Raw genomic sequence first — 256,964 nt, 5'->3', positions numbered from 1 at the left:
TTGATAACATTACCAACAGTAGGACTTCTTTCAGAACTGGACTCAATTCTCTCAAATCCCGCTTTATCAGCTAAGTTTATGTAATATTCTAAGTCCTTTGTTGTCATTTCAACAAGCTTTACAGCATCTTCACCAGGAGTAGGTTCTATTCCAAGAAATTACTCTCTTTGCTCATCCATAAGAAGTAACCATTCTTTCATCTTGAGATTGTGGCAGTTCCGTCAAAACTTCAGTTCGGTTAGGTTGCTCAATCGTGTCCAACTCTTTGCCACCCCATGGACTATAGCACGTCAGGCTTCTGTGTCCATCACCAGCTCCTGGAGCTTGCTCAAACTCACGTCCATAGAGTCGGTGATAACATCCAACCATCTCATCTTCTGTCGTCCCCTTCTCCCACCTTCAATCTTTCTCAGCATCAGGGTCATTTCCAAGGAGTCAGTTCTTCACATCAGGTGGCCAAAGTATTGGAGCTTCAGCTTCAGCATTAGTCCTTTCAATAAATATTCAAGACTGATTTCCTTCAGGATTGACGGGTTGGATCTCCTTGTAGTCCAAGAGACTCTCAAGAGTCTTCTCCAATACCACAGTTCAAAAGCATCAATTCTTCAGCACTCAGCATTCTTTATAGTCCAACTCTCACATCCATACATGGAGAAGGCAATGGCACCCCACTCAAATACTCTTGCCTGGAGAATCCCAGGGACGGAGGAGCCTGGTGGGCTGCTGTCTATGGTGTGGCACAGAGTCGGACACGACTGAAGTGACTTAGCAGCAGCAGCAGCACATCCATACATGACTACTGGAAAAACCATAGCTTTGACTAGACAGACCTTTGATGGCAAAGTAATGTCTCTGCTTTTTAATATGCTTTCTAGGTTGGTCATAGCTTTTCTTCCAAGGAACAAACTTCTTTTAATTTCATGGCTTCAGTCACCATCTGCAGTGATTTTGGAGCCCAAGAAAATAAAGTCTGTCATTGTTTCCATTGTTTCCCCATCTATTTGCCGTGAAATGATGGGACTGGATGCCATGATCTTCATTTTTTGAATGTTGAGTTTTAAGCCAGCTTTTTCACTCTCCTCTCACTTTCATCAAGAGGCTCTTAAGTTCTTTGCTTTCTGCCATAAGGATGGTGTCGTCTGCGTATCTGAGGTTATTGATATTTCTCCCAGCAATCTTAATTCCAACTTGTGCTTTATCCAGCCTGGCATTTCATATGATGTACTCTGCATAAGTTAAATAAGCGAGGTGACAATATACAGCCTTGACATACTTCAGGCTCCACTTCTAATTCTAGTTCTCCTGCTGCTTCCCCCACTAAAGTCTTAAACACTTCCAAGTCATCCAAGAGGGTTGGGATCAACTTCTTCCAAATTCCTGTGAATGTTGATATTTTGACTCAGTAATGATATTTTGAATCAGTAATGTTCTTAATGTCATTTAGCATAGTGAATCCTTTCTGGAAGATTTTCAGTTTCCTTTGCTTAGATTCATCAGAGGAATCACTCAGCTATAGCCTTAGAAAAATTTATTTCTCAAGTAATAACTCTTTGAAAGTAGAAATTGCTCCTTGATCTGTGGGCTACAGAATGGATGTTGTGTTAAACAGCCATAAAGACAACATTAATCTGGTTATACATCTCCATCCAAGCTCTTAGTGGCCAAGTCCTTTGTAAATGAGCAGTAGTAAAGATTTTTGAAAGAAATCTTTTTTCTGAGCAGTAGGTCACAACGGTTGGATTCAGATATTCAGTAAACTGTGTTGTAGACAGATGTATTGCCATCCAGGATTTATTGTTGCATTTACAGAGCACAGGCAGAGTAAATTTAGCATAATTTTTAAGGGCTATGGGATTTTCAGAATGGAAAATGAGCATTGGCTTCAAGTCACCATCTGCTTTAGCCCCCCCCTGACAGAAGGTGAACCAGTCTTTGCCGCTTTGAAGCCAGGTATTGACTTCTCCTATCTATCTATGAAATATATATGCAGATACCTGCATGGTATCTTCTTTCAATCGAAGGCTATTTGGTCTATGTTGAAAGTCTGTTGTTTAGTGTAGCCACTTTCATTAATTATCTTAACTAGATCTTCTTAACAATGTAGGGAACTGCTACTTTTATTCTGATTGGCAATGCATTTGAAAAATGATGAAAGAATTGGGCATATCAGCTTGGAGTTAGTAAAATCTAGGCCTGCTAGGCATGGTCAGAAATGTACCCTCAGGGAATTCCCTGGTGGTCCAGTGGTTAGGATGCAGGCTTTTCACTGCCATGGGCCAGGGTTTGATTCCTGATCAAGGAACTAAGATCCCACAAACCATGTGTCATGGCCTCAAAAAAAATTTTTTTTAAATGCACCTTCAAATTTATGAAAAAAATTTCAAAAATTAGGAGAGAAATGTGGCATCATCTTATGAATCCACAAAATGGTATAACCCAAGAGACATGGAAAGCTCTAAAAATTATGAGGATATAATAACAGTATTGTGAGACTGACTGCCAACATTTTAAAATACTTTTATTTGTCTGGAGTCAGACCTTTATAGAGTTGTTAGATACAGGATATGAACTAACATTATTACTAGAGACCCCAAATGCCTAGCTCCTCAGTTGAAGTAGAGGCTCATGAAAGCCAGGTGATAAATGGAGCCCTGACCCAAGCATACTCAGTGGGTCCAGGGATCTACAAATCCACCTTTTGATTATTTCTCTGTCCCCTGTATACACAATTGGGATGCATATACTTAGCAGTTGACCAAAAACCACCAAGGTATGAAAGTTCAGTTAGAAACCTTTGTACCTCTTTTCCAGCCAACAGAAAATCAGAAGTGACGCTGCAACCTAGGTGGAATTGCTGAGATTAGTGCCAACATGAACAATTTAAAGGATGCATTATATTTTTATTCACTTCACTTGAGTGTTCCCAGGTGAGGTGTAGAAGATAGTTTTTAACTAAAGTTAAACGAATGGCAGCTATGCTAGATGTGGTATCTTTATTTAGAGATCAACATAGCCTGGCACTTCATATTCAGCTATTGATCTTCAAAACCATTCTATCAGTTCTCATAAGTAAAAGATCAAAAGCAAGTTGCTTTTATTTATTTATTTTTTGCAATTTGCTTTTAAATAGGGTCATCAATAAATTGTACCAATGTTTTCTAGGTCAGTCTCCCAAGGCAATAGAAGTAAAAGCAAATATAAATGGGACCTAATCAACTTATATGCTTTTGCACAGCAAAGGGAACCATAAACAAAATGAAAAGATAAACTACAGACTGGGAGAAAATATTTGCAAATGAAGCAGCTGACAAGGGCTTAATTTCTAAAATGTACATATGGCTCATATAACCTAATAGCAAAAAAACAAACAACCCAATCAAAAAACTGAAGACCTAAATAGACATTACTCCAAAGAAGACATACAGATGCCCAAGAGATACATGAAAAGATGCTCAACATTGCTAATTAGAGAAATTCAAATCAAAATTACAATGAGTTACCATCCCACACCAGTCAGAATGGCTATTACTAAAAAGTCTACAAATAACAAATGCTGGAGAGGATGTGGAGAAAAGAGAACCTTCGTACACTGTTGGTGGGAACGTAAATTGGTGCAGCTACTATGTTCAAGGGAGAATAGTGTGGAAGTTCCTTAAAAAACTAAAAATAGAGTTGCCATATAATCCAGCAATCCCACTCCTTGGATTTCCTGATAAAACTCTAATTTGAAAAGATATATGCACCCCAATGTTCATAGCAGTACTATTTACAATAACTGAGAAAAAAATGGAAGCAACCTAAATGTCCATCAACAGATGAATGGATAAAGAAGATGTGGTATATATACATGATGAACTACTACTGGGTCATAAAAAAACGTGAAATAATGCCATTGGCAGTATCATGGATGGACCTAGACATTATCATACTAAGTGAAGTAAGTCATAAAAAGACAAATACCTTATGATATCACTTATATATGTAATCTAAAATATGACACAAATGAATTTATTTATGAAACAGACTCACAGACTTAGAAAACAAACTTACGGTTACCAAGGGTGTAGGGTAGAATAAATTAGGAGTTTTGGATTAGCAGATATAAAATACTTTATGTAACATAGATAAACAATAAGGTCCCACTGTATAGCAGAAGGAAATATACTCAATATCCTGTAATAAACCATAATGGAAAGCAATATGGAAAAGAATATATATATTTATGTATAACTGAATCACTTTTCTGTACAGCAGAAACTAATACACCATTGTAAATCAGCTGTACTTCAGTTAAAAAAAATAATCATGTCAGCAGTACATACAAGCTGTCTTGAGTCTATATTAATGCTCCTGAAATTTGTCAAAGTAATCTGCAGGGACCTCAATTGTCTTGATAGTCCATAAAACCATTTCGCTGGTGCATGATTCTGTATATTTAGTATATAATGACATACTAGTCAGACTTGGCAAGCAGGAAATGACAAAAACTCTTGAAACTCTAGTGAGATACATACTTGCTAGAGAGTGAAAGATAAGTCTGTAAAGATTCAGACACCTGCCACATCATTGACATCTTTGAGATTCTGGTTGTCCAGGAATTGATGAAACAACCCTTCTAAGTAAAGAGCAAGTTATTACACCAGGTACTCCATACTAGGGGACACAACACTTGATGGATCCATTTGAATTTTGGAAACAGTATATACTGCTCCAAACCATTTATTTTGAAATTTAGAAGGCTGTCAGATTTGAGTGAAGAAGATTCTACGGTAGGTCCAGGCTGCAATGCAAGTTGCCGTGCTCCTCAGATCATATAATTTGGCAGATCCCTTGGTAGTAGAGGATCCATGGTAGATAAAAACATTAAGAGGAATCTCTCACAAGCTTTAATGAGAGAGCTATAGCACAAATCCCTAGGGTTCTGGAGCAAGGTCATAATTTTTGCAGCAGAGAATTATATGCTTTTTGAAAAGCATCTCCTGACATGCTATTGAGCACATGTGCAAGAGACATCAAGCAACTTTTACAAGAGCTTCCATTATGAGCTAATTTAGTAGCAATCTATTAAACAATGAAAATGATAGTTCAGAGACCAAACTTGGGGAGTTTGGAAGGTACAAATAGAGTACATGAAAAAGGGAGCTAGACCCGCATATCACTATCTCTATTACAGTAATATGTCTCCTTTAGCTCACACCTACATGGCTTTATTGAGGGGATGGTCTATAAGATGGCTGATGGAGGAAGGAAAAGCTTAGACTTGGATTAAAGGGGAATTGACTCCATATGTTGCATGAAACAAAATATGGAATGTTGCTAAACTATAGCAGTGTTTAGGGGAAGTCTTCTAAGTGGACAGAACTATGAGATTGACCATAACATTTTAAAGTTAGAAATAAATAATAAAAAGATACATAGAAAAATCCCTGTATGTTTGAAAGTAAGAAACACATTTCTGATTAACTCATTAGTCAAAAAAGGAATATTGGAAAAATAATAAATGTTTTGAAATGAAGTATAGCACAGTACTGAAGTATAGCAAGAAATGCAGTACTTGGATGCAATCTCAAAAACAACAGAATGATCTCTGTTCGTTTCCAAGGCAAACCATTCAATATCACAGTAATCCAAGCCTATGCCCCAACCAGCAACGCTGAAGAAGCTGAAGTTGAATGGTTCTGTGAAGACCTACAAGACCTTTTAGAACTAACACCCAAAAAAGATGTCCTTTTCATTATAGGGGACTGGAATGCAAAAGTAGGAAGTCAAGACACACATGGAGTAACAGGCAAATTTGGCCTTGGAATACGGAATGAAGCAGGGCAAAGACTAATAGAGTTTTGCCAAGAAAATGCACTGATCATAGCAAACTCCTTTTTCCAACAACACAAGAGAAGACTCTACACATGGACATCACCAGATGGTCAACACTGAAATCAGATTGATTATATTCTTTGCCGCCAAAGATGGAGAAGCTGTATACAGTCAACAAAAACAAGACCAGGAGCTGACTGTGTCTCAGATCATGAACTCCTTATTACCAAATTCAGACTTAAATTGAAGAAAGTAGGGAAAACCACTAGACCATTCAGGTATGACCTGAATCAAATCCCTTATGATTATACAGTGGAAGTGAGAAATAGATTTAAGTGCCTAGATCTGATAGATAGTGCCTGATGAACTATGGACAGAGGTTCGTGACATTGTACAGGAGACAGGGATCAAGACCATCCCCATGGAAAAGAAATGCAAAAAAAGCAAAATGGCTGTCTGAGGAGGCCTTACAAATAGCTGTGAAGAGAAGAGAAGCAAAGAGCAAAGGAGAAAAGGAAAGATATAAGCATCTGAATGCAGAGTTCCAAAGAATAGCAAGAAGAGATAAGAAAACCTTCTTCAGCAATCAATGCAAAGAAATAGAGGAAAACAACAGAATGGGAAAGACTAGAGATCTCTTCAAGAAAATTAGATACAAGGGGACATTTCATGCAAAGATGGGCTCGATTAAGGATAGAAATGGTATGGATCTTACAGAAGCAGAAGATATTAAGAAGAGGTGGCAAGAATACGTAGAAACACTGTACAAAAAAGATCTTCACGACCCAGATAATCACGATGGTGTGATCACTCACCTAGAGCCAGACATCCTGGAATGTGAAGTCAAGTGGGCCTTAGAAAGCATCACTACGAACAAAGCTAGTAGAGGTGATGGAATTCCAGTGGAGCTATTTCAAATCCTGAAAGATGATGCAGTGAAAGTGCTGCACTCAATATGCCAGCAAATTTGGAAAACTCAGCAGTGGCCACACGACTGGAAAAGGTCAGTTTTCATTCCAATCCCAAAGAAAGGCAATGCCAAAGAATGCTCAAACTACCGCACAATTGCACTCATCTCACACACTAGTAAAGTAATGCTCAAAATTCTCCAAGCCAGGCTTCAGCAATAGGTGAACTATGAACTTCCAGATGTTCAAGCTGGTTTTAGAAAAGGCAGAGGAACCAGAGATCAAATTGGCAACATCTGCTGGATCATGGAAAAAGCAAGAGAGTTCCAGAAAAACATCTATTTCTGCTTTATTGACTATGCCAAAGCCTTTGACTGTGTGGATCACAATCAACTGTGGAAAATTCTGAAAGAGATGGGAATACCAGACCACCTGACCTGCCTCTTGAGAAACCTGTATGCAGGTCAGGAAGCAACAGTTAGAACTGGACATGGAACAACAGACTGGTTCCAAATAGGAAAAGCAGTACGTCAAGGCTGTATATTGTCACTGTGCTTATTTAACTTATATGCAGAGTACATCATGAGAAATGCAGGGCTGGAGGAAGCACAAGCTGGAATCAAGATTGCCGAGAGAAATATCAGTAACCTCAGATATGCAGATCAGATCAGATCAGTCACTCAGTCGTGTCCGACTCTTTGCAACCCCATGAATCACAGCATGCCAGGCCTCCCTGTCCATCACCAGCTCTCGGAGTTCACTGAGACTCACGTCCATCGAGTCAGTGATGCTATCCAGCCATCTCATCCTCTGTCGTCCCCTTCTCCTGCCCCCAATCCCTCCCAGCATCAGTCTTTTCCAATGAGTCAGCTCTTCACGTGAGTTGGCCAAAGTACTGGAGTTTCAGCTTTAGCATCATTCCTTCAAAAGAAATGCCAGGGTTGATCTCCTTCAGAATGGACTGGTTGGATCTCCTTGCAGTCCAAGGGACTCTCAAGAGTCTTCTCCAACACCACAGTTCAAAAGCATCAATTCTTTGGCGCTCAGCCTTCTTCCCAGTCCAGCTCTCACATCCATACATGACCACAGGAAAAACCATAGCCTTGACTAGATGGACCTTTGTTGGCAAAGTAATGTCTCTGCTTTTGAATATGCTATCTAGGTTGGTCATAACTTTCCTTCCAAGGAGTAAGCGTCTTTTAATTTCATGGCTGCAGTCACCATCTGAAGTGATTTTAGAGCCAAGAAAAATAAAGTCTGACACTGTTTCCACTGTTTCCCCATCTATTTCCCATGAAGTGATGGGATCGGATGCCATGATCTTCGTTTTCTGAATCTTGAGCTTTAAGCCAACCTTTTCACTCTCCTCTTTCACTTTCATCAAGAGGCTTTTTAGTTCCTCTTCACTTTCTGCCATCAGGGTGGTGTCATCTGCATATCTGAGGTTATTGATATTTCTCCTGGCAATCTTAATTCAGCTTGTGTTTCTTCCAGTCCAGCGTTTCTCATGATGTACTCTGCATATAAGTTAAATAAGCAGGGTGACAATATACAGCTTTGACGTACTCCTTTTCCTATTTGGAACCAGTCTGTTGTTCCATGTCCAGTTCTAATTGTTGCTTCCTGACCTGCATACAGGTTTCTCAAGAGGCAGGTCAGGTGGTCTGGTATTCCCATCTCTTTCAGAATTTTCCACAGTTGATTGTGATCCACACACTCAAAGGCTTTGGCATAGTCAATAAAGCAGAAATAGATGTTTTTCTGGAACTCTCTTGCTTTTTCCATGATCCAGTGGATGTTGCCAATTTGATCTCTGGTTCCTCTTCCTTCTCTAAAACCAGCTTGAACATCAGGGAGTTCACAGTTCACATATTGCTGAAGCCTGGCTTGGAGAATTTTGAGCATTACTTTACTAGTGTGTGAGATGAGTGCAATTGTGCGGTAGTTTGAGCATTCTTTGGCATTGCCTTTCTTTGGGATTGGAATGAAAACTGACCTTTTCCAGTCGTGTGGCCACTGCTGAGTTTTCCAAATTTGCTGGCATATTGAGTGCAGCACTTTCATAGCATCATCTTTCAGGATTTGGAATAGCTCAACTGGAATTCTGTCACCTCCGCTAGCTTTGTTCTTAGTGATGCTTTCTAAGGCCCACTTGACTTCACATTCCAGGATGTCTGGCTCTAGGTGAGTGATCACACCATCGTGATTATCTGGGTCGTGAAGATCTTTTTTGTACAGTTCTGTGTATTCTTGCCATCTCGTCTTAATATCTTCTGCTTCTGTTAGGTCCATACCATTTCTGTCCTTTATCGAGCCCATCTTTGCATGAAATGTTCCTTTGGTATCTCTAATTTTCTTGAAGAGATCTCTAGTCTTTCCCAGTCTGTTGTTTTCCTCTATTTCTTTGCATTGATCGCTGAAGAAGGTTTTCTTATCTCTTCTTACTATTCTTTGGAACTCTGAATTCAGATGTTTATATCTTTCCTTTTCTCCTTTGCTTTTCACTTCTCTTCTTTTCACAGGTATTTGTAAGGCCTCCCCAGATAGCCATTTTGCTTTTTTGCATTTCTTTTCCATGGGGATGGTCTTGATCCCTGTCTCCTGTACAATGTCACGAACCTCATTCCATAGTTCATCAGGCACTCTATCTATCAGATCTAGGCCCTTAAATCTGTTTCTCACTTTCACTGAACTGATAGCATAGTACTGTGTTTCAAAGCTTGTGTGAGTACGGCTAAAACAGTAGAGAAGTCTATTATAGCCAGCAATAGATAACATTTCTTTAAAAAGACAGACTAAAAGTGAATTAGTTAAACGTCTATCTAGAAGTTTTAAAATGAGCAAAATTAGTATAAAAAAGATGATAATGGTATGAAAACTGAATTAAATAAAAAGCAAGTATAAAATAGAATATAAAAAGCCAAAAGTTGTTTTTTCAAAAGACTAGTATAATTGAGAAATATCTGGTGAGCTGATTAAGTGAAAAAGAAGCCAGTAATTAGCAATAATTGTAATGAAAGTGGGTATGTACCTACACATGCTTCAGACATTAAAAAATTAATAGGATATTAAATCTTTGAAGAATAATTTTTAATTTGCTTTAAGCATAATCTAAAAGTAGAGATTCTTAGAAAAATAACATAAATTTATCAAAACTTCCATAAGATACCAACACTTCACAAAGAAAGTACAAGGGATATTAGAAACTAGCCTTATTCATAAACATAGATGCTTAATCCTAAAAACTAAGCAAACTGCATTTCTGCCTTGGGTCAAAATGCAATTACAAGGACTAGATGTATCCTCCTACCTGAAATAATCAAAAGACTATGAAAATACATGAAACAACAGTTTTGGGGTTTTATTTCTTTTTACTTTTATTTGCTCTTATTTTATGCTGAATGTATTTCTAGTTCATAAACTTTTGTCTCTTCGATTTATCTGGGGTATATTTTTCTTCTATGCAGCCTCCTCTTCTGGTTTAGGAGCAATTTATTTTTCCACAAGAAAAAATTGTGGAAAATTTGTGGCAGAGATGCTCATGCATGGGTTAATCCAATGCTAGCATTGCAGTGCATCCTGGGGGATGTTTTTCACCTGGATGTATTCAATGACCAGAAAACCTACATCTAAACCTGTAAGTTAAACATTTCTCTTTGCATTTTTAAGCATTTGTAGCACTCTTTTTGGGCCACTGACTCTGTGTCTAGCTCTATCCACTTATTTGGCCAACTGGCTTTTTCAGTAGTCATGTATGGATGTAAGAGTTGAACCATAAAGAAGGCTGAGCACAGAAGAACTGATGCTTTTGAACTGTGGTGCTAGAGAAGACTCTTGAGAGTCCCTTGGACAGCAAGGAGATCAAGCCAGTCAATCCTAAAGGACATCAACCAAGAATATTCACTGAAAGGACTAATGCCAAAGTTGAACCTGCAATACTTTGGCCACCTGATGTGAAAAGCCAACTCATTGGAAAAGCCCCTAATGCTGGGAAAGATTGAAGGCGGGAAGAGAAAGGGATGACAGAGGATGAGATGATTGGATGGCATCACCAACTCAATAGACATGAGTTTAAGCAAATTCCAGGAGATGAAGGACAGAAAATCCCGTTCTGCTGCAATCCATGGGATCACAAAGAGTCGGACTTGACTTAGCGACTGAACTGAACTGAACCATTGTAACAGAATGGCATACCTTGCTTCTGTAGTGTGGCATCTTTCAGATACTTGGTGGCTTTTTGGACATGCAGACTATTGATGACCTGAGTAATTTTGTCAGTGTTCTTAAAGTTTGGACACAAAGACTCAAGCCTCTTTATTTGCATGATTTTGTGGAGTTTTTTGGCTCCAGTAAATAGTGAACCATTTTCAGAAATCACCTTCAACTGATTAAAGGAAGAACATGAAATGACACTTTTCAAGACACTGGATTTCAGGCAACAATGAACAATGATTCCTTATAGGGGAAAAGGACCCAGCAAACCCTCCATTTCCACCAGCTTATTACCTGGAGAGAGTTTCTAGGCAGTGCACAAGGAGCCCTGGGGAAATCAGAAGTTATCGGTTATCCTGAACTGAAGGGACAGGATAGGAATCAGGAGAGTCTTCGAAGCTAGAGTTAATAGGGCAGAGTACTAGAGAGGAGGGAGCTGCACAGAGACAACTCTTGAAATCTACAAACAATTCCCATCAAGTTTACTAGTAAGTAATGATCAGTGAATATATATGAGAAAACTACACAAATCCAAGGAAAGAACCACCTGAACTAATTGGAGAGAGATCAGACAATTGCCTGGAAAATCCCATGGATGGAGGAGCCTGGTAGGCTGCAGTCCATGGGGTCACTTAGAGTTGAACACGACTGAGTGACTTCACTTTCACTTTTTACTTTTATGAATTGGAGAAGGAAATGGCAATCCACTCCAGTGTTCTTTCCTGGAGAATCCCAGGGACGGGGGATCCTGGTCGGCTGCCGTGTATGGGGTTGCACAGAGTCGGACATGACTGAAGCGACTTAGCAGCTGCAGTAGCAGCAGACAAATCTAAGAATAATTTCTCTTCCCACCAGTGAGGGTGGAAAAATCTCATCATTTTCAGGGCATCAGGTGGAATTGTCAAAAGTTTTGCCTCAGTAGTGGAGAAGTAAATCCTAAACTAAATGCTACCCTGGTACCACACAGATACTAAAATTGAGACCTGAAAGAATAAAAATTGTTTCTGAATAGCTTAATCATGTTAAAAAACAAATATCAAGAATAAAGAGTATTTATAGGAATAAACAATAATCATCATTCAATAAGGTTTACTTGAATTTGACTTGTCATCTTGGACCCAATTGATTTTAATTGGTTTACATTATACCCTGGTGGCTCAGATGATAAAAGTGTCTGTCTGCAATGCAGGAGACCTGGGTTCGATCCCTGGGTTGGGAAGATCACCTGGAGAAGGAAATGGCAGCCCACTCCAGTATTCTTGCCTGAAAAATCCCATGGACGGCGGAGCCTGGTGGGCTACTGTCCATGGGGTCGCAAAGAGTCGGACACGACTGGACGACTTCACTTCATTTCATCATTCAATAAAGTAAAAAAGAAGTAAACAGAACTGGACCTGAAAAATACAATGTTAGACCTGAAAATTTTAATAGCTTCAAAAACAGATCAGCAAACTCCTTTGAAATTAGCTAGTTACAAGAAGAAAGTAAAGGTTGCTCAGTCATGTCTGATTCTTTGCAACCCCATGGACTGTACAGTTCGTGGAATTCTCTAGGCTGGAATACTGGAGTAGCCTTTCCCTTCTCCCAGGGGTCTTCCCAACCCAGGGAACAAGAAGAAAGAGTGAGGTAAAAAAGAGTGAAGAAAGCCTGCGTGAATTATGTGATAATCTCAAGCAAATGAAAATAAACATCATTGAATTTCAGAAGGAGAAGAGAGCCAGAAAGAGGCATAAAGTTTATTCAAAATCTAGTGGCTGAAAACTTCCCGAATTTTGAGAAAGATCTAGACAGCCAGGTACATGAAGCTTGAAGGACCAAAAGCAAGATCAACTCAAAGAAGATTACCCTGAAACACATTATAATAAAGTTGTTAAAATTCAAAGACAAGAGAATTTTGAAAGCAGTATGAGAAAACCAACTCCTTATATTCTAGGGAACTTCCATAAGGATATCAGCAGATGTCTCCACAGAAACCTAGCAGACCAGAAGGGAAAAGGATGATATATTCAGAGTACTGAAAGAAAAAAAAAAAAGCCAACTAACACTATACTTGGCAAAACTGTCCTTCAGAAGACATATAGATGGCCAATAGACACATGAAAAAAAAATGTTCAGCATTGCTTATTATTAGAAAAATGGAAATCAAAACTACAATGAGGTATTACCTCACACCAGTCAGAATAGCCATCATAATAAAATTTACAAACAATAAATGCTGGAGAGGATGTGGAGAAAAGGGAACACTCTTGCACAACAATACAACTTCAAAGTTGGTAGGAATGTAAATTGATACATCTACTTTGGAGAACAGTATGGAGACTTCTTTAAAAACTGGGAATAAAACCACCATGTGCACCAGCCCCAAGCATCCAGCATCGTGCATTGAACCTGGACTGGCATCTCGTTTCATACATGACATTTCACATGTTTCAATGCCATTCTCCCAAATTGCACTGGGACGACCCAGAGGGATGGTATGGGGAGGGAGGAGGGAGGAGGGTTCAGGATGGGGAACACATGAGAAAGATTAAAAATTCAAAAAAAAAAAAAAAAAACCACCATGTGACCCAGCTATTTCACTACTGGGCATCTACCCTGAGAAAGCCCTAATTCAAAGTGACACATGCACCCAAATATTCATGGCAGCACTATTTACAATAATTAGGACATGGAAGCAATGTAGATGTCCATCAACAGATGAATGGATAAAGAAGTTGTGGTATAGATGTACAATGGAATATTACTCAGCCATAAAAGGAACAGATTTGAGTCAGTTCTAGTGAGATGGATGAACCTAGAGCCTGTTACAGGGAGTGAAGTAAGTCAGAAAGAGAAAAACAAATGTCATATATTAATGCAGATATATAGAATCTAGAAAAATGGTACTAATGAACCTGTTTGCAGGGTAGCAATAGAGACACAGACATTGAGAACAGAATTGTGAACACAGTGGGAAAGGAGAAGGTGGGACAAATTGACAGTAGCATTGAAATATATACATTACCATATGTAAAATAGATAGTGGGGATTTGCTATATGATGCAGGGAGTTCAACCCGGTGCTCTCTGACAACCTAGACGGGTGGGATGGGTTGGGGAATGGGAAAGGAGTATAAGAGGGAGGGGACATATGTATAGCCATGGCTGATTCATTTTGATGTGTATAGCAGGGACCAATACAACATTGTAAAGCAATTATCCTCCAATTAAAAAACAAAAACAAAAAACTGTTCTTCAGAAAAGGAGACAAAGATTTTCCCAGACAAAATCTGAGTTCTTCACCACTGCCTTATAAGAAATGTTGAAGGAAGTTCTTCAAGTTGAAACAAAAGACTACTAATTAGTAACGTGAAAACTTACTAAAAGGAAAAGTAAATAGTCAAATTCAGAATAATACTGTAGTGATGGTGCTTTTAACTTTAGGTATAAAAGTTAAAAGACAATAGTATTAAAAAGAACTATAGCTGCAATAACTTGTTAATGGATTACTATATAAACTAAAGTGTGGCATCAATGGCATAAAATATGAGAGGAGAAGTAAAAGTGTAGAGTTTTTGTATATGACTAAGTTGTTATTGCCTCACAATAGACTGTTCTAACTATAAGATGTTTTATGTAACCCTTGTGGTAACCACAAAGAAAAATCTCTAGTAGGCTCACAAAAGATAAAGAGAAAAAACTTAAAGTATACCACTATTTTTTTTGCTATTTAAAAAAAAATAGCAAAGGAAGACCAGAGGGCAACAAAGGAAGCAATTAACAAAAGGGTAATATTTCTTGCCTTTGCTTTTGTTGTCAAATCCAAATAATCATTGCCAAGACCAGTATCAAGAAGCATTTCTCTATGTTGTCTTCCAGGAATTTTATGATTTCAAGACTTTTAAATCTTTTATCCATTATGAGTTAATATTTGTGTATGGTGTAAGATGGGGGTCCAGTTTAATTCTTTTTCATGTGAATATCTGGATTTCCCAAAACTATTTTTTGAGGATAACTGTCTTTTCCTCATTGTGTATTCTTAGTGCCTTTGTTGAAAACTAATTGACCATATATGAATGAGTTTCTATCTGGCTCATTATTCTGTTCCAGAATTATGTGTCTATTTTTAGGCCAGTCCTGTACTGTTTTGATTTCTATAGCTTTATAATGTAGTTTGAAATCAGGCGAGATGCTTTCAGCTTTGTTCTCCCTGCTTAAGATTACTTTGGCTCTTTGGAATCTTTTGTGGGTCCATTTAAATTTGGGGGTTGTTTTTTATATTTCTGCAAAGGTGCAATTGGAATTTTAATAGGGATTGCATTGAATCTGTAGATCACTTTGGTCAGTAAGGACATTTTCACAGTACTAATTTTTCCAATCACAAGCTAGAATATCTTTCCTTTTATTTGTGCCTTTTTCAATTGCTTTCATCAGTGTTTTGCAGTTTTCAGTGTATAGATCTTTCACTTTCCTGGTTAAATTTATCCTTAAGCATTTTATTCTTTTTGATGCTATTATAAATAAGTTCCCTTAATTTCTTTTTCAGAGAGTTTCTCGTATTACCTGCCTCTTCAGCTTCTCAGGTTAGGCTAATTAGAAGCCTGATCTTCAGGCTGTAGCTGGGAAAGTCAGGATTTTAGATATGCAGTTTAGGTTCTTTCAGGGCAAAATCAGGAGCTGGTTGTTTTTGCCTAACCAATCTGTGATGAGCCAGAGGAATATCCCCTAGAAGTTCTTGTGAACCCATATAGAACTACCTCTTTGTTCTCTGTGATCCTAGAGAACTTGTGAATGCTAAACACCATCATGTCCCACAGGCAGGTGATTTAGGAGCCATTTCCTCAGCTGGCAGACATGGAAGGTAGACTCCTAGGTATTTTTCCAGATTCTGTTAAGGAGAAGCTACAGACTTGGTTTCATTGCTGGGCTTAATGGATTTGGGGTGGGGAGGTGCCTGAAGTTCCCGCACACCCTTTCAGTCTCGCAGATGACTCCTAAGTGCAAGCCCCATTAGCTCCCAGGTGCAAGCTTATCCGAAGCCTAACCCTCAACCCTTGGAAAGCAATTGGGAAAGTATGCAGTCAAAGCTCTTCCAGGGAGAAATTATTTTTGCCTGTTTCCTCTGTGCTGAGCCTAGGGGTAATAACTATGAGAAATGCTTGCATTTCTGTATAAAACTGCCTATTAGTTTAATGTAGTCCCATGATACTTGTGAATGCTGAGCCCTTTTGGCTCTCAGAGCTAACTGATTTGGGAGCCAGTTCTTCAGGTGGCAACTATAAATGTTGGGATGTTAGATATGTGGACAAGCTCCTTCCAGGGAATAGCTGGGGACTTGGTTTTGCTCTTGGAGTAAGCTAGGGGCAGAAGGAAGGAGATGTTCCCTAAAGGTCTTTCAGGCTCCTGAGAATTTCCCACCCAGATGCAGTCTGATTAAAAGTGAGACCATTGGACAGCAGCTGGGAAAGATGAAATTTAACCCTTCTAGAGAAAGACTAGGTGCTGGGTGTTTTGCCTGCTCCCTCTGAACTGAGCCCAGGGGGACAGTTGTGGCAATGAGGATTATTCTTGAGTCCTAAGGTCTAAATGAATTTGTCTTCATAGATTTAAGACTTTCTTGGGACCTGTGACATTTTTCTTTTTTCCAGTTTCTCCTTTTTGGAATGGGAACGTTTATCCTATGCCTGTCCCACTATTGTATTTTAGAACCACCTAACTTGTCTGGTGTCATAAGTGCTGCTAGATGGGAATTATGCTTTAGGATGTATCATAGCTTAAGATTCCTATTTATCTGATTTAGATGTTAGTTACATGAGACTTTGATGATGGAGTTGGTAATGGAATGGGTTGAGGCTTTTGAGGCTGTTGATATGGGGTGAATGTATTTTGATTTCAAGAAGGAAATTGATTTTGGGGGGCAATGGCAGAGAGCAGAATATTATGCACTGAATTGTATTCTCCCAAAATTCATAGGTTAATGCTCTAACTCCAATATAACTGTATTTGGAGATAGGGCCTTTAAGGAGCCTAAGACGCTCATCCAGTAGGACTAGTGTGTCCTTGCAAGAAGATGAAGAGATACCAGGAGTGCACACAGATAGAAAAAAGGCCATCTGAGGATACCACACAATGATGGCCATCTGGATTTCCAGCCTCCAGAATTGTGAGAAAATAAATTTCTGTTGTTTAAGCCACCAACTCTGTGGTTTTTTGTTATGACAGTTAATTAATATGGTAGCTGATTAATACAGATGGAAATGGGAGTGACTACTATTAGATACAGGGTTTCTTTTTGGAAAAATGAAATGTTCTAAAAGTGATTGTGATAATGGTTCTATTATATACACTCTTAAAAACAGGTGATATGAATTATGTCTCAACAAAGCATTTTTAAAAGTAAAATTCATCATATTAACAAAGTAAAAAATTTAAAAATATCATCAACAGACACAAAAAGCTTTTGACAAAATCTAACCTCCATTTCTAACTAGAAAAAAGTTAGGAAAAAGTCTAGGAGAAAGTATTTTCAAATCATATATTTAACAAGAGATTAATGTGCAGCATATAGGAAGAACTTTAAAAATTCACAGCAACAACAACTATGATAATCATGAAATTTAAAAATGGGCAAAGGGGAGTTGGTAGCAGCAGCCGGGGCAGTGAGGAGGTTCCTGAAGCTCTAGGATTCTCGTGGCTGAGTTAGGGATTTAACTGCCACCATGTTAAGCAAAAGAGCAAAGACTAAGACCACCAAGAAGCTCCCCCAGTGCTCGACCTCCAACGTGTTTGCTGTGTTTGACCAGTCCCAGATTCAGGAGTTCAAGGAGGCATTCAACATGATTGACCAGAATAGGATGGGTTCATCGACAAGGAAGACTTACATGACATGCTTGCTTCCCTGGGAAAAAATCTGACTGAAGAATATCTGGTTGCCATGATGAATGAGGCTCCAGGTCCCATAAATTTTACCATGTTTCTCACAATGTTTGGTGAAAAGTTAAATGGCACAGATCCAGAAGATGTCATCAGAAATGCTTTTGCTTGCTTTGATGAAGAAGCAACTGGCACCATTCAGGAGGATTACCTGAGAGAACTGCTGACCACAATGGGAGACCAGTTTACAGATGAGAAAGTGGACGAGCTGTAAAGAGAAGCACCTATTGACAAAAAGGGGAATTTCAATTACATCAAGTTCATGTATTTTTATTTTTTATTTTATTTTTACAATTACATACGCATCCTTAAGCATAGAGCAAAAGACAAAGACAACTAAAAAGAACTTCAAACTCCAGCCAAACGTTCCTTGTTGCCACTCTGGATATTTCTGAGACTTTCTCTTAGAGCCTGTTGCATGTCCTTAGCTTTACAGCTTCTGCCTTTCTTGTTGTATTTATTCTCAGCCACTTGGGGCACATGCATCTCTATAATCAGACTGGATGTGGGACTTTTTGTCATTTTAAGAATAGAAAATAGGGTAATTTAACTTACCAGCTGCCATCTACCCTCCCCGCCCCTAGTAACTGCAGTCTACAGAGTCAATATATTTTTTCAGAGAAGGTTATTCACTCAATTTTTTCTGAACCATAATTAAACTTTATGATAAAAATAAAATAAAAATAAATAAAAATGAGCAAAGGACTTGTGAGTAGATATTTCTCCAGAAAAGATATAAAAATGGTGAACAAGCACATGAAAAGATGCTAACTAATCATTAGAATAATGCAGATCAAAACCCCAGAGATACCGATTCACATCCATTAGGATGGCTATTATTTAAACAATAGAAAATAACAAGTGTTAGTGAAGATGTAAAGAAGTTAGAAACCTTGTGTGTGAATGAAGTGAATGTAAAATGGAATGGAAAATAGTATGGCAGTTCCTCAGAAAATTAAAGCTAGAGTTACTCTGTTATCCTGGAGAAGGCAATGGCACCCCACTCCAGTACTCTTGCCTGGAATATCCCATGGATGGAGGAGCCTGGTGGGCTGCAGTCCATGGGGTCGCTATGAGTCAGACACGACTGAGCAACTTCACTTTCATTTTTCACTTTCATGCATTGGAGAAGGATATGGCAACCCACTCCAGTGTTCTTGCCTGGAGAATCCCAGGGATGGGAGAGCCTGGTGGGCTGCCATCTATGGGGTCACACAGAGTGGGACACGACTGAAGCGACTTAGCAGCAGCAGCACTCTCTTATCCAGCAATTCCACTTCTGAGTATATATCAAAAAGAATTGAAAGTAGAGATTTGAAGAGTTATTTGTACACCAGTGTTCCTAACAGCATTATTCATAATAGCCAAAAGATGGAAACAGCCCAAGTGTCCATTGATGGATAAATGGATAAAGAAAATGTAATACATGCATACAAAAATGGAATAATATTGAGTCTTAATAAGGGAGGAAATTCTGATTTATGCTACAGTTGAATGAACCTAGAAATCTTTATGCTAAGTGAAATAAGCCAGATACAAAAGGAAAATATTGTATGGTTTCATTTATATGTGTTACTTAGAATAGGCAAATTCATGGAAATGATGATTCTTGTGACCTGGAAGAAGGGAATGGAGATTTATTGTTTAATAGCCACAGGGTTTTAGTTTAGGATGATGAAAAATTCTGGAGATGGATAGTGGCCGTGGTTGCACAACAATGTGAATATACCTAATGCCACTAAACTATATACTTCAAATGGTGAACTGTATACTTCAAAATGGCTAAAATGGGGAAAATTTTTTGTTATGTATATCTTACTACAATAAAAAAGAAACTTTCAGCAGTCTAAGAATAGAAGATTAACTTAATCTGACAAAGCACATCTATGAGAAACCTATAACTGAAACCAAACTTAATGGCAGAAGACTGAATGATATCCTCCTAAGATTATAAATAAGGTAAAGATCTCCACTCTCACCATTTCTTTTCCACTGTCTTTGTTTGTTTTTGTATTTATTTATTTACTTGGCTGCATCGGGTCTTAGTTGCAGCACATGGGATCTTTGTTGCATCGTGTTTTGTTGTGGCGCTCATGCTTCATGGTTGCAGTGCATGGACTTCAGAGTGCATGGGGTAAAGTACTTGCAACATGCAGGCCTCGTCACAGCATGTGGGATCCTAGTTCCCCAGTCGGGGATCTAATCCACCGGACCACCAAGGAAGTCCCTCTTTTCAACTTTTAATGGGGGTTTCAGTTGGTGCAATATGGAGCAGAAATAAAGGCTTCCAGAGTTGAAGGGATGACAATCCCAATCAAAATCACAGCAGGAGTTTTTTTTTTTTTTTTTTAGAAATTAACAAACTTTATGTTCGAAACAAGGGAAGCTAAAAATGTGTTGTTTAGGTAAGCATCAGTTCAGTTCAGTTCAGTCGCTCAGTCGTGTCCGACTCTTTGCGACCCCATGAATCACAGCATGCCAGGCCTCCTTGTCCATCACCAACCCCCGGAGTTCACTCAGGCTCATGTCCATCGAGTCAGTGATGCCATCCAGCCATCTCATCCTCTGTCGTCCCCTTCTCCTCCTGCCCCCAATCCCTCCCAGCCTCAGAGTCTTTTCCAATGAGTCAACTCTTTGCATGAGGTGGCCAAAGTACTGGAGTTTCAGCTTTAGCATCATTCCTTCCAAAGAAATCCCAGGGTTGATCTCCTTCAGAATAGACTGGTTGGATCTCCTTGCAGTCCAAGGGACTCTCAAGAGTCTTCTCCAATACCACAGTTCAAAAGCATCAATTCTTTGGCGCTCAGCTTTCTTCACAGTCCAACTCTCACATTCATACATGACCACTGGAAAAACCATAGCCTTAACTAGACAGACCTTTGTTGGCAAAGTAATGTCTCTGCTTTTGAATATGCTCTCTAGGTTGGTCATAACTTTCCTTCCAAGGAGTAAGCGTCTTTTAATTTCATGGCTGCAGTCACCATCTGCAGTGATTTGGGAGCTCCAAAAACTGAAGTGTGACACTGTTTCCACTGTTTCCCCATCTATTTCCCGTGAAGTGATGGGACCAGATGCCATGATCTTCGTTTTCTGAATGTTGAGCTTTAAACCAACTTTTTCACTCTCCTCTTTCACTTTCATCAAGAGGCTTTTTAGTTCCTCTTCACTTTCTTCCATAAGAGTGGTGTCATCTGCATATCTGCGGTTATTGATATTTCTTCGCCAATAGCTATAAAGAAAAGCAAGAGAATGTTTAACACAAAAATGAGGATAGTGGTTATCTTTGGAAGTAGTGAGGGAATTTAACTAGGGAGGAGCATGCAGAGAATTTGGGGGATATAGGATGACCTCGGAGAAGGCAATGGCACCCCACTCCAGTACTCTTCCCTGGAAAATCCCATGGATGGAGGAGCCTGGTAGGCTGCAGTCCATGGGGTCATGAAGAGTTGGACACGACTGAGCGACTTCACTTTCACTTTTCACTTGCACGCACTGGAGAAGGAAATGGCAACCCACTCCAGTGATCTTGCCTGGAGAATCCTAGGGATGGGGGAGCCTGATGGGCTGCCATCTATGGGGTCGCACAGAGTCGGACACGACTGAAGTGACTCAGCATAGCATAGGATGACCTGAATAGTGGGTAGATACATTAGTCACTTTATTATTATTTAAACTACACATGAAAATTTCCATATAATTTTACATTACACTGTGTATCCTAGCCTATTTTTAAAAAGTCACATTCCTCAAAAGTCTTCAAATTAAAGGAATATAAGTCGGACACGACTGAAGCGACTTAGCAGCAGCAGCAAACAGGATTTAAAGAGGCTTCAGATAGGGCTTCCCAGTGGCTCAGATGGTAAAGAATTTGCCTGCAACATGGGAAACCCAGGTTTGGTCCCTGGGTTGGAAAGTTCTCCTGGAGAAGGGAATGGCAACCCACTCCAGTATTCTTGCCTGGAGAATCCCTTTGACAGATGAGCTTGGTGAGCTGTAGTCCATACATACATGTAGTTGTGTACATAGAGTTGTACACATCTGAGTGACTAACACACACACACACACACACACATAAGATAGGAACTCATTAACATACAACTAGGGAATTCAGAGGAAAAGGAAGAGAGATCAAGGATCTCTTGGAGAAAACAGAAATGAGAAATTCAAATTGAAATGAGAAATTCCAAAATCAAATCCTCTGTCCAAATAATATGGCATCTGATTTGAAAAGACAGTGAAAAGGAAGACTTCTAGGTAGCATTGCACAACTGAGTGAATTGGAACAATGCTCAGGTCTGCACCAGGCTTGTAGATTTAAATTCTAGCTTCTTTCCCCAAAGAGAAATGTTTGTGAAATAAGGGGCACCATTGTGAATTTGATTGTATATAGGACCCAATGTTAAGATCCTACATAGCAAATGGACTTGAGTTTGAGCAAACTCCGGAGATAGTGAAGGACAGGGAAGCCTGGTGTGCTGCGCTTCATGGTGTTGCAAAGAGTTGGACACAACTTAGCGACCAAACAACAGCAATGTAGTAAAAAAATCATGTTTATTTGATTTTTGCATTACTTTCCTATTGCCCCAGATTTAGAGGCTTAAAACAATGTCCATTTATCATCTCATATTTCTGCAGATAAGGTTCTCTGCTCAGAACCTGATGGTCAAAATTCAAGTGTTGATAGGACTTGTGACCCTTTGTGGAGGCTTTGGGGAGGAATTTACTTCCCAGGCTTCTTCAGGTTGTCAGAATTTAGTTCCTTGTGGGTCTAGGACTAAATCTGTTTTCTTGATCTGTGTCTCTCTTTATGTTCAAGCCAGCAACTGGGAGTCAAATCCTCCTGATGCTTCAAAGTGACATCCTCTTCTACCTTTTTTCCCTGCAGCATCTGGAGAATATTTTTGCCTTTAATAGTTTGTGTGATTAGGTTAGATCTGCCTAGGTAATTGTGGATACTTTTTGTAAGGTCACCCTTTTGTAAGGTCAACTAATAACCTTAATTGCATCTGCAAAGTCCCTTCTCTGCAGTACTTAGAGTAGTGTTTGATTGAATAACCAGGGGCAGGAATCTTACAGTAAGAGGGACATCTTTAGAATCCTGCCTATCACAGTTATCATCTATGGCAAGAAACATTTCAGTAATTGAGCATTACTATTCTTATGGCACTGTGCTGGGACATGAAGATTTTAAATGTACAGTCAACTTACTTCAAGGTATATATAATCTAGTTGTGTGGCCATTAATATAAAGGAAATGTTTGTATGGAATGTGGTTTTGTGTAGAATTTGTCTTAAAATACTTTTTCAATTGTATCATCTTGAGTTCAGCCAATTCTTCAAAATTATTCCATTCACTTTCATTTTTAAAAATAAACCCAGTACACTGACTGGGTTTATTCACTTGTCCATATTAACAGTTAAATCATAATTTAACAGTTAAAAAAGAACTTTTTAGTAAGTCAAATTATTCTTCTCTTGTTTTATGGTGTCAATAATTTGGGAGGAAGGGGATGAAAACCTAAAAAACAAAACTTACCTGAGATCTAAAACCTGAACCAAATCTTAGATGCCAAGTATTATTGCAATGGAAGCATTTCAGTAGCTTCCTGTACAACATGCTAGTTCTCTTCTTTAAACGGACTAAATAGAAGTGGTACAGCAGTAGGATCATTTTAACTGAATAACCAAATCAGGGAAATGTTCAGTGCTTTAAATATATTTCTCAATAATAATTTTGTAGTCTAGTCATATTTACCTCATTAAATTTGGATATCCTCATGTATTATGATTCATTTGAGAAGTTAATAGCGTGAGCATTTTACAACAGACACTGTCTAAAGTAGTTAGGAGAAGACAGAAAGCTTTTAGTTCATTTCCCCTTGACTAGAGAGCTCAATAAGCCATTTCCTCATGTTGAAATAAAAGCTGTTTAATGAGAATCCAGATCAAATTCTTTTACCGGAAAAGTGTGTGTGTGTGTGTGTGTGTGTGTGTGTGTGTGTGTGTGTGTGTAATGAGGGCATGCAAAGAGTATTTGATATATCTAAATTCTAGTAAGATAAACGAAAGATTGACACACTTTAAAGTTTCATTTTAGCTATATTGTATTACCCTGATCAGTATTGCTTACCTATTTTGAATGGTACTTATTTTAACCTTTGAGTTCACTGCACAATGGCTGTTCATTTTTCTGTCACCCAAAGATCACATTTAGTGTGTTGTTTTATATCCTTCTAGCCTTCTTTTCTGAGCATAGACATTTTAAATAATTATTAATGAAATATAGTTGATGTACAATATCATGTTATTTTCAGGTGTCAAATCACTATGACACTTGCGTACATTATGGAATGATCACCACAGTAAATCTAGTAACCATCTGTCCCCATACAAAGTTATTGCAATATTATGACCATATTCCGTATGCTGCATATTACATCCCTGTGGCTTATTTACTTTATACCTGGAGGTTTATAACTCACCAGTATTCTCCCACATACCCGCCTTTGCCCTACCACCCATTATGTTCTGTATCTATGAGTCTGTTTTCACTTTGTTTGTTTGCTTTGTTTTTTTATATTCTCACATACTTATGAGAATGTAAGGTATTTGTCTTTCTCTGACTTATTTCACTTAGCATAGTACTCTCTAGATCCATCATGTTGTCAAAAATGGCAAGATTTCATTCTTTGTTTGGTTTGGCTGAGTAATATTTCATTGTACATAAGAGATACATATATATGTAATATTATATATACAACATATTCTTATGCATTCATCTATCGGTGGACATTTATGTTGTTTAAATATGTTGGCTATTGTAAAAACTGTTGCAATGAATATTGGGGTACATGTGTCTTTTCTAATTAGTGTTTTCTATTTCTTTTGATAAAAATACAGATGTGAAATTCCTGGGTCATATGGAAATTCTGTTTTTATATTTTTAAGAAACTTCTATACTGTTTTCCATATCAGTTGCACTAATTTACAATCTCACTAACAGTACACAGGTTCTCTTTTCCCACATCATCACTCAGTTCAGTCAGTTCAGTCGCTCAGTTGTGTCTGACTCTTTGTGACCCCTTGGACTGCAGCACACCAGGCTTCCCTGTCTGTCACCAACTCCCGGAGCCTACTCAAACTCATCGCGTCCATTGTGTCGGTGATACCATACAACCATCTCATCGTCTGTCATCTCCTTCTCCTCCCACCTTCAGTCTTTCCCAGCATCAGGGTCTTTTCCAATGAGTCTGTTCTTTGCATCAGGTGGCCAAACATCATCCCTAACACTTGTTATTTGTTGTCTTTTTGATGATAGCTATTCTGACCGGTATGAGGTGATATCTCACTGTGTTTTGATTTGCATTTCTCTGACGATTAGTGATGTTGGCATCTTTTTATGTTGGCCACCTTCTTTGGAAAAATGTCTATTCAGGTCCTCTGCCTATTTTTAAATCAGGTTATTTGTTTTTTCTTTGATGTTGAGTTGTATGAGTTCTTTGTATGCTTTCAATATTAACCCCTATCAGATAGTGTTTGCAAATATCCTTTTGCTTTGTTCATAGTTTCTTTTGCTATGCAAAAGATTTTTAGTTTTATTTAGTTCCATTTGCTTATTTTTGCTCATTTCTCTTTCCTGGTTTTCAAAGCCAGACATTCTGAGGCCTTATCTTCTCAGTACTTGACCTCCATGATAGGGATCCTGAAGTGGGGCTTAGACTTATCTCTCCTTGGGGAGGACCTCTGTGATTGTGAAATTCCTTCCAGTTGGGGTGTTGTTGACTTGGAGGTGTGGTCCTGAATATACTACATCTCTACCTCTCCTACCCATCTCATTGTAGTTCCTTCTTAATATCTTTAGTTGTACTCATCTTTTCTGGCAGTCTTCATGTTGTTCTCATAGATGGTTGCTCTGTAAGTAGTTGTGATTTTGGTTTGCCCCGGGGAGGAGGTGATTTCAGGGTCTTTCTACTCTGTTATTTTGCCCACAGTCCCCACAATAGCTAGTTTTTTTTTTTTTTTCTTTCCATTTAACACTGTCCACTACCATGGCTTGATGGTCTCTTGTCTCTGATCTTTTCCAATACCATTGTCTAAGGACGTCCTGTTTCTTTGATAATTAATCTTGGGTTCCCTCACGGCTTAGATGTTGTGATTTCCTTGGACCTATTCTTTATGATATGCTTATCTGAATGCCTCATCCATTCTCATGACTTCATTTATAGATGTGTAGAAACCCTCCCTGAAAATGACTAATTGCTATTGTTTTGTTCACTGCTATTTTATTTTTGTCAAAGCCTTAGACTATTTTAAATAATTTAATTGTTTTACAGAAAAATATTGTATCTTCCTCAATTTTAGTTTTGCTGTCAGAGCACCTTCAAAAAATTCTATGTCAAGACATTAAAACAAAGTGTTTTTGTTTTTTCCTAAAATTTTTAGTTGTTTTCCTTTAGTCTTTTCCTGATAAGTGCTTTTTAGGATCCACATACAGGGAATCTCAGCAGCCACTAGAGGGAGCCAGCCACTTACACAATGACTGAGAAATGGGTCTTCATTCCCTGTTATAATCAATTTCTAAGTCAGAAAAGTCAAGTCTTCTTGGTAAAGGTCTTAGTTAATGTGTTTATATTATCTGTCCTTTGTGATTTGTGCTGATGTATAAACATGACGGCAGAGACGGTTATGGCACACTTATATTTCTCCCCATTTCTCTATGTCCCTCACTACTGGGCAAAATGACCAGTTCAGAGTTGGATTTCTTTCTCAACTTTTCTTTTTCTCCCCCTCTGCCATGATTTTCCCCCTCAGCTGTAAAGTTTATCGTATTATTGTGTTGCTCAACTGAATGGCTGTAATTATAATAACTGACTTTAAAGTGGTCCGGTTTCTTTCCCCCCTTTCTGTATCTACCTTTCCTCTCCTTCCCTCATATATGCCCAGTTCTATTTTCCTGTTTATGTTTAATTTTTTGAATACCTTACCCCTGAAAGCAATGTTACAAGAAATGGGGAAGTTGTGCTGTGCAACACTCCAGGAGTAAGAACAGTCTAACACGGGGGTGAAGTGGAGCCACATTCTGCCTGATTGGCGGAACTGCCTCTGGGCCTGGTCTTCCATAGCAGGTGTGGGTGACTGTGGTACTCCATCATCCAGACAGAGAAGAAATCTCTCCAGGTCTTTCTAGAGAGGAAGAGTAAGCAAGATGGGTGGCTCTGAAGCATCTGGGAATATGGTTCACAACAGTGCACAATGTTAGCTAAATAAGACAATATCCATTCCCATTACAGAGAAAAGATCAAAGAGCCTATAAACTCAAGCAAATATAAGAGTTACCACACTGATGAGACCAAAAATCCATTTAGATCAGTTTTTATTTTTGAAATAATGTCACAAAGAAAGTTTTGTGGGAAAGTATATTGCATATTGAGGCTCTCTCAAAATATCCCTGAAACATCCATTTGTTTTTATAATCCACTACGACTTTTCATCCCTAAAGTATTTAAATTCTTTTGGGTAGTCTTCCATTTCAGATTACAAATCCTCTTGGAATTAGAAGCTCCTGTGTTAGTAGTCATTTATTTATTTTTTAAAAACATTATTGTGTACTTCACGCCAGGCACTGTTTTATATATGTCCTGAGAATACAAAGATGAAAAGACAGAATCCCTTCACCCTTGAAAAGATTAGCATAGTGAGAAAGATTTCTAATGAATAAAGTGTAAAATAGTAATCTTATCCTAAATCACTTTTTAAAACGATGCTTTCTTCTTCTAATTTATAGATTTATAGAATACACTCAAGCAGACTATACCATTTGTAAGTGAAAGTACTCTACAAAAACATCACTTTTATTATTGAGATGTAGGTTTTTAATGCATATAATAGTTCTTCCTTTCTTTTCTGATTCTGACTTCAGTTACTTTTCAATATGCCTACAGTGTCCCAGGCACTATGCTAGGAATCAAATATGAATATGACATTGCCTCCGACTCTCCAAGTTGTTTATTTTACATCTCCTCTCTCCTTAAACCTCCTACACTTCATCTTCCCCCTCAGCTGGTGATTTCATTTTACACTTCACTGAAGGAACAGAAGTTATCAGGCAATAATTAACTTCATCTTCTCACCACCAGACACTTGCACTCCCTCCTTTCACAATGAAGAAGCATACCCTGCCGTCTCTAGGGTGCTGGATTGCATGCTTGCCTAGTTGAAGATTAACTCCTGCCATGGTCTGTTTTACTTCATGCCTTAGTAATCTCAAGTAAACTCTCCCTAGAACCATATCCTCACCAACTTATGCCCTTTTTTTCACAGTGAGACTTATGAAAAGTTGCTTATACTTGCCGTCTTCACTTCTTCAATTCTCTTTCTCTGTTCAACCCATTCCAATCAAATGCTCGTTGCATTTTTGGAAATGACCATTGCCAAATCTGTCACCAGTGACTTTACCTTGTCAATTTCAGTGTTAGTCCTCAGTCCTCTCTAATTTGACCTCTCTGCTGGATTTGGCAGATACAACCATTTCCTCCTATTTGACACAGAGTTTACTGTTAGCTTCAACCACATGCTCTCAGTTTTCTTTCTATATCACTGGAGTTGTTTCTGGGTCACCTCTTCCTTTACTAACCTCCAAAATTAAAGTGCCCTGGGTCTCTATTCTAGGGCCTCTTTTCTTCTGGACTTAAACTCACTCCATAAGTATATATATATAGTCTCATTGCTTTAAATACAGTCTTTATGCTGATGAATTAGAATTACATGTCCGACTCTGTTCTCTCCTTAGATCTCCATACCTGAATATCTAGCTGCCTTCTCACATCTCCACTTGTGTCTCTTAGCACATCTGAACTATAAGAAGACCAAAACAGAATTGTTAATCTCCCTCTAGAGTTTTGTTCTATCACAATCTTCTCCATCTTGGATAAAACATCCCCAGTCACCCAGTGCTTCTTCTTACCACCCCATCCAATCCATCAGCAATTCTTTTTAGTCTTATCTGCAAAGTGGAACCTGACTCAAAATTCTCACCACCATGACTGCTTCCACCTTGATCCAAGCCACCCTCATCTCTTGCCTAGATGATTGCAATGGCCATCTATTCTTCCTCCGAGTTTACCTTATTGCCCACCACTAGAGAAGCCAGAGAGGCTTTAAAAGTTAATCACATCCCTGGCCTTCTCACCACCAAACACTTGTACCTCCTCCCTACATTTCACTGTGGGAAAAAAAGGGCATAAGCTGGTGAAGATGTGGGTTCTAGGGAGAGTTTACTTGAGGATAATACTAAGGCATGGAGTAGAACAGACCGTGGCAGGAGTTAATCTTCAACTAGACAGGCATGCAATCCAGAGCCCTAGAGGTGGCAGGGTATGCTTCTTCGTTGTGAAAGGAGGGAGTACAAGTGTCTGGTGGTGAGAAGATGAAGTGAGAGAAAACCCTCTGATAACTTCCCATTACCATTAGAATAAACTGAAGTTCTTTCCAAGGTCTCTGAGACCTGCAAAAACTTCTGGACTCCTCTGCTCCCACTCTTACCTTGTTCATGCACTCTGACCACATGGGCCTGCTTTATAGCCCTTGTTTAATGCTAAATGTATTTCTGTCTCAAGCTTTAGCTCTTGCTGTTCCCTATGCCTGGAACACTCTCCCACAGCTCTCTTACCGTGACTGACTCGCTTTCATTCGTCACTTCCTAGAGTTGTCAGTGCAGATGTTGTCTCCTCATATCTTTTCACTACTCTATCCAAAGTATTCTGCCTACCCACTGCCTATCCCCAAAGTAATTCTATACCTATCACCATTTTATTTTTTCACAAGACTTACCATAACCTGAAAGTATTTATTTGTCCACATTGTTTTGGTTTCTCTTCTCACCAGAATGTAAGACAGAATGTAAGGACTCTCAAGTGTTTTACTCACCCTACATCCCCAGTGTCTGGCATATAGAGATGCTTAATAAACAATTACTAAATGAATCAATAAATGAATGGGAAGACACGCAAGCCAGCATATGATAACCTTCAGTGATATGAACTGTGACAGAGATGATGAACCAAGGAAATGATCCATGAAGATAAGTAGCTACCTAAGTGCTGGATACTTTCTGTATACCTTGAAAATGTTAGATTGCATTTTTATTATTCAGATCTTTTTTTAAGCTCCTTTTTATTGAAGGAAAGATTCTTTTAAGTTCTATAGTGCTTTACAATTTTCAAAGGTTTCACAAACATGATTTCATGTAATCCCATAGTAACTCTCTTTTTAAGTCCCCTGCCCCTATACTGTCTCTCCCCCTACCCCCTCCCCACTGGTAAACATCTAATTTGTTCTCTGTATCTGCTAATCTGCTTCTTTTTTGTTTTATTCACTGGTTTATTATATTTTTAGATTCCACATATAAGTGATATATGGTATTTGTCTTTCTCTGTCTGACTTATTTCACTTAGTATAATGCCCTCCAAGTTCATTCATGTTGTTGCAAGTGAAAAAACTTCATTCTTCTTTATGGCTGGGTAATATTCCATTGTGTGTGTGTATGTGTGCATAAATATAATGGGACAGTCTCAGCTCAGCTCAGCTCATGAGCACTTCCTACAAGCATGGCATTGGGATGTATCAATGGTGCGTGTGTGTGCTCAGTCACACAGTCCTGTTCAACTCCTTGCAACCCCATGGACTATAGCCCAACAGGCTCTTCTGTCCATGGAATTTTCCAGGCAAGACTACTGGAGTGGGTTGCCATTTCCTATTCCAGAGGATCTTCCCAACTAAGGGATCAAGCACTGAGCCACCTGGGAAGCATTATTCCATCATAAAAATGAAATAATGCCATTTGCCGCAACATGGATGGGCCTAGAGATTATCATGCTAAGTGAAGTAAGCCAGACAGAGGGAAACAAATATTGTATGATATCACTTGTATATGGAATCTTAAAAAAATTATATAAATGGACAAGAAAATAAACTTCTGGTTACCAAGGAGGAAAGAAAGAAGATCATTTTTTCATTCTTCCTTCTGTGGCTCAACTAAACCGCAATTAATGGTATTTACTGTATTTCACAGTTGAACTAATCTAAAGAATTGATGAATAACCTAAAAGTATCCTAGATCTATGCCAATTTATGATATTTCATCTCAGATGGAAAATTATTGACAGTTTCTGTAAAGTGCTTAGAACATTTCTTATTAATAGAATCACAGATGTAGAAAACAACTTATGGTTACCAAGGAGAATGGGGGAGCAGATAAATTGAGACATACACACACTGCTATATATAAAATAGATAACTGATAAGGATCTACTGTATAGCACAGGGAACTTTACTCAACATTCTTTAGTGACCTATATGGGAAAAGAATCTAAAAAATGTGGATTTATGTATATGTGTAACTGATTCACTTTTCTATATAGCAGAAACAAACACAAGGCATAAATCAACCATACTCCAATAAAATTTCTTTTTTAAATAGCATTTCTTATCCCCAAAAGGTAATGCACTCAATTTGTGCCCTATCCTCAGAGATTTCCCCACCACCAATTCCATATTCCAGGGAGAGGGAATCTGCTGGGCCCAGTTTAGGGCAGGACCAGTCAGTAACAGCAGAGGTGAGGTGATAGTTAAGGGCTGGCACAATCTAGTGACAATAATCAGGAGCTCTGGATAGAGTGACCATTTAAAACTATGTGAAGAAACACAACTATGTGAAGTTGTGGTGAGAAGGAAGCCCTTGTACACTGTCAGTAGGAATGTACATTGGTGCAGCCACTGTGGAAAACAGTATGGAGGTTTCTCAGAAAACTAAAATTAGAACTACTGTGAAAGTGAAAGTTGCACAGTCGTGTCCGACTCTTTGTGACCCCATGGACTATACAGTCCTTGGAATTCTCCAGGCCAGAATACTGGAGTGGGTAGCCTTTCCCTTCTCCAGGGGGTCTTCCCAACCCAGGAATCAAACCCAGGTCTCCTGCATTGCAGGCGGATTCTTTACCAGCTGAACCACCAAGGAAGCCCTACTATATGACCCAGTAATTCCAGTCCTGGAGATATATATAATATATATATATAAAAACCCCAGAACATAATTTGAAAAGATATATGCACACCAAGATTCATTTTTGTTGTTGTTCAGTTGCAACCCTATGGACTGCAGCACTCCAGGCTTCCCTGTCCTTCACTATCTCCCCGAGTTTGCTCAAACTCATGTCCATTGATTTGGTGATGCCATCCAACCATCTCATCCTCTGTTGCCCTCTTCTTCTGCCTTCAATCTTTCCCAACATCAAGGTCTTTTCCTATGAGTCGGCCAAGGTTCATAGCAGCATTATTTACAATTGCCAAGATATGGAAGTAGCCTAAATGTCCATCAACAGATAAATGGATGAAGATAATGTGATATATACATACAATGGAATACTACTTGGCTACAAAAAAGGAATGAAAATTTGCCATTTCCAGGAACATGAGTGGACTTGGAGGGTATTATGCTTGGTGTAGTAAGTCAGACAAAGAAAGACAGATACTGTAGGTTATCACCAATATGTGGAATATAAAAATTATAACAAACTAGTGAATATAACCAGAGAAGGCAATGGCACCCCACTTCCATACTCTTGCCTGGAAAATCCCATGGACAGGGGAGCCTGGTAGGCTGCAGTCCATGGGGTCGCGGGGAGTCGGACACGACTAAGCGACTTCACTTTCACTTTTCACTTTTATGCATTGGAGAAGGAAATGGCAACCCACTCCAGTATTCTTGCCTGGAGAATCCCAGGGACGGGGAAGCCTGGTGGGCTGCCGTCTATGGGGTCGCACAGAGTCAGACACGACTGAAGCGACTTAGCAGCAGCAGCAGCAGTGAATATAACAAAAAAGAAGCAGACTTACAGATATAGAGGATAAACCAGTGGTTACCAGTGGGCAGAGGGAAGCAGGGAGGGACAAGATAAAGGTATGGGTGAAAGTGTTAGTCACTCAGTCACGTCTGACTCTTCTGCGATCCCATGGACTAAAGCCGGCCAGGTTCCTCTGTCAATGGAATTCTCCAGGCAAGAATACTGGAGTGGGTAGCCATTCCCTTCTCCAGGGGATGTTCCTGACCCATGTATCGAACCCAAGTCTCCTCCACTGCAGGCAGATTCTTTACCATCTCAGCCATTGGGCAACCCCCTAAAGGTAAGAGATTAAGAGTTAAAAAACTATTATGTATAAAATAGGGGCTTCCCTGGTAGCTCACTGTAAAGAATCCACCTGCAATTCAGGAGCCACAGGAGATACAGGTTTGATCACTGGGTTGGGAAGATCCCCTGGAGAGGGAAATGGCAACCCACTCCAGTAATTTTCCTCCTGGAGAATCCCATGGACAGAGGAGCCTGGCAGGCTACAGTCCATAGGGTTGCAGAGTTGGACATGACTGAAGCGACTTTACACGCACATATGCATGTATCAAATAAGCTTCAAGCATATATTGTACAACATGGGGAATATAGCCAATGTTTATTAATAACTATAGATGGAGCATAACCTTTAAAAAATGTGACTCACTATATTGTATACCTACGACTTAATATTGTGCATTGACTATACTTTGATTTTTTTAAATGGAAAAAGGCTCCAAAACTATGTCTCCTAAATTTAGCAACTGAGTAACTTTCTTCTCAATATTCTTTGAGGATACCATGATGATGTGTCAAAATTTGGTCATTGGTCCAGTTGTTAGTATCATCCCAATATAGAAACTTCTGAGGCTAAAAGCAGAGAAGGCAATGGCACCCCACTCCAGTACTCTTCCCTGGAAAATCCCATGGACGGAGGAGCCTGGTAGGCTGCAGTCCATGGGGTCGTGAAGAGTTGGACACGACTGAGCAACTTCACTTTCACTTTTCACTTTCATGCATTGGAGAAGGAAATGGCAACCCACTCCAGTATTCTTGCCTGGAGAATCCCAGGGACCGGGGAGCCAGGTGGGCTGCCATCTATGGGGTGACACAGAGTCAGACACGACTGAAGAGACTTAGCAGCAGCAGCAGCAGAGGTTAAAAGAGATTATCCTGCACTTGATTTAACCCTCTATCAAGAGCAGGAGTGATTGGGACTTGTACAGATTTTCTGGTCCCACCTAGTTCTACAGGGGCAGGTCTGAGCATCTCTAAATAAAAGGCCTGGAGTCTGAGCAGCAAGACCCACTGGGAGCTAACTCTGGAGCTCTGAGGCCCAAATGTAGACCTCACCTGGACTATAACCTCTGCCCATAAATTTCGCCAACTAAGGCTTACCCCAACTTTCCATTGATTAGGTCTTAAATTCTTCTGAAAAGATGTTTCAGCCTTACCATTCCCATCTGACCAAGCTCTTGGCCGTTTTGCCTCATCTGTGTCTTTCAAATGACCAGGCATTGAGCAGGTTACAGACGATATGTTGGAAGGATGAAATAGACATAGCCTCTCTTCTGATAGGGCTCTCAGTCTTTATTTTTGACCAAGACTGTCATAAGCACTACTGGTTTTGTTCTCTACCTCAATCCTCACTCATGGGAACTTGTTTCTTGTTGAAGTGCTTGCTGAATTAGTCCTCAACCACTCTGTGAAGACTGGGTCAAGGGGGAAAGGAAGAATTACTCTGTGTCTCTTCTGTATAAAGAAATATTTTTCCTGCTTATCAAAGATACAACAAATAAACAAACATACGTTGGATCAGCTGAAACACATATCAAGCTTTTTTCATTTTATTTTTCCTGTAGGAGGGCACTAGATTGTCTTATATACAGAATTCTCTTCTTTAACCTACTAATTATCTCCCTCAATTCTTAATCTTTTTAGCCAGGGTCTAATAAGACTGAAACACTATAGGAATTCAGGCTTCAGTAGTTGTGGTTCAGTTCAGTTCAGTCACTCAGTCATGTCTGACTCTGCGACCCCATGGACTGTAGCACACAAGGCTTCCCTGTCCATCACCAACTCCCAGAGCTTGCTCAAACTCATGTCCATTGAGTCATGAGACAGTCATCCTCTGTCATCCCCTTGTCCTCCTGCCTTCAATCTTTTGCAACATGAGGCTTTTTTCCAGTGAGTCAGTTCTTTGCACCAGGTGGCTAAAGTATTGGAGCAAACTCAAAAGCTTCAGCATCAGTCCTTCCAATGAATATTCAGGACTGATTTCCTTTAGGATTGATTGGTTTGATCTCCTTGCAGTGGTTGTGGTACACGGGCCTAGTTGCCCTGTGACATACAGAATCTTCCCGGACCAGAGATTGAACCAGCGTTCCCAATATTGGCAGGTGGAGTCTTAACCACTGGGCCAGGAAGTCTACTCACATGGTTTTTAGACCCATCCATGTTGTTGCATGTATAAGTAGTTTGTTCTTTTTTATTGCCAAGTATTTCACTGTGTGAAAATACTGCAGTTGTTTCCTCACTGTTGATGGAGTAGGTTATTTTGGGCTACTATAAATAAATCTACTGTTAACATTTGCCTTTTTGATAACATTCTTTTCCTTGGGGTGTCTGGAAAGGGAATTACTGGGTCATAAGGTAGATGTATGTTTAACTTTATAAAAAAAAACCTGCCAAACAGTTTTCCAAAGCAGTTGAATCACTGCACACTCCCAGCAGAATGGTACTCTAGTTCCAGCTATTCCACATTCTCGCCACAACATATTAATGGAGCAGGCTGGGCCTCCCTCCTGCTCCACCAGCTTGTCTCCTCAGACTCCCTGTGAGCTACTGTGCTGAAAGGTTGGACAACTTTCAGAGACAGTGGTGGAGCCAGTCTTTTATGTATTAGTCATTCTGGTGGGTGTATAGTGGTATCTCATTGTGGTTTTAACTTTAATTTTTCTGATGACAAATGATATTGAGCAAGCACATTTTCAGAGTATATAGCCATTTGAATATCTTCTTTATGAAATAATGGTTTAAAACTTTGCCTATATTTATAGTTTTGTTTAATTTATTATTGTTGAATTGTAGAATTCTGAATATGACTCCTTTGTAAGATTTATGTGAAAGTGAAAGTTTTAGCTGCTCTGTCCTGTCTGACTCTTTGTGACCCCATGAACTGTTGCTGTCCAGGCTCCTCTGTCCATGGGATTCTCCAGGCAAGAATACTGGAGTGGGTTGCCATTCTCTTCTCCAGGGGATCTTCCCAACCCAGGGATTGAACCCAGGTCTATTGTGTTGCAAGCGGATTCTTTACCGCCTGAGCCACTAGGGAGGCCCAAGATATATGTACTATGAATATTTTCTCCTGGTTTATAGCTTCCTTTTTTACTTTCCTCATGACATATTTTAATGAACTAAAATCTTAAATTTTGATAAAGTAATACATCAGATTTCTCATTTAGGATTAGTTGCTTACGTGTCCTGCCTAAGAAAGCTTTAACTATGCCAAGGCACTTAATTTTTCCCATTTTCTCTGAGGACATCTACAGTTTTCGTATTTAGTCTCGTATTTAGTTTCACAATGCTGACTCAGAAGACCTTGGATTTCCACAGCTGCCGCTGAACTTGTGTCCTTAATTCCATCCTCACTCTCCCTACTGTCCCTTCTCACAGTAGTTACAGTGACCTTTAAAAACACAATTCAGCTCAGTCATTTCTCTGATTGAGAACTCTGGCAACTCTCTGTTTCATTCACAATAAAAGCTAAATTCTTCTCACTGGTCCACTTCCCTGATTTTCTCCCCTGCTCCCTTGCTGGCTCACTCTGCTTCAGTCTCACTGGGCTTCTTGCTGTTCATAGATAGTGAACATGCCAGGTACAATTGCACGTGTTTTCTTGGCCTCAAATGCTGTTTTCAGATATACATAGAACAACTCCCTCCCATCCCTCAAGTCTTTTTTTCAGTTGTCTCCTTTTCCATAATGCTGACCTTGGCCGCCATGTTTCAAACTGTACTTGCTCCCCATCTTCCTAAGCCTGTTCTTCCTTTCCATGGTACTTTGCACCTCTTATTTATTTTGTTTAGTATTTCTTTTCTGTCTCCTTCTGCTACAGTGTAAGCTCCTTAAGGGCAGTGATTTTGGTCTGTTCTATTTGCTGATGTTCACAAGCCCATAAGACAGAGCCTAGAATATAGAAGACAATTAATACATTTGATGTTTATTTGTTTTACTTTTTACTAGCAAGCCTTTCAAACATTAGAAAAGCAGAGAAGACAGTATAATAAACCAACACATCAGTTATTTGTATTTAACCATTATTAATATTTTTCCATATTTGTTCTATTTTTTTTGCTAAAACATTTTAAGTAAATTATAGATATCATGACAGTAAACCCTTAATATTTCAGTATATATCTGTAAAAAAAAAGATAGCCTTCTACATAATTCTAGTGCCATTATATACCTAATAAAATTGATAATTCTCTCTCTCTCTCTTCACATCTGATTAGATCCCAAATCTGTCTCAATTTTTTAAGCCTCTTATTCCCATGTGTATTATTTCTGTCTCCATTATCACTTAGACTACTGCAATAATAACTATTATTTTGATTTATTATATTAATAGTAACACAGTATCATTCTTTATATTAACTCATTTAATCATAACTGGTCTTGGCTGCTGGGAAACTCACAGCCCAACTTGTAGTTCACCTATAAAAAGTGAACATGCTTTGTGGTGTGCATATTTTTTCCTAACTTTACACATTCCTGCTCCCAACATCCCTAACTTTGTCTTGTTTTTTCCTTCCTTTATTTTCCCTGTAATCTGTTATATTACAGCTTGTTAGTGAATGGCATCTTTCACTGTTCACACACCTGTATAGTCCCTATCCCTCAGATCTGAACTAAGCCTGTGACTTGCTTCAACCAACAGCGTGTAGCAAAAGTGATACCGTGTTAGGCAGCCCCAGGCCTTAACTTTGAGGAGGTTGAGGGCCTTTCATTTTGTGCTATTGGGAATCTTGAATCACCCTGTTAAGAAGTCTGGCTATTCTGCTGTAGAGACCACATGGAAAGAAGCCATGTAAAGAGGCCATATAGCCATATTTAAGATAGACAACCAAAAAAGACCTACTATATAGCACAGGGAACTTGGCTCAATATTAGGTAATAACCTAAATGGGAAAAGAATTTTCAAAAGAGCATATACTTGTACAGGTATAACCGAATCACTTTACTGTACACATAAAACTAACACATAATTGTTAATCAACTATACTCCACTATAAAATTTAAAAAAATAATAAAGAATCCATGTAGAGAGAAAGAGGCCCTGAAACTACATGGATAGAGAGAGAAACTCCACTCAAGTGTCCCAGTGGCCCAGCTGAACCAAGCATTGATTATGCAATTATGAGAAATTAATGAGTTAACTATGTAAAGAATAACCAAATGGCTTCATCCTGGAACACCCAAGCTAAGACATTCCTCTCCACCTGTATCAGAATGGCACTGGATGCTTATTTGAAATGTAAAATTTGGGTCTAAAACCAGAGTCTCTTGGGCAAGGAAGGGGAATCTGCCTCTTAAATGAGACTTCCCTAGTTGATTGATAAGCACTTTAAAGTTTAAGAATCTGCTTAAGGACTTTTTATTGCTTATTCTCCACCCTCCTTTTTAACGATCTACTGCTCTTCTCTGAGGAGTTTGATCCTGCTCATTGTCCAGAATGCTGAACCAAAGTTCTAAATCAAATAATTTCTCATTATTGGTATTTTCCTTTCACTTACCCAACTCTGTTCTACCTGGTTCATTCTTTCTGGATCCATTTTGTCTCCAGGAGCTCTCCTGGTTTTGAGGTGCCTCTCATATTTCAGCAGAAGAAACTCATGCCTTTAATATCCTGAGGTTGTTGGCTGTACAGACTAGTTCTGATTCTCACCTTATTTCAGCTCAGCCACATCCACTATCCTCATCCTTAAAAAATCATAATGAGAGACTGAAAACTAGATATAGTAGTTCAATTTGAGGTAAGAAAAATATATTCATACAATGGCTTTGTCAATTAGGAGTTGATTTTGTTGAATTCAATGAGATCAGTTTCATTGATCTTATTCAGGGGTATGCTGAACACAAAAGCCAGGTTTTGCAGTATGTTGATGAATGGGAGCTGAAAGTTAGAGATTTTTACCACAATGGGAAACACTGAGCATACTTACAGGTGGAAGAAAAAAATCAGTAAGGAAGGGAAAGTTTTAACAAAATAATGTGCGCGAGAGAAAGTCAGTTCAGTTCAGTTCAGTTGCTCAGTCGTGTCCGACTCTTTGTGACCCTATGGACTGTAGCACGCCAGGCTTCCCTGTCCATCACCAACTCCCAGAGCTTGCTCAAACTCATGTCCATTGCGTTGATGATGCCATCCAACCATCTCATCCTCTGTCATCTCCTTCTCCTCCCTCCTTCAATCTTTTACAGCATCAGGGTCTTTTCTAGTGAATCAGTTCTTTGCATCAGGTGGACAAAGTATTGGAGCTTCAGCTTTAGCATCTGTCCTTTCAATGAATATTCAGGACTGATTTCCTTTAGGATTGACTGGTTTGATCTCCTTGCAGTCCAAGGGACTCTCAAGCGACTTCTCCAACATCACAGTTGGAAAGCATAAATTCTTTAGCGATCAGCTTTCTCTGTGGTCCAACTCTCACATCCATACATGAGTAATGGAAAAACCATAGCTCTGACTATATGGACCTTTGTTGGCAAAGTAATGTCTCTGCTTTTTAATATGCTGTCTAGGTTGGTAATAACTTTTCTTCCAAGGAGCAAGCGTCTTTTCATTTCATGGCTGCAGTCACCATCTACAGTGATTTGGGAGCCCCCCCCAAATAAATTCTGTCACTGTTTCCATTGTTTCCCCATCTATTTCCCATGAAGTGATGGGACCAGATGCCATGATTTAGTTTTCTGAATGTTGAGTTTTAAGCCAACTTTTTCACTCTCCTCTTTCACTTTCATCAAGTAGCTCTTTAGTTCTTTGCTTTCTGCCATAAGGGTGGTGTCATCTGCATATCTGAGGTTATTGATATTTCTCCCAGCAATCTTGACTCCAACTTGTGCTTCATCCAGTCCAGCGTTTCTCATGATGTACTCTGCATATAAGTTAAAAAAGCCGTCACAGTAAATTCTGTCACTGTTTCCATTGTTTCCCCATCTATTTGCTATGAAGTGATGGGACTGGATGCCATGATCTTTTTTTGAATGTTGAGTTTTAAGCCAGCTTTTTCACTCACTTTCATCAAGAGGCTCTTCAGTCCCTCTTTGCTTTCTGCCATACAGTTGGTGTCATCTGCATATGTGAGGTTATTGATACTTCTCCCGGCAATCTTGATTCCACCTTATGCTTCATCCAGCCCTGAGAGAAGATAGGATGATCTGAAAGTGATGAGAATTGATTACAAAAAAGGACACAGAGGAAGAAAGAAGGTGTTACAGTTTTCTACTGCTGCATAACAAATTATCCCAAACTTAGCAACTCTTTTTATTGTAGCTCATGATTTTAGCATCAGCAATTTGGGCAGAGTTAAGCTGGGCGATTCTTCTGCCCCATGTGATATCATATGAAGTCACTTGCCAGATCAATCAGTGAATGGATGGGTTAATCTGGAAAGTACGAGATTGCTTCACCCATACTTCTGATGCCTTGGAAGTGTGACTAGAAGGTTGGGCTGAGGTGAAAATGCAACCAGAGGTTCTACAGGTAGCCTTTCCCAGGCCAGTCTCAGGATGACAGTCCTTCTTACATCATGGCTCAGTCTTCCAAAGAGAATATCCCAAATATCCTGGAAAGAAGTTGCAAGACCTAGTCTTAGGTCCCAGAATGTCTCTTCTGATGACTTCTGTTGGTCAAATAAGTCACTGACTTTAGTGACAGCCCAGATTCAAGGGGAAGGTACTTAGACTCCACCTCCTAGTGAGAGGAACGTCAGAGAATTTACAGTCACTTTAAATCTGCTGCTGCAGAAGGGATAGGTTGGGTCAAATCAGAGAACATATAAAAAAATTGCCTTGGATGTGAAGGGAGACCACCTGTCCTGAACTTCTAAATGTCGGAGTATCCAGAGTTCTGTTCTTAGATCTCTATGTACTATCTCCTTAGGGGATCCCATCAAGTCCTGTTGCTTCAAAGACCTTCATATGCTGATGACTTTCAAGTTCATATATCTAACCTCCAAATTCTCACCTGACTTCCAGACTTATATATCCAACCCACTACTGAACATATCCACTAAGATGTCTAATAAGCATCTCAAATGTAACATGGCCAAAACAAAGTCTTTGATTTCCAGCCTCCCCATCCTAGTAAGTAATAAACATATACACTAAATTGCCCAAGACACATGCCTAGGAGCCCTGTTGGCTCTTTTCTTTTCCTCACATAGCACTTTCAGCTCATCAATAAATTTGTACTTCACATTCATCGATATTGGCTCCAACTTCCAAATATCCTGAACCCAACCACTTCTCTCCTTCTCTACACTTCTTATCTATGTCAATGCCATCGTCACCTTCCATTGGTCTTCTTGTTGCACTCCTGGCCCCTTATTGCTCTTCTTCTATTCATATAACAGCCAGAGTAATCTCTGCAAAGTACAAATCAAAGAATATAATTTTCTAAAGACTATTGCAATGAGAACAACCTACAAACTTCTCACCAGGGTCTATGAGGCCCTCCAAATCTTGCTCCATCTGCCTTTTGTTCTCATCTCCCTCCACTCTTCCCCTTGTTCATTGAGTTCTAACCACTGTGATTTTTCTGTCCCATGAATACTGGAAGCTTGTTCCTGCCTCAAGCCATCCCACCTATCACTTATTCTGCTTGGAGAGCTCCTCTAGATCTTCATGTGCTTTTTTTTAATCATTTCAGTTCAGTCGCTCAGTCGTGTCCAACTCTTACGCAACCCCATGAATTGCAGCACGCCAGGCCTCCCTGTCCATCACCAACTCCTGGAGTTCACTCAAACTCACGTCCATCGAGTTGGTGATGCCATCCAGCCATCTCATCCTCTGTCGTCCCCTTCTCCTCCTGCCCCCAATCCCTCCCAGCATCAGAGTCTTTTCCAATGAGTCAACTCTCTGCATGAGGTGGCCAAAGTACTGGAGTTTCAGCTTTAGCATCATTCCTTCCAAAGAAATCCCAGGGCTGATCTCCTTCAGAATGGACTGGTTGGGTCTCCTTGCAGTCCAAGGGACTCTCAAGAGTCTTCTCCAACACCACAGTTCAAAAGCATCAGTTCTTCAGTGTTCAGCCTTCTTCACAGTCCAACTCTCACATCCATACATGACCACAGGAAAAACCATAGCCTTGACTAGACGGACCTTTGTTGGCAAAGTAATGCCTCTGCTTTTGAATATGCTATCTAGGTTGGTCATAACTTTCCTTCCAAACAGTAAACGTCTTTTAATTTCATGGCTGCAATCACCATCTGCGGTGATTTTGGAGCCCCCCAAAATAAAGTCTGACACTGTTTCCACTGTTTCCCCTTCTATTTCCCATGAAGTGATGGGACCGGATGCCATGATCTTCGTTTTCTGAATGTTGAGCTTTAAGCCAACTTTTTCACTCTCCACTTTCACTTTCATCAAGAGGCTTTTTAGTTCCTCTTCACTTTCTGCCATAAGAGTGGTATCATCTGCATATCTGAGGTTATTGAGATTTCTCCTGGCAACCTTGATTCTAGCTTGTGCTTCTTCCAGTCCAGCATTTCTCGTGATGTACTCTGCATATAAGTTAAATAAGCAGGGTGACAATATACAGCCTTGATGTACTCCTTTTCCTATTTGGAACAAGTCTGTTGTTCCATGTCCAGTTCTAACTGTTGCTTCCTGACCTAAATACAAATTTCTCAAGAGGCAGGTCAGGTGGTCTGGTATTCCCATCTCTTTCAGAATTTTCCACAGTTTATTGTGATCCACACAGTCAAAGGCTTTGGCATAGTCAATAAAGCAGAAATAGATGTTTTTCTGGAACTCTCTTGCTTTTTCCATGATCCAGCAGATGTTGGCAATTTGGTCTCTGGTTCCTCTGCCTTTTCTAAATCCAGCTTCAACATCAGGAAGTTTACGGTTCACGTATTGCTGAAGCCTGGCTTGGAGAATTTTGAGCATTACTTTACTAGCGTGTGAGATGAGTGCAATTGTGCGGTAGTTTGAGCATTCTTTGGCATTGCCTTTCTTTGGGATTGGAATGAAAACTGACCTTTTCCAGTCGTGTGGCCACTGCTGAGTTTTCCAAATTTGCTGGCATATTGAGTGCAGCACTTTCACAGCATCATCTTTCAGGATTTGAAATAGCTCCACTGGAATTCCATCACCTCCACTAGCTTTGTTCGTAGTGATGCTTTCTAAGGCCCACTTGACTTCACATTCCAGGATGTCTGGCTCTAGGTGAGTGATCACACCATCGTGATTATCTGGGTCATGAAGATCTTTTTTGTACAGTTCTTCTATGTATTCTTGCCACCTCTCTTAATATCTTCTGCTTCTGTTAGGTCCATACCATTTCTGTCCTTAATCAAGCCCATCTTTGCATGAAATGTCCCCTTGGTATCTCTAATTTTCTTGAAGAGATCTCTAGTCTTTCCCATTCTGTTGTTTTCCTCTATTTCTTTGCATTGATCGCTGAAGAAGGCTTTCTTATCTCTTCTTGCTATTCTTAGAACAATATAGGCTACTAAATAGGTACACAATAAATATTCATTTAAAATGACTATTTCTTTATTCTGCAAGTAGGTTGAGAGAAGATGGGAGAAGGGAAATCCTCTTTTCTATGTAATATGGGACATAAAGTGTTTGGCTTATAGAAATGGGTTGGGCAGGAATTTCAGAAAGGTAATGAACCATTCTAGATTAGATTCTTCTCTCATTGTTCAAATTGTGTGTTTTTTCCGAAGAAAAAAATCAATAGCTGAGTTATTGTTTTGACCTCTGATTGTTTCCTGAAAAGAAATTTGATTTTTTTATCCTTTTAGATACCATGGGCTTTCAAAAACACTAATCTCACATCATTTAAAATTCTGGCCTAGAATTAATTTCCTTTGATTTATTTGTTGTGTTCTGTTTTTGTTTCCCTCCCTCTCTTTAAAGGATCTGCTGTATCTAGCCCTGACAGCACAGGACCAAACTAAGTGAAGTATGAACATCAATGCTTTCTTTCCCTATGGCCTTTCATTATAACCTTAAGTGAATCCTTGCATGTGCCCACATCCACACAACTATCTCTGCTTCCCATCACTAGAGTCTCAGTGTTTCACAAGAATTAAATTCGTACCTTAGTATCCATGCTTCTTTCTCTCTTTCCCATCAACGATCTATATCTTTTGTAAGAATTATATAGGCATTTTTTTCTTATATGTGTTTGTCATTTTTTACATTTGAACAAAAAGTTCTATTCAAGGTATGTCTGGGCTGCAAAATTTATTTTCTTAATCAACTTTTTTTGTCTATATTTTCTTAAAATGACTCATAATATTTTTTTCATTACTTCATTTTTATTGGCTCACATATACCACTCCTCCAGGATGTTGCTGTGAACTGAATGTGAATTTATGAAGGTGATAAAAGAGTAATTAAACAAAGAACATTTCTGACAGATGAAAGCATTGTTAATTATTTTTCCTTAGAGAAATGCCCTTATGTACACAGGTTTTGAAAGCTAGATCAATGGGCTGGACATGCTCAACCAGTTCTAATCTATTCTGAAAGCAAAAAGCAACATTTGCAATTCATTTCTGAGACATTTCAGAAAGTCAAATATGTTTCTGTGTGATATCACACATTAAGAGCTTCATGCAAGCTTTTAACTTGCCTTTTTGCAAAAACCTATATGCTGTTTAGGCTTCCCTGGTGGCTCAGTGATAAAGAATCTACCTACTAATGCAGGAGATGTGGGTTTGATCCCTGGGTAAGGAAGATCCCCTGGAGAAGGAAATGGAAACCCCCTCCAGTATTCTTGCTTGGGAAATCCCATGGACAGAGAAGCTTGGCAGGCTACAATCCATGGGGTCGCAAAGAGTCAGACTCTTAGCAACTAAACAACAACATATGCTGTTTACAAGTGTGACTAAAGAACCAGATTGGACATGAACACACAACCATAACTGATCAGCAGTCAGATACACTTCTATAGGGCCATCATACCTGGCTCGAACAAGGGCTTTTAAGATTAAGCCTCTACTATATATATGTCTATGGAGCAAAGGGTTCTAAGTTAGACATTGCTCAATCTCTTTTAGCCTGTGCCTGATATGGAATCTTGATTAGGGAGCCTACTTTTTGAGTAGTGCACACTGGGTCAACCACATGTGTAGGAGTAAAGAACACAATATCACTCTGAATGTGTCTGTGATTGTTCTCTTTTTTTCTGAACACCTGTTAGGGTGCTAGGCATTTCCCTGATCTATTTTCTCACCTCCAAGCAGATGTGGATATAAACTATTCCTAGACTATGTATTGGTTTAATTTATTCTTGTGAATTTCCAAAGATTCCACAGCTTACTTTAGGATTCAGCAGTACTTATTCCAACCCACCAACTGTAATCTTCATTTTTCCACGAGGACAAAATTAGAGGTATTTGGCTCTAAGTTCCCACTCTGGCTTCCTTATAAGGACATTCAACTTCCTAACTTGTTCTCATTTTCATTGGCCCTGCGTGGTCTCTCAAGTTTTAGGAACTTTCTTTCTTCCTGCTCAAAATCAGCCTTCTGTCAGAACTCCAGCCAGGACTCTGCAGCAGTCTTTCCCTACTCCTGCTGGGGCTCTGCTCAAAATTGATGAAGGAGCAGGTAGGGATTCCCAAGCCCTCCATTCTGGTGAACAATACAGATCTCTGTTGTAAACCAGCCCTTGGGCTAATGGGCTAACACAGTTTAAGCCTCCAAGTGTCAGTTGTTGTTGGTTTTTTGTTTGTTTTTTTTTTTCATTTTCACTGTTCTTTGTTAAGAATTTAAAACAATTTCTTCAATGACTGGGACAGACAAGCATTAATCTATGTCATAATAAACAATTCCTCACAGACAGAAGGTTGCCTTTCTTGATTTTCTGCCACCTTAAAATGAGTCTCCTCCCTTCCCAGGCAGCCACATCCTTCCCCACCCCACCCCCCCACCCACCCACCAGAATTGTTAGAAAAAGTCTCCTGTTGGGTTTAGGAAATATAATCATTGTATTCTAGGGGACTAACCATCAAATTCTTATGTTGTTTTCTCCAGGAGGTTTTGAGGCTTTGAGACTGTCATGTAAATAATATCCTCTTACTCTGATATCTTAGACTTTTCCAAGTGAATTTGATGATTATACATCTTTTCCTCCCGTATTTGACCAAGGTGTGCCTTGTATATACAGCATCTTTAACACTTCCTGAGCTTGATGGAATTCCCAGGGAGCTATAGTACGTGCATCTGCCTTATTCTGCATGCACCTTGGCATCCATGTCTGCTTTCCAGTAGTCTCAACTTCTGTCCTTCCACCCTCCAACCAACTCCTACACAGCCATGGTTACAAAGCAGCTCTGGGATATTAAAAACAGCCACCACTGCCGGACCCCACCCCATCCCACCCCACCCTTGAGCATGCATGTGTGAGTGCATGCTCACACACATACAGATATACACAGAAGTTTAGAGCCTTTGGATTTAAGCTCTTAAGCAAAGATGGAGAAATATTTGCTTTGCAGGCAAAATAAGCAACACTTTCAAATAAGCAGAACTACTGTCATATTGTCTATTAACTGCAAGCAAAACAGGACTTTAGAGTTCACCACCACCATAATCAAGCCCTGTCATCTCTTGCCTGGACTCCTAAAACAATTTCCCTACTTGAACACATTCTCCACACCATATCCAGTGTTCTTTTAAAATCATATCATATCCCTTCTTTGCTGAAGTCCTTTTGATGGCTGCCCATTAACACAGAATAGAATCTGAACTCCATACGCTTCCCTTCAAGGCCCTTATCTTCTCACTTATCCAAACTCATTTCATGCACTCTCTGCCTGCTCACTTGGCTCAGTAATGTCAGCCCTATGTCAGTTGCTAGGACCTAACAAGCTCTTTCCAGAATTAGGGCCTTTGTACTTGCTATTCCACTGCCTAGAAAGGCTGTTCTTCTGGGCCCGTCCACAGCTGGCTCCTCCTCATTCTTCAGGTTTCAGATTAAATGTCACCTTCCCAGATGGGCCTTCCCTGACCATGATAAAGGTAATTATCAGATTATCAAAGGTAATTACTTCTGCAGTAATGGTACTTGTGTGTTGCTTCAGTCATGTCTGACTCTTTGCAACCCTATGGACTATAGCCTGCCAAGCTCCTCTGTTCATGGGATTCTCCAGGCAAGAATACTGGAGTGGGTAGCCATGCCCTCCTCCAGGGGATCTTCCCGACCCAGGGATCAAATCCAAGTCTCCTGCAGCTCCTGCGTTGCAGGCAAATTCTTGACTGCTGAGCCCCCAGGGAAGAAGTAGTATAATTAATAATAATAGGGAAGAATAGTTGTTGTCTAATCACTCAGTCATGTCCGACTCTTTGCAAGCCCATGGACTGTAGCCTGCCAGACTCCTCTGTCCATGGGATTTCCCAGACAAGAATACTGGAGCAGGTTGCCATTTCCTCCTTCAAAGGATCTTCCCAACCCAGGTATCAAACCTGTATCAATCTTCTGCATTGGCAGGCAGATTCTTTACCACTGAGCCACCTGGGAAGCCCCAGATAAGAATAGTAGGTCATTTCTATTATTCGCTATCATTTATCTTTCTTATTTTCTTTGGAACTTAGCTGTATCCTCTCTATTTATTTATTTATTCTCTGTCTCTTTAGCTTGAGTGTTAGATTCTCCACAGTATCAGCATTGTGTGTCTTGTTCACTGCTGGGCCCTTGTCTCCTGGTATAGTGCCTGGCATCCATACCATGCAATTAGTAAATACTTGTTGAAGGAATAAAATTTTAGGATTAGAAAGTAATTTAGAAGTCACCTAATCTGTCTAGTCCCATACCCCAATCCAGGGCTTTATTTTCAGTAATATAGAGCCTACTTGAATAGTGGTGTTTATGCTAATGGGGAACAAAAAAGAACAATAAGAAGGAGCTGATTCCCTTTCTTGAATTGATTTTACCTTATTTGTTCTGAAATCAGCTTTGCTTTTTACAACATAGACACAAAGTAAAATGAGCCATTTATTCTTAGCAAACCAGCTAATTACGTGGCCATTCCATTGAAGGTGGTGATAGCTGAGTGAGTTCTAAATTAATGTTCATGTATTTGTTCACTAAATCTTAAAGATTTTGTCTATTAACCCAAGTATCCCTTATTGAATTATTTTCCAAACCATGGGCTTCGACTCAGTGAGTAATGAATCTATCTATTATATTACAATGAGCATTTAAAAAATAGATTAGAAAATATGAGTGTATTGCATTGAAAAGATTAGTAAAGATTATTGAAAAGATAAGTGCTATCTGGTGAAAGTTTGGTCTCAGTCATATATGTGACTGTGCTTATGTGTGGGTACTATGGCCCTGTAAAATATATTTCTTATTGTAGGATGTAAACAACAACAAAAAGTCTGAAAGCAACTGTCTAAATGAAAAAATTCAGTGTTTTACAATAGAAAAGAGGCTCTCTGGTAGTCCTAGGATGAATTTGAGTTTACTTTCTGAGGCTGTCTGGATTGAGGAGGATGAGGGTGATAATTCTACCATATTTCAGATGAAAGTACTATCTGCCTTGTGGCCTGAAAACACTATTAGAAAAATCTCCTAGAAGCATGAGAATTACATCACATATTTGAATATTAAAAGTAAACTACAAACACATCATACAGATAATGATTTTCATTATTCTTCATTACCTTTCTTCTCTATTTCTATATTAGAATAACATTATGGCCCAACAGATTAGGGCCAAAATGATCAGGAGTATGGTAAGAGTCTAGGTGGAGGGGAAATGAGTGAAGTGCCTCAACAGAACATTGCGAGTTCTCCTTTTTGTGTCAGTTTTCTTCTGTACAAGGCTTTTCCTTTTACAGTGAAACAGGAAGCAAGATCACCTACTGAGAAGGAGGATGGGGAGATGTTGGAGTTTTGAGGAGAGGAGAAGCAGTTATAGGAGACTGAATGGATTAAGGGAATGACGTGTCACTGTGGGCAGCACTAAGAGATGTTTATTAAAGTGGGACCAGTTGGCGTGCTGTGTATTCAGCTGGGGATGCAAGCATGCAGTAGTCAGAGAGTTGAATTTAACCACAGTTGAAAGGAAAGTTCTATTGAGGGAGAGTGAACAGTATAAACAAAGTTCGAGTGCTTGGGATTACATGATGTGTAACAAGAAGAATGTTCAAACTACTGCACAGTGGCACTCATTTCACACACTAGCAAAGTAATGCTCAAAATTCTCCAAGCCAGGTTTCAACAGTACATGACTGTGAAATTCCAGATGTTCAAGCTGGATTTAGAAAAGGCAGAGGAACCAGAGATCAAATTGCCAGCATTGTTGGATCATTGAAAAAGCAAGAGAGTTCCAGAAAAACATCTATTTCTGCTTCATTGACCACGCCAAAGCCTTTGACTGTGTGGATCACAATCAACTGTGGAAAATTCTGAAAGAGATGGGAATACCAGACCACCTGACTTGCCTCTTGAGAAATCTGTATGCAGGTCAAGAAGCAACAGTTAGAACCAGACAAGGAACAACGGACTGGTTCCAAATCAGGAAAGGAGTATGTCAAGGCTGTATATTGTCACCCTGCTTATTTAACTTATATGCAGAGTGCATCATGAGAAACACTGGGCTGGATGAAGCACAAGCTGGAATCAAGATTTCCGGGAAAAATATCAATAACCTCAGATAAGCAGGTGACACCACCATTATGGCAGAAAGCAAGGAACTAAAGAGCCTCTTAATGAAAGTGAAAGAGGAGAGTGAAAAAGTTTGCTTAAAATTCAACATTCAGAAAACTAAGATCATGGCATCTGGTCCTATCACTTCATGGCAAATAGATGTGGAAACAGTGAGAGACTTTATTTTTGGGGGCTCCAAAATCACTGCAGACGATGAATACAGCCATGAAATTAAATGACACTTGCTCCTTGGAAGAAAAGTTATGACCCACCTAGTTCAGTTCGGTTCAGTCGCTCAGTCGTGTCTGACTCTTCGCGACCCCGTGAATCGCAGCACGCCAGGCCTCCCTGTCCATCACCAACTCCCAGAGTTCACTCAGACTCACGTCCATCGAGTCAGTGATGCTATCCAGCCATCTCATCCTCTGTCGTCCCCTTCTCCTCCTGCCCCTAATCCCTCCCAGCATCAGAGTCTTTTCCAATGAGTCAACTCTTCGCATGAGGTGGCCAAAGTACTGGAGTTTCAGCCTCAGCATCATTCCCTCCAAAGAAATCCCAGGGCTGATCTCCTTCAGAATGGACTGGTTGGATCTCCTTGCAGTCCAAGGGACTATCAAGAGTCTTCTCCAACACCACAGTTCAAAAGCATCAATTCTTCGGCGCTCAGCCTTCTTCACAGTCCAAATCTCACATCCATACATGACCACAGGAAAAACCATAGCCTGATGGACCTTTGTTGGCAAAGTAATGTCTCTGCTTTTGAATATGCTATCTAGGTTGGTCATAACTTTCCTTCCAAGGAGCAAGCATCTTTTAATTTCATGGCTGCAATCACCATCTGCGGTGATTTTGGAGCCCCCCAAAATAAAGTCTGACACTGTTTCCACTGTTTCCCCTTCTATTTCCCATGAAGTGATGGGACCGGATGCCATGATCTTTGTTTTCTGAATGTTGAGCTTTAAGCCTTCTTTTTCACTCTCCACTTTCACTTTCATCAAGAGGCTTTTTAGTTCCTCTTCACTTTCTTCCATAAGAGTGGTGTCATCTGCATATCTGAGGTTATTGATATTTCTCCCGGCAACCTTGATTCCAGTTTGTGTTTCTTCCAGTCCAGCATTTCTCATGATGTACTCTGCATATAAGTTAAATAAACAGGGTGACAATATACAGCCTTGACATACTCCTTTTCCTATTTGGAACAAGTCTGTTGTTCCATGTCCAGTTCTAACTGTTGCTTCCTGACCTAAATACAAATTTCTCAAGAGGCAGGTCAGGTGGTCTGGTATTCCCATCTCTTTCAGAATTTTCCACAGTTGATTGTGATCCACACAGTCAAAGGCTTTGGCATAGTCAATAAAACAGAAATAGATGTTTTTCTGGAACTCTCTTGCTTTTTCCATGACCCAGAGGATGTTGGCAATTTGATCTCTGGTTCTTCTGCCTCTTCTAAAACCAGCTTGAACATCTGGAAGTTCACAGTTCACGTATTGCTGAAGCCTGGCTTGGAGAATTTTGAGCATTACTTTACTAGCATGTGAGATGAGTGCAATTGTGTGGTAGTTTGAGCATTCTTTGGCATTGCCTTTCTTTGGGATTGGAATGAAAAATGACCTTTTCCAGTCATGTGGCCACTGCTGAGTTTTCCAAATTTGCTGGCATATTGAGTGCAGCACTTTCACAGCATCATCTTTCAGGATTTGAAATAGCTCCACTGGAATTCCATCACCTCCACTAGCTTTGTTCATAGTGATGCTTTCTAAGGCCCACTTGACTTCACATTCCAGGATGTCTGGCTCTAGGTGAGTGATCACACCATCGTGATTATCTGGGTCGTGAAGATTTTTTTTGTACAGTTCTTCTGTGTATTCTTGCCACCTCTTCTTAATATCTTCTGCTTCTGTTAGGTCCATACAATTTCTGTCCTTTATCGAGCCCATCTTTGCATGAAATGTCCCCTTGGTATCTCTAATTTTCTTGAAGAGATCTCTAGTCTTTCCCATTCTGTTGTTTTCCTCTATTTCTTTGCATTGATCACTGAGGAAGGCTTTTTTATCTCTTCTTGCCATTCTTTGGAACTCTGCATTCAGATGCTTATATCTTTCCTTTTCTCCTTTGCTACAGCATATTAAAAAGCACAGACATTACTTTGCCAACAAATGTCCATCCAGTTAAAGCTATGGTTTTTTCAGTAGTCATGTATGGATATCAGAATTGGACTGTAAAGAAAGTGGAGTGCTGAAGAATTGATGCTTTTGAAGTGTGGTATTGGAGAAGACTCTTGAGAGTCCCTTGGACTGCAGGGGGATCCAACCAGTCAATCCTAAAGGAAATCAGTCCTGAATATTCATTGGGAGGACTAATGCCGAAGCTGAAACTCTAATTCTTTGGCCACCTGAAGCGAAGAACTGATTCATTTGAAAAGATCCTGATGCTGGGAAAGATTGAAGGTGGGAGGATAAGGGGATGACAGGATGAGATGGTTGGATGGCATCACTGACTCAATGGACATTAGTTTGAGTAAACTCCAGGAGTTGGTGATGGACAGGGAGGCCTAGCGTGCTGCAGTCCATTGTGTCCCAAAGAGTTGGACGTGACTGAGCAACTGAACTGAAATCCATTAAGTTGACCCTTGAGTTCATCCACTTACATGGGAATTTTTTCAATAAATATTTTGGAACACTTTTTGGAGATTTTTGACAACTTGAAAAACTCACAGATGAACTGTGTATAAAGGTCTGTTTAGTCAAAGCTATGGTTTTTCCAGTAGTCATGTATGGATGTGGAATTTGGACCATAAAGAAGGCTGAGTGCCAGGAATTGATGCTTGTGAATTGTGGTGCTGCAGAATACTCTTGAGAATCCCTCAGACAGCAAGAAGATCAAACCCGTCAATCCTAAAGGAAATCAGTCCTGAATATTCACTGGAAGAACTGATGGTGAAGCTGAAGCTCCAATACTTTGACCACCTGAATCAAAGAGCCTACTCATTGGAAAAGCCCCTGATGCTGGGCAAGATTGAAGGCAGGAGGAGAAAGGGACGACACAGATTGAGATGGTTGGATGCATCACCGACTCAATGGACATGAGTTTGAGTAAGCTCTGGGAGATGGTGAAGGACAGGGAAGCCTGGTTTGCTGCAGTCCACGAGGTTGCAAAGGGTCAGACCCAACTGACAGACTGAACAACAATAAAATATATGCAGACACTAGTCTATCCTTACATAAGCATAAGATGAGTGATATTTATTATAAAATTAATAATATGTTAGTTTTCTTGCTGCTTTATAATTTTGCTTTTAAAGAATGCATTGCCATAGTGTATGCTTCTCTCTCTCATAATTGGAGAAAGTACATATCAGCCTATCATCACAGGTAAGTGTTTTCTGTTTTAAAATGTACCAATGTTTCCAATACTGTATTATGAAAATGATTGTAATACTGTATACCAAAAGATTTTATAAAGATCCCTTCATTGGTGCATCAGCTAGGCCACAGTGAAGTAGTCGCACCGATTACACTGAGAGTCTCTTGGACTGCAAGGAGATCCAACCAGTCCATCCTAAAGGAAATCAGTCCTGAATATTCACTGGAAGGACTGATGCTGAAGGTGAAACTCTAATACTTTGGCCAGCTGATGGGAAGAACTGACTCATTTGAAAAGACCCTGATGCTGGGAAAGATTGAAGGCGGAAGGAGAAGGGGACGACAGAGGATGAGATGGTTGGATGGCATCCCTGACTCAGTGGACATAAGTTTGTGTAAACTCTGGGAGTTTGTGATGGACAGGGAGGCCTGGTGTTCTGCAGTCCATGGGGTCGCAGAGTTGGACATGACTGGACAATTGAACTGAACTGAACCAGAAAGCTGTATTGCTGTTTCTTCATTATCAATGCATGTATTATTACATCTGTAAATAAATGTGAATTTCTTTTCACATTATCTTTTCATTTTTTATATCTAGTGTTAGGAATACATTTAACATTTACAGTGTTTTGTACCATATAAGACAATATTGAGGTAGGTACTGGCAGACAGTTCATTTTGTAGACACAGAACATAATTTTACTGTATTGATAAATACAGTATAATACTGTAAATGTGTTTTCTCTTATGAATTTCTTAATACATTTTCTTTTATCTAACTTACTTCATTTTAAGAATACAGTATATGGTACATATAACATACAAAATATATGTTAATTGATGGGGTTATTGGTAAGACTTTAGGTCTGCAGTAAACTATTAGATTCTCTAAGAATCTTTTCAGGATCACTTTCAGTTTCTACTCACTCACTAACTAGCTGTCTGTATCTGTTATTGGAACTGTTAAAGAGACCATCTGACTGCTACCCTGTCCCTCTCTCTCTGGCTGAAACTTTTTGAACCAAAGCTTTTTTCTTTGTCATGGTAGGAAAAGCACGTGAAAAGGGTACATGGGTCGGTCCCTTGATGCAGAATATAGCCACCCAGGACTTCTCATTCACCAGCGGCCATGGTCAGAGTTCTGCTAGAAGGAACAATGGGTATGCCAGTCACTAAGACTGACATCTATCTCTCCTTCTAAATGTGAGCTTTTGAGGGTAGACGTATGTTTTAGGTATTTTTTAATGCTTAAAGCCCTGAATTATTGGCACATAGTAGGTTCTCAATATATTTTATTGAACAAATGAATGAATTGATGGATGGCTATCTGGACTCCTCAAGTAGATTGTTAGCTCCCTTAACTGGCCCCCAAATTTGACTGGCCCCAAAGTTTAACACAAATCCTTAAAATTAACAAATTACAGGACTACCTTGGAGGTTATTTTAGGAAATGCTGTTTTTAAAGAAACAATTGAAGTATTACTAGAAGTGTTTTGTAATTTTGCTTTAATGATTTTTGTTAGTATCCATATCAATTTTTAGTCTGTTACATAATAGTCCTGGAATGACCTGAGTTAAGAATTTGTCCTCTCATGCATCTTAAACACTCACCAATTAGAAAAATTTTAAATAGTAATTTAGATTGGTTTTCCTTATTTGTTTAAATAGTATCTTACAGCACTTCTCTGGGTAATGAAAATCACTTTTTACAGGTAGTAGGTATGTACTTCAGTATTTGTTGACTCCCCTGTGAGCTAGTGAGTCATTGACCAAGAAGCTGGAGTGGGGTGGGATGTACCTTGGAGCACGTAATCATCCCCATGGTAACCCAGAGCCTTCTTGCCTACTACCCCTTCCCACATCTTTGTTATATTCAAAGGAGGAAGTTATTATTTACTTTAGATTTTATATTTCAATACGTTTTTCAGGGCACAAATTCCTAACTTCTGCCATTCTTGTGTATAAAACATTGTCATAGGAACAATAAAAACTAGTGATTATGATACTTTATGAAATGAAAAATAATCTACCAATTCTATAACATTTTAAGATTCAAAAATGTTTTTCCCTCAATTTTGCATTATGATTATTGAGCTGTTGAAATGAAAACATTCTGAACCAAATGGTTAACTGATGATTTTTACCTATTTTGAAAAGGCAACCACTAAGTAACATTACATATTTCATTTTAAAATGTTTTCATTTATCAAAAAAAAAAATAATAACTCCTGTTCATTGTAGCTAACTTTAAAAATAATGAGGCAACAGAAGAATATTTAACAATCCAGTAATCCTTCTTCCCCACAGTTTATATTTTTCCAGTACCTTTCCAGTAATTGTATTATATGTTGGTGTTGTGTTGGTGGTGAGGGAGAGACCGAGAGAGAGAGAGAGACAGACAGAGAGAGGAAGAGAGGAGACGCTTTCCCAATATATTTTGTTCTATATCCCATTTTTGTAAAAACTTGTTATATTGTGAACATTTTCCAAATATTTTACTATGGTGTTATTTTTACTGGTAATAACGTAGATGTTTTATTAAATAAATTTACCATATTTTATTTAACCAGCTCCCTTTTTGTTGGACATTTTAATTTTTTCAAACTTTCACCAATACCAAGCATAAAACAAAAAGAAAAGGGGATAGAAAGAGAGAGAGGAGGGAGTAGGGTAGAAGGAAGGAGCAAGGAAGGAAACTGCAAAAATATTTTGTGACACACATACATTTCCTTAGGATACATTTTCTTATCATTACACCAGTGTTGAATTTCTAGTTAAAAGGTATGTGCTTTTCAGACATTTTGTCAAAGAGCAGTTGAGAACTGCTCTAGAACCCTCTCTAACACTGATGTTGTCTTTTAAAATAATCCTTATCAATTCAACAGGCAAAAAAGACACTTTAATATTGTTTTAATTTGCATTTTATTACAGATGAATACAATTCATCTTTATTGGACCCCCCTCTTTTTTTTTTTTAATTTACTTATTCATTTGGCAGTTCTGGGTCTTAGTTGTGACATGTGACCTCTTAGTTGCAGGATGTGAGATCTCGTTCCCTCACCAGAGGAGAACCCCAGTTCTCTGCGTTGGGAAAGAGGAGTCTTAGCCACTGGACTAGCAGGTGAGTCCCCTGTTGACCCTATCTATTTCTTCTTTTCTGACTTACTTGCCCATTTTTCTATTTGGCTATTTATCCTTTTCTTACTGATTTGTAAGACTTCTTAACCTTCATCCATTTTTCTCCCTTCTAGTTTGGCATCAGCCCTTTAATTTTTTGTTGATTTTTTTTCTTTCCAGTTCGGTATGTGCCCTTTAATTTTTTGGTGATCTCTGGAACACTTTCCACTTTTTTATGTGTTTTAAAAATAAGTCTTTGCTTTATATTTCATGTGCTATAAATTCCATTTCCAAGATTATTCATAAGTATTTTTTATATTTTAGTAATTTTTTGATTTCACTTTTATATTAAAATCTTTAATCCACCAAGAATTTAATTTAGCCCATGTCATATACATATGGACATCAGCAGATGGTCAATACCGAAATCAGACTGATTATATTATTTACAGTCAAAGATGGAGAAGCTCTATACAGTCAGCAAAAACAAGACCAGGAGCTGACTAGGGCTCAGATCATGAACTCCTTATTGCCAAATTCAGACCTAAATTGAAGAAAGTAGGGAAAACCAACAGACCATCCAGGTATGACCCAAATCAAATCTCTTATGATTATACAGTGGAAGTGACAAATAGATTCAAGGGATGAGATCTGATAGACAGAGTGCCTGAAGAACTATGGTTGGAGGTTCATGACATTGTAAAGGAGGCAGTGATCAAGACCATCTGCAAGAAAAAGAAATGAAAAAAGGCAAAATGGTTGTCTGGGGAGGCCTTACAAATAGCTGAGAAAAGAAGAGAAGCTAAAGGCAAAAGAGAAAAGGAAAGATATACCCATTTGAATGCACAGTTCCAAAGACTAGAAAGGAGAGATAAGAAAGCCTTCCTCAGTGATCAGTGCAAACAAATAGAGGAAAACAACAGAATGGGAAAGACTAGAGATCTCTTCAAGAAAATTAGAGATACCAAGGGAACATTTCATGCAAGATTGGCTCAATAAAGGACAGAAACGATATGGACCTAACAGAAGCAGAAGATATTAAGAAGAGGTGGCAAGAATACAGAGAAGAACTGTACAAGAAAAGATCTTCATGACCCAGATAATCACGATGGTGTGATCACTCATCTAGAGTCAGACATCTTGGAATGTGAAATCAAGTGGGCCTTAGGAAGCATCACTATGAACAAAGCTAGTGAAAGTGATGGAATTCCAGTTGAGCTATTTCAAATCCTAAAAGATGATGCTGTGAATGGGCTGTACTCAATATCCCAGCAAATTTGGAAAACTCAGAAGTGACCACAGGACTGGAAAAGGTCAGTTTTCATTCCAATCCCAAAGAAAGGCAATGCCAAAGAATGCTCAAACTACCACACAGTTGTACTCATCTCACACGCTAGTAAAATAATGCTCCAAATTCTCCAAGCCAGGCTTCAACAGTACACGACTGTGAATTTCCAGATGTTCAAGCTGGATTTAGAAAAGGCAGAGGAACCAGAGATCAAATTGCTAACATCCATTGGATTATCAAAAAAGCAAGAGAATTCCAGAAAAACATCTACTTCTGCTTTATTGACTATGCCAAAGCCTTTGATTGTGTGGATCAGAAGACATAGAACAACAGACTGGTTCCAAATCAGGAAAGGAGTACATCAAGGCTGTATATTGTCACCCTGCTTACTTAACTTATCTGCAGAGTGCATCATGCAAAATGCTGGGCTGGATGAAGCACAAGCTGGAATCAAGATTGCCAGGAGAAATATCAATAACCTCAGATATGCAGATGACACTACCCTTATGGCAGAAAACGAAGAACTGAAGAGCCTCTTGATGAGTGTGAAAGAGGAGAGTGAAAAAGTTGGCTTAAAACTCAACATTCAGAAAACTGATATCATGTTGTCCAGTCCTATCATTTCATGCAAATAGATGGGGAAACAGTGACAGACTTTAATTTTGGGGGCTCTAAAATCAGTGCAGATGATGACTACAGCCATGAAATTAAACAACGCTTGCTCCTTGGAAGAAAAGATATGACCCACCTAGACAGCATACTAAAAAGCAGAGACATTACTTTGCCAACAAATGTCCATCTAGTCAAAGCTATGGTTTTTCCAGTAGTCATGTATGGATGTGAGAGTTGGGACTATAAAGAAAGCTGAGTGCCGAAGAATTGATGCTTTTGAACTGTGGTGTTGGAGAAGACTCTTGAGAATCTCTTGAACTGCAAGGAGATCCAACCAGTCCATCCTAAAGGAAATCAGTCCTGAATATTCAATGGGAGGACTGATGCTGAAGCTGAAACTCCAATACTTTGGCCACCTGATGCGAAGAATTGACTCATTTGAAAAGACCCTGATGCTGGGCAAGATTGAAGGCAGGAGGAGAAGGGCACGACAGAGGATGAGATGGTTGGATGGCGTCACTGACTCGATGGACGTGAGGTTGATTATGCTCCAGGAGTTGGTGATGGACAGGGAAGCCTGGCATGCTGCAATCTATAGGGTGGCAAAGAGTCGGAGATGACTGAGGGACTAAACTGACTGACTGTGGTGTGTTTTCCTCTAAACAGTTGGCCAGTGGCTCCTTCACTTATTGTATAATTTATACTTTTCTTGCTGATTAGCAATGCCTCTGTTATTATTTCTCTCCTTGGGTCTCTGTAACGTTGATGTTAACGTGAAGCTTTAAAGCCATTTGACAAATCTAACCATTTTCCTTCTCGGTTAGCAACTATGTGGAAGATGAAGAGATGTCAGTTCAAATGCCAGAAAGATACTAAATGAATCGTTGGCTTTAAAAAAAAAAATCAAGAATGCTGTAAGTATTTTCTAACATAATTATTGCTTATATAGATTTGTGTTGTTAGGTATTTAAAATTTTTTATTGCTGTGTATCTGGGCTGAAATGATATATGATTTTATAATCATATTTTTTTCAAGAAGCCAGTAATCTTAATGTATTATGTATAATAGGTGCATAAATGTATGTATTACCATTATTCAGGAGCTAAATATTATTTATGAATTTATGAAATGCTGAACAAATTTCATAAACATGGGTAACTTCTTGTAACCAGTTTATAAATTTAAATGTATTGGTTTATGTTTTCCCAATACAATCAACATAATTACAAAACAGAAATTGACGTTAACTTTGCTATCCTTTTTTTTTTTTTTAAAAAAAGGGGGAGCTCCCTTGCCCTGTTTTTTTAAAAATTTGCTTTTTTATTTATTTTTTGGCTGCTCTGTGGCTTTGTTGCTATGATCAGGCTTTCTCTAGTTGGGTTGAGCATGGGCTCTAGGGTGCTTCAGTAGCTGTGCATGGGCTTAGTTGCTCTGCAGCATGTGGGATCTTCCCGGACCAGGGATCAAACCCATGTCCACTGCACTGGCAGGAGGCTTCTAACCACCGGACCACCAGGGAAGTCCAACTTTACTATCCTTTATATTGAAGCTGCAAACATAGAAAGGCATCTGTACAAAATATAGGCTTATCTTTGTGCTTTAGATGTCCTTGTTACCTAAACAAACAGTCACAAAAATACGTGTTTCTAATCAAAACAATAATCTTTACTTCTAGTAAAGATGAACATTCTGATGGTGAACACTGTAAACTGGGATTTACTTGGGAACTATGACGTTCTCACCTACTTTGCCTATAATTTAGCCACAAATTAAGCCACTTACCATGAGGTGCTTCTGAAAATACTATATTTGGTCAGTTAATCCATTTCCTGTCTCATTGTGATGAATGCTGGCCTTAACTCTGACAATAATTTAGGTCAAATTACATAACCACAACCATAAGGGTAAATGTGTGGAATTTTATGTTAGGTCATTCCAAGGATTAATATATGTAATTCACTTATCTTCCTCCATGTAATTCCTTAGGCACTTTTAGAATTATTTTGGTACATTGATAATTGTTAAAGATACTTGCTATCAAAAACCAAGATTCAATCCTGTGTGTGAGCCTGACTGAAAAAAGAGCTACAATAGTTATTACCAAGAAAATGTTCTGTGAATTGATTGGGCAGAATCTCTAAAGCCTGTTCTTTTCCCAGTGCTCATTTACAGTTAAGAAAACAAACCCAGGTGGCAAGGGAATTTAGCCTGAAAAAAGGCTTATGTCCCTACCCACCATGAGAGACAAACTCAGTTTTATCTCTTGGCTCATATTACAAAGCATGGCTGTTCTCCGAATCAAGAGGATAATTTTTTTTAATGTTTCTCATTTCCTTCTCTTTAATCATGCTTTCTACAGTGTATAGAGAATATCCATCACTTCATTTCTACAGTTTCTCACAAATCATTTCACCTATTCCAATTTCCTGTTCTATGACAAGAACCTCTTGGACAATTCTGCCCACTTTTCTTGTAAAATCCTGATTTACAAGCTAGAAAACCAGGCAGTATTCTTTCTCTTGGGAGTTTTCTTGATTTCATGTCAGATTCTTGTCTTGCTTCTTTTACTCTTGATTGTTTCAGGCTTATTTCCTTTCCTCATCAGTCCTTTTCTGCTCACAATCATCATTATGGTCCCATATGTCAATCTCCATGTTCATAATCCAGGGCAAGGGAGCAATCATATGGACTACACATCCTTATTTTCATTTTATGGCTTGGTTTAGATACTATTAATTGGAATATCCATGAGCACAGGAATTATGTCCATCTTGTGCAGCACTGTACACACAGTGCCTGCCATAGAATGCTCAGTAGATTTTTATTAAATTAATAATAGCCACCATTTAATAAATCTACTTATCAAATGATAGGTATTGTGCCATGCACTAAGGTATGTCCATTTTATAAATGAAAAGACTGAAACTTAGATAAATTAAATAACTTGTTCTTGGTCACAGTGGCTAGTTAAGGCTTAAGAACTAAAACCTGACCTAATCCGAGCTATGGACGTCTCAGTGCCCACATGAAATCTCTACAGTAACAGTGCAGAGGCAGGATAACATAACCATGAGGAAAGCTTGACTTTAAATCTTGACTCTGAGGCTGAAGAGTTAATAAACACTCTGTGCTTCAGTTTCATTATTAACTAGACACTATTTATTGAAAAAACATTCATTGGTTTCCAGTTACTCCACCTTAGAGTTGTTCTGTAATCTGCTACATTGCCTTATTTAGTTTAACACAATTGGCACTGAAGATCAACAAAGGCTTCAGTTCAGTTCAGTTCAGTCGCTCAGTCGTGTCCGACTCTTTGCGACCCCATGAATTGCAGCACGCCAGGCCTCCCTGCCCATCACCATCTCCCGGAGTTCACTCAGACTCACGTCCATCGAGTCAGTGATGCCATCCAGCCATCTCATCCTCTGTCGTCCCCTTCTCCTCCTGCCCACAATCCCTCCCAGCATCAGAGTCTTTTCCAATGAGTCAACTCTTCGCATGAGGTAGCCAAAGTACTGGAGTTTCAGCTTTAGCATCATTCCTTCCAAAGAACACCCAGGACTGATCTCCTTTAGAATGGACTGGTTGGATCTCCTTGCAGTCCAAGGGACTCCCAAGAGTCTTCTCCAACACCACAGTTCAAAAGCATCAATTCTTTGGCGCTCGCCTTTCTTCACAGTCCAACTCTCACATCCATACATGACTACTGGAAAAACCATAGCCTTGACTAGACGGACCTTTGTTGGCAAAGTAATGTCTCTGCTTTTGAATATGCTATCTAGGTTGGTCATAACTTTACTTCCAAGGAGTAAGCTTCTTAGACCCCTACAAATGACGGCTTAAATTACCCTAGTAGGCAACGTTCTCAGTCAGTTGAGATATTAGCTACAAACAAGGAAGTGTGTAATGGATTGTCATACCCACCAGTTACAACTTCAACGGTAGCAAATATATGGATGGAAGGTCTGAAGACTGAAAAATTACCCAATTTTTTTCCCTTTTAAAATAACTGCCAGTGTTTTCTTCTCTTTCTTTCTTTCTATAGCAACCATTGAGGCTCCTGAATCCCCATATTATTTATAGAGTGTACTGGTAGTGACTATACTTACCATTTAGTCCTTAGATTGCAAGACCATGAGGAATCACAGGTAGATGAGAACTAGAATAGGCACTTTACATCCAGAGGTCAGGACTAAGTGAACAATAACATCCCACCAGCTGGATTGGATGTACCTTTGGTCCTGAAAGAGGGCAAGAGCAGGGGCTGTTGTAATAGAATGACTGGATCAAGTAGGCAGGCTGCAGACATTTTTGTCATCATACATGTGGGGAAAAGCAACTAAATAGTAAAATACAATGGATACCTCCCTCTTAGCTCAAACACAGGGCTCACAGTGATGTCTCCCTCCCCAGCACAGGGACGGAACAGCAGCACCATTCAACACATGTAACTTGTAGTCTAAACTGCATGGCTGAGTGACGCAGGTGTGGATATCTGACCCAAACTGGACAAACAGACTTGCTCTCCTTGGCAACTGGAATTTTGAACTGAGATGCAAAAAGATGGGGAGTTGTTTTTAGTCCATGAGGAGGACAGTTTATGGATTCCTATTACTGAGTTTCCCTGATTATCCAGCAATTACCAACATTCTGTGAGATATGCCAGTATCCTTCTGGTAAAGTCAACTTAACTGGCTAGAGTTGTTATTTACTCTAAATAAGTGGAAGAACCTTAAATACTACACTTCCCTGGAGCACTTTCTCTCAAGCTACTCCTTCATGGTCCTTTCCCTATACCCGCCACCAAAGTATCACAGCTCACCGAGAATTCCATAATGTTCTATATCACTGAGATTTTGTTATTCCCCTGCATGAAATTCCCTTCCTTTTCTTCCTGAAAACTTTTTCAAGGATTATCTCCTCTATAACACTTTCAATCATCACCCCATATTTACCTGTTGATTTGCAAGATCCTCCACTATTCATGAGTTTCCCTTGTGGCTCAGCTGGTAAAGAATCCTGCAATATGGGAGACCTGGATTCAATCCCTCCCTCGAAAAGGGAAAGGCTACCAACTCCAGTATTCTGGCCTGGAGAATTCCAAGGATGGTATAATTAATCAGTCCATGGGGTTGCAAAGAGTCGGACAGAAATTGAATAAACCCAGCCAATTCCAGAACAACTGCCCAACTAACATAGAGACTCCTAAGAAATAATAACTGGTTAGTGTTTTAATCCACTGACCTTTGGGGTAACTTGCTAGGCAACATTTTGTTGTGGGAATAAATAATTGGTACAATATCTGTGGGTTAGATTTCACATGGGGATCACCAGTTTAAGAGCTTTTCTAGCTAAACAAAAGATTTAAAATCCAAGGACTGCTTTTTCAAGCCCCACTGTGTATGTGAAGAATGGATACATTTACAAATCAACAGAAAAAGAAATTTCTCACTACTTGCTAATATAAAACATTTAAAAACTAGAAAAAGATTTTTTTAAAACTTTAAAGAAAAATCAAAAGTAAAATCACCAATAATTTCTCTATTTCAACACAAATATGTTAGTTTTCAATGTTTCTATTCAGCTATTTACATATGTATTTTCATATAATTCTAATAACAATACTGCTATTTTGCTGCTGCTAAGTCACTTCAGTCGTGTCCGACTCTGTGGGACCCCATAGATGGCAACCCACCAGGCTCCCCTGTCCCTGGGATTCTCAAGGCAAGAACACTGGAGTGGGTTGCCATTTCCTTCTCCAGCGTAGGAAAATGAAAAGTGAAAGTGAAAGTGAAGTCGCGCAGTCATGTCCGACTCTTCGGGACCCAATGGACCGCAGCCCACCAGGCTCCTCCGCCCATGGGATTCTCCAGGCAAGAGTACTGGAGTGGGGTGCCATTGCCTTCTCCAATATTTTGCTTTAATATTAAAGGAAAAATTTAATACCCATACCCAGTAATTTTAATCACTCCATAAAAATTCTTCAAACAGGTATACTATATTATTTCTGTATTATTTTAGATTCCCTTTTTTCCCCTATTACCAAGAAGTGACGAAATATAGCTCTTTTCTTTCTTTGGTATTAGTGCTTCAAATATGGAGGCTGGGATGGGGTCTTTCTTACCTACTGCCATTGTCCCAAGTACCTAGCAAAGTATATGGTAGACACCCAATAAACATGAATGTTTATTCATTTATGCAAGCAAGAATGAACAATTGGATTTACATAAGGAAAGGCTTCCTAATTCCATCTGCTTCAAATGATTTTAAACTAGCACAATCAAAAAGTCATTATCATTTGAAAGAAAAACATATTTGCATCACATCTTGAATTTATTACCTACAGATAAAGGAATCCTTTATTTACCTTAAAATTCAGTTACAAAGTTGACCCATAAAATAGATCAAAGAATTCCAAGGTTTTTATTCATGAACTGCTTCTATAAATATCACTAGATGAACACCATCTCTTCTCAGTTCTTATTCCCTTCTCTGCAACTCTTGACATTTTTGGCTACTTCTTAAACTCCATCATGTATCAGTTTCTGCAATCACTGTTTATAATCACTCACTTATAGTCTTGTCTTCAGGGCTGACTGGTTCAAGATGGCACGGTACAAGGACATGTGCCCATCTCCTGTGAGAGCACCAACTAGCTTTTGAACAACCATGGACAGGAGGATGCTGGAACCCACCAAAAAAAGATATCCCACATCTAAAGACAAAGGAGAAGCTACAACGAGATGGTGGGGGGAGGGCACAATCACGATAAAGTTAAATCCCATACCCGCCTAGCAGGCAACCCACAAACTGGAGAACACTAATATCAAAGAAGTTCTCCCACTCTTGTGATGGTTCTGAGTGTCCTAGCCTGGGGATCCAGCAAAGGGACTAGGAATCCCCAGGGATTCTGACTGTGAAGGCCAACAGGATTTGATTGCAGGACTTCCATAGGACTGAGAGAAATAGAGACTTCACACTTGGAGGGCACAAACAAAATCTTGTGTGCGCCAGGACTGAGAGGAAAGGAGCAGTGACCCCACAGGAGACTGAACCAGACCAACCATCTAGTGTTCGATGAACTCCTGCGGAGTCGTGGGTCAGCAGTGGCTCGCTGCAGGGATGGGGGCACTAGCAGCAGCAGTCCCAGGAAGTGCCCCTTAGTGTGAGCCCTCTTGGAGGTCACCATTGTTTTTCAGTCGCTAAGCTGTATCTGACTACTTGCAATTCTATGAACTGCAGCATGCCAGGCCTCCCTGTCCTTCACTATCTCCTGGAGTTTCTCAAACTCATGTCCATTGAGTTGGTGATGCCATCCAACTATCTCATCTTCTGTCACCCCCTTTCCCTCCTGCCCTTAATCTTTCCTAGCATCAAGATCTTTTCCAATGAGTAAGCTCTTCACATCAGGTGGCCAAAATATTGGAGCTTCAGCATAGTCCTTCCAGTTAATATTCACGGTTGATTTCCTTTAGGATTGACTGGTTTGATCTTGCTGTCCAAGGGACTCTCAAGGGTCTTCTCCAGCACTACAATTTGAAAGCAGCAGACAATTGGATTAAAGTTTTACTGAGAACAGCCCTGCCCACTAGAGCAAGATCCAGTTCTCACTGCCAGTCCCTCCCATCTGGAAGCTTGCACAAGCTGCTTATCCTCATCTACCAGAGGGCAGATAGAAGAAACAACTATAATTCTGCAGCCTCAAGAAGGAAAACCACAATCACAGAAAGTAAATAAAAATGAAAATACAGAGGACTAAATCCCAGATGAAAGAAAAAGATAAAACCCTAGAAAAATAACTAAATGAAGAGGAGATAGGCAACCTTCCAGAAAAAGAACTCAGGATGATAGTGAAGATGATCCAGGGTTTCGGAAAAAGAAAGGAGAAGATCCAAGAAATGTTTACCAAAGAACCTAGAAGAACTAAAGAACAAACAAGAGATGAACACTGTACTAGATGGAATAATCTTGTCTTCAGTCTGTTTTATGAAACATGCCCAGATCTGTATATCTAATCCTGATCATTCTATTTGGACCTTTCAATCTCATCCACCTCCATTTCCTTAAAGTCTTACTTTGCTTGTATTGTCAATCTACACCTCTTTTCCTTTGAACTACATGTATGTGTCTCCTAGCCTTTGCAATTTTTTCTTGACCCTGCTTCTTCCTCAAGTGTCATTCCATTGCCCCTTTCCCTTCACCACCCAGACTTTCCTGGTGGCTCAGACGGTAAAGCCACCGTCTGTCTACAATGCAAGAGACCAGGGTTCGATCCCTGTGTCGGGAAGATCCCCTGGAGAAGGAAATGGCAATCCACTCCAGTACTATTGCCTGGGAAATCCCATGGACAGAGGAGCCTGGTAGGCTACAGTCCATGGGGTTGCAAAGAGTTGGACACGACTAAGCGACTTCACTTTCACTTTCTTCACCACCCAACTTTTGGAAAGTGTGTTCTGTACTCCTTGCTCTTTTCCGCATTCCTCTCCTTAACTGTTTGCATGTTGACTTCTGCTTTCTCCTATTGACCTTTTACTTCAGTGATTGTTTGATCCCCTTCCAACAATGCTTCTCTGTAGCATCTCACACCCTTCCAACTTAAGCCTGCATACCTACAGAAACCAACAAGGAAAACCACAATGATAAACCCACACAGCAACTAGAGAGTAACCCCCACTCTGGGCAACTAAAGAAAGCCCACCAGCAACAAAGACCCAAGGCTGCCAAAAATAAAGAGCACAGCAACCCACGCCAGTATTCTTGCCTGGAGAATCCCAAAGACAGAGGAGAGTGGCAGGTAGCAGTCCATAGGGTTGCAGAGTCGGACTTGACTGAAGTGACTTAGCACACGTGTGCACAAACATGAACAAAAAAACTCCCCTCATGGCTTCCTTTGCACTACACCTTCTTGGTTTCTAACAAGTATCCCCTGACATACTTTCTTCTTTTTGTCCTTGGACTTCTTTTTTACTCTACTATCCTTAAAGGTCCTCATTCACCTCCAGAGATAACAAATATTTACCAAGTGCCTATTATGTAGCAGGATCTGTTCAGGCCCCAGGGATACAGGGATGAACAAACCAGAAGCTCACTGTGTCTGTAGTACTTCCTTTTCTAATTTTTTAAAATTATTATTTATTTTTGCCTATGCTGGGTCTTCCAGGGAGTGGACTTTCTCTAGTTGTGGTGGTGGTGGGGGTATTCTTCATTGCAAGCTGGACCCTTTCGAGTTGTGAAGAACAAAAATTGGATTTCCAGAAGAATATTATGATGTAGGAAACAAACAAGCATGTAGAAAGGAAAACAAGATACATAGGAAGCAAACTTTCATAGAGGCCTACATCTGAGCCAACAGTTTCACATTCCTATTTTGAATAAAAAGTTTAAAATATCATTTTATCAAAGACATTTTGACTAAACTTAATAATGCTAAGAAACAAATGTCTACATTGCAGAAGTTAAAGAACTTGCAAATGTACTGGAGAAAACGCTAAATGAAAAAAAAAGGAACAAGTATGATTTCCTCAAGATGCGACATCTAGGGTTGTACACCAAAATACAAAACTTTAAGAAAACATTTCAAACAACCCAGTTGCTGCCAGTGTACAACAACTGTATATGATTAAGTAAAGTGCCTAAACTGATTTAAATTTTATCTTTTACTTTTGAGAAATTGCAACACTCTATTTATAACAGCCTCTTCTTCAAAAAGACGTTGTGGCAAACTTACTTTAAAAAAAAAAATGCAATTTTTGTAAAGAACTTGCCACACGTTTGCTTCCCTGGAAAGAAGAGAAAATCAGTTTCTTAACATACTTTAACCCACTTTCCCCCACCTTAGCAGAACCAATACATCACGGAAAACGTCTAAGTGGGAACATTGTAATTTGGCTCATTGTACACTACGCCTCTCCACTACGTTGGATCTTATTTTTAGTTTCCAGCTTAGCTGTTAATTAGTAGTGGCTGTCACTTCTCTGTTTCATTTCCCATAAACCCAGAAAAATGGGTGGAGGACCATAGAGAGCTTTGGTCCAGATAGTCTATTAGATATCAACAGTTTTTTCCTCAGGACGATGCAGCCCCAGGAAAACGGAGTTTTCCTTTTCTTACATCCCATTCTGGAACCTGGACTTCGTTCCTCTTCCTTTCAATCTCAATTCGGGCTCTTTAACGTTAGCAAAGCAAGTTCTTTGAACGAAATCCAGCGCTCCTTTGTCTCCAAACGTGGCTAAGAAGGCCTCAGCTGGCCGAGAGAAAGTAGTGGCAGCGATCCACCCTAGCCAGTACACCCACCCATCACAACCCGCTTCTGGTGCCGAAGCCCTGGCGCGTGCTCGGATGTCTTCGGTACCGCGAGGCGCGCGCTCGCCCGGTCACTATCCCTGGGAAGGGGCGGGACCCCAGAGCGCGTGCCGGTACTGCGGCAGGCGGAAGCTGCTGGCGGAGAAGACGGGCGGTTCCCGCCCGCGAGGGTGGGGGAAGGGCGGCTGACACACCCGGAAGTTGGTCTGGAAGTGGGCTTGCGGGGGGTAACGTGTGGGGTGAGGCTTCCGGTAGCGCAAAGGGTATCGGGAGAGGCTTCCAGTAAACCTTCTCTGGCCTCTGGAGGGACCACCGTTGCGGCGGCTTCGGCTTCCACGATCTGCGTTCGGGCTAAACGGTCACAGCAGACGCCGCTGCCGGTCCCCTTGTGCCTGGTTCTGTCCGTATTCGTTCCCAGGAGACCGCCCTGGTTTCAGCAGCGGCTGCGGCCGACATGTTGTGAGGCGGCGGCGCGGGTGTCTGAAGGATGGTTTGGCCGAGGCGGCGGCATCGGCTGCTGGCGGCGGCGGCGGGGGCGGCAGCGGGGGCTCCGGTTCTGTAGAGCCTTGCCGGCTGAGTATCCGCCCTGTTCCGCGGCCAGACCAGTGCCCCCGGACCTTGCCTCTGCTCCGCGCCGTTGGGGAACGGTTAGACGACAGCGCACGCCCCTCTGAGGAGACACGAAGGGGGTTTTCTAGTGCTCAGATTCCGGACCACCTTGCCTTCCCCTCCGACCTGGGCAGTGCTGTCCCCAGAATCCTCAACAACCCCCCTCCCGCCCACCTCCAACTTTGCTCCCAACCTCGCCTTAAATCTTTCACACACACGGGTGTTCCCCTCTCTCTCCAGCCACCCCTGGCCCCTTAATTTTCTGCACGCTCATCTCAGAGGGACTCCTGGATCGCTCTCCGAGGGCGGCCTTTTGAAAAATCGTCGTGGACCAGAGTTGAGGAGTTTTTAAAAGTCGGGGCGCGAGAGAGAAGGTGCGATGGCTTCCTCATCTGGCAACGATGATGATCTCACTATACCCAGAGCTGCTATCAATAAGATGATCAAAGAGACTCTCCCCAATGTCCGGGTGGCCAACGATGCCCGGGAGCTGGTGGTGAACTGCTGCACTGAATTCATTCACCTTATATCTTCTGAAGCCAATGAGATTTGCAACAAATCGGAAAAGAAAACCATCTCGCCAGAGCACGTCATACAAGGTAAGTGGTATTTGTGGGATTTTGTTTCAAAGAGGGGCCGGGGACAGCCTGCTGGTCGCGTGACGCGTTCATGTCAAAGCCTTCAGTTCTGTCCCCTGGTTAGTATTGGTAACTGAAAACCCATTGCGGGCATGGAGGCAGCCGGTGCCTTCAGACCTCTGTAGTATTCTCGTGGTCCTTTTCAAACACCAAATGCAGGTGAGAGCTGCAGGCGATTAAGTCGGCTAACATTCCCCCTAAGAAAGTAGTAGTAGCGGTCTCAGCTTACAGCTAGGTAAACCTAAGCAACAAGAACTTTGCCTGCCTAAAGTGAAACCTGGATCATGACAACTGAGAGAGGAAGCCAGAAGTTCTTGGAGAATTAGAATTCAGACAGGAAGTTCAAGCTTGAGTGGAGAGGGCACCCGTTTCCCACCCGACCTTTTTCACCAGTGTAGAAGAAAAGATCAATTTTCAGAACATGAATAAAAATATTCTTAACGTGAATGTTCACAATTGTAAAGTTTATTAGTATTGACTATAGTATATTTTCCGCTTTAAAAATGGTTTCATGGTCCCTACCGTTCATCAACAAGTTGCTAAAGTACTCCAGTTCTATTCTGTAAGAAAGAAGCAGTCAGTATTCTTTAACCTTCCTTCCTTCCTTCCATAGCTTGCATTGTTCCATAGAGGTAGGTTTTTAAAGCTTGGGTTTAAAGACTGTGAGATTTTTTTTCGTGGAACATTCCCTTTTGTTTCCTGCTGTCCTCTCCGTTTAGCTGTATAGGCTTAAGCGTTTATTGAACACTTCTGCAAGTTTAACCATTTCTCCTCTTGCATCTTGGAAAGGATTTAGTTCAGTTAATAGGGCTTTGGAGGACCATATTCTGATGGTTTGTTTGTTTCAGCATTACTAGTCATAATGTTTTGGGAAGCACTTTTCTGTAACTGGTATATATAATCTTATGGGAAGGTTGTGGTCAATTTTGAAGTGATAGCTTGCCTTTTATAATAACCGAATTAAAATTCTAACAATTTCTGGATCGCTTTTGAAGTCAGAAAAAAAAGATTCATTGTTAATTTAATTTTGGTAGGCAGGCAGTTATCTACCATTTTATTGTTATTAACTTTTTAAAAGGTGACTTTCCTGTTATACTGAAGTAGAGGACACATCTGCTCATATTCACCATATACAGTATTTTACGGTAATTATTGACAGAAGTATTTTGTCATTTCATTTTTGATTCTTACTGATATATAAAACATACTCTGACATTTCCATTTCAGTACATAAGAAGAAAAAGAAATCCCTAGGAAAAGGTATATTTGACTTTAAAGCTAGTCTTCTACTTGTTTAGAGTACTCTGGCAAGTAAAATGAAAGCCAAGTTGTCTATTTTTCCTCTTGTGTTTTTATTTTTACATTATATGTGCAATTGTCACAAATCTTTCACAAGATTGTCCAACACAAATAGCTGTAATTTCCTTTTATAATTCATAAAAGAGAAAACAGATCTTTTATCAACATTGCCTTTCTAATGAAAATTGCAAAAGATTTCAAAAGGATCTGCTTAAACATTGTTTATACCACAGAAGTGGGGATCTTTCCAAAAATCTAATAACGCCTTACAATCTGTCTTCTTGGGTAGAGTTTATTCTTTTCTAGGATATATTTAGATTTCTGATTGACATGATGGAAGAAAAGTGCAGCTGTAGCTAGCAGTATGCTAGCTAAATAGCTCAACTTTGGAATATGCTAAATTCAGTTTAACGTATGAGTCAGAAAGTTCCAGTGAAAGCATTTTCCTTATGTACTGAGGATGATTTATTAATTAAAAAAATAATGTATTGAGCTGTTATAGCTTTATAAAATTACTTTTGTTTTCTTGTAACATTGCTGTTCTTAAGTGTTAGATAAGGATGTACATTTTAACCCCAAATTCTCCCCAGTTAGAGGGATAGACTTTATATATTTATAATCTCATATTGCGTAATAATTTAAAGAAATTTTTGTCTTGAGTGATTAAAATTTTTTAAAAGAAATCCTTAAGGTGTGGTTTTTTTTTTAGGTGTTTAAGGTGTAATTTTATAGACTGACTGGAAAGCTGATTATGACATTTTTTAATACTGTTCTGTCAATTTGATTATTTAGGAATGTAAGATATATCCATGTAGAATAGTGTACATTTTAAAGTGGTTTGATTCTCACTTATTTAAGTTTGGATTTTTTTAGTAATAAGTTTAATGAACTAGACTTTGCTTCAGGACATTTCGCTTGCCACTTTGCCTTCTCAGAGCAAATTTTGAGGCAGTTTTGTAAAATGCAAGCTAAAGTTGAACAAATTTTATTGCCAGTAAATCTGAAATTATATAACCTAGTTAAAATATAAAAAAATTTAATACAAATATTTTGCTTATTTTAAGAACATGGGCTTGGCATTGAAGATAACATACACACAAATAGAGGGAGTTCTACACTTAAAAGATGTTTTTATTTTGTTTCTGGGTTTCTGTGATCACATTCTTAAATGAGTTCTAACATGTTCTGTTGTATTATGGAAAGAACTGACATTGAGTGTTAAGAACTGCAAAGTATACTGTGAAGGGTTTGGCCTTAGGCAAATATGTTAACTTAGGTTTCCCCAGTTATGTATAAATAATACTTAATGGTATCAGGTATAATTAGCAATTACTGTTACAATTGAGAAACTTATATGAAATAATGCTACAATGTAAAAACTTTATATGATACTGATTAAAATGTAAAGCTGAAGGTCTGTTATGTTTAACCTTATGTCATGATGCCATTTGTAAAGAGAAAGTGTAAGTAGGAATATTTTAAATGATATTTTTATTTCTGCATTTTAAGTCTGTTGCTACCTTTTCTTTCTTACTTTTTTGAGAATAGTAACTGCAAGTTAGTGAAAGTTTGAAAAAGTCTCTGAGGATTCACTTCAGCAGTTGTATTGCTCCAATCCCTCTCACGCTGGTACTTGGTAAAATACAATAAAAATGAGTCACTAGAAAAACAAAATGAAAAATTTTGATATTGCACTCAATAGAAATAAAATTACTGTCAAATTGCTATGAAGTTTCTTTTTTTCCCCAGCTTTTTGAACTATAATTGACATATAACATTGTGTAAGTGTAAAGTTTACAACCTAATGATTTGGTGTGTGTATATATTATAAATTAATTATCACAATAAAATTAGTTAACACAGCCATCACTTCACATAGCTGCAGTTTTGCTGTGAAGGCTCTTAAAATGCTTAGTTTGAGTTACAGTACTTAACTCATTGCAGACAATTACGTGATGAAACAGTTATGATACAAATCCACAGACCATACTTTAAGTATCCTTGTTCTAAAGCTTCAACCACAGTCTGTTTTGGAAAGTGGATTTGAAGTAGTTTTGCAATCAGGGGATCTGAGTGATTGCAAAGAAGTTGTATTGTAATAATAGTAATAATAATGAGAATAGTATTGTGTTGCCTAGATAAGCATCCCTACTGATACTTTTTTTCCTGAAGGGACACATGTAATTTACATTGAACAATTTATCGCACACAGGTACTTTTTAAGTTAGGACTTTACTATCTTTTTTAAAATCAATATGTTTTTTGTTTTTGTTTTTCTTCTGCCACCCAACAGTTAACTTTTGAATTGGCACTGTGCTAGATACTGCTAAGGATATAAAGATGAATGATATTTGATTCTTGCTCTGCCATCCATCTCTCATTGTTGTCCCGGATTCCAAGGAGTGGTGATACCATAGAGAAGGGATCCCCAAACCCTGGTTAGAACTGGGCCACACAGCAGGAGGGTGAGCAGTGGATGAGCAGGAAGCTTTATCTGCCACTCACCATCACTCACATTACCACCATGGAAAAATTGTCTTCCACAAAACTGGTCCCTGAGGCCAAAAAGTTTGGGGACCGCTGCCATAGATGACATGATTCTTAAGGGTCTTTGTTAGGCCATTAAACCAAGAAATCACTTTGGCCTACCTTCTTTTAATGTATTTTAAGTGAACTACAGCACCTCCCTCCCCTAACGTACAAACAAAAGAAAGGAGAGAAATTAGAGAATGCCATTTTTTGTATTTTAGTTTCTTTAAATGAAAAGCATGCACTATGCATTTGAAGGATAAAATAATTCACACAAATTCATGTTATAACAAAACTTTTGGGGAGTACATCATTACTGTAAAATATAAGATATGCCTATGTTAAAATTGTTGGGTGTACATTTTTACCTTTTTTTTTTTTTAAGTAGTCATAACTGTCTTTCAAATTGAAAAAATATTGCTAAGGGATTTTCCCCCCTAATATGCTGTGTGCTTTTCTGAATACAGTTTTAAGGTAGATACCAGCATACCTCTGAGAAACAAGTGATATGTGTTTTATCCACAAATTTAAAAATAGATGTACTATTACTCATTTTATTTATTTTTATTGTTTTAGCTTTTACTCTGAGATCCTTAGGGCCAGGGCATCAGCAGTCCATAAAATCCCTTTGTACCAATTGGAAAAAAATACTCCTTCCTTGAAAACCTTTATTATCATCTGACAGAAAAAGTGCCATAGTAAGAGTTTAAATCTATGATGTTTACAGTATGAATGGCTCTCCCAGATACATTGCTGTTGTACACTGAACAACCTGCACAGCTAAGATGGTCCTGTTTAGGAGACATTTTCCTTATCCCTTTTTTTTTTTTTTTTTAAATTTTATTTTATTTTTAAACTTCACATAATTGTATTAGTTTTGCCAAATATCAAAATGAATCCGCCACAGGTATACATGTGTTCCCCTTATCCTTTAAGATTCTCCTTTATGTAAAATGGGGGTATTACTACTGCGTGATAACAGATGTAAAATATCCCTGTTTCAGTTCAGTTTAGTTCAGTCGCTCAGTCGTGTCGACTCTTCGCAACCCCGTGAATCGCAGCACGCCAGGCCTCCCTGTCCATCACCAACACCCTGAGTTCACTCAGACTCATGTCCATCGAGTCAGTGATGCCATCCAGCCATCTCATCCTCTGTCGTCCCCTTCTCCTCCTGCCCACAATCCCTCCCAGCATCAGAGTCTTTTCCAGTGAGTCAACTCTTCGCATGAGGTCGCCAAAGTACTGGAGTTTCAGCTTCAGCATCACTCCTTCCAAAGAAATCCCAGGGCTGATCTCCTTCAGAATGGACTGGTTGGATCTCCTTGCAGTCCAAGGGACTCTCAAGAGTCTTCTCCAACACCACAGTTCAAAAGCATCAATTCTTTGGCGCTCAGCCTTCTTCACAGTCCAACTCTCACATCCATACATGACCACAGGAAAAACCATAGCCTTGACTAGACGGACCTTTGTTGGCAAAGTAATGCCTCTGCTTTTGAATATGCTATCTAGGTTGGTCATAACTTTCCTTCCAAGGAGTAAACGCCTTTTAATTTCATGGCTGCATCACCATCTGCAGTGATTTTGGAGCCCCCCAAAATAAAGTCTGACACTGTTTCCACTGTTTCCCCATCTATTTCCCATAAAGTGATGGGACCGGATGCCATGATCTTCGTTTTCTGAATGTTGAGCTTTAAGCCAACTTTTTCCCTCTCCACTTTCACTTTCATCAGGAGGCTTTTGAGTTCCTCTTCACTTTCTGCCATAAGGGTGGTGTCATCTGCATATCTGAGGTTATTGAGATTTCTCCCAGCAATCTTGATTCCAGCTTGTGTTTCTTCCAGTCCAGCGTTTCTCATGATGTACTCTGCATAGAAGTTAAATAAGCAGGGTGATAATATACAGCCTTGACATACTCCTTTTCCTATTTGGAACCAGTCTGTTCCATGTCCAGTTCTAACTGGCACTTCCTGACCTGCATACAGATTTCTCAAGAGGCAGGTCAGGTGGTCTGGTATTCCCATCTCTTTCAGAATTTTCCACAGTTGATTGTGATCCACACAGTCAAAGGCTTTGGCATAGTCAATAAAGCAGAAATAGATGTTTTTCTGGAACTCTCTTGCTTTTTCCATGATCCAGCGGATGTTGGCAATTTGATCTCTGGTTCCTCTGCCTTCTCTAAAACCAGCTTAAACATCAGGAAGTTCACAGTTCACGTATTGCTGAAGCCTGGCTTGGAGAATTTTGAGCATTACTTTACTGGCATGTGAGATGAGTACAATTGTGTGGTAGTTTGAGCATTCTTTGGCATTGCCTTTCTTTGGGATGCTGTATCCAGTTAATCATATTTGTTAGCCAAAATGTGTTTAAAATTAGGATTAGTCAGTACAGTTTTGAGATTAAATTTATGGCTGCTCTTGTTGAACCATTTTTTTGAGAGTACAGTGTGCTCAGTGTTGAGAGCACAGCTTTTTCAATAATATTTAATGTTAATCTTGGATTTACTTGCAATTTTCTTTTGAAAGCAGTGTTCTCAACCTTAATGATTTTTTAATATAAATTTATTTATTTTAATTGGAGGCTAATTACTTTGCAGTATTGTATTGGTTTTGCCATACATCAACATGAATCCACCACAGGTGTACACGTGTTCCCCAATCTGAACCCCCCTTCCACCTCCCTCCCCATACCATCCTTCTGGGTCATCCCAGTGCACCAGCCCCAAGCATCCTGATTCATGCATCGAACCTGAACTGGTGATTCGTTTCACATATGATATTATACATGTTTCAATGCCATTCTCCCAAATCATCCCACCCTCACCCTCTCCCACAGAGTCCATAAGACTGTTCTATACATCTGTGTCTCTTTTGCTGTCTTGCATACAGGGTCAACCTTAATGATTTTAATAGCGATTCTTTTTTCTTTTTTTTAACCCAGGCCCTCCATGGTTTAAGGTAGATTGGATTGAAGTTTTTAATATGTAATTTTGAACTCATGACATTTTGAAGAGTTGTCTCTCTATTGCATTGATTTGTTAATTTTGTGAATTTAATATACTTGTTTAGCTAGAATTTAATGGGGTGGTAGTAGCTGTGTGGCTTCCCTGTTGGCTCAGTGGTAAAGAACCTTCCTGCCAGTGCAAAAAGTGCAGGTTTGATCCCTGGGTTGGGAAGATCCCCTGGAGTAGGAAATGGCAACCCACTCCATTATATCTTGTCTAGAGAATCCCACGGACAGAGAAGCCTGGCGGGCTTTAGTGCATGGGTTCACAAGGAGTTGGACACATCTGAGTGACTAAACAACAACAGCAACAGTGCATAGCCGTACATTTATTTGGGTCCTGTACACTTACTAGCGTACGCTTTAAAATGTAAGAGAAAAAATAAATAAATTTAAAAACTGAACATGAATAATACATAGTCCAAGTTAGGTAAGGAACTCCTCCGTGTTGGACATTGTGTGAAATGCCTTCAGTTAATTACTTGTTGATTCCTCCAACCCTTAAAGTAATAAAGTACGATAATATAATAATGAATGCTTTATTTTGCTCCTTCTGTGGGCTAAACTCTGTTCTTAGCTCTTTGTTTATATTAATTCATTTACTTTTCATAACAACATGATCTGATGAAATGTAGCTACTGTTGTTCTTGTTTTCTAAGAACAGGGGTGAAAGAACTTAAGTCACACAGCTAATCTAAGAGCTGGAAGTCAATTCCTGGCAGCCTTAAGGGCTGCATGCTTAACCATTATAGTGCTTCTGATTGTAGGACGATATTATGAAATAGACACTGTTCTCATTTTAGAGATGGAAAATTGAAGCATAGATATTAAGCAACATATCCAAGGTTATACAAATACAGTGAGAACCAAGTTTCATATTCTCTTTTCAAAAAGGGGAGATTACTTCTGTATTAAAGCAAGAGAATTCCAGAAAAACTTCTATTTCTGCTACATTAAAGCCTTTGACTGTGTGGATCACAATAAACTGTGGAAAATTCTGAAAGAGATGGAATTACCAGACCACCTGACCTGCCTCCTGAGAAGTCTGTATGCAGGTCAAGAAGCAACAGTTATAACCAGACATGGAGCAACGGACTGGTTCCAAATCAGGAAAGGAGTATGTCAAGGCTGTATGTTGTCACCCTGCTTATTTAACTTATATGCAGAGTACATCATGCACAATGCTGGGCTGGATGAAGCACAAGCTGGAATCAAGATTGCCGGGAGAAATATCAATAACCTCAGATACGCAGATGATACCACCCTTATGGCAGAAAGCGAAGAACTAAAGAGCCTCTTAATGAAAGTGAAAGAGGAGAGTGAAAAAGTTGGCTTAAACTCAACATTCAAAGAACTAAGATCATGGCATCTGGTCCCATCTCTTCATGGCAAATAGATGGGGAAACAATGGAAGCAGTGAGAGACTTTATTTTTGGGGGCTCCAAAATCACTGCAGATGGTGACTGAAGCCATGAAATTAAAAGACGCTTGCTCCTTAGAAGAAAAGTTATGACCCACCTAGACAGCATATTAAAAAGCAGAGACATTACTTTGCTAACAAACATCCATCTAGTCAAAGCTATGGTTTTTCCAGTTGTCATGTGTGAACGTGAGAGTTGGACTGTAAAGAAAGCTGAGTCCCAAAGAATTGATGCTTTTGAACTGTGGTGTTGGAGAAGACTCTTCAGAGTCCCTTGGACTGCAAGGAGATCCAACCAGTCCATTCTGAAGGAAATCAACTCTGGATATTCAATAGAAGGACTGATGCTGAAGCTGAAACTCCCAATACTTTGGCCACCTGATGTGAAGGACTGACTCATTTGAGAAGACCCTGATGATGGGAAAGATTGAAGGCAGGAGGAGAAGGGGACAACAGAGGATGAGATGGTTGGATGGCATCACGGACTCAATGGACATGAGTTTGAGCAAGCTGCACGAGTTGGTGATGGACAGGGAAGCCTGGTGTGCTACGGTCCATGGGGTCACAAAGAGTTGGACACTACTGAGCCACTGAACTGAACTGATTTCTGTCTAGAAGGATCAGGCAAGCTTAATTTGAAGACAGAGTTTGATCTGGATTGTGAATGAATTACTGTCAGCATGAATGTGCGAAACCAGTGCCTATTGGGAAACACTTAGTGGTCAGGTTTAGCAAAGTATTCAGGGATTTAATGGCAGAAATAAAGCTGGAAAGGTAGCTGGGGCTAGATCCTGGAGGATCTTGTTGTAGGGCTAAGGAAATAAAACTTTTCTTTAGATTGTAGTGGGATACCATAAGTCATTTACTAGCTTCTTTTGATATTATTTCCAGCCAGTATTATTGAAAATATACTGCTATGCTCGTGCCTTTAAAAAGAGAAAATACAAATGAAAAACTTTGGCTTCTAGCATTAACACTTAAAAAATAATGTCTATCAATTCAAGTAAAAAATTTAGGCTGCCTAGTTTTCACTTAATTTCCTACTATACCCCCAAGCTCCTTGAGGCCAGGAATTAGGTGGTAGTTAATTTGGTAATTTGGTAAATAGAACTCAGAATAATGTCTTATTGAAATTTGGGAAGGGTCAAAAGATAGGATCTCTTAAGTTAAAATTCAAGTAGTAGCAGTCTACTTCTTGACATCAGGTTATTTCTAAAGATGGTTGATGAAAACAGCTTAACATACAAAATAATTTAAAACTGTAAAATCACTCAAAATGCCTTTAAAAACCTCAGCTTACATGGGAATGTACATTTTAAAGGTATATTTGGTATTCTCCATGAAAAGCAAATTCAGTGAGAACTTAGGGCATCTTTACTGAGGGAGCCTGGTTCATCATAACTGTTGAAAGTCTGTAAAAATAATTTAAGTTCATTTACTATGTTTTTTATCACCTGTATTTCATTGTTGGTTTAGAAAGCAAAATATGACTTCGGGGCATTAGTCAACATACAGAAAACTATATAATTTTAAATACTGTGAGCCAAAAGGAAATTTTATGCTTTGTCTTTCTAGATTACAGAAGGTTTTATTTTCTTATAAATTTTTCTTTCTAAATGTGAAAAAATAGAATATTTTGTTGATGTTTGTTTTATCCTTATAGTCTTCCCTTATCTCAGTTTTTTTGCCACATCACTTTAAATATTTTTGCAGTATTTCTTGTAAGTTTGATTTTTCAGGGTCTTTGACTGAATAAATTCCGAATTTCATAAGTTATTTCCAGCAGTTTTTCTTAAACTTGGCAGGTTGAGTGTCTTTGCTAAAAATAGTTTCCTGTTGGTATATTAGACAAAAGAACTTAACTATTCTTTCCCCCGTCCTACTGTAAGTTAGATAAAGCTTATGTTACCAGCCTACTTTTTCTAAGCCGTTTTATTAACAAGTATATTCCAAATATTTCCTTTTTTTGTATTCTTCAAGAAAATGACAGACTTAATGATTTATTTAATATGAGTGGTATAGGAAAAAATATTTTCTTAGTAAAACCACATGTTCTTACATTGGGCCTTTTTTTTCTTTCCTCACAGGAAATGCTTTAGTTTTTAAAAAACTAAAAAGAAAAGGAAAAGTGAAGGCCTGTGCCTTGATATGTTCCTTAAGTTTTAACTAATTTGCAATCTAATATTAAGAAAGCTGATAAAATATTTTGTCTTAGCCATATGGATGATTATTGTGCACTGTAAAATAGGTAAAATTATTAGAAGACAATAGTCTTCCCCTCCAAATACCTCCCCCCACCCCCACCCCCCATTGGCAAGCTTCACAATGGTGAAGAAAAAGTAGTGTTTTATCACTTTCTGATGTTTTCATATTTTCATTTTCCCAGCACTAGAAAGTTTAGGCTTTGGCTCTTATATCAGTGAAGTAAAAGAAGTCTTACAAGAATGCAAGACAGTAGCATTAAAAAGAAGAAAGGCCAGTTCTCGTTTGGAAAATCTTGGCATTCCTGAAGAAGAATTATTGAGACAGCAACAGGAATTATTTGCAAAAGTAAGTAACACATATTAAATTATTTCATGTGAATCTGACCCTTTTTGAACACCAAAATCATAGTTTTCTAAAATCATTTCCCAAGTCAATCTGCATGTCCAAAGAATTTTGTTTTTGTGGCTGATTGTTTAATCATAGAGTCTGATGTTAGATCTGGCCAATTTGACTCTATTTGGCCAGCTGTTTACTTTACATAAAAGTAAATATTTGCAGCAACCTGTTTTCTGAGGAGAACAACTCCAAATGACTACTGAGACTTTACTTTGATGTTTTTTTCAGGCAGAATGACCATTTAAAAGCATGAAAAGTATACCTAAACATTCGTAAGATTTAAACTGATGGACTGGTGAGAAAATATTTTATCAAATTTTTAGACGAATGGCATATTAAAAAAACCTGACTCACATTTACTTTTTAGTTAACTTAGGTCTTTACTACACCTTTAAAACACTCTGATCTTTAAAACTTTGAAGGGTCAGTGGAACAGAGAAAGGCAGAAAACTTTTCTCCTTTTTTGCTTTTTTTATTGTCCAGTCTGTGGAGGATTAGCAACAAGAACTATTTGTTATTTCCCTCTGTTTTTTAAAAAAGGAGACCACCGGGAGCTGAAATTGAGTGGAGTTTGTGACTGCTGCTGCTGCTGCTAAGTCGCTTCAGTCATGTCCGACTCTGTGCGACCCCATAGACGGCAGCCCACCAGTCTTCCCCGTCCCTGGGATTCTCCAGGCAAGAATACTGGAGTGGGTTGCCATTTCCTCCTCCAAGAGTTTGTGACTAGCCTCTCAGAATTTCTCCAGTGTTACTGCTCTGCCATCTTCTTGGCCTGCCTTAGCCCACTGTCAGAATCCTGGATACCTTCTTCATTCCCTTCCAGGTCCCTTGGTGACAGTAGTAACAAGCTCTGTAATGTATTTTGGATCATCCTTCTGTGGAAGATCATATTTTCCAAAGATGACTGCTATAGTGTCTCTTACCCCTCATCTCCATGGCTCACTGTGCCTTTGTATTATAGCAGAGGCAACAAAGGCTGGCAGCATTCATTATCTGATAAAAATACCTAGGGATGAGGATTAGGAGATGAAGAATCCCATGCAGCATGCAACACAGCTTCCGCGTGGAGTGAGTAACACAACAACCAATATGCACATATACCCCGTGCTGATGCAAAGAAAAAGCTTTCCATCAATCCTTTCCATTCAGGCATGGGATGTACTGGGCCTGGTCCAGAATACCCACAGGCAAGAACAAGAAATTCAGAGGGAAAAATTGTCCTTCCCTCCTTCTCTGCCAGGTTCCTTGAAGCTGGGGAGAAGGTAGTTACAGTGTACAGTGATTCTTTTCTTTTTTAAAAAAAAATTATTTATGTTTGGCTGTGCTGGGTCTTCATTGGTATGTGAACTTTTCTGTAGTTGCAGTTAGCAGGAACTACTCTGTAGTTGCAGTGCTAGAGCTTCTCCTTGCGAAGGAGTCTCTTGTCATGGAGTTCGGGCTCCAGGGCGCACGGGCTTCAGTCGTTGCAGCTCCTGGGCTCTACAGCACAGGCTCAGTAGTTGTGATACACAGGCTTAACTGTTCCATGGCATGTGGGATCTTTCCAGGTCAAGGATTGAACCCGTGTCTCCTGCATTGGCAGGTGAATTACCACTGAGCCACGAGGGAAACCCTACAGTGATCCTTGAATGACTGAATATTCACTCCATGTAAGACTGAGAGCTTAATAACCTCGTCATTAAGAATGCAGATCACTGTCCAAGGCTAAATTTATCATCAGGGACTGAGATATCTTAATGATATTTTCACTTGCTCTTCTCTGTACCTCCTTCCTACTTACCCTGCAAAGGCAGGAGCAAGGAATTACGAACTTGAAGATTTACAAGAACAGCTTAAAAAATAGTCCATTCCATTTCTGGGTACTACTGAAATGCTCAGATTGCTCAAGCAAACTGTCTGTAAGTACATACTTTTTTGAAATAAAGCATTGAGCTCACTTTCCAGTGGGAAGATCTTGAAATTTCGACCTAAATCACTGGGTCACAGGTGATTCTGTGGTAAAGAGGATGTAAAATAGTGTTTCAGTTCCATAGAGATACATATTTCATCATAGGAATAGTGCTTTGTGGTCCTTTTTAATTGTCTGTCCCTGCCATTAGTTTGTAAGCTCCCTGACGGCTGGACCTGTTATTAATTGTATCTCTAGCACCCATCTAACATGGTAACTAGCACAATATTTGTTGAATAAATGACTGAGTTAAATTGATGAGTCAGGGAAGCACAGAACTGTAGGGGTGGAACAGACTTTTGAAATCATTTATTTCAGCCTTGATCTTCCAAATTATGATTCTGAAGTTTGAGGAGGTTCAAGAATCTATTCACCATTATGAAAAAAAAAGGGGAGGGGGAGAAGTGGGGCTGTTTTTCCCCTACAAAGTTCTGGCTTCTCATTTGAAAATGAAAGACAGGTTTGGTTTGAATAGAAGAGGTGAGAATTGCTACAAGTTACTATAATTACTATTAGAACTAGGAAATACCATTTCAGGTCTTTTCCAGATTAGCTCATTAACTACCAGTTTGGTTTATATTAAAAAGTATTTAAACAGTCTTATGGACTCTGTGGGAGAGGGAGAGGGTGGGAAGATTTGGGAGAATGGCATTGAAACATGTAAAATATCATATATGAAACGAGTTGCCAGTCCAGGTTCAATGCATGGTACTGGATGCTTGGGGCTAGTGCACTGGGATGACCCAGAGGGATGGTATGGGGAGGGAGGAGGGAGGAGGGTTCAGGATGGGGAACACATGTATACCTGTGGCGGATTCATTTTGATATTTGGCAAAACTAATACAATTTTGTAAAGTTTAAAAAAAAAGAAAAAAAAGAAAATTCTTATCAAACATCAAAAAAAAAAAAGTATTTAAATTTTAAGTTATCAAGCACTAGACACCAGATACCATTTAAACTGATAAGGAAGATAAAGCTTACCAATGTTTATTGAGTTCTAACCATGTGTTAATCATGTGCCAAGTGATTTACCAGTATTATTTAATCCTGACAACAACATAGAAAATAGGTGCTAAAGTAGAAAAGCATTTGAGGCAGGCACGACCACATGCAAACAGCGTTGTAATCCATATGAATATGAGATACCAATGGAGGATTGAAAGTTTTTTAAAAAAGCTATTGGCTATTATTTATTGAGTCTCTACTATGGTAGATCACCTACAGGGTGCCAAAGTAAATATTTGATGAAGGGAAAGATGCTCTGCTAAATACTTTATACACTTTGCAGAGTTTTTAATGAACAATACAAATTTTATTGTACCCATTTACACTTTAAGAAACAGACTCAGAGATGGAGAGACTTGCATGAGATCATTTGTTCTACAGATATTTATTAATAAGTCTTCACTATTTACCAGATATAGTGCTAGTTGCTAATCTTATAATAGTGTAAAAAAAGACGGGGTTATGTCTTTATGAAGCTTAGTTTATTGGAAAGGATCGACTTAGACAAAGGAAATGGGTAAATATCTTCTGACTTCAAAACCTGTGCTCTTTCTACAATACTGTGCTAATACTCTAGCCACCATTTTGTTTACTTAAATTTTATTTTGGAACTTTTAAGTGGAATGAATGTACTTTATCATTTCTATGACAAAAAGTTGAATGAAGGAAATAATCTACTGGTTGCAAATTCTGTCTTCACTTTTCTACCCTTGTCATCTCTTTGTTTGTTTTTTTTTTCTCCCTTATCTCCTTTCTGTCTTGCCCTGACCTATGGATAAAAAATACCCTAGTATTTCTTTGCTCTTGTGAGAAAAATCAGAAGAGAAGTAAAATTATTGTAGCTGCTTAGTACTTTTCCTAGAACACATAGTATTAGTACTTTAGTCTTAAATATGAATGGAACTGATAAATTATTATACCATCTTTTTCATAACTTTCATTTCACTTAATCATTTAGACTTTATTTTACATACTAACAAAAAGCAGCCTCTTTTGAAGCTGTCTTTCAGTGCTAGCAGCAAATGTTTGAAAAGGAAGTACCAGTAATATGTTGAGGTTCGTTAACTGTAAATTGTAAATGAATCGTATTAGTATGTGGGAGGGGGAGTCTTAAAACATAATGAGAATTTCCAGAAGAAGTGGGTTAGCAAGTAATGCCTATTTACTTCCCTTTCACTCTTCCATTTTAGAAGGAAAATACTTTGGATGGATTGGGTAAGAAGCAAAACGGAAGGAAAGAAATTAGAATAAATACCACTGAAATTTTTAATTTATGGACATGAATACAAATAATATTTATCAATCAGTATTGATTTTAAAGGTATCAGAGTGCTTTTTGTTCAGTGAGGAAAGTATGGGTGCTGATATGGGGCAATGGTACCTAAAAAAGTCAGTTAAATTTTAAGTATAACCAGTACATGTCTTTGCAGATTATTGAACAAACTACAATATAATGAACAAACTGAGATAAAGCAGCTTTGCAAATAAAACCTGTGTAGAGACTTGAGATTATTTGAAATTTTTTTGTGCCACAAAATTATACCTATTTATAGTTGATTAGGCCACAGAGTAGGTATTCTTAAGTTGATTAAATTGATATATTTGGTTTGCCGTACGATTTTCAAGTATTTTCTGTGAAGCATTCTTAGTCTGTTTTGAACTCTGGGTATTCCTGCCATAATAGTAAATATGCCTGTGTATTATGGAAATATTTTCCATATTTCTTTATAAAAATAGGTAGAAGTAGTTACTAGAATACCTAAATTTTATTTTAGGTATTTTAATTTCCTAATTTAATCTTTAATTTCCTAAACAAACACAAAAAACATTTTCGTCTCAGAGGGGAGGTGTAATATAGATACCTTAACATCTGTTATATGAGATTGACTACTCATGAGGAAGACATAAAGAGATCCCCAAGTACAGATTTTAATGTAGAAGTGTGCCAGTTACTAAGCAATTGTTTCAGCATGAAACCCCCTTCCTGTGCTAGCTTTGAGAATGGGCCCAGTGGTCTGCAAACAGTGTTTCTGCTTTTCTAGCTGACTTCCCTAGACTCTGCTGCTAGTGGGGGGCTCTGAAGGGAGATTACATGGCTGGGTGGAAGAAGGCACTTGTTCCTTTCTTTTACTTCCAGTTGGCTTCAGGTTCCTTTGAGCAATGCAGCAATGCTTCACCCTGGCTGCATCAGTTTTTTCCTGTAGCAGCAACTGAATCTGGTTTGCAGTTTCTCTTAATACTTACAGAACCAACCCGAACATGCATCCCCTTCCTCAGGTATGTGGGTCTCAAACCTTGGGGCCCTCTTCTAAACTTAGAGATGGTAGTACCAGCCAAATATACTCCTTCAGAAGTCTGAGTTTCAGGTCTGTGGTTTGCTCCTCAAACCTTGTAAGTTATAAAAATTTCAGCCTCTTCTCTTGTTTCAATTTTAAGGTTGATGGCTGCTTCCTGTAGTTGCCATGCACAAATCTTAGTATTTGTTTCTTGCCTCTTCGATTACCTAGTTATCACCTTTATACTTGGTTACTGATCTTTTATATTTACATTCTTTCTGTTTCCCTATCTAGTGTGACTTCTATCTCCTTATTAGACCCCAAATAATACTGGAAGGAGTCAGGAACAAACTTACTGACGAAATAGTATTTCAGGAGTACTTAAAGGAAGAGAGGAATTACAGTAGGTGAAAATCAGATTTCAAAAAGATTGACTATCAGCATGAGTAAAGTAGCAAAAATGGGAGAGTATGAAGTATAATTGGAAAACATTTTATGTTATAGGTGGGGGTTTTTTTTGTTTGTTTTTAGCACAAGGGAAATGCTTTGAAAGAAGATTAGAGAAAATATAGTAGAGCAGACCGTAATTTGGAGGGTCTAAATTCTAGGCTGAGAAATTTGGACTTAATTGGTAACAATTAAATGATTTTTTTATATATTAGAATTACCTCAGGGAATGTTTGGATAATAAATTCATGACATTATTAAGAAAAGTTAGAAATGTACATGGTAAAAAATCTTAAGGTTATGCTGAGCATTATTGTTTTCCCACAAAACATTCATTCATTCAGAAATCCTTGGGGCCTGTATGTTGGGAAAGCAACAATGAATATGGAAACGTTTTCTATTCTCAAGTCTAGAGGAGAAAAAAGATAATATACTCAGGTAACTAGAGAACAAAACAGATAAGTATGGGAATGCATACAGAATTATAGACTATGAAATAGAGTGGAGAATGTGACCTAGAAAGATCAAGAAAACTGATGTGTGTTTTAAATACTGGCAAGCAATTGGCCATTCCTAAACGAGGGAATGAGCCAGGCTAAAAGATTAATTCTGAAAAAAGGCAGAAATGGAGAAACAGCATTGTTTTGGTAAACTCTTAATGGGAAATTATGTGATTTTTTTTCAAGAACAGATTCATTTTTCCCTTCTTGGTATGGTTTTTCTGCTAATAGATGAAATTAAATTGGGAAGGAACCATGTAATGCATGTGGATGTACCTTGGTTTCTCAGATCTAGTGGTGGTTTTTATAGAAGTTATTTCAAATGAATGGGTTTTAACTATCCTACTTAAATTCAGTACTGGATAAGTATTTTCACTAGTTTGTATGTGGGAAGGGTATGTTCTGTGTGTGTGTGTGTGCGCATACATATGTGTGCATTTATAAAGAGGGGAAAGGGACAGAGGAAGAAAGAAATGTATCTATAGGGTAGGAAACTATGATAGAAACTTAAAAGAAATATCAAGATAGCTATTGCATTCATGTTCAGTACTTTTCTGTAACAGAGGTACTGTATTAGTGAAATTCTAAACCACAGATACAATTTTTAGATTGTTAAGTATTTATGTCAAAATATAAGTTGAGAGGGCGGAAGAGTCAAGTGAAACAAAAGAGAGGCAAACACAGGGAAAAGAAAACCAAAGAGAGAATGTTGTGATTTTTCTGTGAACTTTTTTAGGCTGTCTTCAGTTGAACCATTATGTGACATAAAAGGAAACTTTTATAGAAAACTTTTATGGAAACTTTTGAAAACTCTTCTTAAGAGAATTGAGAAGAAGCAGTCTCTCATTATATTTTCTTACAGAGTTCATGTTGTCCCGATGTACAACAACTACAGTGGTTGGAAAATACCCAGTTTAATAATGACTAAGTTTATGGTTGGCTTAATATACAAAGTGTGCATGTTACAGGTTTAAAAAAAATTTTTTTTATGTTTTTTGTGTTTAGGCTAGACAGCAACAAGCGGAATTGGCCCAACAGGAATGGCTTCAAATGCAGCAAGCTGCCCAACAAGCACAGCTTGCTGCTGCATCAGCAAGTGCATCCAACCAGGCAGGATCTTCTCAGGATGAAGAAGATGATGATGATATCTGAAATTCACCAGCTGAGTTTCTATTTCCTTTAAAATGATTTTCCCTGCACAAGAAAACAGTGAAAAAAATGCTTATCTGTAATTTTGCATCTTGGTGGACTTGCCATTGGTATTCTAGGGATATCTGCTGTTAAGTTTCATCTGTTGTGTGCTATTCATGTAAAATCTGTCTCTTTGAACTGTTGAAAATTTAAGGTTCAGTATAATATCAATTTTGAATTTTTAATGGTGTTTATGAAATTTTAGATAGCAGTGAGTGTTTGATCAATAAACAGTGTTACAGAAAACTTCAAGTTTATAAAAATACAGTGAAATTTATACAGAAGCTCTAAATCTTCATTTGCATTTCCTCTGCCCTTTTAACTAAACTAAAAATTAGGAATTTTAAATTATTGGGGGGAGGTGCTGTGTGATATAGTAGACATTAGATCAGGTTGGTGAAAAAGCTCAGTTTTGCAGTATCTGGATTTTGTCTTTTAAAATGAGTATATGTATACAGGCAATAAACATACATGCTCAGATAAATATACTTGTTTAAAAAGATCTCAAAACAAGGCATTCAAAAATTAGAAAGGAGTATGTTCAATAGTAGTTGTAAAATTTGGTAGGTTATGTTTTCAGTTTTGTTTTTATTTTATGTAGAGCTAAAAACTTGTTTTATTATAGCATAATTCATCTTTAGCTACACTATTACATTTCAAAGACTGCCCAGTTTTGAGGACTGTCATGATTCTTAGTATTTCACTCCAGTAATCATTAATAATATTACTTGCTTAGTCCATCTTGTGAAACAGTTGCTTAGGTTGCATTGGTTGGTTCACGAATATTAAGACCTTTCCTAGGGGAAAGAAATGACAGTTAATGAGCATGCTTGTTATAAGAGGGGATTCTTTTTGTAATTTAACTTGTAGTTACAGTTTCCTTGTTGTTTGTTTTTAGCATTCCTTTTACAGTTTCTTGACTAGATGGCCTAGAATGTCCAATACTTCCTTTGAAATGGCGTCATTATCTCCATCATAATTGAGTGATAGCTTTAAAAAATGTTTTGTTTAAGAAAATGTGTCATAATTGATTAGCCCTATATGAAACATAAATAATTTTAACCTGCTTATTAAAAGGGAAAAGCTTTAATTTGGTTCTAATAAGTAAAGTATGATAGTGATTTTTATAGGAATCCAGTGTTTTGAAGAACTGGCCTATTGTGTTTATATTTTGAAAACAAAATGGAAAAGCCACTTAAAATAGTATGAAGTAATCTAAATTACTATGTCAGTTGCCAAATCATTTAAATTTGTGTATTCACCAGGTCTAAAGATAGATTGTGGCTGCTAGAATTCCAGTTTTAATTGAAGAGCTAAATAAGTCAAATGTACAAGTATTAGATTTCTTAATGATCATACTTTGCAGTTTTAGAAAAAGTGAAATATTGTTACACATTTATTAAATACACTTCTTCCATGCCACAAATAGGTTAATCCTGCTGAATGTTTTGAGTTAAAGTTGATACTGTATCCATGAGTGCGTTTGAACAAGATAGAAGGGATTGTTTTTTTAAAAGTTTAAGTACCAAAGGTAGTCTAGTCTAAGAAATAATAAGTTAATAAGTGTTGGCTTTTCTAATTTGTACTGTAACATCATTATACTTTTTATTTTAAGTATATCTGTTTCTTAGGAAAAAAACGTAGATATTTTCCAGACCTTTTTTTTTTGATGCAGAGTTCAGGTTAATATTTTACTGCATCTGATAATGTATTATATGTTCAAATCCTAGTGACTTTCATTTTGACATTCTTGTGATTTTCATATGCTGTATTCTTCAAGCAATAAAATCTGATGTGTTTTATAAATTGTTTTTATATTTAATGATCTGTACAGGTTGATGGCATGAGATTTCTGTTATTACCATTTTTACTAGTTTCAAGAATCTTAGGCCCCCCAAAACAATTCTGATCTTTAGGTATATAGTACTAGACTTTCTCCTTTGTTTACTGGTTTTTCAGAAAATGTGGTTTTACTTGTATTTTTGTAATTTATAGTCTTAGGATGCAGGCATAATAGAGCTAATTCAGCAGTGTTTTAGTTTATTTTTTAGCAGTGAACTATTATATTGTGTCTTTTGTTGAGATTTTTAAAATCTTTTGGAGAGAGAAACAAAATTTTTAGTATTCTTGAGAAATAAAGTTATTGTTTGGTAAGTATTTTCCCCACCTCCTTGAATATGTCTGTCTTTTTCAGCAGCAAAGGCATCAGAAAAGGCATCAGCTTTTAAAATTATATATACCATACATGTAGGAAAGTACATAAATAAGGGTTTTCACAAATTAAATATAATTTTGCCACCTTCAGATTAAGAAACAGTATTATGAACATCCCAGAAGCTCTCCTCTTGCCCCTGTCTCCGCACCTTCTTCCTCCCCAGAAGTAACTACTATTCTGACTTCTAAAATCAGTTTGCCTGTCTTTTATTTTATGTAAATGCAGTTATACATAATACACTTTTTTTTGCTCATTGTTTTATTTTTGAGTGTATTGATTTCCTGATGCCACTGTAACAAAATACCACAAATCTAAGGGATTTAAAACAACCCAAATGTATTCTCTTGTAGTTCTGAAGATCAGAAGTTCAAAATCAGTTTTATTAGGTCAGAGGCAAGATTGGTTCCTAAATCTGGAAATTGTAAGTGGAGAATCCATTTCCTTATCTTTTTTCAGTTTCCAGTGTCTGCCTATAATTCTTGGCTTGTGCCTTCTTCCTCTGTTCAAAGCTTCTGCTTTTATCATCACATCATCTTTCTTCTGTAGTCAAATGTTCCTCTGCATCTACACTTAGGGCCCACCTGGATAATCCAGGATAATCCCCTGTGTCAAGATCATTAATTTAATCATATCCACAAGATCACTTTTGCCATATTAGATAACATTTACAGGTTTCAGGGCTTCAATCCTAGGTATTTTAGGAGGTAGTTACTTAACCTGCCCAAGTGAGGTTCATTCATATTGTTGCATGTATTTGTAGTTCATTCATTCTTATTGCTGAATAGTATTTCATTAGTTTATTTTTATTATATGCAGAATTTATCCGTTCTGTCATTGGTGGGCATTTGCGTAGTTCCTAGTTCTGGACTAGTATGAATAATTCTGTGGAGAACATTCTTATACCTGTCATTTCGTGAGTATATACATGCGTCTGTGTTGAATCTATACCTGAAAGTGAAATTGTTGGGTTAAAGGATGTGTATATATTTGGTATTTAGTATGTACTGTCAGTTTCCCAAAGTGTTTGTAAAAATGCACCATTTTAATGTGTACTATGATAATGAATTACTATAATGGTCTAGTGACCCATGATGTTCAGTAGTTTCTTGAAATTTCTAAATTATACCAAATGAGTTATACTTGCTATAGCAGGTCTGATATTTAGTATGATACAAGAGAAAAATAAAAGCATAAGTATTTGAGTATCTTGTTATTGACACAGTAGTATTATGCATTCGTTAGTTTGTTGCTCCTCAGAAGAAATGTAAGTTTTAGGTAATTATAAACATTATGTTGAGTTTAAAAGTAGTATCTTGTAGAAAGTCCATGATTTAGGTTTTAATTGAATTAAAAATTTTTTGTTATAACTTTATTCGGATTCATAGATACTTCCTCTTATCCAGTGGCCACTGGAAAGGATTAGCCAGTCCACATGGGATAGGCACTGCCTTGCACTGGCTTCACTTGGATTTTTTTTTTCCCATTCATCTCTGTCTGTAACACCTTGTCCCTTCTATTTTTCATCTTGTCCCATGGCATAGAGTATCATGGTAGGACTGGCCGGGGTAAGGAGAATGGTAGCGTAAATAGCCTCTCACCTACCCCCACTTATCATAAACATAACCACTGATCCTTGTCCTGTAAACTCAAAATAAAAGACCTACCCTTAGCATATGTGCTGAAACTAGCTTTTTCCTATAAAAGATGTAAATGAAAAGAGAAAGTAGGGAATCAAAGGAGGTAACTTCCATTTTAATCAGTTTCTACCAGAAATCAAGCAACTTAGTAAAACCTTAGAATAAGATCTTAGAAGAGAGTTCCCAACCCAACACTATAGGCATTTTGGGCCAGTTAATTTCTTGTTGTGAGAGACTATCCTGTGTCTCATGGGAAGGTTAGCACCATCCCTGGCCTATCTACTGGATGCAAGTAGCAACTCCTGCCCCCCAGCCCCATTGAAACAATTTAGAAATGTCTCCAGACATTGTCAAAGGTCTCCTGGGGTGCAAAATCACCCTTGTTGAGAAGCATCACCTTAGAACATCCAGGTTTTTACTTTCAGGATAGAGTACTAGGAGAAAGACTGAAACTGAACCTCTGTTGGAAGAAAAACATGCTGTCAGAAAAAGACCAAAAGAAACAGGATGATATGGAGAGAATAGGCCCAGGATTAAAATGTATTTCTAAAAAAGTCAAATCTTAAAGGTGGCTCTTAACTTCACATTTGCAGATCCTTTTGCCCCCTAGAACCCTAAGTCCAGTTCTTTGAAATCTACTTCCTTGCTGTTTTTAACTTGGAGATCCTAGCCACACCCAGTTTAAGACAGATCAGGTATACCATCTCATTACTATATATATATATCTTTTAACAATCATGATTTTATTGTAAACACCTGAGTGCTGTTTGTGTATTTTTTTAATTTATTTATTTGGCTGCACCAGGTTTTAGTTGCAGCATCTGGAATCTAGTTCCCTGACCAGGGATTGAACCTGGGCCCCCTGCATTGGGCGGGCACAGTATTAGCCACTGGACCATCAGGGAAGTCCCCAATCATGAATTTTTTTAAAAATGTTTTTATTGTGGTTAAATATACATATAAAATTTATCATTTTAAGCATTTTTAAGTGTCCAGTTCATTGGCATTAAGCACTTTGTTATTGTTGTCTAACAATCACCACTGTCTCCAGAACTTTTTCATTATCCCAAACTGAAAACACTGTACCCACTAAGCTCCATTCTTCTCTCCTCCAGCCCCTGCTAAGTATTCTACTTTCTCTAGATACTTCATAGAAGTGGAGTCATATAGTGCTTGTCCTTTTGTGCCTGGCTTATTTCACTTAGCATAATACTTTCAAAGTTCATCCATGTTGTAGCATGTATCAAAATTTCATTCCTTATTAAGGCTGAATAATATTCCATTGTATGTATATGCCATATTTATCTATTAATCTGTGAATGGGTTGCTTCCACCTTTTTGCTACTATGATTAATGCTGCTATGGGCATTTGTAACCATTACAAATACCTATTTGGTCCCTAAAATGTTTGAGTGTATGGATGTGTATACTGAGAACTGAAAGAAGGAAGGCAGTGTAATATGAATGCACATATGAAGACAATTTCAGTTCAGTTCAGTCGTTCAGCCGTGTCTGACTCTTTGTGACCCCATGAACCGCAGCACGCCAGGCCTCCCTGTCCATCACCAACTCCCGGAGTCCCCCAAACCCATGTCCATTGATTCGGTGATGCCATCCAGTCATCTCATTCTCTGTCGTGCCCTTCTCCTCCTGCCCTCAATCTTTCCCAGCATCAGGGTTCTTTTCAAATGAGTCAGCTCTTCTCATCAAGTGGCCAAAGTATTAGAGCTTTAGCTTCAACATCAGTCCTTCCAGTGAACACCCAGGACTGATTATAACATGATAAATGTGACATGAAAAAATGGGACCAACATTTTTCTTTTAGATATTTGCATATATTACTTTGTTTTCTCATCATCTCTGTGACAACAGGTAGCGATAGTTCATAGTGGCAAACTGGTAACACCGCTAAACCATTATATAAAGTAGACTTAAAAGATGCAATATTTTATTTTATTTGTGAAACTTCATATCTTAGAATGCGCCTGCTGCCTGCTCAGTCACTTCAGTCGTGTCCAAACTCTTTGTGACCCTATAGACTGTAGTCCATCAGGCATCTCTGTCCATGGGATTTTCCAGGCAAGAATACTGGAGTGGGTTGCCATGCCTTCCGCCAGGGGATCTTCCCAACCCAGGGATTGAACCCGCCTCTCCTGCATTGCAGGCAGATTCTTTACCCACTGAGCCACCTGGGAAGCCCGTGCATAATATAGTGAGTGTGAAAATAGTCCATGGCTGTTTCCTTTCAATTTCATCTTAGCTAGTTAAGTTTCTTGCTTGTTATATTTTTATATGAATAGCATTTGTCATGGACAGGGAATTAGTAGTGAAGCTAGAAGATGATTTGTCAAAAAAATTTTCATGTGATTGAGAGTTTTTTATTGGGAATTGAGGGTGGAAGGAGATAATCGATTATACCTCATGATGGAGGAAAAATCTGTGTGTGCTGTTCACGCAGCTAAGGCTCCTCTGGCTGCTCAGGGAAAATGTGACAAAATCAAAATGTCTGGTTGTGAAATTATCTTCCAGTAAGTTTGTTGCCTTTATTGTGCCTATAAAAAATACCATTCATATTTATGTCATTAATAAACTTCTGGGGGGGTAGTAGTATATAGTATAGTTAAGATAAAAAAAGACAACTGGTATTTTTTTGAGAATTATTTGTTTGGTATATTACTAGAGTATGTTTTATAAGTGTAATAGTGTTAGGTTTATATATGCAGTTGAATCATGCATATACTTGTAGCCCCTATGAAATTTGATCTGTCTTTATTATAAACATTATATAAATAAACAAAGTTTAAAAGAAATTAAATAATACAATAACATCTAGCAAGTGGAGACATCAGAATTTGAACCCCAATCTAAGTAGTTCTGAGGATTATGTTTTTTCTGTTGAATCATTCTGCTTTCCCCCCAGAAGCATTCTGGGGACACTGGGGTAAATCTTTATACCTTTATTTGAAGGTCATTTTAAAAATTATAAGTCTGCCTGAGGGTAGCAAACTTGTGTGCTATTGTGAGATAATTGTTGAGACCATTCTAAGGAAGCCAAGGTAATGTCTAGTAATATTCTTAGCATCTTTTTTCTGCACACTGTTGTCCAAATGATTCACTTTGTGTTATACAGAATAGGAAACATTGTTACAGAAGCTATTTTAAGCTGATTTATGGTATAGGCTTATATAGAACTTTTCCTTTGGTCAGAATACTTGGAAGCCTATAGGAATATGTGACCTGCACCAGGTTTCTACAATTCCATCTTCACCAAATACTGCAAATTTTTGAATTTTTTTGGAGTAAGCTCTAAAAAACAAGTCCAAATTAAAAATTTTAATTGCAAATCCCCTATTCATATCCCAGTAACAAGCTTGTGCATGCTCAGTTGCTCAGTGGTGTCTGTGACCCCATGGACTGTATAGCCCGCCAGGCTCTTCTGTCCATGGGATTTCCCTGGCAAGAATACTGGAGTGGGTTGCCGTTTCCTCCTCCAGGGGATCTTCCCGACCCAGGGATTGAACCTGAATCTCCTGCATCACCAGAGAAGGCAACCCCACTCCAGTACTTCTGCCTGGAAAATCCCATGGACGGAGAAGCCTGGTAGGCTGCAGTCCATGGGATGGCTAAGAGTTGGACACAACTGAGTGACTTCACTTTCACTTTTCACTTTCATGCACTGGAGAAGGAATTGGCAGCCCACTCCAGTGTTCTTGCCTGGAGAACCCCAGGGATGGGGGAGCCTAGTGGGCTGCCATCTATGGGGTCGCACAGAGTGGGACACGATTGAGGCGACTTAGCAGCAGCAGCAGCTCCTGCATCTCCTGCATTGGCAGGCAGATTCTTTACTACTGAGCCACCTGGGAAGCCATAACATTATACAAATAGGAAACAGTTAAGCGATCAAAAATATCCAGGCATTGTCAGGAGTAATCTTGATTGTTCCTTTGATCAAAATCCTTCAGTTGCTTCCAAACAGGTTTTGAGATCATGTCACTTTATTTCAGTATATATAGGCTCTTCATCTAGCTTCTACCCCTCACTAGCTTACCTGCCCTCCTTATACCCACACAGCTCCTTGATTCTAGGTTCATTAAAATGTTTGTAGTTCCACAAGGGTGTGGTAGTAATTTCCAGTCATCACTGCCTTTCTGCATGCTCTTTATGTAAAACACCATTATCCACTCCTGCGTTTTCTCTGTTTAATTGTTTCTCAGAAACTCAACTCCAGGCTTGGCTTTCAAGATGCTGCAATCTATTCTATTCCCCCACCGCCCCGTGCACATATCTCTAATGTAGTATTGGTCTTGCTGTCCTGGAATTACAGATGTATTTATTTTTTTATTCCATTCATCCATCCTCCTTGAGGATGTGGACTATGTCTTGATCTTGGACTCCCATTTCTATCACAGTACCCAATGTATAGCAGATGTTATAAAATATTGATTGAAGGAAGTGATGTAAATCAGTAGATGAAACAGTTGGTGAGTTTTATTAGTGATCTTCAGGAAACATTTAGGAATTGTAGCAGATGCTATTAGTTGCTACTGAACAGCCATCCCTTCATTTTTTTTTTTTTTTTTTTGGTTATCAAAACTCAAGTTTCTGTGTGGCAGTGTACTGCAGGGCATGTATCTTCATAGCTGTAAGGCAGTCATGGCATCCTCTTGTCCCCTCTGCCAGTGATCCATCTGGGTTGGACATGCTGGGACATAGGGGGAAGCTGTGGAAGTTTCAGGGAGAGGCTTTCTTCCCTTAAAGGAAACACATTTTTCCCCCTCTTCTCTCTTCCTGCAGTGTTTACAGTTCTCTAAGGCATGTAAAGCCTGGAGCTGTCCTGTAACTGTTAATGTAAGGTGGCAAAGTTATAAATAATATTCTGAGAATTGTGGAAGGGGAAAGATGGAGAGTCAAGATCTTTGAAGAGATCATTGAGCCACATCAATCCTAAATTGGCTGTTACAAGCAGACTTCTTTTATATAGCATGATTTAAGTGGCTTTGTTGATTGAGCCACTATGTAGTTGAATGGTGGCCCTAATAAAAAGATATATCTATGTCAGAACCCCCAGAATGTGTGCATGTGACCTTCCTTGGAAAAAAGGATCTTTGCGGATGTAATTAGTTAAGGAACTTAAGCTGAGATCATCCTAGATTATATGGGTAGGCCCTAAATCCCATGACAAGTATCCTGTAAGAGGTACTTAACGCAGAGGAGAAGAGAAATGGACACTGAGAAGACAATGTGAATCAGATACAGGATTAGAATTCTGCAGTGACAATCCAAGGAACATCTGGAGCCACCTGAAGCTGGAAGAGGCAAGGAGGGGTTCTCTGTTGCCTCCAGAGGAAGAACGGCCCTGCTGACACCTTGCTTCTGACATCCAGAACTGTGAGAAAATTTCCGTTATTTTAAGCCATGTAGTTTGTGGTAATTAGTTAACAGCAACTTCAGGAAGTAATACAAACCATAAGTCAATTCTTCTGTTCAGGTCAGATCAGATCAGTCGCTCAGTCATGTCCGACTCTTTGTGACCCCATGAATTGCAGCACGCCAGGCCTCCCTGTCCATCACCAACTCCCGGAGTTCACTCAGACTCACGTCCATTGGGTCAGTGATGCCATCCAGCCATCTCATCCTCTGTCGTCCCCTTCTCCTCCTGCCCACAATCCCTCCCAGCATCAGAGTCTTTTCCAATGAGTCAACTCTTCGCATGAGGTGGCCAAAGTACTGGAGTTTCAGCTTTAGCATCATTCCTTCCAAAGAAATCCCAGGGCTGATCTCCTTCAGAATGGACTGGTTGGATCTCCTCGAAGTCCCAGGGACTCTCAAGAGTCTTCTCCAACACCACAGTTCAAAGGCATCAATTCTTCGGCGCTCAGCCTTCTTCACAGTCCAACTCACATCCATACATGACCACAGGAAAAACCATAGCCTTAACTAGACGGACCTTTGTTGGCAAAGTAATGTCTGCTTTTGAATATGCTATCCAGGTTGGTCATAACTTTCCTTCCAAGGAGTAAGCGTCTTTTAATTTCATGGCTGCAGTCACCATCTGCAGTGATTTTGGAGCCCCCCAAAATAAAGTCTGACACTGTTTCCACTGTTTCCCCATCTATTTCCCATGAAGTGATGGGACCGGATGCCATGATCTTCGTTTTCTGAATCTTGAGCTTTAAGCCAACTTTTTCAGTCTCCGCTTTCACCTTCATCAAGAGGCTTTTGAGTTCCTCTTCACTTTCTGCCATAAGGGTGGTGTCATATGCCTATCTGAGGTTATTAAGATTTCTCCCGGCAATCTTGATTCCAGCTTGTATTTCTTCCAGCCCAGCGTTTCTCATGATGTACTCTGCATAGAAGTTAAATAAACAGGGTGACAATATACAGCCTTGACGTACTCCTTTTCCTATTTGGAAGCAGTCTGTTGTTCTATGTCCAGTTCTAACTGTTGCTTCCTGACCTGCATGCACATTTCTCAAGAGGCAGGTCAGGTGGTCTGGTATTCCCATCTCTTTCAGAATTTTCCACAGTTGATTGTGATCCACACACTCAAAGGCTTTGGCATAGTCAATAAAGCAGAAATAGATGTTTTTCTGGAACTCTCTTGCTTTTTCCATGATCCAGTGGATGTTCGCAATTTGATCTCTGGTTCCTCTGCTTTTTCTAAAACCAGCTTGAACATCAGGAAGTTCACGGTTCACATATTGCTGAAGCCTGGCTTGGAGAATTTTGAGCGTTACTTTACTAGCGTGTGAGATGAGTGCAATTGTGCGGTAGTTTGAGCATTCTTTGGCATTGCCTTTCTTTGGGATTGGAATGAAAACTGACCTTTTCCAGTCGTGTGGCCACTGCTGAGTTTTCCAAATTTGCTGGCATATTGAGTGCAGCACTTTCACAGCATCATCTTTCAGGATTTGGAATAGCTCAACTGGAATTCCATCACCTCCACTAGCTTTGTTCGTAGTGATGGTTTCTAAGGCCCACTTGACCTAAGTATAAGGATTTTTAGAAAAATTTTCAAACTAAACATATGAAATGATTGATAATAATTGGTAATAATTAAGGAAGAGATCCTAGAATCCCTGAAAATTCTTTCTGTAAGACTTAAAAACTAAGATTGATACAACGTTCAGGTACCCTGGGGGTGGGGTAATAAGACACTATCTGCACCTTTACATAAAACCTGGGGCATACCTATTGAAACCAACTAAAACAGGGTAATTCCTCTAGGATTCCATTCCAAAAAAAACCAAGTGCCCAAGGATAGACATAGATAGATGTAGATACAGTTGCTGCAGGAAACGTCTGTATAACAAAAATTTGGTGACTGCACTATTTTTAGTAGATGTTCTCTTATTTATATTAGTAGGAGACTGGATAAACAGTGATACTCTGTACCACAAAGTACTATGTGATCTTTTGTTTTCCAGCTTCATTCAGATATTATTGACATAACAACATATATAAACTTCAGGTGTACAACATGATGATTTGATCATGTATGTATTGTGAAATGATTATCACAGTGAGGTTAGTTAACACCTCTGTCCTCACATAATTACCTTTTGTGTGTGTGTGTGTGTGTGTGAAGATAACTTTTAAGATCTACTTTCTTAACTTCCAAGTATATGATGCAGTATTGTTAATTATAATCACCATGCTATACATTATTAGACTCCAGAACTTCCTTATCTTGTGCTGGAAGATTATACCCTTTGACCAGCATCTATTTTCTCCCACTCCTAGCCCCGGGCAGCCATCGTTCTACATGCTATTTCTTTGAGTTCCCCTTTTTCAGGTTTCACATACAGGTGAGAACATACAGCATCTGTCTTCCTCAGCCTGGTTTACTTCACTAGCGTAACTCCCTCAAAGTCCGTCCTTATTACTGCAGAAGGCAAGATTTTTTTCTTTTTTATGGCTGAATAATATTCCTGTATGTGTATCTTGCATTTTTGAATCCCTTTATCCATCAGTGGACACTTAGCTTGTTTCCATGTTTAGTTCTATGTGATCTTTTAAAAGTGGAAAATCAGTGCTGAATTATCTATAATTTATTTTTGAGAGAAAAAGCAAGATGCAGTATAGAATGTATACCATGACCTTCTGTGTATAAAAACAAACCTAACATTTGTATATGCACAGGATGAAAAGTCAAGAAGGCCTAAAAATGTTAACATTTCTAGAAAGTGGGAGTGCAAAGGAAGACACTTGCCTTTCTACACTTTTGTATTTGCACTTTGCTTTTTTTAAAAAAAACATTGTCTTTAAGTAAAACCATTGAGTATCAACACCTGGAACAGTGTGAGTGATCTCCGATTTAGGAAGGACTCCAGGGAATATCTGTAAAATTAAAGCTTGGAGAAGAGTAGTTAGAACAACAATAAGGCAAGAAAAACAGCTTCACAATGAACAGCCTGAGGACCTTCTTCAACCAGGACAGATGTGAACCCAGTCTCAAAGTTATGAACATTATGATAGTAAATATCAAACTTAATAAAGGCCAGAATACTGGAATAAGAGGAATGCTTTTTGAGGGAAAATACAATATGGGTTCTGTTTGGGAAGTACTACTTGGCACAATGAAAAATTACCTTATATAATTAATTTAGATCTGGTTGACAACAAATAGACTCAATCAAAATTTTAGCAAATTGACAGATGACAGATCCTTCAATAGCAACCAAGAAAGAATGCCATATGCCTAATATATGCTGATGATTATAAGCGGTAACTATGTGCTGGATACTTATTTATTTGGACATTTTATATGTTACTTCTGTATTCTTCATAATTCCCTGTAAAGTAGATGTTATCACCACTTAAGAGGAAAGTGGTTAAGCTCATTAAGTAACTTGTCCCAGGTCATACTGGTAGGAAGTGGCACATCTGGAATTTAAGGCTATCTCTACCTGACTTCACTTTCCCAACAGCATCTTCAAGGAGTAATGGCAGATAGCAAAATTATGCCTTCCATTAAGACCATTATTGATAATGATATCCAAGGTCAAGCTCATTATGGGAATTTTTTGTTCCTGTTTTTAAATATAGTCAGAAGTGATTGGGATTTGAGATAGCTTCAGAAATATATATACTTAGAACAGAAAAATATATAAAAATTTAAATATCTGAAAAAGAATGAAAAGAAAATCAAGACCAGTAAGAATTTCAGAATGAAGATATGGAAATTATCAGATCTTACATAATTAAAGTTGCAAAATTGAAATTATTAGGGGCCAATGCAAAAGATGGATCACAACAAACTGGAAAATTCTTAAAGAGATGGGAATATCAGACCACCTTACCTGCCTTCTGAGAAACCCTTATGTAGGGCAAGAAGCAACCGTTAGAACCAGACATGAAACAACAGACTGGTTCAAAATTGGGAAAGAAGTACATCAAAGCTGTATATTGTCACCCTGCTTATTTAACTTTTTTGCAGAGTACATCATGCAAAATGCTGGGCTGGATGAAGCACACACTGGAATCAAGATTGCCAAGAGAAATATCAATAACCTCAGATATGCAGATGAAACCAGCCTTATGGCAGAAAGCAAAGAGGAAAGAGGAACTAAAGAGCCTCTTGTCGAAGGTGAAAGAGGAGAGTGAAAAGGCTGGCTTAAAACTCAGCTTTCAAAAAACTAAGATCATGGCATCCAGTCCCATCACTTCATGGCAAATAGACGGGAAAACAGTGCAAACAGTGACAAGACTTTATTTTCTTGGGCTCCAAAATCACTGCAGATGGTGACTACAGCCATGAAATTAAAAGATGCTTGCTCCTTGGAAGAAAAGCATATTTTCTTTTCTTTTCAAAAGAAAAACCCACCTAGACAGCATATTAAAAAGCAGAGACATCACTGAGCAACCAAACAACAAATAGGTGTTGATTGTGTTTCCAGGCAAATAGACAATTAAAAAAAAATCTTTTAAAGATGTTATTTTTAGATTTCCCTTTTTTAAAATATCTTGCCTTTTTTTTCAGTTGAAGACAGGCTGTTTCCTGTTTATCTATTATGTCTGTTTATTTCTGAGTTAATCAGAAGAGACTAGATTTTGCTTCAGTAGCATCCTCAAAATTAGTGGCTTAGAACAGTAGTGTACTCCTCATTCATGCTATTGTCTGTGAGCTCTGCTCCGTGTTGTTCTCACTAAAAGATGCCAGTTGGCAGAGGCTTCACTCTCTGAAACATCACAGAACTACAACCAGGGGAAGGAGAAGGTCAAACTATGCAACAGCTCTTAAAGGTTTCCTCCTGGAAGTGACACTCTTCAATTCTATTCAGTTTTATTGACCAAAACAAATCACATGGCCACTACTAGCTTCAAGCGGGCAAGCAAGTGGAGTCCTACTGTGTACCTGGAAGAAAGAAAATTAGAAATACTAGGGAATAGCAATATTTGCTTCCACTCTTCCGGTCGTTAAATATTCATTTAGTTCTCCTTCTTGTTTGCAAAATACATCTATCTCCTTCCCAGGGTAGACATACCAAAAACATCATCTAGTCAGGACGCCTAGTTCAAAACCCAGAATCAGAGTTACATGTAGTGATCTCTACAATAGGTACAGATGTGCCTCCTTTTGATCTAAGTGATCTCTGCATTAGGTACAGATGTGCCTCCTTTTGTGCTTAGATCAAACAGTCAATACCTATTTGTTGTTGTTTGGTCACTCAGTGATGTCTCTGCTTTTTAATATGCTGTCTAGGTGGGTCATAGCTTTTCTTCCAAGGAGCAAGCATCTTTTAATTTCATGGCTGCAGTCACCATCTGCAGCCAGAAGACAAGCGAGAAGACCCATGCCAGAAGACAAGTTATCTGTCCCTATGGATGAGATAGTCACAGCAAAGATTCCTGTTTGAAAGGAATAACAGAAGTAGAGGCTCATCTGTGGTAGTTGTGAAATCCTGTGGGCGGCTGTTTTGAGGACCCTTTATCACTCTGGGGAATGGGGAATGTGCCTTCATTAAGCCCTGGCACTGCTCCCTGTAAGTGGCTCCTTTATTCACTGTTCTCCACTATTCATGATTCTTTCTGTGACTGATTCTTCCTTTTCTGTTATCCTTTGTGGCTACTTCTGGAATAGGTTTTGGGGGGTAATATGTCCTCCTTAGGGGCTGAGCAGCTTTCTTAGTCTGCTTTGTGCACATAGATGGAGTTCTAAAGGTGAAAAGACATTTAGGCTAGTGGTTATTTTGGAAGTACAACTCTCAGAAACATAACCAGGACGGGGAAAAAGTCCAAACTAGTCATTTTCATCAGCTCCATACTTCCTTCAAGATGTAATTCTCATTTGGTATGTATTTGTTTTCTAGCCCCAGTTTATCCTCCTATCTCTCCCTCTCCCTCTCTTCTTCCCATCTCCCTCTCACAGTGATTACATAGGTTTACCAAACTTTGATAAAATAGTTACTTTCCCTTAGTCTCTTTTTCCCTAAACCATTGTGTCCAAACTACTTTTGTTGATTGGATCTTTGATCTAGGACCTATTAGTCCACTCATTAAAAGATTTTTAAAAATGGGTGAAAAAGCCAATCTTTTAATTTGATGCATTGCCTCCAGGCTGAGCTTTAGTTGTCCTTTATCATTCCGAACATTTCTCAATTGTATCTTGAACTGTTTGGGGTTGAGAAGTAGTTACCTACTTCAACTCTACAAGTTCTCAAATTGGAGTCTATTCCTTTCATTCTTGGTTACAAACTGGTCAGCTCTTTTCCCACTACATCTCTTTTTTGTAATATCTTGCCAAATGCAGCCAACAGCGATGAACACACAGCATTTTGTTTTCCAATCTTGCCCTTAAGCTATAGATTTATTACATGACCTGTCTTCCAAGTTAGCTGTGAGCAACAGTTTTATGAAATGTTTCACCACTGTAGATCATAAATTGCTCTCTCTCCATCCTCTGAAAATGGTTTCCTTCCTGCTTGCCATCTCTCTTAATTATTTTAGGTTCTTGTTATGGTAGCACCTCACTTTAGATAACAGTTTCTACCTTAAATGAAGATGATGTAGATTTTGCTGCAGTAACACCTGAAATTCTCAGTGGCTCAAAACAATAAAAATGTATTTATCACTCATGCTACTTGTCTTCACAATATGGAACAGAACTCTTCAACTACCCTAAATAGACAGGGAACCTCTCTACCAGTGTTCCCAAAGACAAAATGCTTACCCTGGGGGATACTCCACACTCTTAGGGTTCACAGGAAGGATAATTTTTAAGGACTCAATATCTGGGTCCTCACTTAACATATACACTTTATCTTTTTTTTTCTTCTTTTGTCCTGAATGACCTACTCGTCCATTCATCTGGTTTTCAGAACCAAGGTTTTTGACTCGCCTTTGGGCTGATGCCTTAAGCTTTTCAGGGCAAAGACCCAAAGCATGGCCACAATCTGCACCACTTGCCCTTGGATTTCCCCAGCACAGGTATCTAACCCACCCATATCTGCATTTGCATACTGGTTCTTGGCCTCTGCAAGCCACTTCTCAAAAGCCTTATTCTTGCATGTAAGACCCCATCAATGGAATATTTCTGGTGGCCTCTGAAAACGTTGTCAGTTTTAATAAAGGTCTCTGGTTGTACCTGAGAAATGGCAAGTACAATGGGAACTGTCTTTTCCTGAAATGTTGCAGATCAGTTACAGCAAACAGAACGGCGACCGTCAAGGAAAACTGTCACTTTGGGCTCCTTTTTGACCACAGCAGCTATATGGAAGCAGCTGCAGTTTCGATAAGGGCCACAACATATACATTTTTAAAAAATTGATCTGCCTTATTTTTTAAATTAATTTTTGAATCTCAATGGCTGAAATAGAACTTTCCGATTCGTATAGAAGTCTAATAGCTGGTAGGGAGATAGGTGCTTAGATACTCAACATCTAACTGAAAGAGGGAGGAAGAGAGCAGCTTGCAGATCATGCATTGGTAACTGTTACAGACCAGACTGGGAAGCAACATAAATCGCTTCCATTCACATTCTGTTGTCCAGAATTCAGTTTATATGGCCACGTCTAACTTCAAGAGGTGCTTTGTGCCTATGAAGGAGAGTAGGTAGGTAGGTTGGGCAAACAGCTAATCAGTCTTTTGATATAATGGTGGATATCAAATTATTAAACTATTCAGTTTCATTTTTTGCATATGTAAAAGAGAAGAGTCACAGTCTGTTTTTAAAGCCAGTATTTAAAATGCCATGGAAAATGTCTTTTACAACTATTTTCACTTATGATGAAAAATTTTATATTTCCTTCAAAAGGAGCAAGAACCAGTAGCAATAAGAACTGCCAACACCCAATCTTCATTTCTAAATACTGTTCTCTGGATCCTTGTATATGTATGGCTGAGTCCCTTCACTGTTCACCATAAATTATCACAATATTGTTAATTGCCTATACCTCTATACAAAATGTTTTTGGAATTAAATAAGCAAATACCATTCTCTAACACACATTCTCTACTAAAATGAATCAGGACTCCTAGGAGAAATGGCTGATTCTTGATTGGGGCAGGGAAACGCAAGATGAGCTTACAGCATCTTGTAGTACCAGGAAGTCTGAAAGTGCTAAAAAATTAATAATAATTGAGCATGTCAAAGAGACACAAGCATCAAACTGAAGGAACTCTCAATGGCCAAAGCTGGAACAATTTGAGCAACAAAATAATGTGGTATTAGATTATAACCCAAAGTATAAAGCACATGTCCACAAGGCCATGGTGGTATAGATAAATGATTGAAATAAATGGGGGAGAAAACGTTCCTTACAGAAGAATTCCACATAAGTTATGTAGATATTGCCCCCTCCTAAAGTGGACCTTAGTAACCACCTCTCTTGCTTTGGAACTAAGGTGGACTTAGTGACTGATTTCTAAAGAACAGAGTGTAGAATGGGAAAAATGGTAACTTCACAGTGGAGAAACCTGCAGGTACCATCTTAACCAAGTGACTAAGGTTAACATTACTGGTGGTGTCATGTAGATATCATGTATACCCTAATATGGTATAATAAGAAAGGGGTTTCAATTCTGTGGCATTCTTCCCCAAAACCCATAATCCTAGTTTAATCATGAGAAATATCTCAGACAAGTATAAGTTGAGAGACATTCTACAGAAATATCTGACCCCAGAATTGCCAAGGTCATTAAAAACAAGGAACATCTGAAAAACTCACAGACTAGAGAAGACCAAGAGGAAATGGCAGCTAAATGCAATGTGGTATTCTAGATAGGATGATGGAATAGAAAAATGTTGTTTAAAAAAGCTAATGAAATCTGAATAAAACATGTAGTACAGTTAATAGTCATGTCCCAGTGTTGGATTCTTAGTTTTGACAAATGAGCCCAATGATGTAATATTAAGGGAAACTGCAACTGAGTATAAGAGGACTCTCTACTGTCCTTGCACTTTTCTTGAAATCTAAAATAGCATCAAACAACTGTTTAGTCTTCAAGATTTGTTTGGAAAGCATCTCCTCGTTCTCTCCACCAATCTTAATCTATTATGTCGTGAACTTGTCCACTCTGAACAATGTCCGCTTGTCCACTCATGAACTTTGCACTCCCACAGTCAAAAGACCAACCTTAAACATGACTTCCCCAAACCTTCTATATATCCTGTCTTTGCCCCCCCTCCTCTGAAATGCACTTAAAACTTGATCTTGGAAATGGTGATTTTTTTTTTCCTTTAACCACAGTATGTAATAACCTCTGCTTTGCTTTCTCCATAGGTTCTTTTGATAGCTCTTCAGTAGGAGCCATTGTTTTAAAAGAGCAAACGTTAAAGACATCTCTTGTGGAAATTGTATGAATCAGAAATTAGATGATATCATAAATTTCTTAATAATTTTCTTTGGTGTGGTAGGGAGGTTATGTATATAAATATCCTTTCTCCTAGAACATGCTTGCTGAATTATTTAGGGGTAAAATGTCTATTTAGCAGTAAACTCTTTAGGGGTAAAGTGTCATGGCACCTGCAATTTATTTTTAAGTGGTTTAGGAAAAAAATACACAAAAAGTATGACAAAGTGTTGACAAATATTAAGTCTATTCTAGGGAGAAGGTAATGGAGGGTGTTCAAGTTTTTTTTCATTTTTCTATACATGTGGAATTTTTCCTGGTAAAATGTTAATAAAAATGATAAATACATATAAATTTCAAATTAAAGGCCATGTAGATCTGTTTAATAGTTGTCTTCAGATTAAACAACACAATAGTTATGACAGTGGCAATTGCATGCCGTTTGAATGGTAGGTAGTTCCACTATACATATTAAAATAATACTGGGATGCACATGTCTGGAATACAGAAAACCCAATCTTGGTTGAGCTGGTACAGTAATGGAAAGAATGCTAGGCTGGGAGTAGGGAGCATAGAGTTTTCTAATCTTGGGTCTGTTCCTATTTAGCAATGAGACCTTGAAGAAATCACTTATCTTTTCTTGATCCTAGTTTCCCTAGTATGAAAAGAGAGAATTAGGTAAGTGCATAGTATTGGATGTTCTAGCCAGAGTCATTAGGCAAGAAGAAGTAAAAAGCATCCAAATTGGAAAGGAAGAAGTAAAATGATCTCTTTTGAAGATGATATGATCTATAGGTAGAAATCCCAAAAGATTCCACAAAAAAATACTGTTAGAACTAGTAAATTCAGCAAAGTAGCAGGATATAAGGGCTTTGCAGATGGTACAGTGGTAAAGCATCTGCCTGCCAATGCAGGAGATGCAAGAGACATGGGTTTGATCCCTATAGTTTTGTAGTGTTGTCTGAAGTCTGGTAGGGTTGTATCTTCAGCTTTGTTCTTTTTTCTCAGGATTACTTTGGCAATTCTGGGTCCTTTATGATTCCATGTAAATTTTAGGATTGGCACTCTTGTAAAAAAAAAACAAAAACAAAACACTTGACCACATTCGTGAGGGCTTATTTCTTGATTCTCTGTTCCATTGGTCTATATGTATGTCTTTATGCTGTTACTACGCTGTTTTGATTATTGTAGCTTTGTAATAAGCTTGAAAATCAGAAAATATGAGTCATCCATTTTTGTTCTTCTTTTTCAAGATTGTTTTGGCTATTTTGGTCCCCTTGTCATTCCATATGAATTTTAGGAGAGGTTTTCTATTTCTGCAAAAATGTCGTTGAGATTTTGGTAGGGATTGCATTGAATCTGTAGATCACTTTGGGTGGTATTGACAGCTTAACAACATTAAGTCTTCCAGTCCATTAAAAAGGGATGTGTTTTCATTTATGTATATCATCTTTAAATTCTTTCAGCAATGATTTATAGTTTCCATTATACAAGTCTTTAAACTCCTTGCTAAGTTAATTTGTGTTTTGTTCTCACTGATGCTATTGTAAATGAAACAGTTTCCTTAATTTTCTCTTCAGATTGTTGTTAGTATACAGAAATTTACCTGATTTTTGTATATTAACTTTATATCCCGCTGTGTGCATGCTCAGTCACTCAGTCATGTGTGATTCTTTATGACCCCATGGACTGTAGCCCACCAGGCTCCTCTGTCCATGGAATTTTCCAGGCAAGAATACTGGAGCAGGTGGCCATTTCCTACTCCAGGATCTTCCCGACTCAAGGATCAAACCCCCATCTTCTGGGGCTCCTGCACTAGCAAGAAGATTCTTCACCACTAACGCCACCTGGGAAGCCCCAGTAGAAGATCACTCAGCCATAAAAAGAATGCAAGAATGAAATAATGCCATCTGAAGCAACATGGATGGACCTAGATGTTATCATAGTAAGTGAAGTAAGTCAGACAAAGACAAATATCATATGCCATCACTTATATGTGGAATCTAAAAAAGATACACATGAACTTATTTACAGAATAGAAACAGATTCACAGACATAGAAAACAAATTTATGGTTACCAAAGGGGAAACAACGGGAGGGATAAGTTAGGAGTTTGGGATTAACAGATACAAATGACTGTATCTAAAATAAACAATGAGGTCCTACTGTATGGCACGGGAATTATATTCAATATCTTATAATAAACTTTAATGGAAAAGAATCTGAAGAGAATATATATATGTTTATATATATATCTCCACTAAAAAACGGGTAAAAGACTTGAATAGACATTTCTCCAAAGAAGATATTCAGTTCAGTTCAGTCACTCAGTCATGTCCAACTCTTTGTGACCTCATGGACTGCAGCACACCAGGCTTCCCTGTCCATCACCAACTCCCAGAGTTTACCCAAACTCATATCCATTGAGTCGGTGATGCCATCCAACCATCTCATCCTCTGTTGTCCCCTTCTCCTCCCACCTTCAGTTTTTCCCAGCATCAGGGTCTTTTCCAACTAGTCGGTTCTTCGCATCAGGTGGCCGAAGTATTGGAGTTTCAGCTTCAGCATCAGTCCTTCCAATGAATATTCAGGACTGATTTCCTTTAGGATTGACTGGTTTGATCTCTTTGCAGTCCAAGGGACTCTCAAGAGTCTTCTCCAATACCACAGTTCAAAAGCATCAATTCTTCGGCACTCGGCTTTCTTTATAGTCCAACTCTCACATTCATACATGACTACTGGAAAAACCATAGCTTTAACTAGACAGACGTTTGTTGGCAAAGTAATGTCTCTGCTTTTTAATATGCTGTCTAGCTTGGTCATAGCTTTTCTTCCAAGGAGCATGCATCTTTTAATTTCATGGCTTCAGTCACCATCTGCAGTGATTTTGGAGCCCAAGAAAATAAAGTCTCTCACTGTTTCATTGTTTCCCCATCTGTTTGCCGTGAAGTGATGGGACCGGATGCCATGATCTTCATTTTCTGAATGTTGAGTTTTAAGCCAACTTTTTCACTCTCCTCTTTCACTTTCATCAAGAGGCTCTTTAGTTCTTTGCTTTCTGCCATAAGTGTGGGTGTTATCTGCATACCTGAGGTTATCGATATTACTCCCAGCAACTTTGTTTCCAGCTTGTGTTTCATAAAGGCCAATAAACACATGAAAAGACATTTAACATCAAGAATCATAATGGAAATGCAAATCAAAACTACACTGAGATACCACTTCATACCGTTAGACTGGCAATCATCACAAAAACAAAATAGCAAGGAGAGGATGTGGAGGAATTAGAATATTTGATCACTGTTGATGGCTTGTAAAATGGTCCAACTGCTGTGGAAAACAGTTATAGTGGTTCCTTAGGAAACTAAACATAGAATTAACATATGATCCAACAATTCCACTTCTGGATATATACCTAAAATAACTAAAAGCAGGGGTCATGATTAGCTATTTGTATACCCACAGTCATAGCAGCATTTTTCACAATAGCTAAAATATAGGTGCAGTCCAAGTGCCAATCTACAGATAAAGGGAAAGGTAAAATATGGTGTATATATATATACAATGCAATATTCAGCTTCCTTCGTACCGTCAGGACATTATGCTAAGTGAAATAAGCCCATCACAAAAAGACAAATACTATATAATCCCACTTACATAAGTTACTTGGAGTAATGAAAATCGTAGAGACAGAAAGCAGATTGAAACGGGAGTTGTTTAATGGATACAGAATTTCAGTCTTTCAGGATAGAAAGAGTTATAGAAACGGATTGTCTTGGTTTCACAACATTATCAACGTATTTTTGACAATTCCTCATTTTCTCAATGTATTTAATACTACTTAACTGTACACTTAAAATCGTTAAGATGGTAAATTTTTTAGGTTTATTTTACCAGAATAAAAAAAAAAAAAAAAAAACCAGAAAAGAAAATTGTCCACAGGGAAACTCCGAACTAACAGAATATTTTCACGTATTGACTCTACCTATCTTATTTAGGGTGAGAGGAGGTAGTTCTTTCTCCCAAGATGGGTAAAAGATTGACTTGTGTAACTAAATTATGGGTCCAGGGAGACAAAACCTCAACTCAGTAACCAATATAAATGTTTTAATTATTATTCTTCCTGTTTGTCTTCTTTAAAGTCATCCCGTAGATAAAACAAAAATGCTTACTTCCCCGCACCGCCCCCCCTCCCAGATGTAACAAAAAAACTTCTGGGTCAGGAATGTTTTGACTACATGCTTGCTTTATACATTACAATTCTATTTGTTATATGTGTGCTTTAATGCACAGTGAAGCTGAATATTCTGATAGTTTCATGCTCAGTTTTCTATTCTGGTTTTATATTTTTGGCTTCTCTTTGTTACCTTAGGGTTTTTCCTTATATACAAGTCCCTCAACACATTTCAGTTTATCTGACCTTTGAGGAAGAGTTTTTACACATACTCAGTTTCTACCCGATTGGAATTGTTAGCTTGGATGAAAACAAAACAAAAACAAAACTGAGGGGGACTTTTGCTTCATGCCAGGATGTGGTAAAGAGACTGAATTCACACTGTCATGTTAAACAAACAAAAATAGACAAAATGTATGAGAAAAAAGGTGTATCCTCCTTTTTATGCTGTAACAGACTACCGCAAACTTTGTGACTTAAAGTAACGCCAACTTATTTTGCATTTCTGACAGTCAGAGTCTGAAATGGATCTCACTGGGCTGAAACTGAAGTGTTTGCAGGAAGATTTAGGGAAGAATCTGTTTCCTTGATTTTTCTAGATTGTGAGCCTGGAAAAGTGGCTTATGCGTTCATTAATATAGCTCCCTTCCATCTTCAGACGGCTCTGCTGCTGTCTTTACATCTCCTTCTCTGACTCTTAACCCTCCTGCATCTTATTTCACTTATAAGGATGCTTGTTATGACCTTGTTAAATCAATATTTCCTAATCATAGCAGAAGGTGTGCAGTGGTGAGCCACAGTTCAGCAACAGGCTACCAGAGAAGTTGAAATAGATTTATTACTTCTCTAGAAAGTACACGACACCCCTTGAGAAGCTACACGTTGAAGTCGAAGTGAAGGTGGGGAAGGAAGGCTATAGGGCCCGGGGCACATGCCTTGGTTTTAGGATCTGTGGGTGGAATGCTTTGGGCTTTCTGGCTTAGAACAGAGTGGTCAATTCAAACCAAAAGAAGCTGAGTTCTCGTAATTTTTTCAGAGGTCTTATCTAAAGGGCGTTCGAGACGGCCATGAGAGGTGGGGGAGAGGTTGGGGAAACTCATATCAAGGACTCACATTTGTTTGTGACTCTGCAGGGTCTTAAACTGATATTAGCCCCCCTCATGCAAGTGCAGGCCCTGGATAACAGCCTGCAGCAGATATATTACATAGAGAAGAAGAAAGATGGAAAAACCTAAGAGATTTCTTGTTGGAAATTATACAAAGTAGAATGTGGTGAAGTACTATATGTGAAACACTAAAAAAAAAAAAAATCCTGTCAACCTCACCTTCTAAACTCATTGAAAATATCTTTCAAAAAGGAAGGCAAGATACTTTGCTATATATACAAAGCTGAAAGAATTTAATGCCTGCAAAATTGTGCTGCAAGAAATACTAAAATAAATCCCCCAAGGAGAAGGAGACCGATAACAAGATGAAAACCTAAAACTACATAAAGGAATGAAGAGCACTGGAAATGGTGAAAATGTGGGTAAATATAAAATATTCTTTTCTTCCTATTTAAGATATTAAAAAATATATAATTGGCTGGCCAGTCTCAAGAGACTACTTATTATATGAGTCTATTTATCTGAAATGGCCAGAAGAGGTATGTCTGGAGAGACAGAAAGTAGATTAGTGGTTGTCAGGCACTGGTTGGGGGAGGGCAGGGGATAGGGAGAAAATGGAGAGTGACTGCTAATGGGTATGGGGTTTCTTTTTAGGGTGATGAAAATGTTCTAAAGTTGACAGTGATAAAAATTGCACAACTCTGTAAATATACTAAAGACCACATATATTGTGTTGCTGCCTGATATTTGCTGTACTAAGTGGGCTGTAGTATGTAAGAACTCTAAAGTATGGCCAAGAGAAAGAGTAAAAATTATATAGGGTGTTAATTTCTTACACAAAGAAATGGAAAATTCTGTTATATGTCAGACAACACTCCTAAATGAATGTCATATTTACCTCATGTCCTGATATATACATATACTAATACTACACTTAATATTTACATCAAATGCAAACGTTTATCTAATATTTGCTGATGATAAATTGTACAGAAGAGCAGCCCTGCAAGTTGTAGCCAAGACCAACGTTCTTTTGCTCCCTGATTGTTCGCTTCTGTGTAGTGCAGCATTCTTGCCATTAGGTGGCAGTCGAAATCAAGACAATGATTAAACTGTTCCCTTGTGGCTCAGCTGGTAAAGAATCCGCCTGCAACGCGGGAGACCTGGGTTCGATCCCTGGGTTGGGAACATCCCCTGGAGAAGGGAAAGGCTACCCACTCCAGTATTCTGGCCTGGAGAATTCCATGGACTATACAGTTCATGGGATCACAAAGAGTCTGACACGACTGATTGACTTTCACTTTCACCTTAAAGTGTACTGCTGCTGCTGCTGCTGTTGCTAAGTCGCTTCAGTCGTGTCCGACTCTGTGCGACCCCATAGACTGCAGCCCACCAGGCTCCCCCATCCCTGGGATTCTCCAGGCAAGAACACTGGAGTGGGTTGCCATTTCCTTCTCCAATGATTTATAATTTATATTATTCAGTGGACATGTTTCTGAGAAGTCTTGTGAAAATTGTTAAGATTCTAAATAATCCAACATTTTTTTAAACCAGAGTTATTTGACAAGGCAAATCAGCACCCATAAGAGATAAGTTCTTTTTTTTAAAGAAAGAAGCTTTCTAAAAACTGAAGTATCATATACACAAAATGCACAAAGTTAAGTGCTGCCAATTGGAAGTATCACTATAAAGTGAAAACACTTATATAAGCATCACCCAGATAAAGTGAAAGAACACTACCAGCATCTCAGAGGACCCCCTTGAGTTCCCTCCCAATCATTACCCTCTTCTCTCCAGAGTTAAACATTATCTAGACCTCTAACATTATATTTAGTTTTTCTTGCTTTGAGAAAATATACAAATGTAACTGTGTATTATATATTCTTTGTGTCTGGCTTCTTTCATTCAATATTTTTGTTACTTGTTGATGTATTTCATTCTTTTTTTTGGTAATTTATTTTATTATATTAATGTACTTCTATTTATCCATTCCATTACTGAAGGAAATTTGGGTTGTTTCTGGTTAGCTATTAGAAATAATTGCTGCTATGTACATACTTGTAGATGCCTTTTGTTGCACATATGAATGAATTATTTTGAGTAGATATCTAGAGGTAGAATTATTGGGTCATATAGCATGTGATAGCCCATTGTTCCACATTTTTACCAACATTTGGTATTATCAACCTTTTGAATTTTAACCATTCTGATATACATGTAGCAATCTTTCATTGCGGGGTTTAATATCCATGTCTCTGGTGTCTAGTAATATTAAACACTTTTTAATGTATTTATAGACTATTTGAATATTTTCTTAAGTGAAGTGCTGATTCAGGTATTTTGCCATTTTTTTATTGTGTGGTCTATTGTTTTATAGTTCCTTACATAGTCTAGATATGAGTCTTTTGTTGGGCATATATATTGCTAATATATTCCTTCATTCTAGGCTTTTCATTGTCTTAGAAGAACTTTTTGATAAATTTTAATGTAATTTATCATTTTTTTCCTTTATGGTTAGTGCTTTTTGTATCCTATTTAAAAAATTTCCGCCTATACTGTCATGAAGATGATCTATGGTATGTTCTAGAAGTTTCATTGTATTAATTTTCACAGATCAAAAGTCTACCTGGAATTGGATTTTGTGTATATCATATGAAGTAGGGGTAAGATTTATTTTTTTTTCCATGTGGTTATTTAGGTGATGCAGCACCATTTGTGAAAGAGGCTGTAGCTTTTCTACTCTGCAGTGCTAACTTGGATGTTTTATGTTCAGATTTTTTAAAGCTGTATCAAATTTATGTAAAATATTGTTCATATTTTACAAAGTTCATCATTTGGTAGAGCTTTCTGGGGGAAAATGTCATGAAAATCCTTTAATATGTAGACAGTTGTACAACTTTGACAAAACCTGAGCACATTTGATTATAACACGGGATAGTTTCATCATTATCCAAAATGTATTGCATTTTCTGGGGAGTTTAAAACTCTCCTTTCTTGGGGGAATTTAAAGTAAAGGATAAACAATTTTCTTGAAGTGAAGCAGATTATATAGACTTAGAGATGAACCTGTTGACACTTTAAAATCAATTAATCAACCTCAAAGCTTGCATTAAACTTTCTTGCTAACTGATCTGATACAAATCTTTGAAGATTTTAGTTACCATGCAGTTGGGGAAGTATGAACAGATTCAACCGTTAGAAAACAAACATAATAATGTAAATAATATATATTAAAAATAATATAAAATCAAATGTTTTCCTCCTACCTCTTCATAGTAGGCTTGGTAAAGAATGAAGAAAACAAACCATGAATTCTGTCCCCAGATGTTTAAAAAACAAGTCTGTGTCGTTTTAAACAAGAGGTATTATATTCTAAAATTATTTCTGTACTTTATATCTTTTATTCTTTTTTTTAAATTTTATTTTATTTTTAAACTTTACAGTATTGTATTGGTTTTGCCAAATATCGAAATGAATCCTCCACAAGTATACATGTGTTCCCCATCCTGAACCCTCCTCCCTCCTCCCTCCCCATACCATCCCTCTGGGTCGTCCCAGTGCACCAGCCCCAAGCATCCAGTATTGTGCACCGAATCTGGACTGGCGACTCATTCCATATATGATATTATATGTATTTCAATGCCATTCTCCCAAATCATCCCACCCTCTCCCTCTCCCACAGAGTCCAAAAGACTGTCATTATACAGAGTGAAGTAAGCCAGAAAGAAAAACACCAATACAGTATACTAACACATATATATGGAATTTAGAAAGATGGTAATAATAACCTTGTATACGAGACAGCAAAAGAGACACTGATGTATAGAACAGTCTTTTGGACTCTTTTATTCTTTAATGTAGATTAACTCATTTACTATTTCTTGAAATTTATGATTATAAATTTTCATAGATGGCCTTATCTGGCTGTCTTTCTATTTAAGCCTTGCCAAATCATCTCTTGTACTTAAATACATTAAAATATATATCTGCAAATATACTTCCTTAGAAAAGCAGCAATGGAAAAGATAACATGTTTAGATTAGAAATTTGGGAGTCATAGTTGAATTGACTTTCTCTACACTTAAAAATAATCAACCTTAAGGTTGCTTCGTTTTTTTTTGTTTGTTTGTTTTCTTCATGGTTAATAAGCACTTAACTCACCTCTGCTGAACTTTTGCCAGGAATGTGGAAGTCATTGTTGCTTTCATGGTCTTTCTGAATTCTTTTCATTAATTTTTAAACACTTTCTTTTAATCTGGATTTCTGAACAGGTTTTAAAATGGTAACAAACTGATGTCATTTTCACATGCCATTTAAAAAAACTTTCAAGTTTGAGGGAATTTATTTATTTTTTAAAAATCTACAAACATTTCTGTGAATTTCACAAATTTAAAATAATTAGCTCTTACCAGTTCTTTTCCTGTACAGAAAAGAAAAGTTATTATTTCATAAATAACTTTCACTTTAAGATTTCTTTTAAATGATATTTTAATTCCAGTTTATTGATAATTTGAAAGCAAACTAAGAATGAGATAACAGGTATTTGACATAAAATAATCTAAAAATCAATGCTGGAAATATGACTTACCTATATCTACAGGCAACTTTAAAGCTTATTCTTTAAATAATGATGGATTCTCGTTTAATTTAATCCATTATTTAACTTAATCTTATTATTTAATCCATTATTATCTGGAACCTTTCATATCCATTTATTAATGTTAATTGAGTACCTATTCTGCACCGAGAATAAATCTGTCCTCAAAGAAGACAGATACGTTAGAAGACTGAGTTGTAATCTGCTTAGAGGACAGTAAGAACATACAAAGAAGCATCAAGTTCAACGTCAGGAGAGTAAAAGAAGAGGGCAAGGGAGATTCACAGAAGACTTCTCAGAGTCATCACACGTGAGATTTTGCACTTTAGATCTTGTAAGAGTTAACCAGATGGAGAGGGACACACGCACAGAGCCTTGATAGGGTACCCAGGCAGTTGTGCAAACTACCCACAGCTGGGATGGCTGGAGTTTAGGAACAAGGGCCAAGGAAAGAAGGAGATGGGCAGAGGGGTAGTTAGAGGCCATATATATCATGCAGTTTCTTGAATATTATCATTCTAGAGAAAATACAAAATTCACAGTTCTGTAAATTTTTTTTTTCTTAAAAATGTGAACTTAAGGGTTTTAGTGTGACTATCCTTCCTGTGTCTTTAACCAACAAAATATTTAGGATCCATCATGGGAAAATTTGGATCACTATCTTCCAAAGAATAAAGGAAATACTACCCATAATGACCTCAGAAAATTAAATATGAAAGCTGAAGGAGAATTTGTAAGAATGCCCAGGACTACCGTCAATAGAAGAATACCAGACACTGTTTTCTAAGGCACAGGTTCATAATAAGGTCCAGAGTTGTTTTTGTAAATGAGTCAAATGCATTGCATACATTGTGGTACAGTCATGTAATTTATGGCATTCCTTTCCACTGGGCATAGTGGACCAGAAATAGAACGCTAAGAAAAGGGAATAAAAATTATTTTTTTTTCTCAGCATTTGTGTTTGCTAATTTTGCTGAAATGGAGAGAGAGCAGGGGTAAAGAAGAGACACCATTTTTTAAGGCTGGTTTCAGAAGAATGACCCAAGTAGTGCTCCAGCACACTCACCTGGGGGCAGTTTTCTCTTTGCAGATTTAATCCTGAAAACTGAAGTTGTTCCTTCAATATTAAAGAACATCTGCTGTGTAGTGGGTAGGAGGTTGTCAAAGCTTGAGAAATAACCAAAGGAAAACCCAGGAATCACTGAAGTAGTAATGAGTAAAAGGTTATTGTGCACATACCAAAAAGAACAGCCTGCAAACTGGGAGCGCTCAAACCAAAACATGGAATGAGGCTCAGGGGTATGTTATCATAAAGTAGCTTACATAGTGAGAAAACAGGACCATTTACTCTTCACAGTGGTTGGTTATCATATTAATTTTCAGTGGTTACATCATATCAACCTTGGATAACACTACAAATTCTGTTTATGATTTCCAGAGTAAGCAGGGAAAAGACTAATAGAGTTTTGCCAAGAAAATGCACTGGTCATAACAAACACCCTCTTCCAACAACACAAGAGAAGACTCTATACATGGACATCACCAGATGGTCAACACCGAAATCAGATTGATTATATTCTTTGCAGCCAAAGATGGAGAAGCTCTGTACAGTCAGCAAAAACAAGACCAGGAGCTGACTGTGTCTCAGATCATGAACTCCTTATTGCCAAATTCAGACTTAAATTGAAGAAAGTAGGGAAAACCACTAGACCATTCAGGTATGACCTAAATCAAATCCCTTATGATTATACAGTGGAAGTGAGAAATAGATTTAAAGGCCAAGGCCTGATGAACTATGGAATGAGGTTCGTGACATTGTACAGGAGATAGGTATCAAGACCATCCCCATGGAAAAGAAATGCAAAAAAGCAAAATGGCTGTCTGGGGAGGCCTTACAAATAGCTGTGAAAAGAAGAGAAGCAAAAAGCAAAGGAGAAAAGGAAAGATATAAACATCTGAATGCAGAGTTCCAAAGAATAGCAAGAAGAGGTAAGAAAGCCTTCTTCAGAGATCAATGCAAAGAAATAGAGGAAAACAACAGAATGGGAAAGACTAGAGATCTCTTCAAGAAAATCAGAGATACCAAAGGAACATTTTATGCAAAGACGGGCTCGATAAAGGACAGAAATGCTATGGACCTAACAGAAGCAGAAGATGTTAAGAAGAGATGGTGAGAATACACAGAAGAACTGTACAAAAGAGATCTTCACAATCCAGATAATCACGATGGTGTGATCACTGACCTAGAGCCAGACATCCTGGAATGTGAAGTCAAGTGGGCCTTAGAAAGCATCACTATGAACAAAGCTAGTGGAGATGATGGAATTCCAGTAGAGCTATTCCAAATCCTGAAAGATGATGCTGTGAAAGTGCTGCACTCAATATGCCAGCAAATTTGGAAAACTCAGCAGTGGCCACAGGGCTGGAAAAGGTCAGTTTTTATTCCAATCCCAAAGAAAGGCAATGCCAAAGAATGCTCAAACTACCGCACAATTGTACTCATCTCACACGCTAGTAAAGTAATGCTCAAAATTCTCCGAGCCAGGCTTCAGCAATATGTGAACCGTGAACTTCCTGATGTTCAAGCTGGTTTTAGAAAAAGCAGAGGAACCAGAGATCAAATTGCCAACATCCGCTGGATCATGGAAAAAGTAAGAGAGTTCCAGAAAAACATCTATTTCTGCTTTATTGACTATGCCAAAGCCTTTGAGTGTGTGGATCACAATCAACTGTGGAAAATTCTGAAAGAGATGGGAATACCAGACCACCTGACCTGCCTCTTGAGAAATGTGTATGCAGGTCAGGAAGCAACAGTTAGAACTGGATATGGAACAACAGACTGGTTCCAAATAGGAAAAGGAGTATGTCAAGGCTGTATATTGTCACCCTGTTTATTTAACTTCTATGCAGAGTACATCATGAGAAACAGTGGACTGGAAGAAACACAAGCTGGAATCAAGATTGCTGGGAGAAATCTCAATAACCTCAGATATGCAGATGACACCACCCTTATGGCAGAAAGTGAGGAGGAACTCAAAAGCCTCTTGATGAAAGTGAAAGTGGAGAGGGAAAAAGTTGGCTTAAAGCTCAACATTCAGAAAACGAAGACCATGGCATCCAGTCCCATCACTTCATGGGAAATAGATGGGGAAACAGTGGAAACAGTGAGAGACTGTATTTTGGGGGGCTCCAAAATCACTGCAGATGGTGATTGCAGCCATGAAATTAAAAGACACTTACTCCTTGGAAGGAAAGTTATGACCAACCTAGATAGCGTATTCAAAAGCAGAGACATTACTTTGCCAACAAAGGTCCGCCTAGTCAAGGCTCTGGTTTTTCCAGTGGTCATGTATGGATGTGAGAGTTGGACTGTGAAGAAGGCTGAGTGCCGAAGAATTGATGCTTTTGAACTGTGGTGTTGGAGAAGACTCTAGAGAGTCCCTTGGACTGCAAGGAGATCCAACCAGTCCATTCTAAAGGAGATCGGTCCTGGGTGTTCTTTAGAAGGAATGATGCTAAAGCTGAAACTCCAGTACTTTGGCCTCCTCATGTGAAGAGTTGACTCATTGGAAAAGACTGATGCTGGGAGGGATTGGGGGCAAGAGGAGAAGGGGATGCCAGAGGATGAGATGGCTGGATGGCATCACTGACTCGATGGACGTGAGTCTGGGTGTACTCCGGGAGTTGGTGATGGACACGGAGGCCTGGCGTGCTGCGATTCATGGGGTCACAAAGAGTCGGACATGACTGAGCAACTGAACTGAACTGAAGAAAGAAATGATCCAGGTCAGGTAAGTCTCCCCCAAACAAGCTAAATTAAGCTTTATTTCTTTGTCAAAGGGATTTCGTGCTCGGAATTTTCAAGGTTGATCTCCCTTTGTTTTTAACAAGATAAATTGTGAACAGGTGGGCTGTTTTCTGATGCAGGTTCCTGACATAGAGAATTCCTATGATTCCAGAACACTAGCAAGGGTTTCAGGAATGGCAGATTTTGCTAATCCTGGCCACAGCCACTAGAACTGAAGAAAAGGCAAGTTACTTAACAGAGGGGTAAGCAACTCCTCAATTACTCCATGTACTCTAGTAGCCCAAAACATTAATTCAGAGTCTTAAATATTGAGCTGTTTCCTGTCTCACCATCCAGAGTGTGGACAGATTTGACTCACCTGTCAGTTCTACACAGGTACCCTTCAGCATAGCTAAAGTGAGTCATTCATTTTGCAGGGTTTTTCCTGGGAAATACAGGGGATGGTATGTGTGTGAGAGTGGAGTGTGTGTATTTGCATTTGTTGTTTTTAGCAAATGCCATAGTTGGAAGCAATGATGCTAAAGTATGAAACTCCAGTACTTTGGCCACCTCATGCGAAGAGTTGACTCACTGGAAAAGACTCTGATGCTGGGAGGGATTGGGGGCAGGAAGAGAAGGGGACGACAGAGCATGAGATGGCTGGATGGCATCACTAACTCGATGGACGTGAGTCTGAGTGAACTCCGGGAGTTGGTGAGGGACAGGGAGGCCTGGCGTGCTGCGATTTATGGGGTCACAAAGAGTCGGACACGACTGAGCGACTGATCTGATAAATAGTGTGTGTGTGTGTGTGTGTGTGTGTGTGTGTGTGTGTGTGTGTGTGTGTGTGCTGTGCGCGCGCGCGCGCGCACGCACATGTGATTTCAATGTATAATCAAAATACATTGGGGAGTTAAAAAAAGAACCACAGATGAACATTATGGCTCAACTGCTGGAAATTTAGAAATTCTGACAATAGGCCTAGTGTGAAGCCTTGGCACTGTTATTTTTGCAATTTTAGGTAGATAACGTGGATAAAACAGTAAAATTAAATAGTACAAAAAAGTAATAATGAAAAATAAAACATCTTTTCACCTGAGTCTCCAAGTTCCCCTCTCCTTCAGTTTCTTGTGTGTCTTTCCAGAGGTATTCTCTGCATATAAATGCATATTTTTTAAAGTTCCTCCCTTGAAACAAAAATGATAGCATCCTCTTACCGATGCTCTCAACCTTGTCAAGCACAAATTTTTAAATAAAATCTCCAAGAGATTTTGAAACAAATTCTTCATTAAGAGCCACTGAAAAAAGCTATGCTTTTGTTCCTCAGAAAAAGCTATAGGCAGTTATTTAAAATTTTTTATGTCCCATTTCAAGTGTTTACCAACTCCCTCAAACCCATGGTCCAAATTCATCTGGTTGAGAGTCCCTGACCTAGGGTGTTTAGGATCAGCCTGCATACTTAGTAATGCCACCAGATAAAAAAGAGGATGTCCAGTTAACCTTGAATTTCAGATAGACAACAAATAATTTTTTTTTTTACTGTAACTGTGTCCCATGTAATAATTGCAATATCTGAAACAAATTTAACGGGGAGTCCTATATTTTTGCTACATATGGCAACTCTACAGAACATTTTGATCTACTGGTAGCTATTTCAACTAATTCTCTGTAGATTGTTCTGTATTAGAGATGACCTCTTATAACTATAGGACCAGCCTCTTCAGGCTAAAGCCAATCCTCGGAATTTAACCAGAAATTGGATTGCTGTTGGCTTATTTTGAAATATGTGGCTTTAACTTGTTGTTTTTTCTAATGAGATAAAACTGTATTATAAATTTATAATATATGAATTTATATATTATAAATTTATAATATATGAATTTATATATTATAAAACTGTATGATAAATTTATAAAAACTATATAAATTTATATATTATAAAACTGTATTATAAAACTTATATAATTATAGTGACCAACAAAGTGGTCACTAAAATTAAAAAATTCTAGAGTTTATATATAGTAGATCATTTTTCTTTCAAAGAATTTAAAATATCTAAAGTCTGAGATATTTTGGTATTTAAAATAAGCATTAAAATCTTAGCTAATTGGGTTTGGACAAGGAGGAAGAGAACCAGCCTAAAGGTGTTTTTTTAAAGTGTAACTGACAACGTTAGTTTCAGGTATACAGCCTAATGATTTGCATTTGTATACATCCTGAAATGATTACTACTGTAAGTCTACTGAGAAGTAACTTTTATTGATTAATTAAATAATCTTTATTATGAAAAGAAGTAATATTAAGTCAGTGCTTAATATTATTTGATTAAGCATAAGTTTGAGCATTCTTTGGCATTGCCTTTCTTTGGGATTGGAATAAAAACTGACCTTTTCCAGCCCTGTGGCCGCTGCTGAGTTTTCCAAATTTGCTGGCATATTGAGTACAGCACTTTCACAGCATCATCTTTCAGGATTTGGATTCAACTGGAATTCCATCATCTCCACTAGCTTTGTTTATAGTGATGCTTTCTAAGGCCCACGTGACTTCACAGTCCAGGATGTCTGGCTCTAGGTCAGTGATCACACCATCGTGATTATCTTGGTCGTGAAGATCATTTTTGTACAGTTCTTCTGTGTTCTGTGTTAGAGTATTTGTCCGTGTATTCTTGCCATCTCTTCTTAATATCTTCTGCTTCTGTTAGGTCCATACCATTTCTGTCCTTTATTGAGCCCATCTCTGTATGAAATGTTCCCTTGGTATCTCTAATTTTCTTGAAGAGATCTCTAGTCTTTCCCATTCTGTTGTTTTCCTCTATTTCTCTGCACTGATCGCTGAGGAAGGCTTTCTTATCTCTTCTTGCTATTCTTTGGAACTCTGCATTCAGATGCTTATATCTTTCCTTTTCTCCATTGCTTTTTGCTTCTCTTCCTTTATAGCTATTTGTAAGGCCTCCCCAGACAGCCATTTTGCTTTTTTGCATTTCTTTTCCATGGGGATGGTCTTGATACCTGTCTCCTGTACAATGTCACAAACCTCCATCCATAGTTCATCAGGCACTCTATCAGATCTAGTCCCTTAAATCTATTTCTCACTTGCACTGTATAATCATAAGGGATTTGATTTAGGTCATACCTGAATGGTCTAGTGGTTTTCCCTTCTTTCTTCAGTTTAAGTCTGAATTTGGCAATAAGGAGTTCATGATCTGAGACACAGTCAGCTTCCGGTCTCGTTTTTGCTGACTGTATAGAGCTTCTCCATCTTTGGCTGCAAAGAATATAATCAATCTGATTTCAGTGTTGACCATCTGGTGACTTGTGTTTTTGGAAGAGGGTGTTTGCTATGACCAGTGTGTTCTCTTGGGAAAACTCTATTAGCCTTTGCCCTGCTTCATTCCATATTCCAAGGCCAAATTTGCCTGTTACTCCAGGTGTTTTTAGAAAAGGCAGAGGAACCAGAGATCAAATTGCCAACATCCACTGGATCATGGAAAAAGCAAGAGAGTTCCACAAAAACATCTATTTCTGCTTTATTGACTATGCCAAAGCCTTTGACTGTCTGGATCACAATAAACTGTGGAAAATTATGAAAGAGATGGGAATACCAAACCACCTGACCTGCCTCTTGAGAAACCTAAATACAGGTCAGGAAGCAACAGTTAGAACTGGACATGGAACAACAGACTGGTTCCAAATAGGAAAAGGAGTATGTCAAGGCTGTATATTGTCACCCTGCTTATTTAACTTATATGCAGAGTACATCATGAGAAATGCTGGGCTGGAAGAAGCACAAACTGGAATCAAGATTGTTGGGAGAAATATCAATAATGTCAGATATGCAGATGACACCACCCTTATGGCAGAAAGTGAAGAGGAACTAAAAAGGCTCTTGATGAAAGTGAAAGAGAAGAGTGAAAAAGTTGGCTTAAAGCTCAACATTCAGAAAACGAAGATCATGGCATCCGGTCCCATCACTTCATGGGAAATAGATGGGGAAACAGTGGAAACAGTGTCAGATTTTATTTTTCTGGGCTCCAAAATCACTGCAGATGGTGATTGCAGCCATGAAATTAAAAGACACTTACTCCTTGGAAGGAAAGTTATGACCAACCTAGATAGCATATTGAAAAGCAGAGACATTACTTTGCCAACAAAGGTTCGACTAGTCAAGGCTATGGTTTTTCCTGTGGTCATATATGGATGTGAGAGTTGGACTATGAAGAAAGCTAAATGCCGAAGAATTGATGCTTTTGAACGGTGGTGTTGGAGAAGACTCTTGAGAGTCCCTCGGACTGCAAGAAGATCCAGCCAGTCCATACTAAAGGAGATCAGTCCTGGGTGTTCTTTGGAAGGACTGATGCTAAAGCTGAAACTCCAGTACTTTGGCCACCTCATGTGAAGAGTTGACTCATTGGAAAAGACTCTGATGCTGGGAGGGATTGGGGGCAGGAGGAGAAGGGGACAACAGAGGATGAGATGGCTGGATGGCATTGCCGACTCGATGGACCTGAGTCTGAGTGAACTCCAGGAGTTGGTGATGGACAGGGAGGCCTGGCGTGCTGAAATTCATGGGGTCACAAAGAGTCAGACACGACTGAACGACTTAACTGAACTGAACTGAACTGAAGCATAAGTGGTATAAAATCCTGAAAAGGAAGATGAAAAATTGTGAGTTATAACTTCTAAAATGTATCAATAACATAACAATAATAAATATCAAATGAAAAAGACTTACAAATTTTAGAATCCTAATATGCAACAACAGAAACAAGGGTTACCATAGTGGGTATGATTCTGTTACATAGGAAATGAAGAAAAAATTATGATCTGGTTATATCCTGTGTATTCCAAATACATTTGAATTGGACTCAATAAAATTAAAATTTATTATTCCACTTAGTAGCTAATACTTTATTTTCATTTCCTTCACTGATAATACGCCTTGGGTTAAACAGTGGTGTGCTGAGGTTTAGTAATTAGTTCTCCAAGGGAAAAAAAAAACCCTGGTTTATAATATTTGCCAATTTCTGTGGCATGAACACTCTCACCATGACAGATGCTAATCTAACATTTTAAACAACCTGTTTGCAAAATTCCTGAGAACTTAACAAGTGTCCCTTATGAGCATATAAAAGCTGGTTTTATTTCTATTAGTGCATATGATACATCTGATTGGATTTTATAAAAAGAAAATAGAGAACTAAGTGTTCTTTTTGTTAACTGATGTGTATATCTTGAAATTTTGTCGACCGGCCCCCTCCCAAAAGAATCCTACTACAACAGCAAAAAGGGAATACTTTAAACATTTAATTAGTGGAAATTTTGAATGGGCTTGCAAAGGTTTAATAAACACCTGAAGAAATCTGTTACTTTTGTTCTATCAGGTCTCCCAACTCTAAGGAGAATTTAACTGAAATGAATACCTAAATGCTTTTTGTTCAGTCGCTTAGTGGTATCTAACTCTGAGACCCCAGGGACTGCAGCACGCAGAGTTACACAGTTCTCTAATGACCAGTAAGAAAGAACTAGTTACCATAGAAAACTGGAAATGAGTTACCTCTTTAAGCAAATCCATTCCATATTATTTATGTAGAAATTTCTTTTACTTTTTGCCAAATTTCATTAAAGCAGTTATATAAAATGATTTAACTGGATTCAATAATGGAGAGCAGAATACCCAAAGACAAAATAATTGGTGGTTTTCTTTCTTTCTCTTCATCTTAAACTATGCTCTTGACATTTGAATTTCTTCCAATTTTTGTTTAGGAAAACTGTTAGTGTAGAAAAGTAGTGATTACTGTTAACTAGCCAGTACCATTATTCATTTGGCTGTGTGAATCAGTGTTCTAGTATGATTGCATTTCTGGTGTGCTGCTACATTTGAAGCATTAAAACACAGGTGTCAAGTACATTGCTTTGATATTCTTCCTAATGGTAGTTTTAGCTTGATTGTTCTGGCCATCCTATGTAGGTAAGAATTCTATTTCTGGACAGTGCCTCTATATTTTTAGTTTTAAGACATAGTCTTAAGATATTTAAATGGCAAGAAAGGAATTGCTACTGTTCACACTAGAGATATATATCCATATATGGATGTGAGAGTTGGACCATAAAGAAGTCTGAGTGCCAAAGAATTGATGCTCTTGAACTGTGGTGTTGAAGAAGACTCTTGAGAGTCTTTTGGACTGCGAGGAGATCAAACCATCCAATCCTAAAGGAAATCAATCCTGAATATTCATTGGAAGAACTGTTGCTGAAGCTCCAGTACTTTGGCCACCTGAGCAAAGAACTGACTCGTTGGAAAGACCCTGATGCTGGGAAAGATTGAAGGCAGGAGGCAAAGGGGATGACAAGAGGATGAGATGGTTGGATGGCATCACTGCCTCAACTGACATGAGTTTGAGTAAGCTCTGGGAGATGGTGATGGACAGGGAAGTGGGGCGTGCTGCAGTCCATGGGGTTGCAGAGTCAGACATGACTGAGCAACTGAACAACAACAATGCTAGAGATTGTTTGCTTTCAGTGGTGGAGCCTCTGTATGATTTGTAATCGTTTATGGATTGGACATTCATGCATGCATGCATTGAAAACTTTTCTATGCTCCAAATATTAAATTGATCTAAAGTTTAATTTTATCTTTGGCAACTTTTTTCAAAAAAGTTTATAAGACTTTTACTAACTTTACATCAATACGTGGAATAAACTTTTGCAAAAATTTAATTTTGACAAGTGATTGATTTATGTTTGGAGGTTGATATATTTGGACTAGTAAATTGTTGTATATTTCAGAATGTAGCAGTGAATAACTGTGTTGCACAATCTGACTTAATAAGGAAATTCATGTTGGGAATTTTTTAATTGAGGTATAGTTGATGCATGATATTATATAAGCTTTCAGTTCAGTCATTCAGTCGTGTCCGACTCTGCGACCCCATGAATCGAAGCACGCCAAGCCTCCCTGTCCATCACCAACTCCCGGAGTTCACTCAGACTCACGTCCATCGAGTCAGTGATGCCATCCAGCCATCTCATCCTCTGTTGTCCCCTTCTCCTCCTGCCCCCAATTCCTCCCAGCATCAGAGTCTTTTCCAATGAGTCATCTCTTCGCATGAGGTGGCCAAAGTACTGGAGTTTCAGCTTCAGCATCATTCCTTCCAAAGAAATCCCAGGGCTGATCTCCTTCAGAATGGACTGGTTGGATCTCCTTGCAGTCCGAGGGACTCTCAAGAGTCTTCTCCAACACCACAGTTCAAAAGCATTAATTCTTTGGCACTCAGCCTTCTTCACAGTCCAACTCTCACATCCATACATGACCACAGGAAAAACCATAGCCTTAACTAGACGAACCTTTGTTGGCAAAGTAATGTCTCTGCTTTTGAACATGCTATCTAGGTTGGTCATAACTTTCCTTCCAAGGAGTAAGTGTCTTTTAATTTCATGGCTGCAATCACCATCTGCAGTGATTTTGGAGCCCAGAAAAAAAAAAGTCTGACACTATTTCCACTGTTTCCCCATCTATTTCCCATGAAGTGATGGGACCAGATGCCATGGTCTTCGTTTTCTGAATGTTGAGCTTTAAGCCAACTTTTTCCCTCTCCACTTTCACTTTCATCAAGAGGCTTTTGAGTTCCTCTTCACTTTCTGCCATAAGGGTGGTGTCATCTGCATATCTGAGGTTATTGAGATTTCTCCCAGCAATCTTGATTCCAGCTTGTGTTTCTTCCAGTCCAGCTTTTCTCATGATGTACTCTGCATATAAGTTAAATAAACAGGGTGACAATAAACAGCCTTGACGTACTCCTTTTCCTATTTGGAACCAGTCTGTTGTTCCATGTCCAATTCTAACTGTTGCTTCCTGACCTGCATATAGGTTTCTCAAGAGGCAGGTCAGGTGGTTTGGTATTCCCATCTCTTTCAGAATTTTCCACAGTTTATTGTGATCCACACAGTCAAAGGCTTTGGCATAGTCAATAAAGCAGAAATAGATGTTTTTCTGGAACTCTCTTGCTTTTTCCATGATCCAGCGAATGTTGGCAATTTGATCTCTGGTTCCTCTGCCTTTTCTAAAACCAGCTTGAACATCAGGAAGTTCACGGTTCACATATTGCTGAAGCCTGGCTTGGAGAATTTTGAGCATTACTTTACTAGCGTGTGAGATGAGTACAATTGTGCGGTAGTTTGAGCATTCTTTGGCATTGCCTTTCTTTGGGATTGGAATGTGTATTGTGATACACACACATATTTTTGTGTGTATGTGCTCAGTCACTTGAGTCGCATCTTGACTCTCTGCGACGCCGCGGACTGAAGTCTGCCAGGCTTCTCTGTCCATGGGATTTTCCAGGCAAGAATGCTGTGTCCATGGGATTTTCCAGGCAAGAATGCTGGAGTGGCCTGTCATGCCCTCCTCCAGGGGATCTTCCTGACCCAGGGGTTGAACTCGTGTCTCCCGCATTGGCAGAAGGATTCTTTACTGCTGAGCCACCAAGGAAGCCCCCCCCCCCGCCATATATATCTGTATCTATCTATCTATATATATATCTGCTAAGAACCTTGGGGTGCATGTGTCTTTTCAAATTTGTGGGGTTTGTTTTTTTTTGGATTATTTACCCAGGAGTGAAGTTGTTGGGTCATATGGTAGTTCTATTTTTAGTTTTTTTGACAAACTTTCACACTGTTTGCCACAGTGGCTGCAGCAATTTACATTCCCACTAACAGTGTGTGAGGGGTCCCCTTTCTTCACATCCTCATAAACATTTATTTGTGTTCTTTTTGATGATAGCCATTCTGACAGATGTGAAATGATATTTCACTGTGGTTTTAATTTGCATTTCTCTGATGATTAATGATGTTGAGCACCTTTTCATGTACCTGTTAGCCATCTGTATGCCTTTTACACCTGGAAAATTTGAAACTGAAAGAGCATTAGCAAAATGTTTATAACATAAAGAATTATAAAAGGGACTTACATTTTAATTAATACATGATAAAAATATGCAAAAGAAAATGCAACAGTTCAATGACTTATCATGGAGTAGAGTTCAAATATATGCCCGAGGATACAATGCATTAAATGACAGTTACTTTTCATAATAAATAGGAAGACAGTATAATAATTTTTTAAATTGCTAATAAGCTTGTGTAATTTGAGCCCCTTCAAGTTTAACCAGTAGATTGGCTCCACTGTAAAAATATATAGAGAAATTTAGAATATTATTCCCTCGATTCCTTCTTAGTGTTGATTACCTCAAAAAATATGTAGTTTCTGTTTTACAGAAACTATCTGGTGATGAATTCCCAAAGTAGGTCAAGCAGCAAAAAGATATAATTGGTCTGACAGAATTTTATCACTTAATGATGCAAAACATGATTTGGGGGTAATATCTGGAATATATTAATAATAGATTGCTCTTATACGAAAGAGACTTTGCTTTCAAGATGATAAAAGTTATGTTTTACCTTTTTTAGAGATAAAATGATGTGTTTGAACTGCTCGCAAATTATCTGGTCATGGGTCCATAAAGAGTAAATCTTGTATACAAAAATAATTTAGTACCCAATGTATTTTGATTATGACAAAGATCAACAGCCTTGTAAGCTGCCATGCTGCTAATATATATTTGTGTGTGATTATATATGTGTGTGTAAAACACCTCTGGGTGTTTGTTAGCCAAAATGTTCCTATAGTATTTTATGATAATGTAGACTAACAAAATTTTTTTCTGAATTTGATGGTCCCAAACCTAACTTTTTGAAGAGAAATTAATTGTTTTAAGTGTGGAGTTCTGTTCAGAAATTTTGGAAGAAGAAAAATGCTCATTTAGGAAATAAGACTTTATGTACAGTTGGGGAATTGTGTAAACAGTATGGTTGAGGATAATCTCTATTGTGAACGGTAGATTATTTTCCTTTTGAAGGGAAAGCACACCATTTTTTTTAAGGGAGAGGAGAGGTGGATAGCAGTGTTAGGTGATATAAATAGAAAAATGTTGGAAAGAGAAAAGTGTTTAGTCAATGCTTAACAGCCTTTTCACTGCATAGCACACTTCAGCATTTAAATATTGGCCATAACCCACTTGGAAGAGGGTATTTGTATGCTCCAGCTGGACTCAGAGAACTGCGGCAAACAATTTAGCAAGAGTGGTGGCTGGACAGTCAGGAAGGCTCAGGATATTTACCTCAAACCCAGGAGGAAGTACAGCTAGGCAGGAACAAAGATTAAAGCGAAAGAGACTGGGACACCTGAGCAGGCCCTATAATAGGGGAGGAGTTTCAAATGCTGACTAGTCAGTGGGAGAACTTAAAAACACTCAGCTGTCAAGACACTCTGAGGAGTGCTCTACTACTAGTGACTGGATTGAACTCTGTGTGTGTGTGTGTGATTAGGAGACAAGTAATTAATGCTCAAGCATTCGTGAGGAAGTTGCTGAGCGTATTTTGATGTCTAATAGCAACAAGTCAAACTTGCTGACTGCGGTTAATGATTACTCAGAAAGGCCGGGAAGTAACTCCACAGAGAAAAAAGGAAATGGTGGCCCTGCATCCAAGGTTGCGATATTCTGAGTGAAAGATATCCGAAGTTCGGAATAGGTTCTTTGAGCTACCGGTTAGGAATCTGACTCTTATCCAACCCCCATGCGCGAGGTACCCATTCCAGAAAAGGGGCAAACTCAGTTCTTTTTTCCTGCAGGTGACACACCTCCGGTCACATTTTCCATTATCTTCCATCTCCTGTCCCGGGTCTCCTGCACTGCAGGCGGATTCTTTCCTAACCAAGCTATCAGGGAAGACTCCTGTCATCACAACAATCCCAAATGAATGCTGAAAGATCTACTTCTTTTTATGATTTCCTGGCAGAACTTATAGAAATATTATTAAAACCAGAATCAGAGGCACAGTTGCATTTATATTTGACATTCTACACGTTTTAGTGATTCCCAAGATCACCTTAACCATTAAGACTTTTTTTCCTTATAAATAAAATACAACTCTCCACAATCTAAACCCAAGGATTTGGATGAGGTTTCCTTGTCTGGGTTTCTCCCAAGCGGAGGAGGCAAGAGGCAGTAAAGAGCCGCCTCATATAAGGGGACACGGCAGAGAAGGGCGGTGGGCGACTTTTCCTTCTCTCCCTTTCCTTTTTGGAGACAGATATTCGAGTGGCTCTGGCGGCGGTGGGACAGTCCGAGCCCGGAGGTAGGGGAAACAGAGATTGGGCGGGAAGGAAGAGTTGTGCGAACCGTAGACCCTCCAGTCAGAGGGGACCCTGCCCTCCTTGGCGGGCAAGCACCGGTCCGCCCAGATCCCAGGGTGCATCGCGCCCCGCCCCCTCCCCTCTCCGCGTCCCGCCTCCCCTCGGCCCTGGCCCCCTCCCAGCCGGCTCCGGGAGGCGGGGACGCGGCGTCGGCGACGGCTCCTCCAGTCGCGTCTTTCTCACTCACTGGGGAACCCGGCGGTGGCGGCACCTTTGGAGGCTGAGCAGCCGAGCCGCGAGCCCGCCAGTGGGAGGTCGGGCAGACTGACGGCAGAGCCGACGGACGGACGGACAGCGGGCAGCCAGGCGGCTCGAGTCGCCTCAGGATCCACCATGAGCTGGGGCACGGAGCTGTGGGTGAGTCGGGGAGAGGGGCGGCCCGCGCGGACCCTGGCCCCGGAGGGACTCGGGCTGAGCAGGCGTCGGCGACCGGAGCGCGTCGGGCGGTCCCCGGCGCTGGCAGAGGGTGGGGGTACTGCTGTTCTTTGTGTGCGAACCCCTCTTCCCTCAAGGCAGGGCTTGAGAGGCTCCTGGTCCGCGCTCCCGCCCCTGCCGCGGCGGTGGGGCTGAGGGCAGCGAATTGGACGGCCGGGGGAGCTGCCCGCCGGTTGCCGCGTCCGCCGCCATCCTTTGGGTTTCTCTCTCTTCTCCTTCGCCTTCACTTTCCGGACGCCTGGCTCCGTGCCGGGCCGCGCTTCTCTGCCTTTGTACCTCCCCTCCCAGAGGCGGGGGAGGGGGCCCATTGTCCCAAAGGGGCGCTGTTCGCGGGCGGGGAGGGGGCTCGCCGCGGCCCAGAGCCCGGGCGAGGGTCCCTGGGGCGAGGGCGTCTCCGGACCGGGGCGACGCAGGGAGCCGCGAGGCACCGCCCGCCGCCGTAGCCCCAGGTAGGGGGAGCCGGGCGGCTTTGTTCGGAGTCCGGCCTCTGGCCAGCCAGGCCCAGCCCACACGCCCATTTCCCTCTCCGTGTCTCGTTGCTCTGACCGGAGTGGCTTCGGGGACTCTAGCTGGGCCACGTCTGGCTGCTATCTTGAGCTAGGGGGGGTGGCTTTTGTGATCTGAATTAAATTGAGTGATCGACGGGGAAGCCAGTTTTCCCCAGATCGTGCGGTTTCCCGATTGCTTTACTTCCCTTCCGTTGTTCTTTATTCTCACTCCTCCTCTCGCTTTTTTTTCTTTTTCCTACTTGCCTTTCTTGGGCGCTGAAGATTCTAGACAATGCCCAGTGTCAGGCCAGGTGAGGGTGGACTGTAATAGGTTAGAGAATTGGCTCGTGACGCCTCCACGGGAAGGGTGGAGGTGTGGCGGGCAGTGATTTCTCAGGTGCCGCGGAGGGACGAACGTGGGGGCGCTGTCCCGAGATCCTCCTGATTTCAGCCATTCCGCCTTTTTATCCCACCTGTGCATGTTTTCCTTGCCTTTTGTTAACCAGTATCTCCTGCAAGAGAAGTTTTTTGTCTCCATGCATCCAGTTAGGGTGGCAGTGAAGGCAGATCGGTTAATTGAAGGGCACAATGTTTATTATGTTTCGCGTTTTACTCACAGTTGGGAATCTTAGAATTGAACTTTAGAGTTCATCTAGTTGATGAACTTAAGCCAGCCCAGAAATCTGCAACATTCTAAGCAAGTGTTTGCCCATTCTGTAAACACACCGCCCAAGAGAAAATACCCCAGGGGCCCCTCTATTTACGTTCTTAGATAGAATTAATTATACCTGTTTTGGGGAGGATTGTGTAGTAAATTATGTGAGCTTTAATTTTTTACTTGGTTAGAGTCTCAGGCATTATTGATCTCTTCCATTGACATAGGACATTCTATAATTGATTATAGTTTGTCCTAATTAAAGGAGATGAACATGTTTTGTTTTCCAATTTTATAATTAGAAAATATTTTTATTTTTACATGCTTATATGATCCACGTTTCAGAGGAAGGAAGAATGTAAGCAGAATACTTTAAAAGGTATATAACTAATAAAATAGTGGAGGAATATTATTTAGATTTAATTTAGACTGGAAAAAATTGCTTTGTATAACACTGTTGAAAAGCAATTAAAAAAAAACAGTTTTAAGGAGAAGCAAAATGTTTTAGTGAAGACTAAAATGTGATCTTTAAAAATATTTTAATTTAAAAATATAATACAATCAGAAGCAGTTACCTGTCTCCTAATTCAGTGATTTACGTTCAGCGTTTGAGTAGTTTTTCAGCAATTTAAAAAGGTAAATCATAGAGGAGGTGGGAATTTCTGTTATACCTAAAAATTATTTTGTATCCTTTTGAAATAAAAAAATTTAATTTTTCTCTTAAAATTTCATATATCCAGGTTTTTTAACTTGTTTTTTTTAGTGGTTTGAGGGAAATATTAGGAATTAAATAACATGGAATCAACTAATATCAACTGGATGCTTACACCTTAAGTAAGTAGAAATTGGTATAGAGAACTGTTTGCACCAGAAGAGGCCTTAGAAAAACTTGAGTAGATTTCCTGGGTTTTTACAGTTATTTATTTATTTAAGTTTGGCTGTGCTGGGTCTTTGTTGCTGTCTCTAGTTGCAGAGAGCAGGGGCTTCTCTTTGCAGTGGCTTCACTTGTGGAGCTCTGGTTCTAGGGCATGTGGGCTTCAATAGTTGCGGCGTGCGTGTTCAAGTCGTAGCCGACTCTTTTCAACCCTATGGACTGTAGCCTGCCAGGCTCCTCTGTCCATAGAATTTCCCAGCAAGAATACTGGAGTGGGTTGCCATTTCCTTTTCCAGGGCTGCTTCTGACTCAGGGATCGAACCTGTTTCTTTACCAGGGACTCACCTGGGAAGCCCCAGGTTCAAGCAAAATTAATGTCAGGGAAACATTAATAAAAGAATGTAATTCCATGGTTGACCCATATTCACAATGATTTAATGATAAAGAAGCTATTTGAAGCATTCATACTTGAATTCCTGGTCTGGTAAAGAAATTTGGATTCCTTCTGTCACCGCACCCGTATCCCCACTCTGCCAATCCTGTGTGCTTGGCAAAGCATGCACTAGATTGACTCAGACTCTGGTACCTCAAAATTAGGCACAAATGGTTTTAGTTGTGGCAGGTGGGCTCAGTATTGCTGTTCTCCGGCTGTTGTGGAGCATGGGCTTAGTTGCTCTGCTGCATGTGGGATTTTGGCGAATCGGGGATTGAACCTGTGTCTTGCATTTGCAAGGCGTAGATTTCCTGTTGTTGTTTTTATTTATTTATTTTTACAAATCGCAGTTTTGAATAAGGATATTGTGGTTTGATATGATTGTAACAAACACCTGCTCTTGCCATTGAGGAATTTGAGGCTGGGAAAATTCTATTGAAAATTTGAATTGAGAAACCAGTTCTTAATATTATTTTCATCTGTAGGATCACATTATTGTCCCAAAGTTAAACCTCACTGAGAACATACTGTTAACCAAAGAAAATATGATAAAGCAGTTATGCACTCAAACTTGTTTATTTCTTATAATATTCATTGGAGTTTATTGCTATCTTAAGTCTTACGTTAAACTTGAGAATAAAGTTATAAAATTAAACCATTCTAATACTGACTCTGGGGTACAGAACTAATAGTAATAGGTTAAATTGGTTGTGTCAGATATTTGGGGATATAAGTTAACTGGTAATAAATTGTGCTTTAAGAGATTTCCTGTGTTCCAAATGGGCATTTAAGTAAGGTAGTGAATATATGCTAGGGACTCAGTTCTGGGTTCTGTGTTCTGGGTGGTATCACTCAAAGAGGTGACATTCATTTCTTCAGGATGCATTGTTTATTATGTTGATTTCTTTATTGCCATAGGAAGAATGGTAGATAGAGAAGTCTAAATATGAATTAATAATTTTGCAAAGCATAGATTTTGTAATGATTAGCCCTTTTTACAAATAAGGAAATTAGAAATTGGAGAAGTCCTATCTTTTATTTATTAGGCGATAGCTTTTTAGTCTTTTGAGGAGCAAGTTAAAGGTCAATGAGAAAAAAAATCAGTTTATGTATGGATTGTGAGTGTATATATAGATAGAAAAAAATGTTTCCATAGGTCACATTCATATCCTGATTTATTAAAAAATTTGCTCTCTCCTCATTAGGGAAATGAGGGAACTAGTTTGGAAATTAGGAAGTAGGTTCAAATGTCTGACTTAATTTATAGGGATACATAAACCTTTTTTGTGCCTTAGTTTCCTGGTCTATGATTTTTGGCCCTTAGTTTTCAGAGTGTATAATTTGAAAGCCATCATTATGTTCATCATATTTCTAGCTAGGTGCATATGACAAAGCTCTTGATACCTTTTTGGAAGAAATTAAAAAATGTGCATTGGTTGATAGATTCAGTGAATTCTTTATTTTACACTTCTAGTCTTTACCCTTTAATACTTCCTATCTTTGGTAGCAGTTCTGTATTAACACTTACATTGTAAACGTGTAAAACTAAGCTTTTGAGTCCTTGAGTGTAGGGACTGGGTTAATCTTTTTGTTTTCACTAATACAGTGACTGTTGGTGATCATACATGTTTGCCCACTTGAATTAATAGTTCATTGCATTACCCAGAGTATTGATTACTGGTGCTGCTAAGTCACTTCAGTCGTGTCCGACTCTGTGTGACCCCATAGACGGCAGCCCACCAGGCTCCCCCGTCCCTGGGATTCTCCAGGCAGGAACACTGGAGTGGGTTGCCATTTCCTTCTCCAATGCATAAAAGTGAAAGTGAAGTCACTCAGTCGTATCCGACTCTTAGCTACCCCATGGACTGCAGCCTACCAGGCTCCTCCGTCCATGGGATTTTCCAGGCAGGAGTACTGGAGTGGGGTGCCATTGCTTTCTCCGAGAGTATTGATTACTGATTAATAATTGGATCCTTGAGGAAGCTTTTATGGTTCCGAAAGCCTTAGTAGGTGATGATAAATTTAGGTGGTCTAGTTATTAACAATTGAAGGTCTAAATGATCTGAAGCCAAAATGATGAACTCAAGTTGTAGTATTTGGGTTAATAGTTTTTACAGATTGGGAAAAAACTGACCTCTAAAGGTAGTTCTTGTAAATTCACCTGATGATGTGACTGCCAAAATAGCCAATGAAATGGTAACTCGACTTGCTGTGGTGATCATTTAGAAATGTTTAGAAATACTGAATTACTATGTTATATAGTGAACTAACATAGTGTTGTAGATAAGTTACACTTAGAAAACAAACTCACAGAGAGATTCGTGGTGAAGGTAGGGGAGGAGAGGAAGGAAATTGGATGAAGACAGTCCAAAGGTATAAACTTCTAGTTTTAAGTGCCAGGGATATAATGTACAATGTGGTAAATATAATTAACAGTATTGTATATTCTATATGAAGGTATCTCTAGTGGCTCAGTGGTAAAGAATCTGCCTGCCAATGCAGGAAACGTGGGTTCAGTCCCTAGGTTGGGAAGATCCCCCAGAGAAGGAAATGGCAACCTACTCCAGTATTCTTGCCTGGGAAATCCCATGTACAGAAATGCCTGGAGAGCTACAATCATTGGGGTTGCAAAAGAGTCGGACACGACTTAACAACTAAACAACGTTATATAGGAAGGTTGTCGAGAGAGTAAATCCTAAGGGTTAAATTTTTTTTAGTTCTTTAATTTTGTATCTGTATGGGATGATGTTCATTGAACTTACTGTGGTAATCATTTTGTGATCTATGTAAGTCAAATCATTATGCTGTACCTTAAACTTATATAGTGATGCATGTCAGTTATATCACAGAAAAACTGAAAGAGAGAGAGAAAAACCCAAATAGCTGATGAAATCATAGACCACATGTAGATTTTTATAGCTCGAAGGAGTTTGGTCCCATTGTAGTCTCTAGTGTTTAGACCAAATCTTGGTTTTACTTAAGATTTTTTTAGAATATACTTATTTAGAAACGGCTGACAAAGAAAAGTCCTAATCTTGTGAGCTGCATTGTTTTTTCAAAGGCCGTGAAAGTACTGTAGAAATTTGGTTTAAAAAATGAAGTAATGATTGAGTGTCTATTATGGGGAAACACTATGTGATGTGTGTGCTTAGTCGCTCAGTTGTGTCCGACTCTTTGCGACCCCATGGACTGTAGCCCGCCAGGCTCCTCTGTCCATAGGGATTCTCCAGGCAAGAATATTGGAGTGGGTTACCGTGCCCTCCTCCAGGTGATCTTCCCAACCCAGGGATTGAACCCAGGTCTCCAGCATTGCAGGCGGATTTTTACCATCTGAGCCACGAGGGAAATGCGATGTATGGTAAGATTTATTAAGGCTTATAATGTCAGACTTAAGAATTAGAGTCATTTTGAGGTGATACTACTTTCCTAACTCTAGAATATTCCCGTATATTGATATCACTGTTCAGAATAGCCTCTGTTGACCAGTTCCTCCTAACCCCCTCCCTCTAGAGTATACATTCTGGATATTACCTTTCTTATGGGACTACCCCCTTATATTTATTTCTTGCATATTCAAGTCTTTGGAAAATAGTAATGGTATAAATATGTCTTACATTACCTTTTTTTGGGTAGAAATTGTTGTGTTCAACATTGTATTACTGTTGTTACTAGTTAAGGAGGGCGACAGTCAATGGAGACACTTACTTATGCTGCTATTCTCTCCTAACAATAATAAGGTGGAGGCTGGAGAGTAAGCCAGTCTCCTCTTCATTGCTACTTCCTTAAACCACTCATTTCCACTCCCCTCCCTTTTATCTTAAAAAAAAGAAAAGCACTCTCTTCTTCCCCCAATCTATAAAGTATAGGTTTGGCTGGAAACTTTAAAAGCCTGTTCTGCTTATTTTTTCTTATCAGCCCCTGTGTGAAGGCAGAAAATAGGACAAGAGAACAATAATGGTTTGTAATAATGGAGCATCTTCTGTGTGTACTTACAAATAGTATCTTATTTCATAACCTTCAACTTTAAACATTTGCATCTGACTAGCAAAAAACAAAAAAATCCTCTTTTTGAGGAACATAGTCATATTTGCTGTATATTAAAAACTAGTAGGAAAATATTATATAAAATGTTTTTGTTTTATAGGAAACAAACTTGTTCCATATATTAGCAATGTTCATATAAGTTCTTGATAGAGAACTAGTCACACTTTAAACAGTACCTTGTGAAATATGTGCAATATTTGTATATATTTGTTGCATGTTGAAAAATAAAAATGTATAGAATCAGATTTTCCTATTTTTGGCACACCATTATTTTGTTGTTTCTGGACCATAAAAGTCATCTGTTTTGTTCCTTTTGTGTTCTTGCTGTATTCTGAATTTGTAGAAAAGGAATAGGTATGTAATAAGCACTGAAATATTTGTTGAATGAGGGAATTAGTGAATTGCTAAGAACTCTATCATCAAATCATGTCAAAATGAAGGTTATTTTAGTGCTTTTCCCCCCCGACATGTATATTTCTCTTATTTTTGTTTAATACTAGGGGCCCTTTTTATAATTTGAAATTTAATTCTGTTTTTTCACATGAAGTTTCTCAGTTAAGTTAGGTGTTGAATTCTCATTTCCTTGATTATTTGAGTGCAAATGATTATGTTATATATAGCCTATTTGACGGCCCTTTGGATTCTAAAAATGAGAACAATGTCTGTTACATGCTTTGACTATTAATGGGTCATTATGTATGAATAATGTGAATGTAAGTGGTCTGAGAGTTAAATGAATTAGGAAAACATAAAAGATTGATTTTCAGAGTAGAGAAATTATAAGGTGATTCTGATAGATTTTAAAAAAATGTTAATGGTGGCTAGTTGAGATTTTTTTCCATTATAAATAATAAAAATAAAAATCATTGAAACTGCTATGGTAAGTAGCTTTTAAATAAACAAAGAAACCATTGCTTTTGAATAATTTTCTGGACTTAGACCATCTAAGATGTTAGATGTTGACTTAGACCAACATTCTTTACTATTAACATTTACTAGTAACAATGGCACCCCACTCCAGTACTCTTGCCTGGAAAATCCCATGGACGGAGGAGCCTGGTAGGCTGCAGTCCATGGAGTCACCAAGAGTCAGACACGACTGAACGACTTCACTTTGACTTTTCACTTCCATGCATTGGAGAAGGAAATGGCAACCCACTCCAGTGTTCTTGCCTGGAGAATCCCAGGGACGGGGGAGCCTGGTGGGCTGCTGTCTATGGGTCACACATAGTCGGACACGACTGAAGCGACTTAGCAGGAGCAGCAGCAAATAGTAAAGAATGTTGCATACTCCCATTGTATGTATAAGCTTTGTATTGTCTTCTGCCATGTGCCTGGGGTCACTCCTAGTCTGTTGTTCAGTTGCTCGGTCACATCCAATTGTTTGCGACCCCATGGACTGCAGCACGCCAGGCTTCCCTGTCCTTCACCATCTCCTATAGCTTGCTCAGACTCATGTCCATTGAATCAGAGATGCCATCCAACCATCTGGTCCTCTGTCATCCCCTTCTCTTGCCTTCAATCTTTCCCAGCATCAGGATCTTTTCTGATGAGTCGGCTCTTCTCATCAGGTGGCCAAAGTATTGGAGCTTCAGTTTCAGCCATCAGTCCTTTCAGTGAATATTAAGAGTTGGTTTCCTTTAGGATTAACTGGTTTGATATTGCAGTTCAAGGGACTTTCAAGAGTCTTCTCCAACATCACAGTTCAAAAGCATCAATAAATTCTTCAGCACTCAGCCTTCTTTATAGTCCACCTCTTACATCCATACATGACTACTGGAAAAACCATAGCTTTGACTACAGGGACCTTTGTTGAAAAGTAATGTCTCTGCTTTTTAATACTCTGGGACCACCTTAAACCAAGTTCAGGGCTTGAAATTCCTTTGTGTTGCTGTCGGATTTTGATTTTTGTCTCCATATCTCTCGTAAGGTTCAGTTCAGTTTAGTCACTCAGTCGTGTCCCACTCTTTGCGACCCCATGAATCACAGCACGCCAGGCCTCCCTGTCCATCACCAATTCCCCGAATTTACCCAAACTCATGTCCATCGAGTCGGTGATGCCATCCAGCCATCTCATCCTCTGTCGTCCCCTTCTCCTCCTGCCCCCAATCCCTCTCAGCATCAGAGTCTTTTTCAATGAGTCAACTCTTCACATGAGGTGGCCAAAGTACTGGAGTTTCAGCTTTAGCATCATTCCTTCTAAAGAACACCCAGGACTGATCTCCTTTAGAATGGACTGGTTGGATCTCCTTGCAGTCCAAGGGACTCCCAACAGTCTTCTCCAACACCACAGTTCAAAAGCATCAATTCTTTGGCGCTCAGCTTTCTTCACAGTCCAACTCTCACATCCATACATGACCCCTGGAAAAACCATAGCCTTGACTAGACGGACCTTTGTTGGCAAAGAAATGTCTCTGCTTTTCAATGTGCTATCTAAGTTGGTCATAACTTTCCTTCCAAGGAGTAAGCGTCTTTTAATTTCATGGCTGCAGTCACCATCTGCAGTGATTTTGGAGCCCCCCAAAATAAAGTCTGACACTGTTTCCACTGTTTCCCCATCTATTTCCCATGAAGTGATGGGACCGGATGCCATGATCTTCGTTTTCTGAATGTTGAGCTTTAAGCCAACTTTTTCACTCTTCTCTTTCACTTTCATCAAGAGGCTTTTGAGTTCCTCTTCACTTTCTGCCATAAGGGTGGTGTCATCTGCATATCTGAGGTTATTGATATTTCTCCCAACATTTCTTGTATTGTTACTAAAACAAAAATCCTGATTTTCAGGATTGGCAAATATCCTTAAGGCAAAATAGGTGGTATGTGCCTTTTTCCCTTTCTGGATTCTAATTTTACTTCACTTGTGACTTTGTAATTCCTTATTATCTTGACTTGTCTTGGTGCTTTAAAATTTTTGAAATAGATTTTATCCATATTTTAAAGATTTTATCCAGTGAAATAGTCATAGATGCTTCAAATAACCAAGCCTGCCACTATTGGAAACTGGAAATTCTTAGGTTGAGTTTTTAATTTTTGCTATTACGTTTTTAATTTCCAAGAGCTACTTTTTGTTGTTTTTTGCTTGTTTTCTGAATTTTTTTTTTTTTTTTTGCCACACTGTGCAGCTTGTGGGACTTTAGGTTCCAAATCAGGGTTAGAACTTAGGCCATGGCAGTGAAAGCACCAAATCCTAACCGCTAGACCACCAGGGGACTTCCCTGAATGTACTTTTAAAATAGCATCTTCTTCTTGCATCTTGGAGCAATATCTTAACTTAGTTATTTGTGAATATTAAAGATAGGTTTTTGTTTTATTGTGTTTAGTTTTATTATCCTTGCATAATATCCAAAGCTTCCTTATTGCTTTTTTCCCCTTTTTTTTGGTTGCTGCCTGTGGGCTTTCTCTAGTTGCAGAGAGCAGAGGTTACTCTCTAGATGGAGTGTGTGGGCTGGGCTTCTCATTGTGGTGGCTTCTTTTTGCAGAGCATGGGCTCTAGGGCGTGTGGCCTTCAGTAGCCATGGCATGTGGGCTCGATAGTTGCAGTTGCTGGCTTCAGAGCAGACTCAGTAGTTGTGGCATATGGGCATAGTTGCCCTGCAGTGTGTGGGATCTTATTGGATCAGAGATCAAACCGGTGTCCCCTGCATTGCAAGGTGGATTCTTAACCCGTGGACCACCATGAAAGCCAGGGGTTCATTAACAGACTTACATATTTTGTGATCTTAGGACCCTGGAAAGATGTCTGTTAAGATTAGGACATACTGAGCTCTGATAATGCCCTAAGTTTAGGGTTTGGGCTGTTAAAAGTCTTTTAAAGGATTTTGTTTTATAGTTTACCTTGGGCTTGTTCAGATACTGTTTCTCTTTTCCAGTCCTGTTGTGACAGTGCAGGAGGTTAACTATAGTCTTTCTTTTGATGTCATATTTATCATTGCTGTTGATGGTGTTGGGAGCCACAGCTTGATTTAATTCCTCTTTTTACTGGTAGGTGCTTAAATAGTTTGTCTTATATGACAAGCAATTTGGAGGTAGGCAGTCACTGGCATGGGTTTATAAACTTAACACTGTCAGTTAGCATCTGTGCAGCTGCTTTGGACTTTTCCTTAGGATTGCGATGAGTACATCGCAATGGTTGTAGCTCCAACCATCATGTCTGCTATTAAGACCAAAAGAAAAAGAAAGGAAAAATAGAAAAAGAAAAGAGGAACATCAGCTATGTCTGCCTCTTTATCAGGAAGGCATATACTTTCAGAAACCCTGCAGCAAACTTCCCCTTAGGTTTCAGTGTCCAAAGCTGGGTAAATTGCCACCTGGATAGAATTAGGATTCTATTAGAAAGAGTATAAGGCAACCCAAAACACAGAATTTATAGTCTCTGTCCCTAAGGAGTTAATGATGGCTTCATAGATACACATCTATATCCAGCTACGTATATATATTTGTAGATACATACATAGTTGAATAATAGCATGGGAGTTAATAAAAGGCAGCTGTGTAAGTGACAGCAGATATTTTAGAGGTGAATTCTTAAGGGGTCTAACACAGCCCACCATCATTTTAAGAGACCTGGTGGGTGAAGGACTTAAATTTCTTCATTGCAGTCCAGTGGCTGCTTCTTGATCGGCACACTGTGCCCTGCGGACATCTCTTGCTAGAACAGACGAATGTTTTGAGCAAGTATCCACAGTTGATGGGCAGGGCATAGTGAAATGACCTGTCCTCAGACTGAGTAAAGGCACTGCAGGGACTGAGGAAAGGGTGCTGAATTAGGAGTCTACAAGTTTATTTGTGAGTGAAAAGTTTTCCTGGATCTTGGAAATAGTGAAGATCTCTGGTAATTTCCCAGGTCTCTTGGTCACCTGGATACAATGCCAAACTATAAAACTGTTTGCAGAGTAAGAGGCCATCAGTCAGTGGGGTTAGTGGCAGTTACTTAAAAAAAATTTTTTTCTTGAAATTCATGTATTAGAATGGTACATTTGTTACAGTTAATGAACCAATACTGATGCATTATTATTAACTAAAGTGCTTAGTTTATTCAAATTTCTTTAGTTTTTACCTAATTTATTTTTCTGTTCCACATTACATTTAATTGCCATGTCTCCTTAGGCATTTCTTGTCTGTGACATTTTCTTGGACTTTCCTGTTTTTGATCCGCTTGAGAGTTTAGAGGAGTACTGAAAGTGAAAGTTGACAGCCGAGTCCGAATCTTTGTGACCCCATGATTTGTAGCCTGACAGGCTCCTCTTTGGAGGGAGTTGCGATTCTCTTCTCCAGGGCATCTTCTCCATCCAGGAATCTGGGGGGTCTCCTGCATTTCAGGCAGCTTCTTTACCATCTGAGCTACCATTTTAGTCAGGTAAAATTGTAGGATGCCTTTCTTTGGGAATTTGCTTTTTTAGTCATGGTCAGACTGGGATTACTGGTTTTGGGGAGGATGATCATGTGCCATTTTCATAGGATGAAAGGGTATATATTATCAACAAGATTTATCATTGTTGATACTGATCTCAGTCTCCTGGCTGAAGTAGTGTTTGTCAGGTTTCTCCACTGTAAAGTGATTCCTCCCACCTTCCTTCTTGTACTCTTTGAAAGGAAGTCACTATGGATCAGTTCAGTCGCTCAGTCGTGTCTGACTCTTTGCAACCCCGTGAATTGCAGCACGCCAGGCTTCCCTGTCCATCACCAACTTCTGGAGTTCATTCAAACTCATGTCCATAGAGTCGGTGATGCCATCCAGCCATCTCATCCTCTGTCGTCCCCTTCTCCTCCTGCCCCCAATCCCTCCCAGCATCAGTCTTTTCCAGTGAGTCAGCTCTTCACATGAGGTGGCCAAAGTATTGGAGTTTCAGCTTTAGCATCAGTCCTTCCAAAGAACACCCAGAACTGATCTCCTTTAGGATGGACTGGTTGGATCTCCTTGCAGTCCGAGGGACTCTCAAGAGTCTTCTCTAACACCACAGTTCAAAAGCATCAATTCTTTGGTGCTCAGCTTTCTTCACAGTCCAACTCTCACATCCATACATGACCACTGGAAAAACCATAGCCTTGACTAGACGGACCTTTGTTGGCAAAGTAATGTGTCTGCTTTTCAATATGCTATCTAGGTTGGTCATAACTTGGCTTCCAAGGAGTAAGCGTCTTTTAATTTCATGGCTGCAATCACCATCTGCAGTGATTTTGGAGCCCCAAAAATAAAGTCTGACACTGTTTCCACTGTTTCCCCATCTATTTGCTATGAAGTGATGGGACCAGATGCCATGATCTTCGTTTTCTGAATGTTGAACTTTCAGCCAACTTTTTCACTCTCCTCTTTCACGTTCATCAAGAGGCTTTTTAGTTCCTTTTCACTTTCTGCAGTAAGGGTAGCCCACCCTTAAAGAGAGAGAAGTTAGGCTTCCCCTTTTTAGGGTGGAGTGTCTACATAATTTATTTGGAATTCTTCTGCATGGAAGATTTGCTTCTTATCTCCCATTAATTAATTTATTCAATCATTTATTTATATCAGTATGGACTCAAGGATATTTATGCTTTGAGTTATAATCCAGTTCTTCATTTATTCTTTTACTCAGATTGGTCCAATTTTGGTCAATGGGAAATCTTTCAGTTGATTACTGTAACACATATCCATCAATAAGGATTTTTTTAAGAGTACTTCCTTACTTTCTGGGACTACAAAATGGTACAGATTCATCTTGCATATTTCTTGCCCCAGTCCTAGAATCAGCCATTTCCGTAAAGAGCCCTTGTTCCTTTTATTGGAGAACGGTATTAGAAAACAATATATGGTGTAAGTGAAGAAAGCAATATCTCTAAATCAATGTTATTGTATATAATATGCAATTTTAAATATTTGATTGTAACTAATAAGCTAAATGTTGTAAAGAAAAGAAAGAAAACAATATATGGATGCTAGATGAGCTCATTGTTACTGGTATTTTATTTGTTTTAGTCTCAGCTGATAAAACAAATATATGTGTATACTAACCTATGTATATACACATATTTATGAGTATTTCTTTATGCTAACCATCTCTGTCTGTATATTAAGTTAAATATGAATTCTTCCTGATATCTCCAACTCTAATCCATTACCACATGTATTCTTCTAGCCTGTTCCCTTTGTTTATCTGTAAATTCTTTAACAACTCTTATTTGGCTGCATCCGTTTGCTTGTTCCTTTTCACTGTATATGTATAGCAATATTGGAGTTGTTAGCCCATAGCCCTCTGGGAATCAACTTTATCAGCTAAAGTATAGTACATATGTGCAGTTTTCCTTTTCCCTTTAGTTTTATACATTATTCATTTTCAAAGTTACTTAGTTCAGCACCATTCCCCTCATCCTCAGTGAGATAGTTTCATACATTTGTAATTCATTTAGGTTCTCTTATTACAATCTGCGTTCTTTCCTGGGATTCTTTGACTTTCTCAATGATTTTAAGGTTCTTTTTTTGTTCTGTGAAGTTCTGTAGGTTTTGAGAAATATATAGTGTCATGTATTCACCATTCCAAGAATCATGCAGAAAAGTTTTATGTCTTACTCCCCTGTGGCCTATCTTATCCCTATGAGGAAGGCTGCTATTAAAACAACAAAAAATAATAAGTGTTGGTGAGGATGTGAAGAAGTTAGAACCCTTGTGCACTATTGGTAGGAATGTAAGATGGTGCAGCCACTGTGAAAAACAGTATGGCAGTTCCTCAGGAATTAACCATAGAATTACCATATGATTCAGCAATTCCATTTTTGGGTATATACCCAAAAGAATTGAAAGCAGGGTCTTGAAGAGATATGCATACATCTATTCACAGTAGCCAGGATGTAGAAGGAACCCATGTATTCATCAGCAGATAAATGTAAAAGCAAAATGGGGTATACATACAATGAAATATTATTAGCCTCAAAAAGGAAGGCAATGCTGACATAGCTACAAAACATTGATGAACCTTGAACATGTTGTGCTATCAGTGAAATATTTGTGTGGGCTCAGTTGGAAACCCAAGTGAAATAAACCAGTCATAAAAAGGCAAATACTGTATGATTCCATATATTTGAGGTGCCTAGTCAAATTCATAGAGAAAAAGTAGAGTGGTGGTTGCTGTTTAATGGGTGTAGAGTTTCAGTTTTGAAGATGAAGAGAATTCTGGTGATGGTTGCACAACAGTATAAATGTACTTAATATCACTGAATTGTATATTTTTAAGATGCTAATTTAAGATAATAAGTTTTGAGTATTTTACTACAGTAAAAAATAATTTCTTCATCCCCTTGCCAGTGACAACAACAAACCTTTCCAACTCCCACCCCCTGTGCTGTACCTGTTCATCCTTCCCTATCCCAACCACTGATTTTTTAATAGACTTTTTAAAGAGCAGTTTTAGGCTCACAGCCAAATTGAGATATCTCCCATATGCTACCTACCCCTACATATGCCTAGCCTCCCCCGTTTTCAACATCTTCCACCAGAGTGGTTCATTTGTTACACTTGATGAACCTACACTGACATATCATTAATACCCAAAGTTCATAGTTTACGTTAGGGTTCACACTTGGTGTTGTGCATTCTGTGGGTTTAGGAAAATGTATAATAACATGTAGCCAACATAATTATATCATACAGAGTAATATCACTGCCCTAAAAATCATCTGTGCTGTTCTTCATATCTCCTTCCTCCCTAACTGGTGACCACTGATCTTTTCTTCTGTGACTTTTCAGTTGCCCTAAGAAGAAAGTCAGTACCCGTTAGGAATCACTCTCTGTATCTCCCTCTCCCCTACCACCAGCTTTAGGAAACCACTAATGTACTTTCTTTCTCTAAAAATTTGCTTATTCTTGACATTTAATATGTTCATAATATTTATAAATGGAATCATACAATTTATGGTCATTTGTGACAGACATTTTTCAATAAGAATATTTTCAAGGTTCATCAGTGTTTATTACACAAATCAGTAATTCATTATTTTTTTTTAATTACTAAATACTATTCCATTTTATGCATATACCACATTTTATTTATCCATTTCTGCGGTTAATGGATATATGGGGTGTTTCTGTTTTCGGCTGTTGTGAATACTGCTGCTTTGAAATTTGTGGCTAAGTTTTTGTGTGGATATATACTTTCTCTTGGGCATATACTTAAGAGTGGAATCCCTGAGTTATATGGTAACTGTTTAACTGTTTGAGGCATCTCACACTGTTTTGTATTTTACATTCCCACAAGCAATATCCTTCATATCCTTATCCTTGCCAAAACTTATCAGCTAACCTTTTGATTTTGGATATGAAGTGGTATCTCATTGTGGTTTTGTTTTTACCTTATGACAAATGGTATTGAGGAACTTTTCATGTGCTTATTGTGCATTTGTATATTTTTAGAGAAATGTCTGTTAAACTCAGTTAAATTTTAAATTTAATGTTCATTTTAATTTGCTATGGTAGTATTAGTAAAAATATAAACAAAAACCAGTATTGATGGCATTAGTACTATATTGAGAAAATAATTTAGTTGTGATGCTGGGAAGATACTGTTCCCCGGTGGCTCAGATGGTAAAGCGTCTACCTACAATGTGGAAGACCTGGATTCGATCCCTGGGTTGGGAAGATCCTCTGGAGAAGGAAATGGCAACCCACTCCAATACTCTGCCTAGAAAATCCATGGATGGAGGAGCCTGGTGGGCTACAGTCTATGAGGTCACAAAGAGTCGAACACAACTGAGCAACTTCACTTTCTTTTCTTTCTTTCATATATTTGAGGCAGTGTATCTTTTGGGGACTCAGAGGTTAAGGTGTTCTGTCTAAAACCGCTTTGTAGTAAATGGCAGAACTAGGATATGAATTCTGATACTTGTATTTAGAACTTTCATTCTTTATGATCAATGTTATACTCACTGTCTTTATCAAATTGCTTTGTTGAGAAGCCAGCCATCAGTGTATATGCAGAGAGGTTATTTTTTGTAGGTCCTAATAATTTGCTTTCAAAAATTTGGGCTTCCTGATAGCTCAGTTTTTAAAGAATCCGCCTGCAATGCAGGAGACCCCAGTTCAATTCCTGGGTTGGAAAGATCTGCTGGAGAAGGGATAGGCTACGTACTCCAGTATTCTTGGGCTTCCCTGGTGGATCAGCTGGTAAAGAATCTGCCTGCAATGCGGGAGACCTGGGTTTGATCCCTAGGTTGGGAAGTTCTGCTGAAGAAGGGAAAGGCTACCCACTCTAGTATTCTGGTCTGGAGAATTCCATGGACTGTATAGTCCATGGGGTCACAAAGCGTCAGATATGACTGACCAACTTTCACTTTCAATAATTTGTCAGTTTACCATAAGGACTTTTAGAATAGTACCCACTGCTTTATAGTGCATCCTCTATGAGGCTCATGGGAGAAGTTTTTCTCAAGCTTTTTATTGTATAGAAACTGTTTCCTATGACTGTTTCACATTTCTCACTTTGAACGTATGGCTAGAAAACTATCACATTTCTGGTTTATTGTTAGCAAATATGTAGGGTTTTTTGTTTGCATTCTGTTTACAAATTCATTCCTATTATCTTGTCTTCATTTTTTCCATCTCTTAAAATTATTTTATCTTGCTCTATTATTTTCACAAGTCATTTTAAAGGAAAGTGTTAAGTAATAAATAAGTAAGAGATTTTAAGCCATTTTCTGTAATTCTGGCCAAATGACTTTTTAAAAGAGTTAAATTTAGGAGAGAGAGGACCTTAAAATTTGGAACATGTCTGTGTGCCAGGCATTCTGATATTCTTTTATTTTCATGCCAGCTCTATGATGTAAGTGGTAGTATTTTCATTTTATAGAAGTTGAAACTAGTATAAGAAAGGTTAACCTTTGTCATGCAAAGCTAAAGGTTTGTGTGACTCCAAAGCCCCCTCCCCCTTTTTGTAGTGCTTCTCATGGATCTAATTTACCCAATCATAACTGCATTCTAAAGCTTGGCAGTTGGGAGGATAGAGCTGAGGCCATTTTGAGTTTTCTCAAGTGGCAGAATCTGACGTGACATCTACCTGTTTTAAACTTTTCTTGATATCTAGAATGATGATGCATATTAAAAACCACAAAACTTTAACATTTGTAAAATAATACCTGCCATCAGGTGACGTTAAATGAATGGCACAGGTGTCAGTTATTATTCATTTATTTAATTCAACAACTTGATTGGTTGTTGAGCTGAGCCCTAAGGATATAATGTGAGCAAAAACAGGCATGGTGGAAAGGATAGCTGTTAGTCAAATAGTCACCCAAAGCAGTAAGTACTGTGACTGAGAGAAACAACATTCTTTTAAAGTGATAGTGACGTAAAAACCCAACTTAGCACTAGGAATGGTTTCCCTGTGGAAAAAATGTTGACAGAGATCTGAAAAATGATGAGGAGCCAATAGGCAACAAGTATGTGGGAGAGAGCAGAAGGGTGAGTTCAGATAGGGTGTAGCATGTGCAAAGGCCCTCAAACATAGGGTATGTGGCCCTTTTCTCAAATGGGAAAAACAAAAAGCTTCCAAAATGGCTAGAACAATAGAATAACAGATAAAGGGTTGAGGTTGATGAAGTAGACTGCCATTCACAGAGCACTTAACATAGTTCATGTAACCCTTATAATCATTTAAGATACACATGTTGTCCATCTTACATATCAGGAAACTGAGAGGTGGTTTGTCAGAGGTAACACAGGTAATAAATGGCAGACTCTAGATTTGAATCTAGGTATCGGGCCCCAGAATCAGTGCTCTTTAACAGTTGTAGCCTGACATGATCACTCTTATATTTGAAAAGATCACTCTAGTTACAATGGAAAAATGAATTCCAGGATGACTAAAAACCTGAAAAGACCAGTTAAGAAACTACTGAAGTATTCCAAGAAAAGTTTGGTGTAGACTGATGATAGGGAAGTTACAGAGAAGTAGGTGCTGTGCTATTTTACGAAGTGAATGAATGAAAAATTAATGGAAAATGAGTCTGAACCACATGTATAAATATGGCAATATGCTGCCTTACTAAATGTTTTTCATAAGCAATAATTGCTGAACTATCTGTTGGAATAAAAACTGGGGCAGGTATAAATCATTTAGATTTATTTATGCTACTACCAAGCAAGATTTTTATCTTAAATACATGAAAGAAAAAGATGTTAATCTACAAAATAACAGGTTGTATATATCCATTTTATAACCTTGGTACACTTGATGCTATAAAGCTCTTCTAGTTCTTATTAGACCTTTAAATGTTCTTAACCAAAAACAAATTACAATACAAAGCTATTATTGCTTCTCAGATATGGGAGTAAAGGAAAAATGCTGTAAATATAAATATAGGTGAATTGAAAGGAAGAGATCATTCATTGTAAAATTGAGAATCATAGCCTTCCCAAGCAATAAAGGCAGATGGGCAGAAAAGATTTACTTTGGTATAGTTTGAAAAATTCATATTTCTGTTTCAGATATCCAGCTGTACTCATAGACTGCATTAATGCATTTTGTGGTTAAAACATTTTTATCCTAGTAAGCTATGAAGGTATAATAAGACATTAACATCTATTTTTAATATCCTACCTTTTATTTCTTTATTCTCATCCTTTCTATAATTCTGAATACCTTATAGACACAGATTACCTAATTATTTAATTGTGAGGAACTTTATTTTTTAAAATACCTGGCTGTAAAACATTCAAATTCACTTTGGTTTTATAATAAGCAAACTAAGTGAAGGAAGAATCCTTTATTTAGGAATAAGTAGGAAAGTGATAGATGAAGGATGTAAAATAGAATCTGAGGTGAATGGCAGGATGTTTTTCTTCTGCCTTCTGAGCACCTCAGCTGAGGTTGAGCAAGGTTGGTTTCCTCACAGAAAATCAAGGTTGGAAGCTGTGATGATCTGGAGCAGGGTATCAGAACCTTGAGTATCAGAGTCTTAAAGAGGACTTGCGTGCTGGAGGGTGACCTATAATGTTAAGTCAGGGCTTAGTGGGGTGAGGATAGCCCCCAGATTAGGGGATGGTGTGCTCAGAGAGAGTGATGTGAGAGTATGAGTAAGATGAAGAGTCTGACCATGTGAGATGGTTGCTGCTGCTGCTGCTAAGTCACTTCAGTCGTGTCCGACTCTGTGTGACCCCATGATGGCAGCCCATCAGGCTCCCCCGTACCTGGGATTCTCCAGGCAAGAACACTGGAGTGGGCTGCCATTTCCTTCTCCAACGCATGAAAGTGAAAAGTGAAAGTGAAGTCGCTCTGTCATGTCTGACTCTTAGTGACCCCATGGACTGCAGCCTACCAGGCTCTTCCATCCATGGGATTTTCCAGGCAAGAGTACTGGAGTGGGGTGGCATTGCCTTCTCCAGTGAGAGGGTTGGGAGAGTGGTATTTACATTGGTGAAAAAGTAATTGCAGTTTCAGACTGTGAATTTTAAATCATTATAACTTGGCTCAAACACATTTTTATTAATCAAAATAGGAACCATTACAGTTAACTCAGTTTTGCTGATGAGAAATAAGTTTGTTTATTCCTGTAGCATAAAAATCTGTGCTTTAGGATTCAACGAACTCTTGGAAAACATTTTCTGCATCCTGCTGGTTGTGGAAGCATTTTCCCTGTAAAAAGTTGTTGAGATGCTTGAAGAAGTGGTAGTTGATTGGGGAGAGGTCAGGTGAATGTGGCGGATGAGGCAAAACTTCATAGCCCAGTTTGTTCAACTTTTGAAGCATTGGTTGTATGAAATGCGGGCAGGCGCTGTTGTGGAGAAGAATAGGGCCCTTTCTGTTGATCAGTGCCCAGCTGTAGGTATTGCAGTTTTCAGTGAATCTCATTGATTGAGTATACTTCTGAGATATAATGGTTTCGCTGGGATTCAGAAAGCTGTAGTGGATCAGATGGGCAGCAGACCATGAAACAGTGACCATGACCTCTTTCTGGTTCAAGTTTGGCTTTGGGAAGTGCTTTGGAGCTGCTTCTTGGTCCAGCCATCAAACTAGTTGTCACTGATTGTCATATAAAATCCACATTTCATCACGTCATGATTCGAGAAATGGTTTGTTGTTGTTGCATAGAATAAGAGAAGATGACACTTTAAAGTGACAGTTTTTCTGATTTTCAGTCAGCTCATGAGGCACCCACTTACCAAGTTTTTTCACCTTTTCAGTTTGCTTCAAATGCCAAACGACTGTAGAATGGTCAGCATTGAGTTCCTGGGCAACTTTTCATGTAGTTGTAGGAGGATCAGTTTCAGCTATGCTTTCAGTTGGTTGTTGTCGACTTCTGATGGCTGGCCGCCATGCTCCACATCTTCAAAGCTCTCGGCTCCTTTGTGAAACTTCTTGACCTCCCCCACTGCACTGTACTTTTGTTACCAGTTCCTGGGCCAAATGTTGGTGTTTCCAGTTGTCTCTGCTGCTTTACAACTCATTTTGAACTCAAATAAGAAAATCACTCGAGTTTTCTTTTTGTCTAACATAATTTCTCTAGTCTAAAATAAATATAAAATAAACAGCAAGAAAGTGCTGCACTCAATATGCCAGCACATTTGGAAAACTCAGCAGTGGCCACAGGACTGGAAAAGGTCAGTTTTCATTCCAGTCTCAAAGAAAGGCAATGCCAAAGAATGCTCAAACTACCGCACAATTGCACTCATCTCACATGCTAGTAAAGTAATGCTCAAAATTCTCCAAGCCAGGCTTCAGCAATACGTGAACCGTGAACTTCCTGATGTTCAAGCTGGTTTTAGAAAAGGCAGAGGAACCAGAGATCAGATTTCCAACATCCACTGGATCATGGAAAAAGCAAGAGAGTTCCAGAAAAACATCTATTTCTGCTTTATTGGCTATGCCAAAGCCTTTGACTGTGTGGATCACAATCAACTGTGGAAAATTCTGAAAGAGATGGGAATACCAGACCACCTGATCTACCTCTTGAGAAATCTGTATGCAGGTCAGGAAGCAACAGTTAGAACTGGATATGGAACAACAGACTGGTTCCAAATAGGAAAAGGAGTACGTCAAGGCTGTATATTGTCACCCTGTTTATTTAACTTATATACAGAGTACATCATGAGAAACGCTGGACTGGAAGAAACACAAGCTGGAATCAAGATTGCTGGGAGAAATCTCAATAACCTCAGATATGCAGATGACACCACCCTTATGGCAGAAAGTGAAGAGGAACTAAAAAGGCTCTTGATGAAAGTGCAAGTGGAGAGTGAAAAAGTAGGCTTAAAGCTCAACATTCAGAAAACGAAGATCATGGCATCTAGTCCCATCACTTCATGGGAAATAGATGGGGAAACAGTGGAAACAGTGTCAGACTTTATTTTTTGGGGCTCCAAAATCACTGCAGATGGTGATTGCAGCCATGAAATTAAAAGACGCTTACTCCTTGGAAGGAAAGTTATGACCAACCTAGATAGCATGTTCAAAAGCAGAGACGTTACTTTGCCAACAAAGGTTCGTCTAGTCAAGGCTATGGTTTTTCCTGTGGTCATGTATGGATGTGAGAGTTGGACTGTGAAGAAGGCTGAGTGCCGAAGAACTGATGCTTTTGAACTGTGGTGTTGGAGAAGACTCTTGAGAGTCCCTTGGACTGCAAGGAGATCCAACCAGTCGTTCTGAAAGGAGATCAGCCCTGGGATTTCTTTGGAGGGAATGATGCTGAAGCTGAAACTCCAGTACTTTGGCCACCTCATGCAAAGAGCCGACTCATTGGAAAAGACCCTGATGCTGGGAGGGCTTGGGGGCAGGAGGAGAAGGGGACGACAGAGGATGAGATGGCTGGATGGCATCACTGACTCGATGGACTTGAGTCTGAGTGAACTCCGGGAGTTGGTGATGGACAGGGAGGCCTGGCGTGCTGCAATTCATGGGGTCGCAAAGAGTCGGACACGACTGAGCGACTGAATTGAACTGAATGTAATTAATAAAAAACATGAAGTGACAAATGCACATTAAAATGATGTATAACATAACCACATTTATTTACAAATGTATTCCAGTGTCAAATGGCAAATTTTAGCAGTGTAAAACTGCAATTACTTTTGCACCAACCTAATAGCTATAACCCATTGTAGTGATTGCTTTATACTGAGTGGAAGACATCTGTGCAGGAGGGCAGCCAGGCTCAGGGTAGTGGAGCGCAGGTGGAGCGAGAAGGGGAATCCAGTGATGATTGAGCACCAGTGGCCTCAGCCTAATACAGAGTGTCTGAGAAGAGAACAGTGGCAGCAGTCTAACAATGATGTGAAGACTGAGTTCAGCCAGGAAGATACCTGGGGGAAGTAGTGGCAATAGCAAAGGTAGGTTTGTTACATATTCAGTTCACTTCAGTCGCTCAGTCGTGTCCGACTCTTTGCGACCCCATGAATCGCAGCACGCCAGGCCTCCCTGTCCATCACCAACTCCCGGAGTTCACTCACACTCACGTCCATCGAGTCAGTGATGCCATCCAGCCATCTCATCCTCTGTCGTCCCCTTCTCCTCCTGTCCCCAATCCCTCCCAGCATCAGTCTTTTCCAACATATTAGAGATCATTTAAGTGTGAGTCAACGAATATATTAAGGATAAAAGGAGTCAGGTTTTTCAGTTTGGAGAAGGGAATTACAAATATTGAAAGGGTATTTGTGGTGTTATATTGGAATTGGAAATATTGATGTGAACTCAAGGTTTTCAGTATATTAGGTAGATAAAGAGGTAAATGTGTGTCTGTCTATATCTACGTATGTGTGTGTACACGCACTCAAGTTCTGTTCATTGAGAGGGACTTGGAATAGTGATACACCTATAGCAGTCAATGAGAGTATCTGTTATCCAACTCCTGACTTCTGAATATCTTTCTCCACTAAAAGGAACAGAGTTCCTTGGGGAAATAGCTGATTCCAGGGCTGGGGCTGGGAAAATAAAAGATGAGCTGAAGTATTTTGTGTTGGAAGTGAGGAAGTGTTCAAAGAATGTTCAGAATATGTGAAAAACAGGTGTCAGCCTAAAGGGGCTCCCACTGGCCAAATGTGGGACAATTTGAGCATCAAAATAAATAATGATGGTTATGAACGATAGTACATGGAATACAGTAGGAGCCCATGACTTCATGCTGATGTAAATAAACTAAGTTGAAAGTCTGAGGGAAAAAAAGTATTTCATAGTTTTAAACTTAATTGCAAAGGGAAAAAGTAACTTTATACTGGAAAGCTCTGGCAGTTATTCCCTTAATCAGGTGATCAGTTAGCATCACCAGTAGTGGGACTTACTGAGGTCGTTTGTCACCTGATTGGATGCAGTGAGAAGGATGCTCCATTTCCTGCCAAAGATGCATAATCTGAATGGTGGGGACAGATTAGACAAACTCAAATCAATGATCATTTGACAAAATAACTGGCTTTAAACCTTCAAAAGTGTCACAGTCGTGATAGATAAGGAAAGATTGAAGAACTATTGCAGATAGAAAGAGACTAAAGAAAAGTGACAATAATTGTAACATTGTTCTAGACCTGGTCCTGTTGTTGTAAAGGACATAGTTGGACCAGTTCAGAAAACCTGAATGGTCTGAGGGTTAGGTGATAGTGTTATATCAGTGTTAATTTCCTGATTTTGATGGTGACATTTTTGTTACGTTGGAGAATGTTCTTGTTTGTTAAAAAATACACATTAAAGCATTTGGAAGTGAGAAAAATAAGTGGAAAGTGTGAGAAGTAGAAACAGCAAGTACACAAAACAACTGTTTAAAAGAATTTTCTAAGAAAGGAAGCAGAGTAGGAGAGCTATATGAGGGCATGGTCTTACTTTTTGTCTCTCTCTCTCTTTTTTTTTTTTTACACATGAATGATGTTGCAGGATGTATGTTTGTGAATGAGAAAGATGCAGAGGAAAGAGAAAATGATAATGCAGGAGAGGATATAATTTCAGAAGCAATGTACTTAACTAAGAAATGGCATGAGATCAATGCACAAATGAAGAACCTTATCTCAGGAGCAAGGACCAGTGGAACAGAGAAGGCAGAGTACAGGCGGATAGTTTAATGATGCAAAGATGAGATAATTATAGCTAATTATCAATTTTCCCAGTGAAATTATCAAATTTCCTAGCTGAGAATGTGGAAGGAAAGATGGTACTGGAGGTTTCATGAGAAAGAGGAAGTGAGAAATAGTCATTGTGAAAAGTAGGGGAATGAATAGACCAGGAAAATGTAATGGGATCAGAGGTAACCTGAAGGCCCTCTTGAGGTTTGTGATCAAAAGCTTGAAGGTGAGACCAAGCAGTGCAAATGGCACAGCCTGCGTTTCCTACCTTCTCTTCCCACACAGGTCAGGTCTTCAAAGCATTTCTGTTCTTTTAAGTAGTTTTGCAATAATGTCTGGGCTTCTAGTCTCTTGGCTACTTCTTTGTTGAGGTAGAGTGGGAGCTCTGTATTATAAAAGGATTAGCAGCGTATTTGGCCTCTGTCCACTAGGTACTAGTAGCAGTTCCCCCATTCCCCCCAACAGTTGTGACATCCAAAAATGTCTCCAAACATTGTCAAATGTCCACTGGGTGAGGACGGGTCAAAATTGACACCAGTTGAGAATCATGTTGTAGAGTAATTGTTTTTTAATTAGTAAAAGTTGTGTATCTTTAAGTTTTGGCATATGTCTACTTGTATATAAACAAACTTATCTTTAAATCTTAGTGAAAATTTGGCTATAAGCTTAATTGATATTTATAAATTTAAATCATTTTAAGTAAGCTGTCATACTCTAATATGATAACAGCCCCTAGAAAGATTTTTACTGACTTGAAATGAGTGTGTGAGTGCTTAGTCTCTTCAGTCGTGACTCTTTCTGACCCCATGGACTGTAGCCCTTCAGGCTTCTCTGTCCATGGGATTCTCTAGGTAAGAATACTGGAGTGGGTCTCCATGCCTTCTTCCAGGGATCTTCCGAACTAGGGATCTAACCCAGGTCTCCTGGGTTGCATATGTGATATATTTATGAGAGTGAAAAAAATTCTTAAATTCAGTTAAAAAAGTCTAAAGGTTCTGTAAAACTATAGTCAGTATTGATCATTCCAAATTAGTAAAAGTGACTAATTGAACACATATATATAGTGACACATGTTCATTTATTGTTGTTGTTTAGCTGCTAAGTCATGTCCAACTGTTTTGTGACCTTCATAGGCTATAGCCGCCAGGCTTCTCCGTCCATGGGATTTCCCAGGCAAGAATACTGGAGTGGGGTGCCATTTTCTTCTCCAGAGTATCTTCCCAACCCAGGGATTGGTTGGTGTCTCCTGCATTGGCAGGCAGATTCTTTACCACTGAGTCACCAGGGAAGCCCTGTGTAATATTACTTTCCATAAAAACTCCTATCAGGTAGGTGATATTTTCCCTTACTTTACAGATGAGTTAAGTTCAGTTCAGTTGCTCAATTGTGTCTGACTCTGGGACCCAATGGACTGTAGCACACCAGGCTTCCCTGTCCATCACCAACTCCCAGAGTTTCTTCAAACTCAGGTCCATTGAGTCAGTGATGCCATCCAACCATCTCATCCTCTGTTGTCCCCTTCTCCTCCTGCCTTCAATCTTTCCCAGCGTCAGGGCCTTTTCAGATGAGTCAGTTCTTCGCATCAGGTGGCCAAAGTATTGGAGTTTCAGCTTCAGCATCAGGCCTTCCAATGAATATTCAGGACTGATTTCCTTTAGGATGAACTGATTGGATCTCCTTGCAGTCCAAGGAACTCTCAAGAGTCTTCTCCAACACCAGTTCAAAAGCATCAGTTCTTCAGTGCTCAGCTTTCTTTATAGTCCAACTCTCACACTCGTTCATGACTACTGGTAAAACCATAGCTTTGACTAGACGGACCTTTGTTGAACACAGGGATTAAGTAGTTTAGGCAAGATGCAAGAGTCAGTAAGAGGTGGGATTGAGATTCAAACCCAGATGTTCTGTCTTCAGGATCTGAACTCTAGACTAGTCTGTTATTCTGTCTCCAAACACTGCTTGTGGCAAATGTTCAATCCTGGATTAACCTCCATCTGCCAGCCAGGTCTAAAATAAACAGGTATATATAACTAGAAAAAATATACACTACGATATATCAGCTGAACAAAGTATTTGGAAAGTAAATCTACCATAAAAACTTAATGTTAACTGTGTTCCAGAGTCAGATATTAGGGAGTTAAAAAAATCATAAACAATACTGTTCTCTTGTACAACTCGTAATAACTGAGAAAGAGCTGTGTGTTATTTGCTTTTGTTCTGAATGTTTCTTTCAACAAGGAAAATGTTACAGTGCTGAAATCATGTGTGCTCTATTAAACCTATTACCCTATCCTAGTTTTCATTGTGTACGTTTCCCAGAACCTCAAAATCTTTTCTAGGCGTGGAGAAAGAATAGTTTTTAAAAAAAAGTTTAAAAATTAAAAACTTACTTTATTCAACACATATGTATTGAGCATTTACTATGCACAAACACTGTGAGCTTTAAAATTACAGGGCTTAGAATAAATCACATTTTCCAAACCTAGGACTTACTATGATAGTAACTCTTAAGTAACAGCACTCTATGTATCATGGTGGTTCCAGTTAAGAACCTAGGTTTTTGCCTTAGTTTCTTGCCAGTATCTTGCTTGTATTTAGTATCTTAATCTCTCTGAAGAACTGTGGGCTTATTACCCTTTCCAAGTTCCTGCCAACATTCCACTCCTGGCATCCTGCTATTCTTAGAACACCTCGCTCCTTGAAGTGAGATGTTCTGTTCTTAGTAAATCTGCCAAATAAACAGGTTCCTGAACCCCATGGACCCCTCTGCTTGATTTCTCAAGAAGATTTCTATCTGGAACTTTTATATCCAGATTGACTAGATTGGACATTCCTGTTACCAACAATTCCTAAGTCATACTTAAGTTTATATGTACTGTGGACCATTGTCACCAAACCCAATTGTACATCAAAATTCCTGGACACCTTACCCCGTAGATTGATTCAGTAGGTCTTGGGTGAGACCTAGATTCATTACCTTTAAAGCCCCACAGGTACTTCTTGTCTGAGAACCAGTATTTGGGAATCTTCGCTTTGAACTGTTGATTCTCAAATGCTGGTCGCATAACAAATTTTTCACTAATATTGCAAAAAATGAGAGAAATAAGTACTACTTGGTGATTAAAAAAATAAGCTATTAATTATCCTAATTTAAAGGACTGTCTTATTCTGAGATTATGTCTTGTCTTGTTTAGTCGCTCAGTCATGTCCCACTCTTTTGTGACCCCATGGACTGTAGTCTCAGACTCCTGTGTCCTTGGGGTTTCCCAGACTAGAATGTCTTCTCTTGAAAGTGAAAGTGTTAATCACTCAATTGTGTCCAGCTTTGCAACCCCATGAACTGTAGCCTACCAGGCTTCTCTGTCCATGGAATTCTCCAGGCAAGAATACTGGAGTGGGTAGCCATTTCCTTCTCCAGGGAATCTTCCTGACCCAGGGATTGAGTCTGGGTCTCCTGCATTGCAGGCAGATTCTTTACAGTCTGAGCCATCAGGGAAGCCCATATCTTCTCTTGAGGGGGGTGTATTGACAGTTTCTTTGATAAAATGATGGTGAGTAGAGGCAGTAATTTGTTAAACGTGTTGAAACAAACACAAGGTTGATAATTGTTTGTTATCCCCAATATCTAATTTGAAATTACACTGGTCATGAAATTCAGAAGTTCAGGAGACCCTTGTCTTCAAGTGACACACCGATGAAGTTTCTCCAAAGGTCAATTTCTCCAGTTTCACTTGGCTGTTCACTCTTCCTGCTTTCTATCCCAGATATCCTCAGAATTATGCCCCGTACTTTGTAACCTGGATACTTGGTAAGTGCCTCTACTTTGGGGCATTCGAGGTCTTCTAGCTGTGAGAACATCATGTTAAAAAATTGTATACAGGTTGTTAATTTTTTGTTGATAATAATAAACATTAGATTGTTAAGTCAAATGAGTTTTTAGTAATTTAAAAATGCAGTAATAAATAACCAATGAGGATTTACTGGGTAAAAAACAAAAACAACACCACCCCGCCCCCACCACCAAAAACATGGAGAAGGAAATGGCAACCCACTCCAGTGTTCTTGCCTGGAGAATCCCAGGGACGGGGGAGCCTGTTGGGCTGCCGTCTATGGGGTCGCACAGAGTCGGACACGACTGATGCGACTTAGTAGCAGCACCAAAAACAATAGTAACAAAAAAAAAAGGCAGAAAGAATGCTATCAACTAGATTCATAGAAAAATGAGAGACTCAATACTGTTCAACGCTGTTTCAAGAATTAGTGTTATGTTTAAGGCCCAAATCCATGCTAAGATTTAGATATTGCATCTTTCAGCCTTTATTTTAGCAATTTTATGAAACAGTCTGCCTTTTCCAAGCCAGGTGGACACAAATATTACATTCAGGATTTTCTTAGAATGCTTAGATTTATGTAGGCATTTCCAAAAATTTCAAAAGTAATATTTCTTCCAAGGGGAAGTTTAATTTTGACTCAGGTTTTCTTAATTCATGTAGTCACAATGACAGGAAAGATGCTTAGTGGTGATTCAGACAGTCCTGAGGTTTGCTTTCCAAAAGTCAGCTGTTGATTCATACGTCAAAATTTGTAATTTTGCAAAATCTATTTTTCCTCCAGAGCACTGCAGTTCTTCACAGTTTGATTTTACTGAACTCAGGACAGTTTATCAAGGAGAAATGAGTAAACCTCTAGTAGCCACTTGCTCCATGCACATACCAACCTGAGTTTAGATACTTTGGATACATCAGTAATGCCTTTGTCTTTTTCCTGCAGTGTCAAATGGAAATACTCCCAACTCTGTACCCCTCATAAATCACTTACCCTCTGAGAACTCATTTTCCTCTATATAAAATAAGGATAATACCACCAGTTTCATAGAGTTGTGGATGAGATAATGCATATAAAGTTCCTTCACACTTTGGACACTGGAGTGTACTCCTTTCAGATGTCTTTATACTTTTTTAGATGACCCTAGGGACACTTTATCGTTTGGGTCTCCAGGATCTTTTAATTCTAAAACCTGCTAATTGAAAGAAACAGCTTATTAAATGTCTTCAATAGGTTTATGCATAATTAGGTTTCCAGACTGTATTTCAGATCTTCCAAATAGCACAAGAGCAAATAATGCCTGTGGTAGAATTGGTGGGTGGGGAAACCCCCATAATCTTTATCACTTCTTCCAATGCATGGTATTATTAATCCTGTGTTACCATGGAAGCCCTTCAGAGAAACGCCACAGTGGAAGAAGTGCATAACTAACAGCTGAAACTTCCCGCCTTTTGTTGTAGGTATCCCTCCATATTGCGAAACAAACGTCTTAATTTCTTTATAAGCACTTAGGTCTCAGAGGTCAGTGTTGCTGTTTTTTTCCCTTTTGGCTAAAAAATCTCAAGGAACTATTTGTTGGGTTCTATTTCAGAATATTTTTACCAAAAAAACACTTCAAACCCATCTTTATTACCACAACCAGCCAATCAATAGTCTTTTGGTATTAACAGCATCGAAAAAGCAAGAGAGTTCCAGAAAAACATGTATTTCTGCTTTATTGACTATGCCAATGCCTTTTAAAGCAGAAGTAGATGTTTTTCTGGAACTCTCTTGCTTTTTCAATGATCCAGTGGATGTTGGCAATTTGATCTCTGGTTCCTCTGCCTTTTCTAAATCCAGCTTGAACATCTGGAAGTTCATGGTTCACGTGAACTATTGTTGAAGCCTGGCTTGGAGAATTTTGAGCATTATTTTGCTAGCGTGTGAGATGAGTGCAATTGTGCGGTAGTTTGAGCATTCTTTGGCATTGCCTTTCTTTGGGATTGAAATGAAAACTGACCTTTTCCAGTCCTGTGGCCACTGCTGAGTTTTCCAAATGTGCTGGCATATTGAGTGCAGCACTTTCACAGCATCCTCTTAGGATTTGAAATAGCTCAACTGAAATTCCATCACCTCTACTAACTTTGTTCATAGTGATGCTTCCTAAAATTATGTATTCATGCAAAGTACTATGCACAGTATTGGAAATGAAAGCTAGTACCAGTAACCCTACCTGCTCACAAGCTAGTTTTTGAGGGTGAAATAAGAATCACATAGAATTGATACGAAAAGGACAAAGTTAGCCATGTAAAAGTAAAATAGTATTGTTAACAGGGCTTCCCTGGTGGCTCAGATGGTAAAGTGTCTGCTTGCAATGCTAAAGACCTGGGTTCCATCCCTGAATTGGGAAGATCCCCCAGTAAAGGAAATGGCAACCCACTCCAGTACTGTTGCCTGGAAAATCCTATGGACAGAGGAGCCTGGTAGGCTACAGCCCATGGGGTCGCAAAAAGTTGAACATGGCTGAGCGACTTCACTTTACTTTTACTTTATTAATAGTGCCTAGTTTACGTTAGTGTGTGAGAGAATTCACTTACTTGACCATTTCCCCTTTACTCAGTGCCTCTCATCAACTTTATAATTATATTACATAGAAGAAAGAATGAAGAACAGCTAAGTTATGTACATATTTTCTGAATATTCTTCTTTTGCATCTTAGAGACTCTTCTGATTAGATTAATGTGGAGTATTTTTCTATCTCATATATAAAAGTCTATTTTGATCCTAACATTAGTTTTAATTTCTTAATTCTAAATATTAAGATTTTTCAACACTTATTATGAAAATAAACTCAGGAAATTTCTCTCTGGGCCAGCTCAGCTTCTTCCAAAATATACTAGAGCATATAAAGATATAACTACATTAAATCAATATTTTGACCATAGTAATATTAAGAGTGGGTTTCCTTGGTGTGGCTCAAATGGTAAAGAATCTGCCCTCAGTGCGAGAGACCCAGATTTGATTCCTGGGTCAGGAAGATCCCCTGGAGATAGTAAGAGTAGTGTGAGGTCACTCTTTGCAGTTATTCCTATAAATACGCCAACAAATAATTATCTCTTCAGAGAGATTTGGGCTTCCCTTGTGGCTCAGCTGGTAAAGAATCCGCCTGCAATGCGGGAGACCTGGGTTCAGTCCCTGGGTTGGGAAGATCCCTTGGAAAAGGGAAAGGCTATCCACTCCAGTATTCTGGCCTGGAGAATTCCATGGACTGTATAGTCCATGGGGTCGCAAAGAGTCGGATACGACTGAGCGACTTTCACTTCACTTTAGATAGATTAAAGCCAGGAAGTCCATTTGCTCTCTAGATAATAAATAAATATAGTCTTAAGAGCATTTATTTAACTGTACTGATCTGAAGGAGCATAACAGGAAAAAGTAATTAAGACATTTGGATCCCTTATTCAGCTCTGCTACTCAGCTCTGTTATGTTGGGCAAATAGTTTAATCTCTGGGATATAGTTTCCTCATATGTAAATAAAGAGGTTGATTTTTGAAGTCCCTGTTAGCCAGGACAGCCTATGATTAGATTTCAATTTACATTGCATTCATGGCGTAGATTAAGAGGAATGGGAAAGAGATTAGAGTGAACAGGAAAATGAGCCGGAGGGGAAGAAAGCCAAGAAGTCAAAGAGAGAAAGTATAAATGGATACTTAGCACTGTTCTAGCGAATTTTCATGTTAAGAATTATGAATTTGTTGTTATTCAGTTGCCTAGTCATGTCCTACTTTTTGCAACACCATGGATTGCAGCCCACCAGGCTGCCCTGCCTTCACTATCTCCCAGACTTTGCTCAAACTCACATCCATGCTAGCTAACCATCTCATCCTTTGTTGCCCTCTTCTCCTTTTGCTTTCAGTCTTTCCCAGCATCAGGCTCTTTTCCAGTGAGTCATGTCTTCTCATCAAGTGGCCAAAATATTGCAGCTTCATCGTCAGTCCTTCCTATGAATATTCAGGGTTGATTTCCTTTAGGATTAACTAGTTTGATTTCCTCGCTATCCAGGGGACACTCAAGAGTCATCTCCACCACCACAGTTCCAAAGCGTCAATTCTTTGTTCTCAGTCTTCTTTTTGGTCCAACTCTCAAATCTGTACATCAGTCAGTCAGTTCAGTTGTTCAGTTGTGTTTGACTCTTTGCGACCCCATGGACTGCAGCACGCCAGGCCTCCCTGTCCATCATCAACTCCCGGAATTTACTCAAATTCCTGTCCATTGAGTCGGTGATGCTGTACATGACCGCTGGAAAAACCATAACTTTGACTATATGGACCTTTGTTGGCAAAGTGATGTCTCTGCTTTTTAATACGCTGTCTAGGCTTATTATAGCTTTTCTTCCAAGGAGCATCTTTTTAATTTCATGGCTGCAATCACTTTCTTTATAGTCCAACTCTCACATCCGTACATGACCACTGTTAAAACCATAGCCTTGACTAGATGGACCTTTGTTGGCAAAGTAATATCTCTGCTTTTCAATATACCATCTAGGTTGTTCGTAGTAATGCTTCCTAAGGCTCACTTGACTCACACTCCAGGAAAAATATGAATATATGTACATAAACACTGTATCTATTTTTTTATTTTCAAATTGAGTTCTGCCTTTTTTTAGTTTTTTAACATTTGGATCTTCCCAACCCAGGGATCAAACCCAGGTCTCCTGTATTGCAGGTGGATTCTTTACCAGCTGAGCCACAAGGGAAGCCCAAGAATACTGGAGTAGATAGTCTGTCCTTTCTCCAGCCGATTTTCCCAACCCAGGTATTGAATCAGGGTCTCCTGCATTGCAGGCAGGTTCCTTACCAACTGAGCTATCAGGGAAGTCCCTTAATTTTTATTTTTAACACTTTATTGAAGTATAACCAAATTACAGTGTTGTGTTAATTTCTGCTGTATGGGACAGTGGTTTATATATATGTGTATTTATGACTGAAAGATCCCAGGAAAGTGAAAGTGATAGTTGCTTAGTCATATCCAACTCTTTGGGACGCCTGGACCATAGCCCACCAGGCTCCTCTGTCCGTGGGGATTCTCCGGGCAAGAATACTGGAGTAGGTTGCCGTTCTCTTCTCCAGGGATCTTCCTGACCCAGGGGTTGAATGTGGGTCTCCTGCATTGCAGGTGGGTTCTTTCCCGTCTGAACTGCCAGGGAAGCCCTTGTGGATTATATGTAAATATATATATACACACACACATACATATATATGTGTGTATGTATATTTTTTACCATTAGAGTTTATCATAGGATATTGAATATAGTTCCATGTGCTATATGCAGTAGGTCCTTATTGTTTATTTATCCTATTATTTAATAGTTTGCAAGACTATTTCTGCTCTTGATTCTCTGTTTTGCTAATCATATCCACTGGTCTCAGTTCAAAGGATGAATTGTCAGCTTCAGGGGTATGATACTGCATTATTGGTGTGAGGGCAGAGGGAAAGTGGCAGGAAGTGGTTCAGGATAGTAGGTAGCAAGGACAACAATGAAAGTAGATCACCAGAGAATCTGAACCAGGGCAAAAGAGTATGACTAAATAAAACTAGATTTAAAGTTGTTTATCCCAAACTGTAGTCCGTGCTTTACCGTTAAGTAGCCACTGAATTACCCTGGGCTCAAGTTTGAGATTTAGAAAGCAGTACTGAACATATAGAGGCTAATGTGATACAGAAATGAAAATCTGTAGGATCCCCAAAGTACAAATGAAATGGACAGGAATGTGGAATGAAGGTACGGGTAGAAAATTGGCTCATCAATATGGATGCTATTGTAATATCAGAAATTATATAATTAAATAGGGAAGATGTTAGATAATATACTGGTATAAAGTTTGTGTCAGACCTTGCATCACACAACAGATATGTTCTAACAGTATGTAAGTTTATTTTGGATCTGTGAAATTGGTTTAATTGTGCTAAGAATGCATACTGTTTTAAAGGACTCCTTACAGAGAGCAATTATACTGTAATTAAATTTTAAATAAATACAATATTCCTTATTGAGTTTACTTGAAGACATAAAGTTCAGATACATGAATATGACCACAGTTGTTAACATCATTACTGTATTTAATATTATTGTGGGAACACTAGCCAATGAAATCAAAGAGAAATTGTGATTACTTGAGTAATAACTCTTCTTCCCACTAAGTATATTTTTGCTCATGTTGTACCCCTAGTTCCAAGTTCAACATTGCTCAGTTAGTGAGTTAAATGAATGAATAATGATAGCCACCAGTTCTGAGCACTGTGTTGAATGTTTTATTTACATTTTGTTTCATGTTCTCAGTTCAGAGTCGTGTAATTACTTCAGAGTCATGTAATTACTCAGAGATCAAGAGCTAGTCAATGATACTGGGCTAGGTGGGAGATAACAGATTTATAAAAAGATCCTGTGCTTAGAGTTTATAGTCTTCTAAAAGCTGAATAAATGCTTTAACCAAACATGGAAAACATTGACATACTATTTGTGCATAGTTGATAGCAGTAGTGATGTTTGGTCTGATATTTCATGTGCTGTTTTAATGCAATGATAAAGTACTCTTTTTATTGATATAATACAATTCTTTTTTTTTTTTAGTTTAAGAAATCTGAGTCATTTGCATCGTGAAATGTTCCCATTAGTTGCACCCTTTACATTAGAATTTAAGGTTGAGCAAGGGTCACTCTTTTGTAATTCCACAATTTTCAAGAGGAAGAGTCACTCAAAAAGACCCTGATGCTGTGATGAGGGAAGGAGGAGAAGCAGGCAACACAGGATGAAATGGTTGGATGGCATCACCAACTCAACAGACATGAGTTTGAACAAACTCCAAGAGATAGTGAAGGGCAGGGAAACCTGGAGTGCTGCAGTCCATGGGGTCGCAAAGAGTCAAACACGACTTAGCAACTGAACCACTACAACCATACATGCACAGAGTATATGCAATGAATATGTGCAGTTTTTTACTACAAAAGTACTTATTTTCAGTATTTGATTCAGTACTAAAATACTAATTTTAATACCAGTATTTCTTTATTTGTGCATTTACTTCATTTAATATTAAAATAACAGTTTTAATTCCAGTATTTTAAAGTGTTCGGAATCCAGCAATTTCTTTGAAAAGAAATAAGTGAAACTAAATCATTTAAAATATAGATCATAAATATGTTTCTGTAAATATAAAATTTACTACAAAATGGCAACTACAAACATAAATTTATAAAATGCGAAACATACATGGTTATTTTAACATAAACTAGCATTTTGTTGTGGTTCAGCTACTCAATTGTTTCCGGCTCTTTGCAACCCCATGGACTGCAGCACACCAGGCTTCCCTGTCCTTCACCATCTTCCAGAGCTTGCTCAAACTCATGTCCATTGAGACCATTCAGCATACATAACAAAAATACTCTAAAATGAAATAAACAGTACATACACTAGTGACCAGTAATTATAAAAATGAAAACAAACTTTGACCTTTTTTAAGATGATCTTTCAGTGAAAGATCCAATGGCATCATTTTATTGTGCATATTCTTATGCAAAGTTTTCCAGGTGCTGATATATTTTCTATCTGAAGAGTGGTGAGGAGAAAGCTACATGCTAACACTACATATTTTCTTCTGATGTTTTATTCTTCAAATTATCTCACCTCCTGCATAACTTATAAGAAAACCTTTTGAACAGTCTTTTTTTTAAAGGGACTAAAATCTTTTTTACTTACAGAGAGCCAAAGTTTTTCCTTATAAAAAGCATTTTTGGTAGGTTTTATCTCCTTAATTTCATCATGTAGAGATGGGAAGTTCCAAAAGCTGTGACATCATTTTCAGTACTTAGTTGCTAAGCTGTCTCCGACTCTTTGCAACCACACAAACTGTTCTACTTAATTAGAAAGTCTTTGAATTAAATTAGAATTATTCTTGTCAGAGAGCATCAGGTGGCCAGTATTGGAGCTTCAGCATCAGTGCTTCCAGTGACTATTCAGGGTTGATTTCCTTTGGGATTGACTGGTTTGATCTCCTTGCTGTCCAAGGGAGACTCAAGAGTCTTCTCCAGCACCACAGGTTGAAAGCATCAGTTCTTTCACGCTCAGCCTTCTTCATGGTCCAACTCTCAAATTTGTACAAAACTACTGGATAAACAATAGCTTTGACTATACGGAACTTGGTTGGCAAAGTGATGTCTCTGCTTTTTAATTTGCTTTCTAGGTTTGTCATAGTTTTTCTTCCAAGGAGCAGGTATCTCTTATTTCATGACTACAGTCGTGTCTGCAGTGATTTTGGAGCCCAAGAAAATAAAACCTGCCACTGTTTTCACTTTTTCCCCATCTATTTGCCATGAAGTGATAGAAAAGATGCCATGATCTTCAGGGTTTTTTTTTTTTTTTAATGATATTCGTTTTTTTGAATGTTGAGTTTTAAGCCAGCTTTTTCACTGTCCTCTTTCACATTTATCAAGAGGCTCTTTAGTTCCTCTTTACTTTCTGCCATTAGAGTGTTGTCAATCTGCATGTCTGAGGTTATTCATGTTTCTCCTGGCAGTCTTGATTCCAGCTTGTTATTCACCCAGCCCGGCATTTTACATGATATACTCTGCATGGAATTTGAATAAGCAGGGTGACAATATACAGCCTTCATGTACTCCTTACCCAGTTTTGAACCAGTTTGTTGTTCCATGTCCAGTTCTAACTGTTGCTTCTTGACTAGCATATACAGGTTTCTCAGGAGATAGGTAAGGTGGTCTGGTATTCCCATATCTTCAAGAATTCTCCACAGTTTGTTGTGATCCACACACTCAAAGGCTTTGGTGTAGTCAGTGAAACAAAATAGATGTTTTTCTGGAATTTTCTTGCTTTTTCTATGATCCAACAGATGTTGGCAATTTGATCTCTGGTTCCTCTGGCTTTTCTAAACCCAGCTGTACATCTAGAAGTTCTCTGTTTAATACTGCTGAAGCCTAAGTTGAAGGATTTTGAGCATTATCTTGCTAGCATGTGAAAAGAGTATAATTGTATGGTAGTTTGAACATTCTCTGGCATTGCCCTTCTTTGGGATTGGAATGAAAACTGACCTTTTCCAGTCCTGTGGCCACTGCTGAGGTTTCCAGATTTTCTGACATACTGAGTGCAGAGAACTTAACAGCATCATTTTAGGATTTGAAATATCTAAGCTGGACTTCAGTCACCTCCACTAGCTTTGTTCATAGTTATGCTTCCTAAGGCTCACTTGACTTCACACTCCAGGATTTCTGCCTCTAGGTGAGAGACCACACCATCATGGTTATCCAAGTCATTAAGATCTTTTTTGTGTATGTATGACATACATATACATGTACCTTTTTGTGTATGTGTGGTATGTTTTGTAGAAAACAAAAAGAACAACACATAACTGAAAAAGTACACTTCATAAACTATACTTTCTATTTCAGTATTCAGAGAAAAGAGAATTCTAGTGAATTCAGTTATTTTAGAAGCATATGGAATAAGAATTTTAAAATTTTGTCACCTTTCTGAAAATATTTTATATAAAATTTTTTATGTGATCTGTCATTTAGAAATTTGTATCATATATTTGGTTAACAAGTATAGAGGGAATTTGGACAATAGCATACTTAGTTTTCGTAGCCACTTTGGTTATTTCTTAGAAAATGAACCGTATAGACTTAGGTAATACCTTTCATTTTGATAGTAGCTGATTTTAACAGAAGTTTTCAGAATTACTTCATTTTCTTTCTTCCTGCATTTGATTATATAGTTTCTTCTCCCTGGAATGCCATCTTCTCTTGTTTCTAGGCGTTCATATCCTACCTATTTTTCAGGACTTAGTTTAAAGTTTATCTTTTTCCCCATAGCTAGCATCTTGCCCAGTGGTGAAAGAGTTGAAAGTTTTCCCTCTAAGAACAGGAACAACACAAGTATACCTTCTTTCATTACTTCTGTTCAGTGTAATACTGGGAGTTTGTGCCAGAGAAATCATGCAAGAAAGGAAATGAAGGATACCCAAATTTGATCAACATAAGTAAAATTATCTCTGTTCACAGGTGACATGATCTTATATGTAAGAATCACTGAATATTCCAGAAAAAAACTTTTAAAACGAATATAAACAAACTCAGCAAAATTATAGAGTAGAAAATCAGTACTCGTTAGTGTGTTGGATTTCTACACACTAACAGTGAACAATTTGAAAGAAAATTAAGAAAATAATGCCAGTTATAATTGCACCAAGAATACCTAGGAATTAATAACTGAGGAGGTAGAAGAGTTATCCTTTGAAAACAATAAAACATTGCTGAAAGAAATTAACAAGATACAAATAAATAGATGTCCATACTAGCCAAAGGGCAACCCACTCCATTGCTCTTGCCTGGAAAACCTCATGGACAGAGGAGCCTGGTAGGCTGTAGTCCATAGGGTCGCATTTGGACACAACTGAGCAATTTCACTCACTGTACTAGCCAAAGCATTTTACAGATTCAGTGCAATCTCTATCAAAATCCCAATGAAACTTTTTTGCACAATAGAAACATCAATTCTAAAATTCATATGAATTCTCAAGGGATACCAAGGTATCTCAAGGATACCAAGAGAATCCTGAAAAAGAAGAACATGCTTTGAGAGCTGACATTTACTGCTTTCAGTACCAATACCAAGAATTCTCAAGGATACCAAGGTATCTCAAGGATACCAAGAGAATCCTGAAAAAGAAGAACATACTTTGAGAGCTGACATTTACTGATTTCAAGACTTATTACAAAGGTACAGAATGGTACTGGAATACAGACATTAAACACTGATGGAATAGCATAGAAAGCCCAGAATAAACCCTCACCTGCACGATTAAATTATTTTCAATAAAGGTGCCAACTACTTTCAGTGGGACCTCTTCAGCTGGGAAAGCTGAATAGCCACATGCGAAAGAATGAGTATGAATCTTTACCTTACAACATAGAAAAAAAATTGAGTCAGTATTAACATGTATCAAGATCTAAATGTAGAAACTAAAGTTATAAAAAGCCTTAGAAGAAAACATGGGAAAGTTTCATGACATTAGATTTGGAACTGATTTCTTGGATGTGATACCAAAAACAGATATCAAAATTTGAGAAAATAGGTAAATTGGACTTCAAAATTGGACTTGATAAAAATTGAAAACTTTGTGCGTTTAAAGAATGCTATCAACATAGTAAAAAGGTCCAGAGAATGGGAGAAAATACTTGCAAAAATATATATGAATAGGGATTAACGTGCAGAATATGTAACTCATACAACTCTGCAACAACAAACAAACCCAAACAACCCTATGAGAAATGGGTAAAGCATGTGAATAGACATTTCTTTAAAGAAAATATACAGTTGACCAGTAAGCACATGACAGGATATTCAGTGTCACTAATCATTCAGTTCAGTTCAGTTGCTGTCATGTCCGACTCTTTGCAACCCCATGAATCACAGCACAACAGGCCTCCCTTGTCCATCACCAACTCCTGGAGTTCACTCAGACTCACGTCCATTGAGTCAGTGATGCCATCCAGCCATCTCATCCTGTCGTCCCCTTTTCCTCCTGCCCCCATCCCTCCCAGGATCAGAGTCTTTTCCAATGAGTTAACTCTTTGTATGAGGTGGCCAAAGTACTGGAGTTTCAGCTTTAGCATCAGTCCTTCCAAAGAACACCCAGGACTGATCTCCTTCAGAATGAACTGGTTGGATCTCCTTGCAGTCCCAGGGACTCTCAAGAGTCTTCTCCAACACCACAGTTCAAAAGCATCAATTCTTCGGCACTCAGCTTTCTTTACAGTCCAACTCTCACATCTATACATGACCACTGGAAAAACCATAGCCTTGACTAGATGGACCTTTGTTGGCAAAGTAATGTCTCTGCTTTTCAATATGCTATCTAGGTTGGTCGTAACTAATCATTAGGGAAATGCAATTCTAAATTACAGTTTGACCTTAAAGGGGGAAGAAGGGCAGAAGGAAAGACGATTGAGTAGAATCATCTACTACAGTGAAGTTCTAAAGAGAATTTAACAAGGAGGAATTAGTCAAGGAGTTTTTGGAATTCATCTGTTGGAAGATTCGTTGGTCTCCCTCAACCAGATCTTTCTTCATATGCCTACCTTCCTTGCTGTGTGGGAACAGTTGGTGGTGGGAAGCCTGGTAGCTGGGGCACTGGTCAGCTAGTTGCCTGTGGTTAGAAATCTTGAGAGCCATATTCTCATAACCACAGCACCATCTTCTTATAAGTTATTTTTTACTTTTTATGCAAAATTATGACCTGCTAAATTATTGTCTTTAAAAGACATGGCTCTATTAATTAAGGACTTGGTATTCATTTATCAACCACACTTGGAGAGATTGAAGAATTGTTATATTTTTGTGTTGTTATATATGTGTAAAGTGAAGTCGCTCATTCGTGCCCAACTCTTTGCAACCCCATGGTCTGCACCAAGCTTCTCCATCCATGGGATTTTCAAGGCAAGAGTACTGGAGTGGGTTGCCATTTCCTTCTTCAGGGAATCTTCCCAACCCAGGGATTGAACCCAGGTCTCTTGTATTGTAGACAGACGCTTTATCGTCTGAGCCACCAGGGAAGTCCTATATATATTTGATGCTTATTGATTTAAATTATGTTTGCAAAAGAGGAAGAGATGCTCTTTTTTCCCCCTTCAAATCTCTTAATACTGTTGCTGCAAAGTCGCTTCAGTCGTGTCCCACTCTGTGCGACCCCATAGACGGCAGCCCACCAAGCTCCCCCGTTCCTGGGATTCTCCAGGCAAGAACACTGGAGTGGGGTGCCATTGCCTTCTCTGTCCTCTTAATACTACTATATCCTTATTCTTAATTAATGGCCTTGCCTCCTATTTTACTTAACAGAATAGAAGTGATCACCAGAGAATTTTCCACAAACTACTACCACCAAGCTGTCTAAACTTGTGTCCATTTACTCTGCCTTCTCTTCTGTTACTGAACTGCCTGTGGTTTTAGCAAAGATTAGTCCCTTCACTTAGGCGTGCATCTGCTTTTATCTACTCAGTGTTCATTGCTCCAGTTCTTCCTTCTATATTATCAGTTTTTCTTTTATGTGTATTATTTCTATTTAGCATATGATCATATTGTTTCTTATATCTAAAATCCACCTACATTTAACCTCACTTCTTTCTTTAATCATCCCGTATCTCTTCTCTCCTTGAAAGCAGAGTTCTTGAAAGTGGTGTCTGTATACACTGTTTCTAAATTCTTTCTTCCTAATCGTTTAAAAATCCATTTTAGTCAGACTTTTGCTCTGACTACTTCAATAAAACTCTGCTCTTGTTAAGGTTGTTAGTGATCTGCATATTGCTAAATCCTGGTGGTCAATTTTCAGTCCTCATATTACTTTGAGTAGCACTTGACTGGAAAAGGTCAGTTTTCATGCCAATCCCAAAGAAAGGCAATGCCAAAAAATGTTCAAACTACCGCACAATTGCACTCATCTCACATGCTAGCAAAATAATGGTCAAAATTCTCCAAGCCAGGCTTCAACAGTATGTGAACTGTGAACTTCCACATGTTCAAGTTGGATTTAGAAAAAGCAGAGGAACCAGAGATCAAATTGCCAACAGCCACTGGATCATCAAAAAAGCAAGAATTCCAGAAAAACATCTACTTCTGCTTTATTGACTATGCCAAAGCCTTTGACCGTGTGGATCACAATAAACCGTGGAAAATTCTGAAAGAGATGGGAATACCAGACCACCTGACCTGCCTCTTGAGAAACCTAAATACAGGTCAGGAAGCAACAGTTAGAACTGGACATGGAACAACAGACTGGTTCCAAATCGGGAAAGGAATATGTCAAGGCTGTATATTGTTACCCTGCTTATTTAACTTCTATGCAGAGTACATCATGCGAAATGCTGTGCTGGATGAAGCACAAGCTAGAATCAAGATTGCTGGGAGAAATATCAATAACCTCAGATACGCAGATGACACCACCCTTATGGCAGAAAGTGAAGAAGAACTAAAGATCCTCTTGATGAAAGTGAAAGAGGAAGAGTTGGCTTAAAACTCAACATTCAGAAAACAAAGATCATGTCATCTGCTTCATGGCAAGTAGATGGGGAAACAGTGGAAACAGTCACAGACTTTATTTTTTGGGGCTCCAAAATCACTGTAGATGGTGATTACAGCCATGAAATTAAAAGATGCTTGCTCCTTGGAAGAAAAGCTTTGACCACCCTAGACAACATATTAAAAAGGGGAGACATTACTTTACCAACAAAGATCTGTCTATTCAAAGCTATGGTTTTTCCACTAGTCATGTATGGATGTAAGAGTTGGACTATAAAGAAAGCTGAGTGCCAAAGAATTGATGCTTTTGAACTGTGGTGTTGGAGAAGACTTTTGAGAGTCCCTTGGACTGCAAGGAGATCCAACCAGTCCATCCTAAAGAAATCAGTGCTGAATGTTCATTGGAAGGACTGATGCTGAAGCTGAAACTCCAGTATTTGACCACCTGATGAGAAGAACTGACTCCTTGGAAAAGACCCTGATGCTGAGAAAGGTTGAAGGCAGGAGGAGAAGGGGACAACAGAGGATGAGATGGTTGCATGGCATCACCGACATGGTGGACGTGATTTGAGTAAGCTCCAGCAGATGGTGGTGGACAGGGAAGCCTGGCGTACTGCAGTCCATGGAGTTGCAAAGAGTTGGACACTACTGAGATACTGTACTGACTAACAAAGTAAATAATTTTCTTCTTGAAATAATACATTATTCATGTGGTTTCCAAGATACCAAACTTTTCAGGTTTTACTTTTAACCTCACTGGTCATTCCTTCTCAGTGTCTTTTGCTGGTTCCTCCTCAATCCTTTGACCTCTAATTGTTGTTATGCAACAGAGCTTAATTGAGATTGCACACAGGATCATGTTTTACCATATGTCTTTGGGGAGACCACTTCTGTTGAATTCCAGACATGTTATTTAAGCATCTACTCAACATGTCCACCTGGATATCCAAGGATATCAAACATAACTGTAAAACAAAAATATTTGTTTTTACTTTGGCCAAACTTGTACACTTGTTCTCCCAGTTTAATTCAAAGCACTGTATCCCTCTAGTTCATTGTGCTCAGAATTGATGTCTCTCTTTCACAGTGCATACATAAAACACTATAAAATTTTATTGGCACTGCCTTCAAAATATATCCAAAATCTTACCAATTTATACCACTCTGCTGCTTTTACCCTGGACTAGCCAAGTTATCTCTGGTATGGATTATTGCAGTAGCCTGTCTCATGTCTCTCTTGCTTTGAAACAGTTTTTATCAGCATACATGCCAGAGTGATCTGTTTTAAAACCTGTGAGGCTTATGCTCAGGACCATGAAGTGTGTTTTCATCTCACTCTGTCTTAAAGCCAAGTCCTTATAATGGAAAGTAAGGCCTGTGTGATCTGCATTCTGACCCCCCACACCTACATTTCAGCTGTTACTACTCTTCTCTTTCTCCTATTCATTCAGCAGAGGTTGCTTATTCTTGCTCTTCCTGGAATACATCAAGCATATGCAGGCTTAGGGTCTTGAATAGTTTAACAACCAAACCGGAAACTGTATTAGTTCTTTCGGTAAGCAGAAGCAGTAAGGGTATGTATGGACTGTTACTCAAAGTAATAGGCAGGAAAGCAGAATAAAAACACATGTGTTTACAGTGAAAAATGGAGTTGGAAAGTGATGAAATAGGTTCTGAGTGCTTCTCTTTAGTGAGCTAAGAAGCAAGATGACTAGCTGAGAGTGAGGTAGATAGGATATGGTCTAAGTTTAAGAGAAGAAGCAAGGTTTAAGATAGTTGGTTAGGGTAATGGCGTAGTGAATGGCTTCAGGCTAAGTAGCATTAAAACCTATTAAGTTAATAGGCACAGACTTGACAAAGTATGACCTGTCAGCATAGTTATTTCTTTTTCTTTTTTTAAATGTTGCTTTAGTGGGGTGGGAAAGGGTTGATGAAGAATTAAATATAAAACTAGGGTTAATCTGACAAATCAAGAGGGCAAGGACATTCAAACTCTTTGCAAGGAGTGATTATAGTGATGGCTTAGGAATCTAAGCTGTAAAGATGGAGATGAAAACAGGAGCGGGGCGAGGAATAGTAATAATATATGAGGATGCATGGATTGAGGTCACTTGAGGGGACAGAATTACAGACTTTGGGATACTAGAGATATTGAGTTGATAGGGCTAGCTATCTGAGAAATGAGATTCTTGAAATTTATTGGGGAGACAGGAGTGAGGCTAATGACAGTGGAAATGACTATTGGATTGAGTTCCTACGGTAGTAGAGGAGAAAGTTCTATGAAGTAAAAAATATACAGAGGGATGTTGGAAGGATAACTTGGATAGATTTGGAAGTCACTAAGAGCTTAATATGTGAGTTTCCCAAATAAACAAGTTTGCGTCTGTCTTTTAAAAAATAAAACCACAAGAAAATCCAAATAACTGAGGTAATTTTTAAAAACTTAGAATGTTCATCAGTTTACTTTGGAGGCAGATATTGTTGACCCTAAATTGTAAATTGATTTCTCAGATCCATGAGACTTGAAGAAGAAATTTCCACAGTCCCTTGTGAATCAGAGAATGAGAAAAGTCAGTTCTGTTAGATCTTAAAAACGTTTTCAGTAGTACTTCGGTATTCAGAAGTGCTGGAAGAACGTTGGCAGAAAATTGGAGCCATAGAGTAAGCCCAAACTAGGACAGCAAAGTCATTATTCTGCTTTTTAGTGAAGAAAGTCTTTTTTTAAATAGTTGTGACCCTTGATACTTTACTAAAAGCACTTTACTGGAACTTCATTTGGATGCAAGGCTTTACCAAAGTAATTAGGAAAACAAGGATTGAATATTTAGTAGTAACTTCTAAAACTTTACCATATTTTGTGATACATAAGACAGTTCTTTTTATTTAAATTACATTAAATATATCACTATATAGATAACAAAATTGAGTAAATATAGTATTTATTACTACCTTATTTCTCCAAGTAGAATCTTAGAGCATCATATAATTCATTTGATTTACGCTGAATGGTGCAGACATTTAAGTTGGTGTTGATGCCAGCCTTAATTTAGAATGTTTTCCTTGTGCTCCCAAATGAATAAGGGAAAATAACTTTAAACATTTTACAAAATTAAAAGACAGTGCCTGAAGGAAACAAGAACTTTCTTGGGTTTAAAAATGAAGTGGTAAGATTTAATCACTGTACACCTCTGATGAAGAGATACATTTCACAGAAACTATGGTAAGAGTAAATGTTTAAGAAAAGGAAGGAAGGCGATGACTAAGGCATGGAAATGGAAGAAGTTGGACTGGCTATAGTAGTCTAGAATAAGTCCTAGAAATAGGAGAGTTGCTAAAAGTGGAAAGAATAAGGAAGTGAGGATAAGTTACCTATTTTGATGACAATATTTTTATTTCTAATCTATAGGTGGTTTCAGAATAATGCTTAATTCTTTAGTTTGTCTTTCCACAATATTTACTAGCAGGGAGACGTATGAAGGCTTTAAGAGGTATTGCTTTTGAAGAACTGAAGTCTCAGGATTCTGATTCTAATTTTTTTATTTGAGCTTTGTACTTTATTTTGTGGTAGTAAGAGTCATTCCTCCATCTCCAGCCATCTTCTCTCATGCTTCCAAATTGTTTTGCAGACTAATGCTAAGACTTCTAAAGAAAGGGTAAATGACTTCTTATCAGAAATGTTGTAAAGAGTGGTTATGACATTCAGTATGTGTTTGTATTAGGCAGTTTCTAACTTTGAGATTTTTGATTTGTTCCTTTCATCAAAGTTTCCAATCACCAAAAAATTTTTCCAGTCTTATATTTCTCTCCTGATAAAAGAAATGCATCATTTTAAGTAATACTATTCACAACTGTTACTCATTTAGATACTAAGAGTATAAAACTGGCAGTGATTTTAAAAGATAATCTCTCTAGCTAATTATGTTTGAGGAAGTCAGATAAGCATTCTGGGCATCAGCTTCAATATTTATAAAATGAAGGGTCTAGAACCATTGTTTAATAATAAACATTAATTTCTATATACTTATATATCAAAATAATAGCATGTTTTGGTTGAAAGAAAATGAGATTGGAGCCAGAGGTTGAAATCTTTAATTTCAGAAACTTAGTTTTCCCATTTGTAAAATGCTTTATCAGTAGAGTTTTGCAGGTGATACCTGGTAATATATGTGAAATTTTGTAAGTTCAAAAGTATATATATTATAAATAGAATGGTTACTCAGTCAGGGAGTAAGTGCCTTATATGTGCTGGACTGTGTGATGAAGTTCACTTTGCTATCTTTTCTGATTTTAAAATTTATTAAGTCACTGAATTCCATCAAAATATTAAAATCATTATGACTAAATGAATTTGTTTTTTTTGTTTCACTGCTTATTTTTTAATTTTTTGAAAACTTATTGAAGTATAGTTGGTTTATAATGTGTTTAATTTTTGCTGTACAGCAAGGTGACTCAATTATACATAATTATATTTTGAAATTTTCCATTATGGTTTATCATAGGATATTGAGTATGGTTCTCTGTGTTGTACAGTAGGACCTTGTTGGTTATCCATCCTCTGTTTGCTTTTGCTAATCTCAAACTCCTGCCCTTCTCTCCTCTGCCCCTCTCTTCTTTGCAGCACAAGTCTATTCTCTATACGTATGAGTCTGTTTTTGTTTCATAGATATGTTCATTTATGTCATATTTTAGATTCCACACATAAGTGATATCCTATGATATTTGTCTTTCTGACTTCTCTCAGTATGATAATCTCTAGGTCCATTCATATTGCTGCAAATGGCATTATTTAAATTTTTTTTTTAGTGGCCACGTAGTATTCCATTGTGTGTGTGTACCACATCTTCTTATTCATTCATCTGTTGATGGACATTTAGTTTGTTTCCATGTCTTGGCTATTTTGAATAGTGATTGGGGTGCGTGTATCCTTTTGAACCATGTTTTTCTCTGGATATATGCCCAGGAGTGGGATTGCTGGCTCATACAGCAACTCTAGTCTTTTCAGAAACCTCCATACTGTTTTCCATAGTGAAGTGGAAGTCACTCAGTCATGTCCGACTCTTTGCAACCCTATGGACTATACAGTCCATGGGATTCTCCAGGACAGAATATTAGAGTGAGTAGCTTTCTCAAGGACCTTCCCAACCCAGGGATCAAACTCAGGTCTCCCATGCTGCAGGCAGATTCTTTACCAGCTGAGCCACCAGAGAAGCCCTGTTTTCCGTAGTGGCTGTACCAATTTACATTTCCCCCAACAGTGTAGGAGTGTTCCCTTTTCTTCACACCCTCTTCACTGTTTATTATTTGTAGACTTTTTAATGAAGGCTGATCTGATTGGTGTGAAGTACTTCATTGTAATTTTGATTTATATTTCTCTAGTAATTAGTGATGTAAAGCTAATTTTCATATACCTATTGCCCATCCATATTTTGTCTTTGGAGAAATGTGAGTTTAGGTCTTTTGCCCATTTTTCGATTGAGTTGTTTCTTTATTGTTGAATTATAGGAGCTGTACAGAGGAAATGTAGCTTAACATAACAAGGGCTATTTATGACAAAACCACAGCCAGTATAATGCTCAATAGTGAAGAGCTGAAAGCCTTCCCACTAAAATCTAGAACAAGACAAGGATTTACTACTTCTCTTAAACTTAATATTGGAAGTCCTAGCCACAGCAATCAGACAAGAAAAAGAAATAAAACATACTCAGATTGGTAGAGAAGAGGTAAAATAGTCATTATACGCAAATGACAATAGATGACAATATTCTACTACAATAGAAGAAAACCCTAAAGGTGTCACACAGAAACTACTAGGACTGATAAATGAATTCAGCAAGGTAGCAACATACAGAAATTGGTTGCATTTTTTAGTATTAACAATGAAATACCAGAAAGAGAGTGTAAACACTCCCTTATAAAATTGCATCAAAAAATAAAATTAATAATAAACCTCACCTAGGAGGTAAAAGACTTATATACTGAGAACTATAAGACATTAATAAAGGAAATTGAAGATGACTCAAAGAAATGGAAAGATATCCCTTGCTCTTGGATTTGAAGAATTGTTGCTGTTGTTCAGTCACTCAGTTGTGTCCAGCTGTTTGTGACCCCATGGACAGCAGCACACCAGGCTTCCCTGTCCTTCACCATCTCCTGGAACTTGCTCAAACTCATGTCCATTGAGTCGGTGATGCTGTCTCACCATCTTGTCCTCTGCTGCCCCCTTCTCCTTTTGCCTTCAATCTTTCCCAGCATCAGTGTCTTTCCCAGTGAGTTGGCTCTTCGCATCAGGTGGCCAAAGTATTGGAGCTTCAGCATCAGTCCTTCCTATGACTATTCAGGACTGATTTCCTTTAGGACTGACTGGTTTGCTCTTTGTGCAGTCCAAGAGACTCTCAAGAGTCTTCTTCAATACCACAGTTCAAAAGCATCAATTCTTTTGGAAAAAGAATTTGAAAAATAATACATGTATATGTATAACTGAGTTACTTTGTTGTACTCCTGAAAGTATGATGTTGAATGGTTTGCCTTGGAAACGAACTGAGATCATTCTGTCATTTTTGACGTTGCACCCACGTAATGTATTTTGGACTCTCTTGTTGATTATGAGGGCTACCTCCTTTCTTTTCCGGGATTCTTGCCCATAGTAGTAGGTGTAATGGTCATCTGAATTAAATTCGCCCATTCCCGTCCATTTTAGTTCACTGATTCCTAAGATGTTAATGTTTACTCTTGCCATCTCCTGCTTGACCATGTCCGTTCAACATCATAGTAATCCAAGTATATGCCCCAACCACCGATGCCAAAGAAGCTGAAGTTGATCAGTTCTGTGAAGACTAACACCAAAAAAAGATGTCCTTTTTATCATAGGGGATTGGAATGCAAAAGTAGGAAATCAAGAGACACCTGGAGTAACAGGCAAGTTTGGCCTTGGAGTACAAATGAAGCAGGGCAAAAGCTAACAGAATTCTGCCAAGAAAACGCACTAGTCATAGCAAACACCCTTTTTCAACAACACAAGAGATGACTTTGCACATGACATCACCAAATGGTCAATACCAGAATCAGATTGATTACATTCTTTGCAGCTGAAGATGGAGAAGCTCTATACAGTCGGCAAAAACAAGACCTGGAACTGACTGTGGCTTAGATAATCAGCTTCTTATAGCAAAATTCAGGCGTACACTAAAGAAAGTGGGGAAAACCACTAGGCCAGTCAGATATGACCTAAATCAAACCCCCTATGATTATACAGTGGAGGTGAAGAATTTACCAGATCTAATCAAGGGATTAGATCTGGTAGAGTGTCTTAAGAACTATAGACAGGTTCGTGATATTGTACAGGAGGCATTGACCAAAACCGTCCCAAAGGAAATGAAGTGCAAGCAGGCAAAGTGATTGTATGAGGAGGCTTTACAAATAGGTGAGGAAAGAAGAGAAGCAGAAAACAGGATGAAAGGGAAAGGTATACCCAACTGAATGCAGAGTTCCAAAGAATACCAAGGAAAGACAACAAGGCCTTCTTCAATAAACAATTCAAAAATAAATAGAGGAAAACAACAGAATGGGAAAGACTAGAGATCTCGTCAAGCAAATTTGAGATATCAAAGGAACATTTTATGGAAAGATGGGTAAAATAAAGGACAGAAACAGTAAAGACCTAATAGAAACAGAAGAGATCAAGAGGAGATGGCAAGAATACACAGAAGAACTATACAAAAAAGGTCTTAATGACGCGGATAACCACGATGGTGTGGTCACTCACCTAGAGCCAGACATCCTGGCGTGTGAAGTCAAGTGGACCTCAGGAAGCACTGCTGCCAATAAAGCTAGTGAAAAATGATGGAATTCCAACAGAACTATTTAAAATCCTAAAAGATGATGCTATTAAAGTGTTGCACTCCATATGTCAGCAAATTTGGAAAATCTAGCAGTGGCCACAGGACTGGAAAAGGTCAGTCTTCATCTCAGTTCTGAAGAAGGGCAGTATTAAAGAATGTTCAAACTATCAGACAATTGCACTCATTTCCCATGCTAATAAGGTTATACTCAAAATCGTTCAAGCTAGGCTTCAGCAGTATGTGAACCAAGAACTTCCAGATGTACAAGCTGGGTTTAGAAAAGGCAGAGGAACCAAGATCAACTTGATAGCATTCACTGGATCATAGATAAAGCAAGGGAATTCCAGAAAAACATCTACTTCTGTTTCATTGACTACCCTAAAAACTTTGTGTGGATCATAACAAACTGTGGAAAACTCTTTTATTAGAGAGATGGAGATATCAGACCATCTTACCTGTCTCTTAAGAAACCTGTATACAGGTCAAGAAGCAACAGTTATGACCTTACATGGAGCAACTGGTTCAAAATTGAGAAAGGAGTACAGGGCTGTATACTGTTACCCTGTTTATTTAACTTATATGCAGAGTGCATCATACGAAATGCTGAGCTGGATGAGTTACAACCTGGAATCAAGATTGCTGGGAGAAATATAAACAACCTCAGATATGCAGATAATAGATAGCATTCTAATGGCAGAAAGCAAAGAGGAACTAAAGAATCTCTTGATGAGGGTGAAAACTGGCTTAAAACTCAGTATTAAAAAACTAAGATCATGGCATCTGGTCCTGGCACTTCATGACAGATAGAAGGGGAAAAGGTGGAAGCAGTGATGATTTCCTCTTCTTGGGCTCTAAAATCTCTGTGGATGGTGACTGCAGCCATGAAATTAGAAGATCACTGTTTCTTGGCAGGAAAGCTATGACAAACCTAAACTGTGTATTAAAAAGCAAAAACATCACTTTGATGACAAAGGTTCGTATTATCACGGCTGTGGTCTTTCCATTAGTTATGTATGGATGTGCAAGTTGGACCATAAAGAAGGCAAAGTGCCAAAGAATTGATGCTTTTGAGCTATGGTGCTATAGAATACTCTTGAGAGACTCTTGGGCTGCAAGGAGATCAAACCAGTCAATCCTAAAGGAAATCAACCCGGAGTATTCATTAGAAGGACTGATGCTGAAGTTGAAGTTCCAATACTTTGGCCATCTGATGCGAACAGCTGACACTGGAAAAGACCTTGATGCTGGGAAGGATTGAGGACCAAAGAAGAGGGCAACAGAGAATGAGATGGTTGGATGGCATCACCTATTCAGTGGATATGAACTTGGGCAAACTCTGAGATGGTGAGGGACAGAGAGGCCTGGCATGCTGCAGTCCATGAGGTTACAAAGAGTTGGACACGACTTGGCTATTAACAACAAAAAGGAAAGATGTGAAGATTACTCTCAACAGGAAGAACAGTGTTTTATGAAAAAACTGTGTAATAACCCCTGATAAAGCACTGTAGTAATAATTTCCTTTAGAAAGAATATTGAGATATGGTTGTAATTTATTCACTTCATTTCTAGGTAAGTAAAGGAAATTAAAGTGAGAAGTCTGCAGAATATTACAGTATATGTTTACTTTGATTAATTTTATAAAAATAATATCTTTGAAATATAGTTGATAGACTTTTTACAGTATTTCCAAATACAATGGGGTGGGACTGTTGAAAAGCTTTGTTTCACTCAGGTTTGCTGTTTTTCTCCTGTTGTTTTTAATTTGTTTACCTTTAATAACTGGCTGTTATCAATATGCTTTCCTAGCATGTATTTTTAAGGAAATATAATGTTTCTTTAAGACAAAAGGGAAAATTTAATAGTGAATGAATGGCTGCTTTTCCAAAGAAACTTAAGCTATGGAAAAAACATTTTGATGATGAATGTTTGGAAATGCATCATTATAGAATTTTGTTGCTGAAAGTGATATGTGTCACCTACAACTATCGTATCTTGGACTATATCCACACTTGGAAAACATTTCGAAAATAAATTTATTGCTTGTTTTAAAGTCAGTGTGAAGGAAGAGATGTGTGTGTTGGGGAGGGAAAGAGGGAGATTTATTTATAAGGAGTTGGGTCACATGAGTTTGGAGGTTTGGCAAGTCCAAACTGCAAGGTAGGGCCAGGGAAGAGTTGCAGTTCTAGCCCAAAGGCAGTCTGCTTGCAGTCTGCTTGAAAGCCTACTGGCATCATTTCTTTTTGAAGGAAGGTCAGTTTTTGTTCTATTAAGTCCTTCTACTGATTGAATGAAGCCCACCCATATTATGAAGGGTATTGTGCTTTACATATTCCAAACTAAGCAATTTACATATTAATATTTTATCCAAAAATACCTTCACAGAAACATCCAGGATAATATTTGACTGAATTATCTGGGCACTGTTGCTCAGCTAAATTGACACAAAATCATATTACAGTCATTTTCAGTGGAGTTTGAAACTCTTTGTTAAAAATTTAGAGTATTTTCTGATTAGTTTGTTAAAATAACACTGACATTTAACCACATTTTTGCATAAAATGGAATTCGAAGGTATAGTCAACAGTTGACTTTTTCCATTTAGATCTTTTCATATCTTTGTGAGGTGTCATTTATTTCCCCAGCTGTGACAGCAACTAAATTTAGTCTAAATGTTTCAGTTTATAACCTAGGCATTCAGATTGCTTTGCCATTAAATATTAAACCAAGATTTTAGAAATAATTAAGCATGTCGAATTCATTGCTTTTATTAAAATTGTTGTTTCATATTGATAAGTTATGGCCCCAAGGCTTTTGCTTTTTCATTAAAGAAGTAAAAAAAGAACTATTTGAAATAATGCTTATTTCCACTAGGGACAAGAGAATAGAGCTAATGGGGGGATCATTAAGTTGAGCTATGCTACATAAACCCATTGTGACCTAGGCACTGACTCCCATGGCAGGTTGTGTGGAAGCTGTGGGCATCACTGACAAAGTCACTGTTAAGACAGGAGGGTGAGCCCCCAGCAAGGTGAGCTGCCCTACCTGCTGGCTGGCTGGACTGTATGCTCATGGAGGGCAGGGCTGGGGCTGAGTGTTCCTCTTTGTCCCCAAGGAACTTGGCACATGGCAAGTGCTCAGTAAACATTGTGAGTAATAAACAGGTTAAAAAAATGTTTATTTCATTTTTGTTTCTTTTTAAAATTTCTCTTTTTGTGGGTTTCATAATTATGTAATACAATAACATAGTATTATAGGTAATATACATACAGGAATATTCAGAAATTTTACTGATTGGGGTATATAATAAAACATTTTTGGAGATGTCATCTAGAAGATAAGGAAGTTTAATGTAAAATTTGATGAAGAGGATGATGGGAAGAAGCCTTAAAGCACTTTGGAAAATGAAGGGTAATTGTTTTTAGCTTGGACTTTTCTTTTTCTGAAATGTTTTGTTGTTATTGGGAGTTTTTCAATTTGAAATAGAATTCACGTTTATAGTGGGAAATATTAACTAACATACCAATTAAATTTACTGAGCAATGCATTCTCTTGCTGTTTTCAAATCTTCTTTGGTAGCCAAATAACAAGGGAAAAGCGCATGAAGGAATAGAATTAGAGTAGTAATACCAGACTATGAAAGCTGAGTGAATTCTGTCTCTGCTGTTTAGTTAGACTTTACTTTTATAAATAGGATTTTATAATGATTTAAAGTAGGGAAAGAAGGGACTTCCGTGGTGGTCCAGTGATTAAGACTCCATGCTTCAGGGGTGTGGGTTTGATTCCTGGTCAGGGAACTAAGATCCCTCATGCCACTTGATGTGGTCAAAAAACATTTTTTTTTTTTTAGTAGGGGAAAAAAAAAGGCAGATATTTTGAAATGATTTATTTGTAAATAACATGTGATTAAACCATGGGTGATTTGGAAAGATAAAACAACTAGAGATATAGAAAGGAGTGATACCTGAATGTTCTGAATATTGAATATCGATATTTAGCATTTTGATCTCTGAATATCTTGAATATGGGAGATGTAAAGAGCACCAAGTTATTAGCCAATTTGAAAATTATTCTTGAAGAATAGAAAATGATGCTTTTTCAGGCAGCAGGTAGATGGGAATATCTTTTGAAGACTGGAAGAGCCTTGCAGAACAGTGATTTTTATGTGTTAATATCTTGTTTCCTGTACTGTGTAACACTTATGAATGACCATAGTCCTGTTGAGAAGTTGATGGACTCCCATTTTATGGAAAAAGTATAAAGTGCCTTGGTAACTTGCCCAAGGTCAAAATGTACTATAAATGCAGAGCCCAGATTTTGAACCCAGGTTTATTTGATTCTGTTCAAACACTTCTTCACTGAGAGTCTGCTGTGGTGCTGGGAATAGTGCTTGTACCTTAGGAGTTCAGAGTAGAATAATACGTGGCTCCTGTCCTCAACATAGTGTTGCAAATGAATAAGATAGTAATCTGTAGGGAGCTTTGGGGAGCCAGAGAAAGACCATTTAGCTCAGTCTGAAATTTTAGGGGCATTTTCTGTCTGAACTGGATCTCAAGGAAGGAGTAAGAGTTAATTGCAAAGAGATGATCTGTGGAGGGTGTTGCTTGCACCAGGGGGAACCACATGTGTAAAGATATTTAGGCATAAAAATAGCATGATTTATGCTGAAGAACATATTTCTGTCTGAGTCTTAAAGGATGAGATTGGTGGTGACCAGCAGAAAGAAGAGCCTGAGTTTTTCTTTTCATACATGATTACCTGGACAAATATCAGAAACTGGTTAAAATATTTGTGGATAAAATTTCAGCCTTTTCAGTGTGGTTTTATCTTCCTTTTCTAGGATCAGTTCGACAGCTTAGACAAGCATACACAATGGGGAATTGACTTCTTGGAAAGATATGCCAAATTTGTTAAAGAGAGGATAGAAATTGAACAGAACTATGCGAAACAATTGAGGTAAGTTATATATTTTTTTCAGTTTTCAGAAATGAAATTACATGTTTAAATAGTTAGCTTTAGATAAATGTGATACACTAGGGGTTGAAATCTGTGTTTTTCATCAGAATTAGATTGAATTAGGTAACTGGTTTGTTTTATTTATTTATTTTTAAATTTTATTTTATTTTTAAACTTTACAATATTGTATTGGTTTTGCCAAATATCGAAATGAATCCGCCACAGGTATACATGTGTTCCCCATCCTGAACCCTCCTCCCTCCTCCCTCACCATACCATCCTCTGGGTCGTCCCAGTGCACCAGCCCCAAGCATCCTGTATCCTGCATCGAACCTGGACTGGCAACTCGTTTCATATATGATATTATACGTATTTCAATGCCATTCTCCCAAATCATCCCACCCTTGCCCTCTCCCACAGAGTCCAAAAGACTGTTCTATACATCTATGTCTCTTTTGCTGTCTCGTATACAGGGTTATTGTTACCATCTTTCTAAATTCCATATATATGCGTTAGTATACTGTATTGGTGTTTTTCTTTCTGGCTTACTTCACTCTGTATAATAGGCTCCAGTTTCATCCACCTCATTAGAACTGGTTCAAATGTATTCTTTTTAATGGCTGAGTAATACTCCATTGTGTATATGTACCATAGCTTTCTTATCCATTCATCTGCTGATGGACATCTAGGTTGCTTCCATGTCCTGGCTATTATAAACAGTGCTGCGATGAACATTGGGGTACATATGTCTCTTTCAATTCTTGTTTCCTCGGTGTGTATGCCCAGCAGTGGGATTGCTGGATCATAGGGCAGTTCTATTTCCAGTTTTTTAAGGAATCTCCACACTGTTCTCCATAGTGGCTGTACTAGTTTGCATTCCCACCAACAGTGTAAGAGGGTTCCCTTTTCTCCACACCCTCTCCAGCATTTATTGCTTGTAGACTTTTAGGTAATTGGTTTGTTTTAGTGACTGGTTTAATTAAATCATTGCCTAGTATCACAAGGAATATTGGCTGGCTAGATCATGAGCATCTTTCATTCCAGAAAGATACTTAAAATTATACAATCAAGAAGCAAAATTCCTGGAAAAAGAAATAACTTGGTAATATTAATAATTTTGTGCTTTACAGTTTTTTCCCCTGAACTTTTTGCGTTAGTAATCTTTCCAAAACATTGATTTCTCCAGTTTCTCATTTCTTCATAGTTTCTAAGACTTACAAAGTGAGTGTGATGAGCTGTGTTTCTTTCTGTCAAAAAGTAGATGTATATTACTGATAAAAGATTCTGGAAAATGTGTTGGGAGGTAAAAATTTTAAAGGGAAAATTTTAATCTTAAAACAAATGGAACTTAAGATTTTATTCAAGCAGAAAATCATTGTTGGACCACAACCTGATAACTAGTTTTGCTGCAACTTACTCAATAAAAATCGTGTTTGAAGCCTGAAGACTAGAAAACAGTGTAAGGTTCTAGGTAAAGGGGTTAGGATTCTTTATGTTTTATAGTGACAGAAAAATCCAGCCCACAAGGCACACATGAGTAAGGGTCCAAACATAATTTGATCTGTGGGTCAGATGTGTTCAGGCTCCTGTTTCTTGGCTCTTCTTCCCATTGTTGCCTTTATACTTGTTTTATTCAATACCATCCTTTTTACCCGGTAGCCCTAGATTGCATATCTTCATACTCCCACATCCTGGGGAAGAATGATGATATTTGTTGTGCATTTGAGGGGAGGAGATAGGAAGGGAAAGGGGGAAGGAAGAAAGTGAAAGAAAGGAGAGGGAGGAGATGGAAGGAGAGCAGAGTGCAAGCCTGTATCAGCTTCTCTTCTCCAGAAATCACAGCAAAAGTCTCCTTTTGCTGACCCTGGTTAGATTATATGCTTATCCTGAACAGTTCACTGAAGTGAGAATGTTAGATTGATTTATAGCTAATTAATTGCCCAAAAGAAATATAAGGTAGTGGATCACAGGAGGAAGGGAGATTTTGAGTGATAAACTACATATGCCCACCATTTATAGCAGTTTATTCAAGGAGCTGACTGGTTGTGGCCATGAGATAGACTAGTATGATGAATAGGTTACTTATAATGATATACATACTACTGTTTTGACATGTATTAAAATTGTAGCATCATGCTAATTTCTTGATCCATTTGCATCCTATGTTTTTTTAAAAAAAGTAATTTCCATATGGAAATATAACCAAGGAAGCTACAAGTATATTAATAATTGTGATGATATTTTATCTGCCCAAAAGTTTTGACTTGGGAACTTTACTGTGCAAGAATCTGGAAGCATTAAAGGACCTCTGAAAAGTTAAAATAGCAGTAAAAAGAATGTGTTCATGTGTGAACAATGAAAAATTTCCCTCATTTAATTTTTAATTTGATCTCAACTCTAGCACATTGTTTTCTGGTTTTTAAGTATGCCAGTAAAAGTGAAGAGAACAAATGCTACAGACAATAATACAGAGATGTGATTACAGTGTGAAGTGACAACAAAGATTAAAATATTGCAAAAAACAAGATAAAATGTTTCCAGCTTAAACATTCCTTCCTGTCAGTAAGGAAATGATGAAAAATACTGAGGAGTATACAATTTAAACAAGTCAGATATAGCAGCATATTTAAACTTAAAAGGGTGTTCAGTCTGTCAGTGTGAAAAGCAAGCTGTAGAACTGAAGGTACAGCAAGATGTCCTTGCTTACTTGAGGCTGAGTATATAGCTATGTATAAAATTTGTGTGTATTCTTTTTTTTTTTTTTTTAATTTGTGTGTATTCTGAAGAGATCTAAATGGGATACCCCAAATTGTTTGACCATGGTTACCCCTGGGGAACGAGAGTAGGGGGTGGGAAGGGACAGAACTTATACTTATTACTTGTACTTTTAAATTATTGAAGTTTTTCTAGTGATTATGTAATCTTAAGCAAAGAAGATGATATATTTCAAAGAATATCACCACAAATTTTAAAAGAAAAATTGGTAATTTATAAGGTAAGCTATCAGCAGTATGCTGTATTTAGTTGTCCAGAATAACTTGGGTCTCAAGGGTTTCAGGGTGGCCAAGATTTTAACAGAGTAAAAGACTGTAATCAAACAGCAGACTTGTCTGCCCTTCTATTTTGTGACTGATAATAACAGTTATAATTTTCACTTACTTGCAAAGAGAGATTTTGACAGCACTTCTTTGGAGCAGGAGTGGTTAGAACCCGTGATTACATGGTATGAAAATATACTTTTGTAGTGAGAAAATAGATGCTCTAGTTCAGTGATTTGCATCTTTTTTCTGTCCCAGCAGACTAAAGAAATTTAGTACATGTTCATCCTAACAGTGGTTTTCACTTGCAGTGATTCTCAACAAGAACAGGATTATTGGAAGGTGTTGAGGAATTCCAATAAAGAAGAGTTGGGAGGAGGCTTGTGTAACTTGAAAACCACAACTCCCTTTCCTTTGTCCACATTGATATTTGCTGCTTTGGATGAATACTTAGTAAATAATTGAATTATCAGCTGCTTTTTATAGTGTCTGTTTTGTCCAAAGGGAAGAAGTGTGCCTTGTTTATTTCCTTTTCTTTAATGAGAAAAATTCTTTTGGTTGACTCCCTCCTGTTTTGCTATGGCGGAGGAGGACAACTTCTTTTCATAGTGAGAAGAACTCTTTTTTCCTCCTAAATAATAACTGTATTCAGAATGTTAAATATTTTAAATATACTGCAGGATTAAATTTTGCAATATACTTTTGTAAATATACTATTTATTTGCATAAATTTTCACATGATTTTGGCGCTCCCTCGTTTATTTTCTTCTGTCTTCTATTTGTCTGTTTTGATGGCTTTGGTTTCACTTTATTTAAGTTTTGGTATTCACTTTTGGTAGTGATTTGAGGATGAGAATAAATAAAAAATAAAGCATCTAATTATGTTTGGAGACATAGTTATAAACAGTCCAACCATGTCCATTTTGATGGATAATAAGTGGTGACTATGAATCACTTGGTAGAACTTTCCTTTGTTTGTAGACATAAAAAGTAGAAGTTACTCTAATAAATTTATGCTATTGTATATGTATGACAGAGATTGACTAAATTTTCTTATGTGAAAAACTCTGTGCATAATGGTATGTATTATTTTTGTGTAGTAAAAATAATTACAGCAGTAAGTTCTATCATAGAGATTGCTGTATGAAATTATATTTCTCTATTTCACCCCAGATCATTCCTTTTGGCTCAAATGTGACAGTGTGGTACTGAAAGAAAAATAGATTGGATGACTAAAAATTACTCTTACCTTAACCAGAACAGAAATCTCTCCAGATTTCTTGGATCTTATTTCTGTTTCTATACCTTGACAACCATGGCGACATAACTGGTACCTCTAGAGCTGAGTGACTATAAGTTGAATGCATGAATGATTGAATGATCTGTGTTTCAGTTTAGTTTAGAAATTAGGATCTCAATATGCTGACCTTTGAACCATGTGCTGCTTTCTATCCATACTTGAGTTTATGTCATATATTATACATCAGTGTGAAGAGATTGCTCTACTAAGAGCTGTCCCCAATATTTAGGATAGGCTTAGATATAGAACAATGTAAATAAAACCAGTTTCTATTTTCTATTTAGTTTTTATTTTCTCATACTTCGTTATCAGAATTTTCTCTTTCTGTGTTTCTGTTTAGTAACAGAAGAACCTAGGGAGCTCATCTTTTGTGCTGACCTATGGAAAGTAGAGACTACTGTTTGTTTTTGGTCGGCCATTGTTTAACTTTTGACGCTTTTGACTTCCCTGAGTGTTTTGTTTTTTTTTTTAGAGGATAATTGCTTTACAATGTTGTGTTAGTTTCTGCTGTACAACAGAAAGGCTCATCACCTTAACAAGAATTACAGTCTATTCCTGATTTTTGTATTAAATGTTTTGTTAAATGATGAAGCCAAACCTAATAAATAAAGCATAAAGCTCTTAAGAAAGAAAATAGAGACTTCCTTGGTGGGCCAGTGGCTAAGACTCAGCACTCCCAATGCAGAGGATGTGGGTTTGATCCCTGGTCAGGGAACTAAATCTCACATGCTACAACTAAAAGACCCCACATGTGTCAATTAAAAGACCCTACATGTGACAACGAAGGGCCTGCATGCACCACAACTAAGACCAGGTGCAACCAAATAATATTTTTAAAAAAGAAAATAAGTTCAAACCAGTTGTGTTAAACATTTTGATAGTGAACTTTCCAATGAAAAGGATTTAAAGATCTTCTTTAAACAACTATAAAGAATAAGAAGGTTGTTAATGATGTTGGCTGTATAGATCACTTAGTTAATCTCTTAGCTTTTTCATAATACCTTTAATATTTTTATTTCTAAGTTATTTGTAGCCATTTGAATTGTGTGGCAGTGTCTAAAATGAGATATAATGTTTATTTTATCATCCTAATGTTTAAAATATGGTCACATCAGATAAATTAAGCTGTTTATTTGAATCTAGGACTATGTTGTATAGTTCTTCAAGAATCTAATATTTAGAGGGAAAACAAGTTATCAACTTGCAGAAGAAAATTTCTCTGAAAAGTGTAATACTTAAATATGGGGCAATCTGTTCCTTCCTCGGTCTAAATTGAGCAAATAAAATAATTTTTCTCTTTTCTGTCTTCAACATACCAGAAAATACTCTTCTGAAAGATTTGCAGTTGCCTAGAAATCACATTGTTATGCCTATTGCATCCTAAATAGTAATGAATTGTTGAATATGTTCTTTGAGTATAGAGTATGAAGCTGATAATATAGATACAGAATACAGAGCCCCATTCACATCTTACGAACTGTGTATCCTTGACATGGTAAAGATAAAGCAAAAGTAGGAACTGGCATTTTTAAGAAATAAGATACTTTGTTCACTTTAATATCCATTGAAACTTGCTTGAATTTCTTCTCCTAGGGCCTTCAGGCGTAAATTCTTTCTTTAAATTTAAATTTATTTATTTTAATTGGAGGCTAATTACTTTACAATATTGTATTGGTTTTGCCATACATCAACATAAACCCACCACAGGCATACACGTGTTCCCCATCCTAAACCCTACTCCCACCTCCCTCCCGTACCATCCCTCTGGGTCATCCCAGTGCACTAGCCCCAAGCATCCTGAATCCTGCATCGAACCTGGACTGGCGATTCGTTTCTTATATGATATTATACATGTTTCAATGCCATTCTCCCAAATCATCCCACCCTTGCCCTCTCCCACAGAGTCCAAAAGACTCTTCTATACATCTGTGTCTCTTTTGCTCTCTCACATACAGGGTTATCGTTACCATCTTTCTAAATTCCATATATATGCGTTAGTATATATATGTAGTATTGGTGTAGTATAGTATTGGTGTTTTTCTTTTTGGCTTACTTCACTCTGTATAATAGGCTCCAGTTTCATCCACCTCATTAGAACTGATTCAAATGTATTCTTTTTAATGGCTGAGTAATACTCAATTGTGTGTATGTACCACAGCTTTCCTATCTATTCATCTGTTGATGGACATCTAGGTTGCTTCCATGTCCTGGCTATTATAAACAGTGCTGCAGTGAACATTGGGGTACATGTGTCTCTTTCAGTTCTGGTTTCCTCAGTGTGTATGCCCAGCAGTGAGATTGCTGGATCATAATGCAGTTCTATTTCCAGTTTTTTAAGGAATCTCCATGCTCTTCTCTGTAGTGGCTGTACTAGTTTGCATTCCCACCAACAGTGTAAGAGGGTTCCCTTTTCTTCACAGCCTCTCCAGCATTTATTGCTTGTAGACTTTTGGATAGCAGCCATTCTGACTGGCATGAAATAATACCTCATTGTGGTTTTGATTTGCATTTCTCTGATAATGAGTGATGTTGAGCATCTTTTCATGTGTTTGTTAGCCATCTGTATGTCTTTTGTGGAGAAATGTCTATTTAGTTCTTTGGCCCATTTTTTGATTGGGTCGTTTATTTTTCTGGAATTGAGCTGCAGGAGTTGCTTGTATATTTTTGAGATTAGTTGTTTGTCAGTTGCTTCATTTGCTATTATTTTCTCCCATTCCGAAGGCTGTCTTTTCACCTTGCTTATAGTTTCCTTTGTTGTGCAGAAGCTTTTAATTTTAATTAGGTCTCATTTGTTTATTTTGCTTTTATTTCCAGTATTCTGGGAGGTGGGTCATAGAGGATCCTGCTGTGATTTATGTCAGGAGACTATTTTGCCTATGTTCTCCTCTAGGAGTTTTATAGTTTCTGGTCTTACGTTTAGATCTTTAATCCATTTTGAGTTTATTTTTGTGTATGGTGTTAGAAAGTGTTCTAGTTTCATTCTTTTACAAGTGGTTGACCAATTTTCCCAGCACCACTTGTTAAAGAGATTGTCTTTAATCCATTCTATATTCTTGCCTCCTTTGTCAAAGATAAGGTGTCCATAGGTGCGTGCATTTATCTCTGGGCTTTCTACTTGTTCCATTGATATATATTTCTGTCTTTGTGCCAGTACCATACTGTCTTGATGACTGTGGCCTTGTAGTAGAGCCTGAAGTCAGGCAGGTTGATTCCCCCAGTTCCATTCTTCTTTCTCAAGATTGCTTTGGCTATTCGAGGTTTTCTGTATTTTCATACAAACTGTGAAATTATTTGTTCTAGCTCTGTGAAAAATACCATTGGTAGCTTGATAGGGATTGCATTGAATCTATAGATTGCTTTGGGTAGTATACTCATTTTCACTATATTGATTCTTCCAATCCATGAACATGGTATATTTCTCCCTCTATTAGTGTCCTCTTTAATTTCTTTCACCACTGTTTTATAGTTTTCTATAAATAGGTCTTTAGTTTCTTTAGGTAGATATATTCCCAAGTATTTTATTCTTTTTGTCACAATGGTGAATGGAATTGTTTCCTTAATTTCTCTTTCTATTTTCTCATAATTAGTGTATAGGAATGCAGGGGATTTCTGTGTGTTGATTTTATATCCTGCAACTTTACTATATTCATTGCTTAGCTCTAGTAGTTTTCTGGTGGAGTCTTTAGGGTTTTCTATGTAGAGGATCATGTCATCTGCAAACAGTGAGAGTTTTACTTTTTCTTTTCCAATTTGGATTCCTTTTATTTCTTTTTCTGCTCTGATTGCTGTGGCCAAAACTTCCAAAACTATGTTGAATAGTAATGGTGAAAGTGGGCACCCTTGTCTTATTCCTGACTTTAGAGGGAATGCTTTCAATTTTTCACCATTGAGGATAATGTTTGCTGTGGGTTTGTCATATATAGCTTTTATTATGTTGAGGTATGTTCCTTCTATTCCTGCTTTCTGAAGAGTTTTTATCATAAATGGATGTTGAATTTTGTCAAAGGCTTTCTCTGCATCTATCGAGATAATCATATGGCTTTTATTTTTCAGTTTGTTAATGTGGTGTATTACATTGATTGATTTGCGGCTATTGAAGAATCCTTGCATCCCTGGGATAAAGCTCACTTGGTCATGGTGTATGATCTTTTTAATGTGTTGTTGGATTCTGATTGCTAGAATTTTGTTAAGGATTTTTGCATCTATGTTCATCAGTGATAAAAAAAATTGAAATCATTTCAAGCATCTTTTCTGACCACAATGCAGTAAGATTAGATCTCAATTACAGGAGAAAAACTATTAAAAATTCCAGCATATGGAGGCTGAATAACACGCTGCTGAATAACCAACAAATCACAGAAGAAATCAAAAAAGAAATCAAAATATCCATAGAAATGAATGAAAATGAAAACACAACAACCCAAAACCTGTGGGACACTGTAAAAGCAGTGCTAAGGGGAAAGTTCATAGCAATACAGGCATACCTCAAGAAACAAGAAAAAAGTCAAATAAATAACCTAACTCTACACCTAAAGCAACTAGAAAAGGAAGAAATGAAGAACCCCAGGGTTAGTGGAAGGAAAGAAATCTTAAAAATTAGGGTAGAAATAAATGCAAAAGAAACAGAAGAGACCATAGCAAAAATCAACAAAGCCAAAAGCTGGTTATTTGAAAGGATAAATAAAATTGACAAACCATGAACTAGACTCATCAAGAAACAAAGGGACAAAAATCAAATCAATAAAATTAGAAATGAAAATGGAGAGATCACAACAGACAACACAGAAATACAAAGGATCATAAGAGACTAGTATCAACAATTATATGCCAATAAAATGGACAACGTGGAAGAAATGGACAAATTCTTAGAAAAGTACAACTTTTCAAAACTGAACCAGGAAGAAATAGAAAATCTGTAACAGACCCATCACAAGCATGGAAATTGAAAATGTAATCAGAAATCTTCCAGCAAACAAAAGCCCAGGTCCATACAGCTTCACAGCTGAATTCTACCAAAAATTTAGAGAAGAGCTAACACCTATCCTACTCAAACTCTTCCAGAAAATTGCAGAGGAAGGTAAACTTCCAAACTCATTCTGTGAGGCCACCATCACCCTAATAAAAACCTGACAAAGATGCCAGGCATAAATTCTTAAGTCCTCTTATTTATTCTTAATTTATTTTACGATCTGCCACCAGTAGAGGTATATTGAGAATGAAGCATGTCCTTTAAAAAACAAATGCAGTATTCAGAATTTGTCTAATACCACTTGTACCTAATGTGAAATTTACTGTTTTAATCATTTCTAAGTGTATATTTCAGCTGTGTTAAGTATATTCATCCTTCTGTGATCAATCCTTAGAACTTAATCATCTTGAGAAACTGAAACTCTGTGTATTAACTCTCCATTTTCCCCTTCTTCTAGGTCCTGGCAATTCCACTTTCTGTTTCTGTGAAATTGACTACTCTAGGTACTGTATAAGTAAAATCATACAGTATTTGTTCTTTGGGGGATGGGTTTATTTCACTTCTATTGTTCAGTTGCTAAATTGTGTACATCTCCTTGCAACCTCATGGACTGCAGCATGCCAGACTTCCCTTCCTTCCCTCATGGACTGCAGCACGCCAGGGAAAGATGGATAGAGATCCATCACTATCTCTTGGAGTTTGCTGAAACTCATGTCCATTGAGACATACATGATGACATACAGTCATCTCATCCTCTGTCACCCCCGTCTCCTCCCAGCATCAGTCTTTCGCCCTCAGTCTTTCCCAGCATCAGGGTCTTTTCCAGTGAGTTGGCTCTTCGTGTCAGGTGGCCAAAGTATTTGAGCTTCAGCATCAGTCCTTCTAATGAGTATTCAGGGTTGCTTTACTTTAGGATTGACTGGTTTAGTCTCCTTGATGTCCAGGGAACTCTCAAGAGTCTTCTCTAGCACCACAGTTCAAAAGCATCAGTTCTTTGGCACTCAGCCTTCTTTATGGTCCAAGTCTCACATCTGTACATGACTACTGAAAAAACCATAACTTTGTACGGACCTTTGTTGGCAAAGTGATGTCTCTGCTGCTTTTTAATATGCTCTCTAGGCTTATCATAACTTTCTTCCAAAGAGCAAGCGTCTTTTAATTTCATGGCTGCGGTCACCATCCACAGTGATTCTGGAGCCCAAGAAAATAAAATCTGTCACTGTTTCCACTTTTTCCCTATCTATTTGCCTTGAAGTGATGGGACCAGATGCCATGATCTTAGTTTTTTGAATGTTGAGTTTTAAGCCAGCTTTTTCACTCTCCTCTTTCACTTTCATTAAGAGGCTCTTTAGTTCCTCTTCACATTCTGCCATTAGAGTGGTGTCATCTGTATAGCTGAGGTTGTTGATATTTTTCCTAACAGCCTTGATTCCAGCTTGTGATTCATCCAGCCTGGCATTTCAAATGATGTACCCTGGGTGGAAGTTAAATAAGTAGGGTGACCGTATACAGCCTTGACATACTCCTTTCCTGATTTTGAACCAGTCTGTGCTTCCATGTCTGGTTCTAACCAGGTTGCTTCTTGACCTGCATACAGGTTTCTCAGGAGGCAGGTAAGGTGGTCTAGTATTCCCATCTCTTTAAGAATTTCCCACAGTTTATTTCACTTAGCACAATGTTTTAAGGGTTTATCCGTGTTGGGAAGTATATCAGAATTTCCTTCCTTTTTAAGATTGAATATTATTCCATTGTATGGATAGTACCACATTCTCTTTATCCATTTATCTGTTGATAAGCATTTGGGTTTTTTCCACCTGTTTGGTATTGTGAATAGTGATTCTATGAGCATGGTGTCCAAATATCTGATTCCCTACTTTTAATTCTTTGTGTGTATACCTAGAAGAGGAATTGCTAGATCATATAGTAATTCTGTGTTTAATTTTTTGAGGAGTACCATACTGTTTTTTGCAGTGGGTGATCTAGTTTGCATCCCTACCAGTATGCAAGGGTTCTAATTTCTCTACATCCTTACCAGTGCTTATTATTTTCTGGATGATTCCTTCCTTACTACCTTCCTATACTCCTTCCAGCCTTCCTTCCTCCCTTTTTCCCTTTCTCCCTGCCTGTCTTTTTCTCCATCCACCTGCCCTTTTTGGCTTCTTTTTGTGTGTTGGCTTTATTCTTTCAGTGCAGACTGACTTTTTTGCTGCACATGGCAAGAAACATACTCACCAATTAAGTTTTATGTTTGAGAGATTCAAATCTCATTCTGGCCTCAAAGTTCTGGTACAAAACGTTTTCCATCTCTGGATCACTTAACTGAGACCCTCAAATAAGGTCATCTTTGTTAATCTGGCAACTCTTAAGCATGATAACTGTTAGAGGGAGGGAAATTAAGACAAAAGATCCTAGTCAGTCTCAGATATCTAATACTACCCTTTTGCCAGAAGAAATACGAAGTTGGTACAAAAGTTACTGCGGTTTTACATTGTTGAACTTTGCCATTTGATACTAGAATACATTCTTAAATAAATGTTGGTATTATATATCACTTTAATACACTTTTCTTGCATTATGTTTTTTTGCTAATGACTTATTGCTGTTTTATATTTATTTTAGATTAGGGAAATGATGTTAGACAAAAAGCAAATTCAAGAGATTTTTTTTTTGAGTTCAAAATGGGTTATAAAGCAGTAGAGACAATTTGCAACATCAACAGCACATTTGGCCCAGGAACTGCTAACAAACGTTTATACAGGAAAATGGTAGTTCAAGAAGTTTGGCAAAGGAGATGAGAGCTTTTAAGATGAGGAGTGCTATGGCCAGCCATCAGAAGTTGACAGTGACCGATTGAAAACAATCATCAAAGCTGATCCTCTTAAAACTACATGAGAAGTTGCGAAAGAACTCAGTGTTGACCATGCTATGGTCGTTTGGCATTTGAAGCAAATTGGAATAGTGATAAAGTTCAGTAACCAGATGCCTCATGAGCTGACCACAAATGAAAAAAATCATCGTTTTGAAGTGTCATCTTCTCTTATTCTGTGCAACAACAACAATCCATTTCTCATTTGGATTGTGATGTGCAACAAAGTGGATTTTCTATGACAACTGGCAATGACAAACTCGAGGTTGGAGCGAGAAGAAGCTCCAAAGCACCTCCCAAAGCCAGACTTGCTCAAAAAAAGGTCATGGTCACTGGTGGTCTGCTGCCATTCTGATCCATTACAACTTTCTGAATCCTAGTGGAACCATTATATCTGAGAAGAATGCTCAGCAGATTGATGAGATGCACTGAAAACTGCAACGCCTACAGCCGGCATTGAAGAACTGGCCCAGTAGAATGGGCCCAGTTCTTCTCCACGACAATGCCCGACTGCATGTCAGAGAACCAGCTCTTAAAAAGTTGAGCAAATTTGGTTATGAAGTTTTGCCTCATCCACCATATTCACCTGACCTCTCGCAAAGCAACTACCACTTCTTCAAGCATCTCAACACTTTTTGCAGGCAAAACACTTCCATAACCAGAAGGAGGCAGAAAATGCTTTCCAAGAGTTCACTGAGTCTTGATGCATGGATTTTTATGCTACAGGAATAAACAAACTTCTTTCTCATTGGCAAAAATGTGTTGATTATAATGGCTCCTATTTTGATTAATAAAGATGTGTTTGAGCCTGAAAAAGAGAAAGTCGATCAGTCGTGTCCCACTCTTTGCAACCCCATGGACTAAACAGTTCATAGAATTATCTAGGCCAGAATACTGGAGTGGGTAGCCGTTCCCTTCTCCAGGGAATCTTCCCAACCCAGGGATCGAACCCAGGTCTCCTGCATTGCAGGCAGATTCTTTGCCACAAAGGAAGCCCAAAAATACTGGAGTGGGTAGCCTAACCCTTCGCCAGCAGATCTTCCTGACCCAGGAATTAAACTGGGGTATCCTGCATTGCAGATGTATTCTTTACCAATTGAGCTATCAGGGAAGCTCAGTTTGAGTGTTTGAGGCTAGTTATAATGATTTAAAATTCATGGTCTGAAGCTGCAGTTACTTTCTACCAACCTGATAGTATGATTTGTTCACCCTTTACAAATGATATGGTATTTATCACCTGTTAAACAGCAATTGGAACTTGTTTTTGTTAGTTGCTCAGTCCTGTCTGACCCTTTGCAACCCCGTGGACTGCAGCATGCCAGGCTTCCCTGTCCCACACTATCTCCCAGAGTTTGCTCAAACTCATGTTCATCGAATCAGTGATGCCTTCCAGCCATCTCATCCTCTGTCATCCTCTTCTCCTGCCTTCAGTCTTTCCTAGCATCAGGGTCTTTTCCAATAAGTCAACTCTTTGTATCAGGGAGCCAAAGAATTGGAGCTTCAGCATCTGTCCTTCCAGTGGATATTCAGGATTGATTTCCTTTAGGATTGACTGGTTTGATCTTGTTGTCTAGGGGACTCTCAAGAGTCTCTTCTCCAGCACCACAACTGAAAGCATCAATTCTTCGGTGCTGAGCCTTCTTTATGGTCCAACTCTCACATCTGTACATGACTACTGGAAAAACCATAGCTTTGACTATATGCACCTGTAGGCAAAGTGATGTCTCTGCTTTTTAATATGCCATCTAGGTTTGTCATAGATTTTCTTCCAAGGAGCAAGTGTTGTTTAATTTCATGGCTGCAAGTCACCATCTGCAGTGATTCTGTAGCCCATGAAAATAAAGTCTGTCACTATTTGCATTTTTCGCCATCTGTTTGCCATGAAGTGATGAGAACGGATACCATGATCTAAGTTTTTTGAATGTTGAGTTTTAAGCCAGCTTTTTCACTCTTCTCTTTCACTTTTATCAAGAGTCTCTTTAGTTTCTCTTTGTTTTCTGCCGTTAGGATGGTGTCATGGGCATATCTGAGGTTATTGATATTTCTCCCGGCAATCTTGATTCCAGCTTGAGCTTTATCCAGCCCCACATTTTGCATGATGTACTCTGCATATAAGTTAAAATTAGCATGGTGACAATATACAGCCTTGACATACTCCTTTCCCAATTTGGAACCAGGCCGTTGTTCCATATCTGGTTCTAACTGTTGCTTCTTGACCTGCATCAGGTTTTGCAGGAGGCAGATAAGGTGGTCTGATATTCCCATATTCAAGAATTCTCCACAGCTTGTTTTGATCCACATAGTCAAAGACTTTAGCTTAGTCTGTGAAGCAGAAGTAGATGTTTTTCTGGAATTCCCTTGCTTTTTCTATGATCCAGCAGATGTTGTCAATTTGATCTCTGGTTCCTCTGCCTTTTCTTAATCCAAGTTGTACATCTGGAAGTTCTCAGTTCACATACTGTTGAAGCCTGCCTTGAAGGATTTTGAGCATTACCTTGCTAGAATGTGAAATGAGTGCAGTTGTGTGGTAGTTTGAACATTGTTTGGCATTGCCCTTCTTTGGAATTGGGATGAAAACTGACCTTTTCCAGTCCTGTGGTCGCTGCTGAGTTTTCCAAATTTGCTGGCATATTGAGTGCAGCACTTGCACAGCATCATCTTTTAGGATTTGAAAGAGCTCAGCTGGAATTCCATCACCTCCATTAGCTTTGTTGTAGTGATGCTTCCTAAGACCCACTTGACTTCAGACTCCAGGGTGTCTGGTTCTAGGTGAGTGATCACACCATTGTCGTTATCCAGGTCATTAAGACCTTTTTTGTACAGTTTTTTGTATTCTTGCCGCCTCCTCTTAATCTCTTCTGTTCTGTTAGGTCCTTACCATTTCTGTCCTTTATTGTGCCCATCTTTGCATGAAATGTTCCCTTGGTATCTCTTAATTTTCTTGAAGAGGTCTCTAGTCTTTCCCATTCTGTTGTTTTCCTCTGTTTCTTTGCATGGCACACTTAGGAAGGCTTTCTTATCTCTCCTTGCTATTCTTTGGAACTCTGCATTCAGATGGGTATATCTTTCCTTTTCTCTTTACCCTTCGCTTTTCTTTTCTCAGCTATTTGTAAGGCCTCCTCAGACAGCCATTTTGCTTTTTTGCATTTCTTTTTCTCGGGGATGGTTTTGATTACCCCCTTCTGTACAGTGTTACAGACCTCCATTATAGTGCTTCAGACACTCTGTCTCAGATCTAATCCTTTGAATCTATTTGTCACTTCCACTGTAAAATCATAAAGGATTTGATTTAGGTCATACCTGAGTGACCTAGTGGTTTTCCCTACTTTCTTAAATTTAAGTATGAATTTTGCGATAAGGAGCTGATCTGAGCCACAGTCAGCTCCAGGTCTTGTTTTTGCTGACTGTACGGCTTATCCATCTTCAGCTGCAAAGAATATAATCAGTCTGATTTTGGTATTGACCATCTGGTGATGTCCATGTGTTGAGTTATCTCTTGTGTTGTTGGAAGAGAATGTTTGCTATGACCAGTGTGTTCTCTTGGCAAAACTTTGTTAGCCTTTGCACCGCTTCATTTTATTCCAAGGCCATACTTTCCTGTTACTCCAGATATCTCTTGACTTCCTACTTTTGCATTCTAGACCCCTGTGATGAAAAGGACATCTTTGTTTGGTGTTAGTTCTAGAAGGTCTTTTAGGTCTTCATAGAACTGTTTAACTTCAGCTTCTTCTGCATCAGTGATTGGGACATAGACTTGGATTACTGGATATTGAATGGTTTGCCTTGGAAAGCAACTGAGATCATTCTGTCCTTTTTGAGATTGCATCCAAGAACTGCATATTGGACTCTCTTGTTGAGTATGAGGGCTACTCCATTTCTTTTAAGGGATTCTTGCCCACAGTAGTAGATATAGTGGTCATCTGAATTAAATCCACCCATTCCCGTCAGTTTTAGTTCACTGATTCCTAAAATGTCAGTGTTCACTCTTGCCATCTCCTGTTTGACCACTTCCAATTTACCTTGATTAATGGACCTAACATTCCAGGTTCCAATGGAATATTGAATTAAAACTCAGAGCCTCTCAGATGTTGAAACATTAAAAATGTAAAAGTGATTTATGTGCCTTAAACATTTTTTTTACATTTTACTACTTTCAGAACTGTGAAATGCAGTTTAAATAAAAGTGAATTAATGTTTTTAGAAATTATTTGGAAAGCTTATAATTTTCACTGAAGTTCAACTATAAACATGACAAAACTAGAATGGATAAATATTAAAATCCAGAATTTAAATATAAGTTAAGTAGTATGATATATTTAATACCACATAGAATATATAGGGAATACTGTAATTTTTAGAGAAGCCCATTAAATTTAGAAGCCTTCTCAGACTACTGAAGAGTATTAGTTTTTCTGTGTCCGTGATGCATGATCCTAAGGTACTGAGAAAACATGAATGAAAGACACATGCATCAAAGCAAAGTAGTAGCTTATCTATGACATCTATTATAACATATATCTGTATAAACCTTTAATTCCTGATTTATAACACAATACTCAAAACGTGTTACATATAAAAACTACTTTTCATAATTGGTTGTTTGGAGAGTCTCTGAATTTAGAAGAATGGGAAATTTTTTTCATAAACAGCCTAGGGAAACTGACACTAAGGGCAGATTTTTAGAAAATTTTTATTTTATATTGGAGTATAGTTGATTAACAATGTTGTATTAGTTTCAAGTGTACAGCACAGTGATTCAGTTACACATACAAATGTATCCATTCTTTTCCTTTTCCATTTAGTTTATTACAGAGTATTGAGCTGAGTTCCCTGTACTATAAAGTAGGTACTTATTGGCTATCTACTTTAAATATAGCATTGTGTACCTGTCAATCTCAAACTCCCAATCTATCCCACCCCCTCCCTTTTCTCTCCTGGTAACTATAAGTTTTTCTCTTAAGTCTGTGACTCTGTGTCTGTTTTGTAAAGAAGTCTTTTGTAATAAGCGATATCATATGATATATGTCTTTCTTTGTCCTCCTTTTAGTATGATAATCTTCAGGTCTATCCATGTTGCTACAACTGGCATTATTTCATTATTTTTAATGGCTGAGTAATACTCTGGGGGTGTATAAACTTTATCCATTCATCTGTCGGTGGATATTTAGGTTGCTTCCATGCCTTAGCTATTGTAAACAGTGCTGCAGAGAACATTGAGGTGCATGTATTCGTTCAAACCATGTTCTTCTCTGGATATATGCTCAGGAGTGGGATTGCTATATCATATGGTAGCTCAGTTTTCAGTTTCTTAAGGAACCATACTGTTCTCCATAGTAACTGCACCAATTTACATTCTCACTAACAGTGTCGGAGAGTTCTAAGGGCAGACTTCTTGAGAGAGATTAATTGCCTAAAGTATTTTTAGTTTAGGAGCAACGTGCATGTTTTACCCTTACATACTTAACGTAAGCCAGAGATTTATTTGACCTAATAAGCGTATTATGTTAAAAATTCAAAGCAGGGATTTGTAGGACTTAGTAACCAATCACACCTTGGAATGAATTTTTGCTGACTTCAGACTGTTTTCTTAGAAAGCCCAACTGAGATCAGATGCTTTGAGGAACATCTTTTTTTTGCGGGGATAAATTCTCTTGGTATGCTTTTATCATACTTTTTTTTTAATTAGAAAAATTGTAATACATTAAATATGAATCACTTCTCAGTCCCCCTCCCTAGAAATATTAGTAATTTGTTGTGTCGTCATCTCCTAGCAGAAGTTTTGATTTAGTGGACTACAAGAACATTTTGAATTATGCTATAGTTTCTCTAATGGCAGGGTTCACTTGGATGGAGTCTTTATTGTCTTATATATGGTTTCTAAGGGCTTTACTGGTCCTTGGGAAGAGTTGCCTGTAGGTGGGTAACTTTTACAGAAGAGATGCAAGAGCAATTTTTAAAAATTGCTGAGTTTTAAGCCGGCATGCTCAAAAGGTAAACGTATTATTACTTTCTTCTTCCCCTTCCCTCTTGTGGTATAGATGCTCTTCCCCAGAAGCTAGAGATCAAATTAGTGTTGTTTAGGCTATGTTTAAAGTATGAGTATCTTAAGACTTTAGTGTTAATGTCTGTGGCAGTAGCCATAGTCTTTCAAGTGTCAGAAGCCCAAATTATATTGGTTTAAGCAAAGAAAAAAATGTATGGCTTATGTAACTGAAAAGTTTAGGGATCTGGGTACTCAGAAAAGTAAGAATTTCTTTTTCTCCTGATTTTTCTATCCTCTCTGTTGATATAATCCCCAAGTAGCCTCTTTAGGGTTGTGTCCTATCAATTTAACTTTAGAATAAAGAGAACATATTGATAAACAACAAGGACCTACTTACTGTGTAGCATAGGGAACTCAGTGCTATATTCTATAATAATCTAAATGGTAAAAGAATTTGAATGAGAATAGATACATTTAAAGTTATAACTGGGCTTCCCTGGTGGCTCAGATGTAAAAGACTCTGCCTGCAGTGTCAAGAGACCTGGGTTCGATCCCTGGGTCAGGAAGATCCCCTGGAGAAAGAAATGGTAACTGAATCACTTTGCTCTGCACCTGAAACTAAAACCACATTGTTAATCAACTGCACTCCAATATAAAATAAAAATTTTAAAAGAGAACATCTCTTACCAAGAATTTCAGGAGAAATTTTAGGATTGACTTTGGCATGGATTTATGGATCTGAAAGTGTTCCTGTGGGACTTTCCTCATGGTCCAGTGGTTAAGACTGTGCTTCCACTGCAGCAGGCCTAGGTTCAATCCCTGGTGGGGGGAACTAAGATCCCACATGCCATAGGATGTGGCCAAAAAAAGAAAAAGGTGTTCCTGAACTGTTACATGTGGCCAGCACACCACAACTACATAGGCATGACAATAGAGGAGCTGTAGTTTAGGATATACTCAGTTGTACTAGAATAATAACTCCCAAATCTCATGGGCTAAGCAGAAAAAGCTTATTTCTTGCTCATGCAGTCAGCCACAAGGCTAGGTGATAATGCTCTAGTAGTCCATGTAGTAACTGAAGAATTCACATTATTTTCATCTTTATCTTAACATGAAACTTCCACAGTTCTTCTGCAGAGAATGAGGAAGCCCGAGGTATGAGCCATAAAGCTTTAGCTTGGTATTTACACAAAAGTTACAGCCCATTATACAGAATTAGCCACAACTGGAAGTGGGCTGGAAAATGTATGAAATAACAAGGTTTTTTTGGTGAGCAGAAATGTGTCTGCTACAAACTGTTACAGAATAAAATAGCATAGTAAGTGATGTAGGTATGCAAAGACAGTGTGTTGATTATAACCTGTAATTCTAAATAATGCTTAAAATGCTGATATACAAAAAACTGTTCACAATTTGACACTACTTGCTCTTTGGAATGTTCTTTGCCCAAATTTGACTTGTTTTTGTTTAAAGTAATTTATGGATTCATGGTTTAAAATCACTGACTTTAAAAGTAATTTCTGGAATGCAATCAATTTATAGGTTGGAGACTGTAGTTATAACCATAATACCATAAATTAATCAATTACCTCATAATTGCTAATTTCCATGAATATTATAGTTTCAGTTTCAATTCAGTTTAGTCTCTCAGTCGTGTCCAACTCTGCAACCCCATGAATCGCAGCACGCCAGGCCTCCCTGTTCATCACCATATCCCGGAGTTCACTCAAACTCACATCCATCGAGTCGGTGATGCCATCCAGCCGTCTCATCCTCTGTAGTATATCTCAAATTATTTGTGATAACGGACTAGATTCTTTTAAAGTGTCTACTGATGCTTTTATAAAATACAAAAAGTTTTGAATACTTGAAAAATGATGTAAAAAGAGACATGAAATGCCCTACATTTTTTGCTGTTGGATTCAACATTTATAAAATTACTCTCAACTTCTGTACTTAGCTTGTTGTGGATCGGTAATGAAGAGTAAGTGGACTTTTACTTAGTCTATGGATCATGTTTTGAGGAGCATGCTATAAAGGACTGTGGTTAGTGCTTTGCAAATACTGTCTCCTTTAATTCTCATATATGGGGTAGAGGTTACTGTTACCATCATTTATAGAAAACGGGGCATAGAGAGGGGTTTTATGTGACCCATGTAGTCCAGTTTGACTCCAGAGTCCGTGTGCTTGTCTGCCTCTGATTTTGCAGAGATGAAATGATAGATGATCATGTTACTGTGTTAATTACTTTACATCATTAAATTCTTGGTTTAATGAAATTGGAGACTTTTAGAATGTAAGTCAATTTCGACAACAGCATTTTTAACAAATTTTAAAAAATCTTCCTGTAGAAATCTGGTTAAGAAGTACTGTCCCAAACGTTCCTCCAAAGATGAAGAGCCAAGGTAAATTATATACCTATTTATTATTGCTTATGAAAATTTAAAAGAGTATATTTTTGTTATTTAGTAAAATAAATATTATACTATTAGCTTTTTATAAAAATTTTAACAAGATTTGTATCATAATAAAAAATTATGTTTATGACAGAGGAAAGTACTATTTTTTCTTATGAGAATGCATATTTCAGTGGGCTTGATGATAGCTTTTTAGGATAGTTGATGTATGAGTTCTAAGTAATAGGTGGATTGGGACTCCACTTGAATGAATGTAGTCTCCAGAAGAGAAGGGTATTTTTTTCCATACTTTATTTTGTAGTTGTCAGCTTGTTAGATTCTTGATTTTTCTTTTACAAATAGTAAAACAATTTAGCTGGTTGGGTTAAAGGGGTAATGAAAAGGAATAGGTTTTCAGAGTAATTTTGGAACTCTGAATAAATGTTTAGGGATTGCCTACAAGCTTTCTGGCATTCTTACACACGGGGATACGTGGATGGTTGTAAAATGCAGAAACAAAAAGAAACTGGATGGTTGTAAAATGCAGAAACAAAGACTAAACTTAAAACAACTTTGTGTATGATTGTCAGTTATTTAGAGGAGTCTTTGGTTTAGTGTTAATGGAGTCCTGTCTGAGCTGTGTGCCTTCAGCTTACATAAGAGCGTTCTGGCAGTGTATTCAAGTAGATCTATACATTTTAATAGAGTTATTTTCTTTGTCTCTCTCCTTCCCTCCACACACATTTCTTTTTACCCTTATTTCTGCCCCTTCTTACCCTCTGTGGTGCCAACCAAAGTGGCACCTCACTTCCATTCAGGATGTGGGCAGGCATACAGGCAGCTGTGTCCAGAGCTGATAGCAAAATTGTTTGTAGATCACCCATCGAGATGCATTTGAGTGGTATGATTGGCAGGTTCTGTCCTGGAGAGCAAGGACATCATCTCTGCCACAGGCTCAGCTGCCAAGCCTAGGAATCCAACCAAGTTCATTCCCAAGCTCAGGCCAGTCAGTTGGCAACGTAAGAGATTCCAGTATGCCAAAAGAGCCTGCAGGTAGTATTCTTATTATTTTTTGACCCCCAAATCCTTTTATTGATAAATTATGACTACCTGGAAATATATAAACATGTACAACTTGAGCTTAAGGCAGAGCTTAATTTAGAGCTAGTAGCTGAGATTTAGGATGCATATGTTAAAATTGGTTAAGTGTCAGGTTTGATCTGTATCTCACAAAAATATTTGTAATGAGAATAAAAATAAGTTTTGCCATTTTTAATGTTTTTGTCAGGTTTACTTCGTGTATAGCCTTTTTTAACATCCTTAACGAGTTAAATGACTATGCAGGACAGCGAGAAGTAGTAGCAGAAGAAATGGCCCACAGAGTTTATGGTGAATTAATGAGATATGCTCATGATCTGAAAACTGAAAGAAAAATGGTAATTTTTTTGTCATTTTTATACAGTTATAATAGCATATAATGTTTTCACAGAAATGAAGTAATTACTTTGCCTTTTAAAATTATGTATGTTCATTCAGCATGAACTGGTTTTCTATTTCACTACATTTCTTCTAGCTTAAATTATCTCAAGACATTCTTGCTAATTTGTGATCATTTTGGATTTAAGACTGAGGTTTGGTAAACTCTAGCCAGCATGCCAACTCTAGCTTACTGCCTGTTTTTGTTTCCTAGTTAGCATGAGCTCAGAATGGTTTTTACATTTTTAGATAGTTACTTACATATTGCGGGTGGCCACTTTTGCATTACATTAGCAGAGTTGAATATTTGCAAGAGACCACGTGGTTTCCGACACCTAAAATATTTATCTGACCCATTATAAAAAACTTTTTCTACCCCTATTCTCTATAATCATGTATTTTTCTAGAGATTATATGTCTTAAAAATTATATTTGAAGTATTTAAATAATATTCTAGGAAATGCATTTTAGAGAGTTTTTGTCTTCCTGAGTCTTGATAAAGTTACATAATTAGTACCTTGAAAGTAAATTAAGTGAAAAGTCTTTTGGGAGAGGCCTTTAGACTTTAATTGGTGTTTAAATGTAATTTTAAAATTTGTGTTTTTTTGGTTGTTATCACCTTTAGCATCTTCAAGAGGGACGAAAAGCTCAGCAATACCTCGACATGTGTTGGAAACAGATGGATAATGTGAGTTATAATGTTTTCATGTTTGACATAAATTTTCGTAGACTGATTTAGCCCTGAATTCTCTTATGTGTGTTCGTGCTCAGTTGCTCGTTGGTGTCCAACTCTTTGCAACCCCATGGACTGGAGCCTGTCAGGCTCCTCTGTCCTTGAAATTTTTCATGCAGGAATACTCGAGTGGGTTGCCATTTCGTACTTGAGGAAATCTTCCCGCCCCAAGAAACAAACCCATGTCTCCTGTCATTGGCAGGCAGAGTCTTTACTACTGTGTCACCTGGGAAGCCAAGTTCTCTTGTTTCTTATCTATTTGAGTTTAATATTTCTCATTGTAGTAGTATTCTTAATTTGACACTGATGTAAATAGAGAATGTGAGATCAGTGTGTCCATTTTCCTTTTTTTTTTTTCCCTGTATGGTTCTGTACTTTGTAACAACTCTGTAATCTTCAGGTATTTGTAGACATTTAGGAAGATTCTTTTTGTCTTTGCAGTTGTTATTGTAAAGTATTGGTAGAGGATAGAAATAATAAGGAAATAGTGATATATCTTAGAAGACCATTTGACTGAGACAAAGAGAACCTGGGTTCTAGTTCGCCTTTCCCTTAGCATCTGATTTTTTTCATGACTTCATCTTTAGTAAATGAAAAATGAAGACAGCAGACTAGATAATATAAAATGTTTCTTCCAGTTCACTGGATCTCTAATAATGTAAATGTAAGATTCTAATCAGTGCTGATTGAGAATTCTTAGGTATATTAATAGTCTGTTTTGATTTTTGTTTTGATTTTATTTCTGATTGGTTGCAGCAAGACTTTAAGGGACTGTTTACATTTATTAAATTTAAAATTGCCTTAACTAGCATCCTTAGTACTGCCACCTAATGAGTGTGTATGTGTGTGTGTCTTTCATTTGCACAAAATAACAAACTCCTACACTCAGGAGTTATTGGTTCCTTTAAAGACTGGAGTTGACACAAATCATTCCTGTTGATATGTGCTGATTTACCTTTAGAATAATTGTTACTAAGCATAGTTGTAAGAGTCATAAGAAAGCATCAAAAAATGTAGGAGAGATTTAAGACATTGACAGTATTATGAAATAAAGGTGAGTTCAGCTCAACTCAGGTATATTGAAGATACCCACAATATGTATTGAGTTTGATACAAAAGCAAATATGATAATGATCTTGTTTTTGTGGAACCTACAGTATAGTGAGAGACACACAAATACAATTTTTGTGTAATATGGAGAAATATATGCAGGATTCATTTTCTAGTCCCATGTCTTCATGTCTAATCAAGGAAATGAAATTGTAAAATGTCTAACACATTTGAAATAATTGACAGGAGATTTAAAGAACTAGCAGGGGTAGGTTGAATTAGTGATGGAGTATTGAATATTGAGGGAAAAAAATTGACAGTTGTTATTGCTGGGAGAAATATCAATAACCTCAGATATGCAGATGACACCACCCTTATGGCAGAAAGTGAAGAGGAACTCAAAAGCCTCTTGATGAAAGTGAAAGTGGAGAGGGAAAAAGTTGGCTTAAAGCTCAACATTCAGAAAACGAAGACCATGGCATCCGGTCCCATCACTTCATGGGAAATAGATGGGGAAACAGTGGAAACAGTGTCAGACTTTATTTTTCTGGGCTCCAAAATCGCTGCATATGGTGACTGCAGCCATGAAATTAAAAGATGCTTGCCCCTTGGAAGGAAAGTTATGACCAACATGGATTGCATATTCAAAAGCAGAGACATTACTTTGCCAACAAAGGTTCGTCTAGTCAAGGCTATGGTTTTTCCAGTGGTCATGTATGGATGTGAGAGTTGGACTGTGAAGAAGGCTGAGTGCCGAAGAATTGATGCCTTTGAACTGTGGTGTTGGAGAAGACTCTTGGGAGTCCCTTGGACTGCGAGGAGATCCAACCAGTCCATTCTGAAGGAGATCAGCCCTGGGATTCCTTTGGAAGGAATGATGCTGAAGCTGAAACTCCAGTACTTTGGCTACCTCATGCGAAGAGTTGACTCATTGGAAAAGACTCTGATGCTGGGAGGGCTTGGGGGCAGGAGGAGAAGGCGACGACAGAGGATGAGATGGCTGGATGGCGTCACTGACTCGATGGACGTGAGTCTGAGTGAATTCTGGGAGTTGGTGATGGACAGGGAGGACTGGCATGCTGCGATTCATGGGGTCGCAAAGAGTCAGACACGACTGAGCGGCTGATCTGATCTGAAGACACTATAAAAGTACTTTTGTGTATATGCATTGCCTCAGATTATACCAAAATTGGTAGCTATAGCTGTTCAATTTGAAAACACATCTGTGAACTGAGTTTCAGATAATTCAGTGTGAAATGTAATCTTCACAGGAAAGTGACATTCCGCATTTTATGCATATTCAGATATATTTATGCTTTGAATAAATTTTAAGTATCATTTGATGTCTCATACTAATCAAAATAGTAAGTGCATTTTAAAGTTTTTATAATAAATTTCTTACATCAAATTTTTAAATTTGATGTAACTTACAGGTATTCCTGGTACTAGCTATAAGGTCAGCTGAGCTAACTCAGACATCTTTTGGCTCCAGAGGCATGCATGCTCATTCTCTTCAGTATTGTCCATCTCTTTGCAACCCTATAGACGGTGGCCCGATAGACTCCTCTGTCCATGGGGATTCTCCAGGCAAGAATATTGGAGTGGGTTGCCACTCCCTCCTCCAAGGATCTTCCTGACCCAGGGATTGAACCTGTGTCTCTTGGCAGGTGGGTTCTTTACCACTAGTGCCACCTGGGAAGCACTTGGTTACAAATACCTAGATATAACAGCTAAAATATTTTTTATTGTATGTTAAGCTCAGCAGAAAGCTCTTACCTGAAAGAAAGGGAAATCTCTTAACTGTTGGAAGCTAAGGATAATCTAAAAGCCAGAGCAATAGGTGTAAGAGGTGATACAATGGCATTTGAAAAGTGATTCCAGAGGTGTTGGGGTATGGTTTACAGGACCTTGCTAAGGGCTTGGTATTTAGTACTCACAAAAGGACAGAGTTTAGGTTTTTAGCTCTATGTGAAGAGTTGGAACTGAAATCCCTGTATAAAGTTTGAATCTTTGAAGGGTTAAACCTTTAGTGAAAAGTGGCAGGAACTCTGGACAGGCCAAGGGAGACAACAGAGAACCTTGTCTCTATCTGAAGGTCAAGGAGTGGGAGGTAACCTGTGAGAAGGTTAAACCTTTTGACCTTGTAGTTAATGAGATTTGCACTATCTGAATAGTTTTGTAATGCCCAAGACAAAAAATTGACCTTGTAACTGGTTAGGTAAACAGAAAATGTTGACATCCTGTGCTTTCTTCTTAGTAATTCTCAGAATACAGGTAGCAAGGTATATGTTTTCCAGACAAGAAGTTGGAAGAATTTCCTCTGTGGAATTTAATTAGGTTTAGAGGAAAAGACTTAAAGATACAGGCACCATGGTTTCTCCAAGGAAACTCCAAAGCTAACTTAAAGCCAGTTAGCTTTTCAAATAAGAAGAGCAGATTGGCAGAAATCTCCAGACATAAACAGCAAAGTATACAGGGGGAAAAAAAAAGCAACTTTGAAGAAACAGTGACTATGAAAGGAAATAGAAATTAAAAATGAAAAGCAAACAAGCCAAACACCCAGAACTATTATTAACATTTTTCATAGGGAATAGAGAAATGATTACATCCCTGAAATAGGAACAAGATACTATTAAGAAAGGAACATACAAAGAACAAAAAAGAACTTTATGAAAAGCTGACTGGAAAGAATGAAATTGAAAAAGTCTTCAGTTCAGTTCAGTCGCTCAGTCGTGTCCGATTCTTTGCGACACCATGAATTGCAGCACGCCAGGCCTCCCTGTCCATCACTAACTCCCGGAGTTCACTCAGACTCACGTCCATCGAGTCAGTGATGCCATCCAGCCATCTCATCCTCTGTCGTCGCCTTCTCCTCCTGCCCCCAAGCCCTCCCAGCATCAGAGTCTTTTCCAATGAGTCAACTCTTCGCATGAGGTAGCCAAAGTACCAGAGCTTCAGCTTCAGCATCATTCCCTCCAAAGAAATCCCAGGGCTGGTCTCCTTCAGAATGGACTGGTTGGATCTCCTCGCAGTCCAAGGGACTCCCAAGAGTCTTCTCCAACACCACAGTTCAAAGGCATCAATTCTTCGGCACTCAGCCTTCTTCACAGTCCAACTCTCACATCCATACATGACCACTGGAAAAACCATAGCCTTGACTAGATGGACCTTTGTTGGCAAAGTAATGTCTCTGCTTTTGAATATGCTATCTAGGTTGGTCATAACTTTCCTTCCAAGGAGTAAGCGTCTTTTAATTTCATGGCTGCAATCACCATCTGCAGTGATTTTGGAGCCCAGAAAAATAAAGTCTGACACTGTTTCCACTGTTTCCCCATCTATTTCCCATGAAGTGGTGGGACCAGATGCCATGATCTTCGTTTTCTGAACGTTGAGCTTTAAGCCAACTTTTCCACTCTCCACTTTCACTTTCATCAAGAGGCTTTTGAGTTCCTCTTCACTTTCTGCCATAAGGGTGGTGTCATCTGCATATCTGAGGTTATTGAGATTCTCCCAACAATCTTGATTCCAGCTTGTGCTTCTTCCAGCCCAGCGTTTCTCATGATGTACTCTGCATAGAAGTTAAATAAGCAGGGTGACAATATACAGCCTTGACGTACTCCTTTTCTTATTTGGAACCAGTCTGTTGTTCCGTGTCCAGTTCTAACTGTTGCTTCCTGACCTGCATACACATTTCTCAAGAGGCAGATCAGGTGGTCTGGTATTCCCATCTCTTTCAGAATTTTCCACAGTTGATTGTGATCCACACAGTCAAAGGCTTTGGCATAGTCAATAAAGCAGAAATAGATGTTTTTCTGGAATTCTCTTGCTTTTTCGATGATCCAGCGGATGTTGGCAATTTGATCTCTGGTTCCTCTGCCTTTTCTAAAACCAGCTTGAACATCAGGAAGTTCATGGTTCACGTATTGCTGAAGCCTGGCTTGGAGAATTTTGAGCATTACTTTACTAGCGTGTGAGATGAGTGCAATTGTGCGGTAGTTTGAGCATTCTTTGGCATTGCCTTTCTTTGGGATTGGAATGAAAACTGACCTTTTTCAGTCCTGTGGCCACTGCTGAGTTTTCCAAATTTGCTGGCATATTGAGTGCAGCACTTTCACAGCATCGTCTTTCAGGATTTGAAATGGCTCCACTGGAATTCCATCACCTCCACTAGCTTTGTTTGTAGTGATGCTTTCTAAGGCCCACTTGACTTCACATTCCAGGATGTCTGGCTCTAGGTCAGTGATCACAGCATCGTGATTATCTGGGTTGTGAAGATCTTTTTTGTACAGTTCTTCTGTGTATTCTTGCCATCTCTTCTTAATATCTTCTGCTTCTGTTAGGTCCATACCATTTCTGTCCTTTATCGAGCCCATCTTTGCATGAAATGTTCCCTTGGTATCTCTTATTTTCTTGAAGAGATCTCTAGTCTTTCCCATTCTGTTGTTTTAAAGTAGAGCAAAATGACAGAGATTGATAAGAGAATTAGAGGATTCATCCTGTAGATTGATTTTCAAGGTAAGAATCATCTTAAAAAATAGAAAACATAGAAAATAGATAGGGAAAATTAATTCAGGAAGAAAATTTTCCCAGAATAGAAAGACATGAGTTTCTAGATGGAAAGGATTTTCCAGGTATCCAGCACAGTTACAAGACATAGCTTAATGAAATTTCAGGACAGTTAGAGGGAGACGATCCTACCAAACTCCATAGAGGAAAAACAAAATATAAAATAAATATGTTTTATGCAAACGATCAGGGATCAGGAAGCCAGAACAATGAAGTAGTACTTTTACATGTCTGAAAGAAGACAGTTTCCTACTCAAGAGTTTCATACCCAGTTAAACTTTATAAAAAGAGATGGAAAGGCTTGGAGTCTTGGAGACTCAAAAAATTATCTCCCACAAACCTTCTTTTAGGAAGCTACTGCTGAATGTGTTCTAGCAAAATAGAGAAATGAACCAAGAGAGGGGAAGGTGTAGAGCTAGAGATTAATTCAAATTAAGGGAGAGTTGAAAGGAATCCCCAGGAAATGGTGAAGGGAAATCCCAAGGTAACAGTAGGCCTAGTTTGGTAATCAGTCCAAATTTTAGCAGGTTAAAAACCTCTTGAGTTCTTGATTTCATTAGGAAAATAAAATTAATAGAATTGTGAATGTAGTTGAATTAATTGAGAGGTTTAAAGAACTGGGGACACCAGGGTTAAATTAGAGAAGAGTACATTGGAAACTAAAGCAATTTTTTAAGAAAGAGACATTAATTTAAGGATAAAAAATGTGCACAGGAAAGTAAATATATCACATGTTAAGTTCTGAATAGCTTTTGCAAAGTTATGGTAATTTGAATTAAATTTTAAATAATTCAGGAGCCATTGTGCAGATGGTATTTCTTGGGACACATGGAAGAAACAACACAAAACCAGTCTGGAGGGATGTTTCCATATTCTAAGCTACATTGGGATCCCATCAAAAAAACAAACACAGAAAAACAAGCAAACATCAAACCAATCAACAAAATGCATAAAAACCAAACAAAAACACTGAACAAACCAAAAGTCCTGCTTAAATTGAGCTTAAGTACATGTGATTATTTTTATTATAAAGAGATTGAGATGCATAATAAATATTAACTCAGTTATGCTTATAATTTTTTTCTTTACAGTCTTATGATATCTGATGTTTAAAGTGCATGGTTTGCAATAGTAAAATTTCTAATTTAGAAAAATTTCACTTTGAGTATGCAATTTTACACATTTCACAGTAGCAACACCTTAAAGTTACTTTCTTTTTTAAATTGAGGTAGAGTTGGTTTTTAATATTGTGTTGGTTTCACGTGTACAGCAAAGTGATTCAGTTTTATATATATCTATATGAGTTTTTTCAGATTATTTTCCATTATAGGTTATTACAAGATATTGAATATAGTTCCTTGTAAATCCTGTTGCTGATCTGTTTCATGTATAGTAGTTTGTATCTGTTAACCCCGTACTGTTGTTCCATGTCCAGTTCTAACTGTTGCTTCCTGACCTGCATACAGGTTTCTCAAGAGGCAGATCAGGTGGTCTGGTATTCCCATCTCTTCAGAATTTTCCACAGTTTATTGTGATCCACATAGTCAAAGGCTTTGGCATAGTCAATAAAGCAGAAATAGGTGTTTTTCTGGAACTCTCTTGCTTTTTCTATGATCCAGTGGATGTTGGCAATTTGATCTCTGGTTCCTCTGCATTTTCTAAAACCAGCTTGAACATCAGGAAGTTCATGGTTCACGTATTGCTGAAGCCTGGCTTGGAGAATTTTGAGCATTACTTTACTAGCGTGTGAGATGAGTGCAATTGTGCAGTAGTTTGTGCATTCTTTGGCATTGCCTTTCTTTGGGATTGGAGTGAAAACTGACCTTTTCCAGTCCTGTGGCCACTGCTGAGTTTTCCAAATGTGCTGGCGTATTGACTGCAGCACTTGCACAGCATCATCTTTCAGGATTTGCAATAGCTCAACTGAACCTCGTACTCCTAGTTTAACCCTCTTCCCCCCTTTCCCTTTTGGTAATGATTAAGTTTGTTTTCTATGTCTGTGAGTCTGTTTCTGTTCTGCATATATGGTCATTTGTATTTTTTTTTTTAGATTTCATTTAAAAGTGATATTATATAATGTTTGTCTGACTTACTTTGCTTAGTATGATATTCTCTAGGTCCATCCATGTTGCTGCATATGATAATATTTCATTCCTTATGGCTGAGTAACATCCATTGTGTGTGTATGTGTATGTGTGTGTGTATATATATATATATATATATATAGCACACATCTTCTTAAACCAGTTGTCTGTTGATGGGCATTTGGGTTGTTTCCATGGCTTAGCTATTAATATTATAAATGCTGCTGCTGTGAATATTGTGATGCATATATTTTTCATCTTTTCTGGATATATGCCCAGGAGTGCACTGCTAGATCATACGGTAGTTCTGTTTTTAGTTTCTTGAGAAAACTGCATGCTGGTTTCCACAGTGGCTACACCAATTCACATTTCTACTGTGTAGAACAGTTCCTTTTTCTCCATACCCTCTTCAGCATTCATTATTTGTAGACATTTTGATGATAGTCATTCTGAACAGTGTGAGATGATACTTCTTTGTGGTTTTGATTTGTATTTCTCTAATAATTACCTATGTTGAACACCTTTTCATGTGTCTGTTCACCATCTGTATGTCTTCTTTGGAGAAATTTTAGATCTGCCCACTTTTTGATTGTTCTTTTTTTTTTTGTTTTTAAATACTGAGTTGTATGTGTTTGTATATTTTGAATGTTAACCCCTTGTCAGTCACATCATTTGCAAACATTTTTTCCTGTTCCATAGGTCTTTTCATTTTGTTTATGCTTTTCTTTGCAAAGGCTTTTAAAAGTTTGATTAGGTCCCATTTGTTTATTTTTTGCTTTTACTTCTTTTGCCTCGGGAGACTGATCTAAGAAAATATTATATCTGAGAATGTTTTGCTTATGTTCTCTTTTAGGAGTTTAATGGTGCCCTGTTTTATGTTACTGTCTTTAACGTTTTGAATTTATTCTTACATATGTGAGGGGGTGTCCTAATTTCATTGATTTACACATAGCTGTCCAGCTTTCCCAACACCACTTGCAAAAGAGATTGTCTTTTCTCCATTTAATATTCTTGGCTTCTTTGTTAAAGAGGTGTGTTGGCTAATTTCTGCGTTCTCTGTTCTGTTCCATTGACCTGCTGTCTTTTTTGTGCCAGTATCATACTGTTTTGATAACTGTAGCTTCATAGTACTGTCTTATATCTAGAAGGGTTATGCCTCCAGCTTTCTCCTTTTTCCTCAGGATTGCTTTGGCAGTTCTGGTCTTTTGTGGTTCCATGTATTATTTATTAGTATTAGTATTGTTTATTAACTTTTAAATGAGATAACTCTAATTTTATTTTTCAGTATTTTAATTTTTTTTAACAGAGTAAAAAGAAATTTGAAAGAGAATGTAGAGAGGCAGAGAAGGCACAACAGAGTTACGAAAGATTGGATAATGACACGAATGCAACCAAGGCAGATGTTGAAAAGGTAAGAAATAATTCAAGCTGACTTTAATATCAAAATATTATTACTTGCATATGGAGCATAGTTACAATATTCATGTTAGTATTAGTGTTTCTGCAAGAGATACTCTACATCTAATCTAAAATACACAAATATTTGTGTACTTTAAATTACAATTCTGGTCTGAGAAAGTAAACAAAATTAATAATGTCAACTGCATTCAAAGTGCATAGGAAAGATTTAATTGCTAATAGGAATGAGCTTCTATCCTATTCCCAAATAAGACAGAAAGTCTAAGGTATGTTGATAGGGTATGCAGATAGAGGCTGGATAGTGTGCTTCTCAACTTTACAGAAAGGAAAACATGATAAAACTGTCAGAAATGTGATTTATCGCTATTTGTTTATTAGTTCATTCATTCACTCATTTTGGAAAGCTGAATTCTCTCTTGTCATTCACTGAGTCTGGGCCAGAAGTTGTATAACATAACTGTTGGTAGGGTCAGTCCTATAACTGTTGTGGCTTAGCTTTTCCTTCTCCCTTGCTGTACGCTCTTTATCTTAGGATATTTGACACAGTGATAGTGTTGAAATGTTGGAGTTTTGAAATATAGACGAACCTTACTCCGTTCTTTTTGTATATACAAAGGTCCACCATTAGTATATCTTCTCCTTAGAATTTTATAATATTCTATAGCATCAGAAGAAGAAAAAGTAAGGAGAAAGGAATACTTTATTTTCTACCTTCCATTTGCTTTACCAATTTTTTAAAAACCCTAAAATCGTAAACATTTTAGGTTACAGTTACCTTAAAGATCTTCTGCTGTAACTTATGCTTTTATCTTGTCTACCCTATTTTTAATAACCTACACCTCTTATGATAGTAAGTTCCCTGTCACTGGAAATATAGAAACTTAAAATAGCCTGTTCATTAAAAAAAAAAAAAAAATTACCATTTCCTTATATTGACCCCACTCATTTCCCTGTTCACTTTCAGTTTGTAAAAAAACTGAAATAACAAATCTGTTTTTCTCATAAATAGGTATTTAGATATTTTTAGCAGATTCTCTACCCATAGATGAATTGTCTGTTTCTTCAACTATTCTACATATGAAATATCTTCAAGTTACCTTTCACTATGACTACTTCCATTTAGATATCATTTAATTAACCAATATTCCACTTAAAGTATGTTGTATATAGTTCAATTTGATCAGTTCTGAGTTTGATTACCTTGCTTGTTTTGAAACTAAATTTATATTAATTACATCCTAAATGTATATTGGTTTTTTGACAGTTATACCTTAAATGTATATTGTGTATTTGGGGTTTTTTTTTGTAGGGTATACATTATACCCTAAATGTATATTGGTTGTTCGGATTGACTTTCAGTGAGTTTATGGTTAACTGAAATCCCCATGTCTTTTCATATATGAGGAGTTACAAGTTTATGTGTCTCAGACAGAACTTGTACTGTTGACATTTTAAATGCATATGCTACATCTATGTCAATTACTAGATTTGATCCTGCTGTTAAGGTTTTTGGATCCCTGAATTTGATCACCCATTATATTAATTTCCTTCTGCTGCTGCTGCTAAGTTGCTTCAGTCGTGTCCGACTCTGTGCGACCCCATAGACGGCAGCCCACCAGGCTCCCCCATCCCTGGGATTCTCCAGGCAAGAACACTGGAGTAGGTTGCCATTTCCTTCTCCAATGCGTGAAAGTGAAAAGTGAAAGTGAAGTCGCTCAGTCATGTCCGACTCCTAGCGACCCCATGGACTGCAGCCTACCAGGCTCCTCTGTCCATGGGATTTTCCAGGCAAGAGTACTGAAGTTGGGTGCCATTGCCTTCTAGGCATCATGTAATACACACAGTGTGTTAGCATTACTTGATAAAAATGTGGACCACAACACTTGTAAACAGAACTGTTTTATATGTGAGAGTCAGGAGTCTTTCTTGCTGGTTGACACTGACTCAAGAACTCTTCTGATACATCAATATAATACATAGTTTGTGTATTAAACAAATTAGGTTTAACTGGACTCTCATTTTTAGCTTATTCATTTCTATCTATAAAGATATCTTTAGAGACTGTTCATACATCTTGAAATCTAGATATAACATGTCTACTAGTTAGTTTGACCTAACTAGTTCAGAACTTTAATGTTTATATCTTCCTTTTTTTTTTTTTTCCCTTGTTTGCAGCCCCTTTAATTATTAGAGAATTGGGAAAACTTTGAGGATTTACTTTAGAATCTGGAGAGTAGAGGAATTCTGTTTTCAGTGTCTAGGAAGGGAAGGAAACATAGATTTAAGTACTGATACAATTAAAAACAAAAACAAAACAAAGGTGAAGAGGGAGCAGGCCAATTAGTGTATCTTCCTGAAGAAAAGGAAGGCAGTTGCACAACATTGAATATACACAACACTATCAAACTACACACTTAAAAATAATTAAGATGGGTACATTTTATGTGTATTGTGTATTTTGCCACAATTAATTTTTTTTTAATTTAGTGAAATACAAAATAGAAAAAGAAAGCAAAGGCAGTAGATGTGAAAACCAGAATATGTCAGGGAAGGTGTCAGTTGTTTTAGTTTCTAGTCTTACACTTTTTCATAACCTGTTGGAGTCCTTCATCTAGGCTTTAGGTATCATAGCCAGTGACTTGAAATAGGAGGCGCCTCCCCTGAAAGAAAGAACCGTGTGGGTAGGGAATACTTGGAATCCTTCATTTCATCATAGTTTGTAAGAGGAGGGAGAAAAGGGAAAGGAGTGAATGAATGTGTTCTTAGAGTCTCAGGTTAGAACTTGAAGTGTATTTTTCTTTAGAAATACTTTAGGAAATGGTGTTTAGTTTCCATAGTACTTATTTATTTTAATCTTCAAGAACACCATGAATTAAATGGATATTTGTGGACTCATTTGAAATCTTGACTACCATGTATATTGGTATGTCAGTTTGTTTCTGAGTTCAGAAGAACTAACTTGTGGATCTACTGTTAGAAGGTTCGGGATTACAATTATAAAAACTAGGATTAGAATAATGAAGTGTATTCACAATGTGCTTTTATTATTTTCAGAGAAGTCTCATGTAACAATTTATAGCTTGGAATACTAAGAAACTGTATTTGGAGTTTGGAATATTGAGTATTAACTGAGTTTGGAATACTGAGTGTTGGAATATTGAGAAAAGAGTTCAATTCTTATTTTTTTTTTCCTATTAATTTATAAGCAATTGAGAAAATTGTTTAGATTACCTCCAGTAAACCTGGAATTAATGATTTGTGTTGTTTGTATGCAGATGTTCTCATTAATATAGATGGCATTAATGTGACTCACTGGAAAAGCATTTCTGTAAGAGCTTGAGATGAAGAGAACTATATTCTAATTAAGCATTCCTTAAAGTATCAATATCTGTTGTTTTGTATAGAGGTAGAAAGTATTGTTAAGCGTTACATTATCCCCAAATTACATTTTTACTGTTACCTGGATTCATTGTGGTTCTGAGTTGAATGTAACTGGATTATATTTGAAGAGAAGTTTTACTGATAACTTTGTAACTGTCAAAATTACTCCTGATGTTTTTTTTTTCCTTTTCTGATTAAATGCTTACTGACAAACCACAATGTTGTCATTTATTTAATTAGAAAAACCCATTCGTTAAGAAATTTTATTCAAATGGTTTATTACAAGGGAGAGGATTTATTATTGTAGTAAGAGAAAGGGAATATTGCAACAGGGTGACTGGCCATAACAGAGGGGACATATGTATACCTATGGCTGATTGATGTTGATATTTGACAGAAAACAACAAAATTCTGGAAAGTAATTCTCCTTCAATTAAAAAATAAAGATCTGTAAGCATCTCCTTTACTTTTAAATGATATCAGTAGTTAGAAAAAGCCTAGTTTTAGTATAACTTCTAAAAAGTGAATTAACTGTGATTTTGTTGCTCCTCTTCTCATTGGTAATGATTTGGACCAATTTGCCTCTAGGCTAAACAGCAGTTGAATCTACGTACGCATATGGCTGATGAAAATAAGAATGAATATGCTGCACAATTACAAAACTTTAATGGAGAACAGCACAAACATTTCTACGTAGTGATTCCTCAGATTTACAAGGTAAAATTTAGATATATGAAATTAACCTTATTTTAGATCTGAGAAACCTAGGCTTGAAATGTAAAACTTTAAAATGCCAGGCATCAGTCAGAATGTGTCTGGATTCACTAGTCATCAAAATTGGTAATAAATTTATGATTGATTATAGATGTGAAAAGTAATTTTTTTTTTTACTTTGAAATCACAAATTTTTCTACAGATTTCATAGTGGTATATTAAATAATTCACTAAAACAATGACATTTCTAGATAAATTCTCATGCTACATTAAGTATTGTGAGATGGGAGACTTCATTGGAATTTTGTATTGTAGTCTGCTTATCTAGAATTTGGACGTAGCCTTTGACACTATAACAGGATCATTGGCGTTAGTCCAGATGGCAGAAATAAATCTTAAATGCATTTGCTAGCCTGGTTTTTGCCTGCTTGTCTTCCTAGCTGTCAGATCATAAATGTAATTCAGGCTTCTAAACCCCATCCATCATCATTTAGCAGTTGCCAAACAGCCCTCAGGTAAAGACCCTGGAATTTACATGAAGGTGAAATTATGTTACTGCCTATTCTAGAAAGAAGAGAAATTAGAAAAAAGGGATTTAGTGAAACAGTGTTGAAAGAAGTGGTACCTGGGAGAGCTGAGCTTATGTGAAAAGTGTACACTTTTCAGTCCAACATGTACACCTGTGGCTGATTCATGGCAATGTATGGCAAAAACCACCACAGTATTGTAAAGTAATTAGCCTCTAATTAAAATTAATTAATTAAATTTTTTTTTAAAGTGTCAGTCCAAATACACCCCCCGCCCCAGCCAAGCTATTAATAGAACTACAAAGGAAACTGCAAAGGAAGCATAGTGAGAGGTGGTGGACTAGAGAAAGTATGATATTGGTCATTTAATCCAGGGCATCTAGTCAGCCAGTCCTCACTCTGTAGTGCTTTTCTAAACTTAATAGCTAAGTCTTCATATTCAGGGGAGACCTTAATTTGTAGATTCACTGCTTTGTTATGTTTGGGGGCTTGCTCTTTTTGTTTGGACTTTGCTATGGAGCAGTCTTGCCACTTTGTGATACTGGATTCAGTCCTTCTGTGAAAATGCTGGTCTCAAAATAAATTCCCAGGCTTTGGGAAGTAAAGAGGAAAAAATAGTATGAAGGCTATAGGAGTTAGGGGACTTAAGCAGTGTAATTGCTTCCTAAAAAGAAGAAAGGTCATTGTTGTTGACAAATAGGAAGTGTCAAAAATTGCCTTTGAGTTATTTGGCTTCATGTGCCCTGGCATAATTCTGAATAGCAGGTGCCAGTGAATTTTTTGAGTAGGGATCCCATACATGTACCACTTTGACCTTGCAGCTTCTTGTTTTTCCTCTTGTGTCCCCAACCTTTTGACACTTTGAGCTGTAGACTGTAGTAGGTTTGGGTGCCTGTTAGTATGTGGTTGACTGTGGATTCTTAGTCCAGCCAGATCTTGGCAAAGTGTTCTGAACTAACTTAAGGGTTTAGAAGTCTCACACTTGTATATGTTGTATGCCAGCTGCTTGAAAAAGAAATAAAAGTCTCAAAATTTCTGTTTTCAAATGAAACTTTACTGAAGAATAAAAGGCAGAGGTTATATGAAGCAGGGAGCTGGTAAGCTGTAGGGAGTCCCTTATAAGGCTTGAAAACCGGTGTCACCTGGTTTTAGGATATACTAAGCCTTGAATTTTTATTCTTTTGCTATTTCACAGGCCTCAAGTTTTAAGTGCTTTCACTCTGTAGCACTTGTTAAAAGGTACTTAAAACAGTGTAACTGTTTGGGGATATCTTCGTGGGATTTTTGTTTGTTTGTTTTTTGGAAGGGAGTTTCTTCAGAATGAAAAGAAAAGTCAATTTTCTTTTTTTTTAAATTCCTAATTATTAGCAACTGCAAGAAATGGATGAACGAAGGACTATTAAACTTAGTGAGTGTTACAGAGGATTTGCAGACTCAGAACGGAAAGTTATTCCTATCATTTCAAAGTGTTTGGAAGGAATGATTCTTGCAGCAAAATCAGTTGACGAAAGAAGAGTAAGTGTTTTATAATTTGAATAATGTATTTGATTTAAATTAATGAAATGGATTGGGGGGAGTAATTGATGGATTATTGATTTTAAGTTATATTCTGTATAAGTAAGTCTGGCTATACATTAGACTCCTTCAGGCTGTAAGGATCACTTTAAACACTAAAGTTCTAATCATTTAAAAGAGTTCTAATGCTTCTCTTTCTTTTCCCCACTAATTTTTCAGTTCTATTCCAAGAGTATAACTAACTTGTAAACTGCATGTTGCAAACTGTATTATACTATTATCATTTAAACTGTTAGAGAAAGTTTAAAGAAAGTTTAAAGAAGGAAATGGTCAGATCTAGAGTTAAAAGAGTTCCTTATTGCCAGAAGAGTTGGCATTTGAGTTGCATTCTGAACCGTGAGTAGTATATGAATGATGGCCCATGAGAAAAGAAAGGAGAGCATTGTGAGTAGAAGTAACTGCCTTGAAGAAGCCCTTCTCATGCAGGCTGCAGTCATCAGGGTGTACACACTGAGCCTCAACCAACATCCTTGTTTTAGAATCATCATGTCAACCTGTGACCCTGAATCCATTTCATTACCCATTTCTTTTTATCAGTCTTTTTTTTTTTTTTTAATTGGAGTATGGTTGATTTACAGTTTTGTGCCAGTCTCTGCTGTACAGCAAAATGACAGTTATGTACATATATACATTCCTTTTTATATTCTTGTCCATTATACTTTATCACAGGGTATAGAGTATAGTTCCCTGTGTTCTGCATCTACAGTAGGACCTTGTTGTTTATCCATTCTAGATATGTAATAGTTTGCATCTACTAACTCTAAACTCCCAGACCATCCCTCTCTTTTCCCTTTTTTCTGTTCATTACCTATTTTTTTTAATCTGATTTAGGTTAAAAGAAATTGACTTTCTTTGTATTGTCTTTCTGGCAAAAAGTCTTAAGATATTTCAATTCTTCTGATCTGTTTCTAAAGATAATAAGAAGCCCTGTTCTTCTTGAAGAAATAAATTTAATTATCTTATTATATCTTGAGTAAGGTTTAGAAAAGTTCTCGTACCAGTTATTTTTCAGTAAATACTGATTTAATGACTCAGAAACTGAGGATATGAGAGAAGAGAAAGAAAAGAGAACCAGTGTTTGGGGAGTGCAAAATAGGTACTGCATATTTTAGTCTTCACAGCAGGTTGGTTTTGTATGAGTGAGGATCTTTCCTGTAACAGAATTCTGACTTAAATAAAAGAAAGAAAAGATTTGGGGGTTCTTTAATTGGGAATTCAAAGTTACATCTTGGTGTGACAGATCCAAGATTAGAAATATAGTTAGGTCCCTCCTCCTCTCAACCTGTTCTTACCCTTTAGCAAATGATTGGTGTGGGTGGCATTAGTGACAAAAAAAAAAAGTAAGGTATAACTTAAGGATGACTTTTGACTTAAGTGATAGGCAAAATGTACTATCAGCAGAAATAAGGAATAAAATAGGAGAGGTTGGTTGGAGTGCGGGAGGAGTTTGTAAAGAATTCTGTTTGAAACTAATGAGTTTAAAGTGTCAGTAAAACATTCACATAGAGGTATATGTATGTCCAAAACTAGCATGTAATACTTAGGTGAGCTTTACGGTTTTGGGTGAATGGTCTAAGCTTTACAATTTCAGAGTTACTTTTTACACTCTACTGTTTGTGAGATCTTCATTGCTCTGTTAATATTTCCAAGTATGTCTTTAATACATTTTATTTATCCTTTCCCCTTTTGGGTAAATGGAAGCCTTTCTGCTTGTCTCCTACCCTGTTTTACAGTTAGACACCCTTTCCTCTATTCTGTAAAACAGAAAACCTTTTTCCTTTAAAACTTGGAATTTCTTCTTGAGAGTAACCTCTTCCTATATCCTTTTTTGTCAGTTAGAAGTTAAATATCAGCTAACTACTCAAGATGAAATTCAGTGGGTTAAAGCTATGGAGTGAAAACATCCATGACTATTACAAATTTTATAAGTGGTCATTTGTTTGTGAAATTTTTTTATAGGAATTAAAATATTTAGGGGTTATTTCATATTTACAGGAAATAATTATTAATTTTGAACCTTTAATAAGTATTGTAGAATTATTTCTTTACATTTTTATTTGTTTTCTGACACAGATTTAAGATTTTGAAAGCTAATATGGTACTATTCTTACATGTAGGACTCTCAGATGGTAGTAGACTCCTTTAAGTCTGGATTTGAACCTCCCGGAGACTTTCCATTTGAAGATTACAGTCAGCATATTTATAGAACCATTTCTGATGGGACTATCAGTGCATCCAAACAAGAAAGTGGAAAGGTGGATGCCAAAACCACAGTAGGAAAGGCCAAGGGCAAGTTGTGGCTCTTTGGAAAGAAGCCAAAGGTAAAAGTCATTAAAATTTTCTGAGCTGATGATTTTGTTCTAGTCTGTCATTTAAAATAATATAGATATTGGATGGATAATGGTTTACTATTAATAGAGAATAAATATTTTTATATGAATGATTCAATTAACTTTTCACTTAGAAACATAGAATTTTGTACCTTAATAATAAAAATTAATTCTGAATTTAACATCATTTAATGAGTAAAAATATTAAATAAGTAGTATCTCTTAAATTATATACTTTTGAAATTTCATTTGTATGTAGTTTCAGTTCAAATTTTTTAGGAATCATGATGTGACTGTGAGATCACTAAAATTGCAGTTCTCAATTGGAATGATTGATCACAGCAAAAATAAATGTCAAATTAGGTCTTACAGATCATACTAACAGTTATTTTTATCATCCATGTGAATATTTGATGGGAAGGGGCTCAATGCGTGTAATTATTTGAAGTTTTAAAAAATCTCTAGTTTATTAAGAGAGTCTCTCTCTTAACTTCTTGTCTAAACCCATCTTTTGATGTGCTGGTTATTTTAGATAAACTTAGCTCAGCCAGGGAGCAATTGGAATAAATGAGTATTTAATCTTATCAATTTAATGGCTATAAAGTGTCATATCAGTAGGAGAATAGATAATCTGATGTTCTGTATTTGTTAAAGTATAGATTATTTTAATTCATTTTTCTGCTTTTGACATATGAATTTAGATAACATTTAACTCAAATTATAATATACCTATAAAAATCTTTAAAAGCACAATTAACTCAAGCTTTATTTATGCTTTTCATAACATTGTTCCATCGAGAAGTTGAGAGGTGAGACTTTTTTAAGACAGATCAAAGTAGCTAGGAAAACTTAGATAAACAAGGAATACTGAAAATTTTTTTTAAAAAAGAGGTGCAACAGGGATGAAATAGAAACAGAGATGAAAGCCACATATGTAATGAATTTTTTTTTGCTTGTTTATGATAGTAGTTACAGTTTTAATACTTTATTTTAATAGACATTGCCTGTTTAGATAACTTTAACTATAGCTTCTGCCGTTATCTCTGACAAGTATAGGTTAAGTGTGACTAACTAGGTGGTTTTAATAATCTATAAATCAGAAGACATTTTTTTATCTAGGTCATATTGCTCTCTCTAACCTTATAATTTGTATACTCTATATTTTCAGTCTGTTAGCTTGTAAAAAAGTGATCAAATGAAATGGTACATTTTTAAAAGTACATTTGACTTTAAAATGACAGTTCTGGCAAAACTGTGTTAAGATTCTTATAATATTTTTACAGAAAACTATTTGAGATATATTTTGTAAAAAGTATGTTGCCAAAAATAGAATTTTCATTTAGGAAAAAAAGGTATGCACATTTGGCTTATTGATTCCTTTCTTTATTTCCATATTAGCCACAATCCCCACCCTTAACCCCTACTAGTTTATTCACATCCAGTACTCCTAATGGGTCCCAGTTTCTCACATTCTCCATTGAGCCCGTGCATTATTGTATGAATGAAATAAAAACAGGGAAGCCCAGAATTCCTTCTTTCAGAAGTCTCAAAAGAGGGGTAAGTTTAATAATGGGTTAAAATGCATGACGGCCTATTGTGTGTGTAGTGTGGCTTTTAATACTCTCCACCCTCATTATAAGGCTCTCTCCTATAAATATATAGTTTAAAACACCACAGAATTAAGTATAGCTGCCCTCAAGTTAAAAACAACTCCTCTTTATAACATTTGAAATGCTCAACCATAAAAGAATGGTATTATAAAGAGGGTGCTGGGTACAATCATATTAGCTATTTTTCTTTTTTTTTGTTTATGTGAAGTCATATGTCCACCATTGTCTTGTAATGTATTTACATTTTTAAGACTTTCAGTAATTTGTCACTGAAATTATTCATGTAATAATCTGTCACTAGTGACTTCTGTGAATTTTATAAAGTATTATTTTGTTGGCAAAAAAAAATAAAGTTCCATTTTAATTTTAATTGCCCTACTTTCAGAAACATAAAACACAATTGCCAATAGTTAAATTTAAAAAATCAAAGACAGGCATGTTAAATAATCAAGATTGTAGATCAAATTAAAATAATATATTGCAAAATATATTGTATAAGTTATAAAGCCTATAAAAATACTAGATTTTATTGAGTAATGGATACATGGAATTTGTTTTCTTAAACTGAAAAAAAAAAAAAAAAAGTTTTTTACCAAATTTTTCATTTTTTTCCCCATAAGCTAGCCTTTATCATTTACTTATAACTAAAGATTCCCTTGGAGAAGGAAATGGCAACCTACTCCAGTATTCTTGCCTGGAAAATCCCATGGATGGAGGAGCCTGGTGGGATACAGTCCATGGAGTTGCAGAGAGTCAGACAGGACTGAAAGACTAACACAAAGATACTCTGCAAATGAAAAGTTTTAGGATAGTGAAAAACAAATACTAAACTGTTTCTTAGCAACAACTGTTAAATACTACTGATAAATTAGTGTTAATTCATTATGTTAGACTAATTTCTGTTGTTTAAGATCTGATTTGAAGGGCATGGTTGTAATATTCATAGCTCGTAATTTAGATACATTTAGATTTGTATGAGCATTTGTTTAGACATATAAAAATCTTAGGTGTAATAACCCACAGATTAGAACTCAAGAGTTTGTTAGTGTCATAAGAAGTCTAGTTGTTAACAGCATTGCACTCACTCTTGGACTTACTCTTACTTTCAGTCCCTCTCTCCTTTCTCTCTCCCTGCTGCTACTCCCTTCCTCTCTCCCTTTCTCCCCTTTCTTTTTCCTGTTCTGTCTAGCCTGTATGCTTCTCACTCTTTGGTAACAGTTTCTATCTTTAAATTGCTTTAGTTGGGTTTCTCTTTTGGTCATATGTAGAACAAGATACATATCTTATAGGGCAATATTATATTATTATTTGCTTTTCTACTCAAACAGTATGACAAGCTAATTGGTGTTAACAAGGCAACAGAAATGTCCCAGTGTATTACATTCTTTTGGGGACTTCCTTTTTTTCCTGTAATGACCTGAACTTCTTTGCATTACCTTTCCTAATTCTGTGTGTGAATGTAGGTTAATTCATGGCATTCTGAAAAGTCCCTGTGAATGAGTCTGTGTTACCCTTACAGGCACTACAGGTGCCTGTAATCAGTTTTAAAAGCTCTTTTCACTTGTTTAAAAGACTTTAAGAAATCATACTTGGGATTTTTGTTGCCTGAATTATGAGAGTAGAATTAATTCCCATCTTTCTTCTTTGTGATGACTTAGACTTCATTAAATATTATGCTCTTGCAGAAATCAATGGTAATCAAAAATTGCAATTATGTTTGTAATTTCTAGGAGCCATATTTTTGGAATCTCTCAGGTATCCTGCATATCGAGTCTACCAGGGCCAGTTACAGTACCTTGCACAGCATAGTCTTAGGGATATGAAGTACATACAATTCTGTGAAAAAAAGTTTAGTTAGTTAGAACTGTGAGCCCTGGAGAAAGAAGCTTAAATAAGTGACATCTTTATTGTTACTGAATAAATTCATAGGTAGAATTTTATAACTGTCGAACTTAAAAGTGTCTGTGTGGTCATTACTTATTTTATTTCCACATATTGCTTCAGCTTTAAATACTAGGACATTTGTTGGGGTAGGGAGGCTAATTCCAGTAGGCCAAAATGGTTGCACTTATTATTAGTTATCATGCCAAAGAAAAAAGCAGTATGCAAGATAGAAAATATGATAGACAAACCAGCTGGAGAATGGAGAATAGAACAGGAAGTATAAAGTTCATTACCTTGGCATTGAGAAGTTTCTTTCTGCTTTGATTGATATTTGGTAGTTTAATTGATACTATTTCAAAATTGTGTTTTATTTCCATTTAAGAATGTTCTCAATATAGAAAAGGAAGAAGATATGCTTTAACAAACCATTTATGTGTTTTTACATGAATTTACATGTAAGTCCATAAAACTGAAAAAGTCTTATGGTTTATTAAAGCTGATGAGTTGTACCATTCAAATCAGAATCTTGTTTTGAGCTATATTTGTTTCATCATTTTTCTTAAATATCTGCTTTTGGCTTTTATAAAAATTTATAATTTCTTTCATTCTTAAGAAAACCTGCAGTTTCCATTGTCTTTAAGGACATGAGAAATGTTATATTGGACCAGTGTTTTTTAATTTGATGGTGGTACTGGTAGACTTTTTCTGAGGGATGAGGGTCTATAATTTCCTTCTGTGACATCAAGGTCTAACCTTAAATAGATATTTAGTGCACATTCAAAAACTATTTAATATAGAAATGAATAATTTTTAACTACTTCATTGGTGCTTACTGGGTGCTCCTTTTTCTTAGTGTGTATGTATGTGTGTATATATATATATATATATTTATTTATCTAGCAGTAGTGAGTCCATCTAGCAAGTCCATGTTTACTGTCTAAATTATTCATGATCTTATAGGCTTATAGAGTCATTTTTGTAAGCTTTTATTATCCAGAATACTGTTCTCAGGATTTTCCTACCTTAAAGTTAAATACACGTAATAATTTGAATTGCCTAACTGATTTCCTTTTTAGCTCCCTTATGTATTTATTAAGATATAGGAGGTATGTGAAATTTTCAGTATAGTATTTCTCTATTGAACATGAATTGCTTTAAAAAAGACAAAATATATTTCTAATATTTACGAAGAACTTGAGTTTTTATATCCCCAAATCTAATGAACTGTGATTTTACTGTCTAATTAATAGTAAAACTAAGTTAGCTAAAAACTGAAACATTTAATATTTCAGTTTTAACTATATTACTCTTTTCTCTAAAATGTATTAATAAAGAAACTGGAAAAATAAGCTGCTTGAGATTATCATAAAAGAAATTCAAATAATTTACCTATTTTGTTTCTTATTGATATGATTTTGTTGTAATAATATTTATAGAAGACCATAAATATCTTATAAAAATTTAAAACTCTAATCTTAACAGGAATTTTGTCATAGCAAAATAAGTTGTGGTTTTTGTTCCCTGAAACTACTGACAGTCTAAAGAATGTTAAGCTTAATTTGGAAAGATAATGGATAGCATATGTCATCTTTTCTTATCATTGTAACCATTAATATATATGGCCAGTTCATCAGCGATAAGGGGTAGATATTTTTCTCAGCTATTTATTAAAATCTGTATTTTTATGTGAAATTCTACCTGATGTCCTCCATATTCTCTAAAACACCTTGGCTTAGTAAACAGGGAAAAACAGAAATTTTAGAAACTGCTAAACAAATGCAATGAATGTGAAGATAAACTTTGTAAGTTCTCCTGGGTATTATGAGTCACTGTGTGTGAGTATGTGGGTGTGCGCACACACGTATGCATGTGTACATGTGTGTTTAGTTGGGATGCTTGACAGATGCAATGCCGGTTGCAGAACCCTGGGAACCCACAGAATATGGATGATACATAAATAAGCATATATATATATTTATATATTCATAATATGAGAGGACTCTGCTATGTCGGATTTTCAGAAAGAATAAATTTTAACCAGTTTTCTAAAAATCAAAGTTATATTTTTAGTGTTGCTTTTCGAGTGTATGGATTTCAGAATGAAAACTGAAAAAGAGAAGCTATATCTTCAAAGCAAAATTCAACCCATATATTGTATCTGTTAGCAAATATGTATGGGAAACATGAATCTAGGTGGCTCATTATTATTTTGATAATAGTGTGTTTTTTTAATGTGTCTGTACATTAAAAATAGCATCTTAAAACTAAAGTAGAAATGTTACCCTTATCTACCCATGACATATTCAAGTTCAAAACAATATTTTGAATTATAAAAATTCAGATAATGATGTTTAATGCATTGGGAAGAGTATTCCATTCTTTAATACTACATATAATATTTCTTTAAAATGGCTAATATTAGATCTTTATGTTCAACTTTTTGAGCATTAGGATTTTGAGAATGAAGAGCTGTATATGTGAAATCCACTTATGTAAAAGTTCTCTTTTAAAGAAGAAAATACATGATTGCTGATAAAATCATTACTATTTACTTTTGAGTTTTAGTTGCACTTAGAAAATATCTGCCCATTATCATCAGTGTATATATTTTTTTTTTGCAAGTAATTTACTTTCCCCAAAATGTGGTTACAGTTGTTTTTCTGGCATAATTGTTTGGATTGTGAAGTGTACATGATTTATTTTAATATCGTAAAAAAAAAAAAACAGTATAAGTTATTGCATCTTCTGTATTATGGTTTCATGTGAATAATATACCATTTCTTTCTGTTTTCCATTGAACTATTCAGTGGTCGGTGAAGATGGTAAGCCTTATGTGCTGATGTGTATACTGTGCCAGTATTAAATATATCACAAAACATTGTTTTGTTTAATTTAAAGCAAAGTGGTAAGGTCCATCCCCACATGTTACCTTGTGTGTCTTTTCTTTCTATAATCCATAGTCCAACACATGCCAGTACCTTTGATGTCATAAAATTTAATAATAATGTGGTTAACTGTAACTCATTAAGCACTTAAATGTTATTGGGTGGAGTCTTTTCATGTTACAGAGAATAAAATTAAACATCATTTTAAAAGTTACCTGGTGGAACAAAAGTTTATGTTTTTACAAAAGGAAAATTAAAAATGATTTTTCTTAACTCTGTAAAAAGAAAGATCCTGTAAGTTTGATATGTAGTTTATCACAAACATCATTAGATTTTCCAAAAAGTGAAAAAGAAAGATTTCCTACTCGTTTCATTAGTCAGTGCTTTCTTTTTGTCTACTACTTGAATGGGGATGAAAGTACAAATAACCTAAATATCGTGTGTGTGTGCGTGTATGTGTGCATGTGTAGTATTCCTTTATACATATGTTTCAAACAAATTAATGAAACTGCATTGTGAAGACCTAACATAAAAATTATTGGGTGTTTACATAGTTTCTCATTTTTGGAAAACAAACCAGTCTTTTTCAGACTCTTGCAGTTTGACCCTTTATGAATTACCATGTAGTAGAAGAGGTTTTTTAATGTCTCAGAGTCTTCTTTACAGCCATAGGAAATAGAATGAGTTTAGTTCTCATATTCTATAAAGGAATATGTTATAATGTCAAAATGGGATATTAGAGATTCAAGTGCCTAGCTATTGTTAATAAATTTGAGAACAGTTTCATTACAGATAGTGAAAAGAAATTTGGAAGATTTATGTCTAAAGTCATTGTGAATTTATTACAATACTGCCAACAAAACCATATTGAAATATAATTTTTCATTTCATTATATTTTTATCTTTGGCACAATATAATAGTTTTCAAACTATTGTACCTCAAATTAGATTAAATCTGACAACTTATATTTCTAATTGACCCCTAAATTTAAAGGCACTTTGTAGGAAATTTTGCCATTTGTTTATTTACATCAGATTTTTTGTGATTGATGGATTTTTATTTCTGATGACTGGTAGATTAAAAAGCAAAGGTCACTTAGGAAAGATGTCCTCTTTTTTTCAAGGCAGGCTTATTGAATATCTGTAATGTTCAGGTCATTTGCATAAAATTTTGTTATGAATTAAATGTTATATTTGATCATGTATTATCTGAAAGGTGAGTTTGATTTTTTAAGAGAAACACAAATGATGAAATAAAGCTGTTTAACTATGTTATAGGCATAAATGGCTCAAAGAGCAAGGATGCATTTGTTGTGGGAGTTTATTTCAGCAATACTTTAAAAATTGAACTTATATGTTCTTAAAATCCCCATTTTTAAAATAAAAATGAAGAATAATAGTTGTCATCAATTTTTGAGTATGTAAAATCTTACATAAACATAGGCTCATATTAAACAGAATCAATACTTGCTAACATTGGATGTAGTTGTGTCATCTTTAAGAAGATAACTAAGGTAACAATGACATGATTAATATTTAAGAGGAGAAAGACATCATTTGAATCACAAGTTACATCAAAGTACTAGAATGTTTTCTTAAATGATGTAGTTTTCTTAAATATAAAAACATTAAAAATTTTCAGACATTGAGGATCCTTCCTAAATAAGGATTTTGTCTTTCTTTGGATTATATCTCTATTTCAAGAACTGAGGTATGGTTGTACAGAAGGATAATTGAAAATAAATCCCTTATTGGAATATAATTTTGACTGACATTTCACACAGTGGATAGTTCTACCTTTTTATTTTTTAATGATCAAGTATGTTTTGGTCCTAATGAATGGTTTAATAAATGTAATCACTCAAAGACTGTGTAATATTAAAATATTTTTCATTAGTTTGCCTTTATGAGGTAAGTTGCTTAATTGACTCAATTATATAAACTTTTAATATGTTCAGTCTTAACATTTGTAATATCCTTACTGTCATGGCAATAGATTTGATTTGGGAATGTGGTGGAATATGTTATGTATAAAATATTTTGTATAGATGAGAAATGTTACATGTTTCCATTTCGTTGTTGTTGCTGTAAGAAGGTTCATCTGTATTTATTTTAACTCTGCCAAGACCTGAATATAATGTTATATTGGTAATAACCAGTTTTCTGTATCTGGTGATATTTTTACCTATTCTATTTCATGATTTTATAAAGTGACTGGAATCTGAACTCTTTCTTCAGTATGATTATTTTAATTAACATACATGTACATACATATGTAGATTTCTTTTTCTTAAAAGGAGTCGTTGGGCTAAGTTGAAATTAAAATTGATATATATTCTTTCTTTATAATAGGTGTATTTTAGAAATAAAATTTCATGAAAGTATTTTTATAATGATTTAGATTCTCTTTTCAGGGCCCAGCACTAGAAGATTTCAGTCATCTGCCACCAGAACAGAGACGTAAAAAACTGCAGCAGCGCATTGATGAACTTAACAGAGAACTACAGAAAGAATCAGATCAAAAGTATTTTCCCATTAAGTCCTCTCTATTATTCCTTTCGGAGTCTAATATGAATGATATGTTTAAATGTGGGGTATAAAAGGCTTAAAAATTATACATCCTAATTGAAATACTTTTTCAGGGAAAACTAGATTTTGGAAAATTGTGTGATTGCTCTGTGATATTTTTAAACTGAAATGTTAGAGAGTTTCTTAGGTTCAGTTTACTTATTGGATGCTAATAGTGTATGTGTATGTCTTCCATAAAATTTAAAGATAGTTTTGATTTATTATCAAGGGTATATACTTTGATAATTTTTGTTTTGCTTTGGTATGTAAATGGAGCTCAATAGAAATCTGAGGCTGAAATTACTGTGCAGCAGAAATGTTGGAAAACGGTGTTTAATTACTTGCAACTGCAGATCATTCACTCATAGCTTTAATTTTTTTTCAACTTCATAAAGAGTTTCTTTTGGTTCAGTTTTATTTTAGTAAATATAGAAATTTATATATGATGAAAAAGGGTTATTACAGTGATTGGTAACTTATATCTGCTGTTACACTGAAGATAAAATTGAAGCTTAAACTCTAACATGAATGATTGAAGAATTCATATTTGAGAATCATCTGAAGATAGGTGATATTAGTCAATTATGTCTCAGTGAAACTGGAAAAAACAAAGCAATGAGATCCTCCTTAAAAAGAAGGACCGTAGGATGAGACGAGAAGAAATCTGTCATTTTATGAAATACACTTAAGGATGAACAGAAAAAAAGGAGGAGCCAGTGAGGGAAATAATGAGATAAAGGTAAAAGGAAAGAAAAAGAAAATATTACCTCCAGGAAATCAAGGAAGAAAAGAGTATTAGGGGATGTTAGTAATGTCAGATGTTAAGAGTCCAGAGGAGCTAATTGAGGCATAATTTACAGTGGTAAGATTGGAGAAGTGAAGAGGATGAGTGATGTGAACTTAGAGAGAGGTGGTATAGATGGGTTGGGAGGATGACAGTGCTCTGAAGTAAGGTAAGGAACACCAGTGGAATAATGTGTCTGGATGGGGGCATGTAGTGACTTTGATTTGGGACATGATGAGTTTAAGAACATTGGGGAATATTCTTCCAGCCCTTGATTAAATCTATATAATCTCATTTAGGAAGCAAGAAATGAGACATGAAATCTTTCTTGAAAAAATTATAAATGTTTTAAAAGACTGTCTCTATAAATTACTAATATTCAGTATGTACATGATCAACTTTGTGCAGATTATCTTTAATCAGGTAATGTTTGATTAAAGTTAAAGAACTAGGACTCTTAAGATTAGGCTGCATGTGAGTCCCCAGAATCAAATGAAACTCTTTTACCTGGAAACATGTGAAGTGAATGTTTAATTTTGTGGCTTCCTTCTCATTTTCAGAGAAGCGCTCAACAAAATGAAAGATGTATATGAGAAGAATCCACAAATGGGGGACCCAGGGAGTTTGCAGCCTAAATTAGCAGAGACCATGAATAATATTGACCGCCTGCGAATGGAAATCCACAAGAATGAGGTAGATTTGTTGTTTAGCAGTTTTCAAAGATAAGTTCATTTTTATAAACTTCATTATGATAAATTGGTTCTTGATAGAATTATCCTCAAATATTTTCTTGTAGGGTTTATAATCTAAAAGTAAGGCATCATTATGATATAAAAATAAGGTATCATTTTTAGAATTAGCCCCTCATTGAAGTTTTTTTCTTATTTAAAACTTTATGTAAAACTACATGTTTATACTATTTTTAATCAGCTGTAACACTGATCACTGACCAAATTGAAATAAAGATTTCCCTTGTCTAAGAATTACATAATAATAAAGGCTCAAATCACATTTTCAATGTAGAATATCTTATGAACTTTAAAATATACTTATTGAGCTCAGTTTTATTTGTTTTTCCCCATAAGGCTTGGCTCTCTGAAGTTGAAGGCAAAACAGGTGGAAGAGGAGACAGAAGACATAGCAGTGACATAAATCATCTTGTAACACAGGGACGAGAAAGGTTATTTTTGCATTTTATTTGTATTTTTTCTCCCCCCACCCCCAGACTTTTCTCTTTTGTCCTAAATTTTGGACAATTCTCTTTTTTCCTAATCTGATAAGTTTGGCTTTTAATAACTCAGTCTTTGAACCTAAATAATTCTCTGTTCTTTACATTAGCTACAGATGAATTATGATTTCTTATTTTGCTACTCATTTCCAGTTTGTAATGCATCTAAAAACAGAGGTAGGAACTTGGAAAATTCTGGGAGTTATAGTCTGGAGGCGTGGGCTCCTCAAACCTAGGAAGAGTGCCTGAAAGTTTAGATGGAGTTGGGTAGCTTATACCAAAGAAAAATTTAACTGTCAAATTACTCAAAGTTTTGTAAATAAAATAAGTGTATATTGCTAGACTGGATCAGAGCTTCCAAAAGACATTTTACCAAGTTTCCATGTTTTCAGATCATTTGTGACATTTTCTCCCTTTGAATAATATTTCCACCACCCCATCCCCACCTTATAGTAAAATCCAACAAATTTGGACTCAGAGAAGAATTTGACAGATCTAGTATCAATAATTGGTTTATTGTAATTATTGTACTATTGTACTATTGTACTATTGTAACTATTGTAAAATCCAACAAATTTGGACTCAGAGAAGAATTTGAGAGATCTAGTATCGATAATTGGTTTATTGTAATTATTGTACTATTGTAATTATTGTTTATTGTACTAATTATTGTAATTTGAGCAAATTGAGTTTTTAAAAAAATTTTACTGGCTTATAGTTGATTTATGGTATTAGTTTCAGATGTACAATAAAGCGATTCAGTTATACGTATAATCATTTTCAAATTCTTTTCTCATATAGGTTATCACAGAATATTGAGTAGAGTTCCCTATGCTATACAGTAGATCCTTGTTGGTTATCTATCTTATGTATAGTAGTGTTGTGTGTGTGTTAATCCTAAAATCCTGATTTATCCCTCCCCTTCACATTTAGCAAATTCATTTTTAGTGTTGAGTCTCAGTTTCCTAAAATATAAAATAAAGATGAAAATACCTGTCATTCAGGGTTATTGGTAATGAAGGAAATAATGTACACAAAGCACCTAACAGTAAGATACCTGGTAGCAGGATGTTAATTCCTCTTCCTCTCCCTTATCACTTTTTGAAAGAGTACATTTCCTTAAGAGATAGTACAACACGAGTTTTTGTTATTAAATGATAGGATACTGAAAGGGGAACTCCCCAGGTCAGTAGGTGCCCAATATGCTACTGGAGATCAGTGGAGAAATAACTCCAGAAAGAATGAAGGGATGGAGCCAAAGCAAAAACAATACCTAGTTGTGGATGTGACTGGTGATAGAAGCAAGGTCTGATGCTGTAAAGAGCAATATTGCATAGGAACCTGGAATGTCAGGGCCATGAATCGAGGCAAATTGGAAGTGGTCAAACAAGAGATGGCAAGAGTGAATGTCGACATTCTAGGAATCAGTGAACTGAAATGGACTGGAATGGGTGAATTTAACTCAGATGACCATTATATCTACTACTGTGGGCAGGAATCCCTTAGAAGAAACGGAGTAGCCATCATGGTCAACAAAAGAATCTGAAATGCAGTACTTGGATGCAATCTCAAAAACGACAGAATGATCTCTGTTCGTTTCCAAGGCAAACCATTCAATATCACGGTAATCCAAGCCTATGCCCCAACAAGTAACGCTGAAGAAGCTGAAATTGAATGGTTCTATGAAGACCTACAAGACCTTTTAGAACTAACACCCAAAAAAGATGTCCTTTCCATTATAGGGGACTGGAAGGCAAAAGTAGGAAGTCAAGAAACACCTGGAGTAACAGGCAAATTTGGCCTAGGAGTACAGAATGAAGCAGGGCAAAGGCTAATAGAGTTTTCCCAAGAGAACACACTGGTCATAGCAAATACCCTCTTCCAACAACACAAGAGAAGACTCTACACATGGACATCACCAGATGGTTGACAGTGAATTCAGATTGATTATATTTGTTGCAGCCAAAGATGGAGAAGCTCTATACAGTCAGCAAAAAAAGACTGGGAGCTGACTGTGGCTCATATCATGAACTCCTTACTGCCAAATTCAGACTTAAATTGAAGAAAGTGGGGAAAACCACTAGACCATTCAGGTATGACCTAAATCAAATCCCTTATGATTATACAGTGGAAGTGAGAAATAGATTTAAGAGAATAGATCAGAGAGACAGAGTGCCTGATGAACTATGGACAGAGGTTCATGACACTGTTCAGGACAGGGATCAAGACCATCCCCATGGAAAAGAAATGCAAAAAAGCAAAATGGCTGTCTGCGGAGGCCTTACAAATAGCTGTGAAAAAAAGAGAAGCAAAAAGCAAAGGAGAAAAGGAAAGAAACAAGCATCTGAATGCAGAGTTCCAAAGAATAGTAAGAAGAGATAAGAAAGCCTTCCTCAGCGATCAATGCAAAGAAATAGAGGAAAACAACAGAATGGGAAAGACTAGAGATCTCTTCAAGAAAATTAGAGATACCAAGGGAACATTTCATGCAAAGATGGGCTTGATAAAGGACAGAAATGGTATGGACCTTAACAGAAGCAGAAGATATTAAGAAGAGGTGGCAAGAATACACAGAAGAACTGTACAAAAAAGATCTTCACGACCCAGATAATCACGATGGTGTGATCACTCACCTAGAGCCAGACATCCTGGAATGTGAAGTCAAGTGGGCCTTAGAAAGCATCACTACGAACAAAGCTAGTGGAGGTGATGGAATTTCAGTGGAGCTATTTTAAATCCTGAAAGATGATGCTGTGAAAGTGCTGCACTCAATATGCCAGCATATTTGGAAAACTCAGCAGTGGCCACAGGACTGGAAAAGGTCAGTTTTCATTCCAATCCCCAAAAAAGGCAATGCCAAAGAATGCTCAAACTACTGCACAATTGCACTCATCTCACACGCTAGTAAAGTAATGCTCAAAATTCTCCAAGCCAGGCTTCAGCAGTACGTGAACCGCAAACTTCTTTAGATGTTCAACCAAGTTTTAGAAAAGGCAGAGGAACCAGAGATCAAATTGCCAACATCCGCTGGATCATCGAAAAAGCAAGAGAGTTCCAGAAAAACATCTATTTCTGCTTTATTGACTATGCCAAAGCCTTTGACTGTGTGGATCACAATAAACTATGGAAAATTCTGAAAGAGATGGAAATACCAGACCACTTTACCTGCCTCTTGAGAAACCTATATGCAGGTCAGGAAGCAACAGTTAGAACTGGACATGGAACAACGGACTGGTTCCAAATAGGAAAAGGAGTACGTCAAGGCTGTATATTGTTACCCTGCTTATTTAACTTCTGTGCAGAGTACATCATGAGAAACGCTGGGCTGGAAGAAGCACAAGCTGGAATCAAGATTGCCGGGAGAAATCTCAATAACCTCAGATATGCAGATGATGCCACCCTTATGGCAGAAAGTGAAGAGGAACTAAAGAGCCTCTTGATGAAAGTGAAAGAAGAGAGTGAAAAATTTGGCTTAAAGCTCAACATTCAGAAAATGAAGATCATGGCATCTGGTCCCATCACTTCATGAGAAATAGATGGGGAAACAGTGGAAACAGTGTCAGACTTTATATTTTGGGGCTTCAAAATCACTACAGATGGTGATTGCAGCCATGAAATTAAAAGACGCTTACTCCTTGGAAGGAAAGTTATGACCAACCTAGATAGCATATTGAAAAGCAGAGACATTACTTTGCCAACAGAGGTCCATCTAGTCAAGGCTATGGTTTTTCCAGTGGTCATGTATGGATGTGAGAGTTGGACTGTGAAGAAGGCTGAGTGCTGAAGAATTGATGCTTTTGAACTGTGGTGTTGGAGAAGACTCTTGAGAGTCCCTTGGACTGCAAGGAGATCCAACCAGTCCATACTAAAGGAGATCAGTCCTGGGTGTTCATTGGAAGGACTGATGCTAAAGCTGAAACTCCAGTACTTTGGCCACCTCATGCGAAGAGTTGACTCATTGGAAAAGACCCTGATGCTGGGAGGGATTGGAGGCAGGAGGAGAAGGGGACGACAGAGGATGAGATGGCTGGATGGCATCACTGACTCGATGGACTTGAGTCTGAGTGAATTCCGGGAGTTGGTGATGGACAGGGAGGCCTTGCGTGCTGTGATTCATGGGGTCACAAAGAGTCGGACACAACTGAGCGACTGAACTGAACTGAGATTAAAATAATCTAATCTCTGTGGTTTGTGTTATTAAGAATGTAGCTTCCAGACATACTGAAAATACTGCAAAATCTAATCAGGCAAATTTTACTATTATTAAAATCTCATTCAGTCATCTGATTATTTGGCAAAATTAACATTTTTCTCTTTTGAAGTAAAAATTTACCAAAAAATTGTCTTTGTCTTGCCTGCTCTTTTGGATTTTCTTAGTTACTAACTTTCCTGTTAATGTGGTTAATTGGAAATCAATTTTCCTAGGAGTCTTGATTTTCAGTGACAGGATGAGTCTTCTACCCATACTGACTTAAACAGAAACGGGATTGTATTGACTGACTTTAGGGAGAGCTTGATCTAGGAACTCAGATGATATCTTCAGTTTTCCATTTCTACCTCACAGTTCTGTCTTCCACTGTGTTAACTTCATTTTAAGGCTCTATATCAGTTCAGTTCACTCACTCAGTCGTGTCCAACTCGTTGCAACCCATGAACCGCAGCATGCCAGGCCTCCCTGTCCATCACCAACTCCCGGAATTTACCCAAACCCATGTCCATTGAGTCAGTGATGCCATCCAACCATCTCATCCTCTGTCGTCCCCTTCTCCTCCTGCCTTCAATCTTCCCTAGCACCAGGGTTTTTTCAAACGAGTCAATCTTCGCATCGAGTGGCCAAAGTATTGGAATTTCAGCTTCAACATCAGTCCTTCCAATGAACACCCATGACTGATCTCCTTTAGTTTGGAGTGGTTGGATCTCCTTGAAGTCCAAGGGGCTCTCAAGAGTCTTCTCCAAGACCACAGTTCAAAAGCATCAATTCTCGGTGCTAAGCTTTCTTTATAGTCTAACTTTCACATCCATACATGACCACTGGAAAAACCATAGCCTAGACTAGTGAACCTTTGTTGACAAAATAATGTCTCTGCTTTTTAATATGCTGTCTAGGTTGGTCATAACTTTCCTTCCAAGGAGTAAGCGTCTTTTAATTTCATGGCTGCAATCACCATCTGCAGTGATTTTGGAGCACAAAAAATAAAGTCAGCCACTGTTTCCACTGTTTCTCCATCTATTTGCTATGAAGTGATGGGACTGGATGCCATGATCTTTGTTTTCTGAATGTTGAGCTTTAAGCCAACTTTTTCACTCTCCTCTTTCACTTTCATCAAGAGGTTCTTTAGTTCTTCACTTTCTGCTATAAGGGTGGTGTCATCTGCATATTTGACGTTATTGATATTTCTCCCAGCAGTCATGATTCCAGCTTGTGTTTCTTCCAGCCCAGCGTTTCTCATGATTCACTCTACATATAAGTTAAATAAGCAGGGTGACAATATACAGCTTTGACATATTCCTTTTCCTATTTGGAACCCGTCTGTTGTTGCATGTCCATTTCTAACTGTTGCTTCCTGACCTGCATATAGTTTTCTCAAGAGGCAGGTCAGGTGGTCTGGTATTTCCATCTCTTTCAGAATTTTCCATAGTTTATTGTGATCCACACAGTCAAAGGCTTTGGCATAGTCAATAAAGCGGAAATAGATGTTTTTCTGGAACTCTCTTGCTTTTTCGATGATCCAGCAGGTGTTGGCAATTTGATCTCTGGTTCCTCTGCCTTTTCTAAATCCAGCTTGTACATCAGAAGTTCACGGTTCACGTATTGCTGAAGCCTGGCTTGGAGAATTTTGAGCATTACTTTACTGGTGTGTGAAATGAGCACAATTGTGCAGTAGTTTGAGCATTCTTTGGCATTGCCTTTTTTGGGGATTGGAATGAAAACTGACCTTTTCCAGTCGTGTGGCCACTGCTGAGTTTTCCAAATTTGCTGGCATATTGAGTGCAGCACTTTCACAGCATCATCTTTCAGGATTTAAAATAGCTCCACTGAAATTCCATCACCTCCACTAGCTTTGTTCGTAGTGATGCTTTCTAAGGCCCACTTGACTTCACATTCCAGGATGTCTGGCTCTAGGTGAGTGATCACAACATCGTGATTATCTGGGTCATGAAGATCTTTTTTGTACAGTCTCTATATGGTGATCTTCTAAATCTGTAAGCTCATATTTCTCCAGGTTTGGGTCCAGTGATAAAGGAAGGGAGTTTCTCTTTCAGTAATCCCAAACAAGAGTCTGTTATATCTTACTGAGTTACATGCCTACCTGTGGGCTATTCACTCTGGTCATGCAAGTTCTCTGCTAAGATGGATCTTCTGGAACCAGGGCAGAGCAAGTCTACCTGAAGCCTGTGAAGTGAACATGGGTCTGTGTGGGTCCTCTAAGAAATTTTAGTTTTCTTGCAAAAGCAGTGGGTGAATCCCTCCATCCCTCTTGAATCTGGGATGATAAAAACCAACTGTTCATGACACTTTTCCGTTTTATCTCTGGACCCAGTGATAATGAGACATATTTACTAAGTACATGTTATATGCCTGCTGCTGCTGCTACTAAGTGACCTCAGTCGTGTCCGACTCTGTGTGACCCCATAGACCGCAGCCCACCAGGCTGCCCCGTCCCTGGGATTCTCCAGGCAAGAACACTGGAGTGGGTTGCCATTTCCTTCTCCAGTGCCTAGAACATTATTATCTTTAATTCTTTTAATTTCAGAAAATCCAACAAAGAAGCATTTTGAATTAGAAGCCATGCAGACACACATATTTCAACATTTAAGAAAATAAAAGCTTAATTGGGAACTGTGTCATTGATTTTTGATTCTCTCAATTGATCTTGTGGAGATCAGTTTGTAGATAATATAAAAAGTTCGCATCTTTGTGATACCTGATGAGATATAATTTTGTTTTATAGTCCTGAGGGAAGTTACACTGATGATGCAAACCAAGAAGTTCGTGGACCACCCCAACAGCATGGCCACCACAGTGAGTTTGATGATGAGTTTGAAGATGATGATCCCTTGCCTGCTATTGGACACTGCAAAGCTATCTACCCTTTTGATGGTATGATTTTCTTAATGCATTGTATTTGATAAAATTGGTTCCTTAAAGTCTACATGTGTACTGAGTCCCTGTCCTTATAGCTAAATACAATCACTAGAAAATTATCCAGGCTCATTAGTGTGAATATTAACTACATTACAAATAGAGATGTTCCTTCTATATATGACATTGAAAGGAAATTGCCTATGTTACCAGTATCCTAATAAAGATTATTGTTTAATTATCAACTTTGCCTGATAACAGAATTTCCCAAAGAGACCTTACTAATGTACTCTTCAAAGCTGAAGCTGCTTGAGCATATAGCTCAACCCAGGAAGTGGAAGGCTGGTAGATACCACTTCATGCTCTTCCTTGTAAGTTGCTATCATTGAGTGGCTGGTATAAGGCAAATGGCATAGCTGACTGCGCTACCATATCCTGAGTCTGTTGGCCATATTTTCAAATGTGAGAAGGAGAAAATGTAGCTTCTGAATGTGCCATCCTTCTCCTGTGATAGTTGGAGAACAAACTGTGAGGGAAGGAAGGTGTGGTCCTGTCACATGTTTTTAGTTACCCTTCTCTTTCTTGGACTTTGAAAAATTGTTTCCTTCATTTCACCAAAGAGCAGAGTAACACCTTCACAAAGAAGTCGGTATTAAAATGGTATACGATTTAAGGTCCTTCCCTACCCATCTATGGTTTTGGTTTTTAAATTGAGTAATTTTCAGTTATTCCTCACTCTGAGAAAATTGTGTTAAGTAAGATCTTGTTGTAATGTAGAGAGGAAGGGAAGAATTTAGCATATGTTAAATAAAGATTCATTTGTGAAAATTGTTACTGTTAAGCAGCTTGGGAATGGCTAAGGGATTGGGATTTTGAAGGAGATTTGTGGTTTATGATTATGACCATTCTGCTTCTACAATTATATTCTTATTTCTTCCAGCCCTTTCACTGTCTTTTTACTCTTTTCTTGATCTAAACTTCATGAATTTTCTAGATAGCACTGCCACTCAAATTTGAGGAAGGAGTTAGAGTAATGAAATGAAGTTTGTGTACCCTGTCAAATCATACAATATTATTGTAGCTCAGATATTTCATCTTTCACGGTGCTGCTGTTAATGCCAGCCTCACAGGGTTATTGTGCAGTTCAAACAAGATAAATATATGGAAGTGTTGGGCAAACTACAGAGCATCATGGAGTCGTTGGTAACGAGAGTCAGTGTGCTCATAGTTCTATTATATTGAAATCTAGCAGGGTTTCACATTGTTTTGTATTTGTAACTTTTATTCAAAATTGTTGTTATGCTTAAATTATGATTGTGCTATGAAAACTCTCATTTAGGACATAATGAAGGCACTCTGGCAATGAAAGAAGGTGAAGTTCTGTACATTATTGAGGAGGACAAGGGTGATGGATGGACAAGAGCTCGGAGACAGAACGGTGAAGAAGGCTACGTTCCCACATCATACATAGATGTAACTCTAGAGAAAAACAGTAAAGGTGCAGTAACTTACATCTAAACTAATTGGCAAGTTTGTAACACATATGACATAGGAATGATAACAAAATGAAAACACAGTCAGTGGGTGGGAAAACATAGGAAAGCTTAAACGGCATCCAAGATTTATTGTTCACTGTGAGCTGAGCGTAGGCTCGATCTTAGAGATGTGAACATTACCACAAGAAGCTGTTCTTGTGACGCTTTACCATTTGAGTGATGTTGGTGTGAAGCTTAACTGATGCCTTTTGCTCTGTGTTCTGCTTAAGTCTGTGTGAAGGATTTATGTTTTTCTGCCGTATAAATCATAGAATTTGATCTACTGGGCAGGAATCCATAGATAGAAAGCTCCCTACCCCGTTACACTTTGCTTCAGGAAACAGTGATGGTAGTGAACTCAAGTAAAACTGCACTGAAATGCTTGCTGATGCCCAAAAGAGTGGTTTGGTATAGGAGTTTCAAATTGTAGCTACAGTTTCTAGGAAAAAGTAATAATAATTAGCTAATGGATAAAATACGGATGTAATCATTTTCGTTTTTGTCCCTGTTCTTAATTTTGGTTTCCTAAAGGAAGAAAACAGGCATGTAGCACATAATCTATTTTGTAGTAGGCTAATCAAGAGATGCAAAATAAATGGGCCTGGTCTTGCTCTTAAGTGAATAAAATGGCTTTCTTTTGAGACCCAAGGATATTTTCAGGTTTTCTAGTAATTTTCAGTAATGTACAAGCTTTCTTCTGAATTAATGCTTGTATTTTTCATCTTGAAATGTCTTTTGAGAAATGTCACTTTAGTGATACTAGCATTTAGCAATTATACATAGGAAAGTGGATTCTAAATAAACTAAGATAGAGGAAATCTTGCATAGTGGGGAAGTACTGGCAAATTTTGCCTGAAAGAAAAAATGACTTTTTTTCACTAAATGGGTTGGAGGAATATATCTGTACTATCATGAAGGGCATTTCCTCATTTTAACTGAATTGTCAGTTATTAGGATAGTTTTTTTCCCAACTAATTTTAGTAAGCATTTGTGGGAAACACTGTACAGTCAAGATAGGCAGTGCTAGTTGTCTAGGGAAGTAAAGTGAAGAAGCAGTTAAGAGACTGGTCCTTAATTTTGCTCATGTTCCAGCATTTTTTGGTGTTTTTAATAGCTGACTATAAAATGATTTTAGAGGCATTTGGGATGGATGCTTTAAACTGGACATCCCTTTTGGTCTTACCAAAGGTCTTCAGTAATTGTTCTTTTCTTTTTCCTCCTGGACTGCAGGTTCCTGAAGAGGGTTTCTGAGGAAATGGGCAAGATGTTGAAGGAGGTTACATGCAGCTGCTTTTGGGGGGGGAGGTGTTAGAGTTGTCAGGCTCAGAGAAAGTGAGAGAAGCAAGTTGCATGAGTGCATGCAGACATGATTATTTTTTACTAACTTCATTAGCATTTCCATGTGTTGTTTTAAAAAATCATTGTAATACCAACCCTTAAATTTGTCATTTATAGTTATTCATATAAAGGAAAAAAAGCCAACAATGGCTAACCTTTTTTCCATCTGTTTTACTGATATTCAAATTAGAAAGAATGCAGAGCTCTTATTAAATTTGACTGTCGTAACAGGACTATCCGTCCCAGCTCTGTTTTAATTGGCTTTTAGACCCATTGTCTGTCAGAATCCTTGCCATTTGTCAGTGTCTGCCTGCGCCACCTCTGTGCTTGCTTAACATCCTGTTGCATGTCTAGAGTGATCGGGTTTAGATTTTTAGGCATGTTTTTATAATCCCTTGTTCTTGTCAAAGCCTTTGTTTTGTTTTACATTTGTAGTGCAAATCACTCTGTCAAACATCTCCAGCACTAATGTTTCCATCCTAGCATTTGTGTATGCTGCTATAATGTCCCCACTACAGAACATTCCAGTTTTGGCATTATGAAGAAGTAGTTTGTGAACCTGAAGTATTTATGATCAGAAAAAGAAAACATCTCTGCTCTAGCCTACAGCCCAGTTCAAAGAACTCTTTGAAACATGATCGATCTTCAGCCCCTCAGTCTGGGAAGAATCTATAGTCAGCAGTGAAATCCTGGCATAATAAACACAGAAGATACTCACCGCCTCAAGACAAAGGACTGTTGTCAGAAGTCAGCTGCTTCCATTCAAATGCTGCCTTAAACTAGAGTGCCTAAATCTGTTGATTGCCAACTCTACCACTACAGTATCCCACAAAGGGCTTCATGTGTCAGCTCAGTGCGACCTCCTTTAACTTGGCAGTGCTGCTGCAGCTGCCATACAACCTCCATAGGGGGCTTTTAGAGCTCTGCCACGTTTGATGGTGCATCTTCAAATTTACACATCAAACTAGAGACATGTCTGAGTCCATTTTACTTTACTAAGTGTTTTCAATAAGAAGTTTTATGGACCTTTCCCCTCATTGTCTTTTAATTTGGGGTTACCGTGTTCTCATTTAATTATTACAATGATAGTCTGTTTCCGAGTGATGATTTTATTTGAACTGGATAAAATATAGTGAAACTTTGTAATGATCTATGTGCACTTTTACTTGTAAAATGGGAGTTTCTGTATGTTTATACTTGTATATATAATTGTCATCAGTGCCCCTATTGCTCATGTTGTCCTGCCTTGCATTTGTGATTCTGTTAATGACTTGTATCTTAACTGATTTCTTAGTGGCATTTAATAGGGAGGTGGGTGGGGGAGGGGGGAATATTTGTAACATGGAAGATTGATTAATTTGGTTCTTTACTGTTTCGAGGGAGGAAAGAAAACGTGAAATGGTCTATGTATTGTTGGATTTCAAGCAATATTTTAGAAGCTGTGTGACTGCTTTAATAATTTTCCCCAGTGTTATTTGAATTGTACTACCAGTTATATTAATACTAAAGCTGAATGACAGTTGTGTGAAAGTGGGTGCCTTCGTAAGATCAAGTACGCTCCTATTACACAGCTGACATATAGTGTATTACCTTTAAGGCTAGTAAACTATGAAGTTTTAGATTTTAAATCTCGTTACAGGGTTATTTATATAATGTGACATTATTCAGTACTGACAGACTACATAAAGTAGCTTTAAAATCCAGTGCTATTTTTATTTTCAAGGTTAGCAATGAAGAGGAAATGTGATCTGGCTGTGTTTGTCTTCTGTACAAAGCCTGAAGTGCTTGTGTTTTTTTGGCTAATAGCCACAGAGGGCAAAGTTTAAGGCTTTCTTGTGAGGACTAACTGTTCTTTACAAGCTACTGTTTGTTTTTCTTGCAGGATTTGCTTCCGTAGGAGGCAGGTTCCTTCATGTGGAATAGTGCAACCTGTATATGGATTATTACAATAAGGAAGACATTTGTACTTGCACAGTTTAAATCATTCTTAAATTTGAACATGTGAATTGTCCAAAAGAAATCTTTAATTTTTCAGTAATTTTTACTCTTTCTGTGCACATGTTGATTTCTTAATGTAAATGCTTTGTTTAAGATAGTGTTCTCTGTTGAGAATATTTTCATGGAATAAAATAATCTTTTCATGGTCCATTAAGGTGTATAGAATTCTCTCTTATTATCGCTATGTGAATTAAAGAGATGTATTGGTTTTGTTATTGAATGTGCTACACTCCAGGTAGTACAGCTTAGATGGCTACATTCCATAAATGGCAACAAGTTTTGCAAAGCAGTTTTGAAAGTTATATTGTAGTTTTAGTTTCTCTCAAGCTTTCCTAAAGAAAAAAAAAGTTAACTTTCTTTACAGTGAATAATAATTTGTATTTCTTAATCTTTGTTCTACAGTAGCTGTGTTAGACTTTTCCTTTTACACCATCTTATCCTCTGCATCCATAAGAACTGTCCCTGTACTACATAGCTTGATCTAGTCTCAGGCTGGTCAGCATTTCCCATGCTTCTGTCAGAGCGAGTGCCTGTGTCTTCATGGCATCTCAAAACATGGAAACAGAATGTTGGCCACAGTTAGTGTCACATCCATGATTTTAGGATGTCTTAATTTCAGAAGATTAACCTTTTTAAAAGGGCAAATACAAAACTATGATTAGTAAGTTCTAGAAACTATAAAAAGGAATGAAATTCAGAGTTGATCCTGAACAATGAGGGGCTGTAATTGTTGAGATGAAAATTTAGAGATCCATGCCAAGCTTGTAAGCAGGGACATACACAAAACAAAACATCAGGAAAACAACGCCTATCAGAATACTCAACAATGAAAAGGACTTTTACTATCTGAACCAAAATCAAGGAAGTCATATCCTACTTGGTAGGGAAAGATAACATCCTTATAGCAGTATTAAGGAAAGAGTAAAAGGAAAAGGATCTCCAGACTTATTGTAAAGGATAGATTTTCTTCGTGAAGAACGTATTAGTGCAAGTGAAAAAAATATTTTAAAAAACCACCAAAACTACTTCAATGAGCTCATATACCTGGGATCAAATATTGGGTTGGCTAAAAGGTTTGTTTGTTTTTTCTCATAAGATGGCTCTAGCAGTGCTTAGTTTAACAATGTTGTTAGATTGTATTGTAACTGCTGCCATATCAGCGTGCGTTAGAAAAAAGAAAATTGGTGAATTTTTGTGTAGCCATTTTAATACTGAAGATGGAAGGAAAAAAAAGCAACAATTTAGGCATATTATGTTTGTTATTTCAAGAAAGGTAAAAACTCAAATACAAAAAAATGCAGTGTATAGAGAAGGTGCTGTAATTGATCAAATGTGTCAGGAGTGGTTTGTGTAGGTTTGTGCTGGAGATTTCTCTCTGGACAAAGTTCCATGGTCTGTTGGACCAGTTGAAGTTGATAGCAATCAAATCAAGAACATTATACCACACGGGAGATAGCCAACATCTCAAATCAAGTGTTGAAAATCACTTGCACCAGCGTGGTTATGTTCATCTCTTTGATGTTTGGGTTCCACATAAATTACGTGAAAAAAACCTTCCTGATCATGTTTCTGCGTGTGATTCTCTACTTAAACATAATGAAAATGTTTTTAAAATAGTGATGGGCAATGGAAAGTGGATGCTGTACAGTAATGTGGAATGGAAGAGATCACAGGGCAAGCAAAATGAACCACCACCAACCACACCAAAGGGTGGTCTTCTCCCAAGAAAGTGATGTGTGTATGGTGGAATTGGAGAGGAGGCCTCTATTATGAGCTCCTTCTGGAAAACCAGACAATTCATTCCAACAAGTCCTGTTCCCATTTATATCAACTGAAAGCAATCACTCAAAATTATCCACAGTTAGTCAAGAGAAAACCCATAATCTTTGATCAGGAGAACATAAGACTGCATGTTTCTTTGATGACCAGGCAAAAACTGTTAACAGCTTGGCTGGAAAGTTCTGATTGATCCACCTTATTTACCAGACATCGTGACTTCCAATGTCCCATTTATTTCTGTCTTTACAAAATTCTCTTAATGGAAAAAATGAAAAAATTCCTTGGAAGACTGTAAAAGGCACCTGGAACAGTTCTTTGCTCAAAAAGATAAGGTTTGGGGGAAATGGAATTATGAAGTTGCCTGAAAAATGGCAGAAGGTAGTGGAACAAAATGGTGAATACGTTGTTCAATAAAGTTCTTAGTGAAAATGAAAAAATGTGTGCGTGTGTTTTGTTTTGTTTTTTTTTTTTTCTTAAAAACCAAAGGAACTTTTCGGCTAATCCAATATATTCCTGGGTATAATCACTGTCTGTAATCAAAGAAACTATAGACAATGTAAGAGATGCCAAAAGGTGGGGGATAAGAAAATATAAATTAAAACATTTTTTTGATTTAAATGTGTTAATTTCTGTACAGCAAAGTGATTCAGTTATACAGACATATATATTTGTATGTTACATATATACAACACACACAGATTCTTTTAAAAATTCTTTTCCATTATGGTGTATCACATGATATTGAATATAGTAGGACCTTGTTGTTTGTCCATTCTACATTTACAAGTTTGGATCTGCTAATCCCAAACTCCCACTCCATCCCTCCCACCTCCCGTAGCAACCACAAGTCTGTTGTCTATGTGTCTTAAGTCTGTTTCTATATGTAGATAGGTTCATTTGAGTCATATTTTAGATTTAACAGAAAAGTGATATCACATGGTATTTGTCTTTCTGACTTAACTTGATAATGATGACAGTCTCTAGGTCCATCCATGTTCCTGCAGATGGTTCATTCTTTTTTACGGCCGAGTATTATTCTATTTGTGTATATGTGCTATATCTTTATTCCTCTGTTGATGACTATTTAGGTTGCTTCCATGTCTTGTCTATTGTGAACAGTGCTGCTATGGACATTGGGGTGGATATATCTTTTTGAATAATAGTTTTATTTGGATATGTGCTCAGGAGTGGTATTGCTAGATCAAATGGCAATTCTAGTTTTTTGAGGAACTGCCATACTGTTCTCCATAGTGGCTGCACCAGTTTATGTTCCCACCAACAATGTAGGAGGGTTCCCTTTTCTCTCTACCCCTCCAGCATTTGTTGTTTCTAGATTAAAAAAAAAAAATTACGACTATTCTGACAGGTGTGGGGTGGTACTTCATTGTAGTTTTGATTTGCATTTAATAATTACTTATGTTGAGCATTTTTTCATGTGCCAGTTGCCCATCTGAATGTCTTTGGAGAAGTGTCTAAGTCTTCTGCCCATTAAGAAATACAGATTTTGACGAGTAACTTCTGTGAACTTTGACAACTCTTAAAAGTACTGGATAATTTTTGTCAGCATTTAAGAGAAAATATAATGGGCACCTGACCTGGGTCCTAAGAATAAGTCACATTTCGGTAGCCTCATTTCTTCCTTTACATATAGATGGGAAATTCTACAGACATTAATTATCCTGATTTCAGCACAATTTCAGTAATTAACAAGATTTTGTACTCATTTTTATAAGATTGTAATGGCATTATTATAGAGAATGGGAGCTTGCAATGAGCTGATTTGGTAAACCCCAAATGTCAGCCCTGAGGAGATAAGAACCATCATAAAATAAACATAAATCTGTCAACTCAAGAAATAGAAAATTACCATTTCCATCTTCTTCAAAGATAACTGCTATCCTGAGTTTTATGTTTCTTGTTTTTTTCATTTTACCACATGGGTTTTTTTTCTTTTCTAAACCTGATGAGTTTTCCATGTTTTGAGCTCTGTAAAGATGGTGTCGTACTCTGTTATGAGCAGGGCTCATATGTAGCCAGTGCACACTGAAATAGCTGCAGTTAATGCTGTAGAAGTATTTCCTTACTGGTTGGTAAAAAATAATTCTGAAAAGTAGTAAAACTTGTTAATCTTATAAATTTCACTACATGTGGTTTATTTCAGAAACCACGTGACACTCCGTGATGCATTTCTGGCTTGAGTACTAGAGACAAAGTTGAAGGTCTTACTATAGATATGTATTATTTCAGGTGTTGGGGAATCTTCTTGGTTTCATAAGCCCCTTGAGTGGGAGAGGACCCTGGACAGCTAAGCTGAGGAGACCTCCTCTGTTCACCCTTCAAAGAAATGCCTCGTCCTGCTCAAGGGGAGGAGACATATCGAAGATCTGGTAGCAGCTGGGGATACTGGAAGGGAGTGTGGGTAGACACTGGTGTTTGGGGGCATAGCCTCTTGTGGTGCAGAAATGGCCCTTTCACCACTCAGTGGACGTGCATTTGAGCAAACTCTGCGAGCTGAGGACAGAAGAGCCTGGAAGGCTGCAGTCCATGGGGGTCACAAAGAGTCAGACACCACTTAATGACTAAACAACAGTAGTGCCCCTTTAGATTTTTTTTTTTTTTTTTTTTAGCATTTTGTTTTATTTGGCATCTTGTGCTGTGGTGGAGAGTTAGCCTGCCTTGGTCATTAAAGACGGGTGAGGAGAGGGAATCTACCATCCTCCGTTTCATAACCCAGAAGAATATGGTAAGTGACAGCACTACTGCTCCCTTGGCTCATCTGAGACAAAGTACAAGTTCCCAGTTCTGGCAGCCAGGATCATCAGTCCCCACCCAGTTTGCTCCCACTCCCTCATCTTTTGTGCTGTCTGTCTTCTAACTGGGTGCTCCTGCCACTGGCTCTTGGCATACAGCCTGCATCCAAATGGTACTGTTCTAACCAGTGAGGTGAGACGGAGATCAGCTGCGTGTCTACTGTCTCTGGGTGCCAGGTAGTACACTAGTAAATTAATAATTAGCAACGGGAAGGGGAAGTCATTGGAAGAGTTTGCAGCCCTGTGTTAAATCATGGAGGCATTATTTAGTTGGTGGTAGTCAACAAAGTTATACCAACCCAACTTTAATTATTTTATGGAAATTATTAGTGATTGATGTTGTACCACTTTTATTGCTTGATAAACTTATGTGTATTTAAACAATAAAGGGGATTATTTTAGTTGATTTGCACGTTGATTTGTACATTAATTCATTCGTTCATAGTGATTTATGTATTAACATCCCACTTCTTAAGTATATTTGAATATTGCATAGTATCTTCTATTTATTTACTTATTTGGCTTTGCTGGTTCTTCATTGCTATGTGGGCATTTTTCTAGTTGCAGAGAGGGGTCTGCTCTTCATTGAAGTGCACGGGCTTCTCATTGTGGTGGTTTCTCTTGTGGAGCAGAGGCTCTAGGGCACTTGGGCTTTAGTAATTGTGGCACCTGGGCTCAATAGTTGCAGTTACTGGGCTCTAGAGTGCAGGTTAGTAGTTGTGGCCCATGGACTTAGTTGCTCCATGGTGTGTGGGATCTTTCCAGACCAGGGATCGAACCCATGTCTCCTGCATTGGCAGGTGAATATTTTACCACTGAGTCACCACGGAAGCCCCTGCATCGTATCTTCTGAGAGTTGCTTTTTCCACTTAATAGATGTATCCATATTTATGCATAGTTCAGTGTACTGTGTATAGTATTCCATTATATAAATATACAGAATTTATCTGTTCTCCTGTTGATGGATATTTGGTCTGTTTACTGAATTTTGCTAGAATAAACAGTGCTCTTATGTACATCCATGTGCATGTTTACTAATATAAGTCTCTAAGATCTATGGCTAGGAATGGAATTGCTAAGTTATGGGTTATATTTATCTTTAATTTAAAAAGGGAATGCCACATTTTCCCCTTGAAGTGATTGTAACATTTTTACAGACCTACAAGTTAATGTATAAGGGTTATTTATTCTCCCATCCTCACCAACAATTTAGGAGTAAGACTTCATTTTTTTTTTTCCAGTTCAATGGATGTAAAATAGCATTTTATTATAGTCTTGCTTTTTCTTGATTATTGATAATGTTGACCATCATATTTAGCATTGTGTTTCTTCTTCTGTGAAAAGCCTCTATATCTTTTGCCCATTTTTTCCTTAGGTTGGTATCTGTATTTATTCATGGGTGTTCTGACCAGGGTTGCAATCATCTCAAGACTTTGACTCACACTGGACTGGAGAGTCACTTCCAAGATCATTCACATCATCCTTGCCATGTGGACCTCTTCATAGGGATGTTCATCACTATGTGTGGCATCTTGCTTTCTTTAGTGAGTGATCCAAAGGAGAAAAATTCAAGGTAGAATAGGCAATCTTTTATAGCCTAATCTCAGATGTGCAAACCAGCCCTGGTATATGTGGGAGGGGACAACACAAGGTTGTGAAACCAGGTGGCAGGGAAGCTCTGGGGCCATCCTGGCGGTACCTGCCATACTAATACTTCGTTATTTTTATGTGCTGCTGCTATCTTCCAGTTTTTTCAGTCTGTCTAGGATTATTTTTTGATGAATAGAAGTTCATTTTAATGTAGATCGATGAATCTTTCATATTTAATGCTTTCCTATCTAGTTTTAAGAAATTCTTCCTTGATTCAAAGTAAAAATGATATTCTCCAGTGTTTTCTTCTAAAAGTGTTATGGTTTTGCGTTTCACATGTGGTATTTTAATTCATCTAGATTTTATTTCAGCATATGAGGTAAGGAACCATCTCCTCTACCTTTCATTTGCTTCACCATTTGTTCAAGAATTATTTAAAGAATCATCCTTTCCCCCACTGAGTGGCAATGTTATGCTCCTGTCATATATCAAATTTTTAATGACAGTTTTTTTTTGATTACTGTAATTTAACTCATTATTGACCA

The 256,964-nt window shown here is 37.9% G+C and overlaps 2 protein-coding genes, 1 long non-coding RNA gene, 1 other non-coding gene and 1 pseudogene across 5 annotated transcripts; 3 read left to right on the top strand and 2 right to left on the bottom strand.

Moving 5' to 3' along the window:
• The first annotated feature begins 17,616 nt into the window (after positions 1 to 17,616).
• Positions 17,617 to 18,512, top strand: LOC102268980 (myosin regulatory light polypeptide 9 pseudogene; annotated as a pseudogene).
• A 42,587-nt stretch (positions 18,513 to 61,099) lies between these two features.
• On the bottom strand, positions 61,100 to 68,481 carry LOC138987230 (uncharacterized). The gene is made up of 3 exons (XR_011463670.1): positions 68,109 to 68,481; positions 62,954 to 65,527; positions 61,100 to 62,239 (listed from the first exon to the last, which is right to left on the bottom strand). It is a non-coding gene; the product is annotated as an uncharacterized lncRNA (long non-coding RNA).
• Positions 68,482 to 68,555: 74 nt separating this feature from the next.
• DR1 (down-regulator of transcription 1) lies at positions 68,556 to 91,183 on the top strand. The gene is made up of 3 exons (XM_005894691.3): positions 68,556 to 69,508; positions 80,182 to 80,345; positions 87,578 to 91,183. The coding sequence occupies exons 1-3, from the start codon at positions 69,289 to 69,291 to the stop codon at positions 87,722 to 87,724; spliced, it is 531 nt and encodes a 176-aa protein (XP_005894753.2). The 5' UTR covers positions 68,556 to 69,288; the 3' UTR covers positions 87,725 to 91,183.
• Positions 91,184 to 104,225: 13,042 nt separating this feature from the next.
• Positions 104,226 to 104,360, bottom strand: LOC138987330 (small nucleolar RNA SNORA16B/SNORA16A family). The gene has a single exon (XR_011463816.1). It is a non-coding gene; the product is annotated as a small nucleolar RNA SNORA16B/SNORA16A family (small nucleolar RNA).
• Positions 104,361 to 131,311: 26,951 nt separating this feature from the next.
• FNBP1L (formin binding protein 1 like) lies at positions 131,312 to 250,390 on the top strand. 2 transcript variants are annotated; one of them, XM_005894694.2, is made up of 15 exons: positions 131,441 to 131,676; positions 186,804 to 186,919; positions 207,427 to 207,480; positions 208,760 to 208,907; positions 209,573 to 209,635; positions 218,687 to 218,791; positions 222,769 to 222,897; positions 224,790 to 224,936; positions 227,114 to 227,317; positions 236,120 to 236,229; positions 237,618 to 237,750; positions 238,143 to 238,237; positions 245,239 to 245,387; positions 246,709 to 246,867; positions 248,135 to 250,390. In XM_005894694.2, the coding sequence occupies exons 1-15, from the start codon at positions 131,653 to 131,655 to the stop codon at positions 248,140 to 248,142; spliced, it is 1,644 nt and encodes a 547-aa protein (XP_005894756.1). In that variant the 5' UTR covers positions 131,441 to 131,652; the 3' UTR covers positions 248,143 to 250,390. The 2 variants fall into 2 exon arrangements, with proteins under 2 accessions (XP_005894755.1, XP_005894756.1); XM_005894693.2 differs by having other exon boundaries at positions 131,312 to 131,676; positions 246,709 to 250,390.
• The last annotated feature ends 6,574 nt before the right edge of the window (positions 250,391 to 256,964 follow it).

Source organism: Bos mutus, chromosome 3, assembly GCF_027580195.1.
Source record: "Bos mutus isolate GX-2022 chromosome 3, NWIPB_WYAK_1.1, whole genome shotgun sequence".
Classification (NCBI taxonomy): Eukaryota; Metazoa; Chordata; class Mammalia; order Artiodactyla; family Bovidae; genus Bos; species Bos mutus.
The sequence above is the reverse complement of the archived record's forward strand: the minus strand, read 5'-3'. Positions and strand labels throughout refer to the sequence as shown.

Excerpts from the sequence above, each read along its gene's own strand:
- DR1 (XM_005894691.3), top strand. The coding sequence starts at position 69,289 with ATGGCTTCCTCATCTGGCAACGATGATGATCTCACTATACCCAGAGCT. Across the intron at positions 69,509-80,181 it reads GCCAGAGCACGTCATACAAG|CACTAGAAAGTTTAGGCTTT; the intron begins GTAAGTGGTATT and ends TCATTTTCCCAG. Across the intron at positions 80,346-87,577 it reads AACAGGAATTATTTGCAAAA|GCTAGACAGCAACAAGCGGA; the intron begins GTAAGTAACACA and ends TTTTGTGTTTAG.
- FNBP1L (XM_005894693.2), top strand. The coding sequence starts at position 131,653 with ATGAGCTGGGGCACGGAGCTGTGG. Across the intron at positions 131,677-186,803 it reads GCTGGGGCACGGAGCTGTGG|GATCAGTTCGACAGCTTAGA; the intron begins GTGAGTCGGGGA and ends TTCCTTTTCTAG. Across the intron at positions 224,937-227,113 it reads AATCAGTTGACGAAAGAAGA|GACTCTCAGATGGTAGTAGA; the intron begins GTAAGTGTTTTA and ends TCTTACATGTAG.